The sequence below is a fragment of the Rattus norvegicus genome, chromosome 6 (genome assembly GCF_021556685.1).
Source record: "Rattus norvegicus strain SHRSP/BbbUtx chromosome 6, alternate assembly SHRSP_T2T, whole genome shotgun sequence".
NCBI classification, from domain to species: Eukaryota; Metazoa; Chordata; class Mammalia; order Rodentia; family Muridae; genus Rattus; species Rattus norvegicus.
In genome coordinates, this window is record NC_141539.1 from 22,900,694 (window position 1) to 23,189,051 (window position 288,358).

At 45.0% G+C, this 288,358-nt stretch overlaps 2 protein-coding genes, 4 long non-coding RNA genes and 1 pseudogene across 15 annotated transcripts; 4 read left to right on the top strand and 3 right to left on the bottom strand.

Annotated features, from left to right (window-relative positions):
* The first annotated feature begins 16,709 nt into the window (after positions 1-16,709).
* Fez2 (fasciculation and elongation protein zeta 2) lies at positions 16,710-56,657 on the top strand. 6 transcript variants are annotated; one of them, XR_015622175.1, is made up of 10 exons: positions 16,710-16,970; positions 21,673-21,781; positions 29,802-29,918; positions 32,011-32,152; positions 33,962-34,230; positions 48,275-48,355; positions 49,239-49,349; positions 50,464-50,539; positions 52,893-52,958; positions 55,797-56,657. XR_015622175.1 is itself a non-coding variant. In NM_053600.3 (9 exons), exons 1-9 carry the CDS (start codon positions 16,720-16,722, stop codon positions 55,811-55,813), a joined length of 1,128 nt encoding a protein of 375 aa, NP_446052.2. In that variant the 5' UTR covers positions 16,710-16,719; the 3' UTR covers positions 55,814-56,657. The 6 variants fall into 6 exon arrangements, 3 of the variants coding, with proteins under 3 accessions (NP_446052.2, NP_001401834.1, XP_087411036.1); NM_053600.3 differs by lacking the exon at positions 49,239-49,349; NM_001414905.1 differs by lacking the exons at positions 48,275-48,355; positions 49,239-49,349.
* LOC148005087 (uncharacterized) lies at positions 31,963-42,761 on the bottom strand. The gene is made up of 4 exons (XR_015622229.1): positions 42,690-42,761; positions 42,027-42,302; positions 33,223-33,335; positions 31,963-32,515 (listed from the first exon to the last, which is right to left on the bottom strand). It is a non-coding gene; the product is annotated as an uncharacterized LOC148005087 (long non-coding RNA).
* LOC120093475 (U2 spliceosomal RNA) lies at positions 40,134-40,291 on the bottom strand (annotated as a pseudogene).
* A 1,237-nt stretch (positions 56,658-57,894) lies between the features above and the next one.
* Crim1 (cysteine rich transmembrane BMP regulator 1) lies at positions 57,895-232,333 on the bottom strand. 5 transcript variants are annotated; one of them, XM_087552471.1, is made up of 17 exons: positions 231,482-232,333; positions 192,121-192,294; positions 149,253-149,495; positions 148,093-148,213; positions 126,313-126,434; positions 116,353-116,535; positions 113,943-114,140; positions 94,515-94,643; positions 88,601-88,757; positions 87,119-87,240; positions 85,190-85,399; positions 81,618-81,833; positions 80,345-80,566; positions 66,169-66,360; positions 64,074-64,196; positions 61,416-61,606; positions 57,895-60,477 (listed from the first exon to the last, which is right to left on the bottom strand). In XM_087552471.1, exons 1-17 carry the CDS (start codon positions 231,810-231,812, stop codon positions 60,301-60,303), a joined length of 3,111 nt encoding a protein of 1,036 aa, XP_087408597.1. In that variant the 5' UTR covers positions 231,813-232,333; the 3' UTR covers positions 57,895-60,300. The 5 variants fall into 5 exon arrangements, with proteins under 5 accessions (XP_087408597.1, XP_087408599.1, XP_087408598.1 ...); NM_001169103.1 differs by having other exon boundaries at positions 59,860-60,477; positions 66,169-66,363; XM_087552473.1 differs by lacking the exon at positions 149,253-149,495.
* LOC148005088 (uncharacterized) lies at positions 157,341-163,744 on the top strand. Its single transcript, XR_015622231.1, has 3 exons — positions 157,341-157,598; positions 161,451-161,601; positions 162,614-163,744. It is a non-coding gene; the product is annotated as an uncharacterized LOC148005088 (long non-coding RNA).
* Positions 181,014-182,663, top strand: LOC120103478 (uncharacterized). The gene is made up of 3 exons (XR_015622230.1): positions 181,014-181,046; positions 181,318-181,387; positions 182,563-182,663. It is a non-coding gene; the product is annotated as an uncharacterized LOC120103478 (long non-coding RNA).
* Positions 232,334-277,366: 45,033 nt separating the features above from the next.
* LOC148005089 (uncharacterized) lies at positions 277,367-281,765 on the top strand. Its single transcript, XR_015622232.1, has 2 exons — positions 277,367-277,500; positions 279,999-281,765. It is a non-coding gene; the product is annotated as an uncharacterized LOC148005089 (long non-coding RNA).
* The last annotated feature ends 6,593 nt before the right edge of the window (positions 281,766-288,358 follow it).

Sequence of the window (288,358 nt, forward strand, 5' to 3'; positions counted from 1 at the left end):
TTCAGTCTTCTTTCTTTATTTGTTTGATTGCTTGTTTTTACATCTGCAGTCTCCCTTCCCTCCTCTCCTCCCAGTCCCCCCTACCCCATCATCCACACCCTCTTCATCAGTCTTCAGAAAAGAGCAGGCCTCCCGTGGATATCAACCGGCCACGACATACCAGTTGGAGTGAGACCAGGCACCTCCTCTCCTATTAAGGCTGAACAAGGCAGCCCAGTAGGAGAGGGTCCCAGAGGCAGGCAGCAGAGTTAGAAGCAACCTTGTCTTTCATGGTTAAGAGTCCCACAAGGAGACCAAGCTACACAACTGTAACATCCATTAGTCCCAGGGAGCCCTAGTTCAGGCTCCCTGGTTAGTGGTTCAGTCTCTGTGAGCCTCTATGGGCGCAGGTTAATTGATTCTGTGGGTTTTCTTTGTGATTGGCCCCTCTTGCTCCTACAATCCTTCCTCCCCTCTTCCACAGGATTCCCAGAGCTCTACCTAATGGCTGTGGGTCCCTACATTCGTTCCCATCAGTTGCTGAATGAAGCCTCTCTGTTAACTATTTTTCAAAGGCTTTGACGATTCAGGGGAGCACAGAACACTCTCATGACCTGGACTTCTAAATCAAGCTTACCATACCCTGGGTTTACCAGGGATGCTAATACATCTGACCCACTGCCTATCAAAGCCATCAGTGTGATGAATCCTTGAAGTAAAGCATCTCGTGGGTGGTCAGAGCCAGGATAATCTATGTAAGTACATTTCAGATAAGGAAGACAAGATTCCGAGAGCCATGAACTCTAAAATCTCTCTGTCTCGTCTCTCCATTTCTCATCTCACTCTCTGTCTCTCTCATCTCTCTCTCATCTCTCTGTCTTCTATATCTGTCTACCTCCTGGTCTAGCTCCATAGATTCGTTCATGACAAGTGGCAGAGACTGGGAAGAAAGGCTAAAGAAGCTCACAGAGTTCTTTATTGGACACTTTCTGAGACACGATACAGGTCATAGGACAAGAGACCAGAAGAGGCATTTGTTGCTTCTCCCCCACAGACTGCTTTGTTCTATGGAGGTTTGAGAACATCCGTGCACCAGTGACTGTGGGTGGAGAAGGGCCACGGGTTTTTATGGAGAGATTCAGGGCTTGGAGAGGCAGCATTGCTCACCAGAATAGAAAATAGCTCAGAGACGCCTCAGCAGCATGCACTGGGCATGAAAGGGTCACAAGCAAAGCCCAGAGAGTGAATCCTGTCGTGGAGGCCAGTCACGGCACCTGGGTTCCACAGTCCTGCTATTAGTCCCCTGGAAGGAACATTTTTAGTTGGAAGAAGGATGATACATAAGTCATCTTCCTGGTGAAGCCTGAGGGCAGACACAGGATGGGAGGAAGGCATGCACAAGCTAGAAAGGGCAAGGAAGACATGATTTATTAACATGTGACCCAAGGAGTCCTGTGGAACCCTGCTTTATACTTAGAATATGGTATCTAGAAACACTCATAGCCTACGAAGAATGCAGATGTCCTCTAGGCCAGCAGACACCCCAATGAAGAAGTCTTTTCTCAAGTGTCGTTAGAAGACTTCTCAGCCTTATGCAGGGATAAAGGGAACCCCCAATCTTTAAATGACTGTTGCTTTAGGGCTATGCCTTAGTTACTTTTTGTTGTTGCGATAAAACACTGTGACCAAAGTGACTTACGGAAGAGTTGACTTTGGTCTCCAGTTCTGGATTGAGAGCCCCTAGTGGTGGACAGGAGGCACGGCGGCAGGCGGATGCAGCAAGAGGCTGAGACCACATCCTCAACTGCAAACAGGAATCAGGGAACAAACCGAACAGAAACAACTCTTAAGTCTTCCCTGTGGTGACCTGCTCCCCTGGCAAGATTACACCTCTAAAAAGTCCATAACCTTCCCAGTGTCGCCAAACAGGGACCAATATGTGAGCCTACGGGAGACGTTCATTCAAACTACTATAGACACTATAGATAGGCTTGTTTCTATAAACATGTCTGCTTAAAAAAAAAAGAAAAGGCCCAACCTCAGATGAACTAAAAATATACAAATACATATCAACTTTTTAACTAGCAATGTAAAATTGGACCCTCAAATAGAAAATGTAACTTCAGACATATCTCCATTTTCAAATACATAAAAATACATCATATATATATACATACGAGTGTTGATAATATGGCCAGTAAGATTTCATTAAATGTATGCATAATACAGTTGAAAAGAGTTGTTATTGGTCGGCTAAGAGGAACAGGATTTGGTCTCCTGTGAGCTGTTGTAACAGAAAACTTGCAGAACTTTAACTATGAAAAGTTTATTTCCCACTAACTGGAAGTCCAAAGTGGGTTTTCTCATGGGTTTTTCTTCTAAGCAGTGACTGGGACCCAGCTTTCTTTATTGTGCGACTGCACGGCATTGACCAGTGATGTCTATAGTCACTGTGCTCATGTGCGTTGAGCCCACTGGCGATGAGAAGAGACACAGGCTCCTGTGTAGGAGGTTTGCATCGCTCAGGTATGGATACTGGGTATGTTGCTCTATGCATTCTCTGAATCACACGGAGCTGCAGTGAGTCTATGAAACAAAACCCAGCTGAGCTGGACATGGGGCACACCCTCCACACACACACACACTCGCGAGTGCGTGCACAAACACACAGACACACAGACATACACACATATACACACACAGACACACACACACAGATACACTCACACAGAGATGCACACAGACACAGACACACATACAGACACACACACAGCCACATAGCCACACACAGACACACACACACACAGACACACACACACAGACACACACACAGACACACACACACAGACACACAAACACAGAGAGACACACACAGACACACACACAGACATACACACAGACACACACACAGATACACTTACACACAGTCACACACAGACACACATAGACACAGACATAGACACACACACACAGAGCCACATAGCCACACACACACACACACAGACACATAGCCACACACACACACACAGACACACACACACACACAGACACACACACACAGACACATAGACACACACACACACAGCCACACAGCCACATAGCCACACACACACACACACACACACAGACATACACAGACACAGACACACACACAGATACACTCACACACAGTCACACACAGACACACATACAGCTACACACACAGACACACATACAGCCACACACACAGCCACACACAGCCACACACACACACACACACACACACAGACATACACAGACACAGACACACACACAGATACACTCACACACAGTCACACACAGACACACATACAGCCACACACACAGACACACACACACACACACACACACACACACACACACACACACACACACACAGTGTTTCTCTGTGTAACCCTGGAACTGGCTCTATAGATTAAGCTGGCCTTAAACTCAGAGATCTGCCTGCCTCTGCCTCTTGAGAGCTGGGATTAAAGGTAAGAACCAACATCCCCGGCCCAGGTAGGGCATACCATTGATCCCAGCACTCAGTAAGTGGAAGCAGGTAGATCTCTGTGAGTTTGAGGCTAGCAGTTCAGGTACAGATACCCCTCCTTATTACCTTCATAAATCTCAAAACAAAACACAAAGATACGTGTTAGGGCTGAGGATATAGCTGTGTCAGATGGCTTGCCTAGCATGCAGAAGGCCATGGATCCAGTCTCCAGTACTGAAACAGAAGGAGTTAGGAAGATGGCAGAGCAGTTAAGAGCACTTCCTGCTCTTGCCAAAGACCCTGGTTTGTTTCCCAGCAGCCACATCACATGGCCCACAACCACAGCTACCCATGAGCCCTGTTCCAGGGGGATCCGACAACCCCTTGACTTCTGAAGCACCTGCATGCACACGGGATGCATAAACTCAAGGGCACACATACATACGAATAGATAAAAGAAAGTTCTTAAAACAGAAACAAATACAAACATGCTGTCCATATTGTGTACAGCATAATATGTCTCAGTGTTTTGAGTTACTGAGTTATTAACCAAAACTTTAAAAGCTGTTTGTTCCTGCACTAAAGCTCTAGGAGATAACATTGAGAATCAGGCCTTGCCTGGCCGATATCACCCACCACCTTAGCTAGGAACCACTTTTGGTTTCTGTTTGTTTGGTTTTTTTGTTTTGTTTGTTTGTTTTGTTTTTTTGCATATAAACCTTGTATAATTTTGTAAGACTCATGTAAGAAGAATACAAAGTTATAGAACTAAATATTTATGTAGAATGAACAAAATACATATTTAAACCAGACAAGTACCCACAAAACCTATGCTAAGACAATAAACATTTTAATACATAGCTTCAGAACTCCCTCCTATAAATTCCTATACATTTAAAGCCTTATTTCCCATAGATAACAGAAAGAAGAAACAGCCTTCCAATATAGCTTACCAAAATGTCTTTTCTTGTGGGAAGTGGACCCGTGCCTCCATCCCTAATCTAGAAGCTATCTCTAATTAATGGCCACTTGCAAATGAGAAGTTAGTTTACTCCAAGGGCTTCTCAGTGGGGAAACAAATCACTTTTAAGGGAGTCCAGCAGGAGACAGCCCACAGGAAACAAACTCAATGGCATCCTTAGAAGTTCCTTGTCTCATGGTGTGAAAGTCAGAGTGTGTTGGCTGTCCCTACCTCACGTGTCTTTTGTGAATATATCATTGTTTTCAGATTTGGGCTTTTACGGGGTTCCTACGGGTATGAATGTGTGTGTCTACATCGAGATGTGTTTTTTGTGGTTTTTCTTTGGCTCTTTTTTCCTGCCTGGTTGTTTTGTCGTATTCTGATTTGTTTTTCATTTGTCTTATTTTATTATAATTCCTTAGATGTCTGTTTTCTAAGGAGAGACTGAAAGGGTGCGGCTCTGGATAAGAGATGTGACAGAAAGACTGTAGGGAGTAGGGGGAGGGGAACCCTAATCAGAATACGTTGTATGAAAAAAAAAGGCTTTTTCAATAAAATAATTTTTTTGTGATTGATAGTTTTGAAACTTTTTAAGATTTGTGGCTTATAAGCAACATTAACAGACACCTGTGTAAAGTCATTGTGGAATTTGAGAGTCCTTCTTCGGTGTTCCAAACATGTAAGCTAGGGTTTTCAGACATCGAAAGCAATTTTTTTTTTCCGGTGACTTACCAGTCTGATCTTTAACTGATAATGCTCTTCAGTTGCTTTCTACCTGTCATAGTTAAAGAAGCACCATTTCAGGCTAGGCGTCCATCTTGGTACCCACTAGCCATTTCGTTTGTCTGACTCCAGTCTCTGGAAGATAAGTTCTCAGTAACCCTGGCTCAGTGGCCCCACCCAGAAACATACAGCCGCCACTTTCTACTTGTTGTGATATAACTGACTGTTTTTTTTTTTTTAACCAAGGCTGTTTTGAGTCTCCTTAACACTGAAACTTGGCAGAACAGACCAGTTTTTGTTTGCTTGCACAGATACTGAAGGTCTTCTTATGAGTTTCGCTTTTAAAAACCTCTTCCCCATATCCCTCCCTCCTGAAAATCTCAAATTTGGCTCCAAGATTGTTCATCCTGTTAGCAGCTAATAAATACTCTAATTATAATTGGATGGAGCCTATGATCTTTTCCCAGTCTCTCCGCACAAACCCCGTAACAGTAAGGACGCATTACTATATGCTGCATGGCCTCTCTCAGGGCCCCCAAAGCTTAAACTTCCTCAACTTCACGGTAGATCCTCCTTTACACCAGATCCACAACCTGAAGAGGTCCGGCTGATTGCTAGTTGACTATTCTGAATGAAACAATCTTTTCTATGTGTTTGGGACTCAGAGGATTGTCTGCTGTGCTGGATCCTTGATTGATGTGCTCTCCTACCCTGTGAGGGAAGAACATGTCTGGACCCCCTCACACTGCTGTGGAGGCCACCAGTTTTCCTGAATACTTGATTTGGATGTAGCCTCAACCCTCAGCATCGCTGCCCTCCAAAGAAGGTTAGTTGAATTCCGTTTGTTTCAAACTCCCACTTTCCCAGAAGCACTGGTACACCAGGCTTTTCCAGGCTGATCACTGGAAATGACTACAGAAAAAGGTAGAAGGGCCTTAGGTAAACCACAGATGCTTTTTCGTCCCTAAAGGTTGAGCCTGGGTTGGACTTGGAATGAAAGCATTTCGGGTGTCTTTGTGAACAACAGTGATGGCTCCAGTCCATGTCCTAGAGAAAACATGTGCAGTGACCATGAGTAAGATAATGGAGAAAGAGTGAAGAGTAGAAAGTTGGAGGGACGTGTCACAGTGGAGGATGGCAGTGATGGCTCGATGGGTAAGGTGCTTCTGTGAAAGCAAGAGGCCGTGTGATGGGGAGCCCAGATGTGCACGGTGGAGTATGTCTGCCATCCAGGACTGGGGAGCGATGGGAGAGACAGAGACTCGAGGGCCTCAGGAGCTGGGTGGCAAGCCAGTCTAGCTGAGATGAGAATGCTTCCGATTCAGTACCAGACCTTTTTTTAAGAATAAAAACAAAGGGGCTGGAGAGATGGCTCAGAGGTTAAAAGGACTGGCTGCTCTTCCAGAGGACCTGGAACCCACATGGTGGCTCACAGCTGTCTTGTAACTGCAGTTGCAGAAGATCTGACACCGACATACTTGCAGACAAAACACCAGTGCACATAATACAAATAAATAAATGATTAAAGGGCCCTAAAAACCAACCACAGCAACAACAAAACCAAACCACGACAATGAAACAAAATGGAGACACAGAGGAAAATATCTGGCTTCATCCTCTGGCCTCCAGACCCACATATCCAAAGCTGCGTACATAACACACAGTCCCAGGAAAGATTTGAATATCAGTGGATAAAGTAAGGCATATGTGTAAAGAGTGTTGGAAATGAGTACTGTTTGAAGACTGTATTTGGGTCAAATAAATGAATGTATGCATTAAGGAAAAAAATCACTTAACAACATCTCGTGATATATTCTGTCCATTTTAAGGTGTTTTTAGATTGCCAAAGTGGCTACATTAGTTAGGGTTTCATTGTTGTGAAGAGACACCATGACCGAGGCAACTCTTATGAAGGACAACATTTAATTGGGGCTGGCTTACAGTCTCAGAGGTTTAGTCCATTATCATCATGGTGGGGAGCATGGCAGTGTGCAGGCAGACATGGTACAGGAGAAGGAGCTGGGAGGTCTACATCTGGATCTGAAGGCAGCCAGGAGGAGACTGGATTTGTTTCATACTGGGCAGAGCTTGAGTATTTAAGACCTCAAAGCCCCAACCCCACAGTGACAGACTTCCTTTAACAAGCTCACACCTCCTAATAGTGCCCCTCCTTATGCGCCAAGCATTCAAACACGTGAGTCTATGGGGTGGGGGTGGGGGGCTCATACCTATTCAAACCAATAAGGTGGCCAGTATACCAATACAATTACCAAGTCTGAAAAAGAAGAATGTGTAACTGAAAGACGTCAGCTCATAATTGCAAATCTCCAAATCATAAATAAAAAACCCCATTATTCCCTGAAACCAATAAGAAATAAAATGGTATTTAAAAGTCTGATGCATGTGTAACCACCACCATTTGTGAATAAAATATGTAGAACTTTGTGATTTGGTAAACTTTTTCTGACATTACGGGAAGGTGTAAATGCCATATTTTTTTTAATAGCAGGCCTACAATTAAAGTATGTGATTTCAAAGAACTTAATGGTGTTTGTTTTATTGGAGAGTGGAGACAAGTCTCTTCTCCCGGGGTCATTTGATGTGGAAATCAATATGAATGTCTGTGTCTCGAACTATTAAGAGCATGGTTTTTAGCTTGTGTCACCTTGGCCTGTGGGAGAACGTTTTAATATCATTTTTAGGTAAAGGACAGACAGGAACAGATCTTCAAGAACAATTCATGGAAACAAATTGCACATCATAAATCATTTGTAGGCCAGGGAGGGCTCCGTAAAGAGAGACTTGGAAAAAGCCCTCTCTTACTCCACTATGAGTACATAGGGTGTCTGACCTTTATGGGGAAATCTGGATCAATTCTCAGGCACTAAGTTAGGTGTGATGGTGAATGTCAGTACCCCCTGTCTGTACTCAGGAGACAGAGACAGGAGGATCACCACAAGTTTGAGGTCAACCTTCTCTACCAAACAAGGTCCTGGCTTGTTTACCTCTAGAGACCCAGTTTCAAAACAAAGCAAACATTCCTCAGGTACCAATAACAGAGATTTCCTCTCTTATTTTGTATGTTTTGGCCATTTTCACCCTGTTGGTAAAAACTTATCCAATGAAGGATTGAAAACTTGTCAGAAGCCAGAGACTTAAGTCTTTTGACCTAGTAATTTCCACTTCTTACCTGTGTAACACAGCCATCCCTACTAGAGGGCTGGGAGGTTGAGGATTGGGGTAAAGCAACCTTGAAGAACAAAGGACTGTGAATTAATCATTTTAAAACATGCTCGGCAGATAAAAGTGGTGATACACTAGCACTGAGTCAGAGATCCTGTGAGGTACAAGGACCCTGACTTGTAAACACCAAGCTAGCCTGGAGGTGGGGACAACCCAAGTCAAAGCATCACACAGCAAAGGTGACCTTGTCACGTCGGCTTTCTGAAAGTGAATCAGAAGGTGTGCTGTGGCGGTCACCTTCTGAACTGTGCCTTCTCTGAAACTACTTTGTCCCAGGGCTTTGGTTTTCTGTGATTCCCAGTACTGAGTACTCTCTACCCGTCTTTCTTTCAAGCCAGGATGAAAAAGCTGGTGGACGTTTTTCTTGATCTCTCCATTTAAGCAGCCAGACGGAACGCCTGTTCCAGCCTGGAACTTGCCGGGACCTTTTATTTATGCGGTCTGCGTCTCTACTCCCTTTCTTTAATACCTGTTTCCACTTGGTGTTATCGTCATTAGTGTGTACGTCATTGGCAGCATGGGGGTGCCAGCTGAGCCCAGTTCAAGGGGTTGTACTAGGCTGGTGCTGCGTGGAAAACCCCTCAAGCCTTTGTATTTGGCCGAATAGACATTTGTTGGAACATTATTACTGTATTTCAAAGAAATTAGGAGATCTTTGTGCACTCACAGGGCAGCGGGTGGGGGCGGTCTAACAGAGATGAGAACAGAGGGGCTGGCAATGTGGGTCCAAGGTGGTGAAGGTTGAATGAAGGGCATCAAGTCACAGAAGTAACATGTTGAAAGGGCTGAATTTGCCAGGCCATAGCAACAAGAAAGCTCCATTTTATTTTTAGGCATTAATATAAATAACTTCTGTCTTATATTTGTGCCCACCTCTCCACTCCTGCTGAGACCAGCAGATGGATAGGGTTAGACCTGCCCTTCCCCTTTTCTATTTCTGATCCCTTCTATCCCCATGGCCTCTCTCTTTCTCCTCAACACAGCTAGCTTTCTGGTACATCCCTTTCAAGATGGCTTTTGGGATGTCTACTGGGCCTTCAGGGAAAAGTCCTTGCCCAGCAAATGGTGAAAGTGTGGATCGTCCCTCCTGTCTATAGATGCCATTACCATTGGACTTGCTCCATAATAATTCTCTAAGTAAGGACAGTCCCCACCCCCATTCTTAATGACTCACATGATTCTAAAGTCAAGACCTGGACCCGAGACTCTTCTGTGAAGTCACATGATGGCATTCATGCTCTGGGCCCACCCACGTGGACACGTGATGTCTTTCATCTGAGAAACCACCCAGGTGGAGATACAGACAGTAGATTCCTCATGTCCACTCTCTGGCCTCTGGCATTCTCTCTCCTGGGGACTGATTGGTGGACAGAGTAAATCCACTTGGTCTGCTTCACAGCTCTGTCTCTCTACCTTTTCATAATGTCTAGTCTTTTTTCCTGTGGGATGATGGTGTGAGCAGAAAAATCCAGTTCTACTCTTTTTTTTTTTTTTTGGTTCTTTTTTTTGGAGCTGGGGACCGAACCCAGGGACTTGCGCTTCCTAGGCAAGCCCTCTACCACTGAGCTAAATCCCCAGCCCCCCAGTTCTACTCTTTATGTATCTGTCACCCATCTAACACACTGGCAAGAGCTTTTCAGGGCTGCTAACAAGACTAGGAGGAAAAATGGAGTTGTCTCCGTCCTGAACTTGCAATGCCCTTGTGTGGGGACTTCCTGAAGCCACTGTGGTGGCTGTGGTAGATGTATTAGCACTGCTCTGTCAAGACCAAGATGACAAAATAGTGTGTGGCTGACACGAGAAAGTATTTCCCTTACTTCTGAAAGCTGAGAGCCCAAGACTAAAGTGTGAGCAGGGCCAGCTAGCCTTTCTTACCTCCATCACACGGTGTCTTTATGTGGCCGTCTTCTGTGCTTGTGCACCCCTGGGGTTTATCTGCAGGCTCAAGTACTATCTTCTGAATAAAGGCAGATTGGACTATGGCCCCTTTAAAGGCTCCACTCTACCTTGGAATCTCCAAGTACAGCCGCAGTCTGAGGTATCCAGGTTGAGAGCTTCTGCATTGAGTTTTAAGGGGTGCAGATCTGTCCATAACAAAAGAGGGAATGGCTCTGGCTGAAGTTACAGGCCGGGCCTGGCAGATGCTTCCTAGAGAATGCTTGCTCATTCCTGAATCTACCCAGCCTCTGGTGTAGGTGTATAAAAACGCAACTCAGGTGTCAGGGGACCCTGGAGCCCCATGGGGGTTATAGAAGTGAACAGTAAAATGCAGGGTCTGGTGCTAATTCAGGACTTTGAAGGTCCTTCATCGTGTGAGAGTTCAGAGTCACACTGATTCTCTTTTCCAAACAGTAAATCAGTCTCTCAGGGTTGCAAGTTACTCTCCACAACACCAGAGAAGACTAAGGTTTCTTTCTTTAAACTACATAACAAGGACTTTACAAGTCCCCCTGCTTTAACCCTATATTACTAAATTAGAAACAGTTAGCGACTTCTGTGTCTATCCTAGTCAAATTGAGCAGAAAATTGAGTAATTACTTGTTTGCTTAAATTGCACAAACAATTATCTTAACAGTCCACTTTGTTTAGCTCTTGTGGATTCGATTCCTGTCTGGCTTCAATAGAATGCCCGTTTAGGTTCAGAACATTTAAAGAGGCTGTTTTGATGCAGGCTTATTGATTTAGCTCTTTTGCTGTCAAAAGCACTGACATATTTTTAAAGACAAATGGTAAAAAAAAATATTCTATTAACCTTATAGCTTTAAAAAATTATGTTGGAGGGGGGTGCTGGGGAAATGGCTCAGCAGCTAAGAACACTGGCTGCGGGGTGGGGGTGGGGGGAAGAACACTGGCTGCTCTTCCAGAGGACACAGGTTCAATTCCCAGCACCCACATGGCAACTCACAAATGTCAGTAACTCACGTTCCAAGGAGTCCAATACAAAACATGCAGATAAATCACATGAAGTAAGGGGCTGGGGATTTAGCTCAGTGGTAGAGCGCTTACCTAGGAAGCGCAAGGCCCTGGGTTCGGTCCCCAGCTCCGAAAAAAAGAACCAAAAAAAAAAAAAACACATGAAGTAAAAAATTCATTTAAAAATGTATGTTAGGGGCCAATGATATGGCTTAGTAGGTAAAGGTGCCTGCAGACAAGCTTAATAATATGAGTTCAAGGCTCAAAACCCATAGGACAGGAAAGACCCAAGCCCTACAACCTGTCTTCTGACCTTTGCATGTGTGTCATGTGGCACTTGCGGGCACATGTGTGCACGCACAACACGTACACACAAAATAAAAAATGGAAAAAAATGAAAATTATGTTTATATGTAGACTTGCTATTTTTATCCTTACCTTCATAGTCTCCCCAGATAGGAAGCAAATCTTCTCTTTAAAGACAGCAAGAACATCAAAACTTAGGAGGGAGACAGCAAAGTTGTGGGAAAAAAAATCCCTAAGGAGTGAAGCACCCCAATTACAGTGCATTTTTCTTATCACTCTCATCACTGTAAATTTCGGGGGACAGCTCAAGTGGGTATTGTGGGGTATTGTTGGGTAATATGATTGCTTAATCCCGATACTGTAGAGAATTTAGAATATTTCTATAATAAATATACATTAATACATTTTACAGAAGATACCGTACAATGACGTGTATAATCTGAATGAAATATGTAACTATATCAGATCCAAACTACAGTCTTCCACTGAAGAGCTTCCCCTGACCCTGTGTGGGTATAATTCCAGCCTCCTGGAGTCTCTTCTGCTGCAGCTTCCTGTGAATTATCAGTTTCTCCTAGACACCCACTGGTGTCTCCTTTGATGCTGCCTGACCCCAGACCTCCCGCTTTACTCAAATGTCACTCACTGTCCATTCGTCTCTGTGCTCAATACAATTTAGAAGAAACTTATTTCTCACCCCCCCCCCAGATGAATAGGATGTGAATGGCTTGCTCAGTTTCTTGACAGCCAGAGATGTCCTGTTTCCATTGAACTTTTTCTCAGAGTTATAGCCTCCGATGTTGCTCTGAAACTCAAGTGCACCAATGCCAATAGTCTATGTTATTAATGGTGCATCACTTTGCAGTAAAGTTAATTCATATAATGGTAGTGTGAAATATAGATTTACTTCGGAGGTAAAGTAAGAGTTAACAATTTTTTTCCATCTTTATTAACTTGAGTATTTCTTATTTACATTTCAATTGTTATTCCCTTTCCCTGTTTCCAGGCCAACATCCCCCAACCCCTCCCCCTCCCCTTCTCGATGGGTGTTCCCCTCCCCATCCTCCCCCTATTACCACCCTCCCCCCAACAATCATGCTCACTGGGGGTTCAGTCTTGGCAGGACCCAGGGCTTCCCCTTCCACTGGTGCTCTTACTAGGCTATTCATTGCTACCTATGAGGTTGGAGCCCAGGGTCAGTCCATGTATAGTCTTTGGGTAGTGGCTTAGTCCTGGAAGCTCTAGTTGGTTGGCATTGTTGTACATATGGGGTCTCGAGCCCCTTCAAGCTCTTCCAGTCCTTTCTCTGATTCCTTCAATGGGGGTCCCGTTCTCAGTTCAGTGGTTTGCTGCTGGCATTCGCCTATGTATTTGCTGTATTCTGGCTGTGTCTCTCAGGAGAGATCTGCATCCGGTTCCTGTCTGCCTGTACTTCTTTGCATCATCCATCTTATCTAATTGGGTGGCTGTATATGTATGGGCCACATGTGGGGCAGGCTCTGAATGGGTGTTCCTTCTGCCTCTGTTCTAAACTTTGCCTCCCTATTCCCTCCCAAGGGTATTCTTGTTCCCCTTTTAAAGAGGGAGTGAAGCATTTGCATTTTGGTTATCCTTCTTGAGTTTCATGTGTTCTGTGCATCTACGGTAATTCAAGCATTTGGGCTAATAGTCACTTATCAATGAGTGCATACCATGTGTGTTTTTCTGTGATTGGGTTACCTCACTCAGGATGATATTTTCCAGTTCCATCCATTTGCCTGTGAAATTCATAAAGTCATTGTTTTTGATAGCTGAGTAATATTCCATTGTGTAGATGTGCCACATTTTCTGTATCCATTCCTCTGTTGAAGAGTTAACAATTTTTAAGGTTGGATGAAGGACTGCCACCAATGTCACCTTGTAGGTATCATTCAGAGAACAGCATTTGCTGACACAGGACACACTCAAACATGTACTCAGAGAGGCCACCTGCCCAGCTGTTCTGGTACCTTGCAGAGGATGAAGCCATAGTCATTTTGGCTCCTTCTTATGGTGACCAACTGCTATTGCTCTGACTTAAAGAAGATCTCAATTTAATCATTAAAATGCAAAGTGTGGCAGTTCACCAGAGACTCCCTCTATCAAATTTGAATAACTAGAATTAAATGTTAATTGGCAAATTCTGGATTTTGTGTGGTCTTAGTTTTAATCAACATGTTTAAGGGGTAAATCGTGGAAACTTGTTAAATGTTTCCAATTCGTGATAATCAAATCGGTGTAATTAGCATTTCCACCTCCTTAAAAAAGATGGTTTCTTTGCGTGTGGTCTGCCCAAACTTTTTTTTAAATAGAGAAACAAAAAAAAAAAAAAAGAATCCACCTTTTCCTTGTTAACAAGCAAATTTGTCCTTAACTTCATAGGTCAACATAGATTTCTTTTCCTTCTGTTTTTACCTTCTTCTCTATTGGTTGATCTGTATATGTTTGTGTTTCTCTGTCTTTTCATACTTACTAAATAAACTTGGGGTCTATTTCTGCTACACACTTGCTGGTTTCTCCTTTGATGCCTCCTGTCTCCAGACCTGCCCTTTACTCAAATAACTCAATTCCGTTGTAATTATTAACAAAACAAAACAAAAAAACCAAACCAAAACAACAACAAGAAACCTCTTTCTGAGTTTTTCAACTAGAAAAATTCATTTCTAGACCTTCTAATCTGTTGTTTTGTGAGCCTTTAGCATTTGCTAAAGCGTGATACTTTGACAACTAGACATTATATATATATACATGTATATATATATATATCCCTTTCTAAAATTTACTTTTCTCCCACACAATACATTTTGACTACAGTTTGCCTTCCCCCCACTCCTCCCAGTCACCACCCCCCCCCCCCCCAGGTCCTCTGCTCTTCTGTTTCCCTTCAGAAAAGAGCAGGCTTCCCAGGGACGTCAACCGAGGACTGCAGAAGAACATGCAGGAAGAGTGGGCACAACCCTTCACGTCAAGGCTGGATGAGGCAACCTAGCAGGGGGATAAGTGTCTTAAGAGCAGGCAAAGGAGTCAGAGACACACCCCTCCCACTGTTAGGAGTCCCACAAGAACACCAAGCCGCACAACTACAGCTTATAAGCACAGGACCTAGCCTAGACTCGTGCAGACACCATGGTTGTTGCTTCAGTCTCTGGGAATACTCAGTATTTCTTTTCTTTTGTTTTGTGTTTTCAGAGTAATTATATGTTTAGGTGATTTACATGTTAAAAGGTACATTTTTACATTTTAACAGTTTTCACTGCAGTATGTGATATGTAGAAATTATACTGTACGGTGCAACTGAGATGTCTCCATTGTCAGTGTCTATGTGGGCACATGGCTTAAGTGCCATGAAGCTGTTTTTCTATCTTCTCTAGTTTTGAATCAAGTGCTTGAAATTATTTTTTCTCAGCTAACTTTTCTTTCTTTTTAAAACTTAGTTTAAATTAAAACTTTATAAAAATCTTCCCCCTCCCCCGCCCTCAAATTCATGGCCTAATTTTCCTGAATTATTGTTGGTACATATACAAGCTAACTTTTCTTCACACATGTTCATTTTCATAAAGGTCTCTGGGAGCTGGTAGGAAATAAAATAGGTATAAAATAAATAAGTTTGAGTGAGCCAGTTTGTCGAATTAGGCTGTGTCACGTGATCAAGGAGCCCGGCTTCCACCTCTGGAGCCTCAGGGGACTGTGCAAACCAGAAGCTAGTGTTTTTTTTGTTTCTGTTTTTGTTTCTTTTTTGTTTCTTTTTTTTCAGATTGGTGGCAGTGTAGGAAGCTAGAAGTTAGCGGAAGAATGGGGCAATATCAGGAAGGAGAACAAGGCTTCTGATAGGAAATACTGAGAGAAGGGACAAGGGAACAGAAACTTGAAACTGGATAGTTTCTAAGAAAGGCTGAGTCAAAAGAATCTAAAGAAAGGGTGGGTGGAAGGGCACAATGCCACAGCGTGGGCGGAACTGGGTCTCCTATTGAATGGCTTCTTACACTTTGCCACTCAGCACTTCCTTTTGCCTGAGGAGGGGCAGGTATTGTTTGCAAGGCGGTTTATACTTAATTATATGTAAAACAAGCTCACAGGATAGAGTTGCACAATAAATTTTTATACAAATCATGATCATATGTGTATATAAAATATTTTCTTTTTTTTTTTTTTTTCCGGAGCTGGGGACCGAACCCAGGGCCTTGTGCTTGCTAGGCAAGCGCTCTACCACTGAGCTAAATCCCCAACCCCAAAATATTTTATGATATATTATTTAAAGATGTTTTACCCACCTAAGTGACACATTTGACGAAATAACGATTTTGTCCCTTTTGGGCATGCACTGTACTTACCTACTTTCCTTAATTTTTCTTGTAGTTCAATGAATGTAATGAAACTATAATCCTAGCCATATTCATACCCGACACTACTCTCTACTTTCATAAGTCATTTTATCTTGCAAAAATTAAAAAATAAATAAAAGAGAAGCTGGCTCCATGAAACGAAAGCTTCCCACGCCTCAGCCACACTTTTACAAAATTTAATTTTCACTAAGTCTTAATGCTCCAGCTACAGTAAGTAAAAAGGCAGTGTCCATATATAGCAAGTACGTGAGTATTTATTATTGAGGCATTTTCTAAGTACTTTGAGCATATCTGCTCACATAATTATTCAGCAAGCATGTGCTTTGCATGTGGGAGAGATGCATTTATGGAATGAATTTCGGTACCATATAAACATTTTCCAGTAATTCTTGTCAATCTAGATGGAGTGTCAGGAATGTTCTCACAGAGCAAAAATCTGACAGTAGGTTTAAAGAAGTCTTCCTTTTGGCCATTTTTAGACAGGGACGCTGAGGGAAGTTATTTCCAAATGATCAAGAACATAGGAAGTGACTCAACTAAGTTAAGGTCTTCCTTTCCCTGAGAACTGGTGGTCAGCTCCAGAAGACTCAGAAGATTAAAGTCAGCTTGGGTGTCGCTCGCCCAAGAGCTGGAGGACGAGGGGGCGTGGTTTCGAGTGGGCGGCACCAATGGGGCGTGTCCTGACAGCGACAGGGCGTGGCCGTCTGACTGGGGCGGGGCGCACGCTGGCAGCCGGCGCGATGGCGGCAGACGGGGACTGGCAGGATTTCTATGAGTTCCAGGAGCCGGCCGGGAGTGTCCGGGACCAGGAGAACTGTAACGCGAGCCCGGAGGCTGGAGCGGGGGCACACGCGGGCGGCGACAGCTTCCCGGCGCTGGCTTCCAGCCTGGAGGAGAAGCTGAGCCTGTGCTTCCGCCCCACGTCGGACGCCGACCCCCCGCGGGCGGCCGTGCGGCCCATCACGGAGCGCAGCCTCTTGCAAGGGGACGAGTGAGTGCGGGCCCAGGAGCGGGCGGGAGCGGCCCCCACCTCGCCCTGCCCCCGCCGCAGCCCGGAGTCTGCACAGGCCCCGCCCCGCGCCCTCCTTCTTCCTCCGCCGCTCCCAGCCCCGCCCCGGGGCTGCTGGCCTGGCCCGCAGGAGTTTAAATGCCCGCTGCTGCCCTGCCTTCCCTTGAATCCTCTTGCAGACCCCTATGTGGTTCCTTGTAGGAGACCCTGCCTTCTGGGGCACTGTGGGTCAGTTCATTCAGTCAGCTCGCTTCTGTTAAAGCTCCTGGGCTTGGCACTGGGGATGCCGGAGTGGCCATGGCTCCTCTCAAGTAGGACACAAAGTGGTATGGGACATAGGTTGGTTAAACACGTAGTTTGCGCGTGTAATGAGTGCTTTGATAGGCATTTGTACCGGATATGGGAGATTTTAAAGGAGATGTCCGAATGAAGACTTCATAGAGAAAGCAAGCTGCAAACTGAATCCTAATGGAGATCTGGAAGTTAGGTAGAGTGCAAAGGTGTGAGGTACTACTGAAGTTCCAGAAGTCTGTTGGGCCCACAAGAGCAAACTGTCACAGAGGCAAAAAGCGAAGGGCAACTCTTACTAATGACATCTCATAGTGTACCCAGAAGGCCAGTGCACAGCAGCAATGGCTCCAGTCTTCTCCGTGATTACCCTCAGTGAGGACATTCACAGGGGTTGATGAAAGCCCTTTATTCCAACACTTTTAAACCCAGTTATTGTTTGTTTAAATGAGAGTTGTAATTATGTACCATGGTTTTGCATCAGAAGCTAGCAGAAAGAATGGTTCGAGCCAGCGAGCTAGAGTATTTTGTTTGCAGGGTGAGAGGAGGTCCTAAACTCTTAGGTCCTAGCTCTCTCTGAAGGTGATAGGTAGAGCGGGTTTCCAGAACATTGCAGAGGTGGAGGGAGACACTAGACATTAGTGGGGAGAATTAAAACAACAACATTTTATTACATCTTAATAATTTTGCGTGAGTACTTGTGTGATTGTGGACGGGTAATACAAGCCCATCAAGCACATCATTGGAAGTCAGAGGACCACTTGCACAGTTCGCTCTCTTTTTCTACAACATGGGTCCCCGGGGGTCATTGGTGTTCGTGCCAGGCGCTTTTAGGCACCAAAACCATGCGAGGAATTCTTGAACTATGATAAGATTCATGTGGTTAAAAAGTTTTAATTTCTAAAGGAATTAGCTTTATCAAGAGAGAGCAGAGAGAGAGGACATAGGAAAACATGGGGGAATAGTTGTGTTCCAAGGCCCTTCCATTTTATGATTTCTCGTGCTCAAGGGCAGAGGATGGGTAAATATATGATGGGAATTTAAATGCAGAGATAAGCATTCAGTGCACAAGAAAAGGTGACTTCTGTAGAATTTCCCAAGACCGATAGCTTCCTCTCTGTGCAGACTTATATACTTGAATTGTTGAGACTTACTGCATATTCTCGCTTTTAAATTTACATTTATGAGTAACTTACTTAAAACAGATGAGTGTTGCTTGTACCAAGATTCTTAGAAGACCTATTTTTGGTTCAGCTGGACTTTCTGGAAAGTTTATTTTAGCCAGTGCTTCAAAGTTAGCAGCTATAAAATCTAAACTATTTTGTTGCTTTTCCTGTTTTGTTTCTTGCAGCCCAGGCTGGCCTTAAACTTGCTGTGCAGTTCAGGTTGACCTTGAACTCCTGATCTTCCTGCTGCCCTTCATGGGCTAGAATTATATGAATAAGCCACTAAACCTGGTTTTATTTCATTATCCTTTTCTCCTCCATTTGGTGATAGTGTCTCCTGTAGCCCAGGCTAACCTCAAACTCGTTTTGTAGCTGAGGATGACTTTGAACACCCAATCTTTCTGCCTCTAGAGTGCTGAGATTAGAGGTGTGCATTAACATACCCAGTTTCCTGTGGTGCTGGGACTTAACCCCAGGGCTCAAGTATGGTAGGCAAGTGTTTTAGCCTTTCCCCTTCTTCTGTTGCTCTCGATAGTGGTTTTTTGTAGGTATATGTCTCCTGATTTGGAAATGTGTGAAAGATCTTTTCATAGCTAGGATTCACTTCTCCTATGTCCTCTTTCGTATACATTGGCTTTGTAGGGTCAACTCTAACCCATTTCAGTGGTTAGAAAACCCCTTTGCCCACATGCTGCCATGGCTTGGATCCTTTTTTTTGACTTCCTTGAGCTTTGGTTTCAGTTTCTGCCAATATGGAGTGTACTTATCTGCTCTAGGAGAGCCACTGACTGTAGGACTTTGACTCCAGTAGGGAGCTCTCTGTCAGCTGTTTATGGCGAGTTGTAATATCCTGCTCTAAAGATGAAGGCAGTTCAGCTGTCTTGACCAGACAGTTCTTTCTGGAACTCACGGACAGAAGTAGGTCTTATGGCCTTCCAGCTACACCTGCTCTGACCTTGGCAGGGAGGGAGGGAGGGAGGGAGGGAGGGAGGGAGGGAGAGAGAGAGAGAGAGAGAGAGAGAGAGAGAGAGAGAGAGAGAGAGAGAGAGAAGGGGGAAGGAAGAAGAAGAAGGAGGAGGAGGAAGAGGAGGGGGAGGAGGAAGAGGAAGAAGAGGAAGAGGAGGAAGAGGAGGAAGAAGAGGAGGAGGAGGAGAGAAGAGAGAAGAGAAAAGAGAGAAGAGAGAGAGAGAGGCTTGTTTATTGTCCTCTTTTTTTCTTGGAATCTGGAACCCAGGGCTACTCCTTCTGGGAGAGATACTACACTGTCTTTATCTTCTAGCCTCTTTTAAGAAGGATGTGACCCACAGACAAAACAACCCTTCCAAACCTGGGACTCCTCACCTATTAGAATATTCTGTGACCTTGGCCAGAGTTAGGTATGTAGTCAATGTATTCATTAACATATCAAAGTAGACACTGGCTTCCAGGCTCTCCCTGTGTCCCTCAGTCCCTTACAGGGCCCTCCTGGCTGGCATACCCTGCCCCTAGCCCTGAACTCTCCGGCCCAGGAGGCAGGGTGGGGGTGGGGGACGTTCTGACCTGTGTAATTCGACCATTTTGGTTGCCTTTGGGCCTTTTGGCCAGGGCAGCTGGTTCCTCTCTCCCCATCTCCCACCACATGGCCCAGCTCAGGGTCATGGCATCTTTGTAGTGTCCCCATGCCTCTGTCTCTGCCCCTGCCTATGCTCTCCCAGATATCTATAGTATCCTCCTCCTCTACCACACCTAGGAGCAGTCATGGTCGTCCCCTTCTTAGTTCTTCTCGTCATTCATTCACTTGTTAGTATTTGAAAAGTTGCGGCCCAGGATGGTCGAACTCAGCAAGTAGCTGACCTTGCTTGCCTCCAACTCTAGTTCCTTGACCCTAGAGAATATCAGGTTCTAACAGGAAGGCAATCTGAGTGAGCCCTGCAGAGGTGAGATCTGTAGGCTGATAGACCCCGATTTTTGAGACTGATTTGGGTCTCAAAGCTACCTGTGTCTTGGGAAGTTCTACTTCTGCTAGCTTCTCTTCTTAAAAGCATGGGATCTTGTTTATTGCGTCAAGAATGTTGCTTTTCCAGTTTTAAACTCACAGTGTTACGTTTTTGCCCTTGCTAGGATTGCTTGTAGCTTGATTGCTGACAGACTTGCACAGATATTTCATGACTTATTAGGTGCAATTAGATACATGTCACAAAATCTAACTTTAAAACAGTATGACATGTTAGCTCAGTTTCCCAGTAAGTGCCCGGATGTGTAGTGTGTAATCTTATTTACCTTAATTAAATCTCATCTGATTGAACTCTGCCCCCCACCCCTAATAAAACACTGTTATTTTGCTGTGTTGGTCATTATTTTGACTCCTAAACCTGGATTTTATCATGAGGTTTGCTGTCTTTGTCCAGTGTGGTTTATATTTTTCTCAGTGCAGTGTGCTTGTGTTAATACTTAGACAGAGCTTGGTAAGGTGTTTACTTCACGTCTAAGCTTTGTTTTGTAGCAGGACAGGAGATACCCAGGCAGGTTAAGGAGAAGGCGGGTGATCGCCTGGGCTGTATAACCGGCCTGTACATTCCAGATCCCTCATTCTCTACCGCTCGCCTCAGCCTCAGTCCTCATCCTGCTACAGTCACATCAGCTAAACCTTTCTCTCACTTCGAGACTGAATCCTTTCTCCACAGAACCTAGCGTCTCTGTGGAAAGCACAGTGGTGTCCCTTTGTGTTTCTGGAGGCAGCACTGAGGTTTTCCCTCTTTGTTGGCTCTATACTGCAACATGAGGGTGGTGAAGGTTTCTGCTTCTAATGTTGTTTTTGAGGATTAAATAAAGTAACCCCCTCCCACATCTCCCTATCTCTTTCTGTCTGTCTATACCGCTTGTTTTTTGTTTGTTTGAGTTTGCTTTTTTTACATTCAGTTATTTATTGCGCATGAGTGTGTCTATGTGCTCTGTCATTCTCTGGGTATGTGCCCTATAAACTTTGAATGGTGCCCTGCACATAGTATTATGCAATATACTACGTGCCTTTAGGAGTGAGTTCGTTCTTTCTTTCTTTCTTTCTTTCTTTCTTTCTTTCTTTCTTTCTTTCTTTCTTTCTTTCTTTTAGGAGAGTTATTTCTTCCCCCCCCCCCTTTTTTTATTTCACAAACAAGATGTCATTGTCATCCAATTGCACGATTTCTCATGACTCTACTCTACCGTTGTGTGGACTGGTACTTTTTCCTGACTGCTGTTTTCTTCTGTTTAAGGATTTGGAATGCCCTGACAGATAATTATGGGAATGTCATGCCTGTAGACTGGAAGTCGTCCCATACGAGGACCTTGCATTTGCTTACTCTGAACCTCTCAGAGAAAGGGGTAAGTGAGGACCTGGACCAGTGGCTGTGTTGCCAGTGCTGAGAGTGGGACAGGAGTGGTAGCTTCTCTTTCCTAGAGTCAGTTTGTGGGGATGCCTCTTATTTTCAAGCTCGTGGGCCGGCCCACTCTTGCTATCTTGCCTCCACTGCTGTCCGTTTGCTTACATAGTCTCACTGTCCTTCATGTGCTCCCATTCGCATGGCTGCTAAATTCTATCACCACCGATCTCCATTCCTTTCTGCTTATACAATGGAAATTGTGATATGATGAGAATACTCAGAACCCTACCCTCTGTTTAACATATTGGGGTATTGGAATGTTGTCAGGGAGTTAACTTTCTGTGATTTAGTGAAGCTGGGCATAACATACATTCTTATGAATGTTGAGGAACCATTAAAAGATATTTCTGTTCTTGACTTTTCACGCACATATATGAATATATACGTGTGTGTGTGTGTGTGTGTGTGTGTGTGTGTGTGCGCGCGCGCGCGTGCGTGTTTAGCTGGAGGCTGGCCTCTGGTATCTTCCAGTCTTTTTCTACCTTATTTTTAACAATAGGGTCTCTACTGAATCTGGTGCTCACCAATTCTGCTAGGCTGGCTGACCCACTAGCCCCAGGCATCGTCCTGTTTCTCCCTCCCCGGCACTGGGGTTTAATGCCTGGCTTTTTATGTGGGTGATGTGGATGTGAATTCAGGTCCTCAGCTCGTGGCTCCCCACTTTAGCACCCAAATGCTCTTCCTGTTGCTGGTTTTCGACTTTTTAATGCATGTCCATCCTGCTAGTGCCAGATGAAGGTACTGTAAACACAGTGGCTGGGGCCAGAAGAAGGAAGAGGAAGGTCTAAAGTAGGGACTCACGGAGTTAGGTTTATTTAAAGCTGGTGAGGAATGTAGCCAAGTTATTTAAATTTCAGTTTCCCACTGTTGTAAGTTCTTCAGCAGAAAACAACGTAAGCTCATGTCAGAGCCCCTGGTACACTCGATTTCATTAAGTGCAGTTGTGTGTCACTGGGAGTGTAGTGCTGTGGGCTGCCAGTAGGTTAAATAGTATTGTTACTGTCTCACGACAGGATTGTCTTAAATATGTGACTTGGAAAAGCCTGCTGCTCTCAGTGTCTAGTGGAATATGGAATTCCGACTCTTTCCCAGAATTCTAGTGGATAACCAGTCTTACTGTTTTTTCCCCGTCATTAACCATTTAAGCTTTGCCGATTCACCTGACACACATTTACTCTATGGGACCAGAGCTAAATAGCTTTTGTTCCAACTTCCGTTTATTTAGGGCCTTGCTGTCCTATGGGGCTTTGTCCAAGTTCCCCTCCCTCGCTGAAGCTTCTTATTACTGTTTTAGCCTCTGCTGAGCTCATGGAGTTATACAATTTTGGAGTTGACAGGATCTTTAAAGGACACTTAATCCAGCCTCTCAAATGGGAGAATCTCCACCTACAGCCTCACTGGCAGTCAGATCCCTGTCCTAAATCCTTGCAGGGAAGAAAGCACACTCCCGGGGAGAGGTTGGAGACCCCTGTGGAGATGTAAACCTTTACTGGACTTATTTCCCCATCCTCAGAGTCTAGCCCTGATGTCTCATGGGAGCTAGTCCCCACAGCGCTTTGTGTGTCTTTCAAATCGCCACTGAGCTTTCTTATTAATCCTGTTTCTGAGTCTGTTATTAGATCGTAATTTCCTACTCACCCTCTGCCTGGCACTTGGTGGGTGCAATGTTGTCCACTTGTGGAGAAAATAAATGAGTGAATTAACCTTATTCTTGAGACTGTAAAGTCAGAGGTTATAATGAAAATTTAGCCTTGTTTTATTTATTTATTTTTTTTGTATTGAAAGGATCCATGAGTGTATTTTCTTATTAACATTTTTAAAAAGGAACATAAAACAGTTCCTTTTGTAGTTTGAAAACGGAAACACAGTAGCGCCGGGAGTCAAGCACTCTGAATAAAATACAAGTCTTGCATTTGTTCTTGCTATGTAACTTTAGTAATTTTTGTTTTTGTTTTTGGTTTTTTTTTTTTTTTTTTTTTTGGCTGTTGTTTTCAGTGCCAGAGAAATGCTATAACCATGCTAGTGACTAGTTAAGTCTCACCATTTAATATGAATACTGAATGGAAAAACTTTACATGGAAAGACTCAGTTGGTAGACAAGTGACAGACAGTCAGTCAGTCAATCAGTCATATATCATGCTTCGGGTAGTCCACTGTTAAATGAAACGAAATTAGAACTTCACTTCCCCAGAAAGATCACGGTATGCGTGCATGGAGCTTCTGAACAAATAAACAAGAATTCTATCGGAGTAATTGTGTTGCTCTTTTAGTTCAAGTTTCTTTCCATGACTGAGTAATGTAAAATTTATGTTTTGGAAGCATTCTTTAGATTATGCTAGTTATAAAATGAGCTCTATAATGGCATTCTCCCCCTTAAGAATAAGAATGTAATTTGTTTTGTTTTGGATTAAGAGCAGAACAATCGTCAGGAAAGCAACAGTTAGATTTAGTTATTTGTTTTCTCTCATTGACAGTCACGACACGCATTTCTGTATTTGTTGGGTCTTTTCTAGAAGTCTGGCTTAGTCCACATTCTTACATGGGCATAGCTTTTCCATCTGCTCTGTGTGCAGTTTAACGCAGGGAACCAGTAGGATCAGCTCTGTGTCTAACCCGGGCACGGAGCAGTGAAGGAGTGCTTGGCTCCAAAAGGCACATTAAGTCTGCTGGTAGGTTGACGAATGAACCCATGCCAGCCAAAGTTAGCTTTCAAGGCCTAAGCGATTTCAGCACTGGCGTACTTCTGTGGGCATGGAGTGGGCATGGCTCCTTCCCTGGGAAGATGATCTGTGATCATTATTTCTGTTGTCATGGAAATTTAGTAATGTGGTGTTGGTGTGTTTGGAACCTGTTCTCAGTGAGTTTTCTTCCTTAGAGTGCTGTGCATGGAATGCTTCTCTGTCATTTTGTCATTTTTAGGGTACCTCTTGTGAATCTTCCCACTCCTCTTGTGCAGAAGAGGACTGTTCTCTTCTCTTCTTCCTCTCTGTACTAGGTGTTCCACAGCCCAGGTTGGCATTGAACTTGCCACAGAGCTGAGGATGAACTTGAATTGCTAGTCCTTCTGTCTCTACCTCCCGAGTGCTGGAATCCGACGTATACACCACCATGTCTGGTGCAAGAGGGACTTTTTTGTAGCCCCTCTTGATATCTTTAAGAGTAGAAAGAGAAAGACTATGATAATATATTCCTTAAGTTTAATTTTAAAATTAAAACCATTTATAAGCCAGAGGAGAAATATAAAACAAAATTCTGGTGTTCAAGGTACAACAAGGAAGGATGATGGGGCAGGTGACTTTGAAGTGTGAGAATTCTAAGAACAACTTAGAGGCCGTGCGGTTCGTCTTGTGCTCTGATGATCACAAAATGACCTAACCCCTCCCCACTCTGTTTCTGTGGTCTTAGAATCTAGCATGCTCTCAAGAAGAGCCTCGTCCTTGACCTTTCTCTTACTGAAATTATATTCTTGTTTTGTTTTGTCCCCCCCCCCCCCAACCCCCATGGTTTCGCTGTGTAGCTCTGACTGTCCTGGAACTCACTTCATATAGTCCAGGCTGTCTTCAGACTCGGATCTGCCTGCCTCAGCCTCCCAAGTGCTAGAATTAAAGGCATGCATGCCCCACCACTGCCTGGCTCCTGAAATGACATCCTAAAAGACAAACTGTCATCATTTCGAAGCTAGCACTGTGGGGCTGACGTAGCTCTTGCCCCTCATCCTGGATGCCTGAGCGACTCCCAGAACCTTCAGCCACAACCTTTTTGACTCAGTCTCATTTTCACTGTTAAACTGTGTGCACTGACCTTCCCAGAGGCTGGAGAGGCTCTCTTATTGATCACCCCCAGACTCTAACCCCCACACACCTCACACAGCCCTCCACTCCCTCCGTCCTCCCAGCATGATCCTGTCCAAATCCCTGGTTAAGTTCACTTTGACATTTCTGTGTGTGGCACAGTGACTTATAGCCACTTGTCGGTCAGCCTTAAAGGGTCACAAATAATACTTCAGTAGTGTGCTAGCTGGATGCCAGCTTCCAAAGCTGTGGCTCTGACTCCAAATGGTGCTGGGGATTGAAAGAACTTTGGCTACAGCAAACAGCTTCTGAACACACCCCAAATCAATTAGCTGTTTCTGGCATCGTTCACTCACTGCACTGTGTGACTTCATTACAGCCTTGTTTCTGAACGCACAGCATGTGCACTTTGCCCTGAGCATACCACCAAGTACTTAGTAAAGCCGCCTGAAACACCCTAGCTCCGGGTCGAGACTACTATATAAAACCTACACAGCCACCTTTTCACTGCTCACACCAAGTGGTCTGTTCTTACAGAAGCGTAATTGTTTGATCACAGAAACCAGGGATGGAATAGTTTCCTGTTCTCATTCTCAGCCGGGCAGTTATCACCTCAGTGTATCTCTGGGTTGTAATGAGTTAGAATTTTGCATTTTAATGACTATTGTTTGGGTTGCTGACTTGAATTCCAGCAACAATTGTTCCATGAATTTGGCTTAGGAGCAGGACAGGGTTTCCAATAGTCTCTGAAATGGTCCCCCACACTTCTGCTATTTTCTACTATATCTTTAGCGTTCTTAGCTGTGAGTGTTAGAAAATCAAAGAGTCGATTGAGTTCGGAAAACCTTGAAGACATTTTGGTCTTAGAGTATCCAATTTTCACACAGGATTTAATTCGTTACATAAAAACAAATAAGTGCATCTGCCTCATTAGTATGTAAATTTGCTTTAATTTTAATAAGTGGAAAAATACATGCTTACCAAAAGAATTGTTGTAAAATACACTTCTAAATTTCTTTATGTTTTATTTATCAGATGATGTTTGATTTGTATGCTTATTTTATACATACCTAGGGCCACGTAAAAATTTCTTGGGTTAAAAGAGGGTGGGGAATAAGAGGTTTGGGGCTCTGAGAGGACTGACGGCGTCTTCTGCTGATTCTTGATGCTGGTGCAGTGGCAGCTCCAATGTGAACCGGTCAGACACACTCTAGTTTACCTTCCCACACACCCTCTGGGGAGTTCTACTTCCTGTGTCATTGCAGAATGACCTTTACTCCTGCGTTGTCTCTGACCTTGTGTTTGTTTCCTCTCCATTCTCCTGTGGGTATCTTTCTGAGAATGGGTGCAGGGAAGGTAAATTCTTTGAATACTGCACATCTAAAAATGTCTTTCTTTTTAGCTTCCACCTTGTTATTGAATTGGCTGGACATTCCATTCCGGGATGGCTTTTTGTTTTTTAAACAGGAAAATTGCATTGATTGTTTTCTGGCATTAATTGTTGCTGTTCTGGATTCAAATGATATATTAATTCCTGACTCCTCTTCTTCTGCTATTTTGCCATTGTCTTTACGTATGGTGTTCTGAAATTCCACTGTGTGTGTGTATGTGTGTGTGTGTGTGTGTGTGTGTGTGTGTGTGTGTGTGTGCTCACTGCTAGGCCTTTCCTGGTCTGGGATGCTGTGGGAGATAGGAAGAGGAGGTGCATTGTCCCCGAGGCTCAGCAGAGAATTGCAGTCGGTGCTCACAGCAGACCTGGAGAGCAGCAGGTCTTCCCCACACTCCCGTGGGAATCAGCCTGCCAGGGGCATCTTCCTGTGCCTCTTTCTCTCAGTGGCTTTATTCTGGCTGACATTCATCTGAAAGCTTCCGAAACTCTTGTGTAAGGAACTGGGAAGACTCTAGAGACCTGCATCCGCTCCATTGCACTCCGCAGTTTAAATGTATCCTATGTACTACTAAATAAAATTGCTTTTCCAGATAAACCTCCCCTCCCCCAGGACTGGAGGTCGAACCTAGGGCTTGGAGCAGTTGTGAGCCAGATCCCCAGCCATTTTGCTCTTTTCGTTTTGAGACAGGCTTTGAGCTGAGACCCTCCTGTCTCGGCCTGTTGTTGGTTTTACAGGCCCATGCCGCCGTGTCTGCCTAAGACGATAATTCAGTTATGCTAAAATGTTTATAAATGGTTGAGTGTTTGATATCCAAAATACTTGCTTTAGACTTTGGATTTTTTTAAATTGGAATATTTAAAAAAACATGATTATAGTGTTGTTTTATTTATCTATATAGTCTGGTGGCATTTTTAATATTTTTGGGGTACATGTAGCACAACCTGCCATACTGAGTTAATAAGAGGAATTTCCCTCTGAGACATCATGAAGCTTCTCAAAAAGCTGATTTTGGAGCATTTGGAATTAAGGATTTTTATTTAATTGCTTAAATTTTAGATTACAGTTGCTTAGCCTTTCATATAATATATACTAATTGATTAATACATCATTTTAATGATATACTATGTAATGTTATGGTTTCTTCTTCCATAGTCTTTCCTGTCTGCTTTGTTCTCATTGTGTGCTAATCCTCTTGGAGAATAGAGTTCTAAGTCATGTGACAGTGGGTGACTTAGACTAGTTCCTTGATTCTGTTGCATCTCCCAGGTGGCTTTCGTCATTGCTACTGATACAAAACTCTCAGTATTCCTAGAGGGGCAGTTTATTTTGGGTTGAATAGGTATAAGAGAAACTGATTAGGCATGATGTAGTATCCTAGGCATGGCTATAGCTCCTGGGTGAGCAGTACCCAGGCATGGCTACAGTTCCTGGGTAAACAATACCCAGGCATGGCTACAGCTCCTGGGTAAACAATACCCAGGCATGGCTACAGCTCCTGGGTAAACAATACCCAGGCATGGCTACAGCTCCTGGATTAACAGTATATTGTAGGCATGGCTACAGCTCCTGGGTAAACAATACCCAGGCATGGCTACAGCTCCTGGGTGAGCAGTACCCAGGTATGGCTACAGCTGGGTGAGCAGTACCCAGGCATGGCTTCAGCTCCTGGGTAAACAATACCCAGGCATGGCTACAGCTCCTGGGTGAGCAGTACCCAGGTACGGCTACAGCTGGGTGAGCAGTACCCAGGCATGGCTTCAGCTCCTGGGTAAACAATACCCAGGCATGGCTACGGCTCTTGGGTGAGCAGTACCCAGGCATGGTTTCAGCTCCTGGGTGAGCAGTACCCAGACGACAGCTCCTAGGTGAGCAGTACTCCAGGAGTGGCTGCAGCTATTGGTACTTTAGCAGCTCTGAGATGAAAAGGAAGAGAGAGAAGTTCCTAGAACCTGTAGAGATTAGCTGAGAAGTCTGCTTGACAAGAGCTGTGGCCTTGGGTACAGAGCCAGAGCTGACAAATGGCATTCTGGCAGAGAGGAGGACAGCAGGATGAGCGCCCAGCACTCTCCTTCTCACCTTGCAGACTCCCAGTGGCCATCAGTGAAGTGTAACCCAGCTGAAAGCTGGAAGTCAAGGGCATCCTTTGCTCTGGTCCATATGGTCAGCCTCCTGTGCACAGAGCTCAGGTAGAAGTGGCTCTGAGGCGATTGGAAGTTCTCCAGCATAGTCAGGCTTAAAGGTGTTTTGAGAAGCTAGAGATGTTCTTTCTTCTTTTGGATATTTGTCTGGGAGGCTCAGCGTGTCTCATGGACAGGCCCTGCATGCCAGGATGCTGATTACTTTTACTCTGAGTATTTGAATAGTAGGAAGCAGTTTGTAGATAACGTGGTAAAATTTTAACACGTGCCCATTGGTTAACCATGTACTTGATGCTACCTTCTATTCACTCCATGCCTTATAGTTTGCTAACAGATATTGTATTTTTTCTTCTATACAGGTGTCAGTTTTGACACTGTCCTTGTAACTGTTTCTTCTGGAAAAAGATCTCTAGGTTTGTTATACCATAGGGGTGCATGCCGCACCTGTCATTTTAAAGTTTGTCCTATAGTGTACTTCCGGCTGCTGGGGAGTATGTGACATGCTTTGTGTCTGGGGTGACTACCAACTCCCCCTTCCCGAGGAGTAGCTCTATTGCAAGCCCTTTCCTGTTGTCTCAGACTCAGACATGTCGGTTTCATCAGAAGGACTTACTTTTAAATGGGGGTGCTTCTGTCTTTAGATGAGTGATGGCCTTCCCTTCGACACCTCAGATGAGGAGGAGCTGAGGGAGCAGCTGGATATGCATTCAATCATTGTCTCCTGTGTCAACGAGGAGCCCCTCTTCACTGCAGACCAGGTATGGAGGGGAAACCTGGGGCTGAGAGCTGTGTCTTACTGTGGCAGCAAACGATGCTTGTCAGAACACCCCCATTTCCTTTAGATTGTGGTCAGTATTGACAGTGAGTCTTCGATGGAGAGGTAAAACAAGGTATGCACTGTCCAGGGACGATGATATTTTGTGAATTGGGAAGATTTCCAAGCTAGTCACCATCTATGATTAGCCAACAGAGGGTTGGTGTTTAATCCAGAATTAAAAAAACTTAAGCAGTTTCTACCTTTTACATGGTTACCCAAATATGAGTGAGTTGGAATATTGAGTTGGTATTTTTTGTTTGTTTTGAGGCGAGGACTCCTTCTATACCCTGACTGGCCTGGAAGTCCCTTTGCAGACTAAGGTGTTCTTGAGCTATAGAGACCCACCTGCCTCTGCCTCCTGAGTGCTTAAATCAAAGGCTTGAGCTGTCATGCTTGGTCCCACCAGGCTTGCTTTGGTAGAGCCCTTGGTAAGAATTTTAACAAATAAGAGAAGTGTCTGTTCTCTTCTGTGGAAAGAAGCCAACATTATACCTGTGGGTGCTGCAGTAATATCAGCCTTATACCTGTGGGTGCTGTAGTAATATCAGCCTTATACCTGTGGGGTGCTGCAGTAATATCAGCCTTATACCTGTGGGGTGCTGCAGTAATATCAGCCTTATACCTGTGGGGTGCTGCAGTAATATCAGCCTTATACCTGTGGGGTGCTGCAGTAATATCAGCCTTATACCTGTGGGGTGCTGTAGTAATATCAGCCTTATACCTGTGGGGTGCTGCAGTAATATCAGCCTTATCTTCGCTTGAGATCAGTTGAGTCAGCTCTGTCTTTGTCTGAGTACTCCTCCCGCCTCTGCCCTGCTGTCAGAGTGAGCCCACAGTGGCTCTGTGGGCTGCAGGCTGTGCATTCTGTCACCTTTTATTTTTAGTCAGGGAAGGGAAGGTCAGTAAGGAGATATGTTATGGGAAGGTCAGAGGAGTACGTGTACACGGGAGGAATGTCCTTCTGATTCCCTGATTACGTTTGTGGTTGGATTGTTCTAGGCTTAGACAACTGTGGTGCTAACAAGAAAGGTAATGCTATCTATGGAAGGCATGACAGTTCAGAAAGAGCTGTGTGTGACCCTGAGCAGTCTCGGTCCCCAAGAAATCTGCCGGGTGCCACGTCCTTTCTGTTTTTAAGACTCACAGAATCTCGTGCTCTAGCCCCCTGGAACGCCTCACGTACTGTCCACGGCTCTGTATGGGCACCGGCCCTCTTGGGGTGGCTTTTACCCAGCTGAAGAGCTCCGATACATTCACTAATGCCTAGGTGCTTTCAGATGCACTCGCGGTGTTCTGTGTCACCACTGAATTGTATTTTACAGTGTTCGTTAATGTTTAAATGTCTTTCCAGCCCCCCTTTAAGTAGTGAGTAGCTTTCTCTTCTAGGGTCTACTTCCTTTTTCTCTCTCAGAATCTGGAATCAGACAAGGCACTGCTGTGCAGCTTGGGTCATACCCAGTATGACAGTAGGTCATGGTGTAATTAAAGCCAGGTGTGTGCCTGGAGTCGCCCTTCTTCTCGAAGCTTTTTCCTGTCTGATTCTGGTTTGGGTAATTTAAAAAATACCCCTTTGTCCTTCACTGAGTTAATAAATGAAATTCTTTGGCAGTTAGAGAGCTAACTTCCTGCTTTATCTGTGATTATTTCTATGTATATTTGTAAGTTTTATGTCAAAGTTTTGGTTACTGTAGATTATATTGGTGTTGAGCACACTTGTGAGGTGTAGAGAACATTTCCCCATTTTACCATCTTTCAGCCGTCACTGTGATCCGTGTCTCGGTAACTCATGGCACATTAGACATCAAGATGTACTAGTGTCTGCTGAATCGCAGCAGACACACCAGATCATATTCTATTTAATTCTGTGTTCATATATTGTAGATTCCATAAGCTGTGTTCACTTTTACATGTGCGTCCTGCACATAGTAGGCACTTAATGTCCCTCTACCTGGGTAGTCCAGTAAGCACTGTGGCACAGTCAGGTCTTTTCTCCATGAATTTATTTGATTAACGCATTATACATGTTTTGGAAGGTTATTGAAGAAATTGAAGAAATGATGCAGGAGTCACCAGACCTAGAAGACGATGAGACCCCCACACAGTCAGACCGGCTCTCCATGCTCTCCCAGGAGATTCAGACTCTCAAGAGCTCTAGCATGAGCAGCTGTGAAGAGCGTAAGAGACCCTCCCTCCATCAGTCTCCGTGCCTTCTGTCTACATCCAACACAGAATGTCACCATCTTCAGAGAGCTTTGATTTTCTCAGGTCCTCTGGCCATATAATTCCCTGCACATACTTTCGCCATTGTTCAGGACTCTGTTGTACTTTCTTCAAGCCTGGGATTAGTTTGCTTTTGGGAGAATTTTATGCAGACTGGGTCGCTTCAACAACCTGAGTTTATTTCCTGGTTGTTCTGATAAGTCTCAGGTCCAAGGTTAAGGGTTTGCTCCTCCCAAGGCCTCCTCCTGGTCTGTAGGTGGCCATCCTTTCCCCGGGCTTCCTTCCGTACATACCAGTGTCCCACGCTTCTTCATCTTCCTGTAAGACACTGGTCACATTAGATTGAGGACCAGCCTCGTACCTCATTTTCACTTAGTTGTCTCTGTAAATATTTCAAGCCCTGGTGTATTCCACAGTACTGCGGGTTAAGACTTCAGCATGTAGTTTTGGGAGAGAAAGTTAGATCATAAAAAGCAAGATAGTAATCTATTTATTGAAAGGAATTCCTAAGTTTACAAACAGTTGCCTTTGATGTAGCTTTGAAGAATTTTGGGAAGTGAGATTTTCTTAGAGTTGGATCTGTGTCTGTATATGACCACACTGGACTGTAAATACCATGTGGTTGGTTGTCCTGAAGAGGTTCTGAATAGCCATCCCCAGCACGGATTGCCCTGAGACTGGCTCTGGTGCTGGCGTTGATGCATCCTGATTATCGCCTAGTTCCCTGCTGGGTAAGATCCTCTTAGGATCTGGGTTTGTATCTGTGGCCTGCCCAGAAGTCTGAGGCTGGGCCGCCTTAATCCCTTTGTGTTATGTGGTTTCTTTTTAACCTTTGAAAGGTTCTCTGACACACTACATTTTCCCCCTCTGATGTGATTTGGCCATAGCTCTGTAGATAAACCCTTAGCATTGCTGGGGTACTAAATCCAAAATCCAGTCTTGATATGATAAGATATAGGAAGTATGTATTAGTTAGCATTCTGAGAAAGTTCCTCAGACTGTGCAGCTTAGACAGTGGAATTTACCTTCTCAGAGCTTTGTAGGACAGGTGTTAAAATCCAGCTCCTTGGCTTGTAGCTGGGGACAACTGTGCTCTCCTTGGGTTTTCAGGAAGTCATCTTTGTCCTCCCTCTTCCTTCTGTAAAGATAGCAGTTACATCGTGTTAAAGTCCACAGAATAAACTCATTTTCACTTTATGGCCTTTCTCAATCCTTCCCTCCAGCTCACCCAGTCCCATTTCGAGGTGCAGACATTAGGGCTTCAGCAGTGGCCTCCTGGCTCCCTGCTTTGCAGTGTGAGGGAGGAACTGAAGTGACCTCCATGGACTGCCCCTCCTCTCATCCTCCCGGTTTTCAGCCAGATTCATGAGAGGAGGCGGCATATAGTACTGAACAAGCATTTCGTTTGATCCTGTCAGAACTGCTCTTTTCCCAGAACCCTGCCTGGTTGCTTGTCAGTTTGTGTCCCTTCCCTCTGCTTCTGTGTTTGTTCTTTTCCTCAGACTAGCTTCATTTCAGTCTTGACTATAGTACTGTTTCTGGGATGCTTGATTTATACACAAAAAAATGGTTACTTTTTAAAAATCTCAGCTGAGTACTTTACTCACCTCACCTCTATGTACCCACCAGAGCCTCTTAGTTTCTGAGAAGATCCCAAAGTGTGTATTTGCTTAGATTTGATTTGCCCTTTGGTTTAAAACACCCATGATGCTGCCTTGAAATAGTCGCATCTCAATGTTCGATATACTTTGTTTCTGGCCACAGGAGTGAAAAGGCTGTCAGTGTCTGAGCTAAACGAACTGCTGGAAGAAATTGAGACGGCCATTAAGGAGTACTCTGAGGAGCTAGTGCAGCAGTTGGCCCTGAGAGATGAGCTGGAGTTTGAGAAGGAAGTGGAGAACAGCTTTATTTCTGCTCTGATTGAAGTGCAGAACAAGCAGAAAGAACACAAGGAGACAGCCAAGAAGAAGAAGAAGCTCAAAAATGGCAGCTCTCAGAATGGGAGGAATGAGAGAAGTCACATGCCAGGCACAGTAAGTGATGTGTGCAGGAAGCCCCTGATGCTGTCCACTGGTAGCTGCAGTGTTGAGCCTCTCACCAGAGCACCACTGGGACTTGGCTAGCACCTGCTTCCTCAGCTCCTCCAGGAAGGTTTCTTAGTGATGCTTACTGTGCTGTCTGGGTGTCTCTGCACCTCAGTGTGTGGGGCCAGTCAGTGGAAGAAGAGAAAGGACAGGACGATGTCTTCAAGCGAAGAGGACTGGCCAGCAGCCACTCCTCACTACCTCAGAATGATAGTTGTAGTGACCAGTTTGGCTGGTATGCTTATGAGTGGTTCTGTTTTCTTGTCTGGGGGCTATATTATAAGAAATGAAGAGAGTCCTTTCAGGGACAGCTGAGAACTGTGCTGAACCTAAATGTAAACAGGTTTCTAGTGACTCATCAGAGGCTGTGGGTGGCAGCTGGGTGACATCAGCCACTTGGCTGTGTAACTGAAGTATTACTGACAGGTGAGAGCATATTGGAATATTTGAAACCTTAAGCCTTCATAAAAGGTATTTTGTTTTCTAAAGTGATTTCATTGGTTAAACTTCATCATAAATATTATCAGTCAGTTCTCTACCATTTGTGTGTGTGTGTGTGTGTGTGTGTGTGTGTGTGTGTGTGTGTGTGTGTGTGTGAACAGTTGGGGTACTGTATAGTCCTACCCTGACTTCATATCTGAACAAATGTTGGTTCCATTTTTAGAGTAGAAAAGTTGGTTCATTTTTCTAAAATGAACATTTTTGTCGATTACAATATAACATAGTAATACATGTTACAAACTGCTCATTATGGTTTAAAGTAATAGATGTTTTCTCTTTAAGTCTTGAATTATGTACCAGAGAATGAAATCTTATTGACAGATGCTGATAGGATCCTAGGAGGAGAATCTAGTTGCTAGGTAGCTGGGTCACCAATGTGTGGGTAATTCATTATCTCACCATGTGGTCCATTAATAATATGGCCAATAACATGAATAAATCCACATTTTCTTAGTGTGACGCCCATTTGTAGAATTCTAGAAAGAATAGAACTTACAAATTCACGTTGAAGGATTCTGATGAATTTAGTTTTTGAAAATACTGATTGAAAAGATGTCTGTTTAGTATTTGTTTGACTATACTGTCCTGGAACATTTACTTTAAAATATCAAGGATAATATTTTCATTTGCATGTAGTATTTTAATAAAAATATACCTATTTTAAGTTGCCTATTATGGTATTGGGATTAAGTGAAATGCTTAGTTGGTAAATCCTAGCATGGTTGGTAATTTCTCCATAACTGGTGTTAGGGATTACATGCAAATCCTGTATTTATTGGTGTTAACACTTGGCTGAGAAAAACAAATTTATCCCTAGAGGGGTTTAAAGACTTCTTTTTGTAATTCCCATATAAATAGGGTTAGCATGGCTCCATTGTGTAATTTTGTACAGTATTTATACCGAGAACTGGATTTGTCAAGACAGCAGGGGAGTTACAGTTAAACCTTTATTGGACTTGAAATAAAGTCATACAAAACCCCATTTATTTTTTCATAGTATTTGAACTCATGAAGTTGCTTCCTGGTCCTGATCTACTGTTTGTGTTAAAAACTTCAGTCAGGTAACGGCCTGGCTCAACTCTGAAACTGGTTTCCTGTGTCTTATTTTAGCTCAAATGCCAGAGGAAAACCGTCCTGTCTGTAACACAGACATCCTGAACCTGGTGATTCTGAAGATAGTTATAGGTGGTGCACAAGTGGCCATTTGGGTAAATGGATTGCTGGATACTTCATGTAACATGTGGTTGTGGCACATGACTCACTGAGTGGACTATCAACAGCAATACTCATTCAATAACTGGTATCTCCATGGACACGCGTGCGTTGCCTGTTTTTCCAGTGACATCACTCTTTTCCCTCCCATCAGTGCCTTTGAACGTTTCCTTGGATGTGGAACAACTTCCTTTTGTTTTCAACAGTGCTTTATAGTTTTACAACAACACATATACCCGCTTACAGTTGGTGTAGTATGCCCTAAAGGCCAGCTTGTTCTCTTAGGTCCAGGTGATGAACTCCGATGAAATATCTGCTGGGAGTAGATAAGGATTAGACATCCAGCTCTTGTCCTCCAGCATGTTTTGTTTCAAACATTTGCCCAAGAAAAAAATTGAGTAAATGTTTGGGCTGCTGTCTAGAGAATTAGAACATTTTATCAGGGCATGAGATTGTATTGGATAGTAAGGGAAATAATGCATATCTTATAAAAGTGAAGTGTTACTGTGGTTTGAGTGTAAAATTTTAAAGTAGTAATATGTATGAGGTAGTATGACCGTGTGCGTTCACTGGGCAATCTTGCGGACTATTCCTTGTGCCAGGCACTGTTCAAGATACAGTGGAGACTAAGCCAGGCCAAGCGTATGCATTGAGCACAGATTCTTCAGGGAGAAGACTGATAGAAACAACCAGCCAACAAGTAAACATACAAAAGGATGCTTGACCTTTGTGATGTCAGTGGAAGCAAATGCCTCGAAACAGGGCTGGCTGAGTAAGATGGTTGAGCTGCTGCTCAGTCATTGTGGATGTGGTGGTTGCTTCTGCTTCTCTGCTATGGTCAGGGATTGACAGAGGCTTGTCAGCCCCTCTCCCAATCTCGGTTTGGAAGGGCATTTAGAAGAGTCAGTCTTGTTGCAGTGTGATTTGGGACAGCAGGGGGCTTGATGCTGCTTTCCCTTGTTTTGAGCACCTGGAGCAGCACTTGGATGGTAGAGGCTGGTCTGGGGGTGCTTCTGCTTCGCAGGATGCTGTGATCGGATGCCTAGGTGAAGGCATGCCCCTTTATGGTTCTCCAGACTTTTCCGCAGCAGGCTTTCCCTCACCTGACTCTTTGCCTTTCCCTTCCTGTTTCTGTTTTTAAACTCATCCTTCAAAATTATGGTCAAGCATTGTCTTCTGCTCTTTAAACCTTCTTCAAGGACTCCTCCTTCAACACAGAATGGACTAGATGCCTCCTCTCTTGGGGTTAGTATGATACCTTTTAATTACTTCTAGTAGCATCGAAATACCAATCTTGTTTATTTATGTGCCCATCTCTGTGATGCTTTGTTGAAGATAGGACATTTAGTTTTGCTTTCTTAGTGTTTTTAGGCCCAGTATAAGGTACCTAGTGCATTTCTGTGGACAAATAAGAGATTGATGATCTACATCTGTGTCTTGAATCTATGTGTCTGGTGACAGCTCCACAGAAGCTAAGAATCTCTGAATCCTGCCCCGCCATTCTGGATGTAGAGACTTAAGTTTCAGGTTTAATGACATACTATGTCTAAGATTACAATATACCCTGAGAAAATGTTAGTTATTGTATATGACTAAAATGTTAGTTATTGTATATGACTACCTGCTTGCCAGACATTCTGCTTGGAGATCTCTCATAGTAATCTGACATTTGTATTGTGAAACCATGGTTAGTGTAACTAGTTCACTCATACAGACTCATTGAAATTAATAGAATTCTAACTTTTCACATTGTTAACAATATGAGGAGATGGTTTGCTAGTACTTGCCAGAAGCAAAGGTATGATTGACCTTTTCAAATGCACTGATCTGGTAGGAAGTTGTGGTTTGGTGCATTCGTCTCCCTCGTGTGTTGCCTATGCTGTAGTAATTGAGATGGTTCTTATGTGTATTTGAGGTGCAGATTCTTCAGCTGCTGTCGTACCAGGTTGTGTTGTAGTCATTGGCTCCAACCTCCATGTCATACACAGTGCAGGCTCCTGAAGGGCTCATTTGCAGCTTATCAGTGCCTCACTCACCTCTAGTGGATTCAGACTGACTCCCAGAAGGTTTGGAGTTTGGATTTGAATTAATATTATTCCCACAGGATTATTTTTTTGGTGGGAAGGGGAGTGGGAGAGCCAGGCTCCTGTTTATATCAGACATTTTCACAGATCATTAACTTTTAGAGGCACTTCCCTTGGGCACAAAAACAAGTTGAAATATTCCAGGATATGTTTTAATTCAGTTGCTCCTATACCTGCAGAATTATCTCAAGCTTGAAAGACACTGTTGTTTACCTGCCTCTGTAATCGTGTGGATGAAAAGGGACATATCCTTTCAGATCCATGAATCTTTGGTTTACAGGACAGGTGGGAGGTGTCTTACTCTCAGTCTTTGACTGCAAAGATATTACTCTTTAGATATCTTTTCTGTTTGGTCTAATCACTTCGAACTTTCTAGAGAGTTTAGAGTCTTATTACTCTTTTTTTTTTAATTGGACATTTTATGTATTCATATTTCAAATGTTATCCCCTTTCCAGTCTCAACACCCTGGCATTCCCCTACACTGGGAAAATGAGCCTTCTCAGGACCAAGGGCCTCTCCTCCTATTGTTGCCAGACAATGCCATCCTCTGCTACATATTCGTCTGAAGCCATGGGTACCTCCATGTATACTCTTTGGTTGGTAGTTTAGTCCCTGAGGGTTCTGGGGAATCTGGTTGATTGATATTATTGTTCTTCCCATGGGGTTGCAACCTCCTTTGGCTCCTTTAGTCCTTTCTCTAACTCCTCCATTGCAGTCCCCATGCTCAGTGTTATGATTACCTGCAAGCATCCTCATCTGAATCAGTAAGGCTCTGGTAGAGCCTCTCAGGAGAAATCCATATCAGGCTCCTGTCAGCAAGCACTTGTTGGCATCAGCAATAGTGACTGGGTTTGGTGTCTGTATATGAGATGGATCCCCAGGTGGGGAGGTCTCTGGATGGCCTTTCCTTCAGTCTCTGCTCCACTCTTTGTCCCTGTATTTCCTTCTGTGACTATTTTGTTCCCCCTTCTAAGAAGAACTGAAGCAGCCACATTTTGGTTTTTCTTTCTTCTTGAGCTTCATGTGGTCTGTGAATTGTGTGCTCTTTTGTGACTGGGTTATCTCAGAATGATATTTTCTAGTTCCATCCATTTGCCTAAGAATTTCATGAAGTCATTGTTTTTAATAGCTGAGTAGGAGGAAAATTTATTAAGTGGTTTAACTTGGTAAGCTCGCCTCTAATGATGCTTGGGAGATTAGCAAGAGGTAACTGATAAATTCTAGAGAAAGCAGGAAACTTGAATATAGATGATTGTACATTACGGTTTTTGACATAGAGAAGATGGTCGCTTAAAGATGAGAAGAGCTAGCTGGATGGAAAAAGCTCTTCCTTGGATGTTTTCTCCCACAGATGCATTGCTTTGTTTCTGATGCTCCTTATTATGACAGTTGGACAATTTACTTTGTCTCTCCCTGTCTTGCAAGAGTACCCCCACTGATAGTTTCCCATTTAATATTGTTCAAAGCTGACATTAAGGCAAGAGAATTTTGTTTTCATTTAGACAGTCACTACTAGATCACTTGGAAATTACTTTAATTCTAGTTCTCAACCTAAAAGGTATATTCTGACATATCTACTTGAAACTTTGGCTTTTGTTTGGAAAAATAAAAGTACCAGGAACCCCCTTTTCCCTTTCCTTAATTTGGAATTTTTAAATGAACCTTTGCAAAGGTAGCAAAGCAGATTGCTACTGCCCCACATTTCTTCTCCATCTATTTTATAAATAAAGTTTTATTGAAACACAGCCATATCTATTCATCTTCTTGGTACCTGTGACTCTTTTTATACTGTGGAGACAGAGTTAAAGTGTTCCATTGGAGGCTGTGTGGCCAGCAAAGCCTAGGATCTTACTCTCTCTCTGACCTTGTACAGAGACTGCTGGCCAGCTCTTTATTTGAATTGAGTATACTTAATATTAGGGGAAGGGACTGGAGAGGGCGCAATAGTTAAGAAAGTTTGCTCTTTCAGAGGACCTCAAATCATTTCCAGCACCCTTATCAGTTGGTTCACAGCCATTTCTAACTCTATGGGATCCAATGATCTCTTTGGCCTCCAAGGGTATTTCATGCATGCAGTTCACATATATACGTGCAGGCAAGATATGCATACGCATAAATAAAAAGAAATATTTTCTAAAATTTAGAGGGAAAATATAAACTCAATTTGGATTTGATACTACACTTGATCTTAGCCAAAAGGCCGAGAAGCGATCAATTTGGATTTGAATAGACAGACCATAACATATAATTCATATAAAATGTTGCCCTGTTCTGTCCTAAGGTTTTGCTATTTAGCACTTCTTCAGTAGCCTGAGTTTAGGTTACAAGATGGCCATGCATTGACCTATCCATCTTCAAGCCTCACAAGCTCCTGGGCCAACTACAGACCTTTGTTCTATGTATGTCTAAGCTAGTAGCCCAGCAAGGGACCTGGTAGGTAGACCAGTTGTCTCTATTTGAAAATAAATAAAAGGAATAACTATGATGGATGTTGTCTGGGCACAGTTTTCCCACGTAGTGGTAGAAGATGATTTAACAGAAAATAATGGAGAAGGCACTGATTGATCCTTTCCTTTTTAAACAGTTATCCGTGAAAGGATAGTTTTGTCTTGTATCCCTCAAATCCAAATATTAATATATTTTCGACAATAATTTGTGGATGATAATTGATAGTATTTCTTTTCTCTCTTTCCCTCACTCCTCCTCGTCCTCATGTCCTCTCTCTTTCCTTCCTACCCTTCTTCCTTCTTTCCTCCCTTGCTTCTTTGGGATTAAACCTGGGGCTTTACACATGCCAGGCAGGGGTTGAACAGCTAAGTTATACTCTGTACTTTCCTTTATCGTGAAGAACATCTCCTAAGAGTTAGTATTTATCTGCTTTGGATAATTCAAATTTTCAAACTTGGATATAAGGGTTTTTGAAGAGAAACTTTGGCGGAATTCTCTTAAACTTTACACTTCACATTGAAACTATTTAACTTTCTTAAAGTATTTAAACAAGGTATCACCTGGAGCTCTCTTATGTAGATCAGGCTGGCCCCCAACTGACTGAGATCCTCCTGCTTCTGCCTCTCAAATGCTGGGGTTAAGGGCGTGTGCCCCTCACTCAACTCCACTTTCACAGCTCAGGCAGTATCCGCTATCTGAACATTTGTACTTGGTAGTTTTCATTCTATTGCTTTTCATTTTTCCTCATACCTTTCTAATATTATTATTATTTTTTGCTTAATTTTAAGAAATTTGTTTTATAAAAAAGTCCCTAAAACTACTATTTAGTTAGTACTCGATGATTGTTAAACTATCTAATCTGACGTGATTTGTGGGGAATGGAAATGTCTTCAAATTAAATTATTTTTAAATTATGTGTATATTTCACACCACTTCAGTACCTGTTGCTCACCCACAGAGGCCAGAGAAGGTGTTATGTTCCCTGGAGCTTGAGTTTCAGAGGGAGGCGCTGGGATTTGAACTCAGGACCTCTGGAAGGGCAGCCAGTGCTCTTAACCACTGAGCCATCTCTCCAGCCATATTTCGCCCTCTTCTGAGTTCCCCAAGCATAAGAATATTAGTGGCAGAAGGGAAGATGAGAATGAGTATAAAAGTCAGTGAAAAGCTCCCCTTATTCATTTATGTTTTTTCCTGACACAGCTTTGGTTCTATAAGTTTGGAAGCTGCTCTGCCTGGTTAGAGACCGAGTGGGTCAGCTCAGATGAGGCACAGAGCAGGCCCTCAGGCAGAAATAGCTCAAGTCTTCTGGTCTCCTTCTTCTTCTTTTTTTTTTTTTTTTTTTGTTCTTTTTTTTGGAGCTGGGGACCGAACCCAGGGCCTTGCGCTTCCTAGGTAAGCGCTCTACCACTGAGCTAAATCCCCAACCCCTCTGGTCTCCTTCTTAGCTTTGCTTTTCCCTGTGTTGAATATGTTCGTTGTTTGTTTGTTACTTGACTTACTGAAATGTCCTGTGTAGAAAGAGCTGATGAAGAGAATTATAGAGAGTACCGGACAGACTCCAGCATCGTGTCTGGTTCTTACTGCTTTCGAGTTTGCAGGAACTTTTCCGATTCTCTTCACTGTTCATGAAGACCCTCACAGCTTGAGCTGATTTCTGGATCTTATTTCTTCCTGTGCTCTCCAGTCCGTTCTGCTCTGGCCTGCAGTCAGGAGCCCAGTGTTTCTCAGTCATCATCTCATTTCTCTTTGGACAACTTGATGCAGTTTCTGTTGTTCTGGACAAATGGAAGAGGACGCCATGATTTCTTTTGGAAATGATGCCTGTTATTCCAGCCCTCTGTAAATGAATAGAGTCCACACTTCTCAAAAACATTGATCTTTTCTAAGCTCATTGCTGAGTTCTTCCTGTGCACTACTTCATTTTAAACTGCACAACAGCCCCACAAAGAATATTAACAATATTCTTACTGCTGAGTCCTGAATAAGCAAATGTTAGGTCTACAGAGGCCTTAGCTCAAGGAAATAGCAGGTACGGAGAGAGTTATCTAGAGGTGGTGGAGGAATCTAGAGTGCAGAGCTCTCCAGAGGGAAGAGCTAGGAATGGCTTACTGTTTTTCCTTTGGGCCACGCAGGCAGGTTGTACACGGGCTCAGAGCTCTTACCTCCTCTCTATCTTTTAGATCTCGCTTACACTGTGTTTGTTGCTCCTGGTTTTGTCTGAGGAAAGTTTTCAGAGAATGGATGTTTTTGAGATTCTTAATCCATACTCTTGCCAGGGAAGGAAATGGTCAGAGGCAACTGAATGGTCCGTGCTACTGAAGCCTCTGTGTTCTATGCCAAATAACCCCTTCCTTCCCCCAGCCTTGCCACAGACGTTGGTATTTTGTCTGTAGCAAGGGCAACAATAAGGCAAATGCTGTAATGCTGAATCACCTTCCTGCCTATGTAGGCGTTCATGCAAAACATTCCATTCCGAGCAGGGCATTTTGTGGAAATACAAACTCCTTCCTAAAGATGCCATGGGAGATAACATGATAACATAGAACCAGAACTTTCCCCACTGTGTCACTTTTGCGCTGGGCCATTTGGATTTTCTGCCTGGTAAGTGGGAATGCTAAATTGAATGGAGGGAAAACTGGTTCCTGACACTCCTAATATTTTCATTAATCTTATTGATTCATTTTAATGAAAGTATAACAGAGCTCCAGCATCATTCCTGTCTGTCAGCATTCATGGCCTTGAGACTTAGCGGCCAGTGCCTTGACATATCTGTAGCCCCTCATTTTGAGAAGTGGTGAGCAGAGAAATGCCCCTACTTCCTCTCCCCACTCTTTCCCTCTCATTTAATGAAGTTTAGCTATGGAAAGAATCCTTACTCTGGTCCAGGTTAGCAACATAACCACTAATAATACTGCCTCTGGTCACCAGGTTGTTAAGTGTAGCATTTCTAGGTGACATGATGCTCTTAAAAAGTCATTCTAAATTGTCTCTGAAACTTTACCTTCTAAAATTAATTTTATCCAAGTATGTGTGTTTTTTAAACTTTAGTTTTGTATTGTTTTGTTTTTTAAAGGATGAAGCAGTTGAGAGGCAGGCTCTATCCTTGGTCTACGGAGTTCTTTCCAGTTCTTCCCGTCCCCTACCTCCTTCCCTTGCTGTGTTCTCTCACTCTTGTGCCTCTCCGACCTTCTGCCTCACTGAGCTGCTGCTGCTCCCAGTAGCCTGGGTGTTGAGTTCTTAGTTGCTAGTTGCTACATCTCTTCACAAATCATGTCACTGCGGTATTTTGCCTGACTTTGTTAATCTTGTGTTGATTTCCTAGATTCGATTCTCCATGCTTCACTCCTTTGATCAATAATTTTGTGTCCCATCATGCCACCATTCTCTGCTCACTCTTACATGGCTTTTTTCTTTTGGGTCATTTTTCTTTCTCTCTTCTAAGAGGCAGAGGCCTTGTTATCTGGTAAAAATTTTCCTGGCTCAGAGGCTCTTGGCTTCTAGTGTTAAGGGTGTTACACCCAGAGGATAGCAGGTAAATTTCCAAGCCCTTCCTATGACCCGGGCCCTGGGAAGTCACTGTGATGGAGAGATGCAGGAGTCCCTGTCTCTCTCTTGAAAACAAACTTGTTTCCTCATCAAGAAACAAAGCCGTGGCAGTCGGCCACTGGCATGTTATCTGTGCACTTCTGTCATTCTGGGTTAGTTACAGCCTCGTGGCTCTCTGATGGTCGGTTTGTGTGTGCATGTTTGTGGTGTGTGTGTAGCTTTGATTTGATTTGCCTTCTTAAAAAAAGTATCTTTTTGGCTAAGTTAATTTGTATATTCATAGAATATTTAAATCAGAAGTCCTTCACATTGTATCTCTTGAACATCTTCATGGTGAGGACTCAGGCCTCAGGTGACTCGGAGCTCACACTGTGGCACGGCCGAGCCGGAAGGAGACCCAGATCTCTGAGTTTGAGCCTGGCTTTTTGCTGCCCGAGGTGACATTACTTTTTTTTTTTTTCTGATTCCAGATACTTTTGACTGGCCCATGACTCCTGGATTCATGTAAAAATCTGCACATATTTTATCAGTATTATGAGTAGGAATTTCTAACAGTAGTTCTCAATCTGTGGGTCATGGCCTCCTAGGGGGTTGAACAAACCTTTCACAGGGGTTGCCTAAGGTCGTCTGCACAGAAGATATTTACATCGTGATCCAAAACAGTAGTACAGTTACAGTTATGAAGTAGCAACAGACACAGTTTTGATGGTTGGGTTCACCACAGCATGAGAAGAGGGTCCTAGCAGTAGGAAGGTTGAGAACCGTGGCTATAGAGTCTTGTGGCTCAGGCCATCCTGCAGGTCCTCACATGGTGAAGACAAGGCCGTGCTTTTAGGGACATAAATGTGAACATGATCTGACTGTTTCTGTTAGGTATATGAAAAATTGATTTAACCGATGTTTCTGTGCTCCCACTCCAGTCCATCTTTCTTCAGATACTGTGACCTGTATCTGCCATTAAAAATACCATGAATGGCTGGGCACAGGTAGCTTTTCGCATGTGCCTGTTGAGCTGATCCCTCAGAGACTGAAGGAGAATGGCTTGAGCCCAGGAGTTCGAGGCCAGTCTTGACAGAGCACCAAGACCCTTTCTTAGACACAGTGGACAGACAGGCCCACATATGCATACAGGTACACAGGGTGATAGTTGAAAAACCAAAGTATACACATGCAAAGTGTCTAGAGATAGTACACAGGACAAAACGGGGTTGAAATCCTGAGGACACTAGGCAGAGACAGTCGGATACTTGAAGAACCTAGAGAAAAGGGCTGGGGAGCAGTGAATCAGGGAAATCTCAGGGGGATCTGAAGTGTCAAAGACGACGACTGTGGGAAAGTAGGCTGAGGATAGCGTCAACAAGACACCATAGAAAAGGCTGGGAATGACGGGAGGGGAAAATTGTGGTTGCAAGTTTCCAGGGAGGCTGGTGTTCACAGTGACCCGAGTACTTCTTAGCCACAGCTCTTACCTAGTTTCTGTGTTATATTCTCTCTCCCTTCCCCTCACCCTGTCTGTCTTACACACACACACACACACACACACACACACACACACACACACACACACACACACCCCTGAATATGCATCCCTAGAGTCTCTTGGCTGTCTAGTTAGAGGATATTTTGCAGTGGTGCAAGGTAAGGTAGAATCTTGCCATCTGCCACATTGCTTCTCTGACTTGGCTGTTGGCTGGGCAGTGCTTAGAGGCGGGGTGGGGGGTGGGGGGTGGGCTGCACCAGGTGATACAGCCTGAAGGCAAGCATTCTTTCTTGTCCTTTTCCCAGGCACAGCAGTGGATGCATTGAGAAACTTGAACGTCAGCCTCTCCAGCTAGCATCAGTAGATGGTTTTGTGTGTTCCAGCTTGCTCTGATGTCCTGGGGTTGCCTTTTCACTTCTATGTCTCAGGCTAGAATTCTGAATTCTGATGACATGAACACCATCTCTCACAAACAGCCAAGTTTCTTGTAGTCGAGATAGTCCAGCAGTGCTCACGTCTGTGTGCCTAAGGAAAACCGAAATTGCATATGCATCTTACGAATGTGCATTCTTCTTTCTTGTTTTTGTTCTTTCATCTTTAGTGGTTCTAATTAGTTTTTTGATTGGGAAAATTAAGCTAATGAATTTGGACTGTCCTTCCCAAATAGTTTTCTTGTGTGAGCTCTGACTTCTTTATCCAGCTGAGGTTTTCCCAGTTTGCATCGAGCTTTCTCATTTCCTCAGATGACGGAGCCAGGTGATACCGACTGAAAGCAAGCGTTCTTTCTTGTCCTTTTCCAAGGGCATGAGTTTAACTAATGAGCTGATTCGTTTACTTGAAAATCATCTTTACTGTTGGCTCTGGAACCTGTGATGTCTTTGGGTAACCTGTTTTATAAACAAGGAACAAATTATGACATGGTGGTGTGTGAAGAATCCACAGAAAGAGTTATGTTATTTAGATTTCTCTTATAAAAGGAGTCTCTTCCATCAAAAGTAATAGTTATATTCTCAGCAAAGTGAGGGACCCTGGAAGTCTGTTGGCCAAGTCATGAGTCTCACCAACATAAAACTGTGTATGGGTCTGGGTCTCGAAAAGGTGGGGCAGGAGGGTAGGAGAGGCATACAGAACAACTCCCACAAGGCCAGTGTGGGTGGACTCATTCCCAACAGTGCCTTGGTTGCCTGGTGCGGCTGGGCCAGACCCTAGTAGTCTGCTTCCTTCAGGGTAACCCTCTTTGTTAATCAGGATTTCTTTACACCCTCAATATTTATTGAGGGTCTCAGAGCATACTCATGCATAATTGAACTGGTCAATATTTACTGTGTTAAAGGTTAAAACTAATAAAAGATTAATTCATTCAAACTATCAAAGTTAAATTATTAATTCCTATATAAATGGTAAGTTTTCATAGAATATAACTTGGAAGGTTGGTTAGAAAAATGTCATTGGTGTTTGTTTGTGTCAGTCTTGTTGATGTATGGCGGAGCTGAAGGACGTGAGTCTCCGCTCCGCCTCTGCTCTTTGGAATATCACAGTGTCCGCTGTGGTAGTCTGAATCGGGGTGGTGAATATGGCCAAAGTACATGATGTGCATGAAAGAAATCGTATGAAGCCTAATACTGTGCATGGTTAGTCACAGCAGTAGTTTAGAAGGAAGACCAGCCACATCTTAATAATAGTAAGGTAAGTTTGAGGTCCTGTTCCTCTAGGAGAATTTCAGTGTCTCTCAGGTTGTGCCTGGGCCACACTTTGAGATCACTGGGACCAGCGTATACATTGTTGGGAGCAGAGAACATTTCCGTGGCTTCCTGAGGACCGGGAAGATGCCTTTAAGTTTACTCCTTCAGCCTAACCAGTGTTTACTGGTTCAACTTTCCCCCTGAAATTCCAGGGAAAAGTACCATCCGGTGACTCAGAGTGCAGCTTCCTCAGGAGCCTTTCCTTTGGTTAGTCATGCTCCAAGAATCTCTGCTGCCTTTGATTCAGCTGCTAAAGTTGCCAGTGTGCCTCTCGACGATGATACGTGTGGCTGCGGGCTGCTTACAAATCAAGATAAGTCATCAAAAGGGAAGAGAGTGTAGTGAGTGAACTCTATGGAGTCTTAGACGTCGTCAGGAGAACTAAGTGGCAGTTGTTTTCTAGGCTGGTGAAGCGGGATCCATTCTGCTCCCCGGGAAGCATATGCCGTGTTCCAATTCACATTCTCGGCAGCAAGGCGATGGCAGGTGCCCGTAGAGTGAGTGGGAGCGGTTGGTAGTTTGAGAAGCAGCACGTTCATCTGCCAAATGTCAGGTTCATCTCCCCAGACTGATGGCGGAGAGACAGACCTCAGCTCAGAACAGGCAAGCTGGGAAGGATTAAGTTTTCAGGCTTCCGATAAGATGTAGACAAGCAGTATCAAAATGTATCTTAAGAATTGTGTGGTAAACTTTTAAATAAAATAACGGTAGGGCTGACATTTACAAGTCGGAACAAGCCTATGAGTTAGAGCAGGAAAGCTCTCCGTGGGTATAGCGGCCGACAAACAGTCGGTTTCGCATTGGGCTCACACGGGAACGGAAGAGCATGATTCTGTCTGCTTTACGAGAATGAGTAACCGTGGCATTTTCTAACTGCTTGTCTGTTGGGCACAGAAAGCCATCATGGAACATTCTACTAATCGTCTCTGAACTTCTCTCTCTGTCCTGTTCTTCCTGGGTCATGTACTGCCGCCTTTAGCGCTTCAGCATGGAAGGGATCTCAAATGTCATTCAGAATGGCCTCCGCCACACCTTTGGAAACTCAGGTGGAGAGAAACAGGTGCTCATGATCCTTATTTTCCTCACCCTCTGCTTGTTCCTTTGCTCTGTGAGGGCCCTGAAAGCTGGCACTTTTACTAATTTGTAAGAGCATGGCTGAGCGGGGAGAAGTGCAGACTCATTCTGTCTGCGTGTGGACAGGAATGAGCAGCGCCTCCCTTTGGGGGAAAGCGTTTAGATTGGGCAGCAGACAATTGCATTCCTCAGCAGGTTTCAGGGCCCCGATTCCATGCCCAGCCTTAAGGAATAGATATTAATATACTGACTTACTAGCTTGCATGATCCTGAAAACAACTGACCTGAAACATGGCACACTGTTGCTAAACATTTAGAAAAGAAGAGCTCACTTTAAGGACAATGTGGCCAGAGCTTGTTACCTTCCAGATGAGACAGACTCTCAGGTCAAATGTGCAGAGAGCGCATTTTCCCTCTTTTATCTGAAGTTGGGCCTATTGTACAGTGAGCCAGCCCAGTTGTCAGCCAAGTAAAGAATCAGGGATCAAGAGTTACGTGCTGTGAGACGGCAGAGTCGGGTGTGTGGCACCTTGGTTTGTATTTAGAGCTTTGCATAATTCAAGGGAGGGTCACAAACATGGGAATGGATATATTGGTGGATATATTTGGAATTATCTTTCACTATTTGAAAACTATCTAAGGCACTCTTGTAGGTCAGGTCCTGGCTGAATGAGAGCGCTGTAAGATGTAGGAAGTTTACCAAAAACACCAAACGCCTAGAGATTCTTCAGTTTTTGTGCATCACTCAAGGGAGGAGAGAATTGCTACTAAAGCAGACAGTTCCCGCTGACATTCGCAGCCGGTAGGGAGGCCCTTGGCGATGGTGGAATGCTAGCTCTTACTCTCTTCCACTTGCCTCAACCTGCAAGGCAGAAGAATAACGTACAATTGGCCTGGCTCAGGAGGAGGTGGGCATTTGGGCCAAGGCATAGACTCCTCGTGCTTCTTCACATTGCCTGACACCAGGAGAAAAAGCTCAGGTGAGCACATCAGTGGAGTCTTGGTTTGTTTTTTTTAATAAAGAAACATACTTGACTGCACAGTTGAGCCTTACCTGGGGGATGTGGGACTCTGAGGTTTTAAAAAGTTGAAAAGCTCATTTTTACTATAGTCTGGGCGCCAGGCTGAAGTACTATTTGTTTAGCAACTGTCTTTATCTTAATTTTTTTGTTATTTATAGAACCACACAATCTGTGGGGATTAGGAACAGAAATGGGGTTGAGAGTGAATTTGCAGAACAGGCTTGAAGAAGCCCAGGAACAGGATAGGACACTAATTTTCTACGGGAGCTTTTGCAAACTGCTCTGATCTATAGAATAGAGAGTTCTAGACAGTTGTTTCCGGAACATTCTTTTATGAGATTTTCCCTTTTTGTTTTTTAAACTGAAGTGTGATATTCATGAACGTTTAGAGGGAGTAAATTGGCTGGTCAGTTTGTCACAGATTAAGACATGATTTTTACTATTCATTTACCTTTTTGGCCATTCTTACTCAGTTATCTCTAATACCCAAGGCCATTTAAAAGTACTTACACAGTCACTTAACATATTAACTGTGTTTCAGCCATCGTTTGGGAAGTGAGTCTTTGTTATCAGTGTCTGCAAGAAGTTGGTTTGTGTCTTGAAACGTCATGTTATTCAAGTTGACTGTTGTTTTCCACCGGAATAAGAATGATCTGAAAGGGAATGATTTGATAGCCAGAGATTATTAATTGTATAGTATGGTTAAGACTATGCTGTAGTTTGATGACTGTGTTGAAACTGTGTTGACAAACATGCAAGGAAGCAGGACGCCACATTAAAAATGAGCAAGCCATCCAGCTGTTCTCTGACCTCACACACCCTGTGAAACGTTTGGTGCCTGAGCTGCAGGAAGGCCCTTGCGTATGCTGATGGGAGCTTACACAGCAGGTAGAATTGGGGAGAAAAAATGAGCCCCAGCAAAAAGACACAGACTGTGGGACAGCTGCCTATGCCCGTGTGCCCACCTGCAAAGCAGCCATGCTTCTGTTAGACAGTAGACCTTCTAGGGAGGGCATTGCTCTGAATGTGAATTCATTCAGGCCTGAGTGATGTTTTTCTTTTAATTTGGCAGTATTTGACGACAGTCATCCCTTACGAGAAAAAGAATGGCCCGCCGTCTGTGGAAGATCTTCAAATATTAACAAAAAGTGAGCAAAGACAAATTTAAACCACTTACTGTTTGACTTCTGCTGTTCCTGAACTCTCGGTTTTCTGAATTTTACTGTTTATTTTCTCAGTGTAGGTTGGTAAAAGATGGATGCTGTCCTTTATTCTTATGACAGGGAAGTGAATAATATCATATCAAGTGCAGCATTGACTCAAGCGTGGTTTGAATTTTTCCCTTAATTTTTGAAATATTTGTAAGCCAAATATATATATATTTTTATTTAAGAATACTTGTAAGTTGAATCTTTGAGAGCATGTCTGTCTGCCACTGAATAAAATGCTCTGTGGCTCTTATGGGACTTAGTGACTGACTAGGAGAGCGATAGAGATGTAGGGTAACACCTGCCTTCTGGGGAACAGGAAAGCAGAGGTAGGAGGATTGCCCTGAGATCTTAGATTTAACCATCCTGGGCTACACCTAGTGATATCCTGTCTGAAAAGAAAGAAACAAACAAAATACAATTAGATTACTTCTAAGTTTCCTGATTTCATGTTGGAAGGAAACGGACACGTATCACATGGCTGGACACTGTCAGCGGCATACGGGCAGGAGGTCTAGTGGGGACAAGCAGCTTCCTTTGAGCCACTTGCTGCCTGCTAAGCTTGGTTCTTTACACTTTCCTGGTGAGCAGTCCATGCAAAGCCTTATATTCAGGTATAGGTGAGCCAAGTGATGGCAGTCGGTGAAAGATGAGAGGCCAGAGCTTAGCTGGGTAGGTGGTCAGCCCTGTCCCTTTCATTAAGAGCTTGCAAACTCGTGTGTGTCCAAGATCACAGAAGATGGTTAGGTTAGTTACAGGCCTGTGTCTCTTCGTTCTTGGGCAACTGCACCCTGAATGACCCCAGCTCCCGGCATGTGACTTTATAGAGAAGTTAGAAAAGGTCGAAGCCTGGAAGTGGAAATGCTGAGTCTAACAGTTGTCCAAAGACGGGAGAATAGCTCAGGGATGAGACAGTCATTGCAGCCCCACATCTAGAACATTCTTAGGTGATTCTTCCTAGATGGACACGTTTTTAGAATCTCTGGGCATCTTTGGGTGACAGAATGGTGTCCACTCTAACCAGCTCTGATGGTGCTGTGATGTTGGACACACTTGGGTGCACTGTCGACAGAGGAAAAGCCATTTATGCATCTGTGGCCTCCCTCATAAAAGCTGTTGGAAGGGAGTCACAGGCATGATGATAATGGTAGTCAAGAGAGCTCCACTGTCTCCTGAGTTAACACTAGTCCCTGTGTGCTGTCTATATGTAATGAGGAGATGGGTCCTCACTGACGAGCCTCTGAGATGACCTGATTTATTATCCTCATGTTATGGGTGAGAGCTCGGTATGCAGGGTGGTGAAGAACCTTATTCACAGTCAGAGAAGTTATACCGTGTGGACTTCTCATACATCCAGGGGATTCAGTAACTCTGAAGGTACAGTTGGGAATTTGTCTCTGTCTAGGTGATATAGATTAAAAGCCGAGACCTAAAGCCTGATGCTGAGTGGCTGGTGTTTGAGTTTTGGTATTCACCAAGAACACGGTGACATTAGGCTGGCAGCAGGTGTGCCTCAGTGTTAACACACTTAGTCTGGCATACATGAAGCCCTGGGTTTGATCCCAGAAATATAATTATGTGTATGTATTCTATATACATAGACACAGACACATACACAGAGATACACACACACACACAGATACACACACACAGACACAGACACATACACACACAGACACATGCACACACAGACACACACACACAGACACATACACACAGATACACACACAGATACACACACAGACATAGACACATACACACACAGACACACACACAGACACACACACACACACACACACACACACACACACACACACACACAGCAAAACCTACCTTTAGAAGATGATTCCTTATCTTCTTCCCTAGCAAAGAAGGTGTTCAGAGCTTAGCAGATGCTGGGAGCTGCCTTCTAGGCCTTTCTTTATTTGATCTTTACATTTTTCACTCTATCTTACTGGTCTACTGTTTGGAGAGTACAGTTACAGCTCCCCTCTCTCCAGAAGGCCCTCCAGTTCTAAGGATCTGTAAGGGCAACAGGGCTCATCAAAGTGCACACTGTACTGTTCTTCACTTCCCAGCATTCACTGGAACGAAGCTCCACGAATGGCCCAGACCTCTTCCCTGTCCCCGCACTGGACCTTCACTGCATTCTCTTATCTAGAAAAGATTCTGTAACTTGTGTGACTCAGTTACGCCCTGTCATTCATTAGCATTGAGGCCACAGCTGTGAAGTGACATGTAACTTTTGACCTGGACCCTGAGTTACTGCTGTTGTCTTTTTCTTGTTGTATAGTTCTGCATGCCATGAAGGAGGACAGTGAGAAAGTTCCAAGCTTGTTAACGGACTATATACTGAAAGGTGAGTTGTTAACTGACTATATGCTGAGAGGCGAGCTGTTGACCGACTGTATGCTGAGAGGCGAGCTGTTGACCGACTGTATGCTGAGAGGCGAGCTGTTGACCGACTGTATGCTGAGAGGCGAGCTGTTGACCGACTGTATGCTGAGAGGTGAGCTGTTGACCGACTGTATGCTGAGAGGTGAGCTGTTGACCGACTATATGCTGAGAGGTGAGCTGTTGACCGACTATATGCTGAGAGGTGAGCTGTTGACTAACTGTATGCTGAGAGGTGAGCTGTTAACTGACTGTATGCTGAGAGGTGAACTCTATGATGCTGTAGGAGCAGTGGCTGAGGGGCTGTGCTTAGTTACTAGATGTGTCATCTTGACATAAACTCTGTTAATGTTCAGTGATGGTAGAAGGGCAGATGATGTATGACTAACATTAGGGCTGTACGAAATTTGGCTTCTGTTTGAGATCCCGGGCTGGAAAGAAGTTCCAGAGCTGAGTGGTGAAACCTCACCAGAGCAGGCATTAGGAATGTGTTAAACCCAGTTGGGCTCTGGGCATGGTAATGCATGCCTTTAATCCTAGCTTTCGGAGCAGAGGAAGGAAGATCTCGGAGTTTATTCCAATCTGCTCTACATAGAGAGTTCCAGGCCAGCCAGGAGGTACGTAGTGAGACACTGTCTCAAAAGATCAAGTAAAATAAAATAAATTATTTTTTAAAAAGTTTAAAAATGACCTTGACTACTCTTTCTGAGTCTTGGGAATTGTGGTCTCTAATCACCTTGAGGGCAGGAGATGGGGAAGGACAGATGTGCCAGGCCGGATGGAGCTGAGAGAACTGTGAACAGCCAAGTGAGGCAGAGAGGACACCAAAGCTTCAGGTAGAGGGGGGGGGCCAGGACTTCTCCCTGGGGGAGCCAGGACTTCTCTCTGGGGGGAGCCAGGACTTCTCACTGGCGAGCTGTGGCCCTAAGTGTCAGACACGCCTTCCGGACCGCACAGGCTGCCGATACTCAGGAGGGAGAAGACGGCAGAAGATCAAGGGCCTCCCTCTGCCCAGAGCAGAAATCCAAATGCTACCTCCTCAGTCGAAGGGACAGAGGGCTCACCCAGCTACGGACAGAGTGAATGCCGTCCAGGGGGCTTGTTACTGACGGTGGCGCTTGTTTATGACCAGATCTGAGTACTGTGCGGTTGACTGGACTCGGAAGGCAAGCGCTTCACAGAATTGCTCGCTTTGACTTCTCCCTTCCATTGCTCAGCGGGAGAGAGCGTGTTCTGACTTCTGAGACATTTGCTCTCTGATGGGCTTTGTATTCAGCTATAGTCTCATAAAATTGAAAGGGCCCACGGTGGATGATATAGAATTATCACTCATAGAGACGACATAGAAAACAGCCGCCAGCCATTTGCCAGCAGGTTAACATGGGAGGAAAAGGCTGAGTCGACATCTTTAAAATTTTTTTTTTCCTGATGGCTGGCCTTTTCTCCCTATTGAATTAATGATTTTTTCTTTTGTACCTGACATCTTTGTTTGCTTTAGTGATGTGCTAGCATTGGTACGAAAGCTGGATGGCGCTTAGGTTTGCTCTAGACATGGAACAGGAAGGAGATGAGCATAAAGAACAGGTCTCAGTCTTAAATTACAGCCGATCAGAGGGCGGGCGCTGCCGGGACAGCCAGCCAGTGGCTTCAGAGGATCTGATGGCCTGAGGAACAGGGCTCTGGGTGAGATGTGGGCTGCAAATATTAGAGCCTACAGTCTGCATTGCACAGGCTGGGTCTGCTTCACACAGGCTGGGTCCACATCATACAGGCTAGGAGGTCTTTACGTTGAAAACCTAGGGCCATTACTGTAAGTCTTGTCCTCCCACTAGGGGAGGCAGGTGTTTCGTTCCTTGGCCTGCACCTCCCACTCTGGCCACTGGCTGTCGTTGAGCCATCTGGCTGCCTGGGCCTGCTGCTTGTGAGCTGTTCTTGCATGTGTTGTGCGTCTGTCTCTGTCTTATGCTGTGAAGACTGAGCAGGAAGAGAAGCAGCCAGAATTCAGACTGCAGCCACGGTGCTGTAATGTAGAACACGAAAGAGGGAACGGGATGTAGAGGTGTTCAGGGCTTGGTGGAAGTGTCAGTGTGGGCTTGTGGGTAATAAAATGTTCTTTTCCACCCTGCCTGTCAACTGTTGCTTTTCCTGGGGACCAGTAATCAGACTGTGTGGGAGGGGTTGTTGCTCAGAGTGGAGAGTGATGTGCTTTCTCCTGTGGCTTAGCTGGTCATCTTACTGTCCTAACCCATGGCTTAGCTGTGTAAAAATACCTCCCTACTTTTAATGCAAGGGTAAGGAGTGAAAGAACTCGAAGTGACCCCATTTGGCCAAAGGTGGACTGGGTGCTGGTGGGCAAATGCAATGCTCACTTAATTACCACCTTCCTGCCACTGCTGACTTCAGTAATAAGCCCTGGCCCACTGTGCCTGCCACCGTCCAGCCCGACAGGGAAACGGGAGTGTGCACTCTCTCACTGTTGACACCACCGCCCGCCCCGTGCTCTTACAGGATTTCCATATGGGGCTGGAGTGATGGGCTTCTATCTGGTATGCTACCCCAAGAAATGGCCTTTAGGTGTCTCATTTCTGGAAAATTCTAATTCCTGTGTCTTAGAGAACTTCTCATTGTTGGTTGTAACCTCCTGAAGTCTTTTACAAATGCTATTACAGATCCTTGTGTTAGTATGCAGTCTTCATTACGAAGTGGCACTTTTCATATACATATAGAATGTATATTCCATTTCATGCTCAATCTAGGTGTATGCAGGAGATACATTTCCACCTATTTCTTTTCTTTATTGTAGTTCTGTGTCCGACATAGAGCAGCGGTATGGTGGGAGCCGCTTCCCCTTCTGTGGACTCCAGGCTTCATGACCTATGCTGTTACTCTGGAACATGCTGTCACGACTCCCGGCTTTTGGAGACCCAGCACACTTGAACTTGGATTTGCAATTCAGTATTAATAGATCATCCACTAATCCATCACGTTATAGCACTACGAGAGCTTCAGCACTCTGGAATTCTAGAGATAGGATTTGGTATACATAACCATTATGAACTGGTTTCTAAGTTAACAGTCAAGGAGAGGGAGGGATATGGACTGTGCATGCTGTTGTTTTTGACAGTGTGGCTGTTAGGTTTTGAGTTCCTCCATCTGAACTGACTGAAGAACTAGGTTAAAGCACGGGGCGAGCCAACTGTAGCTGTTCTTCAGCGAGGGTGAGGATCGGTGCTTTTAGAGCATCTTCAGACTATTACCTACCAGTATTGTCCAGAAACTGAGATTCAGCGTGGCTGCTGGGAAACAGTGCCACCCGCCTTCACTGCTTTCGCCTCATTGTGGACGCCTGACGCGGTTGGAAACTGAGTTTTGTAATGTCTGCCTGATTCACCATTGTTGGCATGCGAGCCGTTAGGATGCCATTCACAATCATTATGAACTTTGGGTGTGTCTGTCCCGTGAAGAAGTGTATGTTGAAAGGGGTTCATGCCTCTAAGGTGCTTAAGGAGCTGCTGAGGTACTGCCTTTTCTCATGGGTGTGCTCGGTTTTATTTACACCTATGTGCTTTTCTAGAAAAAGCTGCTCATGGCTGCAACACTAATCATGAACACTTTTGCCAGTTTCAATCAAATCAGCGGCATTTAATAAAACAGTTCACACTTAGGGGTCTTGAGTGTTTGTTTGGTTTTGTCCTCAGTGCTATTCTTGGACTTCGCGTGGAATTCACTACTAAAGTGTGCTCACTGGGGAGGCTCTCAGTAGCTTCGTTCGGATGCTGAAGAGGGAAAGCGGCCTTTCCAGATCATACTGCACTGCTGTGGAATGACAAACCATCTTCCTCTTTAGCTGGACAGCGAGGATCCAAGTAACCGAGGCAGCTCCCTCTCCCCCACCATAGTCTCATGTACACAGGCTGTCTACATCCCCAGCCCCGTCAGTGAATGCTGTGTACTTGAGGCCCAGTCTGAAGTCTGATGGCATCTGGCATCAGCTGTTCCTAGAGTCTGCATTTCAGTGCCCTGCCTGATAGTGGAGATGGGGACTATTTGCCAGGTCCTTTGAATTGCTGAAGACATGGTGTTAATAATTTAAGAAATGATTACAGTAGAATTTGTAGCATGCCTTAGACTAGGGAAACAGCTCTAAAGGATGTGTAGTGGCCCATGACTTGCTTCGGGCTCACGCTGGAGTGCCTGCCTTTCTCTACCAAGTCAGTCCTTTTTCAATGGGTTCCCTAGTTTTGTTCTATAAACACCTTATTCTTCAGTAGCAAACTGCATAGCATGATCCGCCAAACAAAAATGAAACCTGCTGTGATGTCGTTCTGAAAGGTTAGGCACCCAAATCTTAAATCCAAAGTTTCAGAATCTGAGAGTTTGTGAGCACCAATGGATACCTACCCTGAGTGTCGTGTGCTGGCGTCCTGGGGGCAAATCTCAATCAAAGTGTTAAATTACCCAGAGACTATGTGTGAAAGGGGTATCTGGAAAACCCAAATATGTTTCTTATTTAGGTCCCATCTCTAAAGTATCTCCCTGTATATGGAGATACTTAAAAACCAAAGGAGGTCTGGTGTTTGCAGTACTTTGGAAAAGTATCCCTTTGGTCATTTGGTCAGTCTGTCCAAATGACCAGCATCTTCCTCAGTTATGGCTGACACTGCAGCACTCCTGTGCAGTGCAGTCTAGGGACAGCCTTCTACGGAGGCCACGGGGACAGGCCACTTGCTGAAGGACTGACCAGGCAGCCCTGGGAGACCACAGTGTTCTCACCCTGGATCAGAAGTCTTTCGGAAGCGCATGGCTTTGAGTTAGTGTTTTATTTGCTGTGGAAAGCCAGGATGTAAACAAACCGTCCCCTCACAGCTTCGCTTTATGGAAACAAAACCAAACCACAGAACTCTGGTGCACTCCAAGTGCTATATGCCTGGTTTATTCTTCAGGAAATTATATTTGTTTTTCTTTTACAAGAGCACAACAGGAACCAAAGTAGAAGAGTAACAGATACAGCACTCAGGATAAATCATATCTTTAAAATAATAAAAAAAAATTTACACCTTGTCCTATATCCTGTTAGTATTTTCATATGGGCATGATTGAAAAAAAAAAAAACAACAACAAAAAAGCAAGCATTTACAATTTTTTTTTCGATAAAGTTCTTTTTCTTTCTTATGCCAGGAATGGATAAATTGTCAACAAAATTTTATACTAATCAGGCTGATGTAAATCTATTTCAGTAACATATCATTAACAAATTTATTTTGGAAATAGATAAAAAATATTGCCCCTCGATAATAAATCTTTCCTTTGATGCAAACAGCTAGAACACCTTTTTTCTTTTTGATATTCTAAGACAAAAAAAATGGTTAATCTTCAGATTAATAAATTAGGTCATTATAATAATAAATTAATTTTTTTTAAGTTCAGCAACCTCTGTCCAAGTATTTACAACAATACTTGAAAGTTCCTTTACAAAACAGAACATATTTTCTTTTCACATTAAGCATACTGGGTATCCGTGTCTTTCACAACAAGCATTTTTAAAGGAAAATCAATGCACAAGTGGGTCATTAGTATAAAAGTGCTAAGAGCTGTTTGAAAAGTTAACACTATAGCATACAGTCAGTTAGATTCGAGGCAAACTACAACAAACTTCCAGCTTATTGCGGACAATATTCCAGTAGTTGTTTCAAACAGTTGTTTGAAAGAAAAAAAAAAACAAAACAACAAAACCAAAACCCAGGAGCTGATTAGTGATTCAGATACAAAACTGGCATCCATGTCTCTGGCCAGAGAGCAAACTGGAAACCAGGTGAAAGGAAATCCAAGTGAAGGAGAAACATTTTAATAGAGAAATATCCTTTCCATAGCATGGGAAATGCTGGTTGCTCCAAGTGTGTACACACACACACACACACACACACACACACACACACACACACACCCCTTTTCTTTGCAATTAAACTGCAGTTAAATGAGATTATGGTATTAAAAAAAACCCCTAAGTGGTCAGAAAGCATCTCTATGGAATGCCTGTTTATCTGCCTTTGCTCTGGTTAAAATCTCATAAAAATACATTCAACAGGAAAACATAAATTGTATGTGTATAAATATATATGCATATATATTATATACACATGCACACAAATACTCTTGTTTCTGAAGCGTAAGATAGTCACATAAATATTCCTATAATCACTAAAGTTTAAAGAGGCATCTTTTTTTTTTCCCGAGCTTCAACAAAGGTGCTTGAATAATAGACAATTAGAATGAAGTCGTTTCTATTTTGTAGAATCGGTATATAATAAGGAAAAACAATCCCAAAGAGTTGTGTTTTTTTTTTTCTTCAAAAGTTTCTTCTTGAGCTAGAGCTTCAACAAAACTATGAACAACCACCAATGATATAACAGAAGAAAACAACAATAAACAATGAAGTGTAGCCCCTGGAAATGCCTGCTGTCCTTCGCCGGTGCCCTCCTCCCTGCCATGTGGCAAGCAAAGCGCCAGTGCTCGGGTCCAAGAACTGACCTTGTTCTTACTCATCTGCTGTCTCTACTAGGAACTGGCTGGTTGGCACGGAAGAAAACAGAAGCAGCAAAAAGAAACCGTATACAACCTCGATAACCCGCTTTCGAGACACGTCCGCTAGCCACTTCCCTGCCCTTCCTCACCGCCTACTGCAGCTGTGACTGTATAGAAGAGAAACTTGTGGCTTTAGACCTGGGATGGCTAGCAAGAGTTCGGATGCGCTTGTCTGGTGGTATAGCAGCTGGGTTCCAAGGCCTTCTGTGTTCCTGCTTATTCAGCCCTGACCACTGCAGCAACCAACAGTCTTTGAGAGTAACAGGAAAAAAAAATTCCTCTGGGCCACGAATTGCCTTTATTTTTACTGGCTTTCTCCCCAAGCCAAGCTGACCGATTGTTTTTCTTCCCAACACTACCCTCCCGACCCATTTCCCCCACCAAACTCTCTGTCCCCACCCCCGAATGTCTTTACAGCTATCTTACAAGCAAATATACTTTAGCAAGTTTTAAAACTTTGGTTCTATGAAAACATGTGGTCAGTTATCTTGAGGCCAAGTGGGAATGCTTGTTCTGCACAGTGCTGTAGACAGAGCCCATCCCAGTCCAGCCCTTAGTGCTGGACCCCAAGTCACAATCCAATACAATACACTAAGCAAGTGCGCAAATCCTAGTTTACTTTAAAGAGCAGATATTTTTTTGTTTTTTTGTTTGTTTGTTTGTTTGTTTGTTTTTTTGTCGTTGTTCTCCGTCTTTCGAAACCTCATCCGCACTGCTGCCTGCGTTCACACCGTTTGGTAGAAATTGTCTGCCTGTAGATGGTTCTGTTTCTGCATGCTGTAGAAGCCACTGAATCGTGCATCTGGTTCAGCGATTCTTAGCATTCTCTGGGAACCGTCCACCTGGACCCGAGTGCCTTTCTTGCAGTCCACCGATACCAGCTGATTATTCAAGGAAGAAGGCTGTTCAGTGAGAGACGAACCCACAAAGAATTAGCTTACTTCAGTGTGCCCAATGAACAGAAAGGCAGACCCAACTCTGATACACAATGGCTTCGCCACCTGAGAATGGCTAGAGTGCCCATGGGGCATGCCTGTAGCTTACTGTGGCTGTAGCTACATGTTCATTGGTGAAATGACACAGTAACCATTTCCAAATCCTTGGCTGCAGGCTTCATTTAAGAGGGTTGAAAGCTGGTAGAAGTTGCCGGGCAGGCAGATTTCAAAGTGATTTCTATACACTGATGCTGCGTGCAGATAGTTGCACGGGTTGGGCCAGCTTCTGTCTGTACCCTGCCAGCTCACGCCTTCGTAACAGTGTTATCAAGTCCCTAGCCTTGGAGAGCGGCAGCTGTGCCTTTCCTTGCTCAGCACCATGATGTGATCTGCCCATGCGTTTAGCATAAAAGTTGTGCCCGTGCATATTTGACTCTGGACCTTGCCTTGTGTTACTTCAGGGTCTTTGTGCTGTCCTGTTCGCCCTGCTCTCTGCACACTCTACCTGACATCTTTGCACCCTCAGTATCTTCTCTCCTGTCACCTCCCTTCTTTTCATGGTTCCTTTCTCTTCCCATTCAAAGACTCAAAGTGAGAAGAAGCACCAGATGATCAAGTCACCCCAGCAGATACCAGCTCCTTTAAACCCATTAAAAGTATCCAAGAAGCCGGGTCTGTGAGAAGTTAGGACTCTTGTGTGTGTGGGTGACTGGTTTTACCCCGTGTTCAACCCAGCCCTGGGCAAGTATCCTTAGCTTGCTTGCTACAGCTTGATAAATACTGATATTAAGACTAGCAGAATAAAAACAGCACTGCCCAATATAAACCATATTAAGAAAGTGTAGGGAAACAGGAGAGTAAGCTCTCTTAGTCATCATTCACGGTTTACCACTCACAAACGGTACCTTGGTTGGTGTCCGGTACCAGCACAGCAGCGGTATCCACTGTTTCTTCTGGTTGATGAGCAGGAATGCTATTATGATGGACAGGCATATGATTATGGGAACCACAACGGGGACAATGGAGTCCAATGATGAGTCTTCACTTGGATGCAGCCTGTTATTGTCTCTGTAATCTACCTGGAGGTGACCCATATCTAGGAGAGAAGAAACAAGCACTTAGTACTCGAACCAGAATTTTAGAGGATTATTTTAATTACACTGCAAATACAGATCAGCAGCTTGTTTTTCCTACTTCCTGGTAGTCTGGGCTAAAACCATGATTAAAGTCTAATGTTGAGGCAAAGAGAGCTCTTAGAGTAAACTACTTAGAGGGGAAATAGGATTAGGAGGAAATTTGCAACAACAACAACAAAAAAAATGAGGGTAAGAATGTTACTGATTGGGCAATAAGATATTTCCTGCAGCTAATTAGGAAATTATAAAACGCTGGATAGATTTTAAAGTGATTAAAATTTGACAACTTAAACGTGTTTGCTGCTAACATTAAAATATCTCGCTTACAATGAATATATGTTATGTATTATAATGAATATATAATATTAGCGTGTGTTTGTGTGTGTGTGTGTGTGTGTGTGTGTGTGTGTGTGTGTGTGTGTGTGTGTGAGAAGATTTTTGCAGGGCAGTTTTGTTCTCTACTTACAGAGACCAGAACAAAGTATGTGGCAGAAGCTAGGTTTAATTAGATCAAACATGAGACAATTGAGTTGATAGTCTAGTTTGCTAAGTTCAAAGCAAGAATGCTTACTTTTAATACATTTGTTGAAAAAAATACCTTCTATCTTGTCCTAGGGAATCATAGTAGAAGCGCAGGGGGAACAGTAGTTCTTAAGAAAGAGTATCTTTCTATTATTTTAAGGTGTTCTGTGAGCTGGTGAGATGGCTCAGCTGATGCAGGCCGGTCAAGCCTGATTCCCAGAGCCCAGTCCCCAGAATTCACGTAAATGTGGCAGGAGAGAACGGCCCTCAGAGTGCTCCTTTGACCTCCACATGCGTATACCATACACAAACACAAAGTGACGTTACAAAGATACTCTAAAAATGAAGGTTGCAAAGTTGGAGGTGTAACCACTCAGTTCTGGTGACTGCCCACTGTGGCCAAAGACCTTGGTGACCTCCAGTACTGCAGAAACCAAAGCAAGACCACACGTGAGTTGCAGAGACACAGAAAAGGCACGACTTTCTGAAGCTCTAATGTTGTTTTCATCCAAATCAACCATTCCAGTCAGGTATCAGGGGCCAGTGAGTGAAGGACTCAGGACACACTGACTGTCCTGGAAACTCAGCTTACAAAGCACAGCTCTGTGGTATTCGGGCTGTGGCTGCTGTGCTGTGTGTACACAGAGAGGAGGGAAGATTGGGAGAGGACGCATCTTCTCAAGACAGCCCGCCCAGTGGGTAGTATTCAACAGGAAGAGAAAAAAGGAGTATCATCAAGAAGGAAAATACCTACAACAGAAGTATTTTATTGATGGGTTAGGTTTTAAATACAAAACATCTAGAATATGCTTTCTCATACCCCAAGTGATACCAGGACTGGGTTCAAGCCTATAGAGCATCTATGAATACTGGGCAGTCCAGTAAGGAAAATCCTAGTGAAGAACTGACAGCTCTTTACAAACTTAAATCTTTCTGTCCTGTCAGGATGCTAAATAGCGCACCTCAAGAAGTTAACTTGGAGGTTCCCTGGACTCAGAGACAACACCAGAGATAAACGTTATTAACAAGACCCACACCTTTCAGATCAAAATGAAACGAATTACCAAGAAGCATATTATTTTCTGCTCTGGGACTTTTAAAAGCTGCTATGTAATGTAGCCCAGCAGACTACAGTTGGTGAGGCTGCTCTGGTGCCTGGAGCCGAGTCTCCACCAAGGGCTCACTGAGCGAGTGAACACACAACGTTTAACTGTACGTCCAGTCGGAAATGGAATCCTGGGTACAGGAGTTTGGTTCTGTGGTCATCCGGCTTGATCCAAAGATAATGTTTATAATGTCTAAAGTAACAAGATCATTAATCTCTCCCACAACACACATCACTCCTTCCAAAAGGAATATAAAAACCGCACAATGATCTTGAAAACATGTTTGGAGTCAACAGGAGGCAGTGTCGAGCCAGGGCTTAGCATGGATTGAGACTCATCTCCTTTTTAAGAGAAGCAGTAATGGAAGCCAGCAGCCAGGCTTTGCCCATAGCTAACAAGAAACAAGCCTACCTGCTTAGTGTATACAACTGAAAAGAAGAAAGGACTGAAATAAATCCGTAGAAATCGGCTTTGTAATAAACGTTAAACCCTCATGAAGAGGGATGCTGCCAGCCCAAGGGACAGGGAGGAGCTTTCTTCCTCTGCTACGCTCATACACGTGACTAGGGATATATTTGTTCCTCTCATCGCTAAGCATCTGAGCCTGCAGGACCAGGGTGGGCACATTTTCCAATGTTCTACAGATGGGTTTGATTGAGGTTCAGGGGTTTAATACACCATGGCCTTCCCCAGAGTAGTCACTGAACTTTCACGAGGTGTTTGAAAATACAGCATTTTTTTTTTTTTAAAATTCAGGAATAAAGAAAGATCACAAGACAGGACAGTTCTCAGTGTTTACCTCTAGGGAGGTGGATGATGTCATTTTCACTTGGGGTGGGCCACATGGGAACCTCCAGGTCAATCTCGCCGCGATGATTCTTCTTCTCAATGGGCACATTGGTTGGCTCTGGCACATACATTTCTAAAAGAGGAAAGCATTTTACCTGAGAGGTGGTGGGAGAGCTGTTTATTGTTGGTGTTAATATCCTTGATCCAAATAGAGCCTTCGACTCAAGGCCATTTGGCCCAGGAGGTAGACGACTCCCTCTCCCCATCTCCATTGCTCACACCAGCAGCCAGTAACTGGCTTTAGTGGTGGAGGAAGTGCTTCCCAGTGTCAGAGGGAACAGAGACTTTGCTACTCTACCATCCTTGTCTTGTGTCAAATGTTGGCTTCATAGTTTTGTGTGAGTCACAGTGACTCCACGTTTGGATCTTTACGGACACCATCACTCTCCCCAAGACACGGCCTTGGTTATTCATGTGCTACATCTGTTCCGAACTGAACCTCCCAACCCCTTCAAAGGTCAAATATAAACTCATTTATAGGCCCCAAGGCCCTAACCATCTCAGTCACCATTTATCTTCCCCACCTGCTTCTAGAGCTCATCTGTCCTACGGTCACTGGCTTGACCTCTCCTATTTTGGGGTCTTTGCATAGAAGACTTCTTCATCCCAACTAAGAGAGACCATTCGACCTTTAAGGTCTTGCTCAAACCCTTCTCCTGTGAAGCATTTCAGGGCCATGGCGGCTTCACTGTATGAAACTTTGCGTTGGAGCTTAGCCCTCATGGCCTGCACCAAGAGTTGTACAGTCGTTGCCTCCAACTCCCTACCCCTTCTCTGAAATCCTGCAATTGTTCTTGATGTGACGGTTAACATAAACCGGTGTTTGCCCCAATTTCTGGTGGCTGGTCAGTTGAGGAGGGACTGGGAAAGCACACAGAGGAGGAACACTGGGAACAAGGGAAGGAGAAGAGAGTCAGTGACCCTGAAGCCAAGCGCAGGACGCCTCAGGTAGGAAGGCCCAAGCAGCCTTAGCATCAGCAGCAAGTGTCACTACCCACCAAGCACGAGGAGAGCTGAGAAGGACCTGCAGTTTTACTATAGCTAGTTTTCAAAGGTCACTGCACATTTTCAGAAGTGCTCAGATAGGGTTATGTGCCTATGACCCAGCAAAAGACCAACAGAGTTCAATTCAGCGTTGTCTGGCTGCCCCATCTGCAAGGATCACAGGCCAGCGGTATTTCTAAAGTGACACAGACCCCAGATTACTGTCCTGTTCACAGGAAGGTTCATTAACACAATGCTGCAAGGGAAACAGGAGCCTCAAGGTGAGGATGGAAAGGCTCCTGGCTCACCGTGGGCCTCGCTTGGAGTCAGAGCCTATGTGTGGTCCAGGCTGCCTGGGGAGTCTCTGGTGTGCATGGGATCCGATTGGGAACACTGCCCAGAGGCTGTCCCGGTGAACGCTGAGGCCCTGCAGTTCTGGGATTAGGGCAGGGGATAAAGGAGCTATTTTGGCAGGAGGCAGAGGGATACAAAACTAGAAGATGGGGGTGGGGGGTGTCTGGGCAGCTGTGGGGACTTGGGTTTGAAAATGAGAGGTTGAATAAGGCAGCTGATGTGAGGGAGAAGGGCTGGAGGAGACACCAGAAGGTGGTGGTTACGTTACACGTGGGAGGAGAAGGGTTCAGCCGAGGGGTTGGGAAAAGACTACAGATCATGGTGGGGTAGGGGCTCAAACTGCTGAGCTTAAAAATACCAATGATCCAGACCTATCTTCTTTCATTGCAAATCTTCCATTTTTGTCCTGATATACATTCATGTTGAATTCCCTTCTGTGTTTGATCTGAGGGCTTTCTCCCTAGGCAAATCTAAGACTGCACTAAAACCATGCTCTTCTAACAGAGCCAGTTCCTTTAATGGGTGGGCTATACTTGTGTGGCTGTACCCCACCTTATGGGGAGAGTATGCAAATTAGAAGAGCCTTTGCCTACATGGTCATAGCTCTGCAAATCACCCTGAGGACTTTGTGTAGGAGCATTTTAACTGGGCTGACCCACTACCTGAGCCCTATTTGCCTGACCACAGAAAGATGACGGTTTAGATACCTGGGCACATCGGGCAGCAACTCCCTTCCACCTTGATGGGCTCGGCACAGGGTAATGGTGGGCAGCTGACAGTCGAGCAGAGGGTCTGGCCTTGCAGGCAGTAGCAATGTGTGCAGCTGTCGATGTCCCACCGCTCCTCGTCAGCGTAGGTCTTCCCACTGAAGTGACACACCACTTTCTTTGGAATCGTGTCTTCTAGTGAAGAAGAGAACATGGTGGGGGGTGGTGACTGAGGGACCTTCTATTGGGACAATAAGGGGCATAGCTTGACCGAACTGCAATATGGTTGGTGATCTCCAGAATCTGGCAAACCATTTTCCTCAAGTCCCAACAATGCTGTCTGCCATTCTCCTTGGACCTTCAGAACCTTCTTCTTATGGCTGGCCACTGACCAAGGCCCACAAAGGCTCACAGAAGGACCACATAACAGAACAGCTGTAATAGCCACATGGACAAGTGTCACTAGGCTGTCAACCCCAATGTGATGTAGAAAGGGGTATGGGGTCCAGCTTGGGCACACTCCCAGAGTGTGCCACCCCCATTCCCACCAGTGTGTGTTTTATACACCGTGCTGGAGAATGGCAAGGGGTGAGAGTGGCCGCACGTCATGAACCACAGCAGCATAGAGAATTGTCCCCGTCACCCTTCAAGGATGCGGCATGACTTCTCACCAACAAGGAAGGCCGTTTCCACTGCCAACTCAATTTTACTTCATCTAACCTATTCTCTTCTCACCCCCAGCAGACTACAGTTCTTGAGAACGAAATAAATTTACATATATTTTATTTTACTTAGAAGTTTATAGCATCATATGCCATCCTCATATGCCAACCTTTCTCCTGCAAGTTTAACCGATTCATAGTGATCCCATTTAACAGTCTGTCGTAGGTCTGAGGCTTAACACTGGGGCTCCGAGCAAGCCTAATGACTAACAATTCAGCAGCAAGGCAGAGGAGACAGGCTGGTCCATGCAGAAGCCCTGCAACCGGGCCAAGGACTGGCTGGATGACACCTTCAAATCTGGGACAAATTTGTGCTTGGAGTCTAAAGACGGCACCACTGGGCCCTGGAAAGGGCAAAACTCCTTAGGAAAATGGGGTGCTCAGGGCTTGGTGTCCTTTCTGGGAGGCCCTGGAGGTTACTATGTTCACTGGACAGACACAAAGACAGGACACAGAACATCTAAGCAGAGGAATAAAACCTATGTCATGCATGAAGAGGTGTAACCCCTGATCCCTCAACGTCTTTGTCTCTACTGTTTCATTACCGCCCACAGTTCAACGGGGGGCATTTTGGTACTACTGAGAAATCTACTTTTCAGCACCTTCTACAATGTTATTTAGCTGCATCAGGCCATGTTGCATGCTAAGTGTTCTGGTGAATCGTCTATTAGGCTAACAACTCACTTGAAGGCTTTCAAACCAAATGGGAGCCAAGTGTTTGTTAGCATGGAATCCTTAAAAGGCGTGGCTTAAATTAAGACATCTAGGACATACATGGGAAACGGGCTGGGCAGAGTCGCATGGTGTCCTTAATTGAGGAAGTATTCTGACGCCATCATCAGTTCATGAAGGACAGTTCAGGCCACTGAATCTACAGTCTATTATGCATTGACCTTGTAAGGAGGGAAGTGGTCCTTTATAGAACAGCTCTGCTGCCTCTGTTTTATGTAAACTATGAACTCGCTCCAATGATGACGAAAGAGTATGAAGAGAACTGCCTGAGGAACCAGGAAGAAGGCTCAACTCCGTGCCCCAACTTGGTTGTCATCCTTCTTGCGTCTTTCGTTGGTGGCACCCCTGCCAGGGCTCCTATGGAGGAAGGGAGCGGGGCACCACGACGGAAGGGCTTAAGGCTGCGAAAAGTGGTTTGACTCAAGGCCAAGCACCGAGCTCTATTGTCTTAGGGTCTCAGCACAGAAACTCATTATGCCTTAAGATATTTAATAAATCAATGCCTTTAATGATCACAAGGTCTAGCTTCCAAAACGAGGTTACAATGTTGAAGATGGTAATTATGCGTTCAGTATCACGAGGGCATCCATTTATTTAATATAAATACTTGTCACCAGTGCTGACGTAGGCAGGACCCTGACCAAGAAGCCTGCCCAGGGTGTGGTGGAGCCTTGGGAGGGTCCCCTCACCGACACCCAGCACAGTTACCACTAGTGATATGAAGTAAACACAGGTGAACAGTATGGGGGGCAGAAGGCAGGTCTGCTGGGTAAGGGAGACTTCTCCCAAGACTGCACACTTGGTCGGCCTTTCTCTCAAGCAGTGAAGAGGACATGAAGAAGCTAAGGGAAGGCACCTCAGAAGGTGGTGCGTCCAATGGCTTAGCCAGTTACAAGGGAAGGGAGGCGTATCAGGATGCCTGGTGTGTGTACGCATGTGTCCACTGGAGAAAACCCCTGGAATGGATAACAATGGTTCTGAATGACAGGTGAGACCTTCAGATCCTTCCTGTGGAGATGGGAAGGGGCCTTCTTAGTTTACTTCAGAAGGAAACTGAGATCTACTCTCATGGAAGCCCTCATGGGCCGAGGCAGAGGGGGTACAGTGTCCTAGGGGGTTAGGCAGAAAGGAAGGGTAGGCTTGAGGGGTTTCTGTGAAATAACTATTGGGGTACAGATGGGAAGGTGGGGCGTGAGGAATCATCTTCCTGCCTTAAGTAGTAAACAGTTGGTGGGCTTGCGAGGGGTCAGGTCAGGCTTTTGCAATCAGTCCCGTGGGCCCTCCAGACCCACAGGATGGGCCTATAAACTCTAAGCGTCTCTGGGGGACCATGTCCCCGAAACTGTCACTAAGCTAGAAAGGTCTTCCATATCACCTAGGTAAAAGGTGAGATTTCAGCCGGTTACCGGTAGCTCTAGAAAAAGAGTCGGTGTAGAGAAATGGTTTTCGGTGTGGAGAAATGGGCCAAACCTATGTGAAACACCCTTCACACGTGGTCAACGTGTTTAGCCTACTCTTTGATCTAGAAGCTCTACTGCTATAATCTAGCCCACAAAAAAACAAAAACAAACAAACAAAACAAAACAAAACAAACAAACAAAACACTAAATAAAACATCTGTTCTCAATCCATGGGTCCTGACACCACTGGGGGCTGCATATTAGATATTTACATTACAATTCATAAGAGTAGGAAAATTACAGCTATGAAGTAGCAGTGGAAATAACCTTATAGCTGGGGGTCAGCACAGCATGAGGAGCTGTATTAGAGGATTAGAGCATGGCGGAGGTTGAAAAGCACTGGCCTAAAGGATATCGCTTATGAAGACACTCATGACAATATTAATTAAAGCAGAAAGAAACAAAAGAGGGGGATTCCTGCCTAACTAACAACAGAAAAAGACTCACGGCAAAACCATGCTAGTACCATATGGAATGGCTGTGAATGCATTACGGGTCGTGAATGCAGCCAAGTTACCTTTAACAGAAGGAACGTTAACAGTGATGGCTACACTGAAGGCTGAGGTTTTCCTTTTCTCCTTGACTTTTGAAAAATGAAATTCATTACTATTGATTAACACATCAAAAACATAAAACAAAAATCTCACCCCCCCCCCCCATATAGTACACTTAGGCCGCTGCACACAGAGAAGAGAACATGGGAGGCAGATGCTCACACACGAGTGTGGTACTCTTTGAGTGAGTGGTACTTGCCCACTCAGAACAATGTCAACAGACTAAGAAGAGAAGCCCAGGCAGCGACAACGATCCGCTGTTGAATGACAGCACCACACAGTGCCTCTGAGGATGCTGGTTCAGCAGCTGTATGAGGCCACAGTGGAGTCCAGAAGGACAGTTACAAAATGCTACAGGAGAAAGGACAAGCACCCCCGAATACCCGGAAGGCGATGGGCTCGGCCAGGGACTCTGGCCACAGAGTGGGTGAAATTAAAGTCTCGCTTTGTCACCTCCCGTCAGGACTAAAAGTTCAAAGTAGCGAGGTGACCACGACCACAGTGGAACCCATTATGCTAGCAACGCACGGGGAGACCCGGGTTCGCAGGCTCTCAGAGAGAGAGTCAAGAGTTTCTGACCTGCTAAGGAGTATGCAGTCCCTGGAGAATGATTTGCCTACACATGTGGGCTGACTACCACCGGACTTGGATGCTTGACGCTCTCACCAGTTTATCATGGTTCCCCTGAAGCTCTCCTCACCCCAGGGGCATGTCACCATCAGCTTCAGTTCATCTGCAAACGACTTAATTCATATTTGAGGTTGGATCTGAAAACTGTATGTGAGGATGTTTAGGGCACAACAGACGCTTCTCCTGATGGCTCCAATGTGCACTGGCCATCTTCAGAAACTCCGAGGCCGCCAATACATTCAGAGACCAACAGAGGCTAAACTGGTGCTGGACTTGCAGTGGGCCAGAGGTAGCATATGGCTGGGTGCGCAGAGAGCCCAAGCCAAGACTCACAGTGAGCCCCGTGTCAGAGACGTCATTCTTGATCTCGATTACGAAGTCCGTTAGAACCAAAAGCATCAAAACATTTCATAGCGACTAATTCTGTATCTCCAAATAGTGTACAAAAACCAAGCTACACTGTGCTAACAGTGAATTTCCATGTGAAGCAAACAGATGTGACTCTTGCCTTCGAGACAATCCCAAATTACCAGAGCAGTTGCCACCTGGCCCGGGAAATAGTAAGATAGACTTTGGTTGATGAGTCTTTATAGAAATACTTTTGCTTTTTACTCAGTTCCTCTTGAGAAGTTAGTGACTTTAGTAGCGGCTGACAGTATAGAGCAGATGTTGGTAGCTGGATGGACTACGGCTTTACGAAACCTTCAGAATGGCAAAACAGAGGCAAGCCTATGCAAGTGGGAGGTGCTTATAATAAATTACTAGTCATTGGAGTTTTCTTGTAAGAAGTACTTAGCCTGAGTGAGATTACGTAAAAGCCACTCGAAGCACACAGCCTGACGAGGAATGCAGACCTAGGGACTCAGTGTCAATATGGCCAACGGTGAACATGGTCTTTGACTCTTACCACTGCACTGCTTTGCCCACGTCGGCGATGACATCATGTACTTCGCTTATTCAATACCTCGGATTATTTGTGACTTCCACTGACTGGATGACTGCTATGTGCTGGGCACCAAGATAAGTATTTCACCTGCGTCAGTTCCATTTGATCTCCACAGTTCAGTGGCCACGTTATTGTTTCAGTCCCACAGAAAACCGAGGCATGTGGATGTCAAGTCACTCTTCTATGATGCTGAGGACAGGAAGTCAGGGTGGGACAGGAACCAGCGTGGGCATGGCTCTCCAACCCTTGAATGCCTTCTGTCTGCATGGTCTGCCTTGTTGGGTGTGGGGATCACTTTCTGGGCAGGGATCAACGCCACATAAACCAGTCATTATTACTCAGTGGCTCCAGGAAGTGGGGACCTCTTTCAGTCCGGTGGCACGGCCAGTTGAGACGTAGAGTCGGCACCATGGTGAGGACTCTCGGCCTTCCTGGAGGTCTCCGTCCAACACGCCTCTTTCCTCTCACAGTTCTCACCTCCCTTCCTCTTTTCCTTCCTCCCTCTCTCTCAGAGGAAAATGACGACAGGAGAATGTTCCAAGGACAACACCAGGAACAACACGGATACTTAGCAACATTTCCTTTTAAAACCAATACATCAGGGATTAAACATTGCACGAACACGACCCCCTTTGAAGCGTCCCTTGCGGCAGGCTAAAATCGTATCTGGAAGATGCTGCCGTAGCTTCAGACAGCTTTGGGCTTTTCCACTGGCATCAAGGGCCAGCTTTTGAAATATTCAGGCCAGGCAGTCGCTGTTTCATGGTTATACCTCGGTTTGATAAGCTGTGGCATTTCGCTTCCTCATCGTGGGCACCTTGTCTTACGCCTATCAGTTTCAAACTGGAATGGCCTCGTTTGGGTAAGGATTTGTTTTGCTGACACTGTCAGTATGGTGAATATGGTGGGCCAGGTACCAGGTCCTGGTAGCCACAATGGCTACACTACAGAGGCTGCTTAAGTCACAGAATACACACACACACACACACACACTCTCTCTCTCTCTCTCTCTCTCTCTCTCTCTCTTTCTCTCTCTCTACCTCTCTCTCTCTCTCTCTCTCGTATGCAAGTTCAAGCAACAGTATCTTGTACAGCCCAGGACCACACTAAGAATATACAGTGGCTTTTCTGGAGTGGACCTCAGTGCGGTTTCCCCTCTGTCTGTCCTGGAGTCTGGTCATAGAAAAGGTGAACACTTCCCAGGCCTTCCAAGTTTACTCTTTCTAGGCTGAATTCAACTGTCTAAACTTGACAGTCTCACGTCTTTTCAAGGTAAGAATAAAAACTTAAGCTGTGAACGCTGGAGTTGGTTTTTACTACTCGAGCTGTTCTAATTACAAAATAAAGTTCACTAAAGGCCTTGCAGCCACAGTGCCTTTTCCACTCTATCTAGATTCAACCTACAGTCCCAGGAGTCACTCACACGGACCCAGAGGCCTACGGACACCGACTAGTGCTGGTTACATGAGCCTCTGCAAAGGAAGTGTCTCCTGACTGCTTCCTCCACGGAAGGATACAGAGCCCCAACCCCACTGTCACCTGCATTACAGTTGGGCTTTTGGTTTCTGCCTCAGATATAACCTTCTCGGGTGGACACTCTGGGATCTAATTCTGTTGTGGCGGTCACGGTGTGGGAGTCACTTCCTGAGAGGAAGTCAGGCAGCTTTAGAAATTGCGTCAGTTCTTTTAAATCTCCTGCTACACTACGGAGTCCAGAAAAGTAATTTACTCTGGGATCCTGGTAGCCAAGAAGCTAAATGCTGTTGCTGCTGCTTTAAGAAATCCCTCCTTGATGCCAATCCAGCAGAGTCCTACTCCGGGACATCTTTTTCCTTCCATAGGTATTGAGAAGCGGACACACGCACAGCCTCGTTCTTAACTCGTGGCTTCATTTGCGACGAGGGCGTATTTCCTCTGGGACAGCATCCAGAGCAATGGGGGCTTACATTTAGTGGAAAAGCCAAAGGAATGGCTCCTAGTATCTATTTCAGGGTGGTATTTAGCTCCAAAGTTGAAGTGTGTGTAGCTTAGCATTTGTCTGTACATACACACGGGTGTGTGATGCGTGCGTGCATGCATGCGTGTCCCCAACTTTGATATGGTCTCTCTTACTGAACCCAGAACTGCCCACCCTGGCTGGCTAGCAAGCTTGAGGGTCTGCCCGTGTCCCCTCTTCCCTCACTGCTGTGGCTACAGATGTATGTGTGGCTTTTTACATGGGTGCTTGGAATCCAAACTCAGCTGTTCCTGCCTGCGAAGCAGGCGTTTTACCTCCCCAGCCTGATTTTAGATGAACAGTACTTCATGAGATCACTCAGGCAGGGGTAAAGAGGTAGCTTGTGCCCTTCTGAGTAGCAAGAAGCTTAGATGAGGAGGTAGAGATAAAGGGGCCAAGGCTTATTAATGGTTAAGCATCGATACAGGGAAAGTATCTACTACATCAGTGTCACTTCCCTTAATGCACTACAGTCCCTCTTCCTAACCCAGAAAGGAGTAAGACACACTCTCTCCTAAGTCCCTGCCCTGTGATGTCATTTTTCTTTATCAACTTCAGTTGGGCAAATGGTAGACATAAGTGTTATGCTTGGAGAACACATAAAATGTGAGCAAACCCATTTGAGAAGCTAGCGATATTACCCGGTTGTTTTTTTTTTTTTTTTTTTTAATGTAAAGGAAAGACTTAAACAGAAGCTGTAAGAAGCAAGAATTTAAGAAAATAACCAACAGCCCGCTAGAAGTTTGCAGACGTATAGGCAGACTCTGAGCCTCCTGGCTAAAGGACGGGTCAGATTCCGTGAGTGTGAAGAGGGAGTTCAAACGGACCTGCGTGCACACAAGGCCTGAACGGTTTCAATGAGGGAAAACATCCAGCCTTGATTATTTTCATATAAAAAAGAGACAGACATTGGGTAGTGAGGCTGCCACCCCTATATAGTGTCTTTATCGATGTATAAGCCAGTGGCCATCAAAGTCCTTTCTTTAAAACCCAGTTTTATTTTAGTTCATCTATTTCTCTGCAAGTGAAGTCCAATTCTACTATAAAGATCAAAGGGACCTCCAGGTTTCTCCAGCATACTGTACTAAAATGGCTGCCTCAGATCAACAGGAGAATTAGAAACCTGTCGGAGTTCCACGAGCAGAAATCTGACCAACCGGCTGGCTTGGTCGGCAGGGACTTTTGGCTGATCCTCCCTGCATGCAAAGAGCACACGATTTCTCAGAGAATGCAACTCTTGTATTGCATATCTACTATGCATTGGCTGGGGACTTCAAGGACTAAATTCAAAGTAGTGATTCACTTTCAACTTCAAGTGAAGTCTTATTTCATAGTTACGCCTGCTATTTCACAGTAAGGGGTGTGTGTGTGTGTGTGTGTGTGTGTGTGTGTGTGTGTGTGTGTGTGTGCGTGTGTGCGTGTGTGCGTGTGTGTGTCTGTGTGTGTGTGTGTCCATTTTGGAAATGATAAAGGTATTCTAAATGGCAGGCAGAGACAATGCAAGCTCATCGTGGCTCCAAAAAAGGAAGGAAAAGAGATGCAGCTTTCTTTAGGACGCCAGAGTATTGCATCTTGTTAGAAAAAAAAAATCTACCTGGCAGGATGACCCAGTCTCTGCACTTACAGGAGATGTTTCATGCTGTTAGAAATCCCCTGCCAGCATCCAGGGGTCTTTACCAAGTGGCTCCTCCTGGGAAGAGGTCTCTATCCACGCTTATCACTGACAGGAGGCAGAGAAATCAGGTTTAGCCTCTTGTACAGAAACAAGCAGGAAAGGGCAGACGCTGCTATGCTCTGAGACTCTAGTGTCAGCCTCCAGCCCTTGGCCTTCCTCTGTGCAGAAGGATTTTTAACAGGAAGTCACCCATGTGGACAGAGGCTCAGGCAGATGCTATGTCCCAGAGGTCCTCCCTGAGTCAACTGCAAACATATGAATTTCTGTGCACAATGTCTGGTGCCCGAAAGGGATGCTAAAGAGAGAAACAAAAACTGTGTATGGAGGACACAGAAGAAGGGCTGCCCAGGGTGCAGCGCAGGTCCTAAGCAAACTGAAATCAAACACTGTTTATTTTTGGTGCGGTAACTTTAGACCAGTTCCAAAGTTAGTACATTAGATGACAACCGGAATGTTTTCCTACTCGGCGCCCTCTAAACAATACACAAGGGCCTGCCCATTCCGCTTCTGCCTTTCCACCACCTCTTGCCCCATTCTTTTCACTTAAACATTTTTAATACTAGTCCTCACAGTGACGGTGACGATCAGGGGCCACCGTGACTGGCAGCTGTGAATGGGATGCATGACACTTCCCTAGGACAGCATGACCTCCACAGTCAGGGTCACGGTGAATGCCACACAAGTAGTTCTCGAATTCCTCACGTGGCACTCGCTTCTGAAACCCCAAGCTAAGGGTCCCATCTTTGCACTCTGACACGGGTGACCATCCTTCAGAAGGTCATCACGGCGATGTACTGTGCTGGCCTCTCTCTTGGTGGAGCAAGGAACTCCATGCCACCACAGGGAGAGGAATGGCACCATAGGAACACTGTTCAGACTGCAGCCAGTCTGTCCTATAGGAGCAGTGCACCACAGAGCCAGGGTACACTCGCATGCAAACATGGCTTCACTCCCTTTACATGCTACCTTGGAGAGGAACAGGTTTCCTCTACCGGAGGCGAGTATCACCAAGACACAGAGCCAGTAGGTTTTGGAGTTGTGTGCATGACTCTTGGCTCCAAGGCAAGTTCCTTACAGTGTGCACAAGCTTTCAATTTTAAGGAAATACACCAGGATATCAAATTCTAGTGCCCTAACTTTATGACTTAAAACCATGTAGCGTTAGCTTCCCAGATTCTAACGATGTTGACGCAGACGGTTATTACCTTTGATTCTGATGGACATACGTGCATATGTAAATCTAAGGAGCTAGCGTTTTGATTGGTCAGCCTGAAACACAGAGAAGTGGGAGCACAAGAAGAAATGCACAGCAGACAGTGGGGTAGAGAACACGAACCCCTCCATTATTAGGGGGCCATTTCTCTACCCATTCTTTGAAAATGACAGCACTGCAATGCACTGATAAAACCCGCAGTTCTGGCCCAGGCCGGGCCAGCTTGGCTTCCTGTGTTCATGCCACTTCAAGTATCCGATGTACAGACTCATACACACCAAGCACGAAGTACAGCTCTGCGCTAGTCAGACAGAGGTACCATGAGGAAAAGACAGACCTGGTGCACTCTGATATGGGTGAATCACCGTTTTCACAGATCTTTAAAGATCTACAGTGAAGACATTCCGAAATGACCCAAAGTCACATAAATAGATTATCTTAACGTGTTTATATGCAAGTTATAAGCCACCTGTGTTTATGTTTTATGTATTGAATAAACAAACAGGTCTTATCCAGAAATAACTAACGTTAGACAAGAAAAGGTCTTAAATTGATTTCTAGCCGAGATTCTCAGCATGTGACTTAAAATATCAAGTGAAGTAACCCGGAACTACACACAAACCCGTCCTCACCAAGCCACCATTTTCAAGGTAATAGTCTGATTAACACTTCTGACTTAGCCGGTCCATTGGTTCTGTTCTCCTAGACCAGCACAGTGGCAGCCCATCTGACTCTCCCGCTTTACGAAGCTGACAGGGAACTAACCCCATCTGTCAGACTAACAACAGGCTTTATAATCAAAGGAATGCTCCCTCCAAGGATTAGCTGACCTGGAAGAACTTAATCACCGCCATAGAAAGGGTCCACCGGAACGCTCATGTCCCCTGTGCCAAAGCTGTGGGCCGGGTAGACATCCTCACAGATACGGTGAGAGTAGGTGGGGAGCCCGTCATTGAAGTTCATTCATTTGCTTTCCCCTAGGGAGTCCTGGGGCCAAGATCTCAGACTATTTCCTCTGGAAAGGAGCATACAGGCAGCTGGGAGCAAAGCAAGGATGTTGTACAGTGGCCTGGGCTCTTACGGTGACGTGCGTCATAAGGAGGGTTCTAAAGAGTCACCTGTCATGCCTGCTGTCACACATCAGAATCCCCAGACCACTGTTCTCTACCTGATCCATACCCGAACACCATTTTTAAAAGCCATCTCTTTATATAAAGTCGGAAAGCCTATGAAAATACAATCTAAGGCCTGTGTGTGTTTGTGTAGGAAGGCAGAATACAAAAAAATTAGAAAATCAATTAAGATGTTCCATTAAAATGATTGGGTAATTACTACTTAGTTTCGTTTGAGTAGAAGGATGAATTCCCTAATGATGGGTATTATAAGCAATTAGACAAAGCTGCTCACTTTTCAAAATTAATCACCAATCCTATTAATTATGTCTGTATTACACATCCTACTAAATTAGAACGCGTAATCGGAGGCCTTCACACATCAAAGGAGAACCATTCTCACCGCACAGTAGTGGGATGATAATTTAGCGAAAAGGAACACAAACACTTGTAATTAGAAGCCTACTTTTAGTAGGATCGCCACTTTTCCTTACTCTTATGCTGAGAATAAAATAAAAATCCAAAGGAAAAAACAAGCGAGCTTCTTGGTTTTGATGTGAGAAGGAGTCAGTTTCCCAGGAGCTGTGCAGTTGTTAGAGTGATAGCTACCTAGGAGACCTGAGGGCACGGTGAGGCCAGTGCCCAATGTGATCTGTGCTGTCCCCATGTGCTGTCCCCAGGAGATGACGTGATTCTGACAACTGACAATTTGGGGTGAATCTGAGAATGGCCCAAACAGGACCCAACAGGAGCACTGGTCCTCAGTGCTCTCTGGGAAAGCAATCAGGGGCCCTACAACATGCCAACGATGGCCTGTCTCAACATCGGTCCTTTTCTGGATGACTAAGGGTCTGGATCTCAGGCACAGCTCTGAAGTACATTTGGGACTGCTGGCTTTTCCCAGGCCTGGTGTTTCTGTAGAGGGGCCAGGCTGATGGGAAGTTCAGACAAACCGGTTGGTAAGAGAAAATACCCCAAAATAAAAGTCAGATCGGAAATCTCATTACTTCACGAAATCACCTTTCAAAGCAGAGCCACAGAAGAATAGAACAGGAGTAATTAAACAGGAGTATTTCAAAGCAAGTGTGACACAGACAAAGGAGACCTAATTAGGAATTCAAGTGTACAAACCACAGGTCTGGAACAACACATTCATTAATACAGCATGGGTTGTGGGTTTCGGATGGAAGATCTCTCATAGTCCCTTAAGATGAGTCCAGGCTTAATAGAGTACAAGTGTACACACGGAGGAGGGGGTGGGGGTGGTGGAACAGACTATGCACTTATCTGAAACATAATTTAATGGAAGCGTTTATAATCTAATTTAATGTCCAAGTCACACATCTTGGCCAAACAGGCCTTACTCTGCCTATATTAAAGAAAAATATATAGTCTAAATGATTCAGGAATTGGGAATATGAAGGAAAAAAGGAAAACAGAAGACAGAAAATACGGACTGAGAATATTAAGGTCAGAAGGTTTCTTTCTACAAGTTTGGGGAAATGGTTTGTGGGGAAGAGGAGTGGTTTACCTCTATCACATGAAAGCCAATCAACAACTCGAGTATCCGCTTTACTGATCATGCAACAAGACACAAGAGGAACTTGCAGTTGAACAAAACCATCCAAGAATTTCAACACAATTTGTTATTAGATTTCTTTCCCCGCTTTGAAGCTAACATAGAATTCTTACACCTCCTGGGCACTGATTTCCCAAGGATTAAGTGTGTAATCCCAGGCGGTTCATTAATTCTTCCTTTTATCATTAAAGTTCTGATGTGTAAGCAGGTGCTATTGTCTGTATCCCCCTGCGAGAACGGGACAGTATCCTAGCTACATCGTGGCTCTAGAGTGTCACCAAAGGCATCGAGTGCCTTTGAAAAGGAAGTAGCTAATTTGGAAGTGCGTCTTGCTGTATTGTTTTGTTCCATTTAGGAACCAATGCGTACAAGTATCCTTTCCCGCTAGGAGCTCATGATCTGGAGCTGTCATTACATCACAATTATCCAGTCCTCGCTCAAAGAGCATCCACGTTCAAACGATACACGATATAGGTGGTCATTCAAAGAAGCCAGCTTTCAGATTTTACTGTTATATATCCTCTGTGTGTGTGTGTGTGTGTGTGTGTGTGTGTGTGTGTGTCTGTGTAAAACTCTCTCTCTCAGTTTAATCAGTGAGTAAACTAGCTCCATAAAATTCCCACAAGTAGCATCTTGCAGCCTGAAACTCTTTCTTCTTCCCCAGGTATGTATTCCAAATACTTGCAATGCCTTGTGTCTAGGAAGCACGCAGAACCCACCAGCAGTAAGTGCACAATGCCTGTAATTAATAACAATTGACATGTGTCTTCATTTGCTGCTCCGATTATGGGCTCGCCGTGGGACTGAGACACGTCTTGTGCCTCATTTGACTTTAGAACGCAAAAGCCATACAGACAGCCAGGGCCTTGGGAGTCAGGCTTGTCCTTGATTAGAGCTGCCAGCTGTTTTAGCCTTCCCTTCTGGTCCCCAGAGCAGCGTCTGGCTCATGGCCACAGGACTGGTTGGGTATGGACACTAAGAGGCTCATATTCATATGTCCTCTGCTTACAAGATGTGGCACCACAGGCCACGGGGAGGAGAGGGTTCTGCTAGTAACTCAGGCTTCACTCTGTGCTCAGGCCATCAACACGGACAGCCGTGTGGCTTACACAGGACCGATTAATTGCCCCGTAAGATAGAGAAGACAAACAAATGGGAGATTGAATGAATGCTTCATATCAAGTCGGTCTCAAGGGAGAGAGGCAAGCTGTATATAATAAACATCCTATCCTATAATATGGAAATGATGTGCCGGGGTGACGACTGAAAATAATTAAGGTGCGGGGACTACGATATTGAGAATCCAGAACTCGCAGAGAGTCCCGCTGGAACATAATGGTGCTATAATGTTGTTATGTTCCAAGGCAACATGTATTTGTTCTTCCCGTATCCATCTTGGGAGCATAGCTTTCCCCGTCTCTCCCCGGGTCTGTGTAGCACACCAACCAGAAAAGCTAATTTAACAAAATACTAACTGGTCTATGCAATCAGCTGTCCATGGTAATTTAGTGGTCATTGGGAGAGATGAGAGATGTTCTCTCTTTTCCTTGATCTTACCTAGACAGTAGGGGCAACACTGGCCTTTCCTCAAAACGGGCCGTTCGCAGGCCACCGAAGGGCAAGACTCGGAGTAGCAGCTAATGGAGCTATCCATGCACACGCAGCTGGTGCAGACGTCAGGCTTCCAGGACTCGGCCGCCAGGAAGATGTCCCCTTCATCATTCCTGCAGTAGCTAGGCACGCTCTCATTATGGGATGTGGAAGGCTGAAGAGGGTCCTCTGGAAAATGGAACGCACAGGTCAGCGGAGGCTCACTCAGATTTGTTTGCTTGTTTTGTTTTGCTTCCTGAGATAGGGTTTCTATGTGTAGCCCTGGCTGTCCTGGACTTCTCTTTGTAGACCAGGCTGGCCTCGAACTCACAGAGATCTGCTTGCCTCTGCCTCCCGAGCGCTCAGATTACTGCCCAGCTTGCAACGCAGACTCTTATTATGAAGTGGGGCCTAAACCTGGCCTGGGACTTCTTCATGTGCAGTCAGGTGTTCCATCAAGGAATCTAGGCTTGCTGTCCCAGAAGTGTCTTCTACTCAGCCTTTCCCTTAGTCACTTTGTCCCTAGCCCAGGGACACAGAGCACCTTTTCTCTCCTAGCACCTTCCTGAGCCACCTGCGTTCAAGCACTCCTTCTCTGTTCTGCGAACCATTAGTTTTTAAATGTGGAACAACGACACCACAGCCCAGTGGGGCATTTCTCTCTCTCTCTGTCCTTCTCTCTCTTTCTCTCCTATTATTCCACAGGATAGAAGCTACGTGCGTGTGTGCGTGCGTGCGTGTGTGTGTTCCCAGGGTTGAATCCAGGCATTCCAGAAACATCTACAAAACAAGTAAGTCAATGGATATGACCTCACTATCACTAAAGATTCCTATGAGGAGGATGTGTGGGCTCAGATGTCTTCCTTTATAAACACCAGCCAATCTTCCATATAGAATGGTGATACAACGTGGCTGGGATATGTCACACGCACATCCTAAAGATGCAACACATGTGGACTACTAATGCCAGACAAGATTCTACACTAGTTAGGCCTGCCAGAATGTGACTGCTGGGTACACTGACAAGCCTGTACCAAGATGGTACCGTGGCTCAAATTTAGTTACTGAGTATGACGGACAGAGAACGAGCTCCTGGAAGGAAACTCCACAGTCAGGGACATTCCCACACAGGTTCTTGGGGTGAGCACAGAGCTCACCCTAACATGCAAGTCCTAGGAACCGTCAACCAAAGCTCCATCCTTCCCACCACATGTGCGCTGTGTGCCGCCATGCTGGTTACCTGTACACTGTGGGCAGCAGGAGTCCTGGGTGCGTGAGGGGTTCTGGCAGAGCAGTGGTGGGCACACCTCCGTCTCACACAGCACTCGGCCACTGTGACAGGTGCACTGCGTACAGGAGTCAATGTTCCACGTTTCCCCTTCCACAAAGTACTCTCCTCCAGGGGCGTGGCAAATGGAAGGCGTGCTGAGCTCGGGCTTCTGCACCACGAAGTCATCTGAGGAATGACACAGAATGAAAAACACAAGAAATCAATCACCTGCAGCTTCTTCGACTGCCAGAGGAACTGGTGGTGTTCGGTTTCAGGGAGAGAGAAAAAGGGAAGTGTCCGAAGAGTTTCTCTCACCCTATTCTTATCCCACCAATAGGAGAGGAAAGAACAATTTCCATGCTGAGAAACAGGGGACAAAGAGCTAATCTCAGGAAGTGAGGTTCGAGTGGCTGAGTCTGTCGATAGTCCTGAGAGAATTCAATCAGAATTAAATTACGTGGACATTCTCTCGCCGGAGCATCCCTGTGAGTGTGCAGGAGTTGTCTAGAATACAGACTGCTCATTTACTGAATGCTTGTTATGGTCCAATTATTTCCAGGCTGGACCCTTCTCCCTTATTTATTTCATTTCGTTTCTTCCTTCCATTGACCTTGTGAGGGAGGCACTATTATTCTATTCTACATATTTTGAAAGCTACTGGCTCAGAGCATTAAGCACAGTCAAGGGGCTGGAACCCAAGTCAATGGCTATTTGGATAATGGATGTGCCTCTGGATTAAACAAACCTTCCAAATGATGGATGTCCTGTCTACTTTATTATCTTGGGATTCCGAACACTTTTATGCTTGGAAATATGGCCCACCGTCCAGGAGCCACACCTCACCTCAGCCAGCTGCCAGGACCCCGGGCAGGAAGGTACCTACGGTTTCAATAGTCTGTAACCCCTCGCCTGAGACCAAACATTTGGTGGACAACACCATCATCAACCAGAGACATTCCTGGAGGCTGATGGCTGTGATTTCTTTCCCCAGAGGTGAGTTGGCTTTAGAGAGCCGTGAATGTTGAAATGTCTACAGGGGTGCTGGGAGTTGCCCTGACGGGGTGCTGGGAAGTAAGAAGGCATTGCCCTGACGGGGTGCTGGGAAGTAAGAAGGCATTAACTATATTCCCAGAGTCCAAGTGCAACAAGCGCTTCAAGGAGGTGTTGACAGCGGTGCATCCTGCTGAGCAAAGGGCTAGGGACGTCACTGCTGGCTCAGGCCAACAGCGCAGCAGATGCTGAGGACTGAGGAGAACCACCCTGTCTGTGTAGCTGTGTTGAGCGCGCCAGGGCTGTGTGCAGTGGGCAGCAGTGGGTCAGTGACACTGATGGGATACAGTGCGGGCTGTGGGGTGACTTTCAGGTTTCAGGACAGGTTTACCTCAAGGGAAGGGAAGACTGGGACGTAGACCAAGCAGACGCACTCTAAAAAACAGACAGCTGAACTAAAATCCCAGTCTATGAGCAGGAGAGAAGGAGGTTAACAAAATAATCAGTATCAGTGAGGCAAGAGGCTCAGAGTGTATTTCCTGTGGCTTATAGAGAAGGGGAAAAAGTTTCACTAAAAAACTAACATTGGAGAAGATTCTCTGATGGCATTCAAAAAGGGCTTTCAGGGACAGGCAGCAGGGGTCTAAGGCATTTGCCTCCCTTGTGTCCTGGCAGAACAGAGGCTGGGGAGATGGTGAGGAAAGCTCAAGGGTGAGACGGGGCGTGGGACAAATGAGAGAGGCCGTGCTAGCTGGGGAGTTAGGGAGCTTTCCCTTCCTCCCGGGAGAACACTGACTGCCCCAGCATGGGAGAAATAAGAAAGTGTTCTTAAGGTAGCACAGAGTCCATGAGGACAGAAGGCCTTCGGGGTGTCTGGACAGAAGGGCTCACATACAGCAAATGACTAAAGATTCTGGAAAACCGTAAGTCTACACATGCACACACAGGAGTGTTTTTTTTGTAAATGTATATTCAGAAAGTCCCCTATGTGCATTCGTGTGTGTGTGTTATGTGTATGTGTGTGTAGGCCAGAGGTCAATGTCTAGCTAGCATTTCTCAATGTCCATCCGTCTGTCCATCTATCCATCCACCCATCCAATCTATTTGTGTTTAATAGTTTTCCACTGAACCAGGAGCTCGCCCACTTGGTTCGATTAGCTGGCCTGTAAGTCTCAGGGATCCTTTAGTCCCCATCCCCCAGTCCCTCAGTGTTGGAATTGCAGTGTAAGCCACCATGCCTGGCTTTTAAACAATACAGGTGCTGCTAAAGATCAAGCCCAGGCCCTCATGCTTGCACAGAGCCCTTTACCAACTGAGCCATCTTCCATCCCCAACAGCATGTCAATTAGCTAATGTGCTTTAGAATTTTCCTGAACTGGAGAGGGAGAGAGATACTTCTGGTCCCACCGACTGCGGCTCTTGTTTTGATCCCGTGTCTTTTTTTTTTTTTTTTTTTTTTGGTTCTTTTTTTCGGAGCTGGGGACCGAACCCAGGGCCTTGCGCTTCCTAGGTAAGCGCTCTACCACTGAGCTAAATCCCCAGCCCCGATCCCGTGTCTTTCTATTTCCACCTGTCTTGCTCTGACTTCTGCGCTGGAGGAGCTGACAGAGAGCCAGGTGCAGGTTCCCAGTCGATATGCACCTCTAATAAAGCATGTCTGGAGGGAACAAATGATTTTTTTCTTCCTCGAAGAATTGGCACAGACACAGGGTTCTACTTCATCAAACAGCTTCTGACCTGGTGGGCATGGTGGCTGCTCAGATTTTACTTGCAAAACACATGAAAAGGGAGATAGCTCATCGAGCACGCATCTGACTGCATCATGGGAAAACAAAACAAGACACTCACTCTGCATTTACCTGCCAAGTGCTAAGGAATGGGAGCTGCCGGTCTGGTAATTGCTAAGGCGTATGGAGTCTTAACAGCTGAGGTCTTTATGTGCCGCAGGTAAGGCAGGGGCAAGCTGGCCGGCGTGAGTTAACGTCTCTGTTCTGCTCTTCTAATAACTCGGCGTGATTATTATTATTAGGACTTGTGGCCATTCCAAATGTCTCCATTTGGCAAGTGTGCCATCCGCCCATTATTTTACACGAGAGCAACAGCCAGACTTCAGTAATTCTCTCCAGAATTACTCCCTCCAGTATTACTTGGTAAGTTATAAGCTTTTATGAAGTAAAAAATCATCTTGTCAGTCTCCTCCAGTTAACTTAGGCCTTCAGCCCTAACATGCTAGCAGTGGCCTGGAGGGTTGGATCTACATATCTAAGTCCACAAACCTCTAGGGGGGAAAAAAGCTGGTCCAAAGAGCACTATGATCAAGTCAACCATTCTAAGATATATGAAGAACCCTTTCCATGGCCTTAGAATTTCCTTTGGTCTTTGGCTAATTATTCACAGTACCCTGCCCAGTCTGTGGCTGTTAATAACAGAATCCACAGACAGCTGGGAAGTGTCCTGAGGACTGACCCCACACTTCCCCCAGAGTCTCGGGCAGCTATTGGGCCCCACAAGGCTGGAGGTGGTTGCCTAACAAGAGGGTATCCCACTCTTACCTGCGCAGGATGGGCAGCACTGTCCGGGCCGGATGGTGGGGTTGCCGCAGGCAGGCACTGGGCAGGTGATGAGGGCACACATTTCCTTCCCATTGTGACAGTAGCATTCCCGGCAGCCATCATGCCAGCTCTCCTCGTTTTTATGGTGATGACCATCCATGGACAGACATGTGCCTGACAGGACAGGTGGCCCGGCTGAAGTAGGGACCTCTGGACAGACAGAAGGCAGTCTGGTGAAGAAACAGCTATGGCATAGGGGAAACAGTTTGTGTGTTCTTAAACGGACTAGAACCCAGTCACCTAAAATGACACGGGGGGGGGGGGGGGGAGACAGTAAGTGGTACAGGAAAGGCTTGGGAGAAGAGTTGAAACCATCAGGCCCCCAGATCTGAGAGAGAGAGAGGAAAGGAGTCTGCAAACATGGTTCCTATTGGGGCAGTACTGCCAAGTGTCAGGCCTTCCACTTATTTTATACAATAAGCAAGTACTGCTCTGGTAATAGGTGTCACTAACTTTTCACACATGGAGACTCGTCATGTGTGGGATGATGTCACAGGTAAGGCAGGTACAAGACAGAAGGAGGCCTGTCATTGGACGAGAAGGAAGGATGGGCAGGAGAAAAGTTTGAAGGAAGAGGAGGAGACTGGAACGGAAAGGAGGAAGAGACAGGAGGGAGAAAGAGGGAGAGAGGGAGAGAAGCGGTGGCAGGCAATATGGCGGGTGACATTAAGATTCCATGCTGCACCTTCACAGGTTGTTATGAATGTTCTTAAGGGATGGATGTGTACAGGGCTTTGTGTGTCTAGGTGGGCAATTATATCTTATCAATTGATTCAGAGGTTATTGTGTTGTGTGTTCTTTCATGTGCAGATTTAAGTATAAGGGAGTGAGGGAGTGTGGGGCGGCTGGTCTGGGCCACCACGGGGTTGGGATGTGTGTTTCTGGCATGGAAACCTGCCTTGGAAACTAGATAGGTAGAGAGATTGCTGCCAGGCTCAGATAGAGGCCTTCGGCAGTAGGATATGGGATGGGGCAAAGCTGGTGAGAGGCTTTGCTGACTGAGAATTAAGATATCCAGCAGACATCTTGGGGGCACCGCGGTGCCGGACCTAGTGGGGATAAAGACAGTTTTTTATTTTTTATATTTTACTACAGCAATCATGGAAGCTTCATCCAGTGGGAGAATTCTGGACCCCTTGCAACTACTAAATGTGTGGTTGGTAAGATGGCTGCCATGACTGCTTATATTTTTGTTGACTGGGACTCCTTCAAAATACCATAAAAGTAACTATTCGACTTTGGAAGAAAAAACAAGCATGCTTCAGGGATCTCTTAATGTTTGCTTGGCCTATCATCTGACAACTGTGACAAACCACAGTGGGGTGGAGAGTTGGGGAGCAGGGCTGGGGTTGAGATAAAGGTTGAAGGCACAGTGGCCGCACATCTCATGGCTTCAGGAATGTCATTGGAGGAAGACTCTGGCTCGGGGTCACGGGGTTTTTGCCTATATACGGCTCTGGCCTGCTGGGTGCTTCTCGGAGCAAGTCTGAGTTCTCCTGAAAACCCTGTCGCTAGGAAACACCTAAGTCAATAGGAGGAGTTTGGATGCACCCACTTCTGAGGACGCCGATGAAGCTTCTTCCTTTACCAATTCCACTCCTGAAGAGAGTGGTCTCCTCTGTAAGGAGGCTGGCAGTAGCTACTGTTTCTGAGGCAAGCCAAAGTAAAGCAGGAAGAAGTGATTAATTTGGTCATTGTGTTTTAAATTCTGTTCTAAGCCCTTTTAGTGCCACGAAAGACAAAAGGCGTCCTGTGGGAGGGCCCGGGAGCGAGGGACATTCAGTGCAGAATGGACAGTAATCACTTCATTTACAGGACGCCCTTCTGTTCCCCTCGACCACTCTACGAGGAGGAAGGACTTACACTTACCTCTGCACTTGCAGATGAGACAGCCGTGACTGTCCTCCTGGAAGCCCAAGGGGCAGACCTTGCTGCATGGAAGCTCTGGACACTTCTTACAGCGACAGATGTCACAGCCGTGCTTGTTCCTCCTGAGGAGTTAAGATTTTGCCAGAGGTCAGAAAACCCAAAAGTCTCCAAGGATGCCCACATACTCAGACCACGGGTCAAAAGCTATCACCATCTAAGCAGACATGACGTCACGTCTGCACTCCGCACTCCTAGGTGAGGTATAAGTAGCTCTCCTGACCGAGGTTTAGATGCTTTCGGGACGTGGCCATCCCCAGAGACACAGATGAGGGTTTGATTAGAAACACTGTCCTAAAGCTAAAGAACGAACACAAAACTCTGGTCAATGTTAGAAAATGAACATTAGAGGGATTTTGTTAGGACTGAGGGCTTTCCCAAATGGCTGTGTCCTTTGAGAAGTTCCATATGCCAGTAAAAATATTTACCACTGAAAGGTACACGAGACACAGGAGGCTGGAAGGACCCAGGGACCTGGGAAGTCTTCATAAATGTTAATAAAAGCCTTAGGCTGGCAAGGTTGTTCAGTGGACAAAAATGTACTTTTGCCACCAAGGATGACAAGCTGAGGTCCATTCCCAGATCCCACACGGTGACGGAAGGAAATTAACCTCTGCAAGCTGGCTGTTTTATACGTGCACAATGCAGCCTGAACATCACACCAATGCATGCATCTGCACACATATAAATACGTAAGTAAATATCTATATGCTGAAAATGGGTAAAACCCTGGCCGTGGAGGACATTAATTATTAATTAATTGTTCTATTAGGGATGGAGGGTACTTTATTTTGTATCATCAGTTAGGTTATAAAATGATTATATCTTCAAATTAATTTTTTTTACTTTGTGTGTGTATGTGTGCTTACGTGTGTGTGTGTGTGTGTGTGTGTGTGTGTGTGTGTGTGTGTGTGTGTGTGTGTGCGTGCAATTGCCTGCAGAGGCCAGAAAGAGCTGCAGATCCCTGGAGCTGGAATCACAGGTGGCTAGGCGTCAGACGAGCATGTGTGTTCTTAATCATTGGGCCATATTTTTAGCCCAAATAATTATATCTTTATTGGTATCACACCCACACCTTACAATTAAGAATAGTGACAACTAATGCTTAGATTTTTTTTTTCTCCTGAGGCAGGGTCTCATGCAGCCCAGGCTGGCTCTGAACTACATGTAGACTCCGCCTTCTGAGTGCTGAGACCCACCCCACCCACAGTGTACATCACCATACAAAAGGTCAGAACTTGATTGCATTTGGAGACAAATCTCTTTTTCTCCCCTGAATCCTCTAACAGTATGACTCTTGAATCACATCACCATTGGTTCATTCAAACACATAGAAAACTGCTCTTAATACAGACATGACCACTTCAGCAAGTTACACTTAATTTCTGAATTAAAACACACACATGTATATTGACAAATACGTACAGGAATCCAAGAGGACAAAACTTGTCGCATATTGTTGGTCTGCATTTCTTGGGCCGTGGGCGGCACTGACAGAGCTCACAGTTGTGGACATCGGTGAGGAAGCCGAAGGGACAGTCCAAAGTGCAGGCCCTTTTAAGGGCTAAGCATCGTTCCTCCCCTGTGGAGACACACAGACGTCTTGTTTCTTTCAAAGACAACAGACCAGCTCACATCATGGCCTCAGTGCCTGCCCGGACTCCTCCTACTTTAAACAGAGTTAGACTTCAGTTCTACCATAGCATCGGCCACAGTTAACGGGTAGCGACGGTGCTATTTCACGGTTCTCACAACATGGCTCTGAGTTCTGACGGTGATACACGAGAAAGAGTCCAACTCTGAATTGGATTTCTGAAGCCTAATCGAATCTGCTATGCTTGGGACAGAGAGCAGGCTGGTCGCCATTGATAAGCAATGACTGGGTGTGGTTTCTCCTTGACTTTGCTATGCTAACCTATGGCCATCAGAAGCTTACAGTCCAGAGCAGCTTCAGACATTTACTGCGTGCCCTCAGTCTGAAGGCTCACAGTATACTTGCTGTCAGCAGGGGAGCAGGTGGCATTATAGAATACTGAAGGCTGTGTGTAGCATTTGGGACTTCTTACTTTCTTGGAAAACAGCCTGTCTGCTACGTGACAAAAAGCAAACCTCCAGGGTTCTGTTTAGATGTTTGCCCTACTGTATTGACAAAATATCCAGGTGCTTAAATGTACTTAGCGGACCAAAAAATGTATGTGTGAGAGGGAATATTGATATTAATATGTTACTAATGACGGTTTGAAATATTGAAGGCAAATCTTGCTAGCGGAATCTGGAGTGGCGTTTAATTGTCTTCTGCTAAGTCGGCTATTGCACTCTTTTAGAAGTCAGAGTGAGCAGGGAGAAGCACGACAGAAGACGTAGCAATTTGAGAAGGTGATAGAGTTGAAGAGAAAACTAGAGAGAGTAACGATGTCAAGGCCGGGCAAACGAGCCTCAGGAAAGATGAGCAGCTTAAGGCCCATCCAAATGAAATGCAGGGTTTGAGAGAGCATGAACCATGAGGAGGGAAGCTGGCACGGTGAGGAGGACGACACTTGAACGATGTCCTGTAGAATGCTAAGGTACACGCCAACTGGTGTTGTGAGGCTGACTAATGAACTGTTATCTTATTGGGGCATCCCTGACATGTAAATACCACACTAATGCACAAGTCACTGTGGAGGTCACAACTCACTTGTCTCGTTCCACAGACAAGTCTTACAGCGTAAAATTAAACAATAGCTGTAACGGATGGGTGAAATGGGCCCACGTGTTACATAAATGCTTCGGTGGTAGAATCGTTTGTGAACCTTAGCATTCCTTCCATATTTTATGTGCTGTCGTGTGTGTGTGTGTGTGTGTGTGTGTGTGGTGTGTGTGTGTGTATAAGGGTGTGATTTATGGTGCAATTTTCTACTTTGCCATTGTCCCAAACTGTTCAATGTAACCTCGTGGGTCCGGACCGCACCGTGAGGCAACTGAATGCCAGTCTGCATTCCTAGAGAGAGGGTGTAAGTGGCTCATTTAAAATTGATAATTACTAATTATGTCAGGACATTACTTTTCATGTCCCATTGGGACACGGATGGTGGGAAGAGGGCAAGATCCTCAGATTCTTTCCAACACAGAGATCTAAGGTGATCCAGCTTTCCTATTAGAACAGTTCTAAGTCACGGCAGCCAGTGGATTATGTCGGAGAATAGACAGACGAAAAGCACCCCCAGAGCTCGCCAGAGTCAGCATTCTAGGAGAGTAATTTCCTCAAGGCTTTAGCACGCGAGCACACTTGTTTGTGAAAGGGGCCCTTCCTCCACCCTTGACCTAGAATGTTTTCCCCACCCTCAACAGCAATGGAAGCATCAAGCGTATTGTCTTTAACTTAACTCTGTGCTATGGGTAGAAAGATACCCCAGAGGCCCACGTATCCAAAACTTAGTGGTAGGTTGGTTATGCTACTCTCTGGTGGCAGAACCTTCCAGATGTGACACCTAGGGGAGAGAGGTTAGCGCATGAGACATGCTCTTACAGTGGATATGTGAACTCCTTCCTTCCTTCCCAATTTCCCCTCTAACTTGCTGGCTCCCCATCATGGTGGACTTGACTGGTCACAAGCCCTAAGAATAGGGCCAATCATCACTAGGTCCAAGGCTGCCCCTGAATCCATGAGCTAAAATAAACATTTCTTCTACGTAAGTTACTTCTTTTAGGAATTTTCTCAGAGCCAGGGGAAGGTGACCAACATGTTAACCTATGTTGTCCCTGAAAAAGAACCTATGTTGTCCCTGAGCCCCTGTGTTCAACAAAGACTCAGGACATTCACGTGAAAGGAGACTAGCAATTCCACTCCACTCTGTGTCCATTCACCTGCAGCCTGTAGTCTAGACTAGCTCAATTCTCCTCCACCACAAAAGAAAAGAGAGTTCCAGGGCAGTTCCTCTTTTCAGTCCACAGTCCGGGGCCAATCTCATTTATCAATGTGGGGCGGTAGTTATCTGCTGAATGGATGTATGCACTGGTGTTCACAAATGCATGCACTGGTGTTCGTGCTCCTCCGCTATCACAAGCCATGCTTTACTGGTAGAGGAACGACAGCCGGATAGATCAAGCTTCCTTTGATAATACGGAACAGTTTTCAAAACACTATCACGTGTTAAACGTCTCAAGAAACCCTGTTGTGGTTGTGAAATAGAGACCATGGAAGGCGGCCCGGTAGTCCTAGGTCCATGCTTGCCAGTGAATGGCAGACTGTCCTTACAGGAGACCATCATCAAACCGAGCAGACAGATTAGGAGGTGGGGCTTGTAAGTTTGTTTACAAAGTTTTAGCCGTTGGTTTATGGCAATGATGGAGGACAGGTGGCCTCAGCATGTTACCTTTTTTATTTTTATTTTTATTTAAGTGATGTGAGTCTTCTCTGATCTAAAGGGCTTCCTAATTGATGGAAGCGATTACCATTCAAAAGGAACTGGTAAGGAGGGGCAAAGCACAGAGACTGGATGCTGTGGAGAGTCATGTGCCAGCTAATAAAAGTCACTTGGAACGCATTCGCTTAGTCCTCAAAATACCCCACTCCTTAGGTACTGGTGTCTGTCCGTCCTCTACAGATGAGGACACAGAGTAAGGACATGCAGGTAAAGCCACTCACGAGGTCTGGTCGTCGGATGTAGCCTAATCTGACTCGGGATCCTCAGGATGGCTAATGGGAGTGGAGCTGTGGAGGCAAAGGCACGTGGTATGAACTGGCAGTTTCCGGTTTAAGCATTAGGTTTAGGAGGCAGTGAGTGGACTGCCAAGACCCACCAGGCTGGGCAGCTCAGTGTGATGAGACGGATGTGGGACTGCCCAGGTGACGCGGCCGAGAACGGAGGTAACCGGCCTACATTAATTCTGTACTTTTAGGCTTCAGGGACGTACAGCGGGGAAAATTAGGTACGATCCCGAATTGAGAAAGAATATGTAGCTTGAGAGGCATTAGGACAGCTGCAGGATAAACACTCCATGACACAACTACCAATTATCCTGGGGTTAAGAAGACAAGGTTGGCGATTTATGTAAACAAACGAGGCTACCAGGGCAGTTCTCCAGCAAACTTGGCTTTCCAAGAACGTCTAAGAGGCAGACAAGCACAGAGCAGAGGCCCATCCTTCCGAGCAGAGAGAAGCAGGTGCAGGAAGGCAGGACCACCCTGGGTGGGAGGAGGCTTCCCTGGAACCCTAAGGCTGCAACCACCAGAGGCATGTTGGGGTTGTGAACCCTTGAAACAGCAACACGCCGTGGGGATGGCGTGCGGCGATGTGGAGCCACGGACACGGCATCGTTCAGGCTTGTCTGCATTTTGTCACCCACGAGTCACTGTTACAGTTCAGAGGCCCTTAAACTAAGAGCGCTGATACCCCAGGAAGTGTTCATTCTCGCCATTAGTCAGTCCAAGCCTCTGAGATTAGGATAATTATACCCTGTGCCCATGGAAAACTTGGTTATTATAGAAGCATTGTCTATGTTTGGGAGAGATTAGACTTGATAGGAAGAGATTTCAGAAAACGGGCAAAATGTCAACCAGAAGGGGCAGGGGATTTTCGTTCTTTCTTCCTTCTTTCCTTTCTTTCTTTTTAAAGATTTATTTATTTACTATATATATCGGATCCCATTACAGATGGTTGTGAGCCACCATGTGGTTGCTGGGATTTGAACTCAGGACCCGTGGAAGAGCAGCCAGTGCTCTTAACCTCTGAGCCATGTCTCCAGCCCCCAGACCCCAGTTTTTGACAGTAAGAGTTCTAAGTAAAGGAACCTTGCTGGTGTAGTGGATGCTGAATTCAGACTTCAGGGTGTGTGTGTCAAGACCTTGTGGAGTCAGAGCTGACACACGGCATTCGAAGAGTGGAGACAACGTTCGACGTGGCGACACAGGAAGCTCTCGGATGCCACCAGACTCTTTCTTTGTCTCTGCGCGGTTTTAATTTATTTTAATTCAGGGATTTTGGAGGGCGGGAAAGTTGAACTTATTTGCCCCAAGCTGGAAGGCGTGGGGCATAAGATCCCATTGTCAAGATTAAAAAACAATTTTATCTGCTTGGAAAATGGCTCGAAACTATTAGTGTAATTTCTTGTTACATTGGCCCCACATTAATTGGCTTCAAAAAACTGCAATATCTTAAGGTAGAACAGATAAGGACCTATCAGCAGCTGGCCTCAAATTACTTAGGGATCCTGGACGCCTCGGAACTCGGTTCTGGTCCACACACAGCGTGCAAGCCATAGAGCTAAAACTAAGACACTGCAGACCAAATTCTGTAGTCTCTGCCACGTTTCAGGTAAGGACGGCGACACCCTGTGTGTCAGAAGGGTGGAGAAGACCAAGCTCTAGAGAGCACGCCGCAGATGTGACGGAGAAGGGGATTTCGGATGTTTATTCTGGCTGAGGAATTAGGAGAATTCAAAATAGTTATAAACTCGCGGGGTGAATTTTCCCCTGTGGGAGAAATGTGATCTATTCAATCTAGTTTCAGGGGTCGTGGCTTGGAGCCGTGGTTGGAATCTACATGGAGCCAGAGCTGGGGTCATTAATCTTCCCCCCCACTTCTCTCTCTCTGCCTGTGTCCGTCCATCTGTCTGTCTCTGTGTATATGCCTATGTGTGGGCCAGAGGTTGATACCAAGTGTATTCTGTTACTTTTTGCCTTATTTTTGGTATCTCAGGGAACCGAGAGCTCACCAGGTTCGGCTAGCCTGTCTGGTCAGCAATCCTCCAAGGATCCCTCTGTCTGTCTGTTACCAGGCCAACCTCCCAGGGCTGGGGTTATAGGTGCATGCCAGCACACCCAACTTTTCATGGGTACTGGGGATCCAAATTCAGGCCCTTCTGTTTGTGCAACAAATACTCTCTCACCAGGTTCTCAGCGAAGCGTGTGGTTTTGTTTGTTTTTTAAGATTAAGGCTGCCTTGTGTGGAAGGGAAAAAATACCAGATCAATGGCCGTGCTGGTGTCCCTGGGTAACATTGGTAAGGGGGCTCTAAACTGTTCTCTGTAAGGCTGGGAAGCTGCACTGGTAAAGCCAGTCAGGGCTCTGGACAACTCTCCTCCACCAGGTTCAAGGCGGTGTCAAACTGTACGTGCAAACGAACACAGGGAGGCCAAGATGGGAGCCGTCAGAAAGGGCAAAGTATTGCCCACGTGACCGCAAAAGTGTTTATCTTACGTTCATTGCTACCACCACCACCCCTTTCAGGATGTCAAGGAAATGTCTGAACAGGAGAAAAGGAGATATCTAATCATATAATATGCTTTGACAAGCTCCTATTAGTCCTTGGGGGCGGGGAGGAGAGAAGAAAAAACAACCAATCGTCTGTCTACTTACTGTTTTTGCACTGACAGGTTCGACAGCCATTGTGATCCAGTTTGAAGCCGTAAACGCAGTCCTTCTCTTTCAGAGTACAGTTTGACAACTCCCCGCACGCAGGTGGATCAATTGTGATGTAGGTTGGTTCTAATAATATAAAAAGAAGGGAAAAAAAAATCAATGAAACATGTTATTACCTCTTAGACAGTATTCAATCTCTGAAATCCCACACTACAGTGAGCACAGAAATCCCATCAGTGGATTTCATCAAATCAAAAACTTGTACATTACTGTGTAGTCATTGACCCCACGAAACACACATCTTTATTCAGAGTTTGTGATAATGTGAATATTTCACTTTTTTTTTTTTTTGGTGGGTGTGAAGAAACCTTCACAGATGCTAGCACAGTGTTTCCTTCTCCGAGGCCCTTTCTGGTAAGCTATCACTGTAGAAATCAGACAAGGAAGTTTAAAATAAACTGCACGTAAATGTACCCATTCTTCTAAGCTTATGATGTGTATGGTGTTGTGTGTGTGTGTGTGTGTGTGTGTGTGTGTGTGTGTGTGCACATTTATGTATGTCCATGTGTGTGAGGGCCAGTCAGACGTCAATGTTGGTTATCTTATCTTCCACAACCACCGTAGTCTTTGAGGCAGGGTCTCTCGTTGCACTTGGAGCTCACTGAAGCTGCCAAACCGGACGGCCATAGAGCTGCAGCGATCTGCCTGTGGCTGTCTCACCAGCGTTGGGATTACAGATACATACCTCCCCTGTGCAGGCAATTACTCTTAAGCCCTTATATCTGTATGGCAAGCATGTTAGCAACAGGGAAGACATCTCACCAGCCCCGGAGTTTATTTTCTATAACCACCAAGACATATCTACCAACTGTCAATCATTCCCCATTCGGCGGTACCTCTCCAAACTGCTGCCGTTTTTTCAAGAATTAATACATCAGGTGTTTGTTTTTCAGAATGACACCTGGTTTTCTTTTGTCTGTGTGGTGACATCCTCTCATTTATGACCTGTGACGCAATGGATAACAGTGGCCCAGAGGTTCTGGTCAGGGGCCAATAGAGATATAACCACTGAGCAGCAAGGACCGGCTTCCATGTTGGAAGGATGTAGGATGGGGGGCGGTAGTGATTAATGTTCTCCAAGAAAGAAGAACTGCTCTGGACAGCAATACATAGTACATAGCATGGCACAAGGCATAGCTTTTGTTTCTATATTGTGAATGTGCGGCTCTCGGGTACCCTGACGCTTTACTGCCCTCGGCTGAGGTGGCCACTGCCATTAACACACAGTGGGAGTGAGGACTTTGGTTTGCTCCTGTTGCAGCGGGAGCAAACGGTAAATCCAAGACTCACATCGCGGCTTCCGAGTCCTCCCTTACCTCCAGTGTCTTACAAAGCTTATCTGACGGAGCCTGTTCTGTGGCACACCGATGAGAAAGCAGAGACACTGACGCATTTACGTAGCATCTCTTCGACCGAAAGATACCCGAACTTCTCACGGTATCTTTGTGAGATGGCCAAGCAAGAATGTCTCTACCTACATCTTTATAGACGGAAAACATGAGGTGCAGACAGTAAGTGGCCTATCTGGGCTTACATAGCAACCCAGTAGCAGGCTGGGGATAGCACGGAGCAGAAGTTCCTAGCCTTCCGTCCAACACTCCATCCACTCACTCGTCCACACTGCCTCCTCAAGTTTCATCTCCCGTCACTAAGGAAGACGGACCAAAATATGTGTTGTCGCACTGCTGCAGTCAAGAGTTGCACATTTTTTAACCACCTACTAAAATGGGACAGTGATTCAACCCTCTGGATGTAGGAGACGACGTCGACTTACTCACAAGCTGTTCTACCAGCGATCTCCTGGTCTCCACTTTTATTACAATGTGTGGCTTATAAAAGGGCATCTTCCTGAGATTTTTATGTAACCTTCCCACTGGTATAAAATTTCTTTTTCCTTCAGTGCCTAAAGTAGTCTTTCTGGTAGGTAACCATAAACACCCAAAAGTAAAGTTTAAATAAGTTTTAAGACGTAATGACTTAAGAGGCAATATTTCTTCTTTCCCCCATTCTCTTAAAATTTATGATAAACACCTCTGATTTCCAAACCCGTTCATTTTTTTTTCTTAAAGTCACTACTCTTGTTAGTCACCCCAAATAACGGTTCTGTTCCAGCCCTCAACCACAAGACTGCTGATGTTATATCAAATTTATTTCAGCTGTAAGTGAAAGACATAAAAGAAAACATGTATCAGCTCTAAGTAAACCACATTAAAGATTACCCCGCTGAGGAAGAAGTGCTATATTCTAGAGCGTTAACAGACCGAGGGTTGGGGGCAGACTCTGAACTCCAGATACCACTCCAGCGGACAGCTAGCGGGTAAAGAAACAGCTTGTCCGTATTTACACTAGAACCTTGTATTCTTTACTGACATTTGAGATGTGAACTTGAAGGGAAACTCTTACTTTCAGGGAATTATATTATGGAAAAATATATTCGAGAAGATTAAAGTGAGTCGCAGGGAGGAGGGATAGGATTTTACTTTTTACTTAGTTCTCAGGGTGTGCTAAGAGAACATGGTCTCCGAGTTCACAAGGGTGACTTTCCAACTCTAAAGGATACTTTTCTTCAGTGGTGCTGTATCTATTCGCTTCTGGTGTATATTATAATGACTAATGGATCAGGTAAGGAGGCTAACCTGAGGCAAGGAAGTGAAAGAAAAACACAGAAGGGGACTTTGGGGGATCAGAATGCAACTGACTTGAGGAGCCCTGTGTTTTGTTCAGTGCCTCCATAAGCTGTGTACGCCCCAGACACACAGCTGGCTACCTTTCTCCAGCGTAAGTAATATGGTTACCTATAGAATTCAGCATAACAAGCTTCTGTTCAGTTGAACAAATGAGCCTGGAATGTACAGAAAAGGCTCCTGAGTATGTACTGATTCTAAAATGTTCACTTAAAATATTCCACGTAGAGTAAGTCGTTCTGGGTGGGTGCCTTTAGTGTCACAGACATTATTCTATGCCTCTAAAATAAACATTTTTCCCTAACCTGTATTAGTTGGAAGGTATTGACAAGTATATATATTGCAAAGTCAATGTGGAAACACGGAGAAACTCAATAAATCATTTATCTTTCAGAACTGTCGATTTATTCTGGAACTACTCAATCTCCCCTCCGTAGATCAGGCTGAGCCCAACAATGCTTATGGTGACATAGTAACTACCAAAAGCTAATTTTTATAAGGCACATAAATATTTGACATCTTGTCCTTTTACATTTAACAAGTATGTAACTTCCACTCAAATACAAACCAGAGCCGAGTTTAAAAGCCTTTTGGGTAGCAAGGCCTGTCTTGTGTCACCCTGGAATAAACGTTGAATTTTAATAGACATACAGGCAGGCAACTAGCTGTTTCTTAATTTTTTACCTGAAGTTGCAGGATACTGCCCTTCAGTGCTCCCTGAACATTAGTGCGCTCAGATCCTTGCACACGAGGCTAGGGAGTAATTCCATTTCTGCGAAATCATTACAACAAAAGCATCCAGGCAGGAACTACCTACAAAAACCTGGCTATCATCAACTAGAGCCTGCTATCTACCCAACATATTAATATGCAATCTCAGAACTGGTCCTGTTACTGCCAGGGCGCGCTCTCTCTCTCTCTCTCTCTCTCTCTCTCTCTCTCTCTCTCTCTCTCTCTCTCTCTCTCTCTCTCCTCTCTCCTCTCTCCTCTCTCCTCTCTCCTCTCTCCCCTCTCTCTCTTCTCTCTCCCCTCTCTCTCCACTCTACTCCCCCCCTTAAGAAAGCTGAAGTCCAAATCGTTGTTGTGAATAATGAACTCTGAAGTGAGGCACTTCTGATTCCATGCTGAACTGAGGTACTTTAAAATAATACCCAACTTATAGTTCCAAAGAATGAAGTGCAAAAGCTGATAGGCTCTGTGCCCCCCTTCCCTTCCCTTCCCTTCCCTTCCCTTCCCTTCCCTTCCCTTCCCTTCCCTTCCCTTCCCTTCCCTTCTTCCCTTCCTTTCCCTTCCCTTCCCTTCCCTTCCCTTCCCTTCTCTTCCCTCCCCTTCCCTTCCCTTCTTCCCTTCCTTTCCCTTCCCTTCCCTCCCCTTCCCTTCTTCCCTTCCTTTCTTCCCTTCCCTTCCCTTCTTCCCTTCCCTTCCCTTCTTCCCTTCCCTTCCCTTCTTCCCTTCCTTTCCCTTCCCTCCCCTCCCCTCCCTCCCCTCCCCTCCCTTCCCTTCCCCTCCTTTTGAAGAGTTGGGAACTACGAATGTGCACAGAGGAGGTATCTGTGAAGTATGTGGGACATGCATTTTGCTGGTCTCAAAGCCACAGTATCCTGGAATTCGTGTATTAGAAATGGTTATTATCCTGCCCTGTTCACCAGTTGTTCTCATAGCCCTTTGTGTATGGAAATTATCTCATGGATCTGGCTTGGTACAAGGGAATTCTCACTCGTACTCTTGACTGTGTTCCTATACGGTATAAGGTGTGATGTGGAAATTATGTTCCAGAGAGTCCATGCCTTGTAGAAGGCTAACGGCAGACCTCTGCCCGTGGAAGGTTGGTGGACACAGCTAAGTTAAACAGAGCTTTCCCCTATGAAGTCCACTGAAATCAGCTGGATAGAGGTAGATCCAGATTAGACTTCTTGCAAAGGAGAGAAACAGTGAAGCATCTCCTTGTCTGTGAGGGTCAGGAGAAGCTCGCACAAGGCAGGTTTTGGCAAGGGGTGATCCAATACATTGGTGCTTACAGGAACACCCCGAAATACCATGTGATCTAGAATCAGCTCTGGAACTAAAAACAATACCTTAATGCCCTCCAAAGGAAGAGGGCCGGAAAGAGCTGGAACGCAATGCCTCTGGAGACAACCATTTCTAAAAGGGAACCCTGGGACAACTTCTTTGTGGAAAAGAATTCTACAAATAGTTTCTGAGCCTAAAAGCAACAAAGACCACATCTGGCTGCTTGCTATGCCCACATCCAGTTTGTTTCCTACATCTGGGTGGGAACCACTGTCCTCCTCAGCCTGATGTTTTTCCTCAGTGACATCTAAAGAGTCCCCATGCACCTTGGGCTATCAGGAAGAAATAATTTTAGAACTGTTGGGATTATGTCAGGGTACAGAAATTCAGACACCAATTTTTGTTTCTGTCTGAGGAGCCAGAGGCTTTTTTAGAATATACACTATAGATGAGTGTGCATGGGCCTTTTTTTTTTACATTTATTTAAAATGTAGGGTTTTTCATATCCTAGAAGGCTGAACAATCTATTAGTAAAAATATGTTTAGGAAAATACTGATATTTTTCAGGAATTAGCTCTAGACACCAGGTTTCAGAAAAGTGCCACCAATACGCATTTCCTAGGAATTTTATCTACCCAACTGAGAAATTAATACATTATGATGAATTTTGATCAAAATAAAAGTTTAAGCATGGTTCTAATACCAAGGCCACAGCAGTAGATCACAAAACAAATGATTTGGTAATTTACTTTTATTGTGTTTTTCTGGTTTGATAGTTTTTATTTTGTGCTAAGTAGTTATTTTATTAGATATCATAATGTGTTAAGCTACTCTAAATCTCTCTGCTTTCTTGCTTCTTACTATTTTCTTTCATAGGGATTTCTCCAAATTAGACAAGACGGGAAGGACGAAAGAAAAGTTCAGATTCAACCTTGAAAGATGCTAATTTAATCCTCTGCAATGGTCTCGCATGCCATACAGTTTCATGACTTTGGAAGAAGAGTAAGACAGAAAAAGTATTCATTCCAACCCTCCTCTATGTTACAGTGTGTGCTAATTACATTAATCTTTTTCTCTTTAAAAAGATGTGTGTGTGTGTGTGTGTGTGTATGTGTGTGTGTGTGTGTGTGTGTGTGTTGTACACACTGTTGCTGTCTTCAGGCACACTAGAAGAGAGCATTGGATCCCATTACAGATGGCTGAGAGCCACCCTATGGCTGCTGAGATTTGAACTCAGGACCTCTCGAAGAGCACTCAGTGCTCTTAACCGCTCAGTCATCTCTCCAGCCCACACTGGTCCATTTCTAAAACAACTGGCACAACTACTTGTCGTCCAGGTATGTCGGTGGAAATGAGAATACCAGTGGGTGCTTGTCTTACCTGTTTTCCTCAACTAAGCCGCTAGATCGGAGTGGACCCACACAAGGTTTTCTCATTACCTTGACTACTGGCAGCTGGTTATGGCTGACGGATAGTATGAATTATCTCCATTGAGAAACGAGTGAAGCTCTTTCTGATTAGCAGCCCTGGAAAGGCTCGTTAGTGGTGCAGTGTGGATGAGTGAAGATCTTGCAGACACAACTGCAGGTGGCACGCAGAGCCAACCCGACAGGCTGACTGGAGGACCACCCCTGACGGGGATAATGACCTGGTTCTAGATCAGGAGCGTATGCTGAAGAGAGGCCATGCGGAGGTGAGTGCTGGAGGAGAACAGAAGGGCTGGAGGTCCCCGTGCCGACGATGGCAGCTTTCTAGCAGGGCCCTTGACGCCTGTGCCTTCCTATTTGTACCCATATGCTAAGAAAAGGCTTTCTGGAAAAATACCTCACTATGGGCAAATTCCTAGGAAAAGTACTTTTTAAGGGCAGAGGCAGTCTTACATTCTCTTAGCAATGAAATAAATTTCAAGTAGGAGCAACACGATAAGTGGAATTAATTTCTCTTATTTCTCTTAGAAATTCTCCTTTTTGGGCTTAAATCAATACTTTGCATGTTCTGCATAGCTTTTCTCTGTAAATTCCCAAGCTGCTTATTTGATTATGAGCAATCACATTCTCTTTTCAGACTTAATTCAAGCACTCTCTTCCTTAAGCTGTGTTTTTCTTTGGGCTGGGGACGGATAAGCCATGTGAACAGCCAGTGAGTGGGAAATTCCCAAGCTCCCCTCACTTTATAAGGCAGTGCAATGGCTAAATCTCCCAGTCCCTCCAGTCCCTCTGGGCTAATGGTGGCCCATCTGGGGCCATAAAACTAGAGATAAAGCCGGCCAAGACAGAACGGGGGAGAGAGCTTATCCGTCTTACTGCATTTTCATGTGTCACTCTGATACTGTAGCGGCTTTGCAAATGTGACCCCCCACTAGTCACAATGCCGCCCAAATAAATCACCAAGCTGTCAACATAACTGCAGGCTGGGAAGAGTCACAGAATGAAGCTGAAATTTTCCCAAATGAAGATGGAGGGAAATTCTACTAATGTAGAGAACACGAAGAAAAGGAAAAAAAAAGTCCGGGGCACAGAAATTCCCTAATCTGGAAGTGGGATTCTCCAAGGAATATTTGTGTGTACTTAAGAAAGTCTCATTAAGTCATGGAAAAAAAATTGACATTCTGAGTCTTCAAATTCTTCCACATCGAGCTCTCCCTCTCCCCTTTGTATATATTTCTCATAACAACACCTTCGGCCTTCTGTGGCACTCATCCGCGAGCACTTTCTCTGTTTTATTTTAAAATGAATAGTGTGAAAATGTTCCCAAGATCTGTATTATTTTGTGGTCAGAGAGAGAAACGGCTATATATTTACTTTAGACCCATATTAACTTTGCATGCTTTCTCCAAAGAATCTTGGCCACTGGACGTATTTTTCTTCCTCTACCAACCTCATATTTAATAGGAGAAGACAGTAGTATGATTATAAGATTATTATGAAATGACCACAAAAGACAAATTAAAAAGAAACTTCTATACAGAGCGGGGGAACCATTTCCGTTAACGTTGTTGAAATAACTGAAAATACCATTGCCGGGTTCCAAGAACAATCTAGACCTTTTACAGGGGTCTGATAGCCTTTCCGTTGTGTGTTCTCAGAGAGAATGGATCTTGGCGCCCCTCGAGTGACAATAAACCGCAGTGCGTGTGACGCGTGCATACGCTTTAAGAGAGGGAATACATTCCGGCAAGTGGGTTAGATAGTCAGAATCCTGACGGTCTCAACTTAAGTCGGGGTGTAGCATCTGACAAAGAAGAGCTCAAGCTTGATAATGTCCCTGGCCAACCCAGTCTCTGCTTACAGAAGCACTGGGCGGCAAATCCCTTGGGATACTCATCTGGTGCACATACATGATTGGTACTTAATAGACGAGAGCCACTGACGCAGGGAGGTAGACCCGAGCACTGCCATGGCTTCCGTAGACTTGTACCACTGAAAACCCATGGAAACCGCCCAGATCATCAGATACCCAGGGAGGGCCCTTGGGTTCCTGCAATGACCATGTCTACCTTCGGTTGCAGAAGGCACAGAAGGACACGGGGAGCACTGCTGAAGGGCAGTTGCCCACGTTCTTAACACAAAGTCGAAGCCCCCAAATGTCAGTTGTTGGGTGAATTCGCTCCTGGGACCACTCCTTTTCTTGATGATGCCCAACAGTAGCCCTGATGGAAACTCTCAGGGTACAGGAGGAAGTAGGGGTGTCTTTGCTGTCTGCTCAGCACGTCGATGATTTGTGTTGAGGCTAGACAACCTCGAGTCAGAGGGAGAAAAAGCAGAGTTCAGACCAGATTATTTTAGGTGTTCTGAAGTTTGGAAGGGAACAAAGTGAGAGCTAAGGGAAGCAGGCAAGCTTTAGGGCCAAGAGCTATTTTCATGGGTAGAGGAACAGAAGAAGGAAGCCACCACCAAACAAGAGGAAGCAACCGCAGTTTTCCAACGGTTCAGTCAGCAAGGTCAGAACTCTGGGCGGAGGCTCAGGAAAAGGACCGGACATAGAAAGCCAAGCCCCAGAGGTCAGAACACGCCCCCTCTTCTACAGCATGAGTCTCAAGTCACCAATTTGGAGTCAGGGACTGTGTGACATGGATCTCCTTGGGCTTCTGTGAAATGGGAATAGGCGTGTACCCCTGTCTCAGGATACTTCTGCCAGGCCACAAAGCAAGACAGCACAGCACACGGGAGTCACACCGTGTGCTGTAGCACTTGTTGCTGCGATGGTGTGAACTGAGGCAGGGTCAATGCTGATTGATCTGGCCACAGACAAACTAATCAGACAGGCCTCAGAGGCGCTGCTGGTAAGAGGTACGGCAGCTGGTTTCACACACGCCCCTGCCCATTGTACTGTAAGCATCACTTTCTATCCCTACAGATAGCAAGAAAGGCATCTGGGATGTGGCTGGTTCTGTGATGTCCTTTCATATGGTCTGGTAAGCTTTGGACCACGTTAGTGACCAGCCACTGGCGCCTTTCACCTTCGCTGAGTGGCAGACTGAGGTCATTGTTCCACAGTCTGACTAGCATCTGTGCTGTCTCCAAGAGGACAGAAATCTCTTGGTCGTCAGCTCATCTGGGGTGAGCCGAAACAATGTGATGTGTCTGTCTGGCCTTGCTCTTCCTCTCGTGATGGAGGCCTTCACAGATCTGCAGGGACAAGGTCGAACTCAGCAGTTTCCGCTTAAGCCGTTTCGGTATTTTCGCAAATAGTTCTGTAATTCTCAAGTCAAAAGAAGATGTTGAAAGAAAACACAGGTTTAAGAGCCGTCTTTTGATCTCGGTTTCAGCAGGCCAGTGATCTCAAGCTATGGCGACAGTGAGAGGACTCTCAACTGGTATCTTTATGACTAGGTATCGGGACATCTCACTCAAAGAATTATGCTTTCGCTCCCGGTTCAATGGCTGTGGAGCCCTCACCCCGATTAAAGTCATCTGGCGCAAAGCTCCGTGGAATCTTTTTAAAACCTGGTTCTCAGAAATGACGACGGCTTCATGGGTTTGAGGGGATTTGAGCTCGCTGATCCTGCTGAACAATCAAAACCCAAGGACATCTCAAACTGATAGCTCATTATCTCTGAGCATATTTTAGTCCTGCCAACAAAGAGAGTCTCTCTAAATCGTTTAAGCTGTGAGCTGTTATGCAAAGCAACAGGTATCCAAAGAGGACAAAAGGTCTCCAGCCTTTCCACTACTGCCATGCTGCAAGGCCCACGGCCAGGCACACAGAGGAGTCTGAAACACAAATGCTCACATAAACAGAGCTCCTGGGAGGAGGGTACAGCAGATTCCAATTATATCAGGGATGAATATGGTTTCTAATGAGCCCAGGTACAGGGGGGCTGAAGAGAAGGCTCAGCAGCTAAGAGCATGCGTTGCTTTCGTAGAGGACCAGTGTTCAATTCCCAGCTCCCACTTTCGTCTCACCTCCATCCATAGCCCCAGTTCTAGGGGACCCAATAGGCACGCACAGGGTGCACATGCATGCAGGCAGGCAAAGCATCCATATACACACAGAACAAGCTGTGGCCAGAGAGGAGAACAAGCGTGCAGAACACGCTTTATGAGGTCTGGTGCTGGGTGAGGGGGTGGCTTATGAACTCAAATGATGTAGCAGACCATGTGAAAAGCAGACCCTAAACACTACAAGACTATCAAGAGTCCACAAAGAGAAAGCATTTTCTTATATGTGTTTAATATTGGTACAAACCAAGATCAGGAGCCCTCTTGACAAATCTTATCCCTGATGGGTAGTTAGCATAAATTCTGTCGCCTCAAAGGGTTCAGATACCTAACGTGGACTCTGTTTCAAACCAACCTGTTGAATCCAGGCAATCTCTCAGGTGCAAGAGTAAAATCTACTTAACATGTGAGCAGGCATCTTAGAGATATAAAGACAAAGTCACAATTTGGCTAAAGTGTGGATAATCAACTCGAAACAAACAAACAAACAAACAAACAAACAAACAAACAAACAAACAAACATCAAATACAACAACAGAAAGCCTCACAAAACCTAGACCAATAGTCCAACCCCTGACCTGGAGTGCATGCTGGGAACATCTGAGAGGCTGACATGTTGACTGATGCTACTTTTTACCAACTTGGCAGCCACTGAAGGACATCCAGAGACAGAAAGAAACTTACTTCAGGAGACCCTCCTTTTTCTTCAGCCTGCCCCTATCAAACTTGCATGAGATTTTATTTATTTTTATTCCGATAAAGCACAGACCACATTCTACTAAGCCTTTGAGGCCATCTCCCGGGGACTGTTCCCTGTTTCCCATCACAGCCCTCATGATACGAACTAATTCTGGCCTTGTAAGGCGCGCTGTAGAATGTTCCTGGAAACAGCCTAAAACAGGACCGTCCTAAATGGGGACAGAGGCCTGAATTATTAAAACCAAGTTGTACTGATCACTGTCTACCTCGAAGATTCTTTCTCTAGACAAGTTATCTTGCTCTATTTATCTGTAGCCACGCTGGAGGAAACACCTGCACCTGTTTCAGTCCACGCCTCTAAGCCTCTAAGTAGGTGAATGGGTATGCTTTTAAAGAAAGGAGTCAGGAGCTGTACTTACAGGTAAGTATTATTAATAAAACGAACCCACTTCCAATGGCTAGATGCCTGTGCTGAAATGCAGCTCATGCTAAAAATCCCATCTGGAACCTGTCCTCAGCCACTTTACCGAGCAAATTACTGAGTCACCGGAAAGACAAAGGACCTTTATTTTACCGTCACTTTTCAGTTTTTCTGAACAGTTTTACCGAGCAAGATCACCTGTTCTTTTCCCCCCAGATGCGGACATGGATGGCTTTGGCTATTTCCCGAAAGCCTAGTAAATCTTCAGAGTCAGGGTCCAGAAAGCAGAGGGCAGTTTGCAGGATGTGCAAGGGTTCAAGTCTCAGAAAAGCAGCAGCAAACAGACAAACTCAAACCAACCAACCTTGGCATTGTAACTCCTGGAACACGCGCCCGGGTTGCTTGCATAATTCGTTTAAAAAGGAGGAACACTTGACTAGATAAGTGCTACTCTGCTCAAAGGTAATTTCACTAAATAAGCAGGCCTCGCAGTCTCAACAGCCGTAAGGAAACACAAGCCCAGGGACAGTGCCACTAGGTGCTTTCAATAGAGGTGTGCCAAGGACAGTTCTTTCCTGAGAACCGAGGCGTACAGAAGTGGCAGGTGAAGGTGAGGGCTTTAATCACAAGAAGGTCAGATGATGCTTTTGCTAGCGTGTTACTAGTAACCATGGTTACTAGTTAAAATGTCAAATCCCCTTTTGTTGACAACAGCTCAAAGGGAGCCGGTTCTGTTCCTGACTGAGCCTTTACTGTAAGGGGTAGGGATTCTCTCAGAGAATCCAAGCCTTTTCTGAAGGGCAGGCCTCCTAATAACCTTCATTAACTTCTGTTTGGTTGCCTAAGAGTTGTCTCTTATCCAAAAGCAGTTGAAACACAGGCTCAAAAGAGATCGTGTTTATTTAAGCTTGTTGGAAAAACATTCCTATCATTTCAAGAATGACTAAATATTTTTCATTCACATAGTTCGCATTCCAGACGATGCTTTCCTGCCTCTGTTGATTACATGAAAATTAGCAGGCCGGGTCTGATCAATTATTATCTTACCCAGGAAGACCACGAGGCTCTTAGCAATAATACCGTTTAAGGTATGGGAGGTGGACGGGAGGGACAGACACAGAGGAGTTCATCTCTGCGTGCTGCTTCAGCCAGGAAACATTCAACAGCCACAACTCCTGGGTCTGGGAACTTAGAGGCAGAGCCTCTCTGCATCAGCTCTGAGCAAATCTGAGTAGTTCAGGCACTGAGCAGTTGGGGAGTTTAAGGATCACAGTCATTTGTGTCCGCAAAGCTTTGATCACCCCGGTACTTTTATTCAAATCAAGTGCAAAGTGGAAGGCACAAGGGTGTAGGTGTGGGACAGCAGCCGCCTGGCTGGGAGCAAGAATAAACATCTCTTGCCAGCTAAATGGCTTCTGCACATGTTGGTTCACACCTGCTTAGCTCCTGTTATATGTGGAAGATCTAACAACTAGAGAGCCATTTGCGGGATGTGCGTAATATATCCACGCATAGCTGTGGAAAGAAAAATCATAACATTTGACACACACACTTAGTGTGATGGGGAGGGCCTTTTACATCCATTTCATCTACATTTGAACACCAGTTTAAATATCTCAAGATATTTTACATGATCAGAGATAAAAACCAAAAGTACCAAAGAGCTCGTGACTGAAGTGCTCTGGCCCTTAGGTTTAAGACCTCAGGGTAATATGCGGTCATTTGGCATCCAACGTCTGACCTTATTTGGACAGGCAGAAAAATAGACTGAGTTATATTTTAATTTCCATTTATGGTGTGTATTTCCAGGACATTCAGAGTTAAAAAAGATGAAACAGCGTGCCTAACAGTCTTGAGGATATTACAAATATTATATTATTCTTGGCTTACTAATCGCAGCGTTGATGGCACTGAAGCACTGCCACCCATGGATGGAGTTTTGATTCCCTGCAATGTAGCAGAATGTTAATGACATGTGACTCTGTGGCATCTCTGACTTCACTGCCCTTCTGGGGGGGGGGTCAGTCCAACTATCCGTCACTCCCCACTACTGAAGCAGCAGCTTTAATCAACTGAGATACTGTGTGGCCAGGAACGCTATGGCCAAGGCGGGGCTGGAAACATTTATTTTTTTTCTTGTTTCAAGGAATTCCCACCCAGATATGTGCCTGGTACAGAATTTTTCTGGCAAGCCGGTTGAAATCTCACTGGAAGGGCAGCTTGACTCAAACTCTATCATCAGCACTCACTAGCATGAACGCACCACTCCTGCAGACAGTGAGGGGTGAGGTTGAAGAGGACACAGACAGCTTACAGACCTCCAATGAGTCGGAGGAGCATGGCGTGGGGTTTCTGATGCTGAGGTGAAGTGCCTGGCTAACTCTGTACAGGTAAAGACAAGCCTAATATCTGATCCTCAGTGTCCCAGCGAAACCCTGAGCCCTTGAGAAAGACCTCCAAGAATGCCAGGAGGTAATGAAAATACAGTTGGTTTTCTGGCTTAAACACATTCCATCGTAAATCCAGAGCATTGGGTGGGGGTGGGGTGGTGGGCCTATACAGTGTGTGTTTCCTATTCTATAAGAGTTTATTAAGTCCAGGTGATCAGAATTACAGGGTCTGTGTGACACCCAGCAGTCTGATAACAGTTCTACAAGCAAGACTGTTTGAACTTACTGCACGAAAAGTAATCACAAGACAGAATAATAAGACGGGCCCCTCATGTAGTCAACTTTGGACACCTATGAATAGCTTCGACAACCTGATCTGAGACAAAAACTGAATTTTGCTTTGGTATCGGAGAAAAACAAAGAATGTAGAGGGGAGGAAATTCCCTCACTGGCAGTTGGAATGGCACTGTGAACAACCACCTTCTACAGTGTGACCTCAGTTCTTACTTCTTGGAAAGCAACAGACTCTGGAGTTGGCTCCAAAATCCTCAAGGTCGCTGGAATCATCACTTTGTCCCCACAGGATAGACTTCATGAGCCAGGAGAAAACTCAGGTCATAGCGCTCACCCGGGCGAGCCAACTACCACCCAAAGTGAGACGGCAGACACGGGCTGACGGTAATGCTTCCAGTCACCCTGTAATTCTTATCTCTTGTACTGGGCGTCACCGGGAAGCTATCTTCTTTCTTATTCAGTAAGTGTATCGCAATCTTAGCGTCAAGTTTCCTTCGATGCTTTGGTTTACCTTCAATTAAAAACGTTTTCTGTTTTATTTTTCTTTAAAGAAAATTTCACCCTGTCCTTAGGTTCTGCATGACATTAACAATCGGCTGAGGCGGCTTATGTATGTGACAGGATGAGAAGGAAATTCCCGAATTATTAAAAAAAAAATGCCTAGTGTGGCATAAAGGTATCACTCGTGCCTGTGTAAATACGTGAGTAACACTACAGTGAGATATCAGCACGTACACAGTGTGCCTCGAGAGGAAAATATATCAAATGGGGCGCTTGACTTTGGCTCTTGAGCCTGGGGACACCTCAATGAAACTTTGAAACTGGTCCCTAGGAGGTGAGCCAGGAGAGAAGCAACTGCAGGCTACACACCAGTCCTGGAAGGCCTAACAGGCGACCAGTGGGATGGAGCCTACAGCAGTGTGCTTAGCATAGCCCCCAAGTATGCACAGGGAAGCAGGCAGGCCCAAACCACCTGAAGCAATGGGCCCCCTGCTTCAGACATAGGTGACATTGCCTTCTGACTCCAAACAAGCATCCCAAAGTTGTTCCTCCTTCAACTGGTCGGGGGAGGGAGGGCAGCTAAGCCACTCCATTCTCTCGCTCCTTCCTTCCTGCCCGTTTGTTCATTCATCATTCATCTACTCACATAAAGTCATCACATAATAATTCAAAAGGACACAGGGAATTCCTGGCCCGCCAGGGATGTGGCCTCTCTCTGGGGTGCAGTGTACTGTCTGAGGAAGTGTGTGTGTGCAAAGTCCAGAGGCTGGGCTTTGAGGGCACAGGGTTGCTTATGTGCCTGCTGTGAGGCCTAGAGCGAGTTAACCCCCAGGCCATGTATTCTGTGACAGTAAGTTGGAATCCTAGCACCCGCAGGAAGGGTTCTCTCGGGATCAGATGTGCTGCTCTCACTGTATGCAGGCCTGGTGTGTGGTGGGTGGGCAAGTACTGTTAGTTACTGTTATGGAGGACTGCAGGAAAGATGAGGCCTATTCCCCTTGCCCTTCCCATTTAAAAAGTTAGATTTTAAAAAGATAGGGGCAAGGCTCTTCATGCATGTACTTAAACTGCAAACCTCATATTCATTCCATGCGCTTCTGCCTTAGTTCTTTTTGAGTGGAATTCAAACTGACAAGAATAGCCAGGTGTGATGGTGCACACCTTCAATCTCAGAGACGAAGGCAGGTGGACGTCTGGGTTGGAGGGCAGCCTGGTTTAAAGAGTGAGTTCCAGAAAGATAGCCAGTAGGGCTACACAGGAAAACCCCATGTTAAACCAAACCAAACCAACCCAATCCAATCCAATCCAAACCAATCCAAACCAATCCAAATCAAACCAATCCAAACCAATCCAAATCAAACCAATCCAAACCAATCCAATCCAATCCAGTCCAATCCAATCCAAACCAATCCAATCCAAACCAATCCCAACCCAACCTAACCTAACCCAACCCAACCCAACCCAACCCAACCAAACCAATCCAAACCAAACCAAACCAATCCAATCCAATCCAAACCAAACCAAACGAGATTTGTGAGCAGGAGAAAATGTAGAGAAAAGCCAGCAAAGCAAAACCAGAGGTTTCAGTGAGTCCCAAGCCTGCAGCCTGGAATGGCTTAGGCTTATCTGTATGCCCGAATTGTGTGTTGACAATAACTTGCTAAGACTCGGGTTTGAGAGTACTTAAGAGCCAACTTATAAAGCACTTAAGGACTTGCTGGTCAAGTTAGCTGTCAAGTGACAGCCTTGTCTTCAAGGGTCCCCAGATTTATGTTCCGGTCCTCTGGGAGTAGCCAGTCCTATTATGCTGTTACTCAGAAGGTAGGCATCTTTAGTAACAATGACAGCCTCAGGGTTCCCTCTTCCTGGAGGTCCTAACATGCTGTATTTGGCAACTTGTGAGCAATTCTGGCAATATTTAAAAACCACAATACCTGTGTTGGGTAGACTCTTCTAATTTTGCATCCTGAAGACCTTGAGACAAAGCTAAAAGGTGAGGGCCAACATTATGTATGCAAGTGTGAGGTGCACGAGTTTACTCCAGGTCTGAGCTGCATACACAGCAGTAATTCTGTTTGTCTGTAAATAATTTGGGCTGATGCCTCCGTTATTCCTCAGGAACACATTGGGATTTTTGTTGTTATCATTGCTTCCCTATTCCATACCACTCTTCTGCTATTCTGAAATCACTCAGAATTACACTTACCAATGCTCTGGAGTGGCTACTGAGAAAAATGTTTCCAAATGGTTGCATACATTTTTTCTTAGACTCTGTAGAATAAGACCCTGTCATCTCGTATGATTTTAAAAAAATCTTTAGTAATAGTTATTATTTATCAGTAACTTTTCACTATCAGTCTGAATTTTGATTCGATGTGAAAAAATAAAATCATTCTACCTTTATGACACCTTATAGTGACAACCAATCACGGGAGACCCAATACCATCCTAGATCAAGGCCACCACTCAACTCAAAACAAGAAGCGTAAGGCAGATGAGTTCTCTGTGGAGTAGACGACACAGTCTTCTGAAAGATTTGATGAAGACAGACAGAGACAAAGGAGGAACAGCAGAAGCTTCAGGGTAACCAGATAGATAAAAGCACTCTTTGTCAGGGCAGAGAGGGCCACTGAGGCAGGAGACTGGAGAAGTCGGTTCTGGATGAGTCTCAAGGGAACCGGCTTCTACTCTGGGTGAGGGTCCGTGGATAATCATGTCCCAAGTGGTGATAGTGATTTCCCAGACTGCAAATGATCTCTTACCTTCCCACACCACTACAGTCTCTCCCTGATATGGGGCCAAAAGCCAGTAATGGATGAAGATTCATAAAGCCAGGGAAAACACGGGGTTCAAGGCCAGCAGGAGAAGCAAAATACAAATGGAGTCCAACTATGCCATGGGATGGCAACTTATGCGACTCTCTAAGCCTTCATTTCCTCATCTCTAAAATGGGACAGGTAAGGCCTTCCGCACAGAGCCACTGGTGCGGATGCCAAGTTCATTCCTCACAACACCTCAGCGTAGACATGCCTTCTCTCTCCCCTGGTTTAACTGAAAACTCAGCCTACGTGTGCTCTGTGGAGCGTCTTGCCTTTGTCTTGTCTAGGCTGCAAGAGGTTCTCCACTAAGCTTCCGTATTAATGGTTCACTCACATGTCACTCTTCTCTTAAGGTGTCAAGAATTAGGTCGGAGCTCTGCAGATAGCGCAAAATCCAAACAGGAAGTGGCCTAGTTAACAGTGGCTGCCTCTACGAGCTAAGACTAAATGAACTGCACACACATTCTGGTGGCTTGATTCACTTACTTGTATTGGAACACTCTCTCTACTCCCAGTAACAAACAATAAATGAGTTTCATTTTGAATTCAGGCCACCATACTTGATGCAAGAAAGGCTGGGTTTTGTGTTTTGAAAACCAGGCTATGCGACTATGTTTTTTTTTGTTTCGCCTACTTTATCACCCATACTCTGGGATCTAAATATTCCAGGTGGACAACAGACTTTCCTTAGTTCTTAGGGTCAGACACTTCTACCTTAGCCCCGTCTTGTCAAGGTGCACTGTGGAACAATGCTTCTTTTCCACATGCTCCCCTTTGTAGCTCTAAAACGCCGTGTGTGACTGGGAGGTGAGCTCCACAAAAATCTGTTACCTGGAGGCTATACAGTCTTTCGGGGGTGGGGAGGTTGGCAGCTGAACTCTGTGTAGAGTAACAGTGACGGGGCTGGTGATGTCCACAGTTCAAGAGTCCTCCAGCTTCCATTTTTTTTTAAACATAATTTTTAAAACATAATTTTTAAGGTTTTAAGTAAATCTAATCCTTCTGAGGCTAATGACTCCATGCACTAAACTGAAGTTTAATTGACTAAAATTTAGATGCTATCAAAGGATTTCTTGATACTTTATGCCATGGGCTTAAGGGAAAACCTAGTTCCACTATTCTGTCCAATGACCACAGCATTCAAACGACTCCTAAAGACACTGCTGTGCCCACAGATCAGTGTGTACACTGAGGGGGCTTCCTCCTTCAGTAGATGGCAACACACACACACACATACATACATACACACACACAGAGTTCACACTAAAAAGACCTTCATTAGATCATTTCCTAGAAGAAAGTTCACCCATTTCTTAACCACATGTACACATTCTTCATGGATCCACCCTCAACCTACATTTCGACTTGTATCTTTTGTTTTACTACGCAAAAATGTTTCTTAAGCACGGCTCCTCTGTTGCCTGTGTCAGCATAAACAGTCGTTTCATAGGGAGACTGGCATTGCCGAGTAAGGTAGGCATGTGAAGGACCTTCTCGAAGTTCAGGAAGTGAACTGGACAGCAGCTGCCTCAGAGAAATGAGTCCAGCACGTCTCAGCTGCTTTGTCCTGAGCAGGAAGAGACAGTAAATGTGGGGAAACCGGGTCATGAGGCAAAGAATTAGAGGACCCAGAAGCCACGCTCATGTCAGCCTTAAAGGCAGGCAGAAGAAGGGTGCTGGGAATGAGGCACGATTGTCTCCTGACTGCCAGCATTCTTCGGCTACGTGGTATCTCATAAGTTGAGCACGGGGTGCCTGAGTTACGGCTCTAACTCCTGGTTTTATTTCCTCGCCTTGACCTTTGGGTATTAAGTAGGCTTGCAGTGAACTGAGTCAACATGTAAGCATCCTCGTACTGTGTGCTGTGCTCAGAGAAGCACGGAGTGCAGAAATAAAGTAAAGCCCATGCTAGTCTCATTTTGAATCTGCCACACGTCCCCCTAATGACGAGTCTGGGCCACATAACAAATTTGTCTGGTAACAGCAGGAAGCAGACATTATGCCTGAGGAAATAATGGGAAATGAGGAGAGAAACTTCGGTACTGGCCGAAGCGTCTCCCAACAGGAGGACGTTTGCCAGACACTTGTTAGAAGTACAGTGCTTACCTTCACACACGGGGCAACACTCCCCAGGCACTTTCACGGGGTGCATGCAGCTCTGCCCGCAGGCGGTGGCCACGCAGTGGGGTTCTCCATTGATACACTGGCAGAAGGTGCAGTCGTCTTCCCGCCACCGGTCCCCGTGGGCGCGGATCTGGCCGTTGGCGTAGCAGCCGGCGGGGTTGTTGAAAGGATAGATGGGATCTGTAGCAAAACACGAGTCCAGAGTGAGACGAAGCCTTCCGAGTCTGACCTCTGTCTGCACCTGAGACAGTTTCCTCCAGTCTCCATTCCCCAACACCACCGCATCTGCAAACAGCCCAGGACTATCATGAAGGTGTCCCTGGGATGATATCCAAAGGCAGCAGTCACCATGGACTTCTACCTTCTCATCCTGATACAATGTGACCTAGAAACAGGTATGCAGCTGCAGTTACTCCTAAGGTGGGCAAAAGGCGGGGACGGAGACAAGGTCTGGTACTTAGAAAACACGGGCCCACTTGAGGCTCTGAGAAAGTCTTCTGAGCTGCTAAATGAAATAGTTTACACCGTGATGTCACCATCTGGTAGGGAGAAAGAGCCCGTCCAATGAACTTGGAATGATGCTGTTACTTCTGGAACTAAGTGAGCTTACTGACGGTGTCTTCAGGTCCATAAGGACACTGGGAAGGACAACAGAGGGTCCTCAATACAGCCTTGTGCGTGGCAAGGCTGGTCTGGACATCTCACGGGTCCCCGGGGTCCCTGGGAGGAGGACTGAACTTATACAACATTTTCTTGGCCATAATTTGGGCAGCTAAGCAGCAGACAAGACTACCATAAAAAGAAGTCTTCTGAAATGATTGACAAGAACATAAATAGTGGATGCAAAAATATCCCTAAGTATCCCTGTACGGAGAACCATAGAAAAATTACTCCATTCTCTTTACTAAAAATACGTGAAAGCTGACGTGAGCAAGTAAGGACCGAGAGCCCAAGTTCCGAGGTTAGTGTTTCTTCTAATGAGGTGAAGGGCATTTATGCCCGAATTAGATGGAGGGGGTCTATAGCCCTCAGGGAGTCAGGGCTTTCTCAATTCCTTCAAAATAAAATATTACAACGCATACACCATTCTGCTTTGAGCTTGGCTCTGAGTTCTGGGAAGTGAGAGGTAATCAGATGACTGTGCCGGCAGCACGTTAGAGGCTCGTATCTGTTTTTAAAGCGCCAACTGTGATGTAGTTTCTGACTCCTGCGAACTGTGGTTGGTTAGAGAACAATCAACTGGGAAAGTTAAAAGTCTGAGGTGACTTTCTTTCTTTCTTTCTTTCTTTCTTTCTTTCCTTCCTTCCTTCCTTCCTTCCTTCCTTCCTTCCTTCCTTCCTTCTTTTTCTTTTTGAAATCCTCGGTGACATATAAAACATGAACTACTTTTCTCCTGTCTTGGCTAAAATATTTCCCGAGCAAGGAGAGGACTCATTACTAAGAACGACTGTTCTCGGTGTTAGGAATGGAGATGTCCTACTTTAGGGACTTCGGGACATCAGCTGTAGGATAAATACAGCACAAACATCAAAAGGACTTTAAGAACAAAAAAAGTAGAGAACTGAACTGGCCGCTGTGCCCTTGTCCTTCCTGAGAGCAAGGCGGGTAGACTTTGGACTAAAGATCTGTGAGCCGATCAGGACAACGGTTCAAGAGACAGTCCGCATCAGAACACAGTGTGTGGTCAGATGACACCACAGGCTGAAAGGGCCTGAGAGAGGCCCTGAACCACTGTTCTTGGCGTCCGTGCAAGGTCAGTTATCTTTGGCTTTTCTGAACGTCAGTTTCCTGGTCCTTAAGTGGGTGGGTTGCAGTGGATGAGAATCGTGGTGCCAGTCTGAAATTTCACTACTTATGACTCGCAGAGATGGGAGGAGTCTGTTGAGGGCATATGTATATCCCTTGGACAAGAGAGGGATACGGAATCAACATGTCCCTAAAAGTAACATGTGACACATGCCTGGTCCTGAGGCTGCTGCTTGCTGCCCCACCTATCTGCAACTTGACTCCAATTAACACCCCTTTTCCAAGGAAAAATGGCAGCAGGGTCCTGGTTCTGAGCTGGTTGGTCTTGGCTATACTAATTCTAGCTGAGCAATCCAAGGACAGGAGATGAGGAATTCCAATGCCAAGGTACAGACAAGAGTGATCCCTGCATTTAGTGACTACTACAGCTGTGGGGGAGGAACAGAAAGCAACCAGGGAAATCACCAAGGACTGTGCTCAGAGTAGAGCTTTCCTCAGGGAAGTATTTCCAAGTACCCTACAGGGGTCACTACCAACATTTAAGGCAGATCACTCATTACGAAGGGACGTCTTTAAACTTCCTCTGAATTAGACTGGCTTTGAAACGGAAGCTCTGAACTGCACAGCCTCCAGGGAGCTCACCTACCTTCACACACGGGGCAACACTCCCCCTCAGGCACATAGTATCTTTCGCAGTTCAGTTCCCCACACTGGGCGGTGAAGCAGATGGAGACGCCCCCTTGGCACCGACAGAACCGACAGTTGTCCATTCGAAACATGTCTCCATCGTAATACTCCACACTGTTGAACACGCAGGCTGGCTTTGTTTCTGCAAGGAGTCAAAACACGGGAGGCATGTGGAAGGGGGCATATCGCACGGGGACCCACCCATAAGCAAAGAACTACACACAACACCACTAAGAGACACTAAGCGGGGGAGAAATAATCCTTCCTGATTACCCAATGCCAAGCAGTCGGCTCTGAATTCAAATACAGAAGAGCAACACCAGATGAACTGAATAGACTGCATTTATACTGCATGCTTGCTTTCTCTCTGTCTCTGTCTCTCTTTCTGTCTTTCTCTTCGAAAAAGAGGCCATGATTCCAAGAGAGAGCAAGGCGGGAAGGGAGATACATGGGAAGAAATTCAAAAGGAAGAATGGGAAGGAGAGGAAATGATGTAGTTATATTTAATAACAATGACCAAACGCAGCCCATTTGAGGTCACTTTTAAAGTGGCGTCTTTGTGTGCTTTTGGAACAGCCTTTAGACAGTTCTGTCAGCAGGAAGTCAGAGATGGAAATTTCTTACTGAACTGAATGTAACTCGCATAGAGAGACTAGCACACAGTGACAGGAAAACAAGACACACAGTTACCCTGTTCATACAAAGGAGCTGAAACGCAGCTTGTCAAGGTCTATACTGACTTCCTCCAACCCAATGGGCTGGACCACGGCATTCACTTGTATAAAAGACTGTATTTACTCCGCTCAGTAACTCTCTATCTTTGAATAACCACCCTGTTTCCACACTGGGTTTGGTCCTGCTTCCACAGGTTTAGTCAGGGCTTCCAGCAAGCTTTTCCGTTCCTCTTGTATGCTCTCCTTGGATTAGTAATCTCTAGCTATTAGTGCCTGACCATTAACATCCATTACTTTGTTTAATCTCATTACAAAGCCGTGATGTATGCTTTCTTTATTCTTTCTTTTTTTTTTTTTTTGGTTCTTTTTTTCGGAGCTGGGGACCGAACCCAGGGCCTTGCGCTTCCTAGGTAAGCGCTCTACCACTGAGCTAAATCCCCAGCCCCTCTTTCTTTATTCTTAATGCTATATGTGCCTTGGTGTTTCATCTGCATGTCTGACTTTAAGTTGGGGTGTGGGATCCCCTGCAACTGGGGTTACAGGCAGTTGTGAGCTGCCATGTGGGTGGTGGGAATTGAACCTGGGTCCTTTGGAAGAGCAGCAGGGCCCTTGACTCTTGAGCCATCTCTCCAGTTCCTATGATGGACGTATTATCATGAGTTCAGAGGCAAGAGAATTCTAGGCAATTGGGTTTTAAAACTACGTATCTAGCAAATGGCATGAATAAAAGCCACAGTCCTCCAGCTAAAAGCTTGCACTCTGTACTCTGTCTCTTGGCTATATTCTGCTAAAGAGTAACAGTTCGAAATTTGAAATTCACTATGGGACCAAGGATTTTTGCTAAAAAGCAACTCCAATCAGACAAAAGACAACACCAGAAAACAAAGCTATGGATGAGTATCTCTTGTGAACGAGACAAACACTCTCAAAGAGTCTACTAGCAGACTACATCCTACGACGTATAAAAGGGGTCCAATACCATGACTAATTGGTATTTATTTAGTGAGGCAAGGAGCGTTTAATTATTCAAAAATCAGTTGTTTCCACAGGGTGGGTCAACTGAATAAAGGACCACAACTCACAACTACAGCAGCTTCTCAAATGACGTAGAATAAACCATCACCCACCCCGAGGATATCCAAACTCTTCCATAAGAAAACCACGCATTGGTGGGGAACAGGAAGAGTCTTTGTTAACTCAGTAAATAGCACCGTACACTTAACTCCGCTACAACCATAGGAGTGTGCGTTGAAGATCTGGCTACTGAGACGTACGTGCGTGTAACAACACAAACCATTAATCCATTAAGGCCATTGCTGAATCAACTACTAGTGGAGCTCTTGCTAGAGAAACTCGGGCATGCCTTGAAAGGGTGTACCTTACCCCTGGACCCTTCCTTTCTCTCTCACTGACCTTTGACTGCTATGCCCCTTTGTCCTGATGCTATGTCTTGCCATAGCCCTAAGAGTAAGGAGGGCAGACAATAATGAACCTGAAACCAGGAGCCAAAACAAACCTTTTCTTTTTAAGCTGGGTTTATTAAGTGCTTTTGTCACAGTGGGTGAATGAAGTCAACACAACAGTCTACAAGGACTCAAAGATAATATCACCCTTAGCAATGGTCGGAGACTGAAGCTTCCCTCTAGAACCAAGAAAAAGACAACGATGTCTGTTCTTAGCACATCGGGTTAGTATTATAATGGAGGTTCTAGCCTGACAGTCAGGGAAATAAGCAGAAGGCATTCAGAGTGGAAAGGAAAAGCTAATCCTATCTCTAGATGTATGTGACACGATCTTAAATACAAAAACTCAAAAACTCACCAAAGTCTCTCAGATATTATAAATGACTTCAGCAAGGTTATGGGGGACAAACTGCAATATACGAAAATTCGATATCTATACAACACCTATACACTTCAGAGAAAATAAAATTTTAAAAAATCCATTTCCCAATAGAATCAGAAAAAGTATTTACAAAAAAAAAATTAAGTATAAAGCATCTACTCTGAAGTCAGCCATACACCCCTTAAAGAAATTAAACAGTTCTAGATAAAGATCGAAAAGAAGTATTGTTGAGATGAAAATATTCTACCAATCAATCTAATAGCCAATACCATCCTTATCAAAATCCTACCTCATTCTTTTGTTTAAATCGACTCTGCTGTCACAAACTCAAATGGAAACGTAAGGGATTGGGAATTTACGAAATAATCCTTAAGGGGAAAAGAAAGTTAGAGGAATCGCACCTCCTGATTCCCAAAGGTGACTCAGTGATGGAGTGACCAAGGCAGTGTGGTGGTGGTGGTGGTGGTGATGGTGGTGGTGGTGGGGGTGGTGTGAAGACACACACGACACTTCTGGAATGTAGAACTTGGAAATGAACTATCAGTACACAGGTTTTTGAGAATAGTGCCAGAACAATTCGATGAGGTGGGGAAGAGAGAAAATGGTGGAGAGGCAACTACATTTGGACATGTTGAAGAATGACGATGAAGAGTGGCGATCAGTTTCCTAATCTTCTCTGCCTCTCAATCAATAACATCTTATTAAGTGAGTTGCTATAGGAATGGGCACTCTTTCTGACTCCAAAATCATGCCAAACCAGGATTCCAAAAACCTCATATTAGCTCCCGCGAACCATTCAAAGAAGTGGCGGAAAGGTGATTCACACTTCTAACTTATGTTTTATATTTTAATACACCTTGCTGATCACGCAGGCACTAAAGTTGACAGGTCCCATAAAATGCACAGGTTAGAGCTGTATCAGAAGTGAAACACCTGTCTCACATATACAGAACCAACTGAAAATGAATCTGAGTGTGACGGCCTAAATCTAAGTAACAGTTACGGCGTTCTTAGAAAAGACAGAAATGACTGCTTGTGATCCCGGATAAAGCAATGGCTTCTTGGCTTTGACACCAAAAGATTGCACGAGAAATGATGACTACCGTCCACTAGACTCAGGCTATGCCTGTGTTTCCAAGGGTTCTGTCAGGAAAGAAAGATGACAATCGCCAGATGTGGAGACGGTACCATTAAACAATAAGGAAAACACTTATACCTGAGCAACATAAACCATGATCCAAGTAGAAAAACCCAACTAGAACGGGAAAGCATGCCAGACGGCGGCGGCTCTCCAAATCGGACTCAGTTAGAAGTAGCAGACACACACACATGCAGCGTGGCTCATGCTCTCAGTTATTAGAAGAATACAAGACGAAAGAAAAGGTTCCCACCCACCAAGAAGACTGCGACGGAACAAAACAAGGCAGGTAGTAACGAGTGCGGGTGTGCGCGGAAAGACAGAGGTCGTCTCCCATTAGCAGGGAAGAAATAAAGTCACAGCTTTGATGAGCAGTTCCTCAGCATTCTAAATTTACCCTGAGATCAGTAATTCCGTCCGTAATCACTCGAGTGGTTCTAATGTGAGCTTGTGGTTTTCCTCAATGATATTTAGGTATAATACTCTTCCCCAGCCCCCCCCCCAAAAAAAAACAAAACCAGTACTATTTTAAACAGAATTTTTATGATAGCTCAACATTTTTCTATATACTTGTAGTTACCTGTTTAGCTGACCTGGGCCTTGAAGGACAAGCCATAGCTAGACTACAAATTCAAAAACCGCAGAAGACAGGACCATAGACCTCTCAATCGAGAGCAACTTCCTGAGTGATTATGGGAAAACGCACTCTTTCTAGACTCTAAAGTCATGTCGACTGGGATTCCAAAAGCCTCAAATAGCTCATGAGAACTACTCAAGGAGGCTACAAAAGGCTGATTCACACTTCTGCGTTACATGAGCCAAACGTGCCGGCTGTGGAGTGAAGCAAGGACTGTACAGGGAATGCCCACCGAGGCTGCAAGATAAAGTAAGCCAACCGATATCAATTATTTAGCTGAGTTAGTCAACCACCTATGCCGTAGGGGTGAAGCCACAAATCTCCATACAGCACGCCCTGCTTTCATGGTGAGGCGTGTAGATGCTTATATGGAAGAGACTTGATGGACAGGAGGATGGGGCCGGTTTAGCTAACCAGCTAAAGCACAGACTGGGATGGTGGCAGGTAGGAGGGTCAAGCTTAAGAGAGCTGGAGAGCCTCCAAAAGTGCAGTCTAGGAAGCTACCTTTAGGGCAAGTCTTTCTGTGTTAAAACAAAACAGATGAGCAGAACAGAGTCGCTGTTAGTAAGAACTCTAAAAGAAGTGGATAATGCAAAGGCTACCGGTGACCTTGGAAGAGCAATGATCAATTTCTTCCTCACCTGGTGAGGGGGATTTGAACCTTAGAATGAGGAAGAGTCGGCCACACCCCTCTAGAAAGAGTGACACAGGCAGAGTGGAGAAGGAGCAGTACTGGGTGGCTCTTGTTCCGCTCAGTGCTGAGGTGTCTGTCTTTTGTGACTTTCTCTGTGTGCTCTATGTCTGGTGATGGATGCCTCTACATTCTGTAACCTCCTCTTCCACCCTCTCCCTCTCCCTGCCAAGTCACACCGACTGACAGGTGACAAAGGGAAATATTAAGGCACAGAACTTCAGAGCCAATGTGAAAATGGAGGAACCCCCTCCCCTACCCCCACCTAGTCTTGCCCAGGTCAACTCCTGCTGCCCCTTTTCTTCAGCCTCTTAGTTGAGCTCAGCTTCTAACTTGGCCCTGGTCTCCTTCCACTTTGAGGTAACCTGCGTAGGAAGTCAATGGACAGGAAACACGGAGCCAAAGGGGTGACACATGGAGGTGACTGGACAACTCCAAGAATGTCCCTCTGACTGACACAATTAGACTGATGTAATTAAAAGAGCAGACATGAAGGCTTTTCTTTTGAATGCTTAGGTCTATGCCTGGGTAGGCTGAGGAAAGGAACAATACTTACACAACTGCACAAAAGCCCCTCATGATTACTAGCTTACTAAGTCCCTGGGGAACAACGGGAGTGCACGATAAATACACACCAGAGTCTGTCTGTCTGTCTGTCTGTCTGTTAGTCAGTCAGTCGGTCAGTCAGTCAGTCAGTCAGTCTGCCTGTCTGTCTGTCTATTTCCTTACTGGAAGACATGACGAGCTTGGACTACCATCCAGACAGGATTCTTGCTGTCTTTAGTAACTGTTTTCTTAGTAACAGGCTTCTGCAGGTTGGGTTTGTAGGCTAACATCTCACGTGATGAGGAAGCTGGTTTGGGGTGTATCTTTCCTGTGAGTGACTTGACTCAGTCGAGATCCTTAGCTATTACTGTTCATTTCAACTCTGCTCTTTAATACAGCATCACAGGTTGGGCGGATGTCTTGAATGGTACAAAAGACAGGCAAAAAACACAAGTCAACCTGCCTCTGGCCCCCTTCTGATGGTTTTGGTCTCTATTCCCCTTAGACTGCCCTGTTTAACCCTATGCACACAAGTGACTGACCCTCTTTGGTCTCCCCTACCTTCCACCCCTCTTGGCAATTCCCAGGGAAAGCAAGGCTCTCTTCCTTTTATTCTGGTAGAAGACTCTTTGTTGAGTGTGGACTGACTTCAAGCTAAAGGTGGCTATGTTCAATACGCTCGGTATTAAATTATCAGTATGTTCCCAATACCATAATACCCCAGCCGACTTTCACTGACTTGCTTGAGGAACGAACTGTAAAGCTAAGTCAGCCTGGAAGAGTCAGTTGCTGATGCTGTCATTTAGACAGAATATTGCATTTATCTGTGGGCCTGGCATACACTCTGAGGGGGGCTGAGATGTGTAAGCTTGACTGCGGCTCACTTCCCCATGCTGCACCGGGTGTCTCAACAGCCAGAGCCTAGGGACTGAGAGGCGGGCCATGGCTAAGACGACAGGGGAGATAGGACACCCTTGGAGCGGACAGGCACGTGCGTGCAGCCGTGAGGTCAGCAGGCAGCTCCTGCTGATAAAACACCCACCTGGGAGCCGAGCCGATACAGTTGTTTCTTGAAGGAGGTGGCTGGCTGTTTACCACCCATGTTTACCACCTAGTCATACCACTTGGTCCCGTGGTTTCTGACGTCACCTCCCAAGCCTTACCTCTCAGGGGAAGCTCTGCCTCAGAGAAGCTCATAGCCAACCTGTACAGCCACTCCCTTCTCCTTCTGCCAACACAGGACCAGACAAGGTTCATGAAGGAAGCTCTCCCATCTATTCAAGACCGGGAGCCCTAGAGTTCGTCTGGGACCATTTTTAAAATTACACCTTCATGTTAATGTGTATTTTTATAAAAAGCAGTGTAAGCCCCTGGGTTAACTCAGGCCCCAGTCCTGCTATGAAATCCCTGCCCTTGCACGCAAGGTTGGTGATGCTAACAGTCAGCCACCCTTTCCTCAACTGGGCTCTTCCTTGGATGTACGTGGGGGCTTCTCAGACCCCAAGACAGCGATGCGGGCACCTCAGGTGCGGCTGTGCACATCTGAAATTGCTTTCGCTGGACTTCGGTGGTAGCTTGCCTTTGCTCGGGAGTTCTGCACCAGCGCACTGGTTTCTGTGTCTGTGCTGCTGAGATGACTGAAACATCTGACTTATCACTCAGTGCTGCCTTCTCAACTTCCATGTAGGGAAAACAATGCGACTAGGGACTGTGTGTGGCTTTGTCCAGAAGGCCTATAGCTTCTACAAATAAGAACAGTGTCCCTGACTCTACTGTTTACATTTTAATGATGGGAAGTTTGGGGTGGCAGCGGTGGCATGATGTCTAACTCTGGCAACTACATAAACTACAGATACCCGCAAGCCCACATGCTTGTGGATACTTGGTAAACTTTCACTTTCAACTTGTGCTGACAAACCTATGACTATTCTTTTCTTTTCCAATTAATATTTAACCACTGTGTTATCAAGCCTGTTCTCAGGGTAGACCTGCTCCAAGTCCTTGTGGATAGGCAAGTTACTTCTATTTTCTTCCTTCCACCTACTTATCCTTTTCTGACCCCTCCCTCCTACACACACACACACACACACACACACACACACACACACACACACACCACACCACACCACACCACACACACACTGGGGGGAGGGGAGGAGAGAGCAAGCCTAAAACATACAAATACACGTGGATGTATATATTTACGTACTTGTCAAAAATAAGCAAGATATGGGTGAAGATAAGATTGTCCTCAAAAATATCCTATAGAACTGAACTGTAGACCTTATAGGATTACAGTTACTCTCCAGTCCTCTACACCGGAATGGCCAATATCGTAAAAACAATCTACAGGAAGACAAGAAGCACCTAACGATGACACGGCAAAGTCACGCTGAGAAGAAGGAAGCGGCCACGGGAAACACAGGACCTCCATTTTGCTGTCAGATAGTCAACCCTATTCTTAAGGTCAGGGTTCTAAAAAAATAAAAAAGCATCCATAAGTAAGGGCAAGCCATGAAGACTGATATCCAGGTCATGGAGAAGAAGATAAAGTCAATGTTCTGACTGACAGAAGGGCATGGTGTTTGGCTTTCTAGAATCAAGAAGCAAAGCAAGAGGATGGGAGATCTTCCTTATCCAGAGAACTGAAGCAAATACCTCACTGCGGCCGTTCTTTCCAGAAGACGAAAGGACATCAGACCCAAGTGTAGGAGAGTGAAACAATGGTTGCTCCCATGGAGTGACCCCTCTGCCAGCCCGCAGGCTAACAGTCACTTCTCAAGAGTTAGAAGATGGTTGTCAATCGGATCACTCACTTGCTAAGTCAGGAAAACTTGGGGACCCTCTGAGACACAGAACAAGGCAATGTCCACAGGGATGTGGGGAGAGAGACAGACTACCCTCTTCTGGCAGTTCTCCTTACAGAACGAGGGGCACACAACAGCAGTGCAAGGAAGAACATGTGAGATGCTGCAAGCCCTGGGCTGAGGAGCCATGATTCCTGCCTCAAGTGGTACAAGAATTACGGCACGAGTTAGGTATTCGTCAAAAAACGGTGAAAGCTAAGCGTCCGCAGAATATCACCTGCAATAAGTCACACCCGTAGCAGTGCCAGAGGAAAAGGTCTGCTTGTCCACTGGCTGCTGTTTACCAGACAGAACCACTGATGGTCACAGGACTGATGGGACGCACTTCAAAGCAATTTAAGCACACAGAACTTCCCCCACGCCTTCCCTTGCAGGCTTCTATTTATAAAATCAGTGTATCAGGATGCTTACTCTAGCTTTACTGTCCCCATCCTCCACCACCAACACCCTGAGTAGTGTTTGTTGAGTGTGGGCAGAATAATAAAGACTATTTATACTCAATGCATAGTTACTAGTACTCGGTTCATCCTGGAGTCGTAGAACTGAGGCCTGTGGAAATGCGAGTCTTCCCCAGACACGCTGCGAGACAGGGAATCGTTACCTGACTTTGTTGGGTCTGAGGTTACTCTTAACCAGCAAGCTACACTACCTGTGCTTCCTCAGGGCAAACCAAAGCGACACAACCCATGACCATGTGGCTGGAAAATACAAGGTCACAAGTCAAACGGGATTCGACTTTAGCAAGAGCTCGTTGTGGAGGTGGGACCCGAGAGCAGGAAGACCTTCCTAAGCCTGGATTCTCATAGGCAGCACTAACTGCCAGTCTCTCTGTGTGTAATGAATTTTGTTATACTTGCTTTACTCTGGGCCTACTTTCATCCAGGCATAGACAGCGGCTGTGGTCTACACAATTATTTTGTTGTTGTTTTTTTCCTACAGAGAAGCATGCTTCACGTTTTCTACTCTCCCAACACCTATATTTGATAAGCATCGAGTTGCCGCGTACCAAGTTGTCTTGAGAAGGGTGAAGGCAAGAGGCAGATTCTGTTGCAGGAATCTTCTCTAAGGCCAGGCCTAACGCTGGCCAATATGATCCCAAACGCTGACCAAAGATGTTCTCTACCACAGAGCAAGGAAGAACGAGGTCTCTTCCCTTTCAAATCATGCTAGCTCTCATGAGATTATCTTCCGTCAGCAATGGGGACAGGGCATTGGATGACATAGAAAGTATGCAATAGGCTCTATGATCCCCCTTTCCCTGCAATTCCCAAACTGATCTTTGGACAGCTCGTATCACATAATTTGCTACGGAGTCTCTGAGGCTCCCTGTGACAGTATGGTGGTTCCCTCCCTATCCTTCATAGCTGTGCAAGCGACTAAGCAAAACTCCTTTCTGAGTGACCTTCAGCAGGTTCCTAAGTATGCACCCTGTCTCAACTGGCAGAAATCGCTAGGTTGACCCTCCCTCCTCCTCCTGCTTTCAATTGTACACTCTCTGAGAACAAGAGAAACCCCACGTACCATTAACACATTCAAAGACATCACAGCACTTTCCAGGTGTCCCATCTCCACGAGAGACTATTCGGGGAGTAGATCCCACCTCACAAACGGGAAAAGCACATAAGCCAGAGAGACACTCGCATCTGTAACCAAAGAAAAGGGAAGGAAAACCCCATGAATAAGTAACAACACAGAAGTCGGGAGACCCCCAAACAAAGTGGCAAGCGCCTAGTCTACACAGTACAACCTGGTTACTTGGCACGATAGAGGGTTGTGCTAGTAACTCTCCAAATAACCACAGCTCATGTCATAACCCACTTTAACTTTGCCCAGTTTGGAAAATACATTTCACCTCATTTCTTAGTTAACCAAGTGGGTACTCATTGTAACATCTTCTGATGACGTAAGGCCCTCTCCATACACACAGGTCAGGCTGCAGGTCAGAGATGCTCACAACTGAGTGAGTGTTCACTCCATTCAGTAACCCCAGGCTGCAGCAGCCTTGTTTCTAGTGACGGGCAGGCATTTTCTAGAGGGTTTTTATCAACCCCCCCCCAATTAAGTTATTGGCTTTCTAGTGACCTTAATTTACGTTTTCGGGCCAAAGACCGAAGTCTTCCTTATACACAGGAGGACGTAGGGTTTAAGTAAATGGACTTTGTGACAGCTGTCTTGGAAGGAGAGTTTTTATTTCTTGAGTTCTAAGCTACCCCTGTTTATGCATCTCTGTATGCAGGAATGAGGTATTTCATGAACAATAATCTCTGGTCACTCCTGACTTTAATTCTGCTGTGAAATCTGTCTAAACCCAGGAGCCGATGAATAGAGTTACGTGAAGAAATCAAGGAAGGGACCAAAGCGGCTTCTCTTGCAACGGAATAAGTGTCTTACTGAGACAGACGCTCAGGCAGCCGGGACCCAGCACACAGACAATGAGAAATAGCCGCTAGCCTCTGGTCCTGGGACGCCACTGGGAACGAGTATGGGTCAAATGGTAGACAGAATGACGGAGTGAGAGGCCAGGTTGAAAGGAGTGAATAGGGGTATCCTGAAGAGTGAGATGGAGGAAGGAAATGTGTGGGTTTCTACGTATAGTATGTGTGTGTGTGTGTGTGTGTGTGTGTGTGTGTGTGTGTGTGTGCATGCACGCTGAGCTGTCCTCAGAGGATCAGTAGGACACACTGCGGCCCTGCCTTTCTCCTCGGAGCCTCAGGCTATGTTTGTATCTGTCAGCCTGCATTCACAGCCCAGCATAAGTACTCTGTGAGAGGCTTCACCCAGCAGATGACAGAAACAGATGCAAAGACCCACAGCCAAGCATGAGACCGAACTTGGGAACTCTTGTGGAAGAGTTAGGGAACCCAGAGGGGATAGGGACTCCCCTGCGCATGTGCAGATGTACAGCTTGGTCTTCATGTGGGTCCCCCAATAACTGGAGCAAGGGCTGTCCCTGAATCTGTTGCCTCTCTGTAGGTCTTGTTTCCCTAACTGGGCTACCTTGTCTGACCTCAATGGGAGAGGATGCGCCCAGTCCTGCAGTGACCTAAGGTGCCATGGTGCTGGGGGGGGGGGCACCTCCTCCTTCTCAGAGGTGAAGGGGAAGGGTAGGGGAGAGGAGAATGTGAGGGGAGGGACTTGGAAAAGGGTGGGGCTTTGAGAGACTGGGATATAAAGTGAATAAATTAATTAATGAAAAGAAAAAGCCACAGGAGAGGTGTGAGTGAGACGCTGTCCCCTCCACTTCTCTTTGGGTTCTTCAATGATGGTGAGAGTCCTGGGAGAACAGGGATGAAAACCTCATTAAGGTTTTACTGTAATCCTATTTCTGTCTGCAATTTAAGACAAATGCCTGCTCCTTTTATGTGTGGAGTTCTGTATCCCTGCAGCAAAAACTACCTCCTAGAACTGAGTACAATAAACTGGCCTTTTAGCATAGAGAATGGTAATTCCGCAGTTCTTCATGCTCAAGTGCTTAAGCACACAGTCATATTGCTATGATCATAGTTGGGCATATGGCTTCCATGACTGCAACTGACACTCTGTACAACTTAAATTCTTCATACGGAGGGGCCACGCCTGGGGCCTAGTATCTAGGTGCAGTTAAAACTGACAGCATCCTACAAGAAGAGCCGTTTCTGCCACACCTTCTAGATCCACACTCTGCCTGGTGATGTGTTGCAGGCGGTCATCCCTAAACACCAAAGAGAGCACACGTGTGCCCAAGAGGTACCTCTTCAGTGTTGTTCTCCAACGCTTTAGTACTCTTTCTGTGTACTGCTGGGCTGGACCCTCTGCTGGACTGTGGGCAGTCGAGTCACACGGAAATCATTACTGACCTTGCCCTAGCCCTACCACATCTCCCAATGTCCACGGGCCCCTGTGATTAGCCTTGGAGACCCACAAAAGCACCACGTAAATGAACTAAAATTACCCCCAAAAAAGCTTAGTAACTCACTTGGAAAAGGAAGGTCCTTCTTCTCTGAAAAATCTCTACTGAGATTAAATGGTTGGTTGTTTGAAAGCTGGGGTGTTCTTGGCTCCTGTCCTCTTACCCACCCTCAGACTCCAGCACATGCTTCCTACCTTGTCGTCCTTTGACCTCTGACAGAATTCTCTGAACCTAAAATTAGCACTTTACAAAAATGAATGGACTGAGGAAGGACCCAGGAAAGGCAAACATCTGGACTCAGAACTGAAACATCCTGCACACCTGTCAGGCTTAGATCTTGCAAAAATGCCTGCCCCCTCCCCCCACCCCGTTTCTTTTTTCAGATTGAAAATGACCCACTAGTAAATTCACACAGTTGAACACCATCCACACGAATCATGTGCTCACAGGTCCTCCTCATTCATTCAGGTAGCCATTAATATAACCCCCCGCCCCGGTCTGCCCAGGCCATACAGATGTATGTATTCCCACTCTCTGGGCTTTCCTCGTGAAGAAGCGAGACTTTTCTTCGAGTCCCTCGGAGGAAGCGCTGAGGCATGCCGGACTGTACTTGGCCCTCACCGCCTCCTTTGCTTTCATTTCTTTAACCTTCCCTTCCCTCCTACCCCATTCCTGAGTAAAAGCAAGCAAGGCAAAAGAGAAAACAGATGGATTAAGAAACTAACATGAGACAGATGCTTAGAGCGGCTGATGTCATCACTCATCCCTCTCCAGTTTCCTGTGCTGCCTCCCTTCGCTCCAGCCAGGCCACACCCAGCCTACGGCTTTGGTTCCTGCTCACTCCCACCTCCTTCCATTTATCAGTGTCTCAGAGTAGCACTCATCACCCTGAAGCCCACAGACCTCTTCCTTCCACTTTCCTTTGCTAAGCTCCCTCTCTGCCCCAGGCCGACTGATTGACTGACTCTTGCTTTACTGTTTCTGCCACGCCCCCCAACTGCCTCCAGTGTCCTGTGTCTGGCCCATGGGCCCAGTTGTTTGTTCTTCAGACATCAGCTCCTCTGAACACCGGTGCACACTGGTTTCGAACCCTGCTCACCCTCTGCTTTGGTCACATGCTCCTTTGGTGTATATAGTTAGTGTACAAAATGGGACGTAACTGGAAACGAAGGAAGGATGGGTGATATTAAACAAATCAGATAAGACAGCAGGGGAATACAGGCAGAGACCCTAGACGGTCAAATCAACCAGTCCCCTCCAGAAGGGGCAACTTGAGGATACTTTGAGTACATGCCTCATCTCTGTGGGATGAAAGTCACACACACAGCACCCACCCTGCTGAAGTACAGAATCCTACATGTTGGTTTTTTCTATTTGCAAAGTTGTGCAAATATGGCGGGTACCTACTCCTTCACCCCAAGCAAAAACACTGCAGCCTGTCCCCTGTTTCTCCTTCCTCCAGCCCTGGCACTACAAATCTAAGACATGCCTCTGCTTGCTGTCCTAATTTTTCGAGTTTCTATAAATGAGATCATAAAATGAGAGAGTTAAGGATTTTTTCTTTTTGAATTTCAAAGAAGTGGTCTTCTATATAGGTAATTTGTCAGTGGAAGGGAAAGGGGAGAGGGGCAGGGGAGGTAATAGCCGATGCTACCCTTGATATTAAGATGCTGATCAATCAAAACGCCAAGCCAATACGTTTCTGCACAGTGTAATCATGGCTGCAGTCGGGTGGGGCCTGGTTAAGAGGGGTTACCCTCCTTTTCCTAGAGTAATGGATTCAGTTTAGTGGGTATCTTGAGGGCCTAAGTGTAATGGTGAAGAGCCCTTAGGAATCAAATAAACCCCTAGAGGGCACTCACTTCCTGAGAAGGCTCACGTCCCAGGCGGTGAAGAAGCTTCCAGAAGCTTACTGCGTGTTCATACGCTTGGCCTCTAGTCTCTTCTGGCTTCCACACACTACTGATGCTCTAATGTTCCCACTCCAGCACCAATGGCAATCCACCATCCACTGAATGCAACAGCCAGCCCCAGCACATGGTTCGGAGGCCCACCAATCCCTGCCTCTCCTTTTGTCCCTACCGGGGACACACAGCCCTTAGGACCACATACTGGAAAGGATCTCGTCAAGATTGAACTTTCCTCCTCTGACGTTTAACAATACACAGACAGGGTACCTGACTCTCGGGTGGTACCTGCTTATGTCAGTAAATCAAAATCATATCGATTCTCTTGTCAGTTACTCCAGTGAAAGAAAGGCTGTCTTCCAGAAGAAGAAAATGAACAACGGATCCAACAAAATCCAACAAAAATCTGGAGCCCGCCCTGGCTGTTAAGTTAGAGCTTGGGGCATGCATTAGTTTTGTTGTTGTTGTTGTTTGTTTATTTGTTTGAATATTCTTACATTAATTTGTGTGTGTGTGTGTGTGTGTGCATGAGTGTGTGTGTGTGTGTGTGTGTGTATTCATATGTGTTCTGGCGATCTGAATGCCCATCACTAGATCAGTGTGTGTGTGTGTGTGTGTGTGTGCGTGTATTCATGTGGGTTCTGGCGATCTGAATGCCCATCACTAGATCAGTGTGTGTGTGTCTGTGTGTGTGTGTGTGTGTATTCATGCGGGTTCTGGCGATCTGAATGCCCGTCACTAGACCAGTGGCAGGCACCTCTATCTGCTGTGCCATCTTCCTGGCCCTGTATTGTTTTATGCACTGGGAATGGGGAGCTCAGAGGTGCAGGGTTTTTAGGCCCCAGTGTGAAAGCAAGGCAATGGAATCTGCCTGCAACGCAGGCTCTGGGGTATTGGAGTTGAGGCCGGTCAGAGGAGGAACTGCCTCCACACATGCTCCAGGCATACCATCACCTGGGACCCTGTGCCTCTGTGTGCAGGGCTGGGTCACAACGCATTACTTTTCCTTCTCACGTGAGGAATACCAAGCACCAGCTGTCCTTAACGTGTTCATGGCAGGGACGGAGCTGTTAGTGTGCCCTCTCCATCACTTACAAAGGCTCCTTCGGCCCTGAATGGCATCTCTCAGGAATGAGGAAGAAGGGAGGGACTTACTCCCTTGTCACCCACCTGAACCATGTGAGGCCATCAGCAACCCACTCCACCTCTCAGGAGGTTGGTTTGGTGACCAAGAGAATAAGGTCCATGCTCAGAAGAAGCATTCCTCTAACTTTGAAATCCCATGAGTCTGCTGCCACTCTTACGACCCCTTCTGTGCTGCCTCCTGACCTTTTCTGTTGTGACTCGTTGACAGACACCCAGTTCCCAAAGCACAGCACACCAGCGTCTGCTTGCTTCTCTTTCTTGCTGTCCGTCAGTCCCAACCTTCAGACCTGGGTCAGTATGTTCCCCGACCTCAACTTCTCCACAATTTCTGCTCTTCTTGGAGTGTGATGGCTGCGTACTTACATGTATTTTTTTTCTATGTTTCAGGAGAAGAAACAGCGTGCTAAATGCTGGGGTTCTGGTATCATGGGGCAGGTCTGAGGCCTGTTTTGAAAAACTATACTGCAAAAAAGCCAATGCTTGTCTGTCTGCTTACCAGAATGAAGAGAGGAACTTTACAGGACACTAAACAAGGGGGATGTTACCATTGCAGCTGGGGGAAGAGGGGGTTTTCTTCCACCCTCACATGTCTCTCTGCAAAGCACAGGAGTGCCTCAGAAACGTGCCTTGTGGTGGGCACTGGCACACCAGCATCAAATATTGTTCTAACATCCTTCCGCTATAACATCTCCCCAAAGCAAGACACTAAGAAACTGCCGCTGGAGTCCCACCTTTCCCAGCGCAGATATCTCTGCCCACATCCTACAGGAAAAACACGTCCACATCGGGCAGTATTCTACAAAAGAGTCCGCCAAATGTTGGCTTCATTCCACATCAGAAGAGAGTGCCCGAGCCTTGCAAGCAGGAGAGGCGTCCCTGCCTGTGACCAAAGGCAGGGATGGTTCCCTCGGTCAGGGGAAGCATCTGAATACTTTGCTTAACTGCAGCACGAAGGCCGCAGAGGCTGTTAATGAAATGGCTTGTCAAGAACGGAAATGATGGCGCATAAAACTGAATCCCGCTCTATAAAAAGCTGCTTCATCCTTAATGAAATTTGATGCTTTATCGGTCTACGGCTCTGCATCCTTACCTCTTTCCAGGAATGTGTACATTTAAAACAGGACCGCAAATAAAACATCCCAAAGAGGGAGGCTTGACACCGAACGGGCCAACTACCACTTTGGAAAATAGTATAGCTCCCTATGGGAGATCCTTAGGCTTGGACTTCCCTCCTGTCTCTCCCTAGGAGATTTACCACTCCCTGGAGGACTACTGACCCTACTTCACCCTCCTCCAGCTAATCCCCCTATGAGCTCCCTCCATCTTTAACATCAGTCACAGCCAGCCACAGAGGATCTCTCACTGCTGCCGGCCAGTGGTCCTTGCCCGGTACAGGGAGCTGCTCCCACCCTAACAGGTGACTGCACATTTCTTATGACTTTGACCTCAGAGACAGGAGGAAAGTAACTTAGTTTTCCTGTGGCTGTTTTTATACTTTTCTTGTTCTGCTGGGAGGAAGAACGAGGTGGCTGTGTTCTCTCGCAGGAAAGATATAAACCCAAGACAATTAAGAAACTAGGACAGTCATCGTGGTCTCTCTCTTCCTGCCTTTCTCGAGAGGCAATTTCGACTTCCTTCTCAAAGATGCCAGGACCCTAGGAAGCAGAAGGGGTGAAGCTGAAAAAGAGGCACGCACAGTAGGAAAAATACGGGCTTTAAGGGGGCACGGTTATCCTAGGACAGAGCAATGGTGATTTCTATAAATTACCTGTCTGATGTGACTGGCTAACAAAATGCTGGCCCAGGCTTGGAGAGGCTGCGATCTTGGCAGCAGCCAGACCAGAGGTCCATCAAGAGCTGAGTATTCCTTGGCACTTGTTGAAAACATTAGGGCGGGGACACCACAGGCATTCCCGACCACCTTGTCCAGTTCAGATGTCAGACACTGAGGGTCCTCTCCTCCACTTCCTTAGGTGTGAGGGAAGTCACTAGTACAGCTTGTTATTGGCTGGCAGTAAGGGAGGAGGGATGCCCAGAGGACCAGTCAAGGTAAGGAAGACAGAAGAGAAGGTAGCACATCACAGCTTGAAAGGAGGGATGGGCATGAATGTAAGATTTTTATGAAACATTATTTTCTTTAATGTGTGTGTGTGTCCTAGTGTATGTCTGTGCACCTAACACATGCAAGCAGGAGTTCACTGATGTCAGCAGAGGCCTCGCATCCTCTGGAAGTGGAGTTACACACGGTTTTGAGCTAACACGTGGGTGTTAGGACCCTCGGTGCTACCACCTGGACCCTTTGCAAGAACAGCAAGCGTTCTCACGAGCCGAATCATTTCTCTGGCTTTGTGAACAAGTCTTAATACAGCAATGTAAGGTGTTCTCATTTCAGAGCCCACCACCACCAATTGCATTAGAAACAGGTGCCCTGGAGCACAGGCTTGTTTACAAATGTCTAAACAGCTTGTCTATTTACTGAGAATACACACGCAGCAGACGTGAGGCTGGTCAGACACTGGGGATGCTCGGGAAGCCTTCGGTTAGGGAAGCCCTAGATATAAGAGCATAAAGGGGCGTAGGCTGTTGAGCTGTCGAACACCTACCTGCCCCGGAACACGAGAACAAGCACTGGCTGAGGACATCTGGACAAGTCTTCTGCTTGAAAACCGAAGCCTGACTTGCACTGCTGGGGCTGCACAAATGGCTTCAGGCATCCAGAGTCATCCGGCACAGACTGGTGCAGAAGCAGATGACTTTAGACATCTCGTTGGATGCCCGTGGACAGTCAACTCCAGGCCTCTTATCCTTGTCATTAGCGTTAAGTGGCTGACTATATAGGCTCTTGTCCTCTGGGGAACACACCTCTGCCAAAGTACTGATCTGACGCCAGGGGGGCTCATCTCCTATGCTAACCTTCCTTTCAATTCAAGCCCAGGAGCCAATCTGGGCTTCAACAAAAATAAAACACACCATGCACATCTTTTTACCCCACACCTGGCTCCCTTTTAAAGGCATCCTTCTGTCCACAGCGAGATTGGGAACCCCACGCTCACCTGGGAGGGAAGTCAGCAGTCTCTAACCACTGCTCCCTCCCATGCCTTTCTGTGGCTCCAATTCCTACCCAAGACACAGAGGCTTCTAGAACAGACACTGACACAAGACAGTGTCGCCTCTGAGTTGTGGCTACTGAGGAACAAGGCGACCTTGGGAGCCTGGGCAAGTTATGTAATCTCAACGGACCCGCATGGAAATCGAGGTGGCTAAGGTTTCCATATGTCATATGACCGCTGTGTGGATTAAATGAACTGACACACGAGAAATGTCTAGCTCAGTGGTGGGAACATGAAAGTACTCAACACCTGCCATCCCTTTTATATAATTTAGGAGGTTTTAGGATGAGTAGATGATACAATTTCAACATTTGGACTTCACACAGTCCTTCAAGATCCAGGGTCTGGCTCCCGTCCCTGTCCCACTTAGATCCTCACTCCAATCAGCAAAGTCTTTGAAGTCTCAGACCCCACTTACAGATGACAACAGGCCACCTTCCCAGCTCTACGCACTCAGGCTGTGATACTGTCCACTTCAAGATCTTACGAGATCCTCCCAAGTCTGGGCCCCATCCTGGCAGTGGGCTGTCTTTAAATGATCCCCCAACCCAAGGCTGATCTAATATCTTTACATTTCCTGACTCTTTCCCCTCGTCCTGCATCTGGTCTCACAATGGTACTTCACAGTCAGATCGACCATGGACCGCAAGCCTGGAAGCCAGTCAAGTCCCAGGAACAGAGCAGACAGCTCTGGAAGGCTTGTCCCAAGAGGCACCACTCTCACCCTGTGCAGAGACAATCACTTGTTCACAAGCAGCCTGTCTTTTCGGCAAAGCACGCCAGTTTAGTGATGCTGGCAGTTACTATAAACATGCCGAAGGGAGTAATCTCAGGAAAAGAAACATGGCATGGGGTGAAGTGAGTCCCAGGGATGCCACCTGCAGACTGTGACTGCACCTAGTGACGTCCCCTGTGCCAAAAGCTGCTGGGAAGAGCACGTTCCTCGAAGAAGCCAGTCCATCTGGGACCCCTTGTGGGAAGCAGACCTCCATGTATCCCCACGGACCCACCTACTTGACGATGTGCTGGAGGCACGGTGGCGAATGGCCGATGATGTGTGGCAGGTGGGGGGGGGGCGCTGTAAGAAGTCACAGATTGAGTTGCGTGGGCACGGAAGGAAGACGTTCTAGGTGTGGAGGATCCCACGAAAGCAAGGAGCAATCTACTGTGCCAGTTTTGGAGCAAAGGATTCAGGCTACCACAGGCATAGCATGGTAAGACAAGGACAGGGCAATGCTATCAAGAAATTGGTAGTTGGTACGGTGGAGAGGCAGGCTAAGGCAGGCTAACATGGGATCTATTCTAAGAAGCGTCGTTTCTTTTAAGAGGAAAGGAAGGGAAATCTTAAGCAAGCGACGTAGTCTTGCTATGGGGTGGCTATCTGGAGGGGAGGGGTCCATTCCATCTCTCTTGAGTCATCAAGATAGATGAGATTAATACAAATATTTTCAGCTGCAAGACACGTTTAAAAATTGAAAGGGGGGGGGAAATCAGTGACTCTAGTAGCCTAGAATGCCCTTTCGTCTTTCTCCATCCGATGAACTCTGACTCATTCTGAAAGACTCAGCTCAGAAGTCAAGTCTGCTTTCCAAACAGAATTTGCATCTCCTTGCCCCATAAGCTTTTCATTATTTTGCACATTTCGGCCTCTAAGACGTGTGACACTTAAAATCACGGCGATTTAACTCATGCCTGCCTTTGCCTAAATCAAAGGTTCCTTGACATCATGGACAATTTACCCCTTCCAGGTACACGACGAACATTCTGTATATTTGTTTCCTGAATGAGTCAAAATTGTAGGGTTTGGAAGCCGGGGCTTGCCCCAGATTATCCACAGAATGTAGTTAAACTTATTATTCAAACACGTTAGACAGCAGTGAGAGACAGCCATACACAAGGTAGGTCCTGTCCCTCCAAGGGTGCACAGGTTAGACTAATCCATCCTGCTCCATTTATGCCTTCAGTTACCCCCTTTCAAATGCAAAGTTCTCGGAACAAGCAATTCTAGGCTATAAATAACATTGTGTACGTACATGTGTCTGAGAATCTCAGACAGACTCGTACTCTACAAACCCAAACTGGCCTCAAGTTCATGGTAATTCTTTTGCTTCCCTCTCCAAGTGCTGGGATTAGAGGCCTAAGCCACCATGACCAGCACGAATAATTTTTATGACAGTAATGTTACTCTAATGGCTGTGTTTTTTTTGTTATGAGTATCTTCTTGTACTTTTATTATGGGTCTATATGCATTGGAAAAATAGATTATAGATACCATTTATTTAGTCTCATGTGAAATTCCAGGCATCCATGAAGGCTCCAGAACACGTCTGCCAAGGACAGGAAGGGAAAAATGTAACTAACAACTTAGGCTGATCGCAACACTCCTCCAAATCCATCAAGGATAATTAGAAGGCTGTTGTCTGCAGGATCCACTCAACAACCGGCTAACTAAGGCCAAGAGAAAGCAGTTGTTTCCACTGGGGTTCCAGTTAAGCTCTTCAATGTTTACCAGGGAAACACAACCTTGAACCTCTACAAAGTGTCAAGCGCAGTTATGTACAGCTGTCACTTCTGTCTAATGGGTCAGGTGAAAAGTAGGTAGCATATGTTCTATGAAATTCCAGGTGTAGCATCTGACGTTTGCTCAAAGATGTCCCTGAAGCTTTCTGTTCTGCAGAATGGTTCGCAGCAGTTCTTCAGCTTTCTGGATGAGGATGAGGATGAGGATGAGGATGAGGATGAGGATGAGAAAGATGATGATGACAATGACGGTGGTGGTGGTGGTGGTGGTGGGTGCCAATGAGGACGGATGGAGAAAGTCCTCAAGTTTAATATTATCTATGCTGTGGACTCTGCACTTGAGCTTCACCAAAGGCTTAAAAGGATCCCCTTGCTTTTCCTCAGTTCTGAGGTCTGGACCATTCAAAACAATCATAAGCCAATGGGTGATACAGTCTTGTTTGTTTTCAGAACGAACACAAATGCAAAATAAAGACTAGGTACTGGGTCCAATACATGGAGGACCACGCAAGGCCCAGAGCCCTGTTACAGAAAGGCCGAGGGCTCACACAACTGAAGTACATGACTGACAAACCAAGCATTCTACTGGAGAGAGCGTGCATTTCTAATGGGTAAGGGCTCTAACTTCTAGGAAAGCATATTTTTGTCAATCTGGGGATAGGTCCAATAATAACATGGAATTCTTGCAATTATTTTGTTTCAGAAAACATCAGAGTTTAATATAGACTCTGGCTTTTTATCCATGAGTTGATTTGCTCTTTTGGGCCAAAAATTACTATGACAGAGGGCAATAGAATAAATGTTCTTTTCTGAGTTGAGAAAGACGGGCTTCAAACATATTTGCAGCCATTTTTTTTTTTGCATGTGTTTAAAAACAAAGGGAACGCTACTGCCCCAGCATGTCAAGAGTCAGGAATGCTTTAAATGCACATGTTAATGTGCATTTTTACATATTGCATAATTTATCCTCAAAAAGCATCTGGAGGAATTGTTTAAATTAAAGGGAACAACACTCCATACCCCAAAGAAGAACTAAATTTTTTTTAAAAAGTCTACTAACAGACTGATCTTTAAAAAAAAAAAAACAAAACAGATCCATCTTTGTTGAGATGGGAGACTAGAACAGATGGACATGATAATTCATTACAAGGCACTTAATTTGATAAAGTCTTCTTGGAACTGCATATTCAGGGACAATTTCTACTGCTTAGCTTGAGTTGGCACGAGAAAAGCAACTTAATTACCCAGCACAACTTTTAAAGGCCGCATCGTCCCCAACAAATATGACCCCGATAATCGGGGGTACGTACCCCTGTTTCAAAGAGGTGAAAGAGGAGATCTCTGAACTTCGAGCACTAAAAAGGAGCCCCTCACTGCCCTGCAGGAAGGTCAGCTTTAATGTGTCTATCTGGGGAGAGTGGGTGTGCTGGGTTGATAGCCCCTGATCAGCCACACCCACCCTGAGGCTCTGCTAAACACTTCAAAGACTTAACAGGTGGGTCTCCTGAGATAAGAGTGGTGTAGGTGTAGAGGGACAATGGAAAGCTCAACTGGCTACCCCAGGAGCCACAGGTTAGCAGACAGAAGGCTAAGCACCAGCAGTACTTTCTCAGAGCCCATTTCTCAGATATAGTTGAGCAGAGGAGTGAGGAAATCTACTTCATTTGCAGTAGGAAGTGAAGCAACACTGGAAACCAGGTCAATGAGAAGTGGGTACCCTACACCATTTTTCGTGTGTGTGTGTGTGTGTGTGTGTGTGTGTGTGTGTGTGTTTGTCTGTCTGTCTGTCTGTCTTTTTGAGTCCTCTGGTTTCTTGGTCTCGCTGTAAAGGAAGCACACACCTGGTGGACGGGGTTTTTTATTTTTCTGTAACCTAGTTTTCCTTACTTGGTGGAAAACAAGTCTGTAACTGGGCGTTTCTCTTAGAAGGAGGGTTACTGATGGTGTGTGCCTATATCAGCTGACCCTTGAGGTCCAGAGCTTTCTTGCTCCCATTGCTGGTGAAATTTGGAAATCGTGGAGGTCTTTCATTTTAGCCAGCACCTTACTCCACGGTGAGCCCAGCGTTCTCCGTCTTCCCTCCGTGAGTCCTTGCTCAACTGTTTTAACAGATTTGAGCATTTTTTCGAATCGGTGCACCTTGTTTTCACTCACTGCAGCTATGTGGTCAGATTAATTTTTATTAACTTACATGCTTCTGAGGGGAAGGGGAACCCTGCCAAGGATTCCATTCTGCTGGCCTCATCTGGGATGACTCCATTTCAGGCTGCGAGTTCTGGAACTCCAGAATGCCCCTCTCCCAAATGTCTGTACCGACTCCCAAGCACAGCGTGCTAGCAATCTGCTAGAATCCTATTATCGTCACACAACAGAGCACTAGCAAAATACAATTTTTTCATGCAAGTGAGGAGAAACTGGGATTGCAGGGTAGGGGCACCCTATATTTCTGAACTGAGGCAGCTTGGGGCTGTGTATGTAGATTATGGTCTTTGCCTTCATGTGATTTCCCTTCCTGAAGTTTGGAGCTGGTCTGACAGAACAGGATGTGATTGGGAAACTAGCTTGGATATCAGAGTCAGTGTTGTAGAGGAGAAAAGTAAAACTGAGACTTACGGGGAAAAAACATAACCCTTTATCTGGGACTTTTTATTTTAAGGAATATGGTCTAATTACAAAATTGGTAACCTCTCTCAAAATATAATTGTGTGTGTGTGTGTGTTTGCACGCACACACACACTTGCAACTAAGTGTGGAATACAGAGGCATTGAGAACACAGAGCTGAATGAAGGGTGGCAGAGAAGAAAGACAAACGGTCGAAAACTCGGGAAAAATGAATCTTCCCAGAAGGGAAACAGTGAGCACCTGGATCCAGGGGCAGCATCCGTGAACAGCCACGTATGGGCTCATGTGGGCCACAGAGGGGAGCATGTAAGGCACCAGGAAGCCCCTTGCCCCTCCCCGCCCCGCACACATTCAAGTCCTTCCCACAGCACACATACCAAGGCAGCTGACAGACGGAGAAATCCACATTCCATTGTCTAACAGCAACTGAATAGAGTAAATCCTTATTTGTAGAAGCAGCCTTTGCTTTGGCCAGACAGTCTCTACCCCTTCTCCTTGGGAACTACCTACTCATCGATGTAAAAAGAAAACGTAGCTAGCAATAATCACCCGGCCGTCTACCAAGCACACAATCGTCTACGTTGCCTGCTTACCCCACAGTTTCCATAATCCAAGCAGTTAAGGCTTGGGGAGGCCTGCTTAGCACTTTGTGTGCCTCATTTCGCCCTTTCTGAGAAAATCCGATGATTAAAACAGTAGCCATCTTTCTTCTACAGCTTCCTGTCTCCCTTTTCTATCACCAGGTGACTCCTTTTATCGTTCCATTATCTTCACGAATCCTGGAATTTCTAGGTTTTCCTCCTCCTCCTCCTTTTTTTTTGTTTTTTTTTTTTTTTTTTTTTTTGTTTTGTTTTGTTTCCTCCTAAGAAGTTCCTAACACTAACATCTTAGGCTTCGTTCCACTGAGAAGATCTGGGGAAGTCCAGAGGGGAAAGCTCCTTTTCAGATCATGCAACCCTTGCCTGTCTTCCCTTCTGGCTCAGATAAGGAAGACCAAGATAAGGCAAAGAGCTTGCTCAGTTCAGGCGGAGGTGGGCCTTGACTCTAGTACCCACTTCATGGTACTGAATATACTTCAGTTACCAATGTGTCTCAGGCACACATCTGCTCGCAGATGACAATCGCGAAGGGAAGGGCTGGTCTCCTGAATGGCTAGCTGCACTGGGGAAGGTATGGCGGTTGATAGTGACTTGGTCCACAGAGGACAGCCCACCCTGGTGGCTCACCCAGGCAGGTTCTGTAGCTGCTCTAGGCAGGGAGCGTGGTGTTCTGTACCCTGTGGAAGCACGGTGTAGAACTCGCCAACTGGATCGAGCTACAAGATTCAGCCTCACCCACTTGGACCCTTCACGTACTAAATATATTCTAAGAATGTTTTTATAGGTGGACGGGTGGGGGGCGCATATTAACATTTCCATCCAGGTAGTCTAAGGTTTTTTTTTAAAATTATCTTAAGAGCTGGAAAAAAATGAACTTAACAAATTTTGAGTTAAAAATAAAAACAAAAATAAGAGGTATAAATGCTCTGGATTTTGGTTCTGGAAGAGAGTCAGGCCCTTTGGTCAAGAGAGAGGCAGGAGCCAAAAGGGAGCTTGGGAACCTGGCTTTCACAGCACACACAACCCAGAACAAAGTCTATTTTAAGCTTCTGGATATCATAAACAATGACTTAATTTATTTCGAACTCAAAATAACTGGCTTGCATTTTTTTCCTCTATAACTTTTAAGGAAAACATATTTGTAGGCAGAAATTGATAACATAATGTTTCAGAACCTAGGAGTTCAAGACAACTCTCATTAAATTTAGAATGAGTGACGACCCATACTATATTAAATGCACTCACCCTCTCAATAAACGTTCACAAAGTACCGAATGGCATGGACTGTTCTACATCATTCAGCTGGCCTCCAGTGATATGTAATGGTACCACTGTCCCCCCCCCCAATTGTAACAATGTAATGTTTGCCCTGTGAGTTTGTATCCTCAAACCCGGTGAATAATGACAGAGGCAAAGTGAAAACGCTACAAAATGAGGCATACATACTCAAGGCAGCTGTTTGAGTAGGGAAACAAACTTGAGTAGGGAAACAAGCAAGCAAACAAGAACAGAGATGTGGCTGCTGTCTGTACAGGCGGCCCAGCTGGGCTACTATTTAGGCTTAGTGAGAGGAGAGTGTGGACTCGCAGCTGTGTATCTCAGGCGTCTCCCACCCTCCAGATGCAGCTGGCAGGCAGACCCGATTCTCCTAGGCAAGATTAACAATGAATTTCTATGTTCCATCCTTTCGAGTTGGCTTTTGGTTTTAAACACCAATCTGGTCTCACGAATAAGATGTTTTGGCAGCCCCTTTCCAACAACGCCAGTGACATTTCTGTTGTGTGAGCGAAGAAACACCTAGTATTTCTGAAGTAGAGAAGGTCTGAATTATAGTCACTTATGATGGGTAAAACTGAGGTGGTGCTCACCCAGATATGCTCTTAACATGTGCCTGCACCGAGACCTTCAGGAGGGAAGGGAAATGGCTGAATACCTTGGGAGCTTAACTATAAAGCTGACTGAGTTCCAGGAGACCCAGATTCCCAGGGCCAAAGGAACACCAAGTTTTTGGAACAGGGTCACTCAATCTGCAGGATTTCGGCAACTTTCTTCAACCAGGAAAGCATCTCTAAGGGGCACCTATTTTTACTAAATGTATACTGTGGTGTTAAAAATGGTCAGAAATTCCCTGAAACTTTTTCCTTCAAAAGGTAGCACCTACTTTTCAGATAAGAGCTTATTCAACAAATGAAATAGGGCAGTGGCAGGGTCTAGAGACACTCACTATAACACTTCTTACTGGCAAATCTTGGGGAAGTTTGGGACACAAATTTTGCCTTGGAGACTTCCCAGTGGTTCCAGGACACAAATGGTATTTAGCTCAAATGGCCTCAGAGAACTGCAGCACCCAAACCAGTGCTTTTGTCCTGCTCTCGGGGATGGCTCCTTACACGGGAGAAAGCCCAGGGATGTGGAAGATCCCGAGCTGAAGGCAGACCTGTTCTACCCCAGATGCTGAGGAATGGTTGTGATTTGACTTAGCCCCAGATCCTCTCGGTTTCCACTTCCACAGCTGTGGATGAACATGGGGTGCCGGAGGGAGGGCAGAATGAGCAAGGTGTGTGACACAGTTAAGCTGTATCTGTCACTGTTGTCCCCGTGCTGTCTAAGGACAGCTTTCCCATGTCCCTTATGCATGACAGCATGTGTACATGCACACACATCATGAACTCACGTGCAGACATTATAAACACAAAGGTCGCAACCTTATGGGGACTCCCACTCCTCCTCCTGTTACTGTGCAGTGCTGTTCAGACCCCGATTAAAGTCCTGGGTTGCTAACCCTTATCTTTTTCTATCTTCTCTAGGGAAGTATGATGTCGGCCTTAGCTGGCACCAAGAGGAAAGGCCTAGATAACATTTAGTACCCCTGCAACTCTGCCCTGGGTTGCTAGGTAGCGACGATGGTCACAGGGAAGGGTGATAGATGCTTATCACCCTCAGGATTCACCTCAGAACGGAAACAAAGAGCCCCCAAATAGACTCTGGGCCACGAAGAAGCAGCAGAGATGCTGCAAGAAAGGAAAGAACAACTCACTTTACAGAGGCCAGGGGCAGGAAGGGAAACCAGAACCCATGAGAGGCAGCAGCAGAAGGCGTTATCCAGGCACGACAGGAACGTCTGGAGAGCAGATCTGGCCCCTGTAAGAACTCGCTCGTGTTTGATGAGTGAACAACCATGGACGGGTGGCGCGTGAGCACACGGCTTAACAGGAAACTCACAGGCTGAGCGAGAGCTCGCCCAGAAACAGGTACTTGGGAGCCTGGGTGGCTCAAACTAGGAATAGGAGGGATTCATACTTCAACATGGAGGGGTCCCGAACCCCTTTCCCAAAGTATGAAAGTACAGCAAACCCGTGGAAAAAGTAAATATTCTCAGTGGAAAGTAAATTTTTACAGCTGGGTTTTCAGATACCTACCCTCCTCTGTCTTGGAGGGCTCTCCCTCCTGAATTCTGTAACAACTGGATCTGCTCTAAGTTCTTAGCAATGGTCTTTACAAGCCAGAGAAACAAGTCAAATGACTCACATGTTAAGATCGTATACAGGACTTTACATGTGTTATGCTGGCTTCCGCTGTGCCCCAAACAGGGCTTTCTCATAAGAAGAAAGGTATACAGTGTCTCTTAAAATGTTACTATAAATTAGGCAGTCTTCTCTTTATTTCTGTTTTTATATGTTTGCTTGGGTTTTTCACTCTCTTGACCCAGTATGACCTGTAAACTTCTTTAATAAGAGAGACCCCCCCACTTCATAGACTAAGCTAAACTGGACAGGGTCAAGCCCCAGCCTGATCAGATATATTCTGTATTTACAATAGAAATGCATGCATGGGGATGCATGGGAGTGGGGGGGGGGAGCTGACAAAATCGCTGGCCTCTAAGAAATATATATCCTTCAGCTAGTGAAGTTGTGTGCACGCAACAATTAAATAATAGTGCAAGGAAATGTGTGATTAATTGACAGCACGGGACAGGATATGTCTGAATTCCCAGGGGGGCGGGAGAGTTATTAGTTCCAAGATGAAGAGCTTGCGGATGAAGTGGAATTTAATTGGAATCCTGCGGGATGAGTGATACCAGAAAAGGTAGAGTGGGGAGATAAAGGTGACTCCTGCTGTGCTGGGGGAGGGCAGGGCTAGGAGGGGCCAGGTTTCTATAGTACTGAGGCAGAGTCTCTGTACTGAGAAGAGGTCTGGGAGAGCCTGCAAGGCTTTTCAATGTGAGACCCACAGCAGTAGTATGATGACTAACAGGAAGAGGGTAAAGAAGCTACAAGTGTTCTTTCTTCCTCAACATTTTAGTCACTTAGGCTGGACCTGGGCTCATTCATTCATTCATTCATTCACTCATTCATTCATTCTTCCATCCATCAACAAACACAGGTCGGCCACAATACATCTGTACACTAGGGCGTACAAGTACTCACATTTTGTGATGCACAGGGAACAGCGGGGACAAAATAAAAAAAAAAACCCTCATGATGTCAATGTATTATAAACAAGCGTTATGATAAGCAGCAGATAAACGAGGAATTACAAGGGAGCAGAAGGGTGTACCCTGAGACATCTGTAGGGGCTGATGGTGAAAAACACTCTAGAAGGACGGAAACGGACTCCTCAGAGAAGGCAGGTGCAGCCCAGGTAATGGAGGAGGGAAACACTAGACGGGAAGGAGCAGCTGTAGAGGCAGAGACCCTGAGCACGAAACGCATGGGGAGGGCACTGATTGGGCCGGAACAAAGGGTGAGTGTGTAGCATCGAGGGGGACAGGCATGGGTCACTGCCTATCTAACCCACAGGAAAGCAAGAGCTGTGAGAACGTGGCCCCCCTCTGCAAATAATTTACAGCGGGACTCTGAATGACTTCCCTCTCCGCGCTTCCTTGGTCCCATCCAGGCGTGTTCCACCCTGGAACGCACCTCAGTTGAATGCCCAAGTCAAAACTACATTAATATGGTCACCGCCATCCTAAGGTTTCTGTTGACCAGCCTCCCGGAAGCTTGGGGCGGAAGCAGGAGGCAACCTAGTGCAACCCCTGCTCCAATGTGGCATCTCCTCTAAGCACAGCTGGCAGGAAGCCATCCGGATGGGGAGAAATCCAAACCAGCACCAGGAGCCCTGGTGGGCCTCAAAAGGCAGCAGGCCTCGCTGCTGAGCCCGATTAACTGTGAGGTTTTCTTCTTCAGCTGAGATTCCGGTTCTTCCTACAGTTGCAATACATTTCCCCCAGCAAGGGAGACTGAGAAAAATGTCCCTCAGATCCCCCAACACACAGGAGGTGCTAAATCACAAGTGTAAAACAGAGCTCAAAGTTGTCCCTTGCCTTCTTCTCTCAAGGACAGGCTGGCTGAGCTTGGATCGATTAGGTTCTCTGACACAAGGTACCATCTTCCTTGTGTCATGGAGACCTCGCAGGGGCATCTGTCACTACCGGTATTGCTCCATTGTTTTTGCTGGTGACTGGCCTTATCCATGTGTGCACAGGTGTTCATCCCTTGGCACGCTGCAGTTTTGCATAAATGTGGCATGCCGCTGTCATGGGGAGGTTGCTAGTGTGTCAAAACTCGGTCTTCACCAAACCCTTTGTTGTCTCCTTCGTGATATAGTATAAAGGGCACGTCGGAGAGAGTCCTAGGTTTCTGCAGAGAAAGGCTCCGTAGGACACTAATGACCCAATGTACTTTACCAGAGGCAAAAAGAAAAGGAGACTATGGGAAGAAACTCTAGGTATCTAGTCTGATTACTGCAACAGGAAACTTAACTATTGTTCCCCTCATCATCCTCAAGGGACTGCTAAGTGTCTTGTCTAGTGGTCCTCAACCTTCCTAATGCTAAGCCACTTTAATACAATCCTCCCATGTTATGGTGACCCCTAACCATAAACTGATTTCATTGCTACTTCATAACTGTAATTTTGCTACTGCCATGAATCGTAATATAAATATCTGATATGCAGGATAGGTGGTGTGTGATTTCCCCAAAGGGGTCGAGACCCACAGGTTGAGAACAGTTGGTCAAAGTTATCTGGTAAGGCACATCTCTGGGTGTATCTGAGAGGTCGCTTCCAGAGTGGATTAAGTAGGGGGAGCCTTCCCTTGACTGTGGATGGTGCTAACGAATTGGGTTGTGGCCAATGGAACACATTTGAGAAGATTACAGAGTTCCCCTATACAGGCAATCTTTCTCCTCTGCTCTCTGCCTGAATCATAGTCAGTCACACCCTGCCACACCCTGCCACACCGTCCCCCCACAATGGACTGAATCCTCTGAGCTCATGAGCCAAAATCGATCACAAGGAGGTGGTCACAGCACAGAACCCCAACAAAACACGTGTTTACCTAAACTAATGGTTATGAATATTCATAGTTTATCAAACTGTTTCCACAACCACACCTACTTGTGCAGCAGATCAAATGCCAAATGGCAAATGTGTGGCACTGGGACTAGAGTGGAGACAAGGGTGTAGACAGAGCTAAATGAGGAAGGGTTTCAGCCCCTGGTGCCAGGTGTAGAACGAAGATGGTAAGAAATGAAATGACTTTGTTACAAGGATGGCGTGAAGGGGACAAAATGGGGGGGGGCAGTGATGACAAAGAAGAGGGCCTGGTATCCTGGGGAACGGGAAGCAGACTGCAAACCCAGTTTCTCTGAAAGCAAAGCACTGTTGGCTACCATCGTTTTACTACTCTGAAGGTCGAAGGCCATCACCAGCAGAACCCAGGGCCCTCACGCTCTAGAGAAAACACTTTCTACAGCACTCACCGGATTTCCTTCTGCTAAGGTTAAATGAGAGCAGCTCATCTCTCACGAGCCAGAGGGGAATGTGTCTGATACTCGAGAGTTAGAAGATGCCAAAACATCCCGAGAACACTGCTCTTAGAACATTGTTTTAAATTGTTCTGCTGACTGTGCCTTAACACTTTCAAACTTAGAAGCTTGAGCAGTAGTTGCCACTCCATCGCCACTGTACCCACTCTTCCTCCCCCAACCCGCTTCTCTTGCCATTCAAGAATTCAGATACCTCTTTGCCTCAGTTAGGAATGGGCCTGAGGAGAAGCATGGCTCCCGGTGACCAGAGTCCCCTTCTGATGAGCTCTTTGAAGCCAGCCATGTTTCATCAGACTGGGCACTTGGCTTAAACACCCACAAGATCCTCTACAAAGGATCAAATGGTGTACCTCACTATCACAGACCTCCTTCCCTTGCTTCCTTATCTACATACAGAGAGGGTACTGCTTCCCTACCTACTCCCTAGCCTCTTAGATGCTGAACGGCCTTAATGCTTAAGATTAATGGCTTAACCTGGTGACGCCTGACTTTGATGTGAGGTACGTGGGACATATGTAAATAGCAAGGGGTAACAGTCCAGTGGTTTCTCCAGAGAAGCGGGCAAGGATTGAGTTTCCCAAGGGAAAACAAGCTGCAGGCAGGCCTGAGAAACTGAACCCAGAAAGGTGCTAGCAAAGAAGGAGGACAGAAAGGAGGCTTGAACGGGTGCCGAACCAACCTTGCTGGCAGGGTACAGCAGCCATCCGCTGTGAGCCGCACTTGCGTTTCGTAGCTGTCCAGGGGGCACACGGCCTGCTGGACAGGGGGGCACTCCACGGTGCTGCAGTCCACGCTGAAAACTGAAAGGGGCAAAGAGAGAAACACCGTTCATTGCCACATCTACTTGTATTCCAAATCCCCAAATGAACTACCAAGACTCTTGACAAATGTCCGATGATTCCTTGCTTTCCCGGAAACCCAGGGCCCATCTAAAGTTCTCCTTTCTCAATGCTCCACAGCCGTGGTGTGTCTCAAACAGAGGACCGGAGTTAGGATGAGAACAGAGAGAGAGAGACCATGTAGTTATTGGGATGGTGATGGACAGCAAGAAGTGTTTCTGATAGAGCAGATCAAGAGGCAGACGAGGGATTGCTCTGCCTGAAGCATTTGCCTAACAGTAAAACTAAAATTTTTTAAAAAGTAAGGAAGGAAAAACATTTTAAAAATGACCAATCATTAGAAACTTGCAAAGAAGAGATCACTAGAATCTAGACCTAGTCACAGACTACGTTAGAGACGCTGGCACAAGGGCAAGGCTGTTAGATAAACTATAAAGCAAGAAACAGCTGCGACATGACAAGAATTCCAATGCTGCCAAAGAAGGTGAGCAAAGAGTCAAACGACACAGGGCATGCTTCGAAGCCAAGGCGGACGGGGAGGGACTGCCAAGGAAGAAAATGGGGGCTGTTTCCTTATAAAACATCTGCCATACGGGTGTACATATTTATCCAAAAGGAATTCCGTCTCGGGTATGAAGTGCTCCGAAACGTAAGACTTCCAAGTGACAGACGCATCTGCAAACGAGGCCTCTGATCGTCTCTCAGGGACTGAGGCAGGTAACCATAGGACCGTACTCTTTCCACAACAGCTCCATCGAACGGATTTGAAGAAAATAAAGAAGAAAGAGAGAAGGGCATTCGCCTCTCCGATGGGGCTTGTGCACCAGGGAATTAACCCTCTGGCTCTCTCGATGAGAGTCTGAAGTGAGAAATTACCCAAAGCAGCAAGGTAAGAACGCTCATCTTGGTGGGAGTGGAGAGGCCCAGGAGAGCTGAGCAGGGACGAGGCTGTTGCCCTCTGCTGTGCAGGGGTGAGGCTGCTCCGCCAGCTGGTGCATACCTGGTTTACACTCATAGAGGTCACAGCACTCTCCCGGCTTCCCTGAGGCTTTGGACACTAGAATGTTCAGGTATCCCGGCTGGCAGACTTTGCGCAGACAGCCCGCAGGGTCACACACGCAGCGGCTGGGTAAAGGACAACACTCCCCGGGGGGAGCATAGCCCTCAATCAGAATGGAATCTTCAGGGCAACGTGGAGAGAACTGCACTTCACAGCGGGCCTTGGTGCAATCTGGCTTCTCTTCTAAATGGGAGAGAAAGAATTTAGCTCATGCCCAGGGCAGTGTGGGGCACCTCTGTGGGAAGAACAGATCGTCCCAAGTCTATTTTACTACCCAAAGAGGAGGGCAGCGAAAGAATTCTGATGAAAATCTTCGGGCTAAGCATAGCCGACCATGGGAATCTCTCCCAGGATCTATCTGCCCGGGACACCAAAATACAGGCCTGAAGTTCCCTCGCTCACTCATGGGGAAGAGCCAACATCTACTACAAAGCCCAAGGGAAGACCTCATGTGGCTCGGACTCAGATCTGGACTAACGGGGAACCCAAGAGTCTTAAGGTTTCTTTTTTCTTCTTTTGGATAGTGATGCATGTTAAAAACCAAAACAGAGACATAAATAAAACCTGGCTACCCCAGGGATTGAAGACAACACAGACATTCATGAGCATGAAGAACTCCATCTCCACGTGACTTTTGACCAGCCGAACCGAATAAGATGTGCGGTTCTACGATGTGTGCTAGGCTGAACGAGATGGACGATGAACCAAATTCCCCTGTGATTTTCCTACATGGCGCGTTTCAGCAGAGGCTCACTGGACGCACCTCACTTTCCTTTCAGCGTTACCTGCTGACCTATGGAGGCACCTCAGTTTCAGAGGCGGGAAACCTGACAAGTTAAAGGTTGTGTAGCAGAGCCCTAGCCAGCCAAGTCTCAGTCCTCCGGCCATTTTCTTGATCTCAACTTTTAAGAGACCTATACTAGCATGAGGGCCTCGAGGAAAAGACTGAGATGATCTAGAACCGCACTACTTCAGGCTGTGACCTTTGAACGAGGTCGGGGTGTTGGGAAGATGGTACTGGAGCATACACTTCCATAACCTCGAACTGGCTTGGCTGAACTAAGACCCAGAGACAGAGCAGGATGAGAGGCAAGATGTGCCTTAATATTACAGATTTAAAAAACAACATCAACATCATCAACATCAACAACAACAACAACAAAAAATTGGGACAGAAGACCCCAATCAGCGATAAAACAAGAATGCAGGTACCCCACCTTACACTGCACACAGCGCTGGATACCACCAATGTAACTGCCTTTCCCAAAGCCAGCCTCCTTCTTTCTAACTCCTCATGCCTGCCTGCCTCACCCCTCCCCTCTCAAAGGTCTCCTGTAGCAGGCCTGGAACTCCTGCTCCTTCCGCCTCTGCTTCCCAAGTGCTGGGATTACAGGAAAGTGATCTCCTTCCTGGCTCCGCCCCCCCCCCGCCCCGTCTTCCACTTAGCTGACCATTTTCCTTGTTACTAACTACTCCTTGTCTAACTAGAACTCAAACACTCAAGAGATCACCCACACTCACAGGTCCAGAAATTTCACTCAGAAATATTGACCGAGCACCAATCGATTTAGCGGTTAGGACATACAGGGGATGGGGAGGGAGAAACTGAGATCAATTCTTGCCCTCGTGTGGTCTACAACGTAGTCAAAGGTGATAGAAAAAAACCATCGATATTATCAATAGGAACAACGCAGGAGGCAGAAGAGGGACGAAGACTGCTTAGGAGGAGTGGCAGTTACAAGGAACAGACCAATGGTGGAAGGAGATGTCAGCCACAGAGATACCCAGAAGAACTCTCCAAGAAAAGCAACAGAGTCTTGACTATGGAATAGGTCCCCTCCTGCAACAGCAAGGCTTTGGAACTGAGCAACATTCGGGGAGTGAAGGGATGCGAGAAGAGGTGGAGAAGGTATCTGGAGAGAAATCAAAGCCATGCGTGGTTTATACAGTGGGAACCCTGGGTTGGACACGAAGATGGCATTGTTGTGAAGGTCATGTGACTTGCTTTCTGTCGCTTAACTGATGGCTGCTCCCTCCTTTCTCTGTTAGACAGAATGCTACTTTACCACACCTATGCTTCAGGTAGGGGCAATAGTCACGTGCAAGCCTTGCCCTCTCTTGCTGCTGTCGAACCAACAGCCAATAAGCTTAAAGCTTGGCAGAAAGAGGAACAGCATCTGACCTAAGAGCAATAGGCATTCAATAACACACACACACACACACACACACACACACACACACACACACACACATGCGACATCACTCTTAAGAAGTCTCGGCCTTATTATTTGCCCCATTTTATAGGTCATGATATCAAGGTTCAGGCAGGTCAAGCTACCTGTCCAAAATCACACATACAGCCAGTGAATGGGCTGGGCTGGGTTGGCTCTGGTCTGCCTGGTGTGTGAACCTTTGTCATGATGTGACTCCTGCACTAGGAATGCTTGCTGTTGGAGGTGTGCAACTTTGGCCTTACCCCTCTTCCCTCCTGAGTTGATTTATCTGGGCTTAACTTCTTTCTTGACTAGAATTGTGGTTTCTGTTAAACCCTCATAAGCTGAACTCTCTCTTACCCAGTACTGTTTTCCTTCGTGACTTGATCCTGGGAACCTCAGAGCCTACAAAAATCACATGTCTGGGCCACACGGGGGTTAGCTCTACTCTCAAACCACCTAGCCATGCACTTTCATAATATAATCCCTAGGAACTATCTAGTGAGGAGACTGTGAGTCAGCGAGGAGGCCCGTGTTGAGACACCCTCCCTCGGTCAGCCTTGGGATCCTCAAGGTGCTGAGAAAGAGAAGGCCCATCTTGGTGACGGGGATCAGCTCGGTCTTTGTAAAGTACACCCAGCAGACTGCTTACCTGGGAAACGCACACACTGAGTTATAATAAAGAAGAGTCCTAATTCTGCCTGCACATAGCACTGAATTACTGTGGTTGCTTATTTGTTATAACTGTCTTATTTATTTCTTTGACACAGGTTTGTTTCTTAGGTAGCTCAGTTTGCCCTAAGTGTTCTATGTAGCTGAGGCTGACCTTGAACTTCTGATCTTATTTCTTCTTCCCAAGTGTTAGGATTATGTTATGAACCACCAGGCTTAGTTTTATGAGATTCTTCAATCCAGCCTAGAGCTTCCTGTAAGGTACGTAATTACTCTTCCAACCCCTACATTCTATTCTATTTGTACTCTCTGAAGGTTGGTATATACGGTTAAGACTCGAAACATACCCTTCAACGTCTTCCATCAAATTGCAATCTCATCGCTGTTGCTAGTTGGCTACTCAATTCTTGATGCCCTTTGACACTCTGCACTGTCACTTCCTGAAGTGCGTTCTGCACTTTGAGTCTGGAGAGACACCGTACTTTTTGCAACACCCTTAGGACAGGGCAAGCTACATAGACTGTGCTAACGGTAAGTGAACACAAGTGAATCAGGATTTTAAAACTCGGAAGTGTCCGAGAATGTTGAGAACGAGGGCTTAGTCTTACCGAACACTGTTTTCAACTTTTCTCAAGGGAATCATGTTTTTCCCTTAACGAACACAGTTAGTAGATGCTAAAACATCCTGAGAACACTGCTCTAAGAGAACACTGTTTTAAATGGTTCTGCTGACTGTGCCTTAATACTTTTAAACTTAAAAGCTTGAGTAGTAGTTGCCACTCCATCGCCACTGTACCCACTCTTCCTCCCTCACCCCCTTGTCTTGCGAGTTCTGGCCCAGTCCGTCTTGGCTACGGTTCCATGGGCTCTTTCCATGAGGATGTTTGTACCCCAGATCTTCTCCTGCTGCAAAAGAGGTTTTATTTTCGTTTAGAGATGGGGCCTCACTATGTAACCCCAGCTGGCCTGGAACTCACTATGGAGAACAGGCTGGCCTCGAACTCAGAAAATTGCTTACCTCTACTTTTCAAATCTTGGGATTCAAGATGTATGCCAATGAGCCCGACTGCTGCAAAAACACTCTTCTAAGCAGAGAGTTAACTATTCTTTGATGTTTACATGTAACTCTCCCATAAGACTACCTTGAAGGGAAAGGGGGCTGATTTCTTAAGTAGTCTTCAAGTGTCCTGGCTCTGCTGGGATCATATTTACTAAGCTGTATTTTAGCAGAAGGGAGAGAATCCATTTCAACCTTGTCAGTTTTCTGGAAGAATCCAAACATCAAACACTAAACTCACTTACATTCCTCTCTTGTTTCCTTATACATGCATAAAAATATGACTTTAACATCGTAGCCAAAAACTACCTTGTGTCTTAAAATTTCTTTGCATGCTTCTCAATCTGGACTGTTTTGAGACAATCTATAATTCAACATTGATTTCCTCTTTGAAGTCTTTCAGGTAAGGGTTGTAAGAGTTCTGGGGCGCTAATCGGGGGGGAGGGGAAGCTCTCCTGTTTGAATCTACTGATTTGTCACTTGTAATGCATGCTGTACAATGTTTTGTTTTGTTAATTTCTTGAGGTTTCATGGTGTTTTTTTTTTCTTTGCACACATATGTGTATGGATGCAGTCTTGTGGGCAATTTTAAAAACTCGAATGTTAGAAAATAACATATGCTCTGTTGAATGCAGACTTTAGCTCACCTGTGTCTCATACCTCTGGTCTGATTTCTGCAAGCTCTCCCACCAGCTAGTGACTTCCCACAAGCTCTCCTGTTTACCCTCTCTCTTCAAAGCTGTGCTCTGTGACGACTGGAAGGGGGAAGTCTCAAGTCCTATACTGAGTTGTTATACAGTAAAATGATGCTTTCAAAGAACTGAGATTCCTAAAAATCTACAGGTATGTCCTCATCTTAAAACTGTTAATAGTGGCTTTATTTCCCTCTTTCAACAGATTATCTAAGTATCCTTGTGTGCACAGCACCCAGCACACACTCCACTCAGAGCGTTACCATGGCACCAGCAACTGTTGTTCTGGCCCCTTCTCTCTGAGCCTGCTTCAAGTACACAAGTTCTCCTGGAAATCTTTATTTATTCTTCTACATCTTGCCTGTTCGGTTTTTTTTTTTTTTTTTTTTTATAAAAAAAAGAAAACTGTAGCCACATCACCAATTTCCCATGAATGAGAGAGGCGTTACTTTGAAGTTTCCATTTTATCTATTTGAAAAGACGACCTTCTATACTTTTTCCCAAAAGCATTTTACAAATCTGTATATAGGACTTCCACTAATTAGCAAGCTTTTATGTCTGGTTGCCATGGTAACATTGCAACTGGCATCTTATAAAAAAAATTGCCCCAGATATAGAAACACTAAAGTGACAATATGGCCCGAAACAAAAGTAATTAAAGAAAGATAAATTAGCTTCACCATATTAGCTATCTTCCTTTGAGGACTGATAGGGTTATCTAGTATAAACTTACGTCATAATAATTATGCAAAGTGTCATTCAAACCTAATCACTTAAACCTCCATGACAGGTCAGCGGCTGTTTCTAGACCTTTGCCAGGACAGGGGATCAGCAGAGAAAGTTAAAACCGAAACTCGAAGGGGGCGAATGCATTTTAGAGTTTGCTGCTTGAACCTAGATTTTAAGTAAAAGGCAGACAAACAGCTACTAGATGGTAAGAGGAGAAAAAGAAAGTTTAGAAGAGAGAGGTGAAGTCAGACGGCCAGACTCCTGTTATCCCCGCGCATTTTGTGGAGCTTCACCTGACAGTGAAGCCTTTCCTCTACTTCAAAAATCCCTTGGCACGGTCGCTTTAAGTAGCAGCAGAATGCCACACAGTAGTTCCTGCAAAGCAGGCGACACGAGGCAGACTAGGAAAACTTAAAAGAGTCTATCTACTGCAGAGTCAATGTCACTGGGCCCTCCTCCAACGCCAATCCTGATTCCTTCTGCCTGTGGGCATTAAACCCACCATACAGGTGCCCATCACTCTGACACACCTTTGGGAGTTCCAGTTACTTCTAGGATAACTCAATCCACCCCGGACTTGTATCGATTTGATACTACAGAATTCAGTAAGAACACAGAGAATAATGTCAAGAGGCAGAGAGCCTACGAGACTGGTTTGCCCCCGGTCTCACCCTGGTGTACCTTACACTCTGCAGACTGGGAACAGTTTGTGATATTGACCTTGGCTATTATAGCCCCCTCCCTCCTCCCCCTCAGCCACCCAATATATCCTGTGATAGCAGACTGGTCTATAAAGTCCTTTGTGTCCGTCTTTCACTCATTCAGTTGACAAACATTAACTGAATGACTTGAATGGGGAAGGAGCAAAGTCCTGGCTTTCTTGGATTTATAGCTCTAGAGGAGAGAGGCATTCAGACATAGTGCCAGGTGTCGATAAGGGCTTTGAAGTGCAGTCAATAATACTAGGGTAGCGCCTTATCCAGCAGAGTTCGTCAGGGTGGCAAAGGAGGAGAAATCTGGGTGCGGTGGCGCATGCTTCTGATTCCAGCCCAGCGCTCAGGAGACAGACAGAGTGGGGATATCACAAGTCTGAGGTCAGCCTGGCCTACACAATGAGTTTTAGGCTAGCCTGGTCTATGCAATAGTTCTAGGACAGCTAAGGAATGCATGGGGGAGAGCTGAGAGGAGCGTAAAAATACACGTAGTAGGCACATAAATACACCTAGAAGTCAAGAATCTTCCAGCGGCAGGGAACTGCAATTAAAACCAGAAACCTCTAAAGCAAGTCAGAGCTGACTCTACGGAGGGAGACACACTTCAGAGTTACGAAGAAGAAATCTGAACAGGGGTACAATTAACACGTAGAGAATACCGACAAAACCTCACCATGCAAACACTGATGGGCAATATTTCTTATTAAGGATTCAGTTGCCATAGTCATGCTAGAGAAACGTGAAAAGAAAAATCCCTCTCCTAATTGAGGACCTCCTGCAAGCAAGTAAGGCCTGCTGGTACACATTCCAACTCGCCCGTGTGCTTCTTAGTGAAAAAGAGATTACATTTCCATGTCTGCCCTGCGGATGACAGGGCAAACCCAGGGAGGCCAAGACCCATGGCTGAGGACTCATTAGGAGCAGCTAGGCTGCCTGGGTCCACGATTTTCTCTCTATAAAACCAAAGCACACGCTCCCTATCTGGCCTGTGTAGGACTTCCATAGCTACATGTTTGTTTAAATGCAGGACCCACTCATGATGTTGCAGTGGTAAGGAATGCTCCGTCTTCGGTGAGGTCTCATGGCCGGGCACACTATGAGCTGTCCTGTTTCATCTGCTCTTAGCCAGAGAGACAGCATTGGGGACGACGCTTCCCTGCACGCAGGGATAGTCTGTTCCGGAAACTTCTAGAACAGACGCGACGTGTGTGTCACGCCTATGTCTTTCAGTTTAGAGGCTGACTCCTTTAAAAGCCACACTGGTGAATTCTTTTCATTCACATTCCATGATTTTATCAGAACCTTTTTTGGCAGGCTTTGCTGTGAAGACTTGTTCTACACAATCGTAACCCCGAGGGGGGAAAATTAGGCTTTTGTTGACACAGTCCCAGAAATACTTCATATTTCGGCTCCTCCAGAAACACCCACTGTACTTTCCCAGGTCTTTCTTTGACTCCAGGGCTCAGTTTTAATGGCAGCAGAACCTAGGTTGGGGCCACTTATTAAAGATGCCAAATTAAAGTATTTCCAATTGCCTAATAAAATCCCCCCCGCGTCACCTTACAACGTAACTCAGCCAGAACTCAAAGGGGAAAGTAGTAAGGTTTCTATGCAACCACAGTCTGTAATATTTTAATTCAGTGGCTCTAAGCCCCGGCTGCACATTAAAATCACTTACAAAGCGTTTAAAAAACACCACTGTCTGGGAAGCAGCTCACACCAATTAGATCTGAATGCTGGGAAGAAGATGGGGCATGTGTATTTATTTCAACAGCTCCCAGGCAATTCTGTTGTGTCATTCAGGTTAAGAAGGTTTGCTACTCCTTCGGCAAACTGAAAATCCTTACAAGTACATTCACTATGGATACAGAGTTTGACCAAGGGAGTCTTCAAACACTCAAGGCAAACCACCGTGCCAAAAGGCCAACCGGCCCTTCGGAATTGGCCAGCTCAGAGCGCTGACCTGCATCATGCTCGTCAATACATGTCTAGGTTCCCTTGGACCACACAGTTTTCCTAACCCACGATGTTGCTGACCTGCTCGAGACTACAGATTTGTTACTCCAAGTGTGGTCCCTGGGTCAGCAGCCGCAGCACTGCTACGAAGTGGGGGACGTGGGGGAAGTGGGGCTTGCTCGATTCTGAGACAACATGAACTGAGAGCGTGGCACTGACCTGAGCCTCCCTCTGTACTTCTGCAGCAGGACATGGTAATGTTTAAGACGGGCTAACCCTGGGTGGCACTTTTCACTGAATTTAGGGCTAATTTTCTGGCACGAAAATTCTAAGATCCACATCTGATATAAAGAATGAGAAACTCTGGGAATAGGGCCAAGGGATCTGGGTCTGACAAACTCGACGAGGGATTCACTAGAATAGTCACTTGCCCCTTTGCCTCCTCTCAGAATTGCCTGGGAACCAAAATCCGAAGGCTCGGTGGACACGTGTTTTACTCCAGTAATTCAAAATTTTCAAAAGACCCAAGGCAAGGAAAATGTGTGGACTTGGTTGCTGCAAGCACGCCTGTGCCCACCCATGCTCCGCAATCTCAGGAAATTCAAAGCTGTCTGAGTTCGTAGAAAATACGACCCAAACAGCCTTCTCTGGAATCTTCTTTGAAGAGATCAGAGTTAGCCGAGATCAGATTTTGATTGTGGGCGGTAGGCTTGGGGGGTAACAGCGAAGAGAGGCAGACCTCGAATGTGAATTGTGTGCATTCTACTCAACTTCAAGCCCAATTTACATGTGGCGGTAGGATTCTGAGACCAGAGAGACTTCGTTGCATCATCTGTTAATTCATACCAAGAAAATATATTCAATTTACTGCCAGAGAGATTTGCCATTCAAACAATTACAGTTGCATATTCATATGCCATAATGAATTCCAAAATGTTACAATCTGTCTTTAGATAACTGTGGCAGTAAGATAAGGCCTAAAGATAGATTTGAATAAAAGGTAAGGAGAGCCAAAGGTTGGTTTAAAAATGATTAATTTTACCTAATAAAGTCACCTTCTGTAAATACCTCATCCATGTTTGTCATATGCTAGCCCCACCTCTCCCCCGCAAGGGAATTGTAATATCAGATAGTAGGGCAGATGACTACAGAGGAAAGTCAAAGAACTAAACTCACAGTTTAGCAGCATCTTAAAAACACTCATCCTAACAGCTTGAAAATGTCTTGGAGGTGTAAACATTGGAGACAAGGGGCTTTCAGGATGGCTTCTACCAGGAGGCTACGTCCATTACAGAACACAAAGAAAAGTCTTGATTTCTGTGGCAGCATTTTGTGACTCTGGTTGCCTTCCACATTTCAAGTCCTCGGGGACTGGATGCTGTAACTTAGCTCTTTCTTACAATGATGACACCGATTTGATGAAGTACTGCCAGATGACAGATCTTAAATATGCGAGAAGGAAGGGCCCGGGACTTGTGTGTGTTTTCCATGAGCACACTCTATCCAGCCAGCTCCCAGGAGCGTCTCCTAACCAATCAGGTCCCAAAGTGCTTGGCCTCTGCTCATTCAAGAAGACCAATCCATGCTTGCTGAATGAAAGGGGGCAGCCAACCACAGTCTTTCAGAGTGACAGGATGTGTTAAGACAGAAAAATGTGAAAATACACAGGCAGACAGGCAGACAGGCAGACAAGGCAGGCAGACAGGCAGGCAGACACACACACACAGGGGAGGGGGGAGAACATCAAATTGAAGGTCTTAATCAGTGATACTATCGAGACGTTCCTTGGTCTCAGAGGTGATATATGAACTTTTAAAACTCCTTGGGAAGTTCTTTAAAGAATATTTTACGGTGACCCGAGACCTCCAGAGTTGCATCCCGTGATATCTTTTAAACAAACAAACAAACAAACAAACAAAATCAAGGAGGAATCAAACCACAGGGCTAAGGGACAGGTAGGTAGGGGGGTGACGAGAAACGCGCTGTTGCTATTCTGTCTCCACTGACGACAGCAGCAGAAAATAAAGAACAGCAGGCTGTTTAACTGTTCAACTGGTAGTTCTCACATGCTAGAAGCAGCCATGTGGCTAAACTTATAAATAGATGTTTGGAAAAATATTTTGGCCATTTTTCCCCCTGCCTCCTCTTCTCTTTCTCTTTTTAACTTCCACCTCATGGAATATAATCTGTTTGTTTGAACCATTTGACACTGAACGCAGATTATTTTTAGTTCCTTTTAACCCCCCCCCCTTTTTTTTTTGGTATAGGAGTCAGTATAGCCACCAAAGCTTAAGAAGTGAGGACTGGGTTCAAATCTTGGCTTTCGCAAATATTTCTGGGTTGGGGTTTCCTTAGAGTTGTTATCAGCAAGGTAATGGAGGCTGCAAGAAACCTTGTGCCTGGCACATCTCAGTGCTCAGCAGTCGGCGGCTTGACGCGACCGTGCGCACACACTTACATAGAAACACCTCTGCTACCCTATATAAAAGTGCACCATTGTAGAGCCTCAAAACACTCCTGTGTTAAGACGAGAAATCTTATTCTATACGACTGACGTGAAGAGTGGAAGAATATGCATTATTTCATATTTATTTAGATCAGAGTACCTCCACACTCGGCCTGCAGCATGGGTTCTCAACCTACGGGTCATGACCCCTTTGGGAGTTGAATGACCCTTTCCCAGGGATTGCCTAAGTCCTTTGGAAAACAGACATTAACATCATGACTCATAATGCTGGCAGAGCTAGTTATGAAATAGCAACACAAGTAATTCTACGGCTGGGGGTCACCACCGCACGAGGAGCTGTCTTTAAATGGTTCCAGCATTGGGAAGGTTGAGAACCACTGCTGTAGAGGCCTTGTGCCTTCTCCTTAGTTGTTTTAAATCTATTGCCTAATAGGATACACCTCGGAAGACAGGCATGGTCGTTGACAAGGTTAAGGTTGATTAGGAAACATAGACCGAACTGTCCCTACGTGGCACAGAATGTTTTGGTCATCTTAGCTAGCTAAATACTTCTACTGTTTTATCCATTCCTTTTAAATGGACTAATTTGTAATTAACTCCATCTATGGAGAAAGAAGTGCCCCATACAGGTAGTCCACTGAGCATTCTAGGTACGCTGATGGGCCCTACTTACAAAGACGTTAAACTGATGAGCGGGCATCGGGAGACACCAAGTGTTCCTAATAACAAGAAAGGCTGGCAGCATTTATATACCGGCTCAGGGTGATCTTGGTCTCTTGACACAGCCTCTCCTCTGCTCCATGACTCTTTCTCTGAGGCTTTTCCACCCTTCTGGCTGTTTCTTCAGCTCCAGCACACACTTTCTAATCAGACTGGCACTTGGGGCAAGCCCCTAGCCGGCCCCATATTTCTATGGCGTCTTTGTGTTCTTTGTGTACCCACAGCATAAACGCTGGTCCACAGCGACTGCCAAGAGGGCACCGGGGACTACAAGTATGTGGGCTGCAGCTGAGCAAAGCGATGTGTTGACTTTCCACCCTGAGCTACAACTTGACCTGTAGCAAAAACAAAAATACAGAGATGTGTATTTTTTCCCCCAGAAATGATAATTATAGTACTCTAAACTTCAAACTACCAAAATGGAAAATGCACTTCAAAAATAATTTATTAAATAGGCACTTATATTCAAGGTAGCCCTTACATGGAAGTTATACTTTTTCCCCTTCTTTTTGTAGCCATTAAAGGGCTGGGCTCCTGGCTCAAAGCTGTCTTTCAGAGTAGGGGGAGGGCCTGAGTCGGGGGATAGCCCTCTAAATGATCACAGTTAACATGGTTTTTAAATATCCGTTTCCCTTTAAAACATACCAGTGATTAAAGAATCACGGCTTGTACATCCATCTGACCCAACATGTCTGAAGAATGTTAAGTCTGAACACTCCTGGTACTAAACAGAGAAGGTGCGGTACCCAGAGTCCATCGGGAAGAGCCCAAGCATCCTGGTCTATTTTAAGTCTTCCTTGCTTGGTCCTTCCATTCGAGTAAATCTCTGTCTGATCTAAAGGCTCTCATCAGGGTAAGTGGGATGAAATTCTCTCTGTGCTGGTTTTCTAGCACTTACTGGTTCTCACCCTGATTCCAGAAGTGTCAGGAGAGATTCCACATATGTCAGAAGGCATTCCGAAGGAGAGACTGCGGAATCTCAGCCCAGAGGAACCGATGGGGCTGGTCTGCAAAGAGGCTGGAGGAGGACTGTGACCAGCAGACTTGCAGGCTCCCTTGAGGCTATAGAGGTACTGCGCTTGGACGCATCTGCCAGAAGACTTTAGCCTTATACATGCTATTCTTCCTCTCTCTTAGGAAAAATGCTCCCTTTGTCTTGTCCGCCTGCCTACCTGCCTCTCTAACAGATGGGGGTACCTGGTTCTAGGTATTAAAGGACATGCTTCGTGGACTGCACAGAGGTCCATCTCATCTCACACTCTTCAAAGTGGGACACCACACCATGCTTTTCTGTGTCATCATCCCTAGAGAAAAACACACGATGACATACGGGCTTTCTAGTGGGAGGCTGCTCCTACAGTGAATGTTGTACTCAGCTCCAGTGACCCTCGAATGTGTCAAAGGACACCTCCCCAACACACACACACACACACACACACACACACACACATACACAGATATACACAGACACACACACATACACACAGACACACACACAAGACACAGATATACACACAGACACACACAGACACAGATACACACACAGACACACACAGACACACAGACACACAGACACACACACATACACACATACACATACACAGATACACACAGACACACGCACACACATACACACAGACACACACACAGACACAGATACACACACAGACACACACACATACACACAGACACACACACAAGACACAGATATACACACAGACACACACACAGACACAGATACACACACAGACACACACACACACACACACACACACGCATGCACACAAATCTAAACAGAATGAACTTAAAACGCAATGTAATCTATAATGAACTAAGGCTTACAGATTCACACTTCAGCAGGTAGGGATTTGTATTACATTCCCAGGACTTTGACACTGGAAATTAACTTCAAACACCATGAGAAGCTAGTTTCATGAACTGCTAGGAACCTAACCTTTTATCTTTTTGATTCTTGACCACACTCTGTGCAGCCCTGGTCTACACAGTATTCTAAACTGTAGCGAGGGTGGAAACACAAAGTTAGAAAAGTTGCTACATAAGTACTTCCTCTACCCTTTATAGATGCACTTTGGCCATGTCCTCACCCACTTGGAAGAGAGTGTGAGTCGTCTTTATTCTGTAAGAAAATGAGAACAGACCCATAGATCCCAGTAGAATCAAGCAGATCTTCGGGCCACATGCCCCAACAGAAATGTACCATTTGGACAGCACATGTATCTTGTCCTTGTTTTGCTTGAGACATGGTTTCTCTGTGTAGCCCTGGCTGTCCTGGAACTCACTATAGAGACAAGGCTGGCCTTGAACTCACAGAGATCTGCTTGCCTCTGCCTCTCTAGGACTGGGATTAAAGTGTACAAACCACTACACCAGACTTATCTTGAACTTGTAAGAGCAAAAGCAAACAGAGCGTTTTGAAGAATTACTCAAGAAACACTCATTTTTTAAAGGTACTTGGAAGATTCATTTCCTCTCCCTGACTTTAAAATCCTTGATAACCAACTACCGTGGAAGATACCACAGTAAATTGGGTATTTTCACAAAAATGATGGTGAACAGGGAAATCTTGCTATCAGTGGGCTTAGATTTCTTTTGCAATACTCTATAAGTCAGGGTTTGGCAAACCAATGTAATCCCATGATTAAAGTATGAAAAAGAGGTGTGCTGGAAATATGAAGATTTAGTTACAGGAGAATGGAGGAATTAATATGTTTGCAAATAAAGATGTGGGGAGGGTTTTATCCTCAGGAATTCATTGCCAAAATTAAACTATTCTTTGTCAGAAAATTTTAGATATTTATGAAGAAAACAGTGGCTTAGAAAAGGCAATGACGTACCAAAAGGTCACTCAGCTAATGGTCCGGAGTCAAGTCCCAAAGGGAATCCTGCCCTGATTCCTACCACGACCCAGTCATCCATTATTATCCCTGGCCTTCAGGCGGTAGCTAGTATCTTCCTCAACAGTTACTCAAATCTCTCATCTAATACTTAGGACCACTTAGAATCTAGTTTAAACATGATGGTTAAAGCCCCATTGTCATCAAGCCAGACAAACACACAAACTGAGCCACAAGCAAAATGGCACTTTAAAAAGGGGGTGTGGCTGAAGAAAGGTCTAGACATGGCCAGGGTCGGTTGTTGTTGTCCACTGGCCAACTGTCAGGCTGACCACTCAGCAAAGCCTCATTCTATGAGGCTTCTGGAAAAAAAAAGGTTAGGGATGCAAAGACAGGCAGGCCTGATGAGGTGGGATGATCTGTCTTGAGACTCAAGTCCAAGGTAGAACGTCTGTGGCCTCCACAGAACTGTCACTGCAGCTACCCGATTCCCAGAGCATGTAGAGCTCTGGTACCTTCCCTTAGCCCTTCAGCACAGAGAGCCTGGGCAGAGTCAAGTTTATGACTAGCTGGGTTTCTTCAGAATTCAAGGTGGTAGAAGGATGGTTCAAAAGCCAGGAATCTGCTCCTGAGGTCTTGGCTTGCTGTGTGAAGGGCGCCCAGCCTGCTGTGCTAGCTCCTCGTAGTTAGGCAACGCTGCTCTCTTCTTGTTCTGTTCCTGGATTTTGAGGTCAGCCTGTGCTCATCTCCTGGAGAGGGCTGAAATGCTAACCTGACAGTAAGCAAATGCTTATGATATGCAAACCGTATCATATATCGTATCACACCACAAGCAAATAGCTATACACAGATCTGTGACCCAGTAAATGAAGGAGACAAGGCCAGCCTTCCTCTTCTATGTCCTACCCCCTCGTCTGCTCTGTCTGTTCTTCCTTTTTCCTGTTACTATTATTTCCTTCATTTACAGCTGCTCTCATTCTCGGGAATATTATATTTTAAAATTTGGGTTTGATGTCAACTCTGTTTATCTTCTGTCTCTATAGTAACTGAACAGAAAAATCTGCCTTGAAGAGGGAAAGTGCTATGGAGAGAGGCTTTGGAGAGAAGTGGAATGGATGAGGAGGAGAAATGGTGAGGGAGATAGAGGAGGAGGAGGAGCAGGGAGGAGAAAGGCAGAGGATGAATAGGAAGCCTCAGGAGGCATCCAGGCAAGGGAGGAGATCTCAGAGGGTTTCTTTGGGGATGCTCAGAGCTTAATAGCGCAGTGACGTGTAAATTTCTACTCTAAGTGGTTTTTAATAACAGACTTAGAAGCTACCTTTTTTCCCTGACTCACTCTCCAGCATCAAGAGTTCCAGGATTTACACTACCATTCCTCTGACTCCTGGTTCTGCTTAGAGAAGGCGATTTTTCAGGTTTCTCTGTGCAAGAAGCTTCCTCCTTTAGCGGGTAAGAGAATCCCATCGGCCAGACACTTGTCTTGGAAAGCATGTATAATGTTTGATACACATGATTTTCGGCATATACAGAGAATGAGATTTTTATCTGGCCTCAAAAGCTTATGAGAGATTTAAGATCTGTCAAATGGCCCTCAAGTCTAATGGCTGAATTCAAAACCAGTTCACATGATTGCTGGGCCCCCTTGAATAGGCAGTGACATTGTAAGAGACTCAAGATTTCCAAACAGGGGAAGTCCCATCGTTACTTTATGAGCGGGCTAATTGCTACACCACACCACAGACTAAAACTGCCCCAGAGAGTAGGATTCGATTCTGGCCAGCGTGTTCTGCAGGCATTTCCAGAAACTGCCCTTCCTGGTTTGCTGTACATGCATTTCAGTGACTCAAGCTACTGCCAAACGCAGGCAGAGCAGTATTTTAATTAGTCCCAGATTTCAGTTTTCAGAATAAACAAAAACAAAAAAAAAAAAAAACCAAAAAACCCCAAACCGGATCACTCTCTGGGATCCCGTTATTCCTCTTCACCCACAACATCAGCTCTCAGCGCTGTCTATTTCATCAAGAAAAACCTTTGACCAGTTCTTGACTTCCTACGTGTGTGATAATGAGCTAAAAACAACTGGGCTGTTGGCTTGTTGCTGGGTAAATGCTCCTCTCCTGCACAGCTGCTTCAGAGCACATCTGATTCACATTACAAATTACTATACTCGATGGATCTCCTGGGTCACTGTATCATGAATAACTGAATCTGTGAGTGCTAAATCAATGAACAGCGAGGGTCCACTGTGCTGTTCTCTGTGCAATAAATTTTGAATGAACCACAGTTGTTCGTCTTCTGTCATAACCTACTGCCTAACTACCATACCCACTCCCCAATTAGGAATGCAACCGGAAGGCCCCACCTCGTCAGGGGGGAACGTTGGCTATAATACTGTATCGCTAGTAAGTCGTCTTTAAAAATTATTACACATTTATTTATATGGGTGTGTGGGTACATGCCAGGGGCTTGTCGGGGTTACAGGACAACTTGAGGGAGTTGGTTCTCTCCTTCCACCCTGTCTTGATCCAGAGAATGATGGCAAACTTATCATCTCGCCACCATAAGCCTCCTTTTGAGTTAGAGGTAGATTATCAATTAGTAATGCCAAGGGCACTGAATCCTTAATAATCCCATTGTAAAGAAATAAAATTATTAAAAAATGGTCTTTCGTATTAAAAAAAAAAAAAGCTTAGATTAACCTGCGGTCACGACTTGTTACGAATAACAAATCTAAGACTGGCCTGCCAGAAATTACATGTATAACTGATCGAGTTGTTCAAGTGAGTTTAAAGTAATGGATAAATCAAACATTTGCCTTTCAAAGCGTTCCTAATTCAATAGCTTTTATGAAAAATGCCCAGAGCTACACTCCTGACACTTACTGAATGAGTTTCTCTAACAGTTATGGTCTCTCGGTTTCATACATTCCCTAGGTGACATTTTTTTGAGGCCAGAGGCCACAGTTCCAGGCTTAGGTATGCTCATCGCTGACCTTCCCCCACTCACCCTGCTGGCCAGACTATCAACCCTCCTACCATTTATGAAGCATTGGAGACATTCTATCTGCGCTCCGAGGGATTGGGAGATACAAAGTGGAACATACAGTCCCTAACCTCAAGGGCTTGCTGGTCTTCACCAAGCAAAAGTCATTTCCCCTGCAAAATCTCTCTTCGTTTCTGTCTATACCATTACTTCTAGCCCCTTCCCATGGACTCTGCGACCCATCTATTTTAAAACATACACACCACATCATTATTAAGAGTTACACCGTGAAAACCCATGACTAAAGTGATGTATTTCCACGAAGCTGGGAGCTGAGTCTTATAAGATCTGTGTTTCTGTGATATTTTACCTCTAGACTGTAGGCCATAGAGCATAGCAGGGAGCAAATCAACTGTTACAGCCCTTAGAACCCTCCCTCTCTCCTCCTTCCCAGCTTCCATTAGTCTATCCTCTGGCTTGGCTCTTCCTTTCCACAAATAATTGAGTGTCTGATTGGGCTGAGCACTGAAAAGGTCTCATCCTCGTTCTGCGTCCATCCGTCACTCCATTGTGCGCTCTCTCTCTCTCTCTCTCTCTCTCTCTCTCTCCCTCTCCCTCTTCTTCTCCCTCTCCCTCTCTCCTCTCTCCCTTCCTCCCTCTCATTTGTACACAATGTTTGGGGAAACACATGTGTGTCATTTCCGAGGACAACATAGGTGTGGGTCCTTGCCTTCCACCTTTTATAAGCAAGGGTCTCTTGTTCACTGCCATGGATGCCAGGAGAGCTGCTGTGAGGGCTCCTCGGGATTCTCTGTTCTCCACCTCACATCTCACTGTAGGAGCTCTGGGATCGCAGATGCATGGCACCATGCCCAGCTTTGTGTGGGTTCTGGGGAAACTGAACTTAGGTCTATTAAACCACTGGGCCATCTCCCAAACCACTGGGCCATCTTCCTGACCCACGAGAAGTTTCTTATACTAACACCCGGCATGCAAGGAACCATTGCTGATTGCAATTATCACTGACCGTTCACTTCCAAATACTTAGAAAAAGTTAAAAATCATTTTAGAATCACAGAACCACATCAACAATATAAAGTCTAAATAATCAAAATTCGGGGATGGGATTCACATAATTTACTGCACTAATTAGACAACATCATTCTAAAGCACTAAAAAACACAAGACCTCCTGTCCTAGCTACACAACAATCTTGCTAAGTCTGGGCTCATAAACAACTGCATGATTGCAAGCACAGCTGAGTACTTGTTAGCACTACAGCTGGGTACTTGTTAGTACTACAGCTGGGTACTTGATAGTACTACAGCTGTGTACTTGTTAGCACTACAGCTGGGTCTTGTTAGTATTACAGCTGGGTCTTGTTAGTACTACAGCTGTACTTGTTAGTACTACAGCTGGGTACTTGATAGTACTACAGCTGGGTACTTGATCACACTATAGCTGGGTCTTTTTAGTATTACAGCTAAGTATGTATTAACACTAGAGCTGGGTACATTTTAGAACTCTCTAGAAACGTCTGCACACAATGAATTGAACATTACTACAGCATTGCACTGCAACCATATTGACTGTGCCAACAAAGGAATGTTATAAAATTGACAGAAGGCTTAACCAGCAAAAGAGAGGGTGTGTCTCAAATATAATCAACGGACTTTCCATGGGGTTTCCGGTTTAGCCTGGTTATTTTAAATTGTTAAAAGAATACACTATCAGAAATCTAATGAGACCGTGTGGCATAAGAACAACGGTGTGCTTATGGTTTCTAGTATGCCACCATTTACCTCAAATACAATGAAGTGTCCAAAAACTAGTTCTGCAAACGATCTGCCTGAAGTCAGCTGTCATTTCAGAAGCAATGACAGTGCACTGAAGTGAATTCTAAGGTATCTACAAGCCTGACTTAAACAAGAGGCTCTCACAGAGTATGAGAAGACTCCAGAATGAAAGCAATTCTCTTCTTCCCCACACACCCTGCGTCTTGTTTCCACCACATCTATTCCTACCTGCTTAGAGGCTCACCTCTAAGAGGGAGAGTATCTCCATCTCCAGTTTTTAGATTTACTTTTTTAAGGAGACTGGGGAGACATGACAACAGGGCTGTCGTTAGATAACAAACGTCGGCGTCAGAACCTAACCTGTTTCAGCAGTAGCACGCCCTGTAACGAAGACCCACTTCCAAAGGATGGCATGAGGTCTCTGAGCGCATCACAGAAGCACAGTGGGCACCACGAAACTCGGGTCCCTAATTTGTGAAGCTGAAGCTGCCTTTCTTTTTTCCTTCTTTCTTTCTCTGTTCTCCACTGCCTCCATTTTTTCCTGATACAGGGTTTCTCTACGTAGCCCTGGCTGTCCTGGAACTCACTCAGACTGGCTGAGAGAACTCACAGAGATCCATCTGCCTCTGCCTCCCGAGCACTGGGATTAAAGGTGCATGCCACCAACGCCCAGCTATGACGCTGACTTCTACCATACAGCCCTACCAAAAAAATATCATCTCAGGAATCTTATCACTCACAAAACATAACGCCTGCATCGTACGCACCTCCTACAATCATGCCCTGCTCCCACGATGCCCCCTCCTCAAAATGGCGATTAAGCATCTAAATGACTGTGCATCTGAAGACTAAGTAGCAAGGTAAGCTCACGCTCAACACTGTCAGCGGCTGACAGGAAAGCTCAGACCACACACCTACCTAGACCCAGCCGTCTTGGATACTGATGACTGTGGTCAGCTGTCAGTGTTCACGAGAAGCAGTTAGCTAAGGACGGGCAACTCTTGGGACCAGGCCTCGCCTAAGACAGGAAATTCTGAGACTGGCATTATTTTCCAGAGACGGGAAATAGGTCTGAGGACCCAAAGTGTCCTAAGACAGGCGCTGCTTAAAAAATGATATGGGGGGGGTTGGGGATTTAGCTTAGCGGTAGAGCACTTGCCTAGCAACCGCAAGACCCTGGGTTCGGTCCCCAGCTCCGAAAAAAAGAAAAAAGAAAAAAAAGAAAAAAGAAAAAAAAATGATATAGGGGGACTTGCTTGATTAAAGAAAATAATAAAATAGGGGGACTTGTCATAGCCTCCTGGGTTCCCTGCAGTGTTCCACCCCCCTCGTCAGACCCTTCTGGGTCCCTTGCAGGGTTTGACCTCTGTTGAGCCCTGCTGATGCATGTGGAAGCCTTTTGTTCCTAACAAAGGAACAGCCTGGCCCAGTAGTGACACACCTGGGCGATGGTCAATTCGTTTCTGTCTTTTGTCTTCCCAGCCTTTTGTTTTTGGGATTTAGGCTGGTCTTCCTGGATTTCTCCCCAGTAAATTTGGGGCACATGTTTGGTCTTTTGTTACCGAAGTCTTGAGCCAGGGTTTCCCACTGTGCTTCCCAGATTTTTTTCTACCTGGTCAACTTGGAGTATATATTCAAAAAATAAAGCCACAGAGGGGGCATTCTTTCTTAGCAGGAATAACTCGCACGCGTGTGTTTTTTAATCCCGCAGGCTTACTCTCAGTTCTCGGTGCCGTGTCGGTGTGGGCATCGACAATCAGCATTTAAAACTTCAATTACACAGGGAACATCGTTTTCCTTTCCAGCTTCTATTACTAGGAACTTTAAAATGGAACGGCATATACCGCCCTTGCCCCGGCACACTCCAGTAACATCCACATTAAAGGCTGAGAGAGAGTAAAGTGTTCTAAAGTTATTTCCGAACCAATAATATTAACTACACGTAATGCGCAACCTATACCACCAAACTAAAGGGGCAAAGCCCCTAAGAAGCACCCTAGAATTTCTGCATTCAGACCACACCGGTCCCCAGTTGCCTTGGGTGGGGGGCAGCAATGCTTCCCTCTATTGCCCCTCTGACATTTCCTTTTATACTAGCTCACGAGATGTACAATAAACATCACTCTTGGTGCCTAACAGTTTGAACTTACGTCTCAGCAGAAATACAATTCCCCAAAGTGCTTACCTATGTTATTAAGCAAGTATGAGTCCATAAGCCTTCTGGCTATTTCTCCAAATAAAAACCCAGCTTTCAAAGACATTCAAAAGAAAAGTGCTACAAATACAGTAGACCATTGCTGACGATTAAAAACAGAAAAAAGGGGAAGACAGAGGGAGGGATGGAGGGAGGGAGGGAGGGAGAATTGCGTGCAGGACGTAATCTTTCCATCCAGGGCAGCCTCATGGTAGTTAGTAGTCTCTGACAGCTAGACCGTCCATGTCCCCTCAAGACTGGTCTCCACAGTGGTGCCCTGAGTCAGTGCAGCCTTTGAAAGGTGGGGTTTCATGGAGTGTTCTTACATACCAGGTTAATGTCTCTCAATGGGATTCCATGACTCTGGTCCTTCCTCTAATCTTAGCTTCCCCGCCCTGAGTACTTCACCATGCAGGCGTCCTGGTAGGCTGTGCCGACACAGTCACAAACTGGAAACCTCAGACCTCTGAGTCAAACCTTTTCTCTCTGTAAGCTGATGCTCTCAGGTTATTTTGCTACAGTGGCAGAGAGCCGATGCTGCCTGAGGATCTCAACGTGACCATATTTTATATCTGTTATACATTGCTTCTGCCAGCCATTACTTCCCTTTCCCTGCAATCCTACTTGGAATATTGGTGCCTTCTGGTTGATTCACAGGAGGAAAGAAAAAAAAACCAGACCTTAATATGAAAATTAAAAATGCGATATACTTCGAGTCATTGCAAGACTACGCAAACCAACTCACCAAAGGGGGGGGGGAACAAACACAAAAACAAGAAAACAAAACAAAAAAACCCCCACCTTTTGAAAAACCCAAGAAACATGTTTGCCTGTGAGGGTTAATTTCTGAATAGCTCTTAGCCAGAGCAAATAACAAGCAGCACTGATCATTAAACTTTTCGCTGATGTCCAAATACTTCTTCACAGAGCCACTTAAATGCGTATTTTTTCCCAAAAGGAAAATTAATTAGGAAAAACAAACCACGATTTAGCCACAGATATTTACATTTATCTCTCTCTCTTTTTTTAATTCTTTGGACTATAGCTCAGTGTTGGTTTTCTAGGGTTAAGAACGTAAGTAAGGATTGCCATTAAATGAGTGATTATGATTTTGGCTTTACTTTAACAGATGCTATGTGGTCCCGAGGATCAGAAGATGGTAAGACCACAGTAGCTTTTATAATGCTACACCAATAACGAGTCCTCTTAGCAGATCACTTAGCAGTCTCAACTTTGGACGCTAGGCCTCATAGGCTTCCAGATCCCGAGGGACCTCCATGGTGGAGGTGGGGGTTGGGGGGAGGGGGAACAACACAGGCAGGAGGGACGCAAGTCAGAAAACATATTGCCATCCACTCAGTCATTTCCAGGTATGACTTCTGAGCACCATAGAGGTGTCTTAGGGTTTCTGTTGCTGTGACCAGAAAGCAACTTAGGAATGCATGGATCTATACATGCTCACAACTTGTAGTCCAGCATTCAGGGAAGTCAGGGTAGCAACTGATGCAGAGGCCCTGGAGGAATGCTGCTTGGAAGAATCGTTTCTCATGGCTTGCTTACCCTGCTATCCTCATATAGCACACAGGAGTACCAGCCAGGGGTGACTCTGCCCCTATTGAACTGGGTCATCCCACAGCAAATGTTCCACAGGCTTGCCCATGGACCAGTCTAGTGGCAGCATATTTTAAACTGAGGTTCTCTCTTCAGAAACGACTCAAATTTGTGTCAAGTTGACATAGAACCAGTGAGCACAGGGTAGTGCTGTCCGACTCTCAGCAAACAGCTGGGCATCAGACGTGCACGTACTTGGAAATTCCCACAAAATCGTGTCTCTCCCAGGGCATTCCTTATCTGGTACTGCAAGAGGTCTTTGTATTCTTTCAGTCCCTGACTATCAGCACTGGACCTGCAATCATTACAGTGTGAATGGTCAGAACTGCTGAAGCAACAGAGGAACAGACCTGGTCAGGAGCATGGGGCCCAGAGCGAGGTTACTGGGGTCCAAGGCTGGCATTGGGGGCTCTACCTTGCCCTGGATGTAAACCCTTCCATGGGAAGTTCCTTCGCCCCTTGAATTTACTACACAGTGTTCCCCTATTAAATCCACATAAAGTGCCTGCTGACTTCTGGCACACGGTAAGTATGCTACAGATGTCAGTTATTACTCTAACCTTTGCGACCTTGGAGATGACACTTGTTTTTACTTACTCATTTTCAAAATGTGTGCACAGCGCTTCGCATCTAACCCAGAGCCTCTCGAATGCCAACTGAGTCATCTATCACAGAGTTACCCCTCCAGGGGACGATTTGTTTTAAACAAACAAAGGTAGTAAGGTTTGCTAGCGGGCAAGGACAGTTCAACCACGGAAAGCTCTAGGAGAGAGGATAAAGGATGGTAGGAAGAAGTCAGGAAATCAGAGAGATAATAAATACATGTGCATCTGGCTCAAACAGGTAGGAGATAGTCAGGGAATCAGGAAGTGAGACCAGAAGGGATGGAACATTGAAACACAGCAGAGAATTGAGTGAGATTTGCATCATACAGGGTCAACAGGAAGATAAAACAACTGGGCTTTAATGCTACTAATTTGGTACTAAAATTAAATTATCAACTACTTTTTAAAAAATGATCTTACGTTTTTGGGTATGTTATGCCATGCCCCCCCCCCCCTCTCTCTCTCTCTCTCTCTCTCTCTCTCTGTGTGTGTGTGTGTATGTATGCATGTGTTGTGTGCTCACATGTGCATATGTGCTTGAAGAAGCCGGAGGCCAACCCTGAGTTGCTTTTTGAGACAAGGTCTCTCATTGACTTAGGGTACACTCATTAAATCAGGTTGACTGGACAATGAGCCCCACGGGTCCCCTGGGTCTCTGTCAGCCACCAGCAGCATCATGCTTTCTATATAAATCCTGGAGGTGGGGGGCTGAACTCAGTCAGGTGGCCACATTTTCACCTTAAGCACGTTACCAATTAAGCTGTCTCCCTAGTCTTTCTCTTGCGTCTTAATCCCAGCGCTGAATTCACCTAACTAACGCACATAACCACACCCCAGGTATTGCAGGCATGTGCACACAGCAGCCACATCACTCACCATAGCTCAAAATTCCCTTTACTTATTAATGCGTGCTTCGTTTTCAAATGATCGGCTCCAGAAAAAATAGAACAACATTAAACGTCGTGCTCGGCATAAATTTTAGAACAAGGAAAGCAATGTTAAAGAGCAAGTCCTTGTGGCACGAAACCCTTATTAAATTAAGTTCATTTATATTCAACGTGGCAAACATGGTCTGTGTACCAAGAACTGGCCACAGCACCGAGAACATGCACATGTAAACACTGGCCCGGGCTTAGCCCTAACAAGTCGCCCACACCAAACTATCTATTCTGGGATGTCAATGGAACTATCGCTTATACTTGTCGTAGTTGGGTTCTGTCTCTGACATAAACAGTGTGGCTAAAGTCCACTTGGGGGAGGAAAGGGTTCCTTTCATACAGTTTACAGTTTCATCCTGAGGGGAAGTCAGGCAGAAGCTGAGGCGGAGACCCCAGAGGAAGGCTTGCTGTCAGGCTTAGGCTCAGCCCCCCTTCTTTATACTTCCTGGGGCCTGCCTGCAGAGGGCTGGGCCCGCCCACATCAATCATTAATCAAGAGACACCCCCACAGACATGCCTGGGGGCCAGTTAGATGGCGCTATTCTTCTCAATTAAATTCCCCTCTTCTCAGAGGACTCTAGCTTGTGTCAAGTTGACAAAAACTAACCAGTCCAGTACTGGTTAAAATCCCAGTAAAACGTGACATAAATCCCAACTGTCCAAAACCATAGAGGAAGGTAAACTAAAAAGACAAAGTTATGAAAGAAATTGATTAAAGTATGCGGTTTAATGCCTTGCAGAACCAACCAGTCCTTGCCCAACCAAATCTCCTGCTGTTCTAATAGTAAAGATGCTTTCTTACAACCGGAGCTTCGGTTTTTAACTCCAAGAATGCTGTTGTCTTTTTACACAGGAAGCCTGTATAATATTTAGCTTCAGAAAACGTCTTCACACGTGCTTGTGTGAAGTTAGCAGTGGGCACCTACACTTCTCACAGATGTAGCGTTGCTAAATCCGGCCAATAATTAAGGCAGATGAAGGAGGGGAGTGGAGGTAGCCACAGAGGAAAATTTAGAAAATGGAAGGATGGGGCTTGGATCTGGAGCAGTGGGAATGTAGAGGCAGAGTCACGTCCTTATTTTAGTTAAGGAAGACATGGCTCCCTCAAGTTGAGCAACCAGCCTTCCATCAATCCAGGGAGACCTCAGGCCCGAGACCTAAGGAAAACAGAACTGGGCATGCCTCTGTTCTCCGCCTCCTATAGAGTCCAAAGGTATAGAGATCTGTAGCTGTGATTGCCTGCTGACAGAAGGCAGCTTTACCTCATGTCTGGCTTAGCAGGTGTACCCCACCTTCACACTGCACAACCGTCGGAAGAGGCATGCTGGACATGACAGAACAAGAGCGCGCATACCAACAACAGAGAGAGCAGGGAGAGGGAGCGTGGGCCAGCGTGGATCCTCTTCTGCACTAAGTCCTCTGCCTGTGGGCATGCGCACATCCAACATTTACAAGCGAGACTGCACTCTTCCTGGGGAGCTGTTTGCCTCCAGGGAACAATTTCTCCCCACAGCTGATTCCCTTCACTACAGACTTCTTCAGAGCACTTAAAGCTTGCTGTTCTCAAGGCTTTTCTCTGTGCCCCTGATCCCTCTAGGGCTTTCCTCTAGAGACTATCACTGTCTCCATGTTCTGGATGGTGCAGTCCTAGGCCATCTTTAAAATCCTGTCCCCCTTAGGGTCAAATAAACTGCTACCTCCTCTGAAAGGTCGTCTTCATCATTTCCTCAATCAGAATGAGACTCCTCCCCCAGCACTCTGGTGGGCTTTTCCAAATTAACACAACGAACGCTTATTTCATTCCACTGACCTCTTCTAGTTAACGGCTCGGAAGCCAGGCTCCTCGAGAACGCCAGGCGCACCTCAAATTGGGATCATGTCTCTTACTGCTGACTCTTTCGCCGCATTAAAATCCTTTGGCTAAGGCTTTACCTATCACTGTTTCTCGCAGATCTGTGCCTTGTCTTTAGGGTCTCACGGATGCACTAGACAGTCCTTCAGCATGGAGACTCCTACAAGACTCCCAGACACTGAGAGAAGAGGCCTCTGAACCAATGCAAGGAGGGGAAACTTACCAGAAAATAGGGATGCATCATGTCTTATGATATTGGTTTCATCTTCAGGCCGTCGATGCTGCCACAAACTCCACTAGCACTGTTAAACTGGGCAATGTTTGAAGTTGGCCAAAATGATAATAACTGAAGTGGGTTATTATTGCTGCGGAGAGGCCAACAGGCCGTTTCAGTGGACAGGGGTGAGGGTAGTCGAAGGGAAAGCCGGCAGAGGCCATTAGAAGTGAGGAAAGCTGGGGAAGTGGAGCAGATATCAAGAGAGGCTTAGAGCAAGCCGACCTCTTGACGACACAGAAGCTAAAGTGATCTGGATAAAAGTCAGAAATGCAAGAAGGAAAGGATGTCACAGCACAGCCCACACAGGCCCCTGAGCACGGCACGCACCACTGTTGAGGGTCTCCGATGGGAGGCTGCTGAGCCTAGGTTACCAGGTGACACATCTACACCATCCAGGATGCTCCTCACGCCCAGCTCCTGTCCTCTCCACCACTCGGCGGCAGAGCATCCCAAGTACAGCCCTGGCTGTGTCTGCAGCTGCGCAGCTGGTCATGTCTGCAGCCAGGACAGCCTGGGCTGGAGAGGGAAGCTTTTCGACTGGAGAACAGATTCCCCCATTAATCAGGAATGCTCATGGGAGGGAGGGTCTGAGCCAGTTTGCTACTGTCTGGATGTGGCTAATAACTTCCCTCTTAAGTTTCTGGAGGAATTCATGCCAGGGTTTCTTTCGACTACAAACAGCAGATATTATTTTCCTTCTGTATCTTAGAAAAAAGAAAAAAAGCTGGCAGCAGCAATATGAAAAAAAAATTTTTTTTACCAGAGCCAAAACGTTGAGCTTAGATAAAACAAGGCAAAACTAAACCCAAATACAGAGAGAGGAAGAAAAAAGGAAGGAAGGAAGGAAGGGAGGAAGGAAGGAAGGAAGGAAGGAGAGAGGGAAGGAAGGAGGGAGGGAGAAAGGAAGAAGGGAGGGAAGAGGAGGAGGAGGAGAGAGAGAGAGAGAGAGAGAGAGAGAGAGAGAGAGAGAGAACGAACGAACCTGCTATTCCTTTTCTTTTCAGGATACAAACACAAGGTTATTGATGGAAGTTAGTGTCTCATTTCCTACCAACTGGGAATCCCCAGACACCATGTTTCTGCTTATGGGCTCAAGGGTGATTAGTGCTCACGGTCATGACCTTGGGCTTCTTCTAAAACATGAGCGGATTTTAAGGTTCAGAATGCTCTCCGACAACCCATCTGCAGACCTCCTTACTGGTCTTGATTGGAATAACCTTTCATTCCTCATGCTACACAGTGTCTTTTTCCTCATCCTCCATGACAGCTACCACACGAAGTCCAATTCATGTTTTCATCTCATCATGAGTTCTCCTTCAGAACTTAGTTCCCACCCATTCCCCCACCCCCATACATTATCTAGCAATTTTTCTACGTGCCAGGCACCGCCTCTGCTTGTAGGGTGAAAGAAAGGAGAGTAAAATACAGCAGGGGATGGCGGGACATTGAACGCACAACAAAGTTCCAGCCCATTCGAGGCTGTACCCTCACCTAGGGACTGGAGGACCAGAATGGAGGGCCTCTGCATGGTGTGGAATATGCATGAGCTACAACACAAATCACTTGTATCCGCCTCAGCGGGGCCCTGGCTCTCCAGGGATTCCAATGCTCACATAATCATGCCCGGAACAGTAGATGCTCCTGGTCGAAAACTTAAAGATTCTGTGAATAATTTTAAGAGAGAAGCCAAGCAAATTGGGATATGAATTTTGCTGACGTCCCTAGGGAAGAACTAACAACCACTCTTCACAGATCAGGGAGGGGACCTGGGCTCAAGGAAGAGGTGGAGAATAGGACAGACCAGCAGAATCTGGGATCTGGAATCAGTGAGCTTGAATTCCCCATTCCTTTCAGAGCTGTGGATAGTCTCATCTTCCAAATACCACCCTCACCTCACTGGAAGAAAGGGCTGCAAAAACTTCTCTCCCTTGACACACTTCAGCAGATCCCCAAGGCTTGCTCTGACTCAGCGTTTGCCCTCTCTCCTCATCTAGGAAAGGGTACCAACCACTCAAGGTGAGAAGCTGGACATCGTTTCCAAATCCATCTCCATCCTGACCCCCAGGACTTCAGCAGAGTACTTCCAGGGGCGAGGATCTCCACCCTTCTCTCTGTCTCCTCCATCAACACCCTGGTCTGGCCAACAGAATCCTCCTTCAGTATTGAGAGGAATTCTCCCAATAACCCTGCAGAACGCAGGTAAAATCCATTTGTTTTTTTGTTTTTTTGTTTTTTTTGTTTTTCCGGAGTGGCCAGAGTTGATCTTCTGATAAACAGCACTTCCTACTATCACCGCCAGAAGCTTAAAGCAGTGTTACAGACTCCTAGTGCATGTGGGTAAAGTCAAAACCTACTACTTTATAGTCTGTGGAACAGAGTCCTTGCTAACCTCTCCTGCCACCCACTTACGGCTCCCAGGTCCGGCAATTTTGTCCCACAATAAGATCACTTACAGGTGCTCCCCCTGATTAGAATTTGTCTCTCCAGGCTCGTTATTTATTTATTGTTTAATATAATTATTATTAATTTTTAACTTTGGCTTTGTTTTGCTTAATTGAGACAGGGTCTCACTATGCAGTCTTGGTTGGCCTAGATCTTGCTATTTGAACCAGGCTGGCCTCAAACTCACAGAAATCCCCTTGCTTTCCCCTCCTGAGCACTGGAATTAAAGATGTGCACCACCATGGCTGGTTCAGATATTTTTGCTTGTTTGTTTTGCTTTCTAAGATTTACTTTTGATTATTTGTGTGTGTGTGTGTGTGTGTGTGTGTGTGTGTGTGTGTGTGTGTCTATGGGTGGGCATGTATGTGTACTTAAGCACGGGTACCTGAGACCTCGGAGCTGGAGTTACAGGCGCGTGCGAGCTGCCCAACGTGGATGCGGTGACTCTCTCACTCCATCCCCTTCTCCAGGCCCATGGCACAGGGAACACCTTTCTCCTTTTAGTCCAGCTTAAAAACCATCTCTGCAGAGACGGCAGTGTCTCAGTCTCAGAACCCTGGGGATCATTTCTGAATCAGCTACCTTTGGAAAACAACTTTCAAGGCTACTTTTAAGAACCTTGCTTTTAATTTTACTTTTGCTGCTAAGCACTCACATGCACATCACTTCCCCTAAGTCCTCCATGTCAGAACAACATCAACTGGTGATGAAGCAACACGGACAGCAAGAGGGTGAAGATGCTCTACCAAAGGAAGGTCCTCCGAAACCCATCTGGGTCAGAGGCACTGTGTTATGCTATCCAAAGTCGGAAGGAAATGTCGCACACGCGAATCCACTAGGTGCGGAAGCTGAGACATCATAGGACGTCACGATCGTATGCGTATGCTTGCAATTATCCGTTTTGAAATCTTTACTAATGGAAAGAGATCAGGTCTCAGTGGTCTGACTCAAAAGCTTAAGTGACCTTTTACTAAGGATAAAGGACAGACTGGCTGAAATACTAAGGGAGTTGAAAGGAATACTGTCTGAATACACACACTTTACAAGGACTTCAATGGAAACCAACTTATTTTCTCAGCTACAGGGAGAAAAAAAAAAAAACCCTTGAAGAAATAATCTTCAAACAGCTGGAAATCCAAGGGAGTATCCAAAAACCACATGAAATGGAATAACCCAGTCACACCTGACAAAGATTCAACAGGTCGACACATAAGACAGCATTCACTCTATCACGCACTGGCTACACTTAGGTGTATTTACACACACACACACACAACACACACACACACACACACACACACACACACACACACACACACACACACCCACCCACCCACCCCTAGGTATCTAATTTTGTCTGAAGTTTGTATTTGTGTGGGCTCCTGTTTGTTGGCTTTTCGGTTCTAGACTTCCTTGAAACAGCAAAGCCATTCAGTCAGACCCTGCCACCCAGCACAGGGCAGGGACGTTGCTTTTGGCCCCGTGAACGTCCTGTCCTTTCCAACTTGTTTGAAAAACCTGTGCTGACTGTACTGTGTGGAAAAAAATTTAAAAAAAGGAAAGAAAAGCCCTGCTGTTGTAACTGTGCCAAAAGGATCCAGAGACAAACGCAGATGCTAGAATTTAAGGCATTTCCTCCACTCGGTGACTCTGTCCTTTAGCTGAAGGTCAGAGCCCATTAAAGAGCCTTGGGATCTTAAAGCCTTAAGTAGATTTTTTTTTTGTCATACTCTCTTCTTATTAGGTATGCTGGCGACACTCATTTCATGACATTTAACACACGAGAGTTTATTCAGCAGCATTTAAGGAAAATCCCGACATTACTTCCAAGCACGGCTTATTTAAATTCCTAGTGTTTTTTTTTTTTTAAACCGATAGCCCAAGTCCCTTTAAAGTGCCAGTGGGTGAAGGACGTCATTCCTTGTGCCCATTTCACAGTTACTGACTTCTTATGCCTCCATGTGTCTAGGCGTTGTGATTTATAACACCTCGGGGACATGCTCTTACTTTTTGAGGCTTCAGATGATGGTGAGCATTGAGAGCTGTATTGACCGTCTTGCTCTTTGAAGGAGCCGCTTCACCTAAGACGAGTGAGGAGATGGGACGTGCTTCTGGGTAGTGCAAATCAGTGCCTCCGGCATAGGAAATACCACAAGGTAACCGTTATCATAAACAAGTGGTCACGGAGTGGGTCATGCCATTTGCTGATAAGATTTGTACTGAGGTTTTCGGGAACAAATCTGAAACAGAAGGAACTCTGGAGGAGGGGAATGGCCAAAAAAAAAAAAAAAAAGATCTTGCTGGGACAATTACTGGAGAAGGGACAGTACAAAAGCACGAAGCATCAAAGTCAGCTCAGGGTTTTAAAATCCCTCTGAACTGAGTAGTAACCCAGCTTTCAGATGAGGTGAAGACTGCAGTGCCCCAAAATACAGCAAAGTGCTCCCACCGTAAGAATGGCCAGATACAGAAGCTTCTCTAAGGCCAACGTTCACTTAGAGCAGTGGTTCTCAATCTTCCTAATGGTGTGGACCTTGAATACAGTTCCTCATCTTGTGGTGACCCCTAACCATAGGCTGTCCACAACCATCAACAAGAAGCAAAACCTTCAGGGACTATAACACCATAGGGGACCTCCAACAGGTTCATTACTTCTTCATAACTAATTCTGATACTGCTGTGAATTGTCATATAAAGATCGACGTTTTCTGATGGTCTTAGGAGATTTCTGTGAAAGGGTCATTCGACCCCCCACAAAGGGGTCGTGACCCAGAGGCTGACAACCACAGACTCAGGGAGAGCTGAAGTAGCTTTACCTATCTATGCCCTCATCCCCCCACCTCCTTCCATATAAGGAAAAATGAAGCAAGCAGTCTTTAAGTTAATAGTCACTCCTCTTCCGTTTACCAGAGTTCTAGAATGCTCTAAATAATTCTGCTGGGAGTCATCACGGTTACCAACGGGTATGCTGTCTGATCCTGACCCGTGACACTTCTTGTCTATTCAGAGGAGACAAACCTTCTGAGTTGTTGCTCTAGAAATGTCAACAGAAGGAAGACACTATTCAACTTTATCTACTGTGTTTCCTTTGCTTTGTTGGCATGTGGGAAGCTGATAGACAACATAGTTTAAGAGCAAACTTGGGTGTGGTTGTCCCAGTGATAAGGGAAATGAAAGTGGAAGGGGTTGAATAATATTTATTTGAAGAGTTATAGCTTGTTCTTTCTCCCGCAGATGTTTACAAAGCGTGTAAAAATCACACCGGCTCTTAAAAAGAACGGCTGGAATGTCTGTGGTGCCAGAGGTTAGCAGGGAAGCCGTGACCATCAAAGAGGAGCAAAGCTTTCAGGAAACTTGTAACCAGGGACTATAACACCATCATCAGCTTTGTTATATTTAACAGCACATATGTCGATGCACACGTACACATGTACACACACACACACACACACACACACACACACACACGTACACATGTGATTACATACATGCTTAACCCTTGATAAAGTTAAAAAATAAAACAAACAAACAAACCAGGGATATTTAGCAGACATGGGTCCAGGCAGAGAGACATAAAGGAACAGGTAGATAACAATTCTGAGTTCCACATCAGACTAAGATATATAACAAGACCACAGCACGATTTCATTTGCAACACTCCTGATGGGACAGAGACAAGCTGGCTCTCCACAGGAAAGCATTCAGAAGATTCCAGTCTGATTGGCAAGCAGAGTGCCAACGGGTACTAAGAGAGATACACATCACTGCAATGTCGAGTGGGAAGTATTTAGGCAGTTTAAAAACCTGACTGGCTACCAAACCCTGGATCACACACGATTGAGAAACGAAGGTTCTCTTTCACACACCAGAGAATGGTGTAGGGCCCCCTTGAGGTCAAAGTAATGGCCAACAAGGTGTAGGTCAACACGCACACACGCGCACACACACGCACACACACACACACACACATGCACACACACAAACACACACCCCTACCCCTGCAGGAATCATCTGAAAGGCCATACACACTACAAACTGCACCAACAGACTCAGTAGTAGCCTTTCCCATCTACTATTGGACACACACTGTTGGTATTTTAAAAGCTCATGAACAGTAAACAACAATCTTTAATATAAAATAAAATAAATACATAATGAGACCGGGAGGTCTTCTAAGGTACCTTTTCAGGCCCTTCTGGCAGGCTCAACCAGTGTCCTTACGAAATTGTTTTTTTAATTGTCTGTACTTTTTGCAGCAGGATTAACACATTTCATTCTCCGAGCTGGACGAAAGGGAAAGGAAGGGAAAGAAGGACAGAGATAAAGAAAGCTCTTGGTTCATATTACCAGCAAACAGCTTTCCTCCATGTCATAAAACCCGAATCTTTATCTTGAGGCCAATATATGGATACATTAGGAGAAAGCGGTATCAGTCTTTAAACATTAAATTCCTGTATTGTTCTCTTGTTATTGGAACAGGAAAAAGAAAGGCCACTGATAAGCAGAAAACACTGTACTTGCTTTTCGGGAAATTTAAAAAAAAAAAAAAAAGACTTCCAGCGACAGAGAAAAGAATAAAAGGTTTCCCTACCCTCTGGAAAACTGGGAAGGTGTCAGCCAGAAACAAAGAACACATCCTTGATTCAGAGGAACATTCCAGCCCTGAAAAACCACACAAACATTAATTCATCTTGTGTGAATCCCGTTCCCTCACCAGCCTTACAGTCACCACTTACTGCGGTCACTTCCTCCTGATGCAAAAGCACACTGAGCAACAGAGGTCACAAATCAAAAGCAGGAAGGTGCAGAATAAAAGACAATGTCCAGGACTCCAACAGCATGGCAACTCGTGGGAGCCCTCTCTTCTTGCCTTAGTGCTTATAGACCATTCCAAGAGGAACCCTGTACCCAAAGAAATTATCCGAGTGCCCAGGCTATGGCATACTCAGAGGAGATCAATATGTACCGGGGGGCGGGGGTGGGGTGGTGGTGGTGCATCTAATTTTATTAGTGGAACATTTCTACACTTTTTAAAACCAAAGGTTGAATGTGAATGGACCCTGAAATGACTTTCTTAAGAAAAGTCCCACATTTCACAGAGGACAGAGGCATCGGTTCTAGAAGTAAACGGTGTGTCTATGAGTCTCGGACGGGCTTTTCAGCTAATTAAAACTCAGTTCAGTGGATTTATTTTGTTGTTGTTCATGAATGTCTATATATCTGAGCTCCCACTCTCGGCGTAATTCCGCTTGCATGTGGCTGTCCTGTGTTACGTCACTTCCTGGGCGAACACCTTCCTAGAGTGTAAGAAAGTGTATAAAGAGAGAAACGGGAGGCTGGAGTTCTGCAGTGAACCCACATCTGTAAAGAAAGTAATGGGACGGCTGTTCCAGAAAAGGACGAACAAAGTGACCCTCGCACTCCACAGAAGGTTGGTCCTGGTGACTTTCAGCTGCGAGCGGAAGAAACTAGCTTTTCCCTGGGAGGTACATCTGTGTGGAGTTGTATGCATTCCACACTGCTCTCTTCCATTCACAAAGGTTTTTCCATTTTCATTCCTAAAAAAGCTACTAATGAAAAAATAAAAAAAGAAGGAAGGAAGGAAGGAGGGAAGAGGAAAGGAAGAAAGAGAGAGGGAGGGAGGGAGGGAGAGAGAGACAGAGATGGGGAGGGGAGGGGAGGGGAGGAGAGGGGAGGGGAGAGGAGAGGAGAGGAGAGGAGAGGAGAGGAGAGGAGAGGAGAGGAGAGGAGAGGAGAGGAGAGGAGACCTATCTTTACAGAAACTCTTTCTCTCAGGTGATCTCTTTACCAAGATACCAGTAAACATGTAGTACTGCAAGTCTGGAAAAGCATAAAATAAGTCCACCAAGGAATCCTTACCTACCCTGACAGGTGGTTAAGGATACTTAAACAATCAGCTTCTGGCTGATTCTTGTTAAAGCCACTGTGCTCACAAGCTAATTAATGGTTGAGCTTCCTTTCATAAGACTTTCCCTCCTTTTCTCTCAAGTAAAAAAGAATAAATGTAAGCGCCCAGCTTGGATGAAGGGTCCATAGGACCAGATAATGGTTTGGGGATAGGAATGACACCTATTAATGAGGTTTCAATGGCCTGGGGTCCACATGTGAGTGGCTTAGGAAACCTGTGGTGGTCCACACCCTCCGATTGATGGAGATGACCCAGCTCAGGGCAGGTGGTCAGCTCTGCGGGGACTGGAGAATCCCAGGCACTGCAGAGCCAGCTCCCACTCCCCTCTGGGGATCTAAGCAAGTGCTCTTGTCACCCAGATGTCCTTGTGGCCACTCAAAGGGCTGGGATTCCATAGCCTTTGCTCTTATCAGGAAAACCTTTTGGTGCAGGCTAGGGTTCAGCTGGACACAGCTGGGCCAGGCAGCCACTCAGCAGCTCTGTGTGGTGGAGCACAGGCTGAGCCCCAGGGAAAAGAGAGAGGTCACCTCCAGCCAAGACAGAAACCACAAACACAGGAGGGGCCGCTCAAACGTACTCCGGGGAGAAAAACTTCAACCTGCTGAAGCCAGGGATTGGATCAGCATCTGGTAAACACTCCCTGGAGGTAGAAACAAAACAGAACGTTTAAACCTGGTTCTGAAAGAGCACCACTTCCCCAGCTTGAGGCCAGGATGCATTTTGTCCATTTAGCAACATTAATTGATGTATTCTTAAAATGCACGGTGTGTGAGTTGTAGAGTTATGTGTGTTCTTAGAAAGGGTAAGACAGAAAAAGAAGAATCAATGAATGGTACGGGACCTCAACAGAGTCCTTGCCTATGGAATGTGTTTGGGAAACACGCTCTAATGTCTACATGAATGTTTCACTTGACACTAACTCCTTCCTGTATTCATTCCCAGTGCAGCAGAATAAACTTTGCCTCTTTACCTACCTACCCATGCGTCCCTTAGCAACGGATATAAAATCTTTAGTTAGGACGTCCTCCTATCTCCTTGAAGGGCACGAGAACCCACAACCCCCAGAAAGGTAGGTCACTGTATAATGTCCCGCAGCTAAAATACAGATAAAATGAAAGGTCTTTCAAGCAACTGCTCCCTCCAACTGGTCTGAGGCCAAGTTCCTTGAGTTTCCTGTTTTTATTTCCCAGATACTTGACACTGGTTTCCGCCTTCTGGAAGCCCTTTCTGTTTTTCCTGTGCCGCTTATCAGACCATCGAATTGGCAATGATCTCAAACATGTGTTTAACAATAATTCCTCTAGAAATTTATATCTATAATATGTGTTTAAAAAGGTTGACTTAACCTAAGCTAAAAGTCTACTGTTTCAAAATTTTACTTTGATTCTATTTTACTTCCCCTTATCATGAAATAAGGGTTAAAGTAATTAACCCTGTCTCTTTACACACACACACACACACACACACACACACACACACACACACACACACACCCTTCTTCGTATATATGCACAGGCATTTATTTTCCCCAAATGAGAAAACAGAATGACGATGTAGAAGTTCTCTGATCTGTAGACTAGCAGTCTCATTGATTCTGCTGTGTGATGTTTTATTTGCAAGCCCTTTATAGGAAAGTTTTTGTAGAGAACGGCTCGCTGTATTACCAATTCATGATTGTCTCTATAAAAAACGAGGCAGCGATACAGATTTAAAGTTGCACAGAGGCCTTACTGTCTTTCATGAGCAGAATAAGTATTTGTAAGTGGCATCTGAGCAGACAGAGGGAAAACCATCGGGGACCCTGTGAGTAATGAGGTCCTTGCGCCATCTGGAAGGTGAGGATAATGTGTTTTTTTCACTTGGCCACGAGAAGAGCTAGCAGTTCCAAAGTTGATAAGCAATATTAATCGGATTCACTTAAAATTAAAATTTAAGACAGTGTCTATGAGATAAAGCAGTGCAAACATAAGCATAGCCTGGCATGGCTTTTAGGTCTAACTCACTGAAGAAAAAACGGAATCTATACTGAGCAAATTTTAACGCAGGATCTCATTTAATCATTAGAAATCTGCCAATACTAAAGTCCTAAAGTTGAGAAGGCGGGGTTCTCCCCCCAAAAGCAGCTTGCTTGAGCCTCTACATGAACAGGGGTTGAGCTTATCCTTTGGGGGGGCAGGAGAAGGGAGAGAATTAAGCATATACGTTGCATCATCAATGAATATATTTGCAGCAGTTTGAAGAGGCCACGAGGGTCCCGTAGGTATCATAAACCTCGGTAGATGTATTATGCACAGCCCGCGCCTATCCTCTCTTCAATGGAATAACAGACTCCTGAGTTGCTAGAAGAACCTTGTAAGCTGGAGTCTGCAAAACGGAGTTCCCGAATATCCAAGTTATGTACAACTATTTCCACGACCTGTGAGCTAAGCATCCCGATGTCATCGCTCCCATTACAGTCAATATTACATTAGGCAACATTTGAGGGCACTGATATTTAATGCCACATAGGACATCGGTATAATCCAAGGACGTGAGGTTTTAGACGTATCTCTCGTACCTTAGGGTGAGACAGGTAGGTGATGCAAAGGTTATGCAAATCCTCTATCACAGGTAGGGGATTTCACCAGAAACTAATTTCAGAATTTATTTTATCCTTGAATGTGTGGTGCCACAATGCTAATATCAATAGCAGTAGTGATAGTAAGACTTTTCCAGGTTTCTCTCATTGTATGCGCATGCGTGTGTGGAGACAGCTTGCAGGAGTCCGTCCTCTCCTTCCACCACACAAGGATCAAACTCAGGCCCCCAAGCTTGGCAGCAGCGAGCATCCTTACCCACGGAGCCATCTTGCAACCCATGAACAAACAACAGGTAAAATGCCCCCACTGCCTTTTAATTTCTTTTAACACTTGCTTGGAAGAAATCTTGAACTACATGGTGAGACCACCGTGCGTTGATAATTTAAAGCGAAAGCGATCGGAAACCTATGCTTTATTTTGAGGAGCAATGGAAGAGGTGGTTCAAGCTTGTTCTAGTGACTGAAGACACAGTGTTCTGTTGGACCAGTATAATGAATCTATTCCTCTGGGGAGGGAAGCAGATCCTCATAAACACTGTATGGTCCTCCTACTCATTGTCGGGAAAGCCAGCAGGAGCCCTTTCTGCTGGGGCTTCCTGGTCTTGCACAGTCCCCTGCTGTAGGTAATTTCTGGTGAGTCAAGAGTCCGGAGGAAACTAGGAGACACCAGGCCCTCCCAATGGGACTTGCCCAGGAGAAACCTGCAAGGGAAAAGATCTGCAGTTCTGCCTTCTCTGTACTTATGTGACAGGACAGCAGCCTTCTTACTGAGGCTGGAAGCATCTCTCTCCGTCAGCTCTAAAGGCAAGCGGACCAGGATTGACTTCTGTGCAGTGCCTCACATGAGCATGAAGCATGTTACCACACTTTTTCTGTGTGTGCTTTCTGTGAGTACCCCTACTTCTAACTCATATACACATTAAAAGCAATTTTTTTTTTTTGGAGAAAGGTCTATGAAAGCACACAGTACAATGTTGCTTTCAAAATACTAGTGGACTTTTTGTTTAGTGACAAACATTACAAATTGTAACAAGAACCAGGAGTCCTGAGGAGGCCACAGAGCTCAGTCTATACTGGACTCAAGAGACCAAGAGAAAGATAACCATCAGAAATAAAATCTAGCCTCGGCCCCTGACCCTGCGGAGGGAAAATGTGATAAGAGAGCATTAAAAAGAAAAAGAAAAAAAAAACACCTAAACTAAAAATGGGTTAGAAAGAAACAATATCATTCCCTCAGATAGAACTGAAATAATAAATTTAGTTAAAAGTCAATGCTCTGGGGTCCTTAATATCTAAAAGGAAAAGCAAAATAAAGCAAAGCAAAACAAACGACCCCATAAGAATAGAAGGTGTCTGTCTCTGTGTTAAAGTCCGTCTGGCTTCAGAGAACAGAGCCACACAACATAAAAATCACAGTTCCGTTTGTTTTAAGCCGTCGTGGCAGGAAAATAAATACAGATAGAAAACTGTATAAACGGAGCTTGTCTTAGGCTAGCTATAACACATCTTTTGTTTAAAAATGAAATTAAACCTTTCCTGGCATGACGTGGTTTACACGCCTGCATCCCGACAGCCACACAGAAGTCCTTCAGCTAACGGTAGAGCAGAGTGGGTTGGAGAGCCCAGGGGTGCATTGGCCCATGCACACCCAGCACCTCCTGACTGAGTAGGTCCAGAGAGGAAGGCATGAGCACCAAGCAGTAAAGAGAACAGTGCCTGAAGGTTCAGATGTGTGCACTGGTGGAGGGAGGGCTCTCCTGGATCCTAATAGTCTATGATTATAATCTTGTTATCACCTCCTTTTCCAGTCACTTCCTTATCTCGGGATTTCTGCTCTGAACCAGATCCCCTTCTACGGATGACCAGCTCTCATTCGAACAGTCCTACAAGCCTTAGGGACAGCAAAACAAAATAACAGAGCTGATCAATCAATTACTACACAGCCTGTTAAAATGATCTATTACGTCTTGCCATTCTGGCGCCAACAACTATGCGTGAATTTGTCACTTAGCTGAGAGCGGCCATGCCTGAGGCCTCACCCCTACTGACACTGCCTTCCTTGCACTTCACGTCATGCTGGTGTGCTAACCATCCTTTCTCCTATACGACGCTCCTCCCTGTCACGCCAGTCTTCCTGAAAAAACGTTTCATGCAATCATATCACGTACCCCAAAGGCAAGGAGGACGCCACCTTCTCCTTGGACTGCGACTCATCGCCCTTATCTCCACTTCGGATCTCCCCTCCCCTCCAGGCCCATTACACACCTCCTGGGCCATCGCTTCTCCATGGACACCTCAAATATAGCAGAACAAACTTCGGAAGTAGATCCCAACCAATCTTCCACGGAGGCTGCTCTCCTTGGATCCCATACTTAGCAAATGACGGCTGTGGATATCCTTAGTATCAGACTCTATAATCAATCTCGGCCATCATCCTCTAAGCATATCCATCCATATTCGCCAACAATTCCAGGCTCTCCGATGGATACCATCTTTTCTGCCCATTGCTTATACATTCCCGTTTCTGTAGAACTCCTCGACGGATTTCTCAGAGGTAGACGCAATTCCCATCTCCCCCACTAAGCCTCCTTTCACAAGTTGATTTGCCCACTCAGTATGAGACAGTGATATAAAATATCGCACACTGTGACTGCACCTTTCTTCAATCAGAGAAGACAGTACAGATCACATAATGTTACTTCTAAGCACTTGTAGCTAAGCTCAGGGACGGCTTCGGAAAGCCCCATGGGTCTGCCTCCTTTTCAAAATGTTCACTGCACAGTACCAAAGCGCCCTCCAGTCCTCTCGGCTACCTGCCTGGACAGTTTCCCTAGTGTCTCACATGTAAGTCAGGAAAACTCTCGGTTCAAAATTGTGTGTTTTAGCTCAGGTTGTTTTCAGTTCTAAATCCTATTATTCAAACAGGGGTTACCGCCATCATATCTTAAGATACAGTTCTAGGTGAATCTTACTTGACTGGAAGATTCCAACTATGTATTCAAACTTCTTACAGTATTAAAGAATTAATTAATCTAAAGATGGTAAGCCAAAGACCATCTTTAGATTCATACGCTTAACAAGAAGAATTAAAAAAAAAATTACACCTCTGAAAAGAGAAATCCCCCAACCCTGAAATGATCTCAAAAACTACAGAATGCCTTATTTGAAAAACAAAGCATTTAACCCTTAAAGGCCTCAATGAATCCTACCTTTGGATTACATAAAGGTCTTCTGACAAAACAAGGTTTTTTTTTTTTTTTTTTTTTTTTTAAAGGAATTTAACTAGATACAGTAATTACTGTGGAATGATCTCATTGTAAGAGACAAGAAATGTCACAAACAGCCACTGGAGAATGGAGAATCACTCTTTGAAAGTCAACAGGAAGGTCACGAACAAATGCCTAATTCGTTAGGAATGAAGCTGTCCTAATTGTACGTGACCAGACAGCAGGTCTGCTGACACAGCTTTCTTAATCAAACCGTTACATTTCAAGCAACCTGGACGGCTGTGGAGAGACCGTGCTCAGGAGCACGGCATTAGGTGAGTGACTGCAGTGGTTGAGGGACAGTCACTGCAGAGCACTGGGAGACTGAATAAGCGGTTTCCCAAGTATAATAAGAATGGCAAGATGTGGTGGACCTAGTCTGTCACTTTATTTCATATAATCTGATTTTTAAAATACGGATAAAACTATCTAAAGAGTATGTAACTAAATCATCTGTAACCCTAGGTTAACACGATGGTTAACCTTGTAACTTACCTATATGTGGAAGCTCGAATCAACCATGTACAAATTTAAAAGGACTAGAAGGAGTGTTATTTACACTTCTCTGCAGTTCTAAAATGTTGGTCAGGCTGGGGAGAGACATCAGCCCACAGACTCAACTAAGCAGGGCTCATGGGGGCTCACAATGACTGAATCATGGACCCGTAAGGTCTAAGCTAAGCCCTCTGCACATAAGTTATGGTTGTATAGCTTGGTGTACTTCTGGGACTCCTAACAGTGGGAGAGGTGTGTCTCTGACTCTTTGGTCTGCATTGGGGACCCTTTTCCTCCTACTGGTTGCCTTGGCCAGCCTTGATGAGGATTCGTGTCTAGTCTTATATTTTGATTGTGAGCCTAGCCTTTAACGGCTGAGCCATCTCTCCAGCCCTCGTGTCTAGTCTTATGATAACTTGTTATGCTGTGTTCCGTTGATATTTTTGAAGGAAAACAGAGAAGGAATAGATCTGGTGTAGAGAGGAGGTATGTATGTGGGTAACTGGGAGGCGTGGAGGGAGGGGAAACTGTGACTGTGATGGGATGTACGAGAGAAGAATGAGTATACAAATACGCACGCACGCACGCACGCACGCACACACGCACGCACGCACGCACGCACATCATCAGTAAATCCCTTGCCTAGTATGCATGAGTCTCTGCCTGGGTTCAGTCACCTATACCACAGAAGAATTTTTATTATTTTATTTTTATTATTTTCTACTCTAGTCCCTCAATGGTTAAATAGTTCTGGTAAGTGCAAAAGAGCAGCACTATTTTATAGATTATTTTAAATGCCTTATTATTTAGAACAGCTTAATAAATCTAATACACTGTAAAAACTAATACATTCCAGCAACTTCGGTCCTGCTCAACTGCCCCAGGGGCTTGACTTTGGACACAGAAAATCCTTGCTATTCCAAACTGCATGTTTTGTGACTCTCAGAAAGACGGCATTCTAAAGGAGAAGGGTGAGTTGAAGACTGTCTCCTGTTCACACTCCTTTTCTGTCATCCCCCTCCCCACCAGGAAGAACCTGGGGCTGAGGGAAAACTCAGTCCTGGTGGGGCCGAGTTCATCCAGCTTCCCTCCTCTTACTTCTTGTTCAGAGCTCCAGCACTAAGCTCGGCCTTCCTCCACTGGGATTTCTATGTTTACAAATATATTTTCAAGTTATCAACTGCTTTTTTTAGGTTATACGCACGAACAGACAAAATTTCTGGACCCTGTTAGTGTAATTTTCTTGTTACTTTAACGTAATTTCTGACTTCTCTCCAGAGGTGAAGGGTCTCACTATCCATTCCCACCTGCCTGGTTCTGGTTCCTGGCAAAAATCACCCTTAGCCTTCAATGTGAAGGCACACACTTCTTTCCTCGATCGAATTCTTCCCCTCCGCCAGATGAGCCATCTTTCTAATTAGCAGAGCACCGCGCTGGGGTCAATCAAGCAGAATGGACCCAGTGACAACAGATGCTGCCCAAGCACACCGCTCAGGAGACCATCCATTATGCAGAGGTGACCTAGGCCAGCTGGCACAAGGTACCCTGCTCGCAGGATGACTGCGCACCCTCCCACACTTCTGGGAAACACACGCTTCAGCACCTGACACACCGCACGCGCTTCTCCGGCAGGACTCTCTAAGGTTGTCTGTCCTTGTCTTCGGAGGCTCAAATGCTATCACTGCTCCGTGGCACAAGGCTGAGCCTTACAGAGAGCAAACAACAGCAGCCGGGCAGCCACGGCAGCAGCAACAGCACGGAGTGCTTACCTTCGATCCTCTTTAAGGCCGAAAGGCACATGTCCTTCCTTGGGAACTCAAAGGGGTTGTTGCAGGTTCGGATGGTACTGCATTCGCATCTCCCGTTGATGATATTGCAGCCCGAGATGAGGTTCTCATTGCAGGGCTCAAAACCGAGCAGCTGGTCGTCGTCCCAGTCCTCGTCTGCAAAACAACGACCCAGAGAAAGGTTTCTCTCATCACTTCCTTCAAAGGCCTTGAGATCAAACACACACCCGGGAAGTCACGCTCAGCACCCAAAGGTGAGGCCTTCACCGGTGAAAGGCAGTTCAGGGCAGACATTGTACACATGGGTGCACCCCACCTCCCTAGTCACTGGGAAGCCTGAAAGGCAGCCACACATGAAGAAATTAAAAGAGTCACATTTGTGGTGGAAATCCACGACTCCTGTGTGCCACACACCAGCTATGAGTCCTATAAAACGCTTAGCTGGGGGAGCAGGGGTGGGAGATAGCTTGGTCGATAAAGTGTATGCTGCACACATGGGAGGGCCCGTGGAAGTGTGCTGGTGTGCGTTTACAATCCGAGTGCTGGGGCGGTGACAGGAATCCCTGAAGCTGCTGGACAGTCAGCCTAGTGAACTGGCCAGTTCTACGGCCCCTTTCTCTGAATAAAAAAAAAATTAGGAGTGGCCTGGTGTCTAAGGAATGACACCCGAGGTTGTTCTCTGACTTCCATATGCAAAGGCATGTACAATCCCGCTCGCAGACACACACACACACACACACACACACACACACACACACACACACGCATGCACAAGCACTTTTTAAGTTTTAAATAAAGCTTCTTTAACCACTCCATGTTCACTAAGAGTATACAGGAGCTAATTACCTTCATCAATCTCAAAAGAAAAGTTAGGCCACCTTTTCCTTACTGTCTTGCACAATACGGCAAGGAGGCTAATGGACACCAAGCATCGTATACCCCCGTGAGGGAGGGGAGCGATGCAGTGAAGGGTGGCATCGCCAACAGATTTTGGAAACCCCTGCTGGCACCCAGCACCACCTACAACAAAGATGAGGGCCACCACCTCAGCTACAAAGGGCTACAAGCTAGTGAGATGGAGAGGCCATGACATTCTGAAGGTGAGACCAACTCAGGTGCCTGACCTGGGAAGGGAAGAATGGTAATAAATTCGGTTCTAAAGCCAACCTGGGGGCAGGAGAGGTGTTTCACCGTTTAGAGCACCATTTCCGGCACCCACACGGTGACACAATCCCCTGTAACTCCATCTATGGGAGATGGGATGCCACGTTCTGACCTCCATCAGAACCTGCACACTCATGTACATACCATAGAAGAACACAGTTAAAAATAATGAGAATTAAAATCTTTAAAACCAGCTCCCTCCCCCACCCCCTGAAGCCAGTTCAGAAAAATGCAACAGACACAAGAAACACTAGTTAGGCTCCATTATGTCCCTCCTAGTTCAAATACCTCTTACAGAAACCCACGTACTTTTCTGCACAGACTCCGGGACACGACACGAGTCTCCCTCTCTTCGTGTTATCTTTAAAAGACCCTATCACACCCAAACTGGGACTGAGTGCTGGACGGCAAACATGTTTCAGATAACGGTATCTACAGAGGAAACTTCAAAGTGCCTGCATTTAAGAACACTTTACACCTGTGCTCACACTGAAGAGGAAATATCACCTTAAGACAGCGTTTTCCGGCTGTGGTGTGCAACTCTAGGCTAGTGTTGCCCAGCCACTGTGAGACCCTGACAGGAATTCACAACATGGTGGGGAGGTATGTTCCCATAGAAGACCATGCAAACACACGGCTATGGTCTCTGCAAAGCTAACACTTATTACTGATGCCATCCCTCGATCACACACAACACAAGATTATTCTCCTTTTTTTCCCATATGGAAATAATTTGCTTGCCAAGAACTCTTAAGAGAAAAAAAATCACAACCCAAAAAACCTCAGGGTGATTCTTTGAGACGGTAGAAGAGAAAAAGATATCTGTTTTGATTTTACAGTAGGCTTACCTACATCATCAATGCCTCAGCTTTGATGATCTGTTTATAAAGTTTAAGCAGACACCCGCGCGATCTACTTTTTAATCTGTTCTTGTACTGAGCCTATATTTAACACGCAAATAAGGGGTTGGGGATTTAGCTCAGTGGTAGAGCGCTTGCCTAGGAAGCGCAAGGCCTTGGGTTCGATCCCCAGCTCTGAAAAAAAAGAACCAAAAAAAAAAAAAAAAAAAAAACCCAAAAACCGCAAATAATACTCACACACACAAAGGCACATTGCATGGCAACCAAAATCCCTCACATACCCTGAAAGCCAGAAAGTACTCTGTGCAACTCAAGCTCAAAAAGCGTTATCTGCCCTCTGTTATGACATGGGGTCCCACCTCAGTGATGTCTCACGTGTGTGTGGCTGCTGCTGTGTTAATGTGTGATGTGTGATGATATTGGGACAGTCTTGGTACAGTTCTGAGGAACTTGCAAATGACTTCCTGTGAATGCATATTGGAATTTGCAATGCAGAGATTAATCCTATAAATTTCAAAACTTGTAAGTAATTTATAAAACATTTTATCCATGTTTTCCTCCTCTTCCTCTCCCTCCTCCCCCTCCTCTTTTTCCTCTTCCTCCTCTCCTTCCTCCTCCTTTACTTCTTTTCTTCCTTTTCCCTCCCTCCCTCCTGCCTGCCCCCTCTTTCTCTTTCTCTCTGATTTTTTGAGACAGGTTTCTCTGTGTAGCCCTGGCTGTCCAGGCTCATTCTGTAGGCCTCAAACACAGAGATCTGACCCCAGGGTTTTTGGATTAAAGGTGTGCACCACCACCTCCTGACTTTCTTTTCTTTTTTAGTGAAAGGAGATCGCTGTTATTGATTTTTTTTAAAGTATGTGCAGCATTTCCAAATTGATTTGCTCACCATCATGGGGCGGGGAGAGTGGTGTACCACGGAGTCCTCTACTCTCTCCCTATCACCTTTCCCTTATCCGGCAACCTCATCCCCCTGTATTTACTATAGCTATCTTTCTGCAAAAGCCAAGACTATTCAGTGGTCCTCTTGGCCAGAGAGCAGAGTCCAAACTTTGCCATTGAATATAAGGTTCTTTATGGTATCGGCAGAGCCCTCCTTTGGTGACCCCTCTCCCACCCGTATCCTACGTGTGCACTGAGGCTCTCGCTGCGAGCCTGTAACTGTTCCCATTGCTTTGTGTCTCTATCTACAACACAGGTTTGCCTTTGCTTCAACATCACTTTTATTCATTCTTGGAGGCAATTCAGGTCAATGTGACCTCTTTTGAGATGTCTTCTCCAAATGCCCGGGAGACTGAGCTGTTCCACCATCTACCTGCAAGCACTTGCACAGACATCAAGGTTTTACCTAAGTTACACTTCTCCAATAGGCCAGAGACCCAACTGGCAGGAGCACAACTATCAATTCCTCTAAGTTCAACACCTAGTACAGGTATATATGGGTACGTGGATATAACAACAATGACAACAAAATAGCCTGTTATAAAACCCACACAAGATGTTGCAAGAAAAACTGTTTTAAGATGATCTATATTAAAACAAAAAAAACCTGTAAAGCACAGCTTATTTTATAGATTGTTACAAAAGCACTGGGTGAGTCACATATTTTAAAGAAATGCTTTGGACACTGGTAATTTCTGACTAGGAATCATATGCCATTAATCTCCTTCTCAGTTCATCTCTCAGACAACGTCCACTTAACACCTGGTGGCATTATCATCCTTCCAAGAAGCCCATTTTCAGAGCCAAGCTGAGTGACTACCAGATGCTTTGCCCTGTCTTAACAGAGGGAGACCATTTGCCCTGAATGCTGAATCAGAGCTAAGAGGCAAGAACAGCCCCTTCATGATCTCCCTGGCTCTGCCCTGCTCCTTGTCTTAGCTATGGTCCTGGTCACACCTACACTTCCACAGTCAAGGCTGCTGCCCCCTTGGGATGTCGCCAGCACCCTCTCCATCAGTCAGAAATGGCACTCTGAAGCCAACATCACCTTGTAGGTATATTTCGACATTATTGAAAGAAAATCTTTCAATTCTCTGGCCCCACCTAATCAATACTCATTTTTTTTTCTTTTTGGCAAGTAGTTCCCTTGGCAACGGCCGCTTTATAGGACGGGGAACAGCATGCCTCTAAGACAAATGCTTTTATGGTTTTCTATTACGGAACATTATACTTTAAAACAATTTAACAGAGAAATCAACAGGGATTGGAGGCAAAATTTAATGGAATTTGATTAGCCCACAAAGCTAATGAAATCTGAGACAATCAGAATCCAGTGCAGATTGAATCTTCCTTATCCTAATCCTTGAAACCTAAAATGTCTCATATTTCACAGGTTTATTTTTAAAACAAAATAAAATGTCTGGATAGACTTTGTGCTATGTCAGTGCTCAGAAAACCTTGCAGTTCAGAGAGCTCAGGCAGCAGGATCGGGGTGGTCTTTCTACAGAGCCGCACAGTGTTTGGTGAGTTCTTTTTGCAGGTACCGTACAACGAAGCGTCTGATTTTTGCCAGCTTCATTTTAGGCTGGTTAGAACAAAACCAGAGTCAGAATCAGGGGTGCTGCCCCTTATCTACACAACTACTGGGAATTCTACCCGTGATAAACTGTAGTCTACTAGACAAAAGGGTCAATAGGTATGCATTATATATTACAGGAGAGGTATATATGATACAGTGTAAAATATATTGCAAATTTTAAAGCTTCTATCTACGAAATAACAAACGGGGATGTTAATCATTTCTCCTGAATGTAAGAGAAATCCAATGTGCGGACAAGTTCAAACTGCTGCGTTTCCATGTGTGTCCAATTACACCAGCCTATCCCACTGCCAACAAGACATCTCCACTCATGGTTCTTCCTCCAGACAGATACATTTCAGTGTGCAACAGAATTGCTTCTCGGGCAATCTCATTTCATCCCTCAGAACTAGTGAGACAAGGAGCTGACCTAATTCAATTAATAACCTTACATTCAGTTACAGAGCTAAGGGTCTCCTTAGAGGGAGGGTTTTGGGCTTTTTGTTATGCTTTAATCTTGTTTAACTGTTGCATTATTTACTCAGCACCACAATACAAGGAGGAGAAAAGGAAGACTCACTAGAAGCCAGTGCTTAGCCTCGGTTTAAACCAAGATGCCAATTGTTTCTCTTGGCATTGTTTCTTTTGCTCTACTGTTGTCAAATGGATACACGGCGGGAGGGTGGGGGGGGGAAGAGAAATGCAAATTTAGTATTACTATTGAGAGAGCTGTGATCTTACAAGTCCACAGCCCATGGCTTAAGAACTGCTGTTCTGAAACATGGTCTTGCCTAGCTAGTGTACAGCCATCACAGCAAGGACACCCAAGACTACTTAACAGCACTGAACAAGGTCTATCTCTAAAGATAATCACTGAACCAGAAAAATGCTCCCTGTGGAAGTCTGAAAGAAAAGTGTTCCCTATAGGCTCTTATATTAGAATACTTGGTTCCTGGTTGCTTGGCACTGTTTAGGAAGGTTATGGAGAGGCGTGGCCTTAATGGAGGAAGTGTGTGGCTGGCTTCAGGCTTTGAGAGTTTAAAAGCTTGCCCCCTTTCCAATTCTTTCTACTTCATGTTTGCAACTGAATGCATGATCTCCAAGCTAGCTTTGAACTCTCCCCTGGGAAACCATAAGCCCAAAGAAACTCTTCTGTAAAATGCTTAGTTTCCGGTATTATATCACAGTAACAGAGAAGCAACTAACACGTATTTTAATATTAATTACCTAATACTAATTCTTCAATGCATTTATGCTAATATGTGATTTGTAAGTAACAAATGTCCACGTTAAAAAACAAAAGTCGTTTATATGAGATCTCTTCTAGGATATTAAAGTTACAGAAAAAACCAGAAGCAGTTACTTAGGATCTCTTTTTGTTTTCAAACAATCACACTAAAAGTATCAAGAATAGATGAGGATGCTGTGCAGGTAATCTTGTTTTTATCCCTTCACTTAGTACAAAAAAAAAAAAGATGGGATTCCCCTACAGCTAAAATTTCTGCTACATTAAGCCACCTAGATAGATTGCCAGCAAAAGTAAAAAAAGCTGAAGAAACTTTGCCATATATTAAAAAAAAATACATACAGAAACAGAGCAAGAAATGACTCTTCTAAGTTTTGTTTAATTCTGACAAAACTGGTCTCCATCATAAATGACCAGGTGCCAGAGCCATGGTAGATTACACCTGTGTTGATACCTTTACCCCCCAGCTCATACAGCTTACATTTATTGGCCATGTATACATGGCTTTATAGGTTTTAAGTGACCTCTCCTAACCCTGTTTACTTGACAGCTCTTGTAGTTTTAGGACAGCAAGCAATTTTGCAGAATGTAAGTGGCTTCTTTATTTTATTTGAACATCCTGGACTGCCTTTCGGTTCCATAGTCTCTCATGATATTCTGGAGGTTGCCTGAACTGGCCTTCCTCCACATTTGATGTGCAAGATTTTAAATACAGAGCTTTTCCATCCTGAGAGCAGAGAGGAAGCACTGGGCAGAGAGATGTGGTGAGCCTCAGAGAAGGTATCTGGGAGGCCCTTCAAGATCAAGTCTAAAAGGAAATAGAACCCTCCTCTGGACCTGACTGATGTGGGATTCAACTTCTCTGCTCATCAAACTACTCTTCCTTCCGGAAATAATAGAACATGTCAGCTCTGACAACAGTTGCTGGATAGAGGGCCGAGTTACTCTGAAATCACATTCCTGAAGGCAGAAGACACCTGCACTCTCCGAGCTTCTCTTTCTCTGCCTTGCCCCTGTCCAGGTTAATGGAGTTCAGCCCAAGCTAAGAGATAGCTGCACTCCATTATGTAGCAGTCCACTTGCCAGAAATATGCTAGAGCAGACACTGGAAAGCAAGAAACCAACTCACAATACACAATCAGAAGCTCACTGTAATGGAATTCTGTTGGCAGAGGAGAGGCTTTGGGGAATATAGATCAAATTAATTCTTCAGCTGTTCACATATCCCTGTGGCTACGGTGAGATGCAAATAGCTAATGCTGGTATCTCCTTCCACACCAGCCTAGAAACTCCTGTAAGGTCCAAATGCTGCTCTGTGCAGCCCCAGCCCCCAGCTGGCTGTTATCAGGTATTCCGTTCTGCTCCAGGAGGAACCCTAATGCAGTGAGCGTTTGCTCTCTCTGCTCCAGGCTTAAAGCCTATGTATGCTCCAGAAGCCTGTGCTTCCCTCTCCCTTTCTTGGGCTGCAATCAGGGCAAAGCAGGAAGGTCCTGTTTATAGTTATGAGCAGAAAGGACTCCTGCTAGTGAAATTTTCCTTTTCAGATCTTGGCACGAAATGGAACTGTGTATAGTGTGTGTCTAAACACCGGAGTGGACAAAACCAAAGTCTCTAGAACAATGGCAATACTAAAATATCCACGTGAATGTCCGCTCACGCGGGAAAGGGACATAAACCTCTAAACGTGTAACGAGCAAGAACACTGACTCCTACTGGATCTCGGTGACGAACGGTGGGAATGAGCAATGCGGTTAACCTCACCACTCGTTGTATGTTGATTGGTAAGTGTGAGGTTCTACCTCTGCACTTCTCGACAGATGCTTCTGCAGTGCCGCTCACAGGAGAGCCAGGAGAGGGCCACACATGTACACGGACATGTCCTTTCTTTGTTTCAATCACATCCGCTCCACGAAGATACTGGTATCTATTATGTGTGCCAATCCGAGCCAGGCGCCCATGCCTTGCGAGGTCAGGCGAAGGATTTCTATAGGATCATCACTCGCATCAAAGTCATAGCAAGTTATGTGGAGATAGTACAGGAAATATAGGGGAAATAATGTCCTTTCTGACGGCAGAATGCTGGTGAAGAATAGTAAGGAGGCTAAGGAGAACTTGGATTCTAGAAGCAAGGACTTAACTAAACAACAAAAGAAGAGAGGGCAGAAAAGCCTGGTGCTAACCAACAAACTACAAACCACTTTACAACTCTGTCTACACTAGGAACTACCTTAAACTGCATACAGACAAAGAGAAGTTAAGATGAAGTGAGTAAAAGGAAGCCCTGGCCAGGTGACCGCGACCTCAGTTCTGACGCTGGTTCTCGAAGGACTCTTGGGCACGTAGCTCTCTAGGCGCCAAGATTTTAATGACAGAAAGGGGAGTGGAATGGATAATTCATGAGGCCCCTTTAGACTTTACTCTCAAGTTTCTTTAAAGGTTTGCCAACACCCATGAAATGGCGCAATACTAAAATTTTATTGAGGATAGTGCCACGGAACTATATAGCTCTGAAAGTCATCATTTAAACGTGAAGTGGTTTCCTACTAAGAGACTAGCTGAGCTTTGAATGCTCGGTTTCCAAGTACGCACTGAGTGAGGGGAACTAGTGATGTAACCATCACTGTGCTCGAACGCCCAATGAAACATCTAACTCCGTGGCTGTCCATCAGCAAATGCTCTGCTGCCTGAAAGTCCTGAGTCTTGGTTATGGGGGGGGACTCTCTTAGGGAGGGATCTGGTACTTTGTTTCATCTCTTCATCAAGGTTCCCTAAAAGCCTTCCTCAGCTGTCTCTCACATGTCCCAGTGTTTGATCTTCCTAAAGAGGTACTTTTGTATAAATAACACCCATTGAGAGGCATTAAGAGAACAGCCCCAAGCTTCTTAAGAACTCACTAGTTACAAACAATGATCTATAAAAAAAAAAGTCTAACATCTGGCCATTCAAGTCCTTGGCATGGAGCACAAAGCCATTTAGACTAAGCCCAGTGCACAACATCAGCTTCCTGTCTTCCCTTGCACCAGTGACAGACACTGAGTGGAGTGGTGTCCATTCCTGTTACCCGTGCTGCTGCGGGACTTCGCAGCTTTGCACAGCTCTGCTTACTCTTCACAGAAAGCTCCTAGGAACTCTCCAAGCCCATCCTTAGTGATGAGCTTCCTGCACCAAGGCTGCATCTCCTAAAGCTTTCCAAACAGCATCACCATGGAGCCTATGGGAGCCGTGCTCATCCAACTACCACGGTGGGTTTTGTGACACTGCTCCTTCCTTACTGAGCTATCTGAGGACCCAGCAAATAGCGACTTTGTAAGATTCATCACTCTCCGAAAGGGATCGGGACAGAAGACAGAAGGACTTGAATGAGAGCTAAGCAATGTGAATATTTGAGGATCCGATTATTTCTAGAAAGTAAATCTGGCGCAAGATGAAGAAAGCCACCTATGGCCAAGAAGCAATTTTGGATTTCAGGTTTTTTACTTTGAAAATATTGATATAGATTCCAGTCTTTTCATCTCAACACTGTATGAATCAATGCTTCTATGTATCAATATTAATGACATTTTGAACAAGTGAATAGATACACTATGCCTCTACCATTTTAGAGAACAAATAACAAGTAATAAACTCTTAGTTTTCTTTCTGCCACTTCTGCATATCATGGCATTAGATAATATGACACAAGTTAATGCTTTTTGCCAGAAAGGCACTTGGGCGCATGAATAATGCACAGAACTATTTTATAAATATTAATGTATGCCGCGGCCTCGCAGCTGTTAGTCAAATAACCAAGAGCAAACCAGAAGACAAGGCATGAGAGATGCACTCATCCAAGAGTGTGAACACCTACAGTAAAAAAATGTGAGTGCCTACAGTGAGGAGTGTGAGCGCCTACAATGAGAGGTGTGAAGACCTGTGATGGAAAGTGTGAAGACCTGTGTGAAAAGTGTGAAGACCTACAGTAAAAAATGTGAGCGCCCAGAGTGAGAAGTGTGAGCGCCTACAGTGAAGAGTGTGAACACCTACAGTAAAAAAATGTGAGCACCTACAGTGAGGAGTGTGAGTGCCTACAATGAGAGGTGTGAAGACCTGTGATGGAAAGTGTGAAGTGACCTGTGGTGAAAAGTGTGAAGACCTGTGTGGAAAGTGTGAAGACCTACAGTAAAAAATGTAAGCGCCCAGAGTGAGAAGTGTGAGCGCCTACAGTGAAAAGTGTGAACACCTATGGTGAAAAGTGTGAAGACCTGTGGTGAAAAGTGTGAAGTGACCTGTGGTGAAAAGTGTGAAGCGACCTGTTGTGAAAAGTATGAAAGACCTGTGGTGAAAAGTGTGAAGACCTGTGGTGAAGAGTGTGAAGACCTGTGGTGAAGAGTGTGAAGACCTACAGTGAAGTATGTAACCGGATCCTTAAGCAAGAACATCAGCAGCAACAACAACAACAAAAAATAGGATACTCTGAAAATAAGCCCTTCGGAGAATTTAAGGTTTTCATTCCAGAAGCTGAACAGTCAGCACATTAGGGAAGCACATTTCAACCCCTGGTAACAGTCAGTACTACCTGAGTAACTGCTGTGCTGCTGCCTCACCTAGGTGCCTCACCAGGACAAACTCAATTGGCTGAGGTGAGAACCCAGCCGCCTAGGTCTGAATTCCACACAGACTGTATTGCACAGGAAAGGTGAAGACAAAAGAATACCGGAAAGCACCAGCTGAGCAAAATTTCAAGTTCACTGGATGCTGAAGACTCGAGGTCTTGACAACAACGCGGCGGGGCAGGAATGCCACTGACTTTCACTTTGGTGAAGCCTGTCTACAGGGAGCATGACCTTGAGGCCCACTGCCGAGGGTCCATTAACATTGGGAACAAGCAGACACACCTTGTAGCCAAGACAAACAACTCCTGGGCATTCCTCTGCAACCACCAGAAGGATGGAAAAATCTAAGCATAGGAGCGTGATCTCAACTCTTCTACCCTCTAAGAAACAAGGGTTTCTTTGTGAGAGCAAACAATGCTTTCATCTAGAGCGAGGCTCCTGAAGGGCAGATAATGACTTTTTAAAAGGTGTAATGATCTATAAGTAGCATTAAGGAATCCTTTCGGGATAATAACTTTGTGGATTCAGTGAGCATCTGTTGTGTAAGAAATGTCTTCACAAATCAACCTAAGGCTGCTGTGAACTTCACCTTACTAGCATCTGCATTCCTCGGGATCCACCAAGTGGAAGGTAGTTATCAAAGACTGATATCCCGACAAATTATATTTCTGGTTGATTCTTACCTCCAACACTAAGACTGTTCTTCAAAGAAGTATCTTTCCTAAATATCTTACTTAAAAATCTAAACCTTTGGGGCTGGAGAAGACAGCTCAGTAGTAGGACACCTGGCAGCACGCATAGGTCCGTGAACGCATCTCTCAACATCACAGTGTGTGTGTGTGTGTGTGTGTGTGTGTGTGTGTGTGTGTGTACAGTAAGGTATGTCTACATCTGATCTCACACATGTCAACCTACTACTGCAAGAATCTTGCTATTTGGTCCCAACATGAAGCAATTTGCAAGAAACAGCCAATGATAACAATATTTTTATGCACAACATTATAATTTCCTAATGTTAACTTGCTTCAGCATAAGATATATTTTTTAAAGACTTATATATTTTATATATGTCTGTCTTCAGACACAGCAGACGAGTGCATCAGATCCCATTACAGATGGTTGTGAGCCGCCATGTGGTTGCTGGGAATTGAACTCAGGACCTCTGGAAGAGCAGTCAGTGCTCTTAACCTCTGAGCCATCTCTCCAGTCCCCATGATATTTGTTTTTTTTTTAACGTTCCTGAGAACAATGTTTATGAGAACAGTAGTGTTGTATTAAAAACAAGAGCTAGAGTTAACAGCCATGGCTGGTTAGGAAAACTTGACAATGTGAGATCTGTCTGACACGCTGACTTTAAGGAATCCTGTCCTTCAAATCTGCCCTGGATTCTTCAGCAAGATGCAAATGTAGACCATGGCTCGATGAAACGGATTCTTGAGCAGACACTTGTGCCCCAGGCAGTTGAAGCACCCTTTAGGGGGGTGCACATCCCACACCCTTCTTCCTCAGGTCTGAGGAGACTTTGTGCAGGACTTCCCTTAACTATTTAAAACTGTGAGTCAGCCAGCACCACCGCAGTCCCTGTCCACCTCCCTGCTTTTTTTTAGCTTGCTGTTTCTTTCTTTACTTCAGAGCTTTGGGTTGGTAGGGACTCTTGCCTGTCCTCACTTATGTATCTTACATGACTGTAATAGAATTCAGCACAAGTAGGTCCTCCAGTAGTATTTACTGAATGAGTCAATCCCCTGGGTACAGGTCTATTTTCATTTCTAGGTGTTTCTGTGGGTACCACTTCCTCTTCTTAGGGAGACTTTCTCTTCCCCTTCACTGCTACAACTATTCAATCGAGCTTAATCCACCTCAAAGTTTCTACAACACCTTTCTCCACACACCCCCACGTAGCGTCTCCCTCCACAGCCTTCCCTTACTCTAAAGCATTCCAGCAGCTGCTTTGCGGCCAGCTGGACTCAAGCTTCTTCACTTCTACCCTGGTTTCATGTGCGGCTGATGACTACGCCACACAGCCAGGCTGTATAATCAACCTGCTGAAGGAAATAAGAGAACGGCATGTCCGGCTAGGAGACACAGGTACCATAGCTGCTACCTCGAAAAGAAGGCACCGCCTTTAAAAATCTTCCTATGAAGTCAGGTGTGGTGGTGCATGTCTTCAAGCCCAGCACTCAGGAGACAGAGGCAGACAGATCTCCAAGTTCGAGGCCAGCCTGGTCTACAGAGAGAGTTCCAGGATAGCCAGGGCTACACAGAGAAACCCTGTTTCGAAAAACCAAAAAAATAAAAAAAAATACGGCTTCCTGTGTGTCTCCAGTGTTCTATTCATTACGACCACATTCATATTTAATATCATGAGATGCAAAATAAATAAACAAACCTTACAGTAATTAGGCCTTCTGGGGACAGGATGGTAATTTCCAGGTATTTTAAACCATAGCAGTGTCAAAGAATGAGGTTCATACATTTCTGTATTTCTAATTAGAACCCATGCATGCATAAGCACGCACTCACAGAGAATAACTAGTCTGCTTCGAATGAAACATAAACAAAAACTGTGAATTACCCAATTCTTCTCCCACATGCTCCCGCAGAACGTATTCCCATCTGCAGTTAGGTAGGTGGATGCTCCAAAGTCGTAATTCGGCAACGGTGTTCTATTTATAGTCGGTCTTCAGAGTGTGAAGAAAACCACAAGGGAATTATTCAAATCGCAAGGCTCACAACTTGTGGAACTACATACGCTCTAACTCCCACCCGAAGGTTGAAATTTTTTGCGAACTACAGTAAGAATATTCAAGAATGAATGCATTTTCGATACAAGCTAAACCGGCAGACTTTCCAAAGTCTATTAAGAGTCAAACACGCACCCTGGTTAAGTAGCTCTGAGATCACTAGTTTTCACCAAAACTAGAAGACACAGCAGCGGGCATCTGTGCAGTATACACAGACACTTTAATATTCTTTAAAACATTCTTTAGTACTTGTGTTGAACGTCCAAACTTGTGGCAAACTGCTATGCTCCCGGGCAGACTAGAGACTCGCACCTCGCAGCACTGTGAGGGTCTGTCATTCTCGTATCTGCCTCCTTTCTGGTACCAGCCAGGTTGAGGAAAGCCTGCGATATGGGCCTTGCTTACATATCCAGGGAGTAAACTCTGAACCTAATAACCAAGACATTTCTAGTCAGGAACATTGTGGACCACTTGACCCAGAGCCATGTGAGAGAGGAACGGGAGACTGCACCCTTGCCTCACACAGACACAGAATAACCGTAGGCATCGGTTACCATTCGGAACATCTTGCAGGCTTAGGAAGAGTTAATTTCCTAAGCACAGGGGCCTCCTGCTGCAGAGGAAACCCAATTCCTTCAAGTCCAGGGGCAAGAGGATGTTTCTCCTCAAGAGAAACAGGTGTTTCACAAACAGGTGATGCTATAATTTCTACGCCTTTCACAAAAGCAGGGGATTTAATTTTAAGCATCTCTAACGAAAATGCTGGCTTGCCTTGCCCGGCAAATCGTACCGCAGTTTGGAAACAGCATAATTAGCTCACGACTAGAGAAGGGTTTACATGAATTCTTCACCGAAGAATTCAACTGGGAGGAAACGAAGATGTAAGCTGTACGTCCTGCAAAGGGGCAAGAAACTGGGGCAAGCAACATCAACCTTTGGCTTGTCCTGAAAACCTTTCCCCAGAGAGGTGACTGGCCCCAGTGAGGTCCATCGATAAGAGAAAGGAGAAAAGGGTAAGCCACAATTAGCTCAATGTTCTTCCGTTCCCATGACTAACCTAACACGCCATTTGTCAAATAGGGTATGCTCTGTTCTAAGGTTAAACATGAGACGCAGTTTCCTCTGGGGAGAAGTGGGGAGGTCTTTCCTTCCTTCTGATACATTTGATTTCTGAAGTGAGAAATCAAAGTGGACGTTCCCGGTTTCCATCCATCTTTTTCATCATCTACAACTTCCTGCGCATCCTTCTCTTTACCCCAAATCCCTTCCTCAATACCCCACCTTCTGTGGCAGCTTCCCTGCCTGAAGCCAGCTTTGCAGAGGGTTCAACCTCCACTTAGCAGGAAGAAAAACACACCTGTTCTTACCTGTCAACCCTCTGGGTACACGCTCCTAGCTACTTTGGGGGGGTCAGTTAATACCACCCTGTGTTTCCTTTCCCTCCATCCCACCCCAAGGCCATGGGGCAAGCTACTCACCCCCCCCCAACTCCTTCCTGTTTCCCAGTCCAGGTCCAACCAGGACGCCTAACTGCCAGGGGTCAGAGTGCTACATTCCAGTGGCTTCACAGGCCACCAGGAGGGCTCCAGATTCCTTCGTGGGGGGTGGAGGCGGGGCAGGGAGACTGGAGTTAAAAGTTCACCAGGGGTCAATTCAACCCACTGGGACTATGTTCCGGATAGTACCGTAGGGGCAAGACAGGCATCAGGGGTCCCAAGAACTCCTATGGACAAGAACAGTTCTCAGCCTCTGCAGATGAGGTAGAACTATGAAGCCAGCACTAGGGACCTGGCAGAACTTTTCTTTTTAAATTGTAAGAGCATTGGATAACCGGTTCAGTCTCAGATCTAACTGTCCTGTGCAGGGCTAGCTGAGGGAGGCTTTTCTAAAGAATCATCTCCATATTCTGGTAAATGAATAGTTTCCCTGGGTCCAGATCCTCTGAGAGTCTGATGTGTTTCTGACTAGTGAAGAGCCCTCCCAGGTAACATCCAAACTCCCCAACCCACTGAGCACAACCACGAAGCTCCCAACACTGAACTTCTCTGCCACTCTGGCCCAGATCTCCCAGAATCTGATCCAGTTTTTCTCTGTATCACTCTCAGGCCTGAACTCAAGCCTACAAAGCCCTGGGCTCATCAGGACTACTGGATGCCTAAGGCTTCTGGAATTTGGCTCCAGGATACACAGTCTATCGTGACTGCCCTAGGTCAGACGGCCACAGAAGGATAGGAACTGACAACCTGAGCCTTGGCAGGACCAAGGACTTCTCCCATTGGTGCCCAACAAGGCCATCCTCTGCTACACGTGCAGCTGCAGCCATGGGTCTGTCCATGTGTATTCTCTGGATGGTGGTTTAGTCCCTGGGAGCTCTGGTTGGTTGGTATTGTTGTTCTCATGGGGTTGCGAGACCCTTCAGCTCTAAAGGAACCTATTTAAGGTAGCCTTCTAATGTTAGTCAAAGCCACAGTAACCATTCTGGACAAATTCTGTCTCAAGACTAAGTGGCGGAAATCCCTGAAGGGTCCAAATCTATAAGCTACGTTGCTAAATAAATGTTTCCTTCCCGATTTCTTTAAAGCCAACCATTGCTTTAAATAAATGCCTATGGGTGAAGCTGAAGACAGACTAAGCAAGTGTGTAAGAGTTAATATAATTCTACAAAAAGAAATACCATCTCACGCTAAGCAATTGTTTTTGTTTTAAAAAGAGGAAAAAATAATCCTGACCAATTAACCACCTATCACCCACTTATTTCTTATCAAGCAAGGGTTGCAATAAAGCTCTCCTACTTATTAAGGTCCAAACACATACAATCTGCTTTGTATGTGACGGATCATGGGTACTTAACTAGAATTTGGTTCACTCCCTTTCTCTCTCCCTCCCTCCCTCTCCTGTACACAGCACTACCTTCCAGGAGAAAATGGAAGGGTTCTGTTCACAAAAGAACTGCACAGAACTGCCATGAGCCGCTCTCCCGGTATTGTTGGCAGACTGCATTCCTGTCAGCGATGAAATTAAAGCACCTTGGCTTTTCACGTAAGCAGTGTGGAACTACAGCGGAAGCAATTAGACGGCCCATAAAGTGTGCCTGTGACAGCTCTTCCTTTTATGAAGATCTGACTTTAAATGGACTGCTTCAGTATGGGGTAGAGAAAGCGACCACGTGCCCTCCCATTCTTCCTACAAAATGAGGAACCCTTCAAACCAGGGTGAAATAATCAAGAATCACCCTGTAAGTCACTTATGTTAAAATAAATTTATTTTTTTGTATATAAGTTGAGTACCAGGGGAAGATTTAATGGCTTAAAAAAAAATCCTGGAATACACTGAGAAAGAGAGTGGGGAAAAACGTTATTAAAATGACAATGAGCAGTAGAAATGGTGTTTTTAAAAACAGAACAGGCTGCTTTGTTTGCAGGAGTAAACGGACACATTTGTTTAAAGCTCTACAAATCCCAACACCAAAAAGGACTGCTTCTGCACTCCTGCTCCGTAAAGCATCTGTTTAAATCTAAATACTTTTTGAAGGTGAAGAAACACTTAGGAAAACAAGACAGACACAGGACTTTCATGCATAGTCCTTACACACTGTCTAGCTAGGATTGCCTTTTAAAAAACGGTGACTGCCAGCTCAAGGAAGCAAAGTTCTTGTCTTCCAGCCCACTGTCTTTATCACATGTCTTTATCACATGAAACATTGTAGCAAAAAAAATTTTTTTAAGCTTGTTTTCTTTACTTTGGGGAAAACAGAAAACAGAAACCAAGAAGAACCAAGGACTCACCTCATCTTGGGGGAGGTTCAATGACTCTCCTCAGGAGTATGGTCTAGACAAATCACAGATAACTGATGGCATCCTACCCCACCCCACCATCTCACCTGGGCCATTTGGAGACCATTTATTCCTCTGGCATGAGCAAGAACTCTGAGAGGCACCCTTTGATTCAATACCCAAGGTGGCGCTTATCTATGAGGAAAATCAACAGCCACCCTTTCTGAGCATTTGTGCTATTGGATTGAAGAAGAGTACCTAGCAACTACTGACTCATCAATCAATAAGCAATTGCTACTTACATGCCCCCATACTAGGCACTGAGGGGCTACCTAGGGGCCTGGTAAGCAACTTCGTTACAAAGTATCTGTCTTCCCTACCGGGATGCCCACCTGAAAGGCAGCGGTGAGTAAGGACACAGTGAGCTCATAAAGAAAGAACAGAGCTTTCTTATTATATCCACTGCCTATTTTGGGAGCTTGGAATGTACCAATAACAGTGTTTACTGGAAATAAGTCCCCTGATTAAGCCCTTTCATCTTCCCTAAATTACCTTAGGAGCCAGTAAATATTAACAAAACTTCTGACAGACTGGGTATGGTAGATCTGATCAAATCACAGGCACGCTGATTAAAACAGGATTTGGAACTCCCAATCAGGGAGTAAATGTCCTCATGCCTACGCCGTCTTGCCCAACACCTTTATTTATAGTTAGTAAGAGGAAAGAAAACCACTTCCCTACAGTCTGAATACACCACCTAACGCTTGTGACCATTTTAACAAGCACTGGTATGTAAAAGCCACTGTTTCTGTGCTAAGGTACAAAGCTAAAATGGCAACCGCTATTTACTGTGTGTGCATTAAATACAATATACTACTCCAGTTACTTTCCACATTAATTGTTGTTCATAACCACCCCAGTGAGAAGACACCACCATTTCCGGATGGAAAGCACAGACAGACATCGAGCGGCTCGGCCAGGAGAACACGGTCTTGTAGCATACAAGTCACCGGGGCTGAGCGGTGAACTTACCTCAGAGCCCGAACTCCCACCCAGACGCAATTTTGCCTCTATTAATAAAATATGGTTTCTCTCTAAGGAATCTTGTCATCTAGATTTTTCCTGAGGAAGTAAGTAATTTTCTCCAGTTAGGCTTTCTTGAAACTATACCCCTAAAACTCCCTGGACAACAGAGACCGTGCTGATGGTACATTGTAGGTACTGTGTCCCGAGAGAACCCTGACACACTGTCTGAGGAACTTGCAGCAAGGGACACTAGACCAGTAGTGCTACAGGGTAGGGAAAGGAGCCCCCGAGAATGAGGACAGCTATGGTCACTGGCTAGCACAGACCCAAGTACATGTGCACAGGGCTGGGAAGTGAGGATCAACCAAGGACAGCATTTTCATGTGGGCAGAGGCAAGGGAAAGAATTCAGAGCCTGTGCAGGGCAAGTCAGTGACCAACTGACAGACACGCTAAAGCCAGCCAGGGTTAGTCACCTGCTGCCCTAGCCATGTGCCAGACATGATGAAGAACAGGTTACAGGGCTACAACTTCCCCACACCTCTCTGTCCATCAAAGGAGTGTGCCTGTGGAATATATGGAACTTCTTTCCCTCCCTCTGTCCAACATTTGATGCCTAATTTTTTGAACTCTCACCAGCAGGTTAAGAAGTTGAACATTGATATCTGAATGCAGAAAGAAAGGGCAGGAATGGCCACGGCTGGCACACTGGTGGAGACTTTGAAGACAGCCCCATAGACTTTAGGGTCACTGTTCGAAGAACCAACTCTCAAGGCGGTAAAGCGCAAGCAGCTGTAAACATGCACCGGTAAACAATTCCATCCACCATCGACATCTGGCCAGAACCTCAAACTATATTTATGCCTTCTCCAACAGTCGCTCATCCCGACAGCCAGAAATAAACCCAGGGCTCTCAAAACCCAACTCCGCCTCCCTGCTCATCTGAGTTGGCCGAAAGCCAGGGTTCTGTAAGCAAGGAAACGTAGCCCAGTGACAGACATCATAGTATCGTTCACCTACTGTTTAAACACTCACCCCCATATGCACCTTACACTGCTGCAGAAGCCTCGCTGTCTACCATACAATAAGGACCGAACCAACCGAGATTGTTATAAATAGATTCGAACATTTACCAGCTCGAGGGATGGAGCACTTGTCGTCTGGGTAGATAATAAAGTGCGGCTGATTAAAGATTAACCACAGTGCTGGAGCCGATCTATTGTGTCTCATCTGAAGATGGTTTTATAAACGGATTTCAATAACACAGGCCCCATCCTGACCTACACCTTAGGAAAGTCCCAGGTCGCCTCCTCCTCAAGCCTTTTCTGAGTTGTGGGCAATCTCCTCACATCTCTTCATCTGGGCAACACAACTTCAGCATACACACTCTGATGGTGGTGTTAAAGACGAAGTAAAAAGTTATGCTCCTTTACGTCAGTATTTTGGTCAAAAAAGTATCTCTTTAGTACTAGTTTGATACACACACACACACACACACACACACACACAGAGAGAGAGAGAGAGAGAGAGAGAGAGAGAGAGAGAGAGAGAGAGGAACAGAGAGAGAGACAGAGAGAGACAGATGGACAGACAGACAGACTAACTTAGTTGTATACTATGGTCTTAAAGAAGTCTAGATAGGTACCCTCTCTAAATAACAAGTAGCCAGGCAGTGTTTCTGGTTTATAGAATATCTCGATTGGCATACATCAGACACAGTTTACAGAAATATACAATATAGGCACAACCAGAGTGTTTTGTATTCCTCAAATCTAAAGGAACTTAAAAAGTAACAAAACATCTATATGAAAACTGATCTATATGATTCTGTAGACTATCTCTACAAATGGTTGAATCAGGATTCAAATATCGAAAAAAGATCGAAATACTGAAACACACGCCATAAACTGAGAAGGAAGCAAGCGTCAGAACTGTAGAAACAAGTAGAAAATCAGTAACCATAGAAAAAAATGTTTCCCTGATAGGATTTCAACAACCAATCCTGACCATGGACCTCCTTTCTGCCTGGGTAACGTCTAGGTTTCTGTGTAGTAGTCCACAGTAACCAGAATATATGCTATATGTAGAATACAAATGTTGAAAATCCAATGTGAAGTAGATATATTTAGTCCCTGTTTAGGACTGAGTTATTTACATGGATTATCCATACTACGGAAGCATGTGTAATTCTATTAATGCTGTCACACTACACCCTCCCCACCAAAAGGCAATGAACTCAACGTCTCTCTCAGTGGGTAGACGAGTTGCACAAAGCCTACGATCATTAGTTAGCTCTACGACTTGCCCTTAGAGTCACTGAGCCCAGTTGGTACAGAACAGACAGCCATCAAGAGCTAAATTATGCCCCGAGTAGAGACACAAAGGGCAGATCCTAAGTGCTAAGTGGCTAATCCTTAGCAGGGGAGATGAGACCACTGTAGTCATCCGTTTGCAGAGCCTCGGCACCCGGGAAAACTTTCTGACCGACCTCACTTGGAGTGACTTGCTCTTGCTTTCCCTATACAGCCCAGAAAGTAAAGTGGGCAAAGAAACGAAGTCTGCAGTCAGTGCTATGCAACCACTGGGCGTAAATTAAATAGAACAGTGAGACCATGTAACAAAACAGGAACGAGCACCCGTTAACCGGAAAGAAACGGGATACACAGTGCATAGTTTAAGAATAAAAACTCAATATATAAAAGGAGACGAGATGTTGGGGCACCAGTGGAAGACCCTCCAGTGCAGGGGAATGTTGGAGGGGGGCGGTGGATGGGAGGGGACACCCATATGGGGGAAGGGGTGGGGATGCAGGCTTATGGACAGGAAACCGGGAAAGGGAATACCATTTGAAATGTAAGTAAAGAAATATATCTAATAAAAAAATTTTTTTAAAAAATATAGAAACCTAAAGCTGGTTCGTGTTCTCTCTCTCTCTCTCTCTCTCTCTCTCTCTCTCTCTCTCTCTCTCTGTTTTCTTAAGAATTATTTATTTTACGTATATAAGTAGTACACTGTAGCTGTCTTCAGACACACCAGAAGAGGGCATCAGATCCCATTACAGATGGTTGTGAGCCACCATGTGGTTGCTGGGAATTGAACTCAGGACCTCTGGAAGAGCAGTCAGTGCTCTTAACCGCTGAGCCATCTCTCCAGCCTCTGTGTGTGTGTGTGTGTGTGTGTGTGTGTGTGTGTGTGTGTGTGGTGTGTTTTCTTAAGTATTTTGGATAGCGTTCCCATCATGCTACCTTTATAATAGTTTCTTTTAAAGCCATAGCAGCAGGCCCGATATTTGGCCCCAGTACACACAGCTAATGATGGGAAATAAGATGTTCAAACCTGGGAACTACGAAGAAGGACTTTAGATAGAAAGGGACCATTTATGAGCTTTAGGTTTCTTTTTGCATGAAAGACTCAACAGATGAAGCCTATCACCAAGAATCTTGGATCACACACGGTTTTAAGGAATTTATCAATGCTTTTGAATGGGCTACCGTCGTTGACACCCTGGTCAGGGCATTAGCAACCATAAACCTCATGAGAAGCCCAGTAACTTCAGAAGATACAAGACAGGTGCAGCTTCATGCATAGAAACAATGTACATGCATTAATCGCCACACACCGAGGATGACCAGAGACAGTAGGACAACCTTCAATAATCACCAAGTCTAGACAAGAAGAAGCCATTTGTCAGGGCAAGCACAGGACCCTGTGAGGAGCCTTCTTCCTGTGCACGTGCACACCGCACATAGGGATGCTTGTCTATGAACATGCACGCATAACGAAATCTACAACATATGCACCGTTGTCCACCGGAGTGACCCACTCCCCCCATAAAGAATGGCAGAGAATGCCCGTTCCCACAGGTGCAGACTCATGGACAATGCCAACTACCACTGTGCCAGGCCACTGATCACTCTGTAAGACTCTGTCCTAGGTCACTGGTATCCTCCTGTTGCTCTCCCTGGGCCCAATATCACCCTAGTTTGCCTTCGCTGTCCCAAGCACCACTCTTCTCTCTCTCGAGTGCTATCTCCGGGTTCAAATGTAGATGTGATAGGCTTGTCAAAAGCCAGCTCAAACAACCGTCCCCTCCTAATAGCTTGGAGGTGTTCTTTTCAGGACTCAGGGGGTCTAGCTCTGCATGTGGCTCAGCAGTACTTTCTGGTTAGACTTCAGAGTCACTTCTCCAGTTCTCTCCTCCCAGAAGTCTTTCTCGGTTACAAGGACTTGTTTGCTTTGGCTTGCAGTCTGGTGGGCACACCCTCTTCAAGTATGCTTCCCGGTCGGTCCTCAGCCTCCATTCATTGATTTTGCTGAAACACAAGGGTAAGTGTGTTTTGCAGCACCAGCAGCAGCACGCACGCTTGGTTCAGGGTCCCTGCCTTACTCTTGACTATGTAATCACAGGCTTAAGAACACACACCCCAGAGGGGCACCTTCTGCCATCAAATCAAAAGCTCCTCCTGCTACTAAAGGTCTTTTAAAAGAGAGTGACGCAAAGAGGGAGAAACTTGTCCCTGAAGCCTAGAGGCTGATTCTCATTTAAACCTCCAGCGCTTACTACAGAGTTGTCAGATAAGAGGATGGCCAAGTTACATTACTTAGAAGTATCCGTGTGTGTGTGTGTGTGTGTGTGTGTGTGTGTGTTCCAACTATGGACTGTGGCCGACCCAAGTAACTTAGCCAACTGTTCCAACGTGCCCTCTTTCCTGTTCCAAAAGCCTTTCATAACAACAACAGGTGATAGATAATAGGACCTGACATGGGTGACTGGGAAAGCCACTAACTATAGTATAAGCATTAGCAACAACTTGAGGTGGGTCTGTCTGGGATGAGCATCTCCAGTGTGAGAATGACAGAACACTGTAGCAGAGACAGCAAAAGCAATCAACACGCTCTAAGGAAATGGGTTCCCAAGGCACGTTTACTTCAGTGATTTATCTACACGGGAAGGGTATGAATCTAGCTCAGTGTTAGAGTGACTGGAACACAAGGCTCTCCCTGGGTTTGGCCCCAGCACTGGCTGGATCACACTCCCGCAGCCAGGGTAAGGTTATATGTGTCTGTGACTTGACCCCCTGTACTTTATCTTGTTCAAATCTTAGTCCTCAGCAGCTGAGAGGCTTAGTCTAATTTGTGCCCTTAAGTGTCTAATGTCACTCTGTCTTAATTTGTAAATCACTTTAAGACCTTTAGGAAAACAAACAAACAAAAAGTTCATGACTAGCATTGACGATCAACCAACTCCTGCCACTAAATACAACAAGTTCAGGCTCCTGCCACTAATCATCAGGAATCCCTCAGTCCCTAAAATTACAGGGTTTGGTGCAAATCCAAATGGGATTGAGCTTCCCCAAACTCCTTCTATGGAATTCCTGTGGATGTCCTGCTGAAGCCTGTGAGAGGCTGTGCTGTCACTATCCAGTCAGGCAGGACCACCCTCCTGCTGTTCATGCACTTCATAAAGACCCAACATCCGGGGCATCTCAGTTGATAGCAACTCCCTCCCAATTAGCTGAATGGCTCACATAAGGTACCATTTTGGATTTGCTAAGACTCCAGAACTCTTTTACTGACAGTGCTCCTGCGGCCATCTGACTTGTGTCCACAAAGTTGTTCATAATCATTTCTCAGTAGTTTATCAGCGACTGATGGCCACACTTGTTTAGTGTGCCAGATCTCTGGCCATCAGCAAGCACTTATAAGTATCCTTATAAGGATCGTTCTTGCACGTAGGTGAAGGGGCCTGTTCAAAATGTTCACAAAAGGGAACATTTTGGTGAAAAACTAGAAAAAAAAAGTCATAATGAATCAATTTTAAAAATGCTTTAAAAATACTTGCTAAAATAAATACAGCTGAATTCAACTCATTATGCAAATGCTCCCAAAACCATTAAGACCTGCTGAGGTGGACAGGCTAAAACCCACCTGTGTGTCCTTCTGCAATGACAGGATTTCTCTCTCACGGGGGCCCTGGGAGCAGGTAAGTTAAGTGTCTCTTGTTTCAGTTTCCACAATACAAATGGAACGGTAGAGACGGAAAAGTTCTGTCTAATATCTTGGATGACCTTGAGTCTAGATTTAGTCAACAAATACTCATTGAGTTCTTCCTGTGTGCCAAGCGCCAGAATAACACACAATCCTGGCACTCGAGTACATCACAACCAGGCAGGGAGGAAGGCAGAAATGTGAACTCTAACACACTATCAAAGGCCTAAAGAAGGGAAGGGAAAAGGGCTATTTATGGGCACCCAGGAGGAGGGGGTGGTATTACTTTTTCCTGGGCAGGGCAGGAAGGCTTCACAAAGAAAAGCTGAGGGCCCAAGAGATGAGAGCACATCTGAAAGGCCGGGCAGGCAGCTTTAGGGACTCTCTGAAAAGTGACACCACACCCAGTTTCCAGTTCCTGGCCCTGCTGCTAGATCTGGTGGCAAAGGATCGAGACAAATGTATTGAGCACATTTCCTAGTTTTGTGGTTTTTCCAAGGGTCTCTGCCCAGGGTTGAAAGCAGGTTGGAAAACCTGAAACTTCAGGAGCAGGACGCTCGGATCTTTTAACTCGGTGCCCTAACTTTCCCTTACCTGTGGGCTTTCCCTGAAACAGGCAAATTACCACGGCTGGTATGGGAAGTTAAACTGCTTATTACACCAAGATTAGAAGCAATCGTAATGAGTCTTCATATAAAATACACCCCTCCTAACAAAAAATGTTGCCTCTTCTTCTCTTATGGTGCACCACTCCTTTTTTTTTTAACTTCCTAATACCTTCTATTTTTCCATTCTCTCAAGAAACATTATCACCCAAGTATTTTTTACCCAAGGGCATGAGCTTACATATTCACAGACAATTTAAAAAATATAATCCACGGGTTATTTTCATTGCCAAATGCAGCTGCAATTATGTATTGCTCTTGGACGCGTTTTATGTTATTAAAACTTGTAAATACTTTATCTCCCTCAAGTTTTCCAGCCCTCTGTTGGCAGACTCTTTCCTTTTTCCTGTCTTTCTAAGGGTCTAATATAATTTTTTGAACAGAGAATCAATAAACTTGGCTGCTAAAGGCTCACCTTTTCCCAGTTTAGTCTTTGAAAAAAAATTATGATCTCTTTCCAGCAAAAAAAAAAAAAAAAAAAAAAACAAAAAACAAAAAAACAAACAAACAAAAAAACCCCCACCAACCACCTTTGGCTTCTCATAGTTTGTTTATTTCCCTACAGATGTCTGCCGTTTCTCACCCTAAATTTCCGTGTTTTCTTTTGGCTCGCATGTCCAAAAATTCCTTTATAAAGTCAAAGCAACTGTGTTTAATAGTGACAGCCTGCTTATGAAGCCTCATTGCTCTTAAAGATAAAACTTGTCTCAATCCACCAAGAAATAAATGTCAGTAATAATAGTCCTAACCTCTACTTGGTTCCTCATCAATATTTCAATTAAACGGACAGTTCAAAAGCAAAAGCGCTTCAATTAAAACCATTCTGTGTTCAAATATAATAAATAAAACAAGGCCTGGGAGATGGTTCAGTCGCTAGACTGGCTGTCACACAATCATAAGAATCTGAGTTCAAATCTCCCACAGTCCTGGACATGTGTCATCTACAACCTCAGTCCTTGGGGGTCAAGGCGTGTGGGTGGGGGTGGAGACAGACGAATTCTTGAAGCTCACTGGTGAGCTATTCCGATCAAATTAGTGAGCTTTCAGCTCAGCTGAAGACTCGGTTTCAAAGAATCAGACAGAGAGTGACTGAGTAAGACGTCCAATGTCAACCAGTAGTATACATCCCCAATAAAGCAGGTACAACCTTCAGCAGGTGGTTCCTTCAGGTTGATGGTCTACAGAGAGGCAAAATGCTAACCCAGAGCTGTTCCCAACAAGCCAGCAGTAACAACATAGAGTATTCTTCATGCTGTGACCTAAGTTATTGGCAGCATGTACAGGGGCACACGCCCTACTTCTAAGTCCCAGAGTTAAACTGAAAGAAGGAACCATGATAGCTCCTCTCTCTCTCTCAAGGATGCTTCTGGAAAAGCACCATTCAGGGTCTGCTGACACCCCAGAAACATTCTGTCCCAGGAATTTCCTTTTAGACTAATCAGAAAGATTCTTGCTTTACACGCTCTTATAGCTTTTTGACTTGTGCTATTATTATATGCCACAGCACCAAACAGATCTGGAGTTCTGGGACCCCGTGAACATTTTCACAGAAACCTTTAGGGATTAGTGCAGAGGTGGTTTACTGGAAGAAGTCCTCACCGCAGATGGGATGCTGGGCGCTGACTTCTGGGAACAGACAGCTTACTGATACCTGGAGGCCATGCTGGGAAGAATATGGAGGTAAGGGCCAAGGAACAGGGAAGTATTTTCCCAAAGTCTTCCAAGGCACCTGCAGTCCAGCTGGCTTAAGGTTTTGCCAAAGGACTGCTAGAGAAGGAGGGTCAACTACAAGGGTGGGCAGTGTGAAGAAGGGGCAGGGTGAGTATCCACTGAGCCTCCCAGCAGGCACTCATTGTCCTACAGAGAGAGAGAGAGAGAGAGAGAGAGACAGACAGACAGACAGACAGACAGACAGAGACACACAGACACACACAGAGACATAAACACACACAGACAGACACACACAACACACACAACACACACACAACACACACACAAGACACACACACAGGCACACACACAGACTCACACACACACACAGACACACATAGACAGACACAGATACACAGACACACACACAGACACACAGATACAAACACACACACAAACACAGACACACACAGACTCACACACACAGACACACACACAGAGACATACACAGACTCACACAAACACACACACACACACACACACACACACACACACACACACACACACTATTCATAGTTCTAAAAGCCAGGCCTTCGGAGCAAGGACATCAGCTAGATGTCCCAATCAAGCAGGAAGAAACCCAAATGAGGACCTATTTATACACCACAGAAGAATCCAGGAAAGCTTCTCTTAGGCAAAAGCTTAAGTTGGTAAATTAACACCACCCACACCTCAATGGCTACTTTCATGGTTACTGGCTACTAATTATCTAGCAGGCTAGACAAGAAGAGACAAGGTAGGGTCTGGAACAGGATTCAACTTTTGATACCATCGTCTAAAACAAGAAAAGAGCAAGTGTTGGTACAATATAAAATACCCACCCAGTTAAAATACCCATTCAGTCACTAGTGAACCTTTAACAGCTTTATAAATTGGGGGCAAGAATTATTTGGAGCTAAGAAGCAAAATATTATAGAACACTAAAAAAAAAAAAATAAGTTCTTATAGGTAGCAATTGGTGCCTTGGGAAACTGAAACCAAGTCATAATTGTGCGCTGAGTTCTTTTCACGCTGTGAGCCATTGTTTGGGAGTATGTACGACATTCGGCAGACTTAACAATGAATAAATTCTGACTGGAATGAACCAGTGTCATAAACCTGCTGGAGGCAGTGCTGAAGCCTTCGCCATCTTTAGAACAATATGGTCACCAAGTTTCGGGGCCAAGGACTCATACTATCAAGCCTTTGATGTAATACACAAAGGAAAATGGGAGTTTCTAGAGACTCCGAGATGCAACTCTCTAAGCTTCAGAGTGGGCCCGAGGCTTTGAAAACCAGTTGAGAGTGAAGGTATGTTGAAAACCAGTTGAGAGTGAAGGTATGTTGTGCTACCCATGGAGAGACTCAAAAAGCTCAGTCAGTCGCCAAGGCAGCTGGGAGCTCGGTCTATGCGGTATCATTTCATCCTTCTAAGGTGAGGTAGCAGGGAGCTCCCCGCACATGTGGCCCACCTCCCCCTGGTTTTTTTTGCGCACTCTCTGTTATGTTCCTTTAAATTCAGTCTCTGTTCCTTAAGGAAACTCCCTGGCAAGCGAAAACAGCAGCGAAGGTGGAAGAATGCGGAGAATCTGGCTGCTGCCTGCAGTTATTAGGAAGAGCGGCAATTACTCAGCTCTCCCCAGTACTGGAGGCACAGCATGTGGATGGGGCGAGTTTTGACCTGTCTTTGCCCGAGCGAGCGTCTCCCTCTGCAGTGTGTCACCTACCTCCCTTGGGCCCAGGGTAACTGTAATAATTAACAAAGCAAATGAGAAACTGAGAAAGAATGAAAGCAGCGGGCCAGTTTAGACTTGGGTGTAGATCAGAACACAGTTAACAGTGACAGACTGCAGGTATTTAATAGATGTCACGAATGTCCCTATAATGATGCTTTTTGCTGTCACCTGCCCATCCCAATAAACACAAGCGGAGCAGACTTCTTGTTTTCCTGCTGAGCCTTACAGTTCCCAGCACCTGGCTGACCATCAAGTGGATGGCCACCATTCTTCCTGCCTCCCTGTGTAAGCACAAGGTTATACCTGATCCTTGGCCAGCGCTTGTGGGTCCTAAAAGCTCAAACTTAGGACCAGAGAACAACCTCAGGATCCCCGATTTAGTCTTCCTGCATTCAGGTAGGTAACTGCCTAATTTGGCAAATGAAGACAGAACAAAGCCTAGTTACAGAGTTGTAAGCCACCGAGCTGTGAGGATGATGAAGACAGACCAGAATCCATGACTATTTCTTCTTCTCCTTCAACACCAGCTCTCAGGTGTAAGAAAGACTCCGACGATAGTCACCTCTGTGGAAAGCCTCGAAGCCTTTCGGAAACAAGCCAGGATATAAGCAAACCGACCCTCACTTTGATTAAAATATAGAGTCACTTGGCCTTTTGTTTTCAAGGCATGAGGTAGTGGTAATGATTTCCCTAAAATTTTTCTGAAAATACACAAACTTGGGTTCCTAACCGCACACAGCAATCCCACTCTTCCTCATTTAAAGATCCCTCTACTTTGACTCCCAGAGAGATGGTTGGAAACCCACACCTTTACCACACTTGGTTCATACAACAACAACAGTAACCGAGTGCCAAGGCTCCAACAAGAGCAGGTAAGGAGAGACCTCCTTTTAGCTCTGCAGAACTGTAAACACTCACTCTGGGGGACAGAGCCCACAGCCGTCGTGTGTGAGATTCTTGACATGAAATGAGGTTGAAGGGGGGGTGTCTAAATATTTCTTGCTGATGTCTGGTTCGGGTGGAACATCCTCCAGGCAGATTTGGCTCTCTCTGGAATCTAGAGAGAGGTGTCACAATCCTTCAGCATCCAGATGCTTCTGGTCTGATCGCCGCTGAGAGCCCTTTTTCTAAGTTAAGCTGGAGGTGAAGCTAAGCAAGTTCCCTCCAGTAAGCGGGGCTCTGCCAGCTCAGGTTTCATCCTGCCCGGCCAGAAATTCCTTTCTGTTTTGAATCTGAGATGTTTATGATTGTTGTTTCGAAACGCTAAACAAGACAGACACCGGTCTCTATTTACAGCTCACAGCTAAAAGCAAAACAGAAACAAAAACAAAAACCCCCCAGACCTTGGGATACCAGGTTCTAAAGACATAGCTCAAACTTGTACAGTAGGTATGTCAAACCCTCAGAAGTTAGAAATAAAGTATGACAGTCTTAAAATATAGTCATTCCTAAATTTATTTATGTTATTTTTAAAAGTTTTATATGTATGGGTGTTTATATATATATATATATTTGTGAGTCACCCGTGTGGGTGCTGGAAATCAAACCCAGGTCCTCTGGAAGAGCGGCCAGTGCTCTTAACCACTGAGTCATCTCTGCGGCCTTTTAGTTTCTCTTCTTACATACTCTTAAGACAAGTGTTCTGCGAATGTTTCAAATTAGGATGTTATGCTTGGGTTTGATTAACGCTGACATAAAAGAAACTCTGAAACTATGTTGTGTAGGGTTTTTTTTTTTCTCATTTTGATTACATGTTTGAATGACAACATTCCTGATAACAAGACAGAGGGCATCCCAAGGAGAGGAACTAACAAGAGTGTCTGAGTGTCTGCTGGGTGGGAAGGGTTGGCTGTCCAGAAGAATCAGCTGTAACCTAATTACTGGCCCTAATTACTGGTCATCTTCATCAGGTTTCTTTCTCCCTGTCCCACAGTAGCCATTATGAGGTACCTGTCTTGGGAACTCTGTGCTAATGTTTTCTGAACAAAAACGATACTCGTTTCTAGGAACGAAGGAAGGGCTCACAGTTAGGAATTACCATACAGTGGGACCACATCTACACTGGGAACCAAAGAGAAAGTCAGAGATTTTCATTGGTTTGTCCCTTCCTCTGGAGCAACACAGTCGTCTCCAGAGACCACAGTAGGCCGATCCATGGTCACACTGAGGTTCTCACTCTCCTCGAAAGGATACCCCATGCAAGATGGAGATCAGCAACAAGATAAGCTCTTGTCACCTTTCAGATGAACCCAAGCGAATGTTCACAATTCCACCAAACTCCACAGGGCCTGGGAATTAGGGTTACCCGAGGTCAAACCAAGGAACACCTTGTTCTCTGAACTATGGAGTCATCCTCTCCGGAACAAACATCCGAGACCAGAATTATCATCCTGAGCCTCCCGTCAAAAAAGAGTATGTGTGGAGGAGGTGTTAGTGCACGCACAAAGCTGACTTCTAAATTTATATACAGAGAAAGCTAACAAAGATGGAAATAAAAAAGAACGCAAGTTAGAATTAATATTAGTCATTAAAAAAATCTACCGAGGACACTATTAGTATTTAAGTACACAATACCCATAATCTATATATCATTTTATATATGTATATATGTGTGTGTAAGTATATGTATATATATGTATATATTGTGTGTATATGTGTATATATATATATATGTATATATATATATATATGTATTTGTTGTTGCTAATCTTCACTATAATTATTTGTGGAAAGCGCCTGACACTTGAGAAAAACTATCCAAGATTGGCCTGTGCCCTGTGCTGTTAACAAAATCATCTGAGTCAAGATGTGAATGTTGGTTTTATCTAGGCTCAAGACCCATTTGGTTGGAAAACAGGAATGGCTAAAGGAGGAAAGAGAAGACACTCCCGGGGGGGGGGGGCTGAACCCTCCATTCCTGGTGGTCTGAGGTAAAGTTAGCGGCCCCTCTCACCTGCTCCCGGCATGCTCAGGACTCCCCATCTCAGGTCTCACTGTGTGGTACCTGCAGACAATGAATCAACCAGCCATCCCTGGTCACCAGTAAACCATTACCTTTATGGAGTCAAGGGCCTCTCTTATTTACTAATACGACTGTCACAGCACGTGACAGGTTTTAGATACCCTTCTACATCAACTTCCTGTTACAAAAGCTGAAACTGATACTGGGAACGACCCGAGACTAACCATGCTGGCATCACCCGTAAGTGAGTGACAGCCACCAGGCTTCACTGCAAGCATACTCGGTCAGAGTCTGCTCTGTTTGTTTAGGTGCAGGGGTCAGCGCCTCGCACATGCTAGACATGTGCTCTTCCGCTAAACTATAATCCTAGTGGCCAAACCTGCACTTTTAATAGGCTCCCAGGTGACTGTGGGCCATTAAACTTTCAGAAGCCAAGTTTTTATAAAAAAAAAAAGAAAGGTATCGGAATTTTATAACACAGAAACCAGACCCACAGCAGATGCCCATTAAATAATTTGCGGGCAGATGTTTCGCTGGTTAGTTGGTGCTACCTAACTTAATGGGGAAATAAGCTGACCCAGAGTAAGTGGTTAAACTAGAAAGGAATAGAGGGTTTAAACCTCTGGCTTTGAGGTTTGTACCAGGTACAGCAGCAGGTGGGCCTGGAGTTCTGAAGGTGGTGGGGTGTGTGTGTGTATGTTGTGTGTGTGGTATATGTGTGTGGTGTGTGTATGTGGTGTGTGTGTGGTGTGTGTGTGTGTGTGTGTGTGTGTGTGTGTGGTATGTGTGTGTGTAGAATTGTGCCAATACATGCTGTCTCCTTATCTCAAGACAAACTCAATCCTGTGCTGACCATCAATATGACATCCCCGTCCCCCAAAACACACACATCTAAGGAGCTACCAGTAAAATCTTCCAAAAGATAACCTAAAAGAAAATGCACATTACTGGTTAAAATGAGTTTAGGACCCCCAACCTCCCCAGATGAAAGACTACCCCACAGAGAGAGACAAAGGAGCTCAGTAAACAATTCTGACAATGCATCCCAACGAACTTCAGGTCTGAAGATACAGCCTGTGCAGTAATTATTAGATATGTTCTATGTAACAAGCCTCAAGTTTAACTGGCTACTTCTGTGCTGTTGGGGAACAGCTGGAGGTGACAGCATGACATCACTAATAACTGGCTACCTTTCTGAGAGACCCACCTTCTAACTCCCTAAAGGGTCGTGGAGCAGAAAGGTTAAGTGAAGCAAGGAAATGAACCCAGGTCAGATTGTCACACTTGCATTAGGCAAGCAGCCCTGTCAGATGTCAGCTATTACCATCCCTGGTGTTTCTCGGGGATTAAGGTCGTTCTTATCACAACCCAATGATTAACCTTACTAGTCAGACAAGGAAACCACATTCCCACCCTTCACGTTCATCCACGAAAGCATGGACATTCCGAGGCTCCAGAATAAAATGGGGTTGGAGGAGGGCGATAAGGACTTGAAATGCGTTCACTTTGAAGCTAACAAAGGAAAACAGAATAGAGTTCTGTGCTCACCCAAGAGCAACTTTAAACAGATGCAGTCTAGCACGCGTCTCTGTCCATCAGTGGAGAAGAGTCTACCTCAGGACAAAGGATTCAATTCTGACCAGGCCAGGTAGCCAAGAGAAGCAAGAGGATGAGAGAAGTTGAAGAGGGAGATACCTCCCAGCTCCCTGCCCACACTCTGGTACCACTCAGAGCAAGCCAGAACAGAGAGAAAAACCACAAAAGGAACCCTGCCATTCTGAACTGGGGCTAGCAAAGCTTGGAGAATGCAGGTTCCTGCTCAAAAGTTGGGAAACACTCAGACACCTTACTGTAAGGGCTCTAAAGAGAATCAGCAGGCTCCCTCTTCCCCACCAAACATGAGCTCCTCCAAGCCTCAGAACCTGATTCTTACAGTCACAAATCTTACCCATGTGCCCAAGCAAGTAAGAATACAGATACATATCATCTTTGCATGGAACTTACATGGGTCCAACCCGTATCTGTCCTATTTATCTTGACTAAAAGGGTATACAGCAGTGCTTCTCAACCTTCCTAATGCTACCACCCTTTAATACAGTTCCTCATGTTGTGGTGATGCCACCAACCGTACAATGATTTCCAATACTACCTCCTGTCATTTTGCTACTGTTAGGAATCGTAATGTAAAAATCTGGTATGCAGGCAGGATATCTGATATGCAACCCCCCCAAAGGGGTCACGACCCACAGCCTGGGAACGGGTTTACAGGTTTACGGAATGAAGACTAGCTCTGAATGACTCCCCACACCCCCTAGCTTCCTTCTACCCCTGTAGACAGCCTTGTATACAGGACAGAGAACAGAAAAATAGATGGATGAGTGATGCATTTCTAGGCAAAACCTGATCCTTGAAAACGCCGCCTTGGAGAAGTAGACCTGTAAGATGACAGGCATCCGTGTCGTGCCTTCCTCAAATAATTAAATGGCCCACACTGAGATGTCTCCAAACTCCTTATATGAAATGCACCATCTGGAACAAGGTGTAACAAGTGTAACAAGGCACTGGCTTTGCCAGAAATATTCACCTTCCACTCCCCCCACCCCCCACCCTGCCTCCTTTACAGTTGAAAGCTTCCCTGTCATCTCTCCTGCTGGCACCATTTCCTGAGTTAAACACACCCACATTTTTCAGGAATTTCACAATTAATCTCTGGAATGTGTTTTGGATCATTCTTCAAAGGGTGATATAGTTGTGCTAAGATGAATTCAAGGCTTTTTTTCCCTTTTTCTCATTCCTTATCCTTTAGTCCACCCACTTTCTGGGGTCACCATTTTATCTAAATCTTCCAGTTTCATAAAGCCTGCACTCTGTAGCCCCAGACCCCTCATGCAGACGGCTGGATAGGAACCAAGCCCTGGAGAACAGAAACCTGTACGGAATCTCCCAACAGCTCCGAAACATGGATACAATGTTATCCGGAGTCTGGGGATTGTTCACTTTTCTTCATAAATGAACCTGCCTGGGGCGGAATGGATGGCTCAGCAGGAGAAAGAGTTGCTACCAAGCCTGCCAACCTGAGTTCAATCCTCAGCACCCATAGGGTAGACGAAAACCGACTTCCAAATGCCCTCTGACATCCACAAGCACACACAAGGGCACACTGAACACACATGCACCCTCACACAAACATTCTCTCTCACTCAGACACACACACACTCTCACATGGACACACGCTCACATTCACACACAAACACTATCTCACACACACTCACATGCACACACCCACACACACTCGTGTACATACACACACTCATATTCACACACACAAACACTGTCTTTCACACATTCACACACATTCATACAAACTCTCACATTCACACACTCACAAACACAAACACTATCTCTCACACACCTTCACACTCTCATACACATTTGCTCACTCACACACACATTCACAGTCTCACACTCACATACACACACACTTTCATACTCACACTCTCACACACATTTGCTCACACATACTCATTCACACACACTGTCTCTCACTCACATATACACTCACACACACTCGCTCACATACACTCACATTCACACACACACACACTCAGTCTCACACACACATACCCACATTCATATACACTCTCTCGCATATACACTTTCTCACACACTCACACTCATTCACATTCATACACATTCATTCTCATACACACTTCCTCACACACACTCTCATACACACTCATACATGCTCTCACTTTCTCATTCACACTCACACACACATGCATGCTCATACACACTCACACACATACATACACACACACATGCATGCATGTCCGCTCTCATTTTCTCATACGCATCCACACTCACCCACATACTCATACACACACATTCACACACACACACTCACACACACACACACACACACACACACACACACGCATGCCCATACAAGCAGTAAAAATGTTTTATAAGTGAGCTTATAAGTTCTGCTTACAACTGTACTCCCAACATTCTGCTCACAGAGCTTCCTAGTCTCTACCCTGACCCACGTCACCAGCAGTGCATGCCCTGGTGCCTGCTGCTTTTGCCTTTCTCCCCTCCAGTCCACAGCTCATCTGTCCTTTGCCAAGTGTTTTATGTGACAGGAGTCCTCATCAGCAGAGAATTCTGTAAGCCACACAGCCCAAGTGAAGGTCATTTTGCCCTGCCATTTGTGTGTGTGCAGTGAATAGTCGGTCCTGTGTGTTTTGTCAATATTTACTCTGAGGAGGAATTAATTACTTCCTTGTTTACTTGAATTAAGTTTGTCTTCCCATAGCCTGCTAACATCTTTTAGGCGCCCTCTGCTCACCTTTCTCTCTGGTATCAAAGCGTGGACCTTACCTAAAGACTTCTGTGGGAGAGAATGAAACCCATTCATTGCTCTGGAAGCGGTCTGGAAGCCTGGGTTTGAAATGTTTCCCTAACTTCAGTACAGAAGTATTCGCTCTGCCCCACCTCTCCTTTATTTAATTTGTGAAAATCCATAGACTCTCAACTTCAGGTTCTCCCACAGAGTAAAAAGGGCAGCTTTCATGTACCCCATGCCCTGCCAAATGTTTTGATATCTCTACCTGGTCCTGGGCACTGCTCTCTGGGCTCACCTCCCACCTCCCTCTCTCCCCAAGTAGGTATCTTCTGCTACTGACTATCCCAGAAGACAAATAAAGAAACTGTAACTTCACAGGGGTGCTTTAGAACACCAAACCTTGCTCTCTGCTATAAGTTCCCACCACTCAGTCTTAAGTTCTCCTTGCTGCCCTGTAAACCACGGTGGAAGGGAAGCAAAAGCAACGGGGAAAACTGAGTTGACAAAGAGTTTTTTAATAGGCAATAGTTTTGAAGACTGAAATTTCAGTTCTATAAAGACTGAGGCCACAGAGTCAAAGCATCGGAAAAAGTTGGTGCCCTTCTGCTGTCATGGACACCTGCGTCTAACACAGCACTGTCCTAAGACAAAAGGCTGGCGGTGCCTCTTCACCTTGCCCACCCCAAGTGAAGCCTGAAGCATAAGGCCTCTCTCCCACAGTTCCAAATGTAGTCCTCGCTGTCCAATCAAAACATTCTTTCTACACAATCTCACTTCATTAGTTTTAAAACTCAGATCCCTTAAAGAGATCTCCCATCCAGACTCCCTCCCAGGTTTAGAAGCCAAACTTGGTCTTTTGGAATGGTAGGTGATTTCCCTGGAGACAGACGCCTGTCCAAGAAAACAGTCCAGCTAAGATTCTGCAAACGGCCAACAGGAAGGCTCGCTAGATGCATGGAAACAGGAAAGGGAATTGCTGCCTCTGGAGGGCCAGTGCCTCCTGGCCCTTTTTAAGACTGAGAGAGGAGAAAAAACTCTGGGTAACCGGCTCCATTTTCGATCCTATAGGCAGGCGCTAACTTGGGTTTTTTGGGTTTTTTTGTGTTTTTTTTTTTTTTTTTTTTTTTAAATAATGGTCTCAACGCAGAGAAGAGATCCTAGTGAACATGCCACTTGATTCACAATCCCATTCCTTTGGAAATTAATTTTTCTTCTTCGGGGTTCTTCTTATGACTAGGATGGTTCCTGTATTTTTAGGGGTCACTGTGCCATAAAATCCTGAAGAAAAGGGGCCCATTTGGGTTGCTGGCCCAACTCATTCAGTGAACTTAAAACACCACTCCCTTGCCCCCAAAAAAGTCAGTATGGGAAGGACAAACATTTCTGCAAGTTGGCAAACAGTAACATACGTTCGTACTTAAGTCGTGTCTTCAAAAGCAGGTGGATTGGTCCTATTTTACACCGTGAAATATGTTTTCTCAGGGTAGCCAACTAAAAAAGCTTTCAAAAGACTTTTCATTAACAGATACAACCAGTAGGGGTCATTTCAGTGCAAAAAATGCAGCACAAGAGATTTTTCTACATGAATAAAATAGATCCACTTCTATTCGTGTGTTATGATAACAATACACACGAATTTCTGAATCAAAATGGAAACCGAGGGAAGTACTGGCCATTGAGAAATTTTATGCAAAGTTCCTGGAGAAGGAAAAAGAAAAACTGGGGGGCAGCTTCTAGACAATCAGTGACTCCTGAAGACTCCTCTAATGCTGAAAAGGGGTCCACGCGTTTTATATTAATGTGAAAATATCTGAAATTTTAGACAGTTGAAGACCTCTCCAAAGGTAAGCATTACATCGTGCCAGAAAATGCTGTCCTTTTACCTTAGTTTCGAGGCTTTAAGATCTATTTCACTGCTGCTTTTAGTGAAGGAAGAAGGGAGAGAGGAAGGAAAAGTCAAGGAAGGAAGGAGAGAGGGAGGAGGGAGGGAGGGAGGGAGGGAGGGAGGGAGAGAGGGAGGGAGGGAGGGGGTAGCGGGATGTGCCCATAGCATCCAGCTGAAAACAGGCCTGCTCACTGAAATGTGTTTCCAGAGAGCACTAATTGAAATACACTCATGTCAAGAAACACTTCCAAGCATTTTCAAGGCCAATGCTTTGGGCACCTGGTGTTACCAGGAGAAAGGCAGGCGTGAGGGATGCATCATTTCAGAAGAATGACAGGCTCCTTAACAAACTGCCAAAAGCATGTAGCGCCGTGACACGGGGCGTTGCTGCCAAAACACTTGATTGCTACAAATGTTCCCCCAAGCATCCCCTTCACCAGAAACACGTGAAAAAACAAACAAGGGTCACCCTCCTCAGAGCCTCCCAAAGCCCTTCCTGCTGCCCCACAGTCTCCATTGCCTTTAACCACGGCCTCCTAGTTCTTAAAGATCTGTAGGAGGCTGGTCAAGTTATGTACACCACATAGCAGGATTCACAGGAACACATTTTAGCCTAAGTTATTCAGAAGGCCTAAACTCAAAAACACGTGAAATTCTGTCAGTCTGTCTGATGACCATTTTCCCTGCGTTGAGGAAACCAGGAGGGGTCTTTTTGTGTCAGGGAAATGTGGGGTCTTGCGGGCACTATCCTAAAGGAGCAGGGCCCTGCACTCATTACTGCCCCCTAGCTTCCAAACCAGGAAGGCCTCCCTGATTTCCCACAACTGTCCAAAACCTTAAAACCACAGGTAAAAATACATGCATGTGTGTTTAAAGAGTTACCACAGCACTGGAGTCATTTAATACACCCACCTTTGTCCTTTCCAGCTCTCAGCTCAATAAATAATCGCGCGCGCGTGGACACACACACACACACACACACACACACACACACACGAGAGGATGCTTCACGATAAACCCGTGTCCCAGGGGCTGACTGACAGCAGTAAAGGCAGAGTGCAGTTGTCCTTTCTTGCAAGTGAGACCTGATCCCTGGCAAGATACCGGGAGCAGCATCGAGGGCCCAATGTTTGATCTCTAAGTAGGCAGGGACCCACTTTTAACAGACAATCCAGCCCATTGTCAAAATAAAAGAACTCACTATTTCTCTCTAGACCTTAAACGTAATCGGGCACCTTGAGGCAGAAGTAGAGCCATGTGCAGATAGATGGAGGCCCACTCGGCCCAACAGTGCTTCCGAAACAGGGAGGCTCCACTATCAAAGCCCCCACCCTCAGTACATCTACACACACCGCGGTGCACGATGCACCACAGTGAAGCAAACAGTGCAGAATCTACTGTCAAACAAACAAAAAGACATCAGCCCTAGCTCTAGAAACCCGCGGATATTGGCCCTTGAAAGGAAACCTCTTGTAGTGAACCATAACTTTTCAACCCAGGTGCAGCTCCCCACCCCACTCCCTTTAGCCACCCAGAAGAGTAAGCCTTTGACCGTTTCCAATAGGCAAATAAATGAGTAATCACCATGTGTAACTTCGCCTGGACTGACATATTCCCGAGCTGAAACTGATTTATTACGCGAAGGAGGAAAAGGAGGTGAAGGAAGAGCGCAAAGAAAAAACAAGAGTCATATAGGGAGTGCAGGCTAGAGCACAGGTCTACTCCGCTATCAGAAGCCGGCAGCGCGGACTGCGTACGCCCTCGGTGCCACACTGCGCTATGCGGGCAGGGCGGCAGGGGCGGACTCCCCGAGGGTCTCGCGCGTGCCAGACTCCGCAGTGTTTCCCCGCACAGGGCACCCCTGATTGGGGCGAGAAAGAGCCACCCAGCGTAAGCCCGAATCACCGCACCTGTGTGTGTGTGTGTGTGTGTGTGTGTGTGTGTGTGTGTGTGTGTGTGTCTATGCGGGTTCAGAGGAGCTCACCCACGCAGCCCAACCTCGCCTGTCCCTGAGCAGGCATCTAGGGCACCCTCCCGGGGACAGCGACGATCCCTCTTCCCCGGGATCCCCCTCTCCTCTGGGAAAAGTCTCAAGCAAACTTTGTTCCGTGCCGGCCAGGTGGGAGGGGGAGCGCATCAGGGCAGCCTTACCTTCGCAGACGCCCACTTCATACTCGGTGATGGAGTCGCCATTGAGCGGGGGGCGGATGACACAGCGCAGCCCCCGGTCGCAGGCTCCATGGAGCCCATAGGCTCCACCGCAGCTCTCGTTCCTCTGGCGGGCGCACATGTAGCAGCAGCCGCAGACGCCCTGCACGATGCTTCCCGGGCAGCTCCGAGGCTCCTCGCACTTGGACTCGTCACAGGGCAGGCAGACCAGCGCCCGGGTGCCTGAGCGCGCCAGCAGCAGCAGCAGCCCCAGCAGCGAGACCGAGAGGTGCCCGCAGCCGGCCAGCCCCCTGCCCCCCGCCACCAAGTACATCCTCCTGTGCCGCCGCCTCCTCCTCGCAGCCGGGCCGGGAGCGGGGCGGGCGCCCTCCCCTGCGCGGGGCACACGCGCCGCCGCCGCACCCGCAGCCCGCGGTCCTCGTGCCCCACTAGGGGCCCCCGGGGCGCTCCTCCCCTCTCGGGGCGAGGCCCCCGCCGCCCCTGCGGGCCGCGCCGACCCGGAGCCCACGAGCGTTGGCGCCAGCGGCAGCAGTGGCGGGTGGCTTCCCCTCCTCCTCCTTTTCCTCCCGGGCGGGAGGGGAAAAAGAGGAAAAAAAGTTTCCTCGCGGCAGCTCCGGTTCAACCCAAACTTCTGGCGGCGGCGGTGGCTGCGCACCGCTCCGAAGCAGGGCTGGTGGCTCCTTCTGGTCCTCCGCGCTGCTCCTGATCGCCGGGGAAAGACGACGGCAGCGCAGCCTCCGGGCCGGTCCCCGCCTCCCGAGCCGCCGAGTGGGCGCGGTGGCTCAGCAGAAGGTCCGTGGCGTCCGTTCCTTGCGCCCGGCTCGGCTCTCTCCCGCGCCGCTCCTCCGGGCGCTTGTTTATGGCTGGAGCCTCCGCTGCTCCGGCTGCGCCCTCCCCCATCCTACCTCATCCCCCCCCCCCCCGCCCTCCCCGCGCCGCGCGCTGCTCATTGGCTGCCCCCCCACCCTCGGGCCGGCCAGCCCCCTCCCCTCCCCCTCGCCTCCCTCCGGGGCTGCCCCGGCCCTTCCTCCCTCCACGCCTCCTCCTCCTCCCCCTCTCCTTCCTCCGCAGCCCAGCATACCAAGCCGGCCCTGCTGCCGATCATCCGGGCTCGGGCCCCAGCCCCGCGAGCGCGCTGCGGCCGGGGATCCGAGACAGTCGTAGCGACGCGATCCCCCGCCGACACCGGGCCACCAGGGCTAGCTTTGGAGCACCGGGGGCGGGACGGCTGCACCTCGGGGTGGTAGTTTTGAGTTGAGAGAGTGGCGGGGATCCTAGCGAGAGCTGTTGCTGCAGCCTAGGCTGGGCACTGGCCGGATCGAAGCCCAGGAAAGGGAAGCGAACGCGTGGAATTTCCGCAAACTGGACGAGAATCCATCTTCCACTGGAGCTGGGAATAGACTTTGTAAAAGATATTATGTAATGGAGTCTTGGGAACCTGGAGACTTCTCCAGCGAAACTGCTGGTGGGATTGAGTGCTTTAAATGGTCTAGGTAAACATTCTGAGCCGGGACAATGTTGGGAAGGGCTGCAGCTTGAATTGAATTTTAACGATCCACCTTCTGTATGTCTGTGTGGAGGTGCTGTATCATGGGAGGGGTGACTGGAAAGTAACAGAGCTTAATCCTCTCTGGAGTAAAGGCTCAATAGTGGATTACAAGTCTTGACATGACGCTAGGCTGGAAGCGCCTAGGCACCCTTACATGCCACCTGACAGTTTTATTTATTTTTTTTTTCAGGCTCGCGAGCTAAAGAGGAGGGTGCTTTCCCTCCTCCCATTATTCTTCTCTAAAACATTTATCACGAATGTATTAATAAGGAAGGCGGGTAGTAAAATATTCTTTGTTATAAGCCAAGAAACAACTGAAGAGGAACTGTACACGTGTGGAGGATTTCTCTTTAGTAGATTTCAGAGGAGATTCTCCCAGTGACAGCTCTGATCGCTCATCAGGAGAGAACCAGTGGTCCTTTCCTTGTTTCCTCCGTGCCCCCTTACACAATAACAGCCAAAAAATAAAAAAGTGACTAGGATCATATGTGAATACCAGCCTAGTGTTGGGGCAGGTGTGATGTGGGCTTGGCTGCCTGACATGGTCTTGCTGCAGATAGGTGGCAGCCAGTTAGATCAGGGGCATCATGACTAATGAACAAAAGTGAATGGCACCAGCGTGAGGAGAAAGGACACAAAGGTGCCTTTGGGATCTTGCCCGTGTCAGACAGATGTGTACTTCTGCTGAATATTTTGGTTTATCATCAACAGAAAAAGCCAAAGTCACCAGTGTGCCATTCCCCTACCAATGGCATCAGAAAACTAAAGACATTTATACTGAAGAGAGGAAATGTTTCATTAATTAGACTGGTTGTTGAAGATGGGGGTAGCATAGGGAAACGTCAACACTGCAAAGGGGGAGAACACCCCATTTTCTTGGGGCTTAAAAGCTGTCATTGAGGTGACTATTCTCCAGGCATTTGTGGCACATTTTCCATGGTCCTCTCTAAAAGGTCCTCATACCCTGTAGCCCTGTAAAAGTACAAGGTGAAGTCATTTACAACTTGCTAGGTTTTCCTTTAGCAAAACCAAATATTAGAACACATAATAAACGTTAGTGTCTTGGTGCCCAACGAGGAACCAGAACTTCACCGTGGAATTTGCCAACAAGCTGTCATCACTGGACCTCGTTAAAACATCTCTTCCACCCCTGCAGAGGTTATCTGAACTTCTGTTCAAATGCAGGAATAAAGACTTCATTAAAAACATCAGCAGATAACGTTGTTAGACTTGGGAAAAAGTCAAGGTCAGGAAAGAGAGGGGAGGCAAAAGTGCAGAGAGACTGCGTCTCGGGAGAGTGACCTCACCCTTGTCTAAAGAGCCCATTCTTTCCTTTTACGGCAATACATTAAGAATTGGGAAACGCCACAGATCTTGGAATAGACGAGCAACAATATGGAGGCCTCTACCTATCCTTCTTGAGACTTTATAGGTAGACAAATAAATAGATATAAGGAAGAGAAAGGTTTAACAGGCTTAGAAAATATAGACTGGAATGTAGTCATTTGTCATAGAATCAAGTCGTTGAAGTAAATAGGAATCTTGAATACAGTAATTAGTGCAAGTGAGAATCCATGGCTCTACCTAATTAGCCAAGACCCGTATGTGAGCTAGGAGCTAAGTTAAAACGTTTCTTCCCAGGAATCCAGCAAGAGAGGAGGTGTCCATGAGCTGAGGCAATGTTAATTGGTAAGAGATTCTGTCATCTTTAAGAAAGAGGGTAGGTAGTTCAGCTAAGCATGATGACCACTGAGCACTGAGTTAGAAAGTAGGCTGGGAAAGGTGACACGGGCCCTGAAAGACACTTAAAAATGTAAGAACCAGAGCTTACGTGGAATGTGGTTTACTGGTTCTCTCCCTGAACATATTCCCTTTTCTACAATATTTTGAGTGTGTCTGGTTGTAGTGTTGATCACCTTATAACACAATTATTAAGGAGCTCCAAACTCTGTCAGCCAATTGGAGGGATCCATACTGAGAACAAGCGTGAGTTGAAAGGGAGAGTTACACGCAAAAAGACACTTGGACGTTTTCTCTGACCCAGCTGAGTTTTAGCAGACATCTCTAAACAAAGCACACAGGAAAGGTGAAAGGCGAAAGGCAAGGCGAGGGTCTGGAAAGTAACTCCCAATCCGAGGGAGTGGAGGGAGGGCAGCCTAGAAGCAAAAGTAGGGAGACTTTCTGATGGCCTTTTGGAGGGAAGAGACAGTCCGCCCTCTATTGGCCACTGGGCAGGTTGGATGAGAGCGGGGACGCCTTGGGAAAATCAAAGTGCCCAGTTGGGGCCCAGCAGCAGGTGGGACAGTGAGTGCTCTAGACAGAGAGAGTGTGGGAGACTCAGGAGCCTGATGCAGCCTGTCCCTAGCTTTCTTACTGGAGTCACATTCTTTGGGATGTTCATGCTGTTGATGTGTCTCTGAAGTGAAAAGAAAAAAAAAGTAAGACGTTTGCTTTTGAGTGAGATGCATGCATTATTGAAATACAAGGGACAAAACTTCTTTGTTTTATTTAAGAAAAAATGTTGTATCCATATCGCAGGAAACCATGGTGACAACAACAGGAATTCCTTTTGTCCCAATTCTTCTGTCTTTCTAAGCCCTAGCTAGCCTAACCATATAAGGATACTCGCTAAGTCTACGATCAGATAATTTCAGAGATAGAGATTAAACTCCTAGATTGAGGGCCTAGTCACCTACTTTTCCGCTCTTGATCTAATGCCTGAGCCATGCTGTCACCATCCAGTACGTCAGGTTTAAGGGAGAGGTTCTTGTCTCATCCGCAGTGCCATTGAACAACAGCTGCTTCCAAGGCACTCACTGGGTAGCAAGACCTGTGCACTGAACACGGTCTCTTTTTAAGGTTCCGCCAGATCCTCGCTCTTTCTTTGTTCAAGTTTAAACCAGTGTCTGCGCATTCCAAAGCCGTTCTCTCCTCTGTAGAGTGGAGACGAGAACGCCAACTTTACAGAGTGCTGTATCAGGAAACGCACATTCTCCAAGGTTGCTTTTACTGGGAGAATCTCGTTGAGTGCATTTCCAAGTTTTCAGCCCGAGACGGTGACTCATCATCTAGGGACTGACCTGACAGGGCTGGAGAAGGAAAGACAGACACTCAGACACGTACGAAAGCTGGGACCAGGTAGACTGGGCTCTCTGGTGGAAAAACTGTAGCTTCTTGGAAGCTTGGGCTGCAAGCATGAGGGGTGGGGAGAAGCTAATGTGGGATACTTTCTACACACAGGGAGCCAGCCGGAGCCTTTGACATCCCTCTGAGCCTCATATGGGGAAGCCACTCCCATGGGTCTGAGGCATTGGTGCTTGACACATATGCTCTATGTCCACCACACAACAGTCACTCAGGACCTAACTATCTCCCAAGTGGGACTCCCTCCTGTCTAATTTTTATCTTACGTAACTACAGAACACCTGTCTGCGTTTCATTTGCTTCTTTTGCTCTTCCTGGGATCTCCTGTTAGGTCTGCTTTAGGCATTCTCCACAACTGTTGGGTTTCAGATTTTCATGGCAGCTTCACATCTTGAACGTATTTAAATGTCAGTAATTAATGATTATGGGAAACCTAGTAGCTCACACTTTTTATTTTATGTGCCTGGGTGTTTTACCTACACATATGTCTGTCCATCTCTTGCCTGCTTAAATCCTCTGGAAGAGCAGCCAGTGTCCTTAGCCACAGAGCCATCTCTCCAACTCCATGGCTAGCATTTTTTTAAAGCCAGTGTGTTCAACACTTCATAGAGGTTGTTTTCTGTTAGTCTACAAAATCCTCTAGCAGTCTAAAGCTGGATCTCACATTCCATTGGGGGGGGGTGGCTAAAATTGTCTTTATTTTACAGGTAGGAAATGCTCGGCTTGGAAGGCTGTGTTTACGGATATCAGGTTTGGACTACATACCTGTTCTGCCTGAAAGGCCTGTCTATTTAATGGTTTCCTGAACTTGATAAGGCATGGCGAATGGCTTTCTCAGAAGCGGAGAAACCAGAGTAGACAGTTCCAAAAGTGACACTGGTCCAAGAGAGACGGTGGTTGTAACATGGAGGCGGATGGAATCAGAGGCTCCCCCCCCCCCCCCGCCACTGCTCTCTTTGTCTTCCCTCTGTCTTCCTTTTGGTGCCACCTTCAGTGCCTCCATTTGCTGACTGACACGAGAAGGCTTTGCTTTGTGTTCTCCATAAGGGTGAGTTGTATTCTCTGGGAAACCTCTGGAGGCAAGGTGGGTGAGCGTTCTCCAGTGAGAGAGTCTAAGACTGTCTGAGCGAATCTGAGGAACCTCTGACTAGGAGATGGCATTTGGAAACAGACTTTAAGAGTGACTCTGAAGCCAGGGAGTGTGGCCAGGCAAAGATGGGCAGTGGTGGTACGGCACACGCCTTTGATCCCAGCACTTGGGATGCAGAGGCAGGCAGATCTCTGTGAGTTTGAGGTCAGCCTGATCTACAGAGTAAATTCCAGGACAGGGACAGCAAGGGATGTTACACAGAGAACATACGTGTGAGTGTGTGTGTGTGTGTGTGTGTGTGTGTGTGTGTGTATGTGTGTGTGTGTAACAAAGAAACAAAAATGAGTACCTTGGAGCTCACCAACCCACCTTGCTCAGGGCTTTCTAGGACAGTGGGCTATGGGTAAACATATCTCATCCTAGGTGGGGAAAGAGAAGAGCAAAAGACAAGGGGAGAAACAGAAAGAGAAGAGTGGAGAAAGAGAGATAGACAAGGGGACAGGGAGGGAGAGCGGAGAGGGGGAGGAACAGAAGCAGAAAGTAAGAAAAAGAAACAACACTGGCATTTTTACACGTCTGTATAAGATGTGAAATATCAAATAAGATATACACCCTACTTCATAATTGGTTTATTGCTCACACTGGTCTTGAGAATCTGTAACTGCGCCCTTTTATCGCTGAAGAAAGTGTCATTGAGTGGTCTCCTGCCTCACTGATGGTGTCTCAACACACCTTTAGGGTTTTGTTCACTTGACATACATTTTCACTGTCACAAATAAAGGTATGGTCACCATCACATTATCAAATATTTGTCTGATTACTCTCTTTGGTCAACTTCCAAAGTGGAATTATCTGTGGGTCAAAATTTATCCCATTTTGACACGCATTGGCATATGGCTTTCCAGAAAAATTCCATCCACACACATCCCTTCAATCTGTGAAAATTTACACCTTCTTAGTGTGAGGCCTATGCATTTAAAACTTCTCTTTGCTTGTAAAGAATCTTACAGACTTTTCATCGCTTTCAACTTTAATTTTAAGTAAGTTTAATGTTTTCAATTCATTATTATATTAAATTCTATTTTTCAGTTTTATGAGATTTCATTCATGTCCCACCAAATAGTTCAGTTTTAACCAATTACTAACTCATATAACAGAACCGATTGCATGTTACATGGTTTCTAAGAGGGAATCGTATGTAGTCAATTACAATTGTCTGTTAAGGAATGCTTTTGAAAACTGGATTAATTAAAGTAAATAAATTATTGCAATCCCTCCCCACAAACGATTAGACTAGTTAAAATAATATAGACTCACAGCCATTCTCCTTGATAGCTACAAGAAGCAAATGTACAAGTCAGGCTAGATAGCACACACCTGTGGTCCCAGCACTGGGAAGCCTGCAGCAGGAAGACCGTAAGCTTAAGGCTAGTTTGGGCTAAGTATCAAGAATAGGTATGAAGAAAGAAGGACAGAGAGATGGGGGGAGGGAGAGGGAGGGGGAGGGGGAGAGGGAGAAGAAGAAGAAGAAGAACAAGAACAAGAACAAGAAGAAGAACAAGAAGAAGAACAAGAAGAAGAACAAGAAGAAGAAGAACAAGAACAAGAAGAACAAGAACAAGAAGAACAAGAAGAAGAACAAGAAGAAGAAGAACAAGAAGAAGAAGAACAAGAAGAACAAGAAGAAGAACAAGAAGAAGAAGAACAAGAAGAAGAAGAACAAGAAGAAGAACAAGAAGAACAAGAACAAGAAGAACAAGAAGAACAAGAACAAGAAGAAGAACAACAAGAAGAAGAACAAGAACAAGAAGAAGAACAAGAAGAAGAAGAACAACAAGAAGAAGAACAAGAAGAAGAACAAGAGGAAGAAGAAGAAGAAGAAGAACAAGAACAAGAAGAAGAAGAACAAGAAGAAGAAGAACAAGAAGAAGAAGAAGAAGAAAGGAGAGGAGAGGAGATGATAGAGAGCAGAGGTTTCAGCTACATTCTATTGTGAGGAAGAGAAATTCTACTTCCTGCACTGCAACACAGCACAGCCTTCTGTATTCTCTACCCGTCCCCTTTCCTAATGCAGTTTCAATACTCTGAAAATCCATACATCTAAATGGCAGCCATTCAGCAGCTCTGTATGATATCTCTCTTAAGAAACACAGTCAGATCTTAACAATGACTCTATTTGCTCAACAGTCTTCCAGTGTTTGTTTGGGAGTTGCCGTACATAGTCTCTGGGGAGACAAGCCCCATTGTTCCTTCCATGTATTTATGCTATACTGAAGCAGATAGCTGTCATCACATGGCTCTAACTTTTCACTCGTTTTATTTATTTACATTCCAAATGTTGCTCCCCTTCCCAGTCTCCCCTCCAAGAGTTCTTCACCCCTTCCCTCCTCCCTTTTGCCTCTGTCTCAGCCAGCTGCTGGTAGAGCCTCTCAGAGGACAGCCATGCTAGGCTCCTGTCTGCAAGCACAACATGGCATCAGTAATAGTGTCAGGGTTTGGTGCCTGAATATGGGATGGATCCCAAGTTGGGCCATTCACTAGATGGACTTTCCTTTACTCTCTGCACCATTTTTGCCCCTGCATTTCTTTTAGAAGGGAACAATTCTGGGTCAAAAATTTTGAAGGTAGTTTGCTGACACCATCCCTCCACTGGGGGCCATGTCAGTCTGCTGAAGGCGGTCCATTCAGGTTCTATCTTCCCACTGTTGGGCATTTCGGCTAAGGTCATCCCCACTGAGCCCTGGAAGCCTTTCACATCCTAGGTCTCTGGGACTTTCTAGAGGTTCACCCCGCCTTTCCCTCTCCCCTGGTAACTGCATATTTCCCGGTAGCTGCATATTTCCTTTCATTCTCCCAGTCCTCTGGGCTTCTCTCCTGTCTCGCCTTCCCCCAATACCTGATTCTGCCTTCCCCCTTCCTTCTTCCATCCAGGGTCTCTAACTTTTTATAATCACTGTCAAGTTCATCCTTAAAGGAAAGTTTGTCACTATTGGAAGTGCTGGAAACAAGCAAAACTTGTTCTAGAGAAAGCAACAAAAGAGTCCAAAAGAAGGTACACAGCTTTGCCAAGTGGTTGGTGACGAGGAAATATTACTCATTTGAATGTGAATTCAGTATAATAATGTCCTTTAGAATGTCGATAGTTGGTTGATCATAGTGTTCATATTGTATGATTACTTTGTCATTGATGATGAGGATTCCTTACTGCTTTTCTGGCAGGAGACGGTAATATTCGACAATATCTTTCTGTTGCTTGTCTTCATTCTGAACACATAACTAACCAGTGTTCTCCTACTTTCTCACATTAAAACGTGAATGGAAGCGACTTAAGCTCTGACATATCTTACATCAAAGGCCACACACCTCTCGACCGTGGCACAGGTTGTTGTACTTGCTTCCTGTTGGATGTTCTTAAGACTTTCCACAGAGAACTCTGAAGCACTAGCCGATCCTAAATCCATCAGATGGATGAATTCTCCATCTTGCATGACAATGACGTGGGCTTTCCAGCTACACACACATACTCACATACATGCTTCCCTGAACCTCAGTGGATTCTACACTGAGTGAGGAGTCAGTCTCTACTGTGGTGAGTCACTGGAATCTTAAGCTCTTTTGTTCCACTAGTTGCCTTCCAAACCATAATATTTCAGTCGCTATTTCAGCTGCGATCATCCTTTCCTCATGCCTTGCCTTTTGCTATGTGTCATTAGGAAAAAAAATGCAATTTTTATAAGTACTTATAACTAGTTTACACTTGTTCGTTGGATATGTAAGGGAATCCAATGCTAAAGTTACTAATATTTACAGTTAAAGTATTTCCACTATTACAATATTCCAAGAGGACTGTAACTGTTCGTTGGTTCTGATTAGTAGAGATTAAATCAAGTGACATCAACACTTTGCGCTTAAGTGTCAGGGCATCTCTCTGATGCTATACAGTAAGTAACTTGTTTCCGGAGCTTGCTTTCCATGCTCCCAAGCTCTCATTGCCCAGGCGTCATTGGGATAACCAAGAACCTGTGTGCTCAGAGGAGAATGGCCCCTTCAAACTCCCATCTTTCTTTGTTATACGGGTCCTCCAGAGTACACCCCTTCATCTCTGAGCCTGTTTTGTAATAGTGCTATATGCTTCCCCTCTTTGACACCTGGTTCACTAGTAATTTCATTTCATCAAGATCTAGTGATTGACTGTCAACTCTAAAGAAACCCCTTCTTCCGTGTTATCACTTGAACGTAAAGCATATTTTAATGCCCCGATGTTGAGCTCTGAGTTTATCATACCCACATTCTCTGTTATTATTTATCCTTGATAGCTTAATGTACTTCGGTTACCTTACGGTCTGTTTTCGGCATGCTTCATGAACCTGTTCAAGTTCATGTTAGATTTGATAAACAAGACGAAAATCATTAGGTAAAAGCTCATTGTAAGTTTACTACGACTAGGTGAAGAGTCAGTGCTATGAAATTGGCAAGGAGGGGAAAGCAAGCTTGAGCTTGTGAGCATGAAACTATGAAGAAAGGAAATACAGGAAATAGATTCCAAAATATTTCTATCATCAGCTGTTTATTGCCAAGGGTAACGTCATGTTTCCCATTAAGATTTTGCCAGGCAGAACTAACCACAGATGCCAATGCAGGTGTTTAAAAAAAAGAGGACTATTCATTTTTCTCTAAATGAGTAATTGATTAAATCAGGACAGTTGGTGACTGTGGTGATGGTGGTGGTGGTGGTGGTGGTGGTGACGACGATGACGACGATAATGATGATGCCCTGTGCCACAAGGTACACAATCATCGACTTCAGATTGACCTGAGATCCAATTCTGACTCTGAGGACAATTTCTTTGTGAATTGGGGTAAGTTATTTAACCTGGATTTCATTTCTCATTAGTCACTAGATAAATTAATATCTAGAGGATAAGAACATGTAATAGATGCTCAACAAAGAAGATTTAATTTTATCCCATGTTTGTGTGTACGTATGTGTGCATAGGTCCCATATGTGTCCAGGTGCTTGTGGAAGCCAGCAGAGGGCGGTGAATCCCCTGAGCTGGAGCCGTTGTGAGCTACCTGATATGGGTGCTGAGAACCAAACCCAAGTTCTCTCAAAGAGCAGCAAGCAGTCTTAGGGACTGAGCTCTCTCGTCAGTCCCTAATGATAGCGGCTTTATTTTTTTAAATAATGCAAGTTTTTATTAAAAGCATACTATTATCTACTATTCACTGAATGCTTGTTCCTTTAAAATCTCTGGATTTTCTATTGTTCTAGCATCGAGGAGTGCCTCTGGCCCATGAGAGGATTATCCCTGTGTTTCCCTTTATAATGTCACCTTTCTGACTCTTCTCACCAGCTGGGGTTTATAATTAGAGAAAAGAGAGTCTTTGAAGGTAGACGTTGAATTCTCTTTTCTAACCGCTACTCTGGCTGCGAAAATAAATTCAGTGCTGGCTGCCAGAGGAGAAAAGGCATCAGCGACCTGACCCAGCTGAGACCCCTAAGAACTGCAACACCAACCTGTCAGGCTAAGTGCGTGTGCTGATGCAGCGGTGGTACAACTGTTATGAGAGGAACCAAGCTCTCTCTGATTCATTTCGAGGTCTACTCCATGAAAGATCATCCACACCTGGTGCAGTAAATCTGGTTCAAAGCCCTTGGCTTAGGAGGTTTTAGACTCTGAGGGTAGAAGGACATGCTATTGTTATTTAGATAAATCAACACAGCACTAAGCAGCCTTCTAAATATCCATGTCTATACCCATAGACAAATGCTTCTTTCAGTCTTAAACAAAGATAATTATCGGTGCAAAGAATGATAGTGAATGCAAGGATAAGTCACTCCCAAGTGCTCGGACCAAAGCAGGGCATTCGTACCATCCCCTCTAATGCGTCAGGACATTGTAGGAAAAAAAGAAAGCTGAAAAAATAGGAAAGTGGGGTGATGGGGAGAAGATCTGTGAAATGCTATCTCCTGGGCATGATGCAGCCCATGCTGTCATGGTCTATAGCAGCAGTGACTGGTGGCAATGGGCCTGCACAAGAGTGAGCTGTCAGTGGGCGATCATAGACTGTGATGGGCTCACCTGGCCCTTCATGCTGAACTATGATGGATTCTGGGAAAGGGGCACGTATTGTCTTCAGTTGTGTTCCAATGGATAGTTTCAAATCTAAGGTCATGCAGACAACTCTGGTTAAAGTCAGCGTGCTTCACAAAAACCAATCAAAGAGACATGAATTCAGGAAAAGGACCTACAGAGAGGAGGTGGTAATAAAGGTGGCAGGGAGGTAAGGAAGAGTGGGAGTAACAGTAATTAAAATGTACTATATATGCATGAAGTTGTCATATATAGAACAAGGTTAATACTAAATAAATAAATAAAATAAGTATAATTAATTAATTAAAATTAATTGAACATATGCTCCTCTATGTTCATAGTAACATTAATTGTAATAGCCAGAAGCTGGAAACAACCCAGACATCTCTCAACTGAAGAATTGATACAGAAAATGTGATTCACTTACACAATGGAATACTATACAGCTATTAAAATGAAGACATCATGAAATTTGCAGGCAAAAGGGTGGAACTAGAAAAAATTATCCTTGGTGAGGTATCTCAGACCCAAAAGGATATACATGGCCTATATTAACTAATAAGTGGACATTAGCCAAAATGTACAGAATACCCATGATACAACTCGTGGACTGTATGACGTTTAACAAGACGTAAGGCCCATGTAAGGATGCTTCAATCCCACTCAGGGGAACAAAATAATCGTGGAAGGCAGAGGGGGAGGGAGGAAAATGGGTGGGAGAGGGAAGGGGGAGGGAAAAGAGGCCAGGATCAGGTCTGGGGGTGGGCAGGGGAGAAGCCCAGAAGGTCAGGAGAATGAATGGAATGGCTCCCAGGACTCAGTGGGGATGACCTTAGGCAAACAGTGCCTAACAATGGGTATATGGAACGTGAGAGACAGCCTCCAGTATATAAACAGCACCCGGTGGAGGGATGGGGCCACCCATGCGTCTTCAAATTCTTTGACCCAGAATTGTTCCCTTCTGAAGGAAACACAGGGACAAAAATGGAGCAGAGATGGAAGGAAAGGCTGTCCAGAGACCGTCCCACCTGGGGATCCATCCCATGTGCAGACACCAAACCCTGACACTATCACTGATGCTATGATGTGCTTGCAGACAGGAGCCTGTCCTCTGAGAGGCTCTACCAGCAGCTGGCCGAGACAGATGCACATACTTCCACTGGACTGAGGTCAGGGACCCTTACGGAAGAGTTAGGGCGAGGACTGAAGGAGCTGACAGGGAGGGTGACCCCATAGGAATTGCAGCAACATCCACAGCGAGAGACACGGAAAGGGGGATAATAAAGTACAAGCAATCTGAAGCAGGAAATGGAAAAAATGGGAGGGCTCGAATTAGGGAGTAATGAGATCAATGCAGAAGGAGGGAGGAGGATAGACTACGGTAAGAATTTCTGCGATAAAAACCGGAAGTCATTCAATCTACCTAAGATACCTGTAATGCACGTGAGTTGCTGTGTCAGTATGCATATATAGTTTATCTGAAAACTGCTCATATAGTCTGACAATGCTTCCTCTAAGAACCATACAATCTGACAGTACTCCCAAATTAGGCACAAGGATTCTTTCATGGTTTCATTCCAGGCTGTTGAAGAGACTGAGAAATTAGAGGCCATTGCCCTTGATTGTTGACTAGAAGTGGAAAGGAAGTCCTTCCTGCCGAAGACACCATGCACTTTGGACACAGAACCCAGAGGACCTGAGCAGGATGGGATCTGAAAATCCCTTCCCTGAGGACTAGCCTTTATGAGGTACCGGAAGTCACCGGAATTCCTAAGGAGAGAAGCAACCAACAGTTCTACCTGGCTATGACGCCTGTAAGCCACAACTGCCAGCATAGCGCTACAACCCTAAGGATGCAGTCATGGCATCCATACCTTGGTGGCAGCCAACAGCTCTCTAATTGAGCTAAAGCCTGTTCAACCAGAGAGAATCATCCCTGACACTGGAAACCTAGCCAGCTACTCAGGGATAGCAACATCACGGACGTCGGAGGAGAATCTACAACTACCCCTTCGCTAAACTGGCGCAATCCTTAACTACATTCTAAATGCTTGTCCTAATACCCACAAGTAAGCGTGGTTCCCATCCCTCTTCAAGGAAGCTTCTCTTTGCAACCGAAAGAAACCATTACAGGAAAGCACAACTGATCAAAATTCAGCCCAGGTCTAGCTGATATGTCTACAACATAGCCCTGGTACCCAAGGCCTTGGAGCCATTGCAAAAGATGGGGGTGGGAAGGATGTGAGTCCGAGGAACAGGGAATGTGCTACCAGACTTCGTCTCTGCCCTTGCAATCTCACTAACATGATTGCCTAAACATGGCCTGACAATATGAGCCCCATAGACATCCTAGCACAGATGTGGGCCATAGAAGCTCAAGAAGCCTCAGCACTAGGCAGAGAGCCACAGGCAACCAAGGGACACTGAGAGCAGGAGGAATAGCCTTCTCCAGGGAGAGAGTAATTATCCCCAGAGATAACTGGTACTATCCAGTATCAAATGATCAGGCCTGACAAGCGCGCGCGCGCACACACACACACACACACACACACACACACACACACACACACAAAACACACACACATAACATCATGATTTTGAAAGAGAACAAGGCAGAGCACATGGGAGGGAGGAGGGAGGGAGAGAGGGAGAAAACATGTACTTTTGCAGTATAAGGAAAAGTAAGTGAGGTGACCAGCTACTCAGTAGTGTATGTTAAAACTTAAGGCTGGTGCAGCTGGACCCAATAGTGGAATCCCAGCAATTCAACCATCAGGCTCCTGTAAGAGACCTGTTGGGGCGTTTTAGACACAAGCAACCTCTTTCGTTCTTATTTTCTACAGGTATCTTATTTCGTGGACCCTAAAACATCGTTTTGAATTATTTTAATAACCCCTCAAGTAGGATGCACTTTGCAGCCGTGGCATTACTGAACGCTATTTCCCTTCTCGGTGTTGTATTAGGCAATGCTGTAGCTGATGCATGGTGGCATGTTACACGATGGCAAGGTAGCAAAATGGGCACCGTGGCAGAGGAGTAGTGGAGAACAATGAGACGAAACAAACGAACCTGTGGGAGACTTACCAAGTAGCAGCGAGCTGTGGTGCCTGCCATAGCAGACTTAGCAGTTCCGGAGTAGGCTAGGATCCTTGAGTCTAATGGGTTAAGTCTGTCTTCTATTTCCTGCTTTGTTGTTTACGTTACTTTGCTGCACAGTTGAAACCTGGGGGGAAAAAATCTGCAGGCTTTTCACTAGAACCACAAGCCAACAGATGAATGCTTTAAGGATAATTTTGTAAGGTAAGCACAAACATTTTGTACTCCAGAAAAAAAGGGCTGCTATACCCAAGGCTCTTTGCTCTGAGATTTCTTATAGAAACGAGGAGGGAAATTACAGTTACAGTGCTAGGCAGCCCTTCTGATACCACCAAGTCCAAAAGCCTTCACTTTACACACGAGGAAATTGTGTCTGGGGGAGGGGTCTGACCACTTTACATGAGCCAAACTCTAAGAGTTCCATACACCTTTAAATCAACTGACTCCGTCTTTCTGTGCCTTATAACAAAGAACAGGTTTTCTGCTTCTAGCATTCCCTTAGTTTCCAGCTCCACTTCCCAAAAGACAATGCAAAGGGTCTGCTACTTCCCATTGCCTCATTTTAATTATTTCCTTCCCAGGTCCCCTCTAATTCCTTTGACCTAGATACCTGGATTCCCATTGCTGCCGATGAGATGATGATATCTGATGTTTGGATCTGTTACCTGGGCCTTTGGTGCCCAGATTTGATGAACATGACATATACTCCATATACTGCCATCATGGCAGAAGGCGCTGTCCTCTGGTGCCAAGCATCTATGATGCATAACTTTCTCCCCTTTCCCCTTCATTCTCAGACTCTGTGTAGCAGCCTACAAGGACCTCAGTTGACTCTTTGCTTTTTTCTTCAAGTCCAAACTCTTGGGCCTGTATCAAAAATGTCTTTCTTGTTCCTAAGAAACTATGTGCACCAATCAGTGCTAAGAGACACATGTCTTTATAGTGTGTGTGTAGGGGGGGGGAAGGGTGCTTTTCTATTCATTGGGAGCCCTCACATTGGCTCTGTTGGTCAGACATCTGTACGGATTAATCAGTGCCATGGCTGATTGTTCCTTAAACATCTTTAAAAACAATGTGTTTATCTTTTTTCACGGTTCTACAGGTTATTACTGAGTAAACCAACTAGCTCATGTGGAACAGATAATAGCAAACCAGGCCCCCGGTTGAAACATGACCGCCTATGTCTCCAGATGTTAGGACTGTTGGGCTACATCTGGTAGGACGGATGATCATGATGCAGCATAAACCCCCAGGCTCGTCGTTGTGGCTTATCCTCACCAATCCGGATCCATTTTTCTCCTTTCGAAGTTATCCTTGATTTTGTTTCCAGTTTTCATTTGGATTCACTGGGGAATAGGACAATTTTGCTTTTGCGTTTTAGCCAGGAGGCACTTTATTGTGAATGTCTTGTGAGAAAAGGTGTCAAGAGAGTCAGAAGTATAATGCATGCTGGCAGAAGAAAAGAGAAGAATCTGTCTGTCTGTCTGTCTACCTACCTATCATCTATCTCTCATCTGTCTGTCTACCTACCTATCATCTATCTCTCACCTGTCTATCTGTCTGTCTGTCTATTATCTATCTATCTATCTATCTATCTATCTATCTATCTATCTATCTATCATCTATCTTAATTTATTATACTTTTTTCTTTTGTGTGTCTGTTAGTTGGGATAGGATGTCTGTGGAGGTCAGATTGCAATTATCAGTTCTCTCTGACCACCACAGGCTCCTGGGGATCGAACTTGTGACTCCAGGCTTGACAGCAAGTACCTTTACCAGCTGAGCCCTCTCACCAGCCCTTATCTTAACACATTCTAGGAAGCCTTCTGCTTCCTACAGCCATTGACTGTGCAAGTAGAGCTATGTATACTCAAATATTTTCTATATCTCCTGTCCTTTAATTCTTGTAGAAATCTCATCATAAGTTATGATCGGACACATTTTACAGAACAGGAAATGAGGCTCAGAGAGATCATAGAAATATTCTAAAGTACATAGGCTGTGCACCAGAGTCAGATGCAATTGTCTGACCTCCTTGTGTTATTTCGCTATAGAACTTCACTGCTAGTTGCAAAGGTGCCTGCCTGGCCTTGCTTGCTGAGGGGGGACGTGGCCGTCACATATTCAGAACCAAGAATTCACAGTGACTTAAGACCCCCAGGTCTTTCCTGTCATCTCAGTTAACCTATCCTTGTATTTCGTCTTAGCTGTCTAATTTCTGCATAGTCAAGGCGGAACAGATGTGTGTGTGTGTGTGTGTGTGTGTGTGTGTGTGTGTGTGTGTGTGTGTATTACTGACCATACCTGTGAGAAGATTCATACATCTTTTTGTTCCTTCAATATTCTAAAAGTTGGTAACATTGGCGTCTTTTTCATTCTGAACTTAGATATTTTTTCTTCCTGTTTTAAAGTTAAAAATGTAAGGGATGGGGTGCAGAGGGTTAGCAAGTGGAGTGGCTGTGGAGAGTGTGGTGGGGAAGAGAGGCAAGACGAGTAAAGTGTAATCCCATGAATGGTAATGCTGAAGCCAATGGCTTTGTATGCTAACTAAAAACAGAAATACAGTTCTTAAAATAAAATCCAAGGAGTCTGTGGTTGTTTGAACGTGCTTGGCCTATAGGAAGTGGTACCATTAAGAGGTGTGGCCTCCTTGGAAGAAGTGTGTCACTATGGGGGTAGACTTTGAAGCTCCACCCAGAGCATGGAAAAGTCAATCTCCTGGCTGAAGTTGGATCAAGATGCAGACCTCTCAGCTCCTTCCACAGCACTGTGTCTACCTGGACACTGCCATGCTTCTCTCCATGATGATAATGGACTGAATCTTTTAAACTGTAAGCCAGCCCCAATTAATGTTGTCCCTTATAAGCATTGCTGGTCATGGTGTCTCTTCATAACAATAAGAACTTAACTCATGCAGAGCCAAAGCATGTGACTAGGGTAGCTTATCTGCAAATAGATGCATAAAATACATTTAAAATTCCTTAAAATAAACACGGTGGCCTGTATTTGAGCATTTCAGGAATCCAGCATTATTGCAATTAGTGGTAATATTTTTTGTGTTATTACATTGTTCCCAAGTGTATTCTAAATACTTTATGTGATCCTTTTGTTTTGCGTCCCAGCAGCTCTAGGTATTGGGGTGTATAATCCCCATTTTCCAGACAGTGAAACAAGCAGAGAGCAGTTAAGTACCACATCTTCAGTCATATCATAGATTATAAGTAGGGACATCAGGATTTGAAGGTCAGCTATCTGATTCAAGAGTGTAGTTCATGATTCAACCTAAAAATTTCTAATGCTTGATTTAAACAAATATGGAAGAATCAGAAAAATGTGTTCAATAGAGACATTGCCACTTTGGAAAAATTTAACCAGTGTCCCAAGAATGTTGACATTTCTCAATTTTTGAAACTGACTTAGTCCAAGTTCTATTACTGTTAAGAGACGCCATGAGCACAGCAACTCTTACAAAGGAACTCATTTAATTGGGGCCGGCTTACAGTTCAGAGGTTTAGTCCATTATTGTCATGTCAGAAAAGATGATGGCACACAAGCAAACATGGCGTTGGGGAAAAAAAAAGAATTTTACATCCAGATCATCAGGCAGCAGAAAGAGAGAGACACCGGGCCGGGCTCTAGCATTTGAAACTCCAAAGCCCACCCCTGTGACACACTTTCTCCAACAAGGCCACGCCTCCTTATCCCTGTCAAGTAGATCCAATCCCAATGACCAAGTCCTCAAATATATTAGACTGTAGGGCCCATCCCTACTCAAACCACCACACTGACTATAAATGTAGAAGGAAAGTTAATATGTAGCATGGTTTTGATTCTAAAGCACAATTAGCTTATGGGAAAGTACGCCATCAAATATTAAATGTATAAACAAAGTAAGCCACTTCTCGTCTGTGAGGTTCACATGAGATTTCAAAGGCTGGGAAACAGCATTCATAATACGTAGCACTGGCAAGGAATATTGTCAGGAACTCTTTGTAGCTGTACCAGTCAATGCATTTTTTTCTTAGAAACTTGTTTGGGAATACATATAAAATATTATCTGGACATACCCCCCTGAACCAGATGTCACATTTCGAAAGAGTTTATTCTAAGAAAAAAAAATCCAATTCTTGTTCCAAGGCAGTTTCTTATTCTAAGAACGGTTTTTCTAAGAAAGTAATAAGGACAAAAGTGGAGATGCCCAGTAAGCATGATACATTGTTCATAGGTGAAAAGCTTACTAACTGCTCAGTAGCAAATAGTTGATTAAATAAAACCTATTAGATGAAAAATTAAAGGTAATGAAATACAATGTTTGATACTTACCGCATTTAGAAAGACATCTACAACACATCTCTGATTTTTTAAGAAATCAAGTAATGATGCATGGGGATGACCTAGGCTATGGGAAACATATGCTACAGTTCGTAGCTTAGTCTTCTTCCGGAATTCCTAACAATGGAAGTCGGGGCGTCTCGGACTCCTTTGCCTGCTTTTGGGACTCTGCCTCATATTGGATTGCGTGGTCCAGTCTCACTATGAGGGGAGGTGCCTATTCTTATAGCATGGTCAATATCTGTGGAAGACCTGCTCTTGTCTATAGAGAAGATGAGGAGTGCATGATGGGGGAGGGGAGGGACCAGGAGGAGAGAAGGGAGAGGAAATTGTGATTGGGATGTGAAGAATGATTTCAAAAGGAAAGGCCATAATATGGTGTTCACAGTAACTCATCTCATCTTTTCTTTTTTCTTTCTTTCTTTTTTCAAACTGGGAAGTGTTTTATTTCCCTTTACAATTTAATAAATACTTCTTGATGATTCCCCATGGGGTAAGGCTGCTTGGTAGTTCAGAAAGATCACAGTGATGGTGTTTTCCTGACTGTGTAGTCTTGGTGGTGAGTGGAATGACTTGTGTGACGTCACTGTCAAACCAGCAAGACTGCATTTATGCACCCGTGGTTTTCAGGGTTGTTGGTAACTTGGGCACACTTTCCCCGAATCACTTTGTCTCCTTGTGTCCCGAGGCCCAGCTCACTCACATTTACTTCAATAACTGTCCCTTTGGTGATCATACCCAGGGTTATCTAAAATGGGGATGATGGATTCTTTTTCACACTGAGTATAGGCAGGCAAAAGGGAGCTTTCAGCTCAGGGTGTGTGACATGGGCTTTTTTTTTTTTTTTTTTTTTTTTTTGGTTCTTTTTTGTTCGGAGCTGGGGACTGAGACATGGGCTTTTTTGAGAGGTAGACCCATTGGCCTAATGAACCTTTCATATTTAGGTGGTTTTCTTGTAAAACCATCACCAACAAAGCAGACTTTTGTAACCATTCTCTTCCATGTCTTTTTTCTTTGCCCTGTTCAAATAACGTTCAATACTTCTGTTTCTCCTTGGGCGTGACCTCTTTGGATAGAGGGATCTCCCATTTTCCTGCCTTTTCTTTCCGTTTCTGCTTAATCACGTTGGAAAATACTTTTGCTCTCCACTGCCCCTCTCTGTCCAGCGGGTAGGCAAGAACTGCTTCCTGTGGAGTCTTCTCGTCATCCGTCATCCTTGTGCTTGGTGTTTCTCTTTTCATGCATCTTAATGGTCTTTTTCAGTTGTATTTTCTCCACATGGCGCTGTTTAAGGCAGAGCTTAGCCTTTAGGCCATTTTTTTTTGGCTTCTTTGAATGTTCATGGGCCTCCCGACCTTCTTTCTCTTCTTCTCATGGTAGTCCAAACGATATTCATATCATTTTTAAAAAAATTATTTATTTATTGGGCTGGAGAGATGGCTCAGCGGTTAAGAGCACTCGGCTGCTCTTCCAAAGGTCATGAGTTCAATTCCCAGCAACCACATGGTGGCTCACAACCATCTGTAACAAGATCTGATGCCCTATTCTGGTATGTCTGAAGACAGCTACAGTGTACTTATATATAATAAATGAATAAATAAATCTTTTAAAAAAAGTCTTAAAAAATTTATTTATTTATTATATAAAAGTACACTGTAGCTGTCTTCAGACAGAACAGAAGAGGGCATCGGATCCCATTACAGATGGTTGTGAGCCACCATGTGGTTGCTGGGAATTGAACTCAGGACCTCTGGAAGAGCAGTCAGTGCTCTTAACCACTGAGCCATCTCTCCAGCCCGATATTCATATCTTTTGCAGTGCATTTCAATATATTCATTTTGTGGCCTGATGACAGGCACGGAGCAATAGTCAGCAACCTCTGAGGTTCCAAAAGCCTCTTACTTTCTGGGTGTCACTGGCCCACCAGACTGCTTCTGCTCAGGCCAGGATGGAAAAGCTTGTCTCATTTTCTCTCTATCCCTCAATGTCTGTATCTCAGTACAAAAACGAAAATATGAATACAATTCTGGAAAATTTGGGGTTCACCCAAAAAATCTTATATTGGTCAACGCCCCCCCAATATTGTGTCCATTGATACATGAAGAGTTAATATCTTTGTGTATTAAGATTCCATGTGATTTTTTTATTCTTATTTTTACACTGTCGGATCTTTACAATAAGTCTTCTCTTTGTCATTAGCACAAGCTAAATTGCTCCATCTACATTTTGAGTCAGGGCGGGAATTGCTGTTACTTAATGGAACACCCATAGCCTTTATGGACACAGTCCGTTCTAATTTTAGACGGCTTTTAGGAAGTGAAATACATCCACCAGTGAAGTGAGCCTTCCATGCCCGAGGGCTTCTTTCTGTTATATGGAACACAGATCAGCCTCCAAGGAGGATTTATAAAAGCAAGTGGTGAAGACACTTAAGAGATGCAAAACATTTCATCTGATGACATAATTATGGACTGAATATTTATAAAACCACCTCCACTACCTTTATTGTTGCACCTTAATTAGTCTGTTTATTTACACCAGTTTTCATCAAAAATTTGAGAGCTCAGCCCTAAAGAAATTCTCTTACTTGGTGGTGGATGAACGAAGCGATGGTTTCTTTGGCTCGGGCAAACATTGGAAAGCGAGTGCCTATTTTGACTCACTTGACCAAGCTCAGAAACCTTCAAGACTGCTGCTAACGTGGCATCGTCTGGACGGAGCTTCGAAGAATACAATGTGCTCGGTTGCAAAAGCTCGAGACGCACTCGTGGAATTTATTTTATTCCGATTTATGAGGACTGCTGCCCACAAATAGATTATTGTAGTGTCTGTGATTAATGGGACACTGCCCGGCTGTGTGGACTTCATAAATCACTTGATGCCATGTCTGAGTGAATTTTACTTGCAAAATCAGTTTCAATCAGCCCGGCTTGAGAACCAGGTAAAGCAGAGCACAGCGTCAGGCTGTGGGAGGTATCGAGGTGGTGCAGCCATCATCACTGCTCGCGTCCAGCCTCATGTCTCTAGCTGTCCGTGCTGCAGAAGAGGGAACGGGCAGCACGTTAATTAAATCTGCAGATAGAATTGGAAATGTCACACTAGTGAGGGTGCCAGGGAAATGAGACAAATTGACCTGAAGTGATGAGTCGGGATTGGAATAAAGACCCAAAATGCAACACACCCGACCATGTGCACGCAAGTATAGACATTCACATGAGTGTATAGGTTATTGATGATGTTGATTAATTTTATAATTCTGTTAGGATGCCAAATATCATGCAAACCCCAGTTTGGCAATAATGAATATTTAAAAAAATGGCTGCAGGGTTTTATTCTAAGATCAATATTTGGCCTTTGTTTTGTTTGGAAAATAATGCCCTTACTGCTTTTGTGAACATGGGTAATACATATATTCATCACAGAAGAATCAGAGGCCACAGATCAGATCAGCAACCAATATTTTCTATAATCTTACTGTTCTGTGGGATATATAACCATATACGTGTAAAGAGAGATGAGAACATGAATATTGAACACCGCATATTCAATTTGCCTTTCAGATCTGTTCATGTAAAGAGTCCTTTTCTTCAAAGATCCTTGAGAAACTTGCTGGCTGCCCACCCATCTCTGGCTGAGTGCATTCATTCCCTTCAATCTAAGTAATTATGAGCTTTCATGAAATGACAGGGGACTGACGTTTGTAAAGGATAGCGAAAGAGAGGAAAGAAAAGATGGAACAATCAATGAATACTTTGCCTGATTCGCAGAAGTTCTTGGCATCACCAGCCATCTACCCATTTCTCTGAGACCTAATAGGCCGGGCACTTGCCAACACGGCAGGTATAGAATGCTCTGCTTCCTATTGACTATGGGGGGAAGGTGGCCCCTGGTACTGAGAATCATCAGCAATTCAGCAAAATGGTCAGTATGAACCAACGGACCCTACTGTGCACACACATGCTTGAAAAGGATCCTCTACGTTCAAGGTCATTCACAAGGATCACGGAAGATGGTAACCCAAGTCAAAGTTCTTTATAAGGAGAGAGTGTGGGAGGCAGAGAGGCAGAAGGAAGAACAGGAGAGGGAATAAGAAAGACAGGAAGAGTGGAAGGAAGGGAAGGATGAAGAGAAGGAGAGAGAAGTTTTTCTCATTGTCCTCACTAATTGCTTTTAAATGTAGGGGAGGGACCAGAAAGATGGGTTAGCATTTTCCACATGAGAGCTTGGAGACCAAGGCTGATTCCAACACCCATGTGAGAGGGTGAGGAAAGAAGCTACTTGACAATGTTGTTCTTCAACCTTCATATGCATCTGTAAACATAGATCAAACACACACACACACACACACATATGCACCCATGCACGCACGCACGCACGCACAGACAGAGACAGACAGACAGAGACAGACACAGGCAGATTCACACAAACACACATAAAAGACACACAGAGATGCACACACAGACAAATACACAAATGGACATACAGACACACACACAGATGAGAGAGACAGACAGAGACACAGAGATACACAGAGACACATACACAAAAACATCACACACAGAGACAGAGAGACAGAGGCAGAGACACACAGACACACACACAGATACATGACACACATAGACACACACAGACTCACACAGACACACATACACACAGACATGCACAGACAAATACACAGACAGACACACAGAGACACAGAGAGACACATACACAAATACATCACACACACACAGAGACAGAGAGACAGAGACACACAGACACACACGCAGATACATGAAACACATAGACTCACACAGACACACAGACACACATAGACAAATACACAGACACACATACACACAGACACATGACACACATAGACACACACAGACACACAGACACACAGACACACATAGACAAATACACAGACACACATACACACAGATACATGACACACATAGACACACACAGACTCACACAGACTTGACACACTTGACACACACAGACAAATACACACACACACACACACACACATACACACACACCACGAAAACATTTAAAATGTGGAAAAACATTCACTGTTACTTATATATGTTCTCCCTGTTTCTCCAGTCTCTCCCTCTCCCTCCCTTCCCGCCTCTCCTTTCTTTGCCTTTCTTCCCTCCCATTCTGCCTTTTCAGATGTTTACTGAGCAGTGAACTTGTGGTCAAGCAAGGTCTCCACTTTTGCAGCACTCGGACATGGAAATGACGAGAGCACAGACAGCAAGTGGAAAAATCTTGTCGGTGCACGTCAAACCAAAGCGAGTGATGTAATGGGAGCCCCAGACAAACCTGACTGCTTTAGGAGGCAGAGTGATGATAAGTTAGAAAAGTCTGTTTGAGTCATTCATTCATTCATTCATTCATTCATTCATTCATTCATCTATTTGGTGACAAGGTCTCAGTAATTAGCTCAGGATAGTTTTGAGCTCGCCATGCATCCCAACTGGCTGCAAACCTCTGATTCTTCTGCTCCTGCCTACGGAGATGTGGGATGGCAGGCATGGGACTCCATGCTCAGTGTGAGACTTTCAGCTGAAATGCCAACAAGAACAAGGGAGTCTGTCGACTATGACATTATTCCTGGTGGGCGAGTCGCCAGTGTGGGTCTGAGTATAAGTCTGGAGACGGGAGTATGGCAGAGAGGTAAGTGGATAGGCAAGGCTTTGGGAAAGTCAGACGCAGTGTGCAAGGGGTAAAGCCAATGTGCTGGAGGTCTCAATGGATCTTTGCTGCAAGAGAAAGGCTGGAGTAGATGAGCTGTAAGAACAGAAAGATTGGAGGGAAAGCACAGTCTCTGAAGCTGAGACTACACTCAGTGGGAGTGACAAGGTCAGGGGTGTGGACAGGACAATGACAGGGAAGGCAGATGGAAAACCACATCATTAGATGTGAAGAGATGTTGTTTCAATGGTATATGGGTTGACCAAAGTTCACTAAGAAAAGAATTAAGAAAATTCAGCAAAAAATTGATTAAAAAGAGACAATTGAAAATTTCTAAGAGATGTAATTAAATGTCACAATGGCATTTACTATCTGGTCAGATTGTAAACAACTTTAAAAAATCCTGTACATATGTCTTTAGGACACTTGCGCTTTAACCTCAAATACGAATTGGACTGGAGATATAGTCTGTGATAGATGTTTACCCAGTGTGCACCAGGTCCCGGGCTGAATCCCCAGTGCTCAGGTGGGACAGAGGTTGATAAATAATGCTTTTGACTTAATTTCAACTCCAAAATTAGAAAGGCTATGAATTGGTACCAAAGCAGATGTTTTTTTTTTTCCGGAAGTAGCAATTTGAAGAAAAAATGTAACTGCCAGACCCTAGCTCTCTTTTTTAATAACAAATAATTTGTAAGGTCTTCTTTAAGACCTTATGTATTATAAAATATAATGGACACATACATACACATCTAATTTAAAAATTAATATAATTCCCTAAACTACAAGGAGAAATAAAGCAAAAATAATTATCTATTTTTGAGATAAGGTTTCTTGTAACCCGAGCTGACATTGAACTCAGTACATATTGAAGGCTGTCCTTCAACCCATGGTTCTTTTAAGTACTGGAATTGTAGGCACGTGCTACCATGATTGGCTTAGAAAATGACACAAGATACTATGTGTTTTGAAATATTTTAGTGCTTAGATGTGATTATCTTAGCAGTTACAGGGAAGAAGACATACCTATGTATAATATCCTTTGTGAATTTAACAGCTAAACATGCAGATTGATATAGGAGTGCTGTACTAGTGGTTTGGGAATAAGAATATCATTGCTTTGAATGAGAAATATATATATACATATATATATGTGTGTGTATGAAATGTATTATGTATATATTATTAAATGTATATTAGATATCAGGTATGCATATATTTAATACAGATGAATTTATCTAATATATATTATATATACTAGATAGATCTACATTGAGATTTAGTGTGTGTGATTTTTCTTGTGTGGGTAAAGAGCCACTTTCTAAGAACCCTTGGTGACATTCTGAACTTGGAAAAGATCAACCTATTCCCTTTGTAGTTACATTCCCGAGAAACTCAGAAATATTAAAACAGCAAAAGTACTTCGTGTTTACATGTAAAACTGAATTAGGCTCTCAGATGAGATAATTATAAACAGCCCTCTTTCGGTACGTGGCAAATCCAGTAAGATGTTAAACATAGTCTCGGATCAAGCCAATTCTTTAAGGGATTGCTTCATTTGTCATGGGATGCACGATTGTCCCTGACCACTGGGGACTGCCACCTTTTGATTTTCATTGTTGCCACAGAAACTGCTCCACGAAATTAAAAAAAAAAAAGAAGCTATGGGTTATTTGAAGGTTTGCTTGGCTGAATTGTGTTGAATGTGTTGATACAGTAAGACGGCTAACTGGGTGATGGGCAGACTTCTCACTCTACACCAAGGTCCTCAAAAGTGGCTGTGAGCTGTTTTACCTAAAGAGACACTAGTTGCCCGGACCATGATGAATCCACCACCATCGTATATAACCTGTAAGGTTATTGTCTGGCTGACGTGAATTGCATTCGAAAATATATCCAAGCCAGGTGTTGTGAGTCAACTCTTTAATCCCAGACAGCTCCTGCACTGAAGGATTGAGAGTTCAAAGCCAGCCGAGGATACTTAGCAAGAGCCTATCAGAGAAAAATTGATAAATACAGGAAGTTTAAAATAAAAAACTGAATAAAAAGGAAATATGTTTGCTTTTAGGTAACATGGATGTTTCTTTAGGCAGCTTCCATTTAGTAGCATTCTAAATTATTTAGCATGTATCTTTCCACATATGCTGAGATCTATATTGTAGTAAAAATTAAGCTTTGTGATGTCTTTTAAAATTAAAATTTCCACATTCTTCAAAAGATACAACCACACACCATCCCATGTCATTTGCTAAAAAAGAAAAAAAAACTCTGTTCTATTATAGTTGGAACAAACCAGACTGTGGAGTTACTCAAGAGAGACATGGACTTCCTCAAAAGACTAATGACTTCAGACACTCTAAAGAAAACTAGAAATCTATAGATTCCAGGCAGAAGGGAGTATTGCTTTTCTTCCTTAGAGAAATAAGTGACGGCTGTTGTGGAAGCTGAGCGGCAAAGGAGACAATCGGGGGAGACAGAGAAAAGTCTCAAAGGATAGACTGATGCGTATTGTGCTCTTGCGATGTTCATGTGCTGATTCTATGCCAGAACCACGAAAGTCAGGAAAGAGTCTGCAGTTAGGGAGTCTGGTCCAGAGCTGCTGATACAGAAGTTGGAATCAGGAACTAACCTGAGGTAAAAAAAAAAAAAAAAACGCTACACGGACAAGACAATAAGAAGCAACGAGTGGCTGGGTATGGGAAAGAGGCATGCTGGGTAAGCAGTCGGGGCGTTAAGAATGGTGCTAGCTAACCACTGAACTGAGAATAGGTCCCCATTGAAGGAATCAGAGAAAGAACTGGAAGAGCTTGAAGGGGCTCGAGACCCCATATGTACAACAATGCCAAGCAACCAGAGCTTCCAGGGACTAAGCCACTACCTAAAGACTATACATGGACTGACCCTGGACTCTGACCCCATAGGTAGCAATGAATATCCTAGTAAGAGCACCAGTGGAAGGGGAAGCCCTGGGTCCTGCTAAGACTGAACCCCCAGTGAACTAGTCTATGGGGGGAGGGCGGCAATGGGGGGAGGGTTGGGAGGGGAACACCCATAAGGAAGGGGAGGGGGGAGGGGGATGTTTGCCCGGAAACCGGGAAAGGGAATAACACTCGAAATGTATATAAGAAATACTCAAGTTAATAAAAAAAAAAAAAAAAAAAAGAATGGTGCTAGCTAAGAAACATGCCAGGCTTCTCAGTCTTTTCCTGAGTCACACAGAGGGAGCTTAAAAACACAACCACTGAGCCCTCTGATCCCTCCAGGTCTAGAGGAGGGTCTAATAGCTGTCAGTACCACAAGTACCCAAGGCATGCAGATGTTCGTCCACGAACTATGAATAATGAGATTCTAAACGCTCTAGAACGAGCTCTGCTGGCTACAGGCTTTACAAACTTTATGACCCTTCATGTGTGGACATGCAGGTTACCAGACTGGAGCGAGGTCACCTGGAGTAGACAAGCATAGTTTCTGACTGATTCAAGATGGGTTGAGAGGCAGCCCTCGAAAATAGACAGCGGTCCACGAAGACCAATAGAGATGATGATGAAGATGATAACAAAGATGATGACGATAATGATGATTTTGGTTTTCGGTTTGGTTGGTTCCTCTTCTCTATAGGTAACAGATCGAACACTAGGAGTTGTTGGAAGAGATGCAAAAGAAAGGGTCCAAGCAAGCATTACTCAGAAACTCTATTGGAAGCTGCTCTGTAGCTTGGAAGCTGGGGTTTCTGCCCCTCCCTGCAGGCAGTCACATGGGAAACAGTTCGGGCTATCTGGGACAACTGACTTTGACCTTATCAAGACTCCCAGCAGTTTTCTGGGTTCTCTTACAGTGGGAATGGAGCATTTTGTTGCGCCCTTTAAAAGAAAAAATATAGGCGCAGATAATTAAATTCTTGAATTGATTAAGTTATCGTGTGCTTGTTAATGTGACAGACTGAGGAGGAGTCCAGATTCGAGACCCCATCTTCTGGAGGGCTGCCACTAACCACCCAGTGTGAATGCACATACAGCAAGATGTTAATGCTCAACAACGTTTCCATTCCCTCTTTGGTGACTTAAACTGGGAAGGTGAGAGTCACACCAGGGCTATAACCAATACAACCTGGGCAACAGATGGCAGCTTGCTTAAATTGGAAGATGGATTTGAAACTGGAATTGATTAGAATACTGATGCCTTCGCTGGATGCAAAGGGGTTGATTCATTTTCTGAGATCCCTCAAATATGGAAATTATTAATCAGTGAGTCTGCTGGCTTATCACTAGATATTAACACGTAGAAAATACCAGATTCTTCTAACATCATTACTTATGCCTCATAAATTCCTTTAGTCACACAAGTAAACAAACACTCCATTTCCACACCAATGAATAAACATGGGAAGAAATCAAGGCTGCAGAGCAACTCCGAGCGGCACTCGGCATATTCTAGATACCTGATATGTATTCATGGAAATAATGAATAAAAACGAATGAATGGAAGAATTAGCAGATCAGTGAGGTCAAAACAGAAGGTGGAGGTGACCATTGGCTTGATGCTAGGTCAGAAAAATAAAGAGGAATAAACTGGATAGAGTTGTAAATGTGGACAGCAGGAGTCAAAGGACAGATGAGACGGAAAGAGGAGGGCAGGGAAGGACGGAGGCCGGACTGGTGGGAGGGACCTGGGAGACTTGGAAGCTGGGCACAACCACCTAGAACTGAAAGGCTAAGCTGATGAGACACACCCCAGCAAGCTAGCTTGTCAGACAAGGAAGAGAATAAAATCAGAACCGACACAAACAAGCTCTTGGTTCTAATTATTTGGCAAGCGAATTTGTGAATCTCAAAGAAGCTGAGTGGGTGAAGACAGATCTGTGATTTTGGAGGCTACTCAAGCCATCTTGAAGGCTTCTGGGGAAGCGTTAAGTGTTGGAAATCTTGAAACATTAGGGAGATCAGTGTATTCACCAGGGTTTATTGATCTCTCTGGGGCAAATATCTTATTGGTCGAAGGTCAATAGTTTATAATTTATGCACTCAATCGTATAATCTGCATGGGAAGAACATATATGTTACAGAAATAAATATATAATAAGAGTTTATTGACATCGATTCTTGGAGCAATGGTTATCATTATGGCATCTCTACACATGCACGTAATGCACTTCGATTACATTGTCCTTCCATGCTTTGTCTCTCCCCCTTCCGTTCTTAGGAGGTTCTCCTTTTACCTGCATCGCTTCCTCAAACAGATCCTGTATATGAAATAAACAGAGGATGCAGTCCTTGTGAGACTGGCTAATTTCACATAATGTAATGATTTTCAGGTCGATCTATTTTCCTACAGATTACATAATTGCATTCTCCAAGGGTAAATAATTTACATTAGCACACATAAAACATTTCCTTTTTCTATTCACCGAGGCTGACTCCATATCTTTACTATTATAAAGGGTGCAGCAGTAAAAAATGGAATGTAGATATTTCTATGTATATGCATAAAAGTGGTATAGGTGAGTCATTTACTAACTTCTTATAATTTCCTGAGAAATCTCCATACTGATTTAACATGGCAAACTTCATTATTTCCTTCTTCACCCTTGAGATAGCAGCTCATCTAGCCTAGCTTGGTCTTTGAATGCTTTGTGTAGCCCAGGGTGGTCTTAAACTCTTGATCCTCTTGCCTTTGAGTCAAAAGGGCTTGGATTATAGATGCGTGCTTAATTAAAGTAACATTTGATAAATACCCAATAACATGAATGCGATTTAGAATGCTCACCCAGTTAGTTTCAAAGATTGTGTGCCGCTCGTTGATTTTATTCTATTCATAAAGTTGTGTGGCCGTCAACAGTATTTCATCCCTTAGGAAAAAATTCACATAACAATTAGCAATCATGTCCTCCATCTCTCTGACAGCCACTAATTTATTTTCTATCATAATGGATTTCCTACTCTCAACTGACTCCAAATAATAAATATAGGGTTTCCTTCTGGACATTCAGGTCTGTTCCAGGGATGCTGGGATACTTTTATGCCAGTCAGTACGGTAGTCTTCATTTCTACACCATTATAATGTTTTAAACTCAGGAAAATTGAGTCCATCAGGAAGTTTAGACTCTTTGCAACCCCCCCCCCCAACTAAGTCCTTATTGTTTTGAACCTTTGGACATTTTGTCTTTCGCATTTCCATCTATGTTTTTGGGGTCAGCTTGTCAATTTCTACAATAAAGTCAGGTGGGACTTCTGCTGGTGGTTTGCTTAGAACTAGGATCGCTGCAAAATATGGCTCATCAGAAAAACACAAACTCATTTAAAACATAACGAGATCTATGCATTTGTTTTTGGTCCCTGGATCAAGCATGACCTTTATAGATGACAATGTGAACCATGATGTCAAAAGATTGGACGTGCCCGGTTGTAGAAGAGTGTGGAGAGAATTTCCATCTTAACAATATGAAGTATATCAATCTATGATCATGGATGTCTTTCCATTGATTCAGTCTTTGTTTCTTATGACAATTTTAAACGATTTTCAGAATCAAAATTTTATCAGGCTATTTTATTAGATTTAGCTCAATGGTATTTTATTCATCTCGATATTCTTGTCACTGGAATTGTTTGATATAAATTCAGTTTTATAACAAGATCACATGCTGTAGATGAGGCTGATCGGAAACTACTGCGTAGTTTGACTGTGTAGTTGACAATGGCTTGAAACTCAGGGCAGCCTTTCTGCCCCAGTCTCCTGAGTTCTGGGATTACTGGCATGGGCTATGACACCTAGATGTTTTCTAAATCTCATCCTGACATTCATCATTGTTGGGGTTTAAAAATACAGTTGAACCAGTTCCAATTTCCGGAGAAACTGCCACATTGATTTCCAGAGTAGTTGTATAAGTTTGCACTCCCACCAGCAATGGAGGAGTGTTCCATATCTCTATATCCTCATCAGTATATGCTTGTTGCTCGAGTTTTTAACCTTAGCCATTCTGATGGGTGTAAGCTGGGCCCTCATAGTTGTTTTGATTTGCATTTCCCTGATAACTAAGGACTTTGGGCATTTCTTTAAGTGTTTCGCAGCCATTAGAGATTCCTCTGTTGAGAATTCTGTTCAGCTCTGTACCCAGTTTTTTAATTGGGTTATTTGGTTTGTTGGTGTCTGACTTCTTGATCACACACACACACACACACACACACACACACACACACACACACACACGTATATGATATTAGCCCTTTGTCAGATGTAGGGTTGATGGAGATCTTTTCCCATTCTGTAGCCTGCCATTTTGTCCTATTGACAGTGTCCTTTGCCTTACAGAAGGTTCTCACTGTCATGATCTTCGTACCTGAGCTATGGGTGTTCTATTCAGGAACTCATCTCCTGCATCAGTGCAGTCAAGGCAAATCGCATTCCCCTAACTGGTGTGCCTTCTCTGGCCTCAGTGGAGAGGATTCATCGAGTCCTGCAGTGACTTGATGTGTCAGGCTGCAAGGATATCTGGGGTAGGGAGCTCCTCCTTCTTGGAGGAGAAGGGTATGGGAGGATGAAGGGATGGGGAGGGACTATATGAGGGGATACTTGGAGAAGGGAGACTGAGATTAGGATGTAAAGTGAGTAAATAAGTGAATGAAAAAAATACAAAAGAGAAGAGACAATATTTACAAAAAGTTGTATTTGAACATGCACAGAGTCTGTTCTCATATCATCCCTTAAATAAAACAGTGTAACTATTAAAAAAAATACAGTTGACTTTTCCCAATTGTTCTTTTATTATTCATCCTGTTGAATTCATGAATTCAAATAGATTTTTTTTGGTGTGGATTCATTAGGGTTTTCCATGGATAAAATCACAACACTTGAAAGTAGAAATGATCTTGCATATTTTCAGTGTTGATATCTATAATTTCCATTTTTTTTACCTAATTGTCCTGCTAGAACCTCCATAAGAATATTGAACACGAATGGGGAGAATAAATAGATTTGTCTTATTTCTATATGTAGAGAAGTTTGCAGAAAATGTAATATTCCCTGTGGTTTTCCACAGCTTTCTGTATTTCCTTGCGGTTCCAACCTATTCCTCATTTATTGAGTGAATTGTTTTGTGTTCTCTTAACACAGTATATTATAGGGTTGCTTGATAGATAGTGAATAAACCTCCAGTTCCTGGGGTAAATCTCTCTTGCTCACAGGGTCATGGTTAATGTTTTCAGACTGCTTTGCTAGAGTTTTATTGAAGAAAGTTTTATGCATATTCATGGGGATACTGACCTGTAGCTTTTCTTCCTTGTTTTGACATCATCTGTTTTAGAATCAGGCAGCACTGATCTCATAGAATCAACTGGAAACACTCTCTTTTTCCAGATTTTGGAGATGTGGAGGATCAGTGTTCCTTTTTTTTCCTTGCTAGTTTGGTATAATTCCTAAATGAGGCCATCTTCTCCCGAGAAGATGCTAAAGATTTAACGATTGATTTAATCTCTTCTCTTGCTGTGACTACTCAGTCTACTTCTCATCCCGTTTCTGTAACTTGTGTCTGTCTAGAGGTTTGTTAGTTTTATCTAGATTATCATTTTCTTGGTCTGTTGGTATTTTGGAATTTGCTGCTCAATTTCCATGCTCACGTCTTTCCTAAAGTTCCTGCTGTTGTTGATTTCTAACTCCATTTCATTGCAGTTGGAAACTATGCTGCATTACTTTAAATACACTAATGTTTATTTTATGATTTCAATGATGGTGATCCATCATGGAGAGTATGCCCATGTAGCTGAGAAGACAATATGTTTTGCTATTGTTGGCTAGAGTGTTCCGTAGGCATCATAATTGGTTTATAATGCTAGGCTGCTCAAGTTTTCTGTCCTTATGATGGTTTTCTGTTGTGTTGTTCTTCCCCTGTGGGGGTGAGGTATTGACATTCTCAAATATTTTTGTTTAATTGTCTATATATTGTTCATTATATAGTTTATTTAATGTATCTTGAGACTCCATGGTTTGTGATTTTATTTTTTTTATTCAGTGTGTGTGTGTGTGTGTGTGTGTGTGTGTGTGTGTGTGTCTTTGTAGTATATGCAAATGCACACAAGTGAGTGGGCGATCCCATTCTGTGGGCGTGTGTAGAGGACAGGGGTTTTGGGGTGCTTTCCTCTTTTGCTTTTTATATTAATTATTTGAGATGTGTGTGGTTTGCTTTTCACTGAACCTGGGACCCCATTACCATTTTCTCTAGATTGACCTGTAAGTCCTTGAAGCTACAGATGTGTACAGTCACAGCAGTTTCTATGTAGGTGCTGTTGATCTGAACTCAAGTCCATATGCTTCCACAGGCCACACTTTACCCACCCAGCCATCTCTACAACGTTTCATATCTTCAGAGACACAGTCTCCTTGTATGGTCCATACCGCTCTTGAATTTGTGATCATCCGCTGCCTCCGTCTCCCAAGCCTACAATTACAGACATGTTCTGCCATACATAGCCTGATTTGTGAATTTTCACGATGGTAAAAATCTCAGGAACTGTGAATAACACTAGGCATGCGCTTACACAGCTAATGTGCGTTCACATGCCCACCCACAGGCTCCACTAAACAGCCTGCTCTGCCTTCTGTGTCTTCTCCAGGAACAGCCAGGAGATAGTTAGGCAACAGTTCAACGAGCCGCCGGCTAAGCACTAAGACATTTTCTGTTTGAATTAGACAGGTCGGAGCAGAGAAGCATGGAAGTGGGCGGGGTGGAAGACAGAATTACACTCTTTCTGTTACATGGAAAATTGTATTGCAGCACCCATGGATACGAGAGGAAAGAATTACCTTAATGGTCCAAAAAGTTAGAAAGCTGTTTGAACTTGTATGTTTTCTAAGTTATTTGGGGGACCTTGAATATAACACACACACACACACACACACACACACACACACACACACACACACAAACTTATGCACACACATAATGCACACATATCACACACACAAACTCACACACATAAACAATGCACAAATACCACACACACACACACACTCACAAACACACACACAAACTTATGCACATACACAATGTACACATACTACACACACACACACACACACACACACACACACACACCTCACAAACACACAGACATAATCACGGCTATCCATGTATTCACATATCTATGAATGTCTAGTAATTGATATAATTTTCTTTCATGATTCTCCTCAGTAGAGTATAAATATATTCTAAACATTTCTGATAAAAACAATTCCATGATTTCCTATGATTTAACATTTCTTATACAGATTTATACTTCTAAGTAACACTTCTTGAGAAGTTGGGCTTGTTGAATTTAGCATTTCATTTCTTTTTAACTTACCTCCTTGAATCAAGACATGGCTTGATGTCAGTCTATCAGAGATTTTTACAAGTATTGTTATTGCTCAAATCAACTTCTAATAGATATTGAGTAGTTTTGAGGTTAAATGACTTGCTTCTGTTATAAAAAAAAAAAAAAAAAAACCACAGTATCGGTTTCCAAAATGATGTCCTGTCCTGGGCTTCAGTGCCCCTATGATAGTGCATAGAAAGTTGTGCCAAAAGCTTATTAAGTCTACTGCGTGTAAGATGAGAAAATGAATTAATCTTCATTTAAAAAAATTTGGGCATGTATATATCCAGTTCATTAAAAGACAAAGGATTTATATAATCTGGAATGAAATTAGAATTTGTACCCAGATCACTAAAACCAACCAACCAACCAACCAACCAACCAGTCACCCAGAACAGCCCGACTCTCATTATGAAAGTAGAAGTGATAGTTAGAAGGTAGAAAGCAATCAGAAGTGAAGTCAGGGGAAGGAAGGGCAAGGGGAAATAAATATGAGCGAAATATTTCTACTACATGTACAAAATGTCACAGTGAAACATATTATTATGTGTAATTAATATGTTCACATAAAACAAAAATGATTACTGATAAAATAGGCCATATCAATAATGGTCATGATCCCATCTTATAAACCATTCAAGTTATTTAATCAAAAGAATCTCTATAATGCTTTCTTAACCATTTGTTTTTGACATATGGCTAGAATGCAGGCGTGGCACTCATTTTAAAGTGGGGAATTTTACTGAGCTAATGCAAGGTGAGTCACGTCCCAAGGTCAGACATGCCCTAGAGGACAAAACTGGGCTGTGACTTTAATACAGTTTGCTTTAAAGTGTTAATAAAAAAATCACAAAACTTCAGAGATCACAACAAAAAGGTGTCTAAATTTTATTTTCTCTTCGGATTGAAGGATTTTGATGTCCATCAAGAAAGAACTCAATGTAGCCAGCCATGATGGAATATGCCTTTAGCTCCAATACTTAGGAGGCAGAGACAGGTGGATCTTTGCAGGTTCAAGACTATTTTGGTCTACATAGAGATTTCCAGGCTAACCTGGGCTACAGAGAGACCCTGTTTCAAACAAACAAACAAACAAACAAACAAACAAATAAACAAAGGCAAAATACCAAAAAGAAAACAACAAAAACCCCAGTGTGGTTGTGATTGAATAACTGATAAGCCAATGAGTTCAGAGAGGTCTGCCCTAAGTCCAGTCAAAGGGTCAGGCCAATAGAGACCACAAAGACAAACCCTCTTTGTAAATCAGACCTATCATTCCATTTTGTGATGGGAAGTTGCCACAGCAGGCCTGAGTCTGGAAACTTGACTGGACCGGCCAGAAATTAAGAAAGACAGACACAAGTAACACTGAGTGCTGGTACTGGGTGGGCTTGTGTCTGTGTGTCTGAGCAGAAATGCACCAGCAACCTGGATTCTCGGCAAGTTTATGACACACAGCATGAATGAGGAGGCAGGTTAGGTAAATGAGTATTTCTTACCCATAGTGGTTCTGGCTAAGGTCCATTAGTGCAGGGGTGGAAGGCCTCACCATCCCCAGGATTCATGCTTATGTCAACAGTATCCGTTCACTCTGGACTTCATCTGCCCTCTCCAGGAAATACTCCTATTTGGCACTTGAACTCAGGGTCCAACACAGTTGCCTAACAGAACAGGGCTCTGAACTCAGTCCTTAGCACAGTAGTAGTAGTAGAAGTAGTATTGGTAGTAGTAACCACGACAAAAATAATATCAACCCCCCAAAATATAAAATAAAAGGAGTGGTTTCAGGTCAAAGGTAAAACAGTCTGGGGAATCCTTGAAAGTCAGGACCAATTTGTTTATAGGGTCAGGAAATCAATTCCATGTTTCTACCAGACTATGAAATATCTTATGTTCTCACATTACGTTTATTAATCCAGCTATAATTTTCCAGCTTCTATCCTCATTGCGTGTTTCACTGACCAAAGACGACCATATTTATCATATCTCGTTTCCGTAATTCCCAAAGTGAAATGTAACAGAAGACTTAAATTTGATACATTCCAGAGGTTTCCGTCCTCACTTACTTTGCATGTTCCCTGAGCAGTCCTTGTCAGGCCTTAGGAAGCCAAATCCTTAGAGCACAGCCTCCTGGGAGAGGAAGTACCAACACCCCTCCCAAAACACCGCAAAGGAGTTTTAAAAGGTTCCTGGGCAGGCATAGATCATAAGATAAGGAAAAATTTCCTTAGTGCACTGTAGATAACTTCCCTCTAACTTCCCCCTGAAGAACCAGGAGCAGAGATAAGCAACTGGGCAGGTCCACCCTAGGGCAATGTTAAAGGCAGAGAAGAAGATTCCCGGGAATGATCTCTGTGGTGAGGAATGCTCCTGGATCTTTGAAACTGTGGAGAAACAGACTGTGCTTTGGTTTAGTGCTAGGTCTTTTAGATTCGAGATTTGGACAAAATCATTTCTTCCACACATCACAATTATTACTGCTCTCCACGCAAGTGATTTCTCTGGGCTGTGCAAATATTAAATATTAATTTCCTAGGATTTAAAATCGAGTGGATTTGTGGCCATAGCGTTGTGACATTGGAGTAAAGGCCAATGAACAATTTGGTTAATTCAAAGCCTATGCATATATGGAGGAAAGAAACCCCCTTTACAAAACCTTTACAGGCACGTGTCATTCTGGCTGTGAACTGAGTCCGGGCAACCACTAGGTGTCACTATACACAGGTCTTGGGGTTTGTAGATAGGTACCAAGGTACCAAGATCACTGTGTTCCTTGGTAAAGCTGTTCTTCCCGTCCAGGTCAGAGAGAGAGAGATTGCACTTAATTCCACCGTCTTCATCAGAAAAATACTTACCTTTTGCTTGCATCTTAAAGAAAACCCTTTTGGCTTTCTACTTTTCATGGGTGTTTTGCTGTCTTTTGACTTCACAAGAAAAGCCGTTTCTTGATGTAGAATCATCTTCTGAACTTTATGCGTTGAGAGCCCTTTTCTTTGGGTGGCACCGGCTCAATTTAGCATCCCTAAAGATGATTTAGATGTTATTCAGATGGCTGTGCACCGTGGAGCTCCTCAACTGCTCATTGGTGTGAAATTGAGTCATGTGGACACATTTAGTTAAAGTTATATTGTTACTACATCTCCTTGAAAGGCAAAGTATGGATTCTGGGTGTGCAGATTTGATTAATACAGAAAAAAGGAAGGAGATAAAGGTCTTGGTTAAGCCCCTTGAACTCTCTGGGGGCTGGGTAGGGCTTTATCACGTATGAGACCAGTCTGAGTTGCAGTTACACCAAAACTGGCCCTGATTAGAAGAGGGAAACGGAGAGATGGCCAGTTTTTCAGGGTGAGCAGAGAGATGTTTTTATATATCCTTGATCAAGTTGCTTTCTTCCCAGTCATCTACAGGTGGTCCATTCCCTTTCATCTGACTTGGTTGAGCAATATGGAAATAATTCAGGATGTACTTCATGAGATGGCTTACAATGTGCGGAAGGACGGAGTGATAGGTGATGGCTATGATCACCGGCTATGATCACCATCATACAAATGATCACTCTGGGTCAGCTATGGAAAATGAAATATTGAAGCTTAGTTAACTCTCCCATGATCTGATAGCTGAAAGGAAGCAGAGGCAAGGTTGAAACAGGTTAGTGCCTTCCTTGCTCATAAGGAGACAAGTCGTTGGAGTAAACCAGAACAGTCTCTCAACAGGAGTTTGAAGAGAGAGTAGTGGTTCTAACTACTGTGCAATCATTCCAAAGTGTGGCTTAGGTCTATAATATTTAACAGGAAAATTACCCAAAAAGGGTAAATTATAAACTGGTAATGTAAAAGATTCTACAGAATTGTATTTCTTTTGGTTTTATTGTTTTGTTTTGAGACAGAGTATTCAGGTTGTTCAAGTTGGTCTTCAAACCTGGACTCAGGCCAACTCCTTACATCAGCTTCACAATCCACATGCATGCAAACACATGCTCACACACAGACAGACACAGACAGACAGACTGTTTTCTCAACAAAGGTAGACTTTTCTTCCTTCATATTTTGCTCATTTATGTAACATCATTGTTTAAGGCAATCCCCAGCATGGTGGACAGATGCCAAATCTTACTAATCTCCATATCCTCATAGTCACACCTTAGCAAAATCTCCCCAAAACAAATAAGTCAGGATGGGACCTATGGTTGCTCCCAACCAATAGATTTCAACAGATATGTGGGATGTCACTGTTATCATTAGATTTGATTGGGGCATCTTAGGTAACGCTCAGCATATTGGAGTTAGACATGCTATTTGAAGGTCATGATGAGAGGAGGATGGTGGTGGTGGTGGTGACGATGATGATGATGGGGCGAGGCACTGAGTGGCCTCTAGAAAGTCCAGGTGCTATGGAGAGCAGGGGTTGGTCTGAAGAAATAAGCCTGGTATAGAGTCACAGGAAAGTCATTGTTCAAGAAACTTCAATGAGTTTCAAGGTAGATTTTTCTCTAGCGGTGGCACTACGTGAAAATGTACCTCCTAACACTCTATGATCCTGTGAAACTTTGAGTAGAACACCAAGTCAGGATAAGCTTGGGTCCTGAGCCACAGAAATAGGACACCATGCATGTATGTCCTTTTAAGTCACTAATTCTGTGTTACTTTGTTACCCAGAAATAAAAAAAAAAAAACAAAAACAAAACAAACAATCCCCCCAAACCCTAATGAACTTAGCATATGTACATGTATGTTATAGGAAGCAATTATTTTATACAAGTGCTATCGTACATATATGCTACTTTGTTTATTGCATTAGAGTATAGATTAAAATGTATCAAACCTCGAGTGTATATAGCGGAGTCAAGCTTTTCGGTTCACAGTGAAGATGTCACCACTGATTGTGAAACACACTTGCACTCATTTCTTTTTCCCTTTGTTTCCTAAGACTGCTTGCCTTAGTCTGGGTTTCTATTACTATGACAAAGCATTATGAACGAAACAAGTTGAGGAGGAAAGAATCAATTTCAACTTCTACTCAGGTCAGACACCATCACTAAGGGAAGACAGGCCAGGAATTCAAGGGAGGAACCTGGAGGCTAGAACTGAAGCAGAGGTCATGGAAGGCACAGCTTACTGCCTTCCTCTTATGGCTTTCTTACAGGACAGACTCAGGGTCATGTGCACAGGATTATCATCAGCCCTGAGGGCTAGGTCTGCTCACATCCTCCTTAATCAAGGAAAAGCCCAAAGCCGTCTTACAGTAATCTAGATGGAGGCTGTTACTCAAGTCATGGTTCTCTTCCCTTCCTAGCTTGTGCCAAATGTACAAAGAATATAATCAGGATATCACTTTTGTGTGTGTGTGTGTGTGTGTGTGTGTGTGTGTGTCCGTAAACACACTCATTTATGTATGAATCTTTGTAACGTGTTCGGCGGTAACTCTGGCTATGCCCAGAGTGAAAGGGAGGCAGGGCCATTGTCCAGCTTCTGTTTCATCAGTGGCTTAAGCCATGTCTATAGATAGAAGAAAAAAAAAGAGACCACTGGAGAATTAATGCATCCAAGAGCAATAATTAGTACTGTTGTTCTTGTGTGTTTGGGGAGACGAGGAAGAGGTAGGCTATGAAGACTGAATTAAACAGTAGGGTCATGTCAGCTTGACCAATTTCTTTTTGGATTTTTTCCTCTAAAGCTAAATTGCCCAGGTGCTGGAAAAGAAACTTGTAACCAGAATCTCTTCATCACCAAATATTGTTTTAATTGCTAGGTGTGCCAAGTTTAAATAGCTACACCAAATACGTCTATCTAAATCACTTAAAATGTGTGGTTTTTAATGCAATTAGGTCTATGTAGATTTTTTCAAGACAAAATCTGTTGAAAAGTATACTTAAAAATAGCAATTTATTATTACCAGTTCATGGATGACTTAAATATAACTGTCTTATGCTAAGTGGAAGCTAGGATTATATATTATAGCTTATGACAATTGTGCTAACAGAAAGGGTTAAGAGGTTAAGGGCTAAGATTAATGAAAAATGACTAAAAACTAAAATGAAACTCACACTGTGTTTTTTGAAGTGCGGTGTGCATCTGTACACAACACACACACACACACACACACACACACACACACACACACACACACACACATCATGGTCACAGAGATGTGGTTTCCTGTCTTCCTTCTGTGTCTTGAAAATAGTGTCCAGCTTTGTCCTCGCACACATCAGCACTGCCATGAATGATTAGGGTGTTAGCAGGGAAGGTTCACCATGGACCTTCAGCATCAACCAGTTTGAGCTGCTTCTGTCATAGGGCTGTCTAAACTTTGCGTAAATATCTTGAAGGATCAAAAGTCCATGGTATCCTTAAATAGCTTGGTCTATTCTCAGGCAATAAATAGAAAGGTCCAACTTGGCAATATTTAAGCAGAAATCTGCACCATTTGGTTCTTCCTATTAACCCCATTTCTGACTTTATTTCCAGCGAGCATTTGGAAGTCAAGGGGTCTTCTGGTTAAAGAAACATTTCCATTTTTCACAAATCTCCTAGGCTTGAAGTCTGCTCATTGTCTTGGTTATTCACCTCTACCTCATTTTCTAATGAACTTCAAGGCATAGCACTCTGAACCAAGGATAATACCCAAGGATGAATGGAAACCAGAAAGAAATCGTCTGTGAGAAAAGGGTCAGGGGAAGACAAATCAAAACCAAACAAGACGGATAGCAGAAGGTTCAGGTGTGTGAGCAAGTATAAGTCCAAGTTGTTAAGCTCTTTCAGTACATAGTTTTATATCAAATTTGGTTGTGGTGGATATGTGAGAGGACCTAACCCACTCCATTTTAGAAGAGGCAGCCATGTTAGGCCTTAAGTTTCAGTTTCACAAAGAAGCAGGCAAGCCTCCTCCCTGGGGAGAGCCACAGACAATGGGTCCTTAGTTAGCAGCTGCCCTGACATTTGGCCTAGAGGGAGGATGAGCCTGGAGCTGAGTCAGTTCCTGGGACATCTGGCTGAAAGAGATAAAGAGATCCTAATTCCAGGATAGTTCCTGGAATTTCTCTAAGGCCTGACCCAAAATGGTAAAAGGGATGCAGCAACTAATCAGAACTTGTACTACTGTAACTGCCGCATGCCTAGCCAACCATGCTAGAGATTACCTAACTCTTCCAGGAAATTTCCCGTATCCCTGCAGAAATGGGCCTGTGAGTGTCACTCCAGGTCACCATTTTTTATGAATGGTTGCCCCCTGCATGTTGGTTGTTTCTACAGAATAAATGTTCTTTGTTTTTTATTTATTTTTTAATCATTCTGTTCTTTTACATCTCAAATGATTTCGCCCTTCCCAGTTACCCCTCCACAAACCTCACCACCCCCCTTTGCCTCTATGAGGGTGTTCCCCCACCCACACACCCTCTCCCACACCAATGCTCCAGCATTCCCCTATACTGGGGCATCAAACCCCCACAGAACCAAGGGCTTTCCCTTCTATTAATGTCAGACAAGGCCATCCTCTGCCACATATGTACCTGGAGTCATGGATCCTTCCTGTATTGAGAGGGCAACTGGATGATGGTGGGAAGTGGAGGGAGGGGTACTTAGAAGGGAGGAGGGGGAGGAAATAAAGGGGGTCAATATCAGGTACTGGAGGGGATAGGAGAAAGGTACAGAGGGTCAGGAAACCGAATGAGAATATGTAAAAGTCGGGGATGAGGAACTGGAGGGTCCCAGATGCTAGGGAAGCTAGAGGTTTCCAGGACCCAATGGGGATAACTAGCTGAAATGAGCAGCGAAGTGGAGATGGAACCTTCAGAGCCACCACCTCCAGTAGATAGGCACCACCCCCAGTTGAGAATGGGGCCACACACCAATCTCAAAAATTTTTTTAACCCAGAAACTTTCCTGTCCAAAGGAAAGACAGGGACAAAAACTGGAGCAGAGACTGAAGGAAGGGCCATCCAGAGACTGCTCTTTGCTTTTGCGTACTATTTCCTTCAGCGATTCTTGGACCCTTACATTTGTAGGTAAAATGAGATAATTTTTATCTGTGAATGTTTAGTCAGATGTGGTTAGGTACTTGTATTTAAAGGCGCTCTCCCCGCCCCCCCACCCCGTGCGTGTGCGTGCGTGCGTGCGCGTGCGTGAAGCAAGGCACTGATACCTGGTCCTATGCTCCATTGCTTTCCATCTCATGTATTGAGGCAGAGTCTCTTACTTGAACCCAGCCCTCACCAGTTTGGCCAGTCTAGGCAGCCGTAGTGACCCAGAAGCCCACCTGTCAGTACCTCCACAGTGCTAGGATGGCAGTCAGCCTGCCAAGCCCGAAGATACTGAGGATCCAACTCAGACCTTCACGCTCAGACAGGTACCTGTGGTGCATGCTAACAAACTGAGCCATCTCACCTACCTCAGATGGGTTATTTTAAAGGAGAAACTGAAAGAGGAGAGAGTAAAAACGCTTATTTCATAGAGCAAACAAACGAAAACCAACAACACTATCTGTGGGTAGCAGGGATGAAATCATTCATAGCCTTAAGGCTTCTTTGAAATCTAAAGTCACTTGAAGGACTAGAAGCAGGTTGGGAGGACAGGAGAAACCCCTTAGTCTTTACCTTGTATCTCTTGATTAGATTCTTGAAATAGGCTTGTCAATCCCACTCTGGCGTCTACTTACCTATTTCCCACACTAACACTCTGGGGATCCTTTACATCTCACCTTAAATTCCCTCAGTGGCTTTCCTTGTTTCTTGGTAATGCTAACGTGCCTCTGTAGCCTGGCAATCTTTCCTTTAGTTTCACCCTGCCCCTTTCACCTTGTCTCCATAACAGTACTGACTTGTGTCTATTAGCTGACTATTGTCAACATAACAGGGGTGTGCTTAACCACTGGCTGGTCTTGAGGGAACATCTCATGGAGACTAGCTGTGGAAACTTTTCCCTTCCAAACCCCGATATTGTCTTTCGCGGATCTCATCTTGCCCCTCTGATGGATGCTTGTTGACATTTTCTCACAAAGCAATTGGAAGTAGACCGGTTGAAGCTTTGCCTTCGTGGTGACAGACTCTTTGCTGTGAGCACAGTGAAAAGCACTCATGTCCCATCTAGATCCCTGTCTCTCATCACAGACGGTCCTTCATTGGCAAGGAAGGCAGGCAAAACTTAGGTGGTGAATTTTCCTTTTGCCTTTAAGCTCCCTCTTGGTCTCATCCTCAGTCCCAGCCCTTGGACCTCCTCAGTTATGCTCTCTTTCCCTTCTGACTTTCATCATTCCCTCTTCTCCATCTTCCCATACCTTAGAAGATGTGGTGGGCAGGGGAGTGGACAAGAGAGAAAATTTAATTGCTTGAAAGGCTGAAAGGGAAGATAAATAGAGTAATAAAGCTACATCTGAGAGGCAATGCAACTGATCTGGAGGTGAATGAATGAGGTGCTAGTCAAAGACAGAATCCCTTAGCCCAGGCAAGGCAGATAACACCGAGACTAACAGGATAACAAGCACAAGGCTAATGGAAATCAGAAAGTACTTTAGATCCCAAGAAAAGATCATACTCATCTTCTGGTACAGGAGGTAATTGCAATTTTAAGTTGCTTTTGGACAGAGGCCAAAAGTTTATAACTAGAATGCTGGTAATAAAGTTCCATATTATTTAAGAACTTTTGCACATCAGCTATTGTATTAAGGTGATATTACCATACTAAGTTTTCATAATTACACGGCAGGTGGCATTCTATGTCATTTACACAAAAAGAATTTGGAGTTCAAAATGGTGGCTCGCCTGATAAGTCATAGGGAAGAGTTTAAGTTCAGATCATAAGGGACCTTAGAGTCAGTGCTCTCAGGAAATAGTGCTGATTCAATACTTCAAGGACTTGATGGTTTTCAGAATGCTTGTCACTGGTGTTTGTACAAAGGGGACCTTACACTTGTGAAACTGAGGGTATGAAGAGCAAACATGGCCAGCCCCTTATACATGAGATGAGAGACTTTGAGGAACAGTGAGACTTGCCCAAGGTCAGTGAATCAGAACTGAGAAGCAGGCCTGGCCATTCTACACAATAATCTTCCCCACTGATTAAAAGTAACTAATTAGAGCTAGCTCAGCTGACAGAAGGAAGAACAAATAAGCGTAAATGGAACCAGTCTCAGTACTTATTGATGGTTTGGATGCCACACTGCCATTGGAGGGGAGACCAGTGAAAGATATTAAAATCCATATAACTTGATTGGATTGACTCTGCTATCACTTAATCATTTCCAGTTCCACACCCTTCATTACCTTATCTTGACCAACTTGTTCTCTGTGCAGGAACCCCTCTGTGCTCATCACTGTCCCTGAGGTCTGATCATTTGCCCACAAGAACCTGCGTGGCACCCACGTTGATAGCACGTCCCACTTTAATCTTCTACATACCAATGTTGATGAGAACTAGGTACACAAGCGATTCAATTAATTTCTATTCGTGGCCAGGATGAACACATGGAAACTGAGCGTGGGCAGGAGTATGGGAAGTGGAGGGGTTGGAGTTGAAGAAAGAACCCTGGGACGCAAAAAACAGTCAGTTCCCTGACAATGAATTAGACCGAGGGAAGAAGCAGAGATTAGAACGGAGAACAGGTTTTGTGGGCTATTAATGCAGTTCCAGTTTGCGTTTTCACTTCTCTTTGGACACCTCATGGATTTCTGCAAGGTAACTGATATTAGATTTAGCTCTTGGCATTCCCAACTGTCCTCAGAGAAGCCACCATTGCAGCTGAGGGTTGGAGGATGCCTTGTCTCCTTCCTCATTTCACATATTAAAATCTAATTCTCCATATTTAGGGATCAGACTTTGGAGGGGTGGTTGAGCTCTGAAGCCTCGTGAGTACGGGATGATCATCTTTATAAAAGGGTCATGGAAGTTATATTAAGGACACAGTCATAGCAGCATTTATAAGAAGGTGGGTCCTGACGGACACAGACTCTGTTGGAGGCATCGATCTTTGACTTCTCACCCTCCAGAAATTGCCAGATGCATTTTTATAAGTTGTAAGCAATCCAGTCTATGGTATTTTGTTATAGCAATTTCACTAGACTAAGGCAGTGGGGAACTGAGGGATGAGAAGTGCTGGTGCAAAGGAGACTTGTGTAAGCAGGATAGGCACTGCCCAAGTAGAAAGAGCTGGGCAGTTAAATGAGTTAGATGAGGACAAGACTCAATTATGGGATAGCTTTGTTCATCTCCAGTGAATGTGAATATAGCCAAAACCAATTGGGTGTGCTTTGTATTTCTTTTCTGTATTTTTTTCTTGAATTATCGTTAGAATTGGGTTTTAAAATAGCCATTTTAAAATCTTCTTAGCTCCCCCCATTACTATTATGATATATCTAAATATAAAGGGCCAAGTGTAGGGGTAATGTTATAGCTATCATTTACAAAGTGATGTATAGCATAGAAAGTACTTTATAGTGGCTATGATTTATGGAGCCCACACTGTGCACAGGTGGCCTGTCAGAGCTTTGTATAGAATCGCTGATCCCCACAGCCATACCTAGAGGAAAGCATTTTATCATCAATTTACAAATCAGAAAACTGAGGCTTGGTGAGCTTAAATGGCCTACTTAGGAATATTCAAGCTGCAGGATTTGGCCCATGCTTTGAGGCTGTAGCTGGCATTCGTCTTGCCATGTAATGATAGGTTCCCCCTCCCTTCATTTCCCTCCATTCATCCATACAAATGAGAGGTAATCACGTTCATAAAAATATACATGATTAGGTCAAAGTAATGTCAAGTAAAGTATTCAGAAATAATTGAGAACTATAAAATTCAAGTATTAGACTGACTTAATGAAGTCAAGTGTGAAAAGTATCAGATCAATCCCATCCAATTGCTCTGGCAGAGATGAGAAATGAGGCGATCATCAATTCTAATTTAATTTAATTATTTGAGAAATTTAACAAACATGCATTAAATGCTGGTTTGTCTCATGCCAGTTATTGTGTTGGACATTTGGGATACAAAGTTGATAATATATGGGTGTAATTTCTACTCTTAATGGGCTTGTGAACGTGAAGGGAGACATATTTATAAACAATTCCAATATGCCACTTAAGGGTACTGAGGGAGATATATGATAGGCCAGGTGCAATGGGAGCCCAAGTAAAGTGTGTATAAAAATATTCATTTAGGTTCTGTGCGTGTGTGTGCACACATGTGCACACACCCACCCACATGTATGCAAGCACTAAAAGTATCGAAACTGAGGCAGCAATTGGGCTGGGGTGTAAGTGGTGGGTAGGAATTTGCTAGGTGCCGTTTGGAAGTTTGCATAAAAATGATCATTACTTATTCTTTTTGTTTCCAAAATTCATTATGTTTGGAATTTTCTGTATTAGAACTCCTTCAATATATAAATCTATTTTTTTCCCTTTAGAATGAGGCTAGATTAGCAAGGGGCAAGGAACAGCACTAGGAGATGCTTAGTTCTAACTTGCTACAATGAATCTTTGCACATCTTGCCATTCTTCCTCACGCAGGGGTGTGTGTAGTGTAGTCACACTCACACCGTGGACTATTTCCTCTCGCTGTTGGAAGACGGGGCATAGGATCCATTGCGTAAATACTTTTGCATTAGCAGTCGTTGTATCTCTGGTTATATTTATTATTACTTGCCACGAGCAGTATTTCATGAGTACCACAGCACGAAGCAATGCAAAGATATCCCATTGCTGAAGTGTTGTTACTTTCTTCACTAAGCATCACTTAAAGGACAGCTTATTATTCAGTGTCCTTTAAGATGTCAAGGGGAGTTGTCAAGGACATAAACTGGCTGGAACAATAGCATGAAGTTAGAATTCTTAAATTCTCTAGTTCTCTAGGATAGTGGGAGCGTATACTTATTAATCGTGACTGCGTTTAATACATGAATTCAGAATTAGTGACCAAAGAACCTGTAAAGTTTGCTCATTTGTTGAACACATCACAGGGCAGACTAGTAAATGCATATAGATCCTTAAATGATAGAGACCAGATGTTCTCCCAGTGTGAGGTTTAAATGCACTGTGATTAACAGTGTCCCAGTGTGAAATATTCTCTGAAACAATTTTTTTTTCAGTGCTGGTGATTGAACTCAGAGCCTTGTGGGAAATGTTTTTGAATTTTTAATTTTACTTACTTACTTAATTAATTAATTAATTTTTGGTGCTAGGAGTTGAACCCAAGGACTGGAACGTACTGAGGAGGAAATTTACCACGTGGTCTATGAGTCATATTGTTGAAGTTATTTATGTACATAAAGTCTCAGAAGAATATCAGCTATGGAAGCGAAGCCACGAGGATGCTGAATGTGAACGGCCTCTCATAAATCAGTTCGCTCTGAGTTTAACGCCAAGATGTTGCCAGGGAAACGGAATGCCTCTGATATGGGACCATAAAGGAATCAAAACTGCCCCTGAGCAGGGGTTCGACCCGAGGATAGTCCGTGGCTCACCAGAACTTCTCTGAAGAAACGATCATATAAAAGAGTCCCATGTCCTTAGGGCAGTGTGCCAAAGGGGAACGCGGTGAACACTGTATATTTTTGTTTTATTTTACTTCATTTCATTTCACACGGTGTTCACGTCGATAAGGAGTGGCTTTTATAGTACTATTGGCTTAATCTCTATGCACCTGGGCTAACACTGTCAGCGGATAAGATTGTTTTTTTTTTTTTTTTTTAATCACTAGCCTGGATAATGTAATTAGAAACATTATCAGGTTTGTAGGCTGCACCAACATGGAAGGACTTAACACCTCAGAGCTCACACACAAAACTCGCAGCATAATCTTTTGAGTTAAGAAGTCGGAGAGTGGTTTCAAATCCTGCCTAATGACCTCACGGTCTTCAACTTGTCATTAAAGTGAGAAGGACAGCATGTCCCTTCCCCGGGACCTGTTGAGTGTGAGAATTACCTTATGATGTGTTACAGCTCAGTACCCCTGCACTATCCAACCCGGGGGGAGATGGTAAGACAATGGACTGACATCCAGACCTTTGGCTGTGTTTTTCTGTTTGGATGGGTCTATGAAAATAGCTTCATCACTGTGCGCTTTTTCCAATACTATTTTCTTTTCTTTTTTAGGATAAGGCCTCACTAGGTAGCCCAGGCTTGTCTCCAACTCAATGATCCCCCTGCCTCAGCCTCCTGATTACTAGGACCTAAATATGTGTCATCACACACCCCAAACTTTGTCTTAATTAGTAATTATGTATTTTCTTATAGAGCTTATGAGATTCATAAGCATGAGGCCTCCAATGGGGACGGGAGTGGTTGTCTAGGAAATTGCTGGGCTCATTCCCTGATATGGATAACTGAACAGACAGGAAAGACAGAAGACTGAGGCTCTGAGAAAGGAAGTCACAGCTCTATATGTTCAGGACGGGAGAAGTCCAAGGCTAGGGGTATAAATGCTGTCCTGAGTAGGTTATAGAACCCTTGGCCCTTTCCTTCTCCCTATTGTTCCTGTTTAGATATCCACTCCAATGCCTTCTAAGGCATCAGTAAACAAAGAATTGTTTCTCCTTGCAGTGTTATCTGTGAATAAGACACAGCCATCTCGGAGAGTTTATGAGGCCCGGGAAAGCATAGGTTATATTGTTATAAAAAACCCCTTCTATATCCAGCTAGCTCACTTGTTAGTCTGCTTTAGTTAAGAAATCCAAGCGACATTTTAATTATACCTGATTGTCTTCTAAATTCCTGGTTAAAAAAAAAGAAGTTCTGGATTGGAAATTCCATGAATAGTAGCAAACTCATTCTGAATTTGGCATGTATATATGCTGAAAGAAAAAGAAGTCATGGCCCTGGCCTCATATTTAACGAGCAGATAAAGTCTGGGTATGAATATCTGTCCAAGTGGGAAACTCCAGCACGGCAAGGTCCAAATCCTTTATTGATTTATTTTAAATAAATTTAAATATTTTCTATTTTTAAAAGTATGTGTACATGGCTGACTTTCCCAGTCCTGGATGGTGTAATGTAGGTTTCTGGGGTGTGGAGGGGGTCCTCAGTAGTCTCCTCTCCCTGTGAACCCTGTAAACAACTAGTAATGATTGGTGTGGTAAGACAAGTCCATAGAAGAACAATGGCATGAATACCACAGGAGTAGCCAACTACTTTCTTTATTCTTTAGTTTTTTTAATTGGATATTTTTTATTTAATTTCAAATGTTATCCCCTTTTCCGGTTTCCTGTCCATAAACCCCCATCCCCTCCCCCTCCCCCTGCTTCTATGAGGGTGTTCCCTCACCCACCTACCCCTTCCCACCTCCCTGCCCTGACATTCCCTTACACTAGGGCATCAAGCCTTGGCAGGACCAAGGGCTTCTCCCCCCATTGATGCCCAACTAGGCCATTCTCTGCTACATATACAGCTGGAGCCATGAGTCTGTCCATGTGTACTCTGGAGGAAACACGGAGACAATGTTTGGAGCAGAGACTGAAGGAAAGGCCATCCGGAGACTGCCCCACCTGGGGATCCAGCCCATATACACGCAGCCATCAAACACAGACACTATTTCTGATGCCGAGAAGTACAACCTGACAGGAGCCTGATACAGTTGTCTCCTGAGAGGCTCTGCCAGAGCCTGACAAATACAGAGGCGGATGCTCTCAGCCAACCATTAAATTGAGAACGGGATCCCCAATGAAGGAGTTAGAGAGAGGATTGAAGGAGCCGAAGGGGTGTGCAATCCCACAAGAAGAACAATACCAACCAACCAGAGCTCCCAGGGACTAAACCAACTACTTTCTTATTGGATTTAAGACCCTACTCTGCCTGTTACTTAAAACTGGCCAAGGACCTATAGTTGGGTAGCCTCTGAGCCACAGGGGTAAGCCTACTACTATTATTCCGATAGTGGACATGGCATAAAATTACACTTTAAGGTCTCTGTATCCATAGAATAAAACTTATTAGAGGGTTTTGTGGTTTCGTTTAGTTTTGCTTCTTCACTGAATGGTGGGGAATGCAGTGACTCAAGATGATCATTATGGAAAGTGTCAGTGGCAGGGTGCTCAGCCACAAACAGGACATCTATATTAGCTCACGACTCAGAAATAAGAATGAGGAGAGGGTGGCAGAAAGTCTGGAAGATGGCAGCAGTCATGGAAGTCTAGACGCAAACCGTGTCTTCTAGAAATCACGGCAGCTGTACCTGCAGAAGACCAGTACAAAATCAAACCAGTTCATACTGTATCACAGGATGGGAAAAGGGGCTCGTGAATCTCATTCCCAGTTGAGAAGCTATTGACAGCTGATGACTTCTGAAGGAGCGAGAATCACTTGTCTTTAAGTTGTGGCCTCTGATAGGTTGACTACAGTCCAGTGGCTGGCTCCATGAGAACTGGGGTAGCATAAATGGGGCTTACTGGGTTATTTAAAAAGTATTGGAAAGTTGGAAAGGGGTAAGTGGGTTGGGGCGGGAAGGGGAGGAGTTAGGGAAAGGACTGGGGGATGAATGTGGTCAAACTTGCTGTGTGACATTTTCAAAGAACTAGTAAAATTGTTGTATTTAGGCATATTGATTTTTGTTATTTTGTAAAGTGATGTGTATATGTGAGTATAACTGTGTGTGGACCTTTGGACATAAGTGCAGTGTTTGCAGGATTCAGAAGGTGGTGTCCGATTCCCTGGAGGTAGAGTTACGGGTGGTTGCGAGCTACCCAGTTGCCCCCAAGAGTAGCACTCATTCTTAGCCACTGAGCGACTTCTCCAGCATCAAAGATTGTATCTTACCTGGTTCTGTATCTGCTGTGGCATTTCCAGGTCTGACATAGAGGAGATGTGCAGGCGATATTTGTTGAACAATGTTTTATTCGACTTTATTACCCTCATCGAGAGAGCAGAGCACATGCAAATCAAGTGTTCAAATAAAACCATTATTTTCATAGGAAAGAAGGAATGAAGATTTTTAGCAAGTTGCACATGGCAAGATTTCTAAATTTTAAAAAGGTTTTCATTTCTTTCTTCTTTCTTCTAACAGCTGACATCGAATCAATTATATCTTACACATTTCCCCTGTTTGCTTAACCTCCCTGTCTTGCCCTTTCTCTGCATCCCTTTCCCCTTTTCTTTCTTTTCCTAAGAGTGTTAAGTCTGCACATCACAAGTACACAAAGACAGTGACTGATCATGGAATTGGAAAACCTCAAAAGTCATGAGATGGCATGAAAAAGTAGAAAAATAAGAAGCCAGAGGCGCAAATGTACCATCTGAGAGAAAGCGCTATCTTTACTGTCAATGTTTTCTCTTTGTTTGCAGCAGTCTGGTGTGACCTGTACAGCCAGAAGGCTTTAGGGCTATGCTTACTTTATTACAGCGGAGTGATAAGGGTCTTGGTGCCACAGTGGTAATGTAGTCGAAGGCCCATCTGACTTTTTGCTGAGATTCTCCTATCTCAAACCTCCCTGTCAATTATCATTCATCGATCGACACACACACACACACACACACACACACACACACACACACACACACATCCCTCATGATGGAGAGCATGTAAGACAGGCTGACACACACCAGAGCTGACTTTATTTGTACGAGCTCTGGCTTTGTGCAGACTTCTCCTGAGGCCATAGCAGGACAGTGCCCCACATGTAGTTTTGATTGCTCTTGAAAACCTCCCAGTAATCCCTGACTTCCACAAGTGGTGGGCAAAACGCTTCTGATTTTAGTCCTCGTAGGTCAGTGCATGCTCTCCCCCAACTTGGTCCCTCTATTGTCTCCACAGTAGACCTACAAGACTGGACAACAATTTGGAATGATCCATGCCACAGAAAGTCAGCCATGTTCACATTCTGAGGAGATGTGGGCTGTAAAGAGAGGTGGTCCCGAGGGCCAAGAACTAGAATATTCTGGAGGCTCAGCGGACCAGAGGCTCTGCTCCCCTCAATTCTTGCTCCTACATGTCCCCTCCATGGTGTCACCACTGCAGACTTGTGGCTGGCAAGTGCTTGAAGAGCCAGGGGCTTAACAGAGGTGGCCTAGGATTTGTTAGCATTGCAGTGCTAAATTTACATTACTCACTGATTATGTTTATATTTCATTTGATTTTCTTCCTTTATTTTAATTTCAGGAGTGTCTGCCTGCTTTTATGTCTGTGAACCATGTTCCTCCAGAACCTTCTGAGGCCAGGAATGGACTTATGGACAACTGTGGCCTGTCATATGAGTGCTAGGCATTGAAACCCAGTCCTCTGGGAGAGCAGTCACTGCTTGCTCTTCCCTGCCGAGCCATTTCTCCAGTGCCTGGGTTTGTTTTACTGATCTGTTTCCCCGTTTCCATGTAGTGTGAGTGCTGTGCCACAGTAGGGTTTATGCCACTGTGTTCATATTTCAACAAATAACAACCAACCGTCTACCACAAGTGTCAGTCACGAGGAGAAAAGGAATCACTTCCTGCCTTCATTTATTTCACTATTATTCATCCAGTCAAGGGATATTTATTAGGTATCTCCTTCATGCCATCTACGGCTGCTATGGCAGGGATACAACAGAGTTCAACGACAGACAGCTTTCCTTGCTGTAATATTCTAGAAGGGGGTGGGGGAATGACGAACAGTAGACAAGTGCACGGCATGCCATGCAGTAAGACAGGCTGCAGAGAAAAATACTGCATTTTAGTTCAAAAAGTGGAATAACCGTATTTTCCTTTCTACCGGGGAAGCAATGCCATGTTTCCAGTCTCCGGGGTAAGTCATGCCCTACATGCACCATAAAACTAATCGCCAGTGAGTCTCGGGTCTGTTTGCACTAAAAGAAATGTTTTCGGTTGATCTGAAATTAAAATTTAACAAGGTGTTCTGTGTGCAAGCCGGCAACTGTAGCACCCCAACTGTCCCCAGCTGTAACTATTAACTCTCCTTTAAATTGTCGTGTCATCCCCCCTTTTGTCTCTTAAGACATCCTGGTTCCCTGTAACCTCAAAGTTACGCTGCGAGAAATTTAATCATCTCTCCTCAGTGGAAGCACACCACGCTCGAACCTCCTGCTCTGTTTCCCCCTCACCCTGACATGTGGTGCAGACCTGCTGACCAGTAGGTGTGCCTGCATTTATTTTAATGACGCTAAAGGCCATTTATACAGACTTTGAGATGAGAGCATTTGTTAAATGGGCAAGTTCATAGGGGGCACAGCCATTTAGCTAAGGAAATTATCTGCTGCCTAAAATTTATGTATCATAGGAGACAGACTAGGATTCTAATCTCTCAGCCATCTCCAATGTCTTTTTCCACTGCTGCGTAGACTTATACTTACCACGGTGTTTGCTCACTGCAGAAAAAAAACCAAATCTCGACATACAAAGATAACCTGGTGCTTTGTGATGACTCCCAATCCCTGAGGTAGTAGACTTGTGGAATCTAGAATGGTTGGGATTGCGCAAGTCACTTAGCCCAAACTTCACCAGATTGCCAGGGTTTTGTTTTATTGTCTTTGAAGCATTGTCTAGCAGCTTGCGGGAGCCTGAACGTTTCTAATAGCATGAACCAGTCGACTGTCCCTCTGTTCTCTACAGCTTTCAGCTCCTTTCCTCATCTCTGTGAGGTTTTTGTCTTCTTAGCATGTGAAAGAGCATCTGAAGTAATACATGCAGAACACTGGATCACGTGTCCATTCGACTGTTCCTGTCACTGCTCTCTATCCATATTGCATAGCACAACCATTTGTTAGACAATACCATCATCTGATGATTTTCATACAGTTCTTTCATGTTATAAGTATATCGATGTGTGTGCATGTGTGTGTGTGTGTGTGTGTGTGTGTGTGTGTGTGTGTGTGGTCATTGTTTTGTTTTGAGAGGCCTACTGGAGAGAGCAGAATTAGGGTTCAAATTTATTTTGCTATCTTGTAGAAGTCCTCAATGCAATGTGACTGTTTTGTCACACTTAGTGTCCTAAAATATTTTCCTAGACCAAGCCAGTATAAGAACAAAATGAATTCAAATTTCTGGGAGCAATGACACTTCCACTAGGGAACTGTTACCAGCCAAGCAGTATTTGGGGGTATGTTGGGACTTAACTTACTTCCAAACCAATCTAGCGAATCTCTTCCTGACTCTGCCACACTGGACTGTAAGAAAAATATTTAAGACAAAGAATTTGGCAAGTCCTACTGAGCTCGCCCCTACCCCAGCTAGGCTAGTCTTTCAGCAGAGCTCTGAATGTATTCTGTGGGAAGAGGGTTAATGTGGAATTAGCCCTTTGCTAATATAATAGGTAGGCATTCACTGCACTCAGGCAGAGTCACCTCATCAGCTTAGTTGAGCGTTCCCTTGAAACTCAAAATGGGGCCTGAGAGAATGTGCTAAGACCCAAGATGGGGAGACTCCAATTACAGACCATCAGGTCACCAGGGCCCTGAGCACAGCACATTGCAAGGGCTGCCGGACAGAAGTTCTTGAACGGAGGTGACGCTAAATGTGAGTCGACGTGCCAAAGCCAGCTCCAAGACAAACGGAGGGTTTTGACGAGGAGCAAGGACGGTGCCTGACACAGAGGCAGAAAGGTGGTCCCGTCTTTGCAGAAGGAGCTGACCTTGCTATGGCTTAGGAGGATCGTTTATTTCACCCTCTTTCTCCCCCCAACAGGGACTTGACACATATGCTTAGCTACCAGGAACGGTAGCAAGTGCAGACACCTGCTGGTTCTTCTAATTACCAAACAGCTCCCGGGATGAGGACATTGGCTTAACACCTGGGTGAAGGTAGCTGACTCCGTTAGAACCAGACAATGTTGGCTTTGCAGTTATTGCAGGTTCCCAGGTCATTAATCAGAGAAATAGTGCTTTGTACCTGGGAAGCAGGGCCGCAGAGAATCTTTTACCTTTGATTAGCGGGAGTTTGCTGTAGAAAGAACACAAGCAGATTTCTTCGGCCTTCCTATAGCACAGTACCCTGCCATCTCGGAGATGCCTGGTGTGAACTCATTTGTATTTAGGTCAAATTTGTTGTCTGAAGCATTAATGAAAGGTGCGCACACCAGGCTGACTACCCTGTAAATGACTCCTGCCTCTACATGATTGGGTCGTTGTGCAGCCGCTCGTTTTAAAGGTAGGCATTTTGCTAATGTGAGCAGTGTCAGGGCTGTCAAAATACTCCTGAAGAACACTGCTTAACAGTTTCTCTTCCCTTTGATTACTCCTTGATGCCTCCCCAGCACTTCTAACTTATTTGCTCTTGGAGCGACAACATTCTCCAAGTGTTACCACATGCCTTTGTGCCAGGTCCCGTGGCAAGAGCTCTGTCTTGGCAAGTCAGTCAGAAAGCTAAGGGTTCTCTCCCTCCCACCCCCACCGAGTTGACAGGTGGGGAAACTGAGGTACAGACTGCTTGAGATTGGAATGGTTTGCTTTACATCACTTGTCCTGGCCTTCCTGCCCAGTTTGATTCTTTAACGGCCAACACCCTGGCACTATTTCCTGGTGTTCATTTCTGAGTGGGCTATTTTGACACCCATATTTTGGCTTGCTGTCATATCCAGAGTTCTCCTCCTATTCAGTTGATTTTTGATGGCTATTTCCTCGACTATCTT

Excerpts from the sequence above, each read along its gene's own strand:
- Fez2 (NM_053600.3), top strand. The coding sequence starts at position 16,720 with ATGGCGGCAGACGGGGACTGGCAGGATTTCTATGAGTTCCAGGAGCCG. Across the intron at positions 21,782-29,801 it reads TGAACCTCTCAGAGAAAGGG|ATGAGTGATGGCCTTCCCTT; the intron begins GTAAGTGAGGAC and ends TTCTGTCTTTAG. Across the intron at positions 34,231-48,274 it reads GAAGTCACATGCCAGGCACA|CGCTTCAGCATGGAAGGGAT; the intron begins GTAAGTGATGTG and ends TGCCGCCTTTAG.
- Crim1 (NM_001169103.1), bottom strand. The coding sequence starts at position 231,812 with ATGTACTTGGTGGCGGGGGGCAGGGGGCTGGCCGGCTGCGGGCACCTC. Across the intron at positions 192,295-231,481 it reads TGAAGTGGGCGTCTGCGAAG|ACGAGGACTGGGACGACGAC; the intron begins GTAAGGCTGCCC and ends GTTGTTTTGCAG. Across the intron at positions 149,496-192,120 it reads GGCCTTAAAGAGGATCGAAG|AAGAGAAGCCAGATTGCACC; the intron begins GTAAGCACTCCG and ends TCTCCCATTTAG.